Here is a 288,358-nt window from a genome sequence, read left to right on the forward strand (position 1 = left end):
TTTAACCTATTGTCTAGCTATAAAATTTTAAAACTGTTAAATCTATTTTCTCCTGCAAAATGTTCGTATTATATCTTCTTCTGAATTTTCTTCCAATTCTAACCCTACCTAATATCTGTTTACAAATTTTATCTGCCCAAAAGTGCCATACAGAAGAAATTAAACTATTTCACCCAGGTGCCATCAGGAAGTCCATATGTGATGGACCAGCAGTCTGGCTGTCTACAAGGTATATGTGTGTGTTTGCTGACTGTTCAGCTCTGCTGATGGCAGCTTGTGAACTGGTTGGTTTCGTGATGGGAGACCACCAAGGGAGCCCAAGTAGAACTGCACAGAGGTGGGCAATGGAAAACCACTTCTGAACTGCTCTTGCCTTGAAAGTCCTACAGGGTCACCCTAAATCATCAGGTCCTCGAAAGCCCTTGTGGAGAAAATGAATCCCTTTCCCCTTCAGGCAATACATAGGATGCATAGAAAATCCCCAGATGTTCCTCAGGAGAATTCCCTAAGCTGTATGGAAGCTCTTTTTTTTGTTCCTTGAAAAAACCCTCTGTTGCTTCCAACAAGTTGTTGTTAGATGCAAAGTCATGTCCGACCCATCGCAACCCCATGGACAATGATCCTGTCCTCTACCCTTCCCCAGAGTACTTTTAAGCTTGCACCGACTGCTTCAGTGACTCCATCCAGCCACCTCATTGTCTGTCGTCCCCTTCTTCTTTTGCCCTCGATCGCTCCCAGCATTAGGCTCTTCTCCAGGGAGTCCTTCCTCCTCATGAGGTGGCCAAAGTATTTGAGTTTCATCTTCAGGATCTGGCCTTCTAAGGAGCAGTCAGGGCTGATCTCCTCTAGGACTGACCGGTTTGTTCGCCTTGCAGTCCAAGGGACTGACAAGAGTCTTCTCCAGCACCAGAGTTCAAAAGCCTCAATTCTTTGATGCTCGGCCTTCCTTATGGTCCAAATTTCACAGCCATACATTGCAACTGGGAAGACCATAGCTTTGATTAGACGCACTTTCATTGGCAGGGTGATGTCTCTGCTTTTTAGGATGCTGTCTAGATTTGCCATAGCTTTTCTCCCTAGGAGCAAGTGTCTTTTAATTTCTTTGCTGCAGTCCCCATGTGCAGTGATCTTGGAGCCCAGGAAAATAAAATCTGTCACTATCTCCATTTCTTCCCCATCTATTTGCCAGGAATTGAGAGGGCCGGATGCCATGATCTTCGTTTTCTTGATGTTGAGTTTCAAGCCAACTTTGGCACTCTCCTCCTTCACCCGCATCAAGAGGCTCTTTAGTTCCTCTTTGCTTTCTGCCATAAGAGTGGTATCACCTGCATGTCTGAGGTTATAGGAATTTTCAAATTCACCTCAATATTACTCGTTGAGGAAGCTGAAATTGGGGTATGTGCCTACCCCTTCCCAGTTGACATTGCATTGGGCAACTGACCTAGCTGTGGCCTCCCTTGAAATGCCCCAGCCGTTGTTATGGAGCAAAAATCACCTCAAAATTTTACCTCAGGCAACATTCGGTAGCAACTTCAGGTGCAAGTCACTCACATGCTCACTTGCACCCAAAGCCACCTGCTCCATTGTCACATTGAACACCATTCCTGTATGGATGAGCCTATGGCACAAGCCATTGTGGAAAAAAATTACCTCCAGTTTTGTAAATGAGAAAAAAATATATAAACCTGGGAATGAAGAACAATAAATGGAGGTAAATCGTAACTGATGTGAATGGGCTGCTTTGGTTTCCATCCTCTTCCAGGTTGTGTTTTCATGACACAATCTCCTCTTTGACTCTCTCACTGTAAAAAAAAAAATCAGATTTCCGCCTCTCAACCCGCATTGAATACCAAGTCTTGCTCAGCTGTCATATTAATGTAGACGAGGTGTTTGGAAATGACAAGAGCAGCTCTCAGACACTAAAACAGCAACATTTAGAGGTCTTTGTCTCTTCACAGATGGCTGACAGGTCCACGACTCCTTCATTAGCCTTCAGTGGCAAGAGGCATTTGGGAAACAAATGGAAAAAGCTCCATTGAAAAGTGACTGACCTAAATATGGTCCTGCTTCATTAAGGTGTCGTGCTTCCTTACATACGGGAAAATTGATACCCACTTGCAACAACAGCAGAGCCCTGCTGGATCAGACCAGTGGTCCATCTAGTCCAGCATCCTGTCTCTCACAGTTCCTGGAGGGCCATCAACAGGGCAGAGAGGCCAAGGCCTAGCTAAGAACATCAGAAGAGCCCTGCTGGATCAGACCAGTGGTCCATCTAATCCAGCATCCTGCCTCACACAGTGGCCAGCCAGTTCCTCTGGAGGTCCAACAACAGGGCAGAGAGGCCAAGGCCTTCCTAAGAACATTAGAAGAGCCCTGCTGGACCAGACCAATGGTCCATCTCAAAGACCAATTATGCACTGGGAACTTTACTGCCCCAGCTCCCGTGCAGGAGCACAAATCGGTGCTGGATGAGGTGCACCAGGCCAAATGCTCCCCCGTGTGGGTGCAGGAAGAGGTAGAGCAACCTGCCACGACTAAAACTCCAGCCTGCAGCCTGGCATGAAACCTCCAGTGCATAAACGGTCAAACAGTGGCCAGCCAGTGGACAGTGCACAGAGAGGCTGAGGCCTTCTTGAGAACATTAGAAGAGCCCTGCTGGATCTGATCAGTAAAGTATCCTGTCTCTTACAGTGGCCAGCCAATTCCTCTGTATTGCCAACAACAGGGCAGAGAGGCCAAGGTCTTCCTAAGAACATAACAACATCAGAAGAGCCCTGCTGGATCAGACCAGAGGTCCATCTAGTCCAGCATCTTGTCTCACACGGTAGCCAACTGGTTCCTTTGGATGGCCAGCAACAAATCATACAGGCCTTCATAACAGCATAAAAATAGCTCTGCTGGATCTGACCAGTGATCCATCCAGTCCAGCCTTCTGTCTCAAATGGTGGCCAATCAGTTCCTCTGAAGGGCCAACAATAAAACATAGAGGTCAAGGCCTTCCCCTGATGTTGCCTCTAAGCTCTGAGTTTCAGGGGATTAGTGCCTCTGAATGTCACCATGACCAGTTGTAATCACTTTTAAAATTGATTCTGACTGTGACCATCACTACATATTCAGGCATAAGTCTCTGTGATCAGAATTTTGAGTTAATCTGGAAACGAAAACCAGACAGAGACAAAACTGAGACACTTCCTTTCGACAACATGGTTTGCTTGCAGCAGCCCAAGAAGATTATCAAAGTTCCACTCCCCTCTTGGAACAGATCAATTCCCCCCCCCCCCCGGCGAAGCAGCTAATAGGCGACCATGACTAAACGTGGGCCACCAGCTGATGAGGTGGGGAACAGGAGAGGAAGGCCACGACAGGCCCAACACACTGATGCCAAGTGGCATCATGGCGGGCAGGCGGCTGGGTGGCTATTTACTGGAGCCCGCCTCTCTGCCCGGATGGCCGCAGCGAGAGCCTCCCCACCCTCCCACCCTGTGTTTTACAGTTTGGAGTTATGTTTTTGTAGGACTTAATAAGTGTGTTTGTCACAGCCTTGGTTTTGGGGCGCGAAGGAGAGCTTGTTGGCAGGGAGCCAGTTTGCAAACTGGATTCCTTGGCAGTTTTGGGGAGTCTCACTAATGAAGCTGGCACAGAACGCGCACAGCTGTCTTGGCTGGGAAGCCAGGGTTGGCCAGACTTGGTGGGCACCTACTGGCCCCTCCCAACTAGAGGCTGCTTCCCAGGTAAGGGGCCCTCTCTCATGGCTGGGACTACAGTGAGCCCAGGGCGCCTATGGGAAGGAGATGAGCAGCCGGATGGCTGTGGGTCAGGCTCTAACCCTTGTGCCAGGCCAACCCTACAAAGGGTGGTTGTTTTGTTAAAAGATGTGGCCATATTTATGCCAATAAGTAGTGGTGTCGTTCTTCTGATCAAAATGCTCCCTTGCAAGTCAATCGGCAGCAGAGAGGCTGGGCCTGGAATTGGGGGAGTCCTGCCCCCACCGGCAGCCCAAGTGGCTCTGCCGGAGGAAGGTTAGCAGTGTTCTGTTTTCTTAATGTAATTCATTTAATTTATTACCACTGTGCTATCCCGCCCTCCCCTGAAGGCTCAGGGCAGGTCACAACTTACTAAAACACAAACATTTTTTTTTAAATGAAACATTTTAAAATTCTACAAAAATTTAGAACCTCTGGGTATTAAATTTAAAATCACTAAAATTGCGACAACAAAACATACGAACCCTACTGTGCTGAATGATACACCCCTGCTGTGAAAGAGAGAAGGTGAGCTGTATCGGGACCTTGGGCCAGTTCCAATTCTCTCAGAGCTCTCTGCACCTTACTTACCTCACAGGTTGTCTGTAGTGGGGAAAGGAAAGGAAGGTGATAGTCAGCTGCTTTGAGACTCCAGGTAGTAAAAACTGGGGTACAAAAAAAAAACCCTTCTCCTTCTCCTTCTCCTTCTCCTTCTCCTTCTCCTTCTCCTTCTCCTTCTCCTTCTCCTTCTCCTTCTCCTTCTCCTTCTCCTTCTCCTTCTCCTTCTCCTTCTCCTTCTCCTTCTCCTTCTCCTTCTCCTTCTCCTTCTCCTTCTCCTTCTCCTTCTCCTTCTCCTTCTCCTTCTCCTTCTTCTTCTTCTTCTTCTTTTGGTGCATGATTTTTTGCATCCTGGCCCCCTGTCCCTCCCGTTGTTCCCACTTTTCTCCTCCAACTTGCTCCTGGAATTCGTTTTATTCACCTCTGCACTTCACGTTGGTGCTAACATCAGAGTGGGGAAAGCAACGGAGCGAGCGGGGAAAGCAACGAACCAGTGAGGCTTCATTCACCCAGCGAGGCTTCTCCGGCTACAGTCCCTCCACAGAAGTGCTTTAAAGCTCCCCTAAGTCCCCAAGCACAACACAGCCCCCTGTTCGCCAGTTCCCTTTAATTTTGGCCAAAAATCGCACCCGTGGGGGGGGGATTTTTTTCCCACTCGGGGGAGCATGGTAACGATGACTGGCTAGCTCACTCACCAGCTAGATGGGTCTCTACATTAGGAAGAATTAAGGCATATCTGTTGAAATGTTTGTGTGTGTTTCTTTAAAACTGTGCTTAAAGGGAAAGGGGCTTTTGAGGAGCATGACAACAACCGCCGATTGGCTATTCATTTGATTGATGGCCAGGGGCAGGAACAAGCACAGAAAAAAATCGCTTCCTTTCTAGCGATTCCTGCGAGACTGGAAACCTGTGGGGAATGAATGAAACGCTACTGGATTCCACTACAAATGAAGGTACGCGGAACCCCAAGATTCCACTATTTAAAATAACGTTATTGCTTTGTGAAAACAATTCGCAACATTGGTCCTTGTGCGGAATGGGTCTCAGTGTACTACTCACACCCGGGGGGGGGGGCATCAATCTTACTCGCCAACCCCAGCCTCAACCATAGACCTGGTGGAAGAGCTCCATTTTGCACTAACCCGGACACACAAGTTACGCAGAGCAGCCATAGATGCCATGTACTGTAACCCATAATTTGGTGCCCATCATCTTCATTCTGGATCGAAGGGTCAAAAACTTAGATCATCATCGGAGGATATACAACGCAGTATCCAAAGCAGACCTTGCCCTGCTCAGTGCCTGGGTGGGCGACTTGCTGGGAGCCCTATGAATGTCTCTTGATGAAAGAAGATGGGATATAAGTGACAGAAAATGATAAAAGCCAATGGGGATCCATAAAACATTACAGACAAGATACTGAGGAGTTAATATTCCACAGCGGTGGTGGAGTCAAATTCATAATTCAATTGTACAATATTCATTATGTTCTTCTTTAAGGGCGACTCAATTTCAGGTGATGTTTCAATGGAATATGACCCCAGCAAAGTTAAATAAGATCCTGAAATCTAATGCAATTAAGTGCTGGAAATGCCAGGGGAACATGCAGGTTTCTTTCATATGACTTCAGTCTGCTCCTATGCCCAAAGGTACTGATTTCAAATTACTGCGGCAATTTTTCAAATCACAGGTAGAAGAATAAGAGCGGAGACCTTAATTCTGTTATTGAATCCTTTCGATGAAGGTCAGAGTGTTCTAGTTCTATTACTTCAGGACCTTCTACTTCTCATAAAAAAGCTGGATGAGCGTGGACTTCGGTTCCCGTAATTAAAAGGGGATGGGGGTTAATTAAGGCACCGAGGGTTGTAGAAACAGACACTTGGATGGGTAAAATGTCATAAGAATGCTACAACAGTTTTGGTCAACATGGGCCCTGACTTCCTACTTTCATTCTGTTCATGAGTGGGTTGAATAACCCAGACTATCTTGAGCATGTCAGAACTTGAAAGCTAAACACGGTTGGCCATGGTCAGTATTTGGATGGAAGACTATCAAGGAAGACCAGGCTAGATATAAAAAGGTAAAGGTATCCCCTGTGCAAGCACCGAGTCATGTCTGACCCTTGGGGTGACGCCCTCTAGCGTTTTCATGGCAGACTCAATACGGGGTGGTTTGCCAGTGCCTTCCCCATTCATTACCGTTTACCCCCCAGCAAGCTGGGTACTCATTTTACTGACTGCGGAAGGATAGAAGGCTGAGTCAACCTTGAGCCGGCTGCTGGGATTGAACTCCCAGCCTCACGGGCAGAGCTTTCAGACTGCATGTCTGCTGCCTTACCACTCTGCGCCACAAGAGGTTAGATATGCAGAGGAAGAAATGGCAAGCCACCTCTGAACACGTCTTTCCTTAACCTGCATAGCTCAGGGTAGCCCAGTCTCATCAGATTTCGGAAGCCAAACCCGATTAGCCCTGGTTGGTACATGAATGGAAGACCACCAAGGAAGTCCAGGGTAGCTATGCAAAGGAAGAAATAGCAAACCACCTCTGAACATCTCTTTCTTTAACCTGAATAGCTCAGACTAGCTCAGTCTCATCAGATTTCAGACGCTAAGTTGTGTTGGCCCTGGTTGGATGGAAGACCACCAAGGAAGACCAGGGTGGCTATACAGAGAAAGACTATGGCATATTACCTCTGAACATTTTGTGCATTGAAACCTTCCTGATCTTGGGGTGGCCATGAGTCAGTTGCGACATGATGGCATCCAATTATTCGTGATTAAGATCAGTTTGTCAATGTGATCTTCTGTTTCAGTCTTTCTCCACTGCGCTACTAGTATTGCTGTTTTAATATGGCACCTTACCGTATGTAGATTTTTAAAAAAGCAACGCAAACATTATAATGATGTGAATGGCATACACATTTTGCAGAGTTTTGTTTTGGTTCCCCAAATGGTACGAAAATAAAGAACAGAAGGTTTGATGGGAGGGAAGCTAGAATAGGATTTTCAGGTTGAAGCAGCAGGGGAGAGAAACTCAAAATCAACCCTAAGGGAATTGAGTTTCGTGTTGAAAGAGATCATGCTGGAAACAATATTAAATAAAACACTACCTCTCCTAAAGAGCAGAGAATTTCACAAGATCACAGGTTTCGCACATTACTCAAAAACAAACCTGAATTTGCCATTAAACTCCAACGGGGAATTGGCCACTCAGCAGGAAATGTCAGCGCAAGTAGGTTCCCTGCTGATTGTACCTGCAAGGTGCTTGCAAATGTGTTAGGCTCAAACTTTCTTTCAGATCCTGAGATCCCGCAAGCAAGCAAGGGATATGCTTCTGAGTCAAATTGTAAGCACAGGGAGAAGAATCTTGATAAAGCCAGGAATTCTTGGCTTCCTGAACATAATATCTGTACTGAATGTCTATTTTCCTTCCTGGGTATGGGGGGAAGAAGAAGAAGAAGAAGAAGAAGAAGAAGAAGAAGAAGAAGAAGAAGAAGAAGAAGAAGAGGAGAGTTGGTTCCTATATGCCACTTTTCTCTACCCAAGGAGTCTCAAATCAGCTTCCAATTTGTCTTCCCTTCCCTCTCCCCGCAACAGACACCCTGTGAGGTAGGGGAGGTGGAGTGAGCCCTAATATTACTGTGGAAGAGGGAGAGTTGTCTCTTATATGCCACTTTTCTCTACCCGAAGGAGTCTCAAAGTGGTTTACAATCTCCTTCCCTTCCCTCTCCCCACCAACAGACACCCTGTGAGGTAGAAGAAGAGTTGGTTCTTATATGCCTTTTTTCTCTGGCAGAAGGCGCCTCAAACTGGCTTACAATCCCCTTCCTCTCCCCACAACTGACACCCTGTGAGGGAGGTGAGGCTGAGAGAGCCCCAATCTTACTGAAGAAGAACAAGATAAATGGTTCTTGGCCCTTGTCTCTGAGTGAACGATTCAGCTTCGCTGAGGGTGGCCATACCTGAGGCCGCTGTTGCTTGAGGTGATCCGGAGAGGTCATCTAGGGACATAGTGGCGGTGCTTTTCTGAGGCCTCTCCTTGACATTCCATGACTGGCCATGGCTGTGAAAGGACAGAGAAAAAGGGTGTCGTCTTTGATGGAAAGCTCTGTGAAGTTCTTCTTGATCTCTGGTGACTCCTCGTGGAGTTTCCAAGGTAAGGGATGTTCAGAGGTGCCATTGCTGTCCTCTGCTTAGTGATCCTGGACCTCCTAGGTTGCTTCCCAACCAGGGCCGACCCTGCTTAGCTTCTGAGATCTGATGAGGTTCTCCTGGGCTACCCAGCTTAGAGAAGAAGGGAGTCAGTGGTTATGATTTCCCTTTCTATGTTTTGCCTCTTCCTATACAAATGCTCTTTTTTAAAAAGAAATCTAGAGCATTCTGTGATTTCTGGAATGTAGATTCCCAGCCGATTGACTGACCACCCTAGGAATGGACAACTGGGACCTGGTGAAGGGGCCGTATATTTCGTCCCACTAGCTGTCCTAGCATGAGGAATCTTGATATAAACCAGTGTCTATATTTGTAAATAGAAACGGTCTGCAATTGCATTTTAAGGTTTGTATAAGTACACCAGAATACTTGTGGTGTATTAGATTCTGAACAAGAATATTCTTTTTCTCAATGTGAGATAAATAGTGGATTCATTCTTTTAAAAAGGGAAGGACTGGTTATATTGAACGTGGTGGCAAATATGGGGAAAAGAAAAAAGGAATCTGTAGTCCTGATAAGATTAATAATATAGCTGTAAAACATATTGGTTATGAAAGACATTGAAATGTGAAGTGTAAAATGCTTGCTGTAAGAAATGCTGTTCGCACACCATAGATAATGCACTTTCAATGCACTTTAGAAGTAGATTTTCTCGTTCCGTGCAGGAAAATCCAGCTGCCAAAGCACATTGAAAGTGCATTGTCCTTTGTGTGCGGAATGGACCTGTATTTTGTAGAGAATGTTTTGAGAATTATAATGAAGAGGATTTTGGGGAGAAAACTCTCTTCCTGTATTTGTATTTGATAGCTTTTGATTTGTAATCCCTCCTTTCTTTGTGTCCCATATGTTTTTTTTTGTTTTTTGTTTTTAAATAGTATTAAATAATTTTAAAAGGAATAGTTGCTGGGAAGATGTTCTCAGACTGGGGAGCTAACCAATCAAACAGGAGGGAGGAAAGTATCTCATTGGTCTGCCTGCATAGAAAGGAACCAATTAAAAGTTGGCCTTTTAAAGTCCACTGCTGTATATAAGGAGGCCTAGCAGAGACAGAAGAGAGTTAGTTGCTCAGATGGAAGCTGAGAGACTGACAAAGGAAAACTACCAAAGGGAAGAAGAGCTGGTTTTCTGAGCCCCCTTTTATTACCCAAAGGAATTTCTAAGTGGCTGACAATCACCTTCCCTTCCTCTCCCCACAACAGACACCCTGTTGTGAGGTGGGTGGGGATGAGAGAGCTCTGAGAGAACTGTGACTGGCCCAAGGTTGGATGCATGTGGAGGAGAAGGGGGGAATCAAACCTGGTTTTCCAGATTAGAGGCCACTGGTCTTAACCAATACACCGTGCTGGCTCTCAGAGCCTCTCACTCAGTGACAAAGTCATCTGATAAAATTCACCCTAAGCTTTATCTGCCCTTTTAAACACCATTCTAATAGATTCAAGTGGATAGCCACATGCATGCACACAAAAGATCACGCCTTGAATAAATCTTTGTTGATCTTCAAGGTGCCATTGGACTCAAATTTTTGGTACCTTTCTAATAATTTTTCTATGTGGCTCAGTTTGGTCTACTTGGATCTGAAATGCCTGATTCTGGACTCCTTTTCACTCTCCAATTACTGGCTGGATTGTTTATCAGCCCAACAGTTGAGCATTTTTTTTTAAGATAGAGCTAAAAAGAATTGCACCTGTACCTATGAATAGAATTTCTAATACCCTCCCAGGGCTGTGCAGCTGGGAAGTCCTATGAGACATTTTTTAGTGCCTTGTAAAGCTCCGCCTCCCTATAAAGATGTGTATCTATCAGACGTTGTTTCCACATTTTATTCATGCCATCTTTCTCCATGTGAAGTTAAAAGCAGTGCTCCTTTACAACAGTCCCAAACAAAGAGATTTCGAGATAATGTCCATAAAATTAAGCAAAGATAAAACGATTTCCATAATTCACAGATTTTAAAAAATGTTAAAGAAGCTTCTTAAAAGAAATGGCGGGGAAACTCCAAGAGCTGGGGGTTGAGTTGAGTCCTGTGAGATGGCTAATTGCTCCCCTTGTGGCCATTCCAGATCTTAATCACTTGATGTTGTTAACCTGGATTTCAGGAAGGCTTTTGACACGGTTCCCCATGATATTTCGATGAATAAACTGGAGGACTGCAGAATGGATTTTCGGATGATCGGGTGGATAGAGTAGCTGTCAATGGTGTTCCATCAAGGTTAGAGAAAGCTGAGCAGAGGGGTGCCACATGGCTCGGTACTGGGTCCAGTATTTTTCAACATTTTTAAAATATATATTTTTATTTTTAAGATATTAATGATAGTAAGGGGGGATATGGAAGTAAAAAAGAAGGGGAATATATATTATAACTATACTTTATTGAACAGAGTGTATGAAAAAAATATATATTTTTCTAATATTTCCATCATTACCATTATAGAAGAAGATTATTATTATGAATGGATTAGTATATGATACAGTTTTCAGAACTGTTTATTCATCTAATCTAGGTAAAATTGCCAATGTCATCAGATTTCGTCCAAAGATCTCCTGCTTACTAGATTTGTCAGCTTGGCCATTTTGCATTTTCCCATTAAGTGGGAAGCCCTAACTTCTCTCGGCAGATATTTGCCTCTTGGATTTATTTCTCCTCTTCTGCTGTCGCCAATCCTCTCCCCCTCCCTTCAAGAAAAGAAAGAAAGAGGCTCCTGCTATGCTTGGCTCCCCCCCCCCTTCTGAACTTCACTAATCATGTGCAGAACACTTTTCTTTTTCAATGGGGAGGGGGGATAGAGGAAGACCTGAGTTCAAATAGATTTGAATTCAGCAGGATCCACAATGGAATAAACAAAGTAAGTGCAGAATCAGCCCTTGTGAGGCAGGTAGGACTGTGTGAGCTTTATCAGTGGTGTGGGGAGCCTGATAAGTGGTCTTTCAGATATATTTTCAGCTTGAGTAGATCTAAATGCACACCCCTAATTTCTACCAAATATTTTTTAATTACATGAATTGACTAGGTTTGTATGACTTCCTACAGATGTTAAACAGTTTCCACTGACAACTTTAGAGCCTAATAGATTCTTTAATTTAATACTATTCTTTATTGGACTGACCTTTTATTCTCCCCTCCCATGTTAGGATTGGCTGACAATTTCTTCCTCACCCAATTAAGTCAAGTACAGGGAAAGGTGGAATTGAAAAGCCAAGCTATTACAAATTTGCCTGTAATAAAACAAGAAATTTCAAGGCTTACATATAATGATCTGCTTTAATTTGAATGACTACATGTTGTCTCATAGACATAGACCAGGGGTGGCCATGCTGGCAGGTGCTCATGGGAATTGTAGTCCATGGACATCTGGAGAGCCAGAAGAAGAAGAAGAAGAAGAAGAAGAAGAAGAAGAGCTGCGGCTCTGTGTTAGAGCAATTGCTTGGCATGCAGGAAGTCCCAGCTTCATTCCTGGGCATCTCTGGTTGAACAGATCTAGTAATAAGTGATGGCAAAGACCTCCACTTGACACCCTGGAGAGCCTGTAGCTTTAACTATTAAGCAAAATAAGCACATGCTTTTGGTACCAAAAGAAAGGGGGCGCTACGTCTTGGCCTTCGTCGTTGTCTTTGTTGTCTTCATTGCCTTTTGGGAGATGCAGTTAGAGGTGCACCAAACATTTTCCTTCACCTCCAGAATACAGAGATCAATTCCCCTGGAAGAAATGGCTGCTGTGGAGGGTGGGTTTGGTGGCCACGTACCCCACTGAGGTCCCTGTCCTCCCCAGGCTCCAGCTCCAAATCTCCAGAGTTTCCCAAACTGAATCTGGCAGCCCTCCCTCCCCTGAGGCAGAGCAAGAGGCCAGAATGGGCCTGACAACCCTACTCAATCAGGTTTTGCCAAAGAGCTTCCTAGAGTGACAGGATGTCATTTCTGGTTCCTCCCAGAAGTGATGTCATGCTGCTTGCAATGCCAACACCCCCATGTCACCACATCCATCTCTTGGTGGCTGATCACCATCAGATGGTGGCCCACACCATTTGAGGACATAGCCTTGGTTGTCCTGTATGACATATTGCCTGACAAGGAATGGCCTCTTTTTTGACTTGTCAAGCCAGTTGTAGGCGTATTGACTTGGATGTAAACTAATTCCAGTAGGGGATATTGCCACGTAGGCATGCTTAGAATTGCACTCTGCAGCTATGTATTCCCAAAGCTTATAATTCAAAGAAAATGAAATACAAAGTTGAGAGAAAGCCTAAACACTCTGATTTAGTGCAGGGATTCCCAACCAGGTGTTCACAGGAGCTCTGGAAGGGGTCTGTGGCCTTTCCCCACCTGCCTTAATGGAGTTGGCCACAAACTAGGGAACTGACCACTCCATTGTCCCCCCTCCCAAGCAAGAGTGAGTGAGTTCTCTAATAGTTTCTGTGCCTGGCGGGGGGGGGGGGCAGAGCCTCTCCACTTACTCCCAGCTTAAACCTCCTCCTGTCTCCCCCCCCCCCAACCTCATTCCTCCTGAAGCCTGCCTGTTAACAGGGTGGGGATGTCACTTCTGGTGACATTTCATTAATTCATTAATTCATTAATTCATTCATTCATTGGATTTATAGAAAATAAAAAGAAAATCCATAAAATAAAATTCAATAAAATCCCATTAAAACCCAATTACCATACACAAAAATCTTAACAGATGGCAAAAAATTCCCATGCCCTCCTTAAAACACAAAGGCCCTTCTGAGGGCATCATGGGGGAAAGCAAGATGTTCGGTATCAGTGCCATGGGGTGTTCCACAACTCACTTCTGGGAGTGTGAGAGGGACATAGTTTCATCATAAATCCACCAGCGTAGTGCCAAGAGTGGTGGACTCCAATCTGGGGAACCAGGGCAGAGTCTGCACTTACTTTGTTTATTCCATTGTCAATCCTGTTGAATTCCGATCGCTTTGAACTTGGGTCTTCCTCTCCCCCCTCCCTCCCCATTGAAGCAGGAAAGTCTTCTGCATGTGGTTAGGGAGGCTCAGAAGGGGGGGAGAAAGCCAAGCCTCTTTCTTTCTTTTCTTGAAGGAGGGGGGAGAGGAGCCAGGCAGGGAGCCTCTTTCTTTTCTTGGAGGGCAGGGGGAGAGGATCAAAAAAGGCAGAGAAGGGAGAAAAAATCCAGGACCGACAGACGTTGAGAGATATTAAGGGCTTCTCCTTTAAGGCAGATTCGTCACATGACCACCTGTGACCAATCATGGGTCCTCTACCATGGAGGAGAGCCCTGATTCAAAACAATGCGATTTTATAATATATTCAGGATCAAAAGCACTCTAAGATATCACACAATAAAGGTAGGGTCACTCCGGATCAATCCTTCTTGCTGCAGAAGGAAATTTTAAATCGCCCCAAATCCAAACGGAAATCGCATTCTGTGTAGACGGCAGGGACTGAATCGATCTGGGGTTGGAATAAAAGCTCCGTGCAGTTTACACCCAGGTTTGAATCCCCACTTCTCCACATTCAGTCATCTGGGTGATCTTGGGCACTCCCAGTTCTCTTAGGGCTCTTTTCACGGATCAGTTCTCTTAGAGCTTTCTTGATCCCACCTACCTCACAAGGGTGCCTGTCATGTGAAGAGTAAGGGAAAGGTGTTTGTAAGCCACTTTGGAATTCCTTTGGGTAGTGAAAAGCAGAGCATACAAATCCAGCTCTTCTTTTCCTCTTCCTCCTTCTCCACCTTGATTCCCACATCTCGATGTTCCATTCACCAGAAGTCATGGAAGATGGCTTTCCAAGCCAATATAAGAAGACTTCTGATCTTGCCGCAAGTTCATTCTCTCTCACTTTTTCTCTATCCCCCCTTGAGCTTTAATTGATCTTTGGAACAGGCAGGCAAATCTGAGTTGTTGTGGGTTGAAAGGCTATTATCCTCAGATGGCGTGAGGTACATACAGTGAATTGAAATACATAACTCTTTTTTTTCCCCTCTGGAGCGTGCTCGAAGGGATCACCGAACTGAATTTTTTAGCAATAATTACTTTAAGTAAGGCATTTAGAACTGAAGGATATGGTCACAGACTGGCATCTGGCTGCATTAACCTTTTCAAATTATCGCTGCTCACGCGCATCCATTGCCTGATTATTTATGTGCGGGGTGAAATATATGAAACAGAACCCCGGCTAACTGTGTTTTCCATTTAAAGCGTCTCCTCACTCCGATTCTGTTCCAAACCCAGTGAAGTTCCGTGCATCATTGGAAAGTTGTTTTGGGAGGTGGAGAACTCCCGCTCACTGGCCGTCTCCAAGCAGTGTCTGGACAAATGCACCCTGGTCAGGGACGTTTTAGGCTGATCCAGCACTGAGCAGAAGGTTGGACTAAGATCAGTGGTTCTCAACCTGGGGGTCGGGACCCCTTTGGGATTCGAACCACCCTTTCACAGGGGTCACGGCAGGGGGGCACCACTGTTGCTCCTCCTCCGGAAGGTGCCGATTTATATACAATTTATACACAATCATGAACAATGGATCTTCACGCCATTGGTCAGTTTGGGTTTAATTTCTGTGAAAGAACCCTTGCATAATGTTATGGTTGGGGGTCACCACAACATGAGGAACTGTATTAAAAGGTCATTAGGAAGGTTGAGAACCACTGGGCTAGATGGTTTGCAGGTCCCCTTCCAACTTGATCCTTCTGTGATCCACTTCAAAAGGGATGTGGGCAAAAAGGAGATGGTGCAGAGAAGGGGGCACCAAGGATGATCTGGGGCCTGGGCATCAAGCCCTGTGAGGAAAGGTTGAGGGGCGTTTTCGGCCTGGAGAAGAGGAGGTTGAGTGGGGACATGATGGTTCTCTTGAAGTACTTGAAAGGTTGTCACTTGGAGGAGGGCAGGGAGCAGTTCCTGTTGGCAGCAGAGGAGAAGACCCACAGTATTGAGTTTAAACTATATGTAGAATGGGACTGACTAGATATCAGGGGGAAGAAATTCACAGTTCAGCTGCCTAAGGAGGATTCAGCTCCCTAAGAAGTCCCTAAGGACTGGCAGTCTTCAAGCAATGGCTAGACAGATACTTCTCCTGTGTGCTCTAGGCTGATCCTGCATTGAGCATGGGGTTGGACTAGAAGGCTTGTTTGGCCCCTTCCAAGTCTATCATTCTATGATTCTATGACCTATGGAGCCTGGGGTGTTGTCTAGGAATCAGGCCATTGGGAGTCAACCCTCCACCGCCAAAGTGTGACCCTTTAATTGTCCCGCTTTTCGTAATGTTTCTGCTGGATAAATATTATCCAACACTTGTGAGTTCACCGCTAGTGGGAAATGGGAGAGGCGCTAATGCAGGGAAGATTTATGCCCTCTAGGTTCTGGGCTATCGTGATTAAAAAAAATTTCCCACCCATTATGCGAATCCTATTGATCACGGCAGGAAGCAGACAATGGGGCTGTCCATTGATTTTGCGCCGTTGCCGAATGCATTAGGCCCTGATGTGTTTGATGGGTCAGGTGAGTTTTCAAAGGGAACTCAGTTAAGCTAATCTGAGCATGGAGGAACGCTCACAATGCAGTGAGAAACCTTGTAATTTTTGCGAGAGCAAATACAATTGTGGGCCTCTGACTCTTCCGTGCTGCATCAGCATAAGAATGAGATCTGATCCTTCCCGGGAGACAACGGGGGGGAACGTATCAATGCTTTTGATGCCGGGTTTTCACGAACGCAGCAATTACCGGATAAATTGGGTTTTCGCTGCTCCACCATCATCCCAGACACTCGACAGAAAGCAATTAGTCCGCAGGACTTCTTGAGGCTGAAGAGAAATTTGAGAGAAGCCATCAACCCCATGTAATGGAGGTGGGATTCATTGGCTGAATTATGAAAGCAAAAGGGATGGAAATACCAGAGAATGTCAAAGCATTGTTTAAAATTCAATTAGGGATAAGAGACGCTGGCCCCTTTATTGCCGAGGATACATCTACCTTAGTGTATCCTGGATTCCCATGCTATTTATCGTAGCTGGAATCAGATTGAAAAGGAACACCAGTTAGGGATTTTAATTTTTTTAATTTATTTTATTATATTTTTATACAAAACCCAGCCTTGAATTTGAATTTTCGTTTGCAATTCTCTTTCAAAAATAAACAACCACACCCCCGAAAAATCCCAGTTTAAAAGGCTTGAGAATAGGGATGAGCATGAACTGGCTCACGTACAAAAGTATATCATAAATTTTGTCCGGTTCATGGTTCATGAAGTCATATTCATGAACTAAAGAGCTGCTACAAGTATGCATTTTTTGTGGTGGTTCATGATGGTTCACAAAGAGCAGAAAGCAGGGGTTTAAATGGCTTGGAACTATTTAAACCCCTGTTTTTTGCTCTTCACGAGAAACAGCTAAGTGAAAGGAGCTCTCTGCCACTCAGCTGTTTGGTCTAAATGGCTCAGAGACATTTAAACCCCTGCTTTCTGCTCTTCACAAGAAACAGCAGAATGAAGGGAGCTCTCTGCCACTCAGCTGTTTGGTCTAAGTGACTCAGAGTCATTTAAACCACTGATTTCTGCTCCCTGTAGAAAGTTGTGGGGAACACAAAGGAGGAGTGTAAACGGCTGCAAGTAATGTCAGCCCCAATTTTTTGCAGGTTGTGACTTTCTGCAACCAACAAATATCTGGGGGTCAAATGCCCAGGAGGTGTCTCACCACTTACTTTCTGCTGGAAAGCCAGCTTGGTGTAGTGGTTTGGAGTACGGACTTCTAATCTGGCAAGCTGGGTTCAATTCTGTGCTCTCCCACACGCAGCCAGCTGGGTGACCTTGGGCTTGTCACAGCACTGATAGATCTGTTCTGACTGAGCAGTAATATCAGGGCTCTCTCAGCCTCACCCACCCCACAGGGTGTCTGTTTTGGGGAGAGGAAAGGGAATGTGAATGTAAGCCGCTTGAAGACTCCTTCGGGTAGAGAGAAGCGGCATATAAGGGAAGACAATTGTAAGCTGATTTGAGACTCCTTTGGGTAGAGAAAAGTGGCATATAAGAACCAACCTTCTTTCTTCTTCTTCTTCTTCTTCTTCTTCTTCTTCTTCTTCTTCTTCTTCTTCTTCTTCTTCTTGGTGGGAAAAACCATGTTCAGCAGAAAGTAGGGTGTGAAAAGCCTGCCAGACACTCCACTCCAGGATTTCAGCTGACTGCAGCTTTTCACATCTGTCTCTGCTAGTTGGGAATAACTGTGGCCTGCAGAATGTAGGAAAGAGTCCCCATTGCAGAGAAGTGGGGTAGAAGCAAAGGGATGATGATGATGAATTATCACAGACAGACATTTGGTTTTCTGCCTGATGCAATTTTGTAGGAGCATTTTGTTAATCAGTAACTGATCTTTAGTGCCTCAGGATTTTTTTGGAAAATTCCTTTTTCTTCCTGTGGTAAAATTGAATTGAGAAGTAGGCACTCTTCAATCAAATTGGCTACTGTATTTGTGAGTAGTTTAAAAATTGCTCGAGCACTGTTCCTTAGAACAGGAAATGTCCTGCCCTTTGCTATTAGAAGTGTACAAAAATGAAAACCAAAAATGGTATATTTTGGGTTGATAATAATGAGCCCAGAAAAAGTATAGCTATTTCCTGACATTCCCAAATCCCAATACCAATATGGGAATGGTCAGGAATGCCAAGTGTTTGGGATCCATTATAGCCTATGGGGACCATTACAGTTAATAGTTCCCAAGGACTATAATGGAGAATTGATCCAAGGGTTTCTGGGTTTCGGGGGGGGGGTATTTTTGAAGTAACAATGATGCACATTTGGTGTCTATCCTCAACTCACCAAGTCTGAATAAGACTGGACTAGGGGGTCCAATTCTATGTGCCCCCAAAGAAGGTTCCTCCATCCTCTCTTGTTTCCAATGGGGGGGGGGTATTTAATCTTTAAGGGGAATGCAGTCTCTTTAAAAATGAAATGTCCTTTTCAAGCCGTGGTTGCAGTGCAAGGGAACTCCGAAAGAATTTAAAGGGGTCTCAATCCCTGCTTAAAGCTGAGAGTTCACTCAGAAGGAATTTTAAAGGGCTAAGAGCCCTTTAAATACATTTCAAGCACAATTATCTGGCAGTCCCCCCAAAATTGGAATATTTTCAGAATTTTTCAGTATCAGCCAGTTCGTTCTTTTTCATTATTTTTCTTTTGTTTGGATTAACCAAATGCACTCCACTAGGGGCTATGCAATGCTTCAAAACAAAGCTCATCATCACACTGTTGCACCAAAGGTGAAGACTTGTCAACTTTTTAAGCCTGTAGCCATGGCCATATCTTCTAGGTGCTGTCCAGTTTTTGAGTTTCTTCATTTTTCTTTTGCAGGCTTTCCAAGATTATTGTTAGAGCTTTCATTTGCTTTCCTTTCTGTTTGTTTTCCACCTCTGTAATCCATTTTTACTGTAGTCTTTTGAATGATTTTAACAATTGCTTAAAATTTAATTGATATAGTTTAAACCACAATTTTTTAAAATGTATTATATGTCTGATTTATACCACCCTGAGCCAATTTTGGGAGGGTGTCATATAAATCTAATAAACCACAAGAATAACAGTAAAGTCTCCCCCAAATTCTTTGCAAAAGCTTGTTGTCTCTTTTTTGTCTGGTTTTTCTTCTGTGTTTAATTTTTTTTTCATCTTCCTCTAGTGATTTGTCTTCAGTTAGTTTAGAACTGGAGGTTTTTCTGGACCTTACTGTTGTACCTCCATGGATATGGCAAGAATTTGTTGTTTAATTTCTTCTGCAACGTGAGCTATTGTTTTTCTATCTAACGGATGATATTTCTTCCTGGGGTTTGCTTTTATTCTTTCATTCTGAAGTTTCATTCTTTTAATTCCTTAAACCACTTAAGGCTGGATGACATTTTTGTTTCTGTTCTTTTTCTCCCATCTGGTTTGCCAGTATGGTTTTGCCTCAACATCCTTAATTTCCTTTTTCTTTTTTATGTCCATTTCCAATTCTCATGTTATAACAACGGCCATACTATATGTCAGATGGTTGGTTTCAATTTTGTTTGTTGTAGGAATTGCTTTAATTGCTGTGTCGATATTTTCCATGAATCTTGAATGTTCTTTCTTTGATGTTGTTCCAAGGCAAGGTAATCTTTGTCTTTGTTGCTGTTAATATGCTTTAAGATGTTGTCCTTCAGTTCTTCCTGTGCAGAGGTAAGCTGCTGATATACTGTTAATATTTCACTCCTAATTAGCAGACTTTCAGGATCAATTACATTTCTATGGCCTCTTTCTTGGCTGGTTTCATTTCTTTCTGGTTCTTTGTGTCCTTCCTTTGAGTGACTGTTGTTTGTGATTTCGTCCAGCTCTGTTGCTGTTTAAAAGTTGTTTTGTATGATAAAACAGTGCTGATCTGCTAGTCACTCAATGATGGTAAAACTGGGACACGCATCCTTCTCCATATTTCAAACATTCATTTCAAATAGCCACACTGTTCGGGTGTTGTTTGAAAAGAACACTGCATGATGATTCTGTTTTGTCCTCAAGATGATTTTTCACCATTGCTGGTTTTTCGGTAGTTCATTAGGTCCCCCCTCAGATTGCTCTAATGAAGATTCTGTTTCCAGTACAACATCAGGCCTCTTCCCAGGTTGCTCAGCAGAAGAACCTCTATCTTGTAGCCCATTTGTCAACAAAGATCCAGGAACACCAGTCCCTGACATGGACCTTCTTAACCTTTGCTGGAACTTTCAAACTCCAGGGAAATATAGCTGCAAAGAAACAGAGCATTTTGAAAGTATGCAGTTATAAGTTACCTTTGTGGATGAGGTACAGCTCCAGACTCACAGCACTTTGAGATATTAAAGAGAGTAATCTTTACTGGAAAGATTATTTACAGAATTATATCATACTCATCTGCTTTAGTCTCCTTACTGAAGTAGAGTAAAAGAGCTTAAAAAGAAAATACATTGCAAGTCTCTATGGCTCACTCAAGCAGACTACATGCCTACATATCAGCAGAGAGCCTAAATGGAGTCTGCTCCTTGCTTCAGCAAAAGACACACACTAATCTCCTCTTCCTGAAGAAGGAGGAAGTGGTCAGGAGCCCACAAACAAAGGAATCTCCAGAACATGTACTTCACACAGGTGAAGTTCCTTTGCAACTTCACCTGTGACCACTTGATGCACTGATAAGCAGACGGGTATAGCTCAGCTGCTTAAACAGATTAACAACAGCCCCTCAGGGCTGACTTCACCAAATTATTTGCTGATTGTAATTCCAACAACCTGGGCAATAACCAATCTGATGTAGACTTCAAATGTGATTTTGTCACCATATCAAGCAAGAGCTTGGGATGCATTTAGTTTGACTCCTTAGCAGAAGCCTGTCTACCTTTGGAGGTCTTGGCAGCAGCTAGATCTTTGCTTCATCAGCCAGGAAGTTAGCATCCCAGGCATGTTGTTGTTGATGTTGTTGTTGTTGTTATTATTATTATTATTATTATTATTATTATTATTATTAACTGCAGCAGCAATAAAACTAATAAAATAAATTGTAATGCAAACAAATGTGAATACCAACTGTATATTCATCCCTTCATTTGAACTGAAGTATCTTTGGCCGTGAAAATGGGGGAGAGGGGAAAGAATGGACTTCTGATATTAAGCATTATGAATAACAAAATGCATCATGTACCATAATTTTCCTACCAGGTTCAGGGACTAGAAAGACCTCAGAGCTGTTAAAATTCAGGAGATATCATCTTTTACATAACCACGTAACCTTTATGGCCTCCAACAGGGTGTTTCATTTCTCAAGCCATGCATGTCCTGAATCGACAAGCCAAGCAACAAAGACTTCGAGCGCCTCCCCAAGCATGGCTGCGGCACTGGTAAGGGACCCAAGGGTTTCCAATCCCATTGATCAATTACAAAAGGGAGCCGTGGCTCCGACTCCGAGCCCAGCAGATCTCGCCCCAACCGAGGGCAGTGGGACCACGGGAGGACACCCAACAGGTAGTGGAGACCAACAGAGAGCGGGCCTGGAGACTGCAGAGGAACAACCACTGGGCCCAGCATACACTTTCCCAACTGGAGGAGGCGGAGCCACAGGAGGACTCCCAGTGGGCAGTGGGTCCAGTCCGTGGATGCACTTGGAGGCCATTCTCTGCCTTGTTTGCTTCCTGGGTGGAAGGGGTCTGGGATAGTCCAGCCCATCCCACCATCGGGGTGGGGGGGGGGCTCCAGCTGAATGGACCGATCCTGGCCTACAAACTTTAGCCATCAAACCAATGGTTACCAGTTTGGTCAGGGACAGGGATCCGCTATGGAGCCTGATGGCAGGGAGTCCAGTGTGCAGTCCAACTTCCTGGGGTTCGGGGCCTCCTTATGGGGTGGCATGTAAATGAGCATGGATGACCCGGTGGGGCAGCCAGGGGTTCATTGCCAGGCAGCCTGGGATACATCCAACTGAGGTTTGCACCCAATTGGCTCCCCCACACAGGTTGCTTCCCTTAGAGGCGGACTCCAGTAGGCAAAAGGATCTGTTCTCCTAGCGGGGAATGGTACAGATCCCAAGGGCGCCTCTGAACTCCATGAGTTTTGGTGCATTCCACTGACTGCCAGTTCAGGCTCCCGTTCTCATGCTGTGCCAACCCCACCCCCCATGGGGAGGTAATAAAACTGTGGCCTTATTGATACCCAATATTGGTGTGTTGTGTCTTATTCCGGCCCATAATTCCCTCCTGCAAGTCAAAACAGTGTATCTGCCGGGTGGTTTTATGTTAGAACAGTGGTTCCCAAACTAATCTGGCCTACCACCCCCTTTCCAGGAAAAAAATATTACTCAGCGCCCCCTGGAAATTAATTTTTAAAATTTTTTTTAATAGCAATTAAACAGAAAGAGGTCATTCTTAGTCAAATCTTAGCCCATCACCGCCCCCCTGGATCGCTGCCGCCCCCACCAGGGGGCGGTAGCGCCCACTTTGGGAATCACTGTGTTAGAAGGTGAAAACGACATCAGGTTTTGAGTGACAAAAGCTCCCCAACTGCCTGTTAATACAAGGCATGCTTGCTTGTCGATCACAGGCTCTGAACAGGGGCCTTTGACAAACCTCATCTCGGAGAGGGATCTAATTTGGGGATTAATTGCCATCTTGCCAACAAAGCTTGCGAAACGAGGAACTCGGCATCCCGCTTGGGGTGTTGTCTCCGTGACAGGTGGCATACACGCTTCCAACATAGCTGCTCGGTAAGACACGGCGTGTTGGAGGGCCCTGTACCTCTTTCCAGTCCATTAAGCATCAGAGCATGGTGCATTTTATTTAAAAAGAGGGATTAAAAACCACAGAATATTAATTAAGTCATCATAAACAACGGGGGCCTTTCTGTCTCCAAGGCATAGTTGTGTGCTGTATAATCAGGCCGTCTCATCCGATCGTTCCAGACCATTTAGTATGCGGCTTTACTTTGTACGGACAAATGAAGTTATACAGACATTTAATGGCACTTTCGAAGCAGAAGCCGAGCGCAAACAGGAACCCCGTCTTGAGACCCGATGAGCCGGTGGCTGATCTGCTATCTCCTGAACGAAGCATTGGACGGGTTTCCAAAGGGGAAACCATTAAGCCAGTAGGAGACATTTTCTGCTCTCTGAGGTCATGAAGCGCAAACATAAGCTTTTGAATTATGTCACCTTGTGCGTGGAGGAATCACTACCTTGTTCTCGTGACATGGCTACTCCTGTCCAAAGAAACAATGAAACAATGACAAACGTTTGCTTTTCATAAGTCACTCTTCGGTCAAGATGCCTTCCCAATTGCACAAGGGCAAAATTTAGCTTTCATATAGTAATGGTGTATGACTAAGCTCTTGATTATCATAATCAAGAAGAAGGCTGTCTTAAGCCTTGTTCAGACATGGCATGATTTCCCTTCTTGGGAATGAGGCCCCTTCCGACTATGATTCGATGACTCTAAAACCACCATAAAAGTCAATGTGATGCAGTGGTTCAAGAGCAGTGGACTCTAATTTTGAGAACTGCATCTGCTTCCCCACTCCCGCTCTGCAGGCAGCCAGAAGAAGAAGAAGAGTTGGTTCTTATATGCCGCTTTTCTCTACCCAAAGTAGTCTCAAAGTGGCTTACAATCTCCTTCCCATTCCTCTCCCCACCACAGACACCCTGTGAGGTGGGTGAGGCTGAGAGAGCCCTGGTATTACTGATAAAGAAAAGTTACTTCTTATATGCCACTTTTTCTCTACCTGAAGGAGTCTCAAAGCAGCTTACAATCGCCTTCCCTTTCCTCTCCCCACAACAGACACCCTGTGAGCTGGGTGAGGCTGAGAGAGCCCTGATATTCCTGCTCAGTCAGAACAGCTTTATCAGTGCCGTGGCAAGCCCAAGGCCACCCAGCTGGCTGCATGTGGGGGAGTGCGGAATCAGACCCAGCTCCCCAAATTAGAAGTCTACACTCCTAACCACTACACCAAAATGGCTCAAACTGGCTCAAACTGGTCATCTGGGTGACCATGGGCTATTGACTGTTCTCTCCGTGGGAAAGGTGTTTCTAATCCACTTTGGGACTCCTTTAGGTATTGAAAAGCGGGGTGTAAAAACATCTGCTCTTGAGCTCTTCTTCTTTCAATATTTACAGGTAAGGACATTTAAACAGCCTCTGTCATTCGAGACCAGCCAGTTGTATAAGCATGAATCGGCCAGACTAGATGGATCTCATCAGATCTTGTCAATTAAGCCGCCTTGACCCTCCCTAGTGCTTTGACGAGAAGTCCAGAGCTGCTATGCAGAGGCAGGCAAATGACCTCTGACCTTCTCTTGACCTGGAAACCCTGCGTGGTCATTGGGAGTCAGCTGCAATTTGACCAGCACTTTCCACCACCAAATGTGTCCTTGAAGTGACATTGCTTAACAAAGCACGACGAGAAACGAAAAAGCAAAGAGGAAAAGACCCTAAACCATGCCCGCCCTCTCTCACCCACTAAGTCAGGGGTAGTCAACCTGTGGTCCTCCAGATGTTCATGGCCTACAATTCCCATGAGCCCCTGCCAGCAAACGCTGGCAGGGGGCTCATGGGAATTGTAGGCCATGAACATCTGGAGGACCACAGGTTGACTACCCCTGCACTAAGTAATGCACTTGTGATCCAAGGCCCTTTGCTGCTTTTAATGCACTTCCCCCTGGATTTTACAGCAGGAAACATCAAAGTCCACGCGCCAACGGCCACTGAAACAGAGTGAAATGGTGTTATTTAGCAGGTGGGAAAGCGTCAAATGGCTCGGGGGCGATCTGCTTTGGATCACTGAGCTGCCAATCTGTGAATCTGCCTTTTCCCCGTCCCTAACAAGTCTTCAGACTCTGTGCTAAGAACAGCGGCAGGAGAAATGTGCCTGCGGAAGTCGCTGCCACGAGCCCTTCTTGTCCCCCCAGCCCCATTCAAGGGAGCTTTCAAAGCTCAATACAGCAAACAAACAAACAAACAAACAAACAAACAAACAATTCTCAGCCTTCCCCTTCTCTCTCTCTCTCTCTCTCTCTCTCTCTCTCTCCTCTTCATTTGTTTGTAATCATTTTAAATGCCATTTCTCAGGGTAGTCTTTTATTTTGGGGCGGGGGGGGGGAGGAAACTTGAAGACACTCTTAGTACATTTTATTTAAAATGCCAATTTCAAAGCGTGCTCTCCTTTGTACAGCCACCACGATGTGGACTGTGTAATTATATTTTCGAGAATAATTAAACAGCCAAAAAGGCTCTGACACTCCGCCTGACCGTAATGAAGCTTTAGGGGGGACAGTAATTAACCTCTGCTGATGCTAATTACACACCAGTAGGGGACTCTGGAACTGCTGACTTGGTAAGCCTGGGGAAGGCTCGGGAGGTGACGGGAATCTGTTGTGGCTCCAAGCGGGCCTTCGGACGTGCAATTTTTGCGAGACTCGGCAACTGCATCTGGCTGGCTTGAGCTCAGCTGGAGTTCCCAGTCAATTCACCGGGACTTGAACTAGTTTTGCTGGCGGATCCATCCGCTTATCTTTAATTGCGGGTGGAGATTCGACCTTCCCGCCAAGTTATTCACAAGTTCCGAAAATGCAGCTTCCCTTTTCTTTCTATCAAGGGGGATCAGAAGGGCCCCTATGAAGTCAGCTTAAACCTTCTTTTCCTTCTCCATTTGGGTCTCTGACTGACTGACTGACTGACTGACTGACTGACTGACTGACTGAGACTGACTAACTGACTGACACTGACTGACTGACTATATTGATAGATTTGAGGGTGTAGCCATGTTGGTCTGAAGTAGCAGAACAAAGTTAAGGTCCAGGGGCACCTTTCACACGAACAAAGTTTTATTCAAGGTGTGAGATTTCATGTGCAGGCACATTTCCTCAACAATGTACTAGGAATCACCAGAGTACAGATATTTTATTTCATTTGGGACAATGGTACTGTGATGTTCAGTAATGGAGTATGTTAGATTCTAACCTAGGTGCAGTCTGAACGGAGGTTTTTATTCGCTCCCAGCTTGAGTAAATCCCTCCCATCTACACCGAATTCAAGTTACACTTTGATTTTGGGCACTTTAAATTTTCCCTCTGCAACATGCATGATTGATCTGCAGTGACCCTACCTTTCCCCCGCGATATACAGGAGTGGATATAACCCTCCATATTTGAAAAACTGCCGTCAGTAAGTGTGTATATTTCTCCTTTATGCAAATTAACTTTCTGCTCCATGCCTTGTAGCAAGAAATCTTCCCTGACTGGCCAGGACATCAGTTCAAAGACTTCCTTTTCCCCAGTTGCAAGGCTTCCCTTCTCTCGGCAGAGATTTGCCTCATTCTGTGAAGCTGCTGCTGGCTCAGCTCCCCCTGCCCCATCCCCGCTACTCATTAATGAAAGGAAAGAAAGATACAAGCAGCCTCAGCTTCTCTACAGGCAGTCAAAAGAAATAAAGCACACTCCTTTAATGCCAGCTGGACTTCACCCCCCCCCCCTCTGCCCTCCCTCCTCTGAGCTTCCCCAATCAAGTGCAGAACACTTTCTGTTTCAATTCAAAGAGGAAAAGCCGGGTTCAATTTGATCTGAATTCAGCAGGATCGACAATGGAAAATACAAAGTAAGTGCAGAATCAGCCCTAGTTAGATTCTCGGACAGGAGAGGAGACCAAACTCGACATGGCTTGTCACTTGTGGGGATGCTTCCATGCTTGGTTGGAGACAGGATGGAGCTAGCAACTGGTCTCTTTTAATTACTTCTTTTCACAACAGGGAAAGCATCTGCCGTTAATCACTAACCTTAACATCTTCATTCTCCTTTTGTTTTTGTAAACAGCAATCAAACTCCATTTGTTTGAGGTTTTTTCTTCATTGTGCTGCATATTTGTTGGGGTGCTTCATGGCGCTGTTTACTAATCTACTGCTAACTGACTGTCTCCTTATATCTGTACTCTGATGATTCCTATTTCATTGTCTGAGGAAGCGTGCCTTCATGAGAAAGCTCACACCTAGAAAAAACTGTGTTGGTCTTAAAAGTGCCACTGTGTCACTTGGACTCGAGGCAGATGACATGGACTGAATCAATGCAATCAGTGGACAGGATATTTAATACACAATGCAATGGGATTTGGGCTAACTGGTAGAACCAACCGGAAGTGTAAAAACAAAAGCGAAGCAGAGCAAAAGCATTAATCTGACCTATTTGTTGTTGTTGTTATGTGCAAAGTCGTGTCCGACCCATCGCAACCCCATGGACAATGATCCTCCAGGCCTTCCTGTCCTCTACCATTCCCCGGAGTCCATTTAAGTTTGCACCTACTGCTTCAGTGACTCCATCCATCCACCTCATTCTCTGTCGTCCCCTTCTTCTTTTGCCCTCGATCACTCCCAGCATTAGGCTCTTCTCCAGGGAGTCCTTCCTTCTCATGAGGTGGCCAAAGTATTTGAGTTTCATCTACAGGATCTGGCCTTCTAAAGAGCAGTCAGGGCTGATCTCCTCTAGGACTGACCGGTTTGTTCGCCTTGCAGTCCAAGGGACTCGCAAGAGTCTTCTCCAGCACCAGAGTTCAAAAGCCTCAATTCTTTGATGCTCAGCCTTCCAATGGTCCAACTTTCACAGCCATACATTGCAACTGGGAATACCATAGCCTTGACTAAACGCACTTTTGTTGGCAGGGTGATGTCTCTGCTTTTTAGGATGCTCTCTAGATTTGCCATAGCTTTCCTCCCCAGGAGCAAGCGTCTTTTAATTTCTTTGCTGCAGTCCCCATCTGCAGTGATCTTGGAGCCCAGGAAAATAAAATCTGTCACTATCTCCATTTCTTCCCCTCCTATTTGCCAGGAATTGAGAGGGCCGGATGCCATGATCTTTGTTTTCTTGATGTTGAGTTTCAAGCCAACTTTTGCACTCTCCTCCTTCACCCGCATCAACAGGCTCTTTAGTTCCTCTTCACTTTCTGCCATTAGAGTGGTATCATCTGCATATCTGAGGTTGTTGATATTTCTCCCTGCAATCTTGATCCCAATTTGTGACTCCTCTAATCCCGCATTTCTCATGATGTGCTCTGCATACAAGTTAAATAGGCAAGGCGACAGTATACAGCCTTGCCGAACTCCTTTCTCAATTTTGAACCAGTCAGTGATTCCATGTTCAAATCTGACCTATTAAAAGATACAAAAATCATATTATAGAATCTCATTTTCAGCAAGCCAATATATAGCCGTATAGACCACAATCCCTAATGACAGATGTTCAAGTTGAAAAGGTTATGGGAATTAATTCTCTTGGTCAGTCTTCACTGGGTCTCCTCTTGAGCAGGGCAAGCATTCAACTGTTGCTCGACAGATGCCTCCAGGAATTGCTGAAACCAGGGCCTATTCTGCAAACAATAGATAATGCACTTTAGAAGTAGATTATCCTGTTCCGCACAGGAAAACCCAGCTGCCAAAGCACATTGAAAGTGCATTATCCTCTGTGTGCGGAATGAGTCCAGGAGGGAAGGGAATATTCATCACCCGATATTTGACTCAGTAGCCCACGGAACCTCCACTAAGCATAACTATGAACAAACTTCTCGGACAGGAGTTGTCTGCCTTTTCTTTCATAGAAACCACCTCTGATTCATGAAAACGTTTCCCAAGCCACTCTTCCGCCGCCACATTACCCAGTTTGGTTCTGCCCTGAACCCTGACTTGATTTATTTACATTATTGATAGTCCCTGTTCTCACTTGAACTCGAGGCGGATGGCGCCAAATAAGTTAATACAATTAACGAATGGGGAATGAGATGCACAATGCACTGGGATTATGACTGGAGAACCAACTGGAAGTCTAAAAATGAAAGCGAAGCAGAGCAGAGGCATTAATCCAATGGATTAAAACAGGGGTAGTCACAACCTGTGGTCCTCCAGATGTATATAGACTACCGTTCCCATGAGACCCTGGCAGCGTTTGCTGGCAGGGGCTCATGGGAATTGTAGTCCATGAACATCTGGAGGACCACAGGTTGACTACCCCTGGATTAAAAGATGCACAAAATGACATTGCAGGATCTTCATCTCCAGCCCACACTCCCTAATGGTTGATCCTAGTAACTCAGTGGCTCTTTTAGTCCAGTGAAACTGTATTACCTTTGAATAATTCTGCTCTGCACAGTTTGCAGAAAGCTGAGAGAGCAAGATCCTTCCTGACCTCCTCAAGAGGCTGTATCTGTATGGCGGTGGCCACAATGGAGAAGGCCCATGTATGACCAGTTGTTGATTTCGCCCATTTTCCAGTTGGCATCTGCTAGAAAAACTTGTTCAGATGAGCAGAGTTCTCCCAGCACAGGAGGAGCGGCAGTCTTGCGGGTATGAGGGGCCATGGCCACGGATGTGATCGCCAAAGTCAATAAATTGATCCTAGTGACTGATGGGCGGTCAGTGAAGGGTCTGCAGAAGGCCTCAAGTGCTCTCCATCTAGCCCCACCATGACAGCTGAGTTGCGGCGCTTGGCCAATCAGCACCACCTAGAATTTCCAAATGGATCCAGTTGCTGTTGATGAGATTACAGTGTCTTCTCCATCTAAAAGAAAATTCTATTTAAAAAAATTTTTAAATAACTTTTTTTTTAATGACATTTATCGACGTTTTTAAAGCATAACTTTAAAAACTAACAGGAGTAAAAAAACAGGTAAGGAAAGAAGAAAGGAGAGAGGAAAAGCCTTCCCATCCTAGCCACAACACATATATCCAATGTGCCCAGCCCTGTGAAAGGGTCATTCGACCCCCAAAGAGGTCCCAACACCCAGGTTGAGAACCACTGCTCTAGGTCAGGGGTAGTCAACCTGTGGGCCTCCAGATGTCCATGGACTACAATTCCCATGAGCCCCTGCCAGCAAATGCAAATGCTGGCAGGGGCTCATGGGAATTGTAGTCCATGGACATCTGGAGGCCCACAGGTTGACTACCCCTGCTCTAGGTTATCTTCTGGAGTGTTCAAGTTGGAATGGCAATCAGCAAGTAATTTGGTGAAGTCAGTTACGGTACGAGCATAAAAAAACAAGGTTTCTCTTCTTTCTGTATCCCCCCCCTCAAAACCATATACAATCAGATCATCCCCCCTTATCACATGACAAGTCTATAAGAAATTTCCAGTTAGCAACTAATATAGATGTTGTCTTTTCTCTAATTCAGGAAGCGAGTTTGGGCAGCTCTGCCAATTCTATCCTTTTAACCAATCATTCTTCTGTTGTAATATTCAGCTTTTCCAGTTTTGAGCATCTAACAGCCTGGCTGCCACAGTCATGGATAACAACAAAGTTCCATGTCTCTCTGCACCCCCCCCCTCCAATCAATTTCTTTATCTCTTAATTCCTTAAAGAAAAGTCTCTGGTTTTGTTAGTTTAATTTATCTTTAAAATTGACTGCATTAATGCATGCATTTGAGTCCAATATCTTTCAGCACACCACCTATAGATGATAAAATGTCCTTTAAAAAGTGTTCCTTTCAAAATCAATATGAATGCATCTTTGAAAAGTCAGTATGGTGATGTGGCAGAGGTGTCCAGGTGTCCATGGACTACAATTCCCAGCATGGATATCTGGAGAGCCACATTTTGGCCACCTCTTCTTTAGCGTGTCAAGAGGAGGGCAACAAAGATGGTGAGGGGTTTGGAGACTAAGATGTATGAGGAAAAATTGGGGGAGCTTGATCTGTTTAGCCTGGAGAGGAGATGACTGAGAGGGGATCTGATAACCATCTTCAAGTATTTAAAAGGCTGCCATATGGAGGATGGAGCAGAATTGTTCTCTCTTGCCCCAGAGGGACAGACCAGAACGAATGGGATGAAATTAATTCAACAGAAATTCAATCTAAACATCCGGAAGATGTTCCTGACAGTTAGAGCGGTTCCACAGTGCAACAGGCTTCCTCGGGAGGTGGTGGGTTCTCCATCTTTGGAAATTTTTAAACAGAGGCTGGAGAGCCATCTGACGGAGAGGCTGATTCTGTGAAGGCTCAAGGGGGTGACAGGTTACAGTAGATGAGCCATAGGGATATGAGCGTCCTGCATAGTGCAGGGGGGTTGGACTAGATGACCCAGAAGGAGGTCCCTTCCAACTCTATGATTGATTAAAACATTTCCCAAGCTGTTCCTCCTCCAGCCTATGACCAAATTTGATTCTGTCCTGCATGCTGTATTGATTTATTCACATTTTTGATAGCCTCCATTCACGCTTGGACATGAGGTAGATGGCACAGTACAACCAACAGATGGGGAATGTGATCAATAATGCAATGGGATTGGGGAGGGAGACTCAAATGGAAGTCTAAAAAAACAGGACTGAAGCAAAGCAGAAGTACTAAAATGACTCATTCAGTCAGACTTTCACAACTTTTTCACCATTGTGAAACCCCTGAAACATTCTTCAGGCTTTGAGAAACCCCAGAAGTGGCGCAATCGTGCAGAATATGGTTGGGAAACAGAGCTGGGGACACGCCCACCTGGGGCCCCTCCCCTTCCCACCCCCTCCAGGCCCATCACAGGCCATTTTGGGAGGGGCAAGGCAGGTCAATATGACCATATATGGTCATATCACCTGATAAATGTTTAACAAATTTGAAAAATACATTCAAAATCAATTAATTCCTTCCCATTCGGGAAACTCTTTAAGCTTTAAGAAGGAGCCAGGCTCAAAATGGCACTTTTAATTTTTCTCGCTTGAGCAACCGGTCTGGGGTCTTGCTGCCTGTCACTGAATATGCAAGAGACTCAGAGGCTTTGCGGCAGAGGAAATTTCTTTGAAACAAAGATTAGCTGGAACCTTGTTCAGCTTTCAGCGTCGCTTAAAGGAGACCCACTTGCCCGTGGATTATTTCCTCTGGATTAATTTTGTTTAGGATGAAGATTGGTTAGCAACATAATGAGACATTTTAGTTACTTAATTTTTACTTCATCGTGTTCCTAAAGACCTAGGGTGTTTGAGAAACCCAGTGTAAGGATGTGCAAAGGAGGTCGAATTGACCCAAGCCTAATTCAGACTGATTCCGCACCGAGGCATAAAACGCATGCCACTTCCTGCTTTCAAATGCATGGTTGGAAGCTGTGCAAGCTTCCAGATGGGAAACCCCTTCCACATTTCCCACTATCTCACTGCGGCTTTTTGCCTCCTGACAATGCAGCAAGGGGAACAACACCAACTTACCCCCCACAGACACACAGCTCCACAGCTTGTCAATCACTGCAAGCCACCAATCCCTGAACAGTGGTTGTATTGGAGACTTAAACTTCCTCCTCCCCTGCCCGAGCCATGAAATTAATTTGTTAAAAAATAAAAGTGTCCTTTCGCGTTGCTTTGGAGAAATGCCACAACAATGAAACATTCCCTCCTCTTTTTGGGATTCTTCGTATAATGGTCTCTATTTCTTTTTTGGGAGATTTCTGATAGGCTGGCCATGGTAACTGGACCCCGATGAGTGATTGTGTGTTCACAGTAGGGTTTGAAAACAAAGAGCATGGATGCTTAGCTGATCAGGAGCGGGCTGCTTCATCACAGGCACCCCTCTTTCCCTGTTCATACCCCACCACCAGAAACCACAAACAGGAATGTGTTTTGGCTGCCCAATCCCAAAATGACCGTGCACAGTGAGGAGAACATTTTATTTTTACATGGGAAACGTAGGTTTGTGGTCAAGCAGCAATGCGGACTGCGCCATTTTAAAAAATCATGATCAGGAATTGGAGAGAGGAGGCCAGGTGAAAGGGTGGGCAAAATGCTACCAAGACTGTCAGGCATTTTTCCCTCCACCTAGGCTTGTCCCTGGTTACTCCCCGGATGCTGTGTGGCAAGAACTGGAAAATTGTGTTTTGACGATTTCCCTCATCACACAGCAAATTTGACTAAGACTCACGCCAGTCACTTGAGAGCTCTGGGTTGTTGCTGACATCATGTGGAAGCAGCACTAAAACCCGCGAGCAATGAGAGGCTGTCCTGGAGGCAAATTCCTTGTGCGGAATCGGTCCCTGAATCACCCGAATCCCAGTTGCAATGCTGGGATTTGGGTATGTCTTGATTCGGAAAAGCTAAATTCATTGGCTCAGAGGAATTTCCAGCTCCGAGACTTCTCTGTGGATCAGCTGTTTTGGGGACATCGATTCAGCAACCTGAATCAAATGCTGAAATGATTTATCTTTTGCGATTCTGATGCTGAATCAAACTAGGGATCCACGACTCAGATAAAAAATTGGGAGGAAAATCTGAATCGGCATTGATTCAGTGTTTATTTGTTTTTTTGAAGTTTTGCCAAGCTGAATGCACACCCCTAGATAGCCCTGTGGTTCCCGATGATTCCCCTCTCTCCCTTAGCTTGTTCCTCAATATCAGCACCTACTACAGACTGTTGCAGCTGTTGTCATTTGCCCTGGCTTGCAAAGCAAGCATTTATCACACCAATGTGCCTCTGTGCATGCGTAAAATTATGACTGTCATAGAGGAACAAGCCAATGGGAAAAATCCAGTCTGTCTGGCAATTAGGTTTCTCCTGTAGCTCTTCCCCCTGTCCCACCTGCTCACATTAAGTCTTTTCTGGGATGCTGTAAAATTAGCATTTAATTGATACGTTTTCATATTCCCCACGTTCTGTCTGCAAAATCCTTGTAAACGGCGATTATAGGCATTTCTAAAATGCCAGTCACCATGGTGGCACAAAGCCAGACGCTGTCACAACATTGTCTCGGGAGGTAATTTGAAATGTGCTATTCGGGGGACGTGCTCTCAGCGCCGGAAGCCTTTTTTGTGCCTCTGCCTAGGTGAAGCGGACACTCTTCCCGTGCTCATTGACGGTGGCTGGAGAAAAGGATACAATAAAGGTACAAGGGGAGAGACGGCCTTTGGAATGTTAGCCGGTGTTTGCAAATCCATGCCTGTCAGTGCCACTGAAAGCATAACTTTCAGAGCAGAATTAGTATATCTTCTGAGGAGCATGGCAGCTTGTTGCTGCCTTCGCTTGTGATCAGTGCTGCCTTTAATATTTGTACTCCGTTGTTTTGGGAAAATAAGAGGGGGCTTTCAATGGGGAGGGACAGCCTCTTGCAATTCCTTTAGCTACAGGTATTTCTTTTCTTGAGAGCCAGCTTGGTGTAGCGGTTAGGAGTGCGAGCTTCTAATCTGGCAGGCTGGGTTTGATTCCCCGTTCACCCAATTGCAGTCAGCTGGGTGACCTTGGGCTCACCACAGCACTGAGAAAGCTGTTCTGATCGAGCATTAATCAGGGCTCTCTTAGCCTCGGGTTACAGTGGATGAGCAATGGGGTTGTGAGTGTCCTGCATAGTGCAGGGTGTTGGACTAGATTAGCGATCCCCAACCTGTGGGCTGCGGACCACATGTGGTCCTTCGACTAATTGGAGGTGGGCCCCGAAGGACGCCTTTCCCCCCCCCCAGCCCTTTACTTCATCCCTCCCAGCCCTTTACAACACACTTCATTGTTGTGGCGTGTCTGTATCTTATTTTGAAGGGATGTTTAAACATTACCATAGCGATCAGAGAGCGTTAGGGCAGTGGTTGAGAGTAGAGGAGTAAACTACCTCCCCCCACCGGGCCTCAGTAAAAGGCGTTGAGTGGTCCCCGGTGAGTGGTCCCCAGCGTTGAGTGGTCCCCGGTGATAAAAAAGTTGGGGACCACTGGACTAGATGACCCATGAGGACCCTTCTAATTCTATGATTCTACGTATCTATGATTCTATGATTCTGTGATTCAACCTCACAGGGTGCCTGTTGTGAGGAGAGGAAGTTAAGGTGACTGTAAGCTGCTTTGAGACTCCTTCAGGTAGAGAAAAGTGGCATATAAGAACCAACTCTTTTTCTTCTTCTTTCTTCATGACCCACTATGGGCCATAACTACCTATTTGGAGCTCTGTACAATTTACCCACCTTGAAATAAAATATGGCCCAATGCCCTGACCTAGATGACCTGATCTTGTCAGACCTCTGAAGCTAAACAGGGTCAGCCCTGGCTAGCGTTTTGATCGTTGCCATTTGGCCTGGAGTGCCATCTATATGCAGATGACACCCAGCTCGACCTCCTGATGGACGGCCACCTGAAGACACCCCCAGACAACTTTGCCAGATGCCCGGAAGCAATGAGATGATGGCTCAAGCAGGGCGATCTGAAACTCAGCCTTTCAAAAATGGAGGTTCTGTGGCTAGGTAAGAAAGGTCCAATTGAGGAAATGCACCTTCTCGGCCTGGACAGGGTCCAGCTATCTGTTGCCACCACAGCCAGAAATCTGGAAGTGTTTCTTGAGGTCTCCTTATCTATGGAAGGAGCATGCAATAATACACTGGGACACCAATATGGTACATCCAGGGAGTCTTCAATCTTCAGTTAATTCTTTACTAAGCAGAATTCTTAGTCAACCCCAATGCGTTTTGCTGTATGACTTGATCAAGGGACACCAAATTCTTAAAAAAACATATTATTGTTAATTGCACAGTCATGTCCGACCCATCACGACCCCATGGACAATGATCCTCCAGGCCTTCCTGTCCTCTGCTATTCCCCGGAGTCCATTTAAGCTTGTACCAACTACTTCAGTGACTCCATCCAGCCACCTCATTCTCTGTCATCCCCTTCTTCTTTTGCCCTCGATTGCTCCCAGCAGTAGGCTCTTCTCCAGGGAGTCCTTCCTTCTCATGAGGTGGCCAGAGTATTAGAGTTTCATCTTCAGGATCTGGCCTTCTAAGCCAAGGAGCAGTCCAGTCTAATCTCCTCTAGGACTGACCGATTTGTTCGCCTTGCCGTCCAAGGGACTCGCAAGAGTCTTCTCCAGCACCAGAGTTCAAAAGCCTCAATTCGTTGACACTCCTTATGGTCCAACTTTCGCAGCCATACATTGCAACTGGGAAGACCATATCCTTGACTAGACGCACTTTTGTTGGCAGGGTGATGTCTCTGCTTTTTAGGATGCTGTCTAGATTTGCTGTAGCTTTCCTCCCCAGGAGCAAGCGTCTTTTAATTTCTTTGCTGCAGTCCCCATCTGCAGTGATCTTGGAGCCCAGGAAAACAAAATCTGTCATTACCTCCATTTCTTCCCCATCTATTTGCCAGGAATTGAGAAGGCCGGATGCCATGATCTTTGCTTTCTTGATGCTGAAACATACAAAAAAAACATACAAAAAAGTATAATTAATAATTGTTTAAAAATAATCTATAATTGTATAGCAAGCATATGCTGAACAAATGACATGCTATTTTTAAAACTGGCACAATGGAACCTAGAGGGTTGAAGACCTCATTGGATTTCCACTGTTTTTTTTATCGTTGCTGACTCATTGATGCCTTTCTGTCTCTCAGAGTTGTTGCTAATTACACAGGATACTTAACATTCTTTTCACCCTGATTCAGATGTGTCTGGAATGCCTAAGCTAGGAGGAACTGTTTATAAAACTTTCTGCAACAGTCTTGTAAGACTCTATTATTGCTTGGTTTGGAATTTTTAGGACATTTCTGGTCCTTCTTTTATTAATTTAATCTGTTTAATTTTACAGAGGTTGGCTGTGATGGTATTCAGGTTAAAAACTGTACGTGGCAGGTAGATTTTTCTTTTTATAATACCGAGGTTTATATTTATGCTATGTCATTACAATGATTAATATTTCCAATGTTTTGCTTTGCTTTAGATTCTCGGTAAAGAGATTGTTTTTGTAAACAAAAGCTCCCAGTTGAAAACAATTTGTGTACGTAACATGCAGTTTGTTAAGTATATGCTTATATCCTGGATGCAGTTGTGGTACAGCACACCAAACTATTTCCCATCTGTCACAGGAATGTTGTGCTTTGCCATTCTGCGGACATGACGCTATTTTGACTAATGTGCGGAAATGCCCCATGCCTCCTTCCCTCCACATTCCTTATTACAACATTAATATTCTGTGTATATCATCACAGGATGACTGACAGGTTCCCTACTCAGTATTTAAATGAATGGCTGCTAAACATCTTGCTGCAGCACCAGGTATGTGAAAGCAAGGGAAGAAGAAGAATTTATTTTTATACCCGGCTTTCTCACTGCAACAGACACCCTGTGAGAGAGCTCTGGAAGAACTGCTCTGTTAGGACAGCTGTAACAGGGCTGTAACTAGCCCAAGGACACCAGTTGACTGCATATGGGGGGATGAGTGGGGAATCGAACACGGCTCTCTAGATTTGATGCCATCGCTCTTAACCACTACATTAAGCTTGCAGTCCTCTAGAGTTGCCAGATCCAGTTTGGGAAACCTCTGCAAATTTGGGGATGGAACCCGGGAGAGACAGGGACCTCGGTGAACTACTGTGTCATAGAGTCCACCCCCCAAAGCATCCATTATCTCCTGGGGAACCCATCTCTATAGTCTGGTGATGAGTTGTAATTCTGAAGGTTTCTTGTCCCACTAGCAGTCTGGCATCCCTTGACTCCTACCAAGCAGCATGTGAAGTTGCATGCATGAACAGATTCTGAATGCCTGGTGGTCTTCCCTTTCAATATGCAGATATAACCCACCCAACTGGCTTGCCCTGCTCGCCGACAGCCAAACTGCTCCATGACCAACTGGCCCACCAATGGAGACAGGTGAGCAGGATGTGAGCCAACTGGTCAGATATTTGAGCATCCTTACTGATGAGCACTGGGATGTGCTTCTTAGGTGGGCCATTGCTATCCAGCTATTTGCAACTGGGTCAGAGCAAAGGAGCAGTTGTTCTGTTGGCATGCCAATGGCCATGTGGCTCCACATGAACAGTGAATCCGAAGAATCCTTTTAGTGAAGGTAAAAAAATCTGATTTCATTCAAGTGTAATTCTGCTTTTGATTGCAGAAGATGCAAAGCTCAAGAGCAAATTACCCCCCTCCCCCCAAAAACACTTTCCTGACTTTCCAGAAACAAACCAACCCAAATCATGAATGCACCGGCATTCCCTGGACTGAGCTCTTGAACGGCCTGCATTCCAACTGGTACGCTTTTTTCTGAGGTACCAAGGAAGCTCTGTTTTCTGGCAGCCACCAAGGTAGGCTCATCCATCATGACAGGAGCTCAGGCAGATGAACTGTTCGCTAGGATGCTGAAGGGGCAAGGAGTGCAATCCCAAATTGGCTCCTATCTGCAAGACATTTTGACAAATGATTGCCAGAAAGGTTTGAGCCCTTCTCGGACTCGGTCAGATTTCTAGAAAATAATTGGGCAGCTCTTCAGTTGGAACAACCACTACCCTCCTTCATTCTTCCTATGTGATAGTTACTTCCCAGGCTCCCGATTTATTTTTTAAAAAATACAAGACTAATCCTTTCCATTATACAAGGGTAAGTAAAAAAGTATTGCTGCTAAATCAGAAAAGTCTTTATTAGACAAAAATATCAAAACGCGAAGGGGTTGTTTCTTGACATAGCCTCCGTCTAGGGTGTAAACTGCACTGAGCTTTTATTCCAATCCCAGATCGATTCAGTCCCTGCCCTCTACACAGAATGCAATTTCCGTTTGGATTTGGGGCGATTTAAATTTTCCTTCTGCAGCAAGAAGGATTGATCCGGAGTGACCCTACTTTTATTGTGCGATATCTCAGACTGCTACTAATCCTGAATATATTCAGAAAATTGCATTGTTTTGAATCTGGGCTCTCCTCCGTGGTAGAGGACCCGTGATTGGCTACAGGTGGTCATGTGACAAGCCTGCCTCAAAGGAGAAGCCCCTAATTTCTCTCAACTTCTGTCGGCCTTGGATTTTTTTTTTTGAGCCTTCTTCGTCCCCCCCCCCTTCAAGAAAAGAAAGGATTTTTTTCCCTCCCTCCTCTCACTTCTTGGATCCTCACCCCCTTCAAGAAAACAAAGAAAGAGTCTCCATTTGCCCCCCCCCCTCTTCTGAGCCTCCCTAACCGCGTGCAGAAGACTTTCCTGTTTCAATGGGGAGGGGGGGGAGAGGAAGACCCGAGTTCAAAGTGATCTGAATTCAACAGGATTGACAATGGAATAAAGAAAGTAAGTGCAGACTCTGCCTAGGTCTGCACACTCCTGTAGGGGGCGTTTCTACCTCTACAAGCCTTCCCCAAATAATTCCGGGCACCCCAATAGACACCACCTCAAAATGGCAGCTTTGCCACCCTTGAGGGACTCAGCTTGTGTTCCTTGAAGAATGATTAGTTTTTATATCCCACTTTTCACTCCCCAAAGGAATCTTAAAGTGGATGACAATCGCCTTCCCACAACAGAGGCCCTGTGATGTAGGGGGGACTGCGAGAGCTCTGACAGAACTGTAACTGGCCCAAGGTCACCCAACTGCCTACATGTGGAGGAGGAGTGGGCATCAAACCCAATTACCCAGATTAGAGGCCACTGCTCTTAACCATCACACCATGCTGGGTGTTCTTTGAGTTTTGGAAACAAAAAGAAGTCTGAAGGGGAGAGATCAGGTCTTGCGGGGGAGGGGGGATTGTTTGTAACTTGATTTTCAAATGCAGTAAGGAAAATCTACTTGCAAAGGGTCACTAAAGCGCATTAGTGCTGAATTATTCAGTGTGTGCGGAAGCAGCCTTACGGTGCCTTCAAAAATATATACCGAAAACTGAGAAAAAGGACAGCAAAGTTGCAATGAGGAATTCTTTCCCCATCACAACGATGCACCTGCTCATTCTTCCAGGGAAGCCCCAAGCAGAGTGCATTGCAGTAGTCTGCTCTAGGTGGAACCAGGACATCGTGCTCAGTTAAGGTGGCCAGCTTGGGAGATATGGGGGAGGCGTCTGTCGAGGGCAGGGTTTGCTGCAAGCATGGTACAATGTCATAGAGCCCACCCCAGCCCCCAAGCATCTGTTTTCTCCAGGGGAAACTGATCGCTGTCATCCAGAAATTAATTCAGGTGTTCATCTGCAGCAGGGGTAGTCAAACTGCGGCCCTCCAGATGTCCATGGACTACAATTCCCAGGAGCCCCTGCCAGCGAACAGCAAAGTCTGGGTCCCCTGGCACCCTTAAGACCAGCATATTCTGCGTGTGAGCTTTTGTGTCCATGCATACTTCTTTTGGAACATTGAAAAAGACTTCCTCAAACCTTGCATATAGGTAGAAAGATGGGGGGGAGGGTCAGTTGCCAGGAAGGGCTAGTTAGAGTCAATGTGTCTATGAAACTGAATGATAATTATAGCTAAAATTGGATGAAAAGCTATACTTATTGCTCAGTTACTTGTTGCTCAGTTGCTTATAAACCCTGACTCTAACTGGCCCTTCTTGGCTCGTAACTCTCCACCCCCTGTGTGTAAGGCTAGAAGAAATAGGTTTCCATGCATGTGAAGAAGCATGCATGCACACAAAAGCTTATACCCAGAAATAAACGTAGTGGCTATTAAAGCTGCCACTGGACTCCGACTTTATTCTATCTGGAGGCCAGTTGTGATTCTGGGAGATAACCAGTCCCCACCTGGAGGTTGGCAACCGGAAACTCAGTAGGCGGGTCATTTCTGCCCAGGAAAGACAGCACATGGCCAATGTGACCAAAGGCACTCATGGACATAGTTGCTATATGCATATTCAGCAGTGGGAGGAAATTCAAACTGTGGACCTGTTATTTCAAGGAGAGTGTAAACCCATCCAGATCTGGGGATGCTTTTGTTGACAGAGTCTGGGCCACTTAATGAATAAAATGGTATCTATTCAGAAGAGAAATAGCTTTGTATGGAAAGAGAGACTTAACCGTCTAGCTAGTCATTGTCTGCAGTCATTCTTCTGTTGTTCAAATGCTGTTCTGGAGGCAAGCAGGGAGGAAGGGTGCTCAAACAAGCAGGAAGTCTCCCATGGAGCCAATACGGGCACAGGAGGAGATAATTTGTACATCATCAGGAAGTTCCTATCCCACCTATGCTAAATATACATCTCCTCCGCTGCCCCCTGCAGGACACCCTTTATATTGAGCTCAATCCTGCACACTGCAGATCTTCCATATTCCAACAACTTTAAGTCCCGATGACTTCTCAGCAATAGCACTTCTGTTTTTTCAGGATTAGGCTTCAGTCTATTATCCTGCATCCACTCCAAATTGCTTATATTCTGAATACCAGAAAGAGGACAGCCCTGGGGAGCATTTCTCCCCACTTCCCCCAGTGAAGGAATAAACAGCTCATCTTTACTTCTGATATTAACGCTTATCAGTTCACTGAAACCAACAGAAGTTAAAGGAAGCCAGCCAATCAGCAGAGACCAATCGACAGACCAATCAAACAAAGGGAGGGGGGGAGAAGAAAGTCTCATTGATCAGGTTTTTCCAGTTTCCAGGGAGAAGAGTCTATTTGGGTGCAAAATACAGCAGGTGGGTTAATGCTCCTTCCCGTAGGGGGAAATGATTGTTGTCGTAGATCTCTGGCAAGATTCAAGTGTGATTCGAATGGATATCAGCAGGACTGAGCCCGAAAAAAAACTTGTGGGTGCAGACTGAGCCCACTAAGACTGGAAGTTGTATAATTCTCATCCTTACAGGTGCCTTACTCAAAAATTGAATTATATTTATCGAAATCTCTTGGGTTTGGGGTTGACCTCTTTAGTGTGCCTGTGCCACAACCTGTTTCAAGGATGGGTGACCATCCTTTTTTTAAAGAAGGCATTAATGACCTCCAGAGCCCAGTTGGTCAGCCACCCATCCCTACCCCACAGCCGATTTCAGGTGCCAGGGAAGGCCATATTGTCTGGCAGTAGGTTTCAGATGTCCAACAACTTGGTCAACAGACTGACGACACAAAGTGGGCTAATACACTTTCAACATGTGTTTACAGCTCAATTTTCCCGTTCAAAACCGGAAAATCTTCTTCTAAAGAGCATTATCCAATATTTACAGAATGGGTGGAATAAACTGAATAGAAACGCAAATAAAGGGCAAGTCAGTATATTGCTATCTTGTCTTGGAATCTCCCACAGTATGGACTAGAACCAGGAAGTACTTTTCCTGTGGCTCAGTAGAGTTCATTAGAAAGTCCATTAGTAAAGGTCTTGCCTGTCTTATCCGATGAACCATGTTTTTAGAATACCACGGTTCTTTATTCCGGTCTTATTTTTTTAGCGCAGTTAGCTAGGTTTTATTGATTTTCACCGAGAGCTCCCATCTTGCCACGTCCTTCTTCTGAAGATGCCAACCACACTGGTGAAACGTCAGGGACTTAAACTACCAGACCATGGTCACATAGCCTGGAATACCCACAACAGCCAGCATACAGTCACACTTCTGCTTGAAGTCGCATTCTATGATACCCTTAACTCTTCTTGCTTAAGTTTATGTCCCTGAGAACATTACAGGTTGTACACAGAAAGAACCACAGCTATTCCTTGGATCAGGTGTAGTCAACCTGTGGTCCTCCAGATGTTCATGGACTACAATTCCCATGAGGCCCTGCCAGCAAACACTGGCAGGGGCTCATGGGAATTGTAGTCCATGAACATCTGGAGGACCACAGCTTGACTGCCTCTGCCTTGGATCATGGCATTCAGTGACTGCCTCCCATGGGAACGGCTGGCCAGTGTCCAGCCTCCGTTTTAAACATTTCCTCACATGACTGCCCTCCGTGAGCTGTTTACATGGAGGGGATGTGAGTGAAATTCTGCCCTGAGCCTGAACTGATGCAGTCCCAGGAAATGAGATTTATCTGAATGGCTCAGTTGATTTCCGGGCTGATGACTGACAGACTTTGCTCAGTGAAAAGAAATGTGGTTAAAAAAAAAAAAAAACATCAGAAAGGAGGGAATTGCGTTTTAGAAATGTCCGCAATCCAAATATTGTATCTCTGCGAGCCAAAGGAGACTTTTGTTGTTTTGAAATAGGATATTTTATCTGTGGAGGATAAAATGGACACCTGGTCAAGAGGTGTTCCAAACAGGAACGGAGCTTGTGTACATCTGGAGGAATCAAAAACAAAAACAAAAAAACTGCCATGGCTGTCCATCCGTCGGAAAGATCACTTTGATTGCAACAATGCTAGCCACCGGCTTTACGGTCTCTGTTCGGGAGTGAAAAGGGGGAAATTGCTGAGTTCAGTTTGTGCCAGCCCTTTGAAATGTGCCTTTTGTTCCATGATGAGACTGTTTTAGGATTATGGGGGCCCTTTGGTGGTTTACTTGGGAGGAGAAGCAAAAAGCAAGAAGGCGGGCACCTCATTTAAAAGGGGGTTCAGAGAATTCGGCCACAAACAAAATTCACTTGACCCCTTGCCCCAGATCTCCCCTCCAGGAAAACCTGTTTGTCCTATCCTTCAAACACAATTCAACTGTGACATTTTCGACAATTCCTTTGATATTTTGTTGGATAACAACAAACAAATAGGAACCTGCATGACGGTTCTTTTGAATTCATCTAATTTTCCCCCGTCCCCAGAAAATATTCCTGAAAAGGACATCATGCTGACACAGTCAGGAGTAAATCAGTTTTGGAGATCCAAGAATGAGAAGTAAAATATTCTATAAATTGATACTAGTAGATCAATCTATAGTATATAAAGAATGTATGGCTTTATAAAATACCACATAAACAGTCTATACATTTACAACGTATAAATATAAAGAAAAATGGTATATAAATGTGAAAAGAATCGGAAGGTGAATAATAACAATTCTTTTTTTCTCTTCAAGATATGATATATGATGAACGATAAAATGTATATAAATTCTTTCCAGCATATAATTGTATAAAGAAAAATAGTATATCAATAGTATAGAACTGTATAAAGAATTGGAAGTTGAATGAGAATTCTTTTTCCCCTCTTCAAGACGTGATACATGGAAATTCAATTTTTGAAATCTGAGACCGTTCGTTCATTCCCCACAAAATAGTGGGGAAGATCAGCAGCTTATAGAGAAATACATCCCTATCTCTTTGTGTTAGACAATCTACTTCCTCAAAGAGCATTTGTGCTAACATCTTTCCTTCTAATCTAAAAAAAGGCAGGTTTAATAAGAGCCCTGTTTCCCAAGAGCTGTGCCTGTATGGGTCTCCCACTCCAGATACACTGGAGCATTTTGAGAACTGTCATCTAACTTGAGGGGTTTCCCTTTGCCAGGCGAATATAGCCCATCTTCATGGGAAACACTGTTCTGGGATCAGAGCACCTTTAAGACCAACAAAGATTTATTCAAGGCGTGAGCTTTCGAGTGCAAGCACTCTTCCTCAGACTAACGTAAAGCAAAAGTTAATGCTGTTAAATTAGACACAGTTTACTAATTTAACAGCATTAACTTTTGCTTTCTATTCCCACTGTCATGTTGGTAGTTCGTAGCCTGAGGAAGAGTGCTTGCACTCGAAAGCTCATGCCTTGAACAAATCTTTGTTGGTCTTAAAGGTGCTACTGGACTCTGATTCTATTGAGCTACTTCAGACCAACATGCTACCCACTTGAAACTGTTCTGGGATATTATTGAATGAGAAGGATCCTGTCAAGATGCATGCAAATGCACTGATTTTAATCTGGATTTTACCTGCTAACTTGGGCAGAGTCTGCACTTACTTTCTTTATTCCATTGTCAATCCTGTTGAATTCAGATCGCTTTGAACTCGGGTCTTCTTCTCCCTCCCCCTCCCCATTGAAACAGGAAAGTCTTCTTCCATAAGTGGTTATGGAGGCTCAGAAGGTGGGGGGGGGGAGCCAAGCCTCTTTCTTTCTTTTCTTGAAGGGGGGGGGTGTGAGGAGCCAAGCAGGGAGCCTCTTTCTTTTCTTGGAGGGGTGGGGGAGAAGAGCGAAAAAGGCAGAGGAGGGAGGAAAAATCCAGGACTGACAGAAATTGAGAGAAATTAGGGGCTTCTCCTTTAAGGCAAGCGTGTCACATGACCAGGTGTAGCCTATCAGAGGTTCCCTACCACAGAGCTTTCTTTCCCAAATGGATATTGAGGATTAAAAACAGTCTGAGATATTGCACAATAAAGGTAGGGTCACTCCGGATCAATCCTTCTTGCTGCAGAAGGAAAATTTAAATCGCTCCAAATCCAAACGGAAATTGCATTCTGTGTAGAGGGCAGGGACTGAATCGATCTCGGGTTGGAATAAAAGCTCCATGCAGTTTACACCTTGGAACAGATGAATGCTATGACTATTTGTATCTGCCCATGATTATCTGTAATTGTTCTGTTTGGCAAACTGGGACTGTAGTTACTTGTTTTTTACTCTTTTTTGCTTACAATCGATTGCTTACAATAAATGCTTTCTGTTTGTATTTGTTGTGATATATGATGAATGGTCTTTTTGGATCATGGTATGTTAATGATCCCCACTGATATCTGAAAGCTGATATGCAGAGGGAATAAGATGCTGAATACGGAATAAGTAGTCATGACAAAAATTAATAGTATGGTGGTAAAATAGATTATTCTCGTTAAGATTATGATGAGGAAGAGATGGGGAGAAATCTTTTGCTTTTAGATATTTTACCAGGTCTGGTGATTTCTGAATGTTATCATTTGTTAGATACAATTCTCCTCCCTTGTGTCTTTCTTATAGGATTTTGGTGGTGCAAACATTGAACTGTGGCTGGTGGGCGGGCGATTCCGACAGCCTCACTGGAAGTAAAGCTTAAATATGCAGGAGAGTGGAGCACCAAGCATCTTAAATGAATAAAATACTTTTATTTATTTTTACTCAGTGTTTTGGGTTCAGTTGTGGTTCACAAAAAAAATTGGAGAAATAAGGTCAGCAACTCTCAACACAAAAATGGACACATCAGAATATTTGACTTTTCTACAGCAGAATCTTGCCTAATAATAGAAGCATAGAATCATAGAGTTGGAAGGGACCTCCTGGGTCATCTAGTCCAACCCCCTGCACTATGTAGGACACTCACAACCCTATCGCTCATCCACTGTATTCTGCCACCCCCTTGAGCCTTCAAAGAATCAGCCTCTCAGTCAGATGGCTATCCAGCCTCTGTTTAAAAATCTCCAAAGATGGAGAACCCACCACCTCCCAAGGAAGCCTGTTCCACTGAGGAACTGCTCTAACTGTCAGGAACTTTTTCCGGATGTTTAGACAGAATTTCTTCTGAATTAATTTCATCCCATTGGTTCTGGTCCGTCCCTCCTGGTCAAGTCGTCGAAGTGTGATCCTGTGTCCAGTAAATCAATCTTCTGAGGAAGTAGATTTTTTAAAAAAGGTAAAACTGCATTTATTCAAATCATTCCACACACAGTGAAATCCAGCTGCAAAAGCACATTGAAAGTGCTTGGACTTCATAACAAACCATAAAAAGAAGTGCAAAAATCCTAATCTAAAGATCACTTTCCCTGTCCTGAATAGCTGTCCCTATATAATGAGAAATTGTTTAACAAATTAGTTAAACATGACCAAACTTATGCTGGGTGATTCAGAAAGGACTATACAAAGTGCTTATTTGCCAAGGTTCCTCTCATTGTGGCCTTTGCTCAGATTATTATTTTATTTTCACAAGTTCCTCGCTGTCCAGTTTGTGCCTGTTTGTTGAGCATTTCCAAACACACTCAATAAAGTCAGGTCAGACCAGACACTTAGTTCTCCTTATGGGGAAACTGCTGTTGACTGTATTGGAGGCTTGGTGGTTGTTGTTTTTTTCCGGTTAATATGGTGGAGATTTTTCCCATCATAGATGTACGATACTGAGTGCAGTAAATATACAGTAAACATATACTCAAGTAGATCAAGTAGATCCTGTTCATATCAGGTTACAGGGGGGGGGGGGAAGACAAGAAAGAAGCCTAAAGAGTATGTTCTGGCTCTATCTATCTATCTGTCTGTCTGTCTGTCTGTCTGTCTGTCTGTCTGTCTGTCTGTCATCTTTGTCTGCCCATCTGCCCGTCCGTCTGTCTAAAGAGTATGTGCCCTGCCTGGCTTTATCTATCTATCTATCTATCTATCTATCTATCTATCTATCTATCTATCTATCTATCTATCTATCTATCTATCTATCTATCTATCTATCTATCTATCTATCTATCTATCTATCTATCTATCTATCTATCTATCTATCCATCCATCCATCCATCCATCCATCCATCCATCCATCCATCCATCCATCCATCCATCCATCCATCCATCCATCCATCCATCCATCCATCCATCCATCCATCCATCCATCATCTTTGTCTGCCCATCTGCCCGTCCGTCCGTCTATCATCTGTCTGTCTGTCTGTCTGTCTGTCTGTCTGTCTGTCTGTCTGTCATCTTTGTATGTCTGCCCATCTGCCCATCTGCCTGCCCATCCCTCCCTCCCTCCCTCCTTCCATCCATCCATCCACCCATATAGGGAGTATAGGAATACTGTCCCTATAGGAGAGACCTGCGGAGGTCTTCATGGAAGGCCATGTGAAGTGAGGGAGAGGACAAAGTGAGAGGAGGGCCAGAAGGCAGTGCCCAGGCAAAGACAAAGAGAGGCATCCCCCTCATAGTCCAGGCATGCTGAGCCATTGACCCCAACAGTGTGCAGGGTAAGAAAACAGTTTCTTCATTGGGAGGATAAGTCTGGAGCCAGTGTGGGATTGCTCAAAGGCTGATAATCCCTCCATTGAAATGTTTCGAGGAAAATGTACAACCATGTTGGGGAGTTTGAATGAGTTGTACAGTTAAAACAGAGCCAGCTTGGTGTCTTGATTAAGAATGGCAGCTTCTAATCGTCATGCCTGGATTTGATTTCCTCTCTTCTTCTGCATGCACCCAGAGGGGTGACCTTGGGCCAGTCACAGTTCTCTCAGAGCTATCTCAACCCCACCTACATCACAAAGGTGGGGAGAGGGAGAGTAGGAAATTGTAAGCTGCTTTGATACTCTTTCCGTTACAACCGCCTCTCCAGCTCTTCTTAAATAAATCCTTCTTAAATAACCGGCTTCCAAATCCAGTGTCTGTATAATGAGGCCGTGGAAGACAGTTTTGCTCAGGACGTCTCCACCAAGCTCCACCCATGCGCATTGGTTGACCACAGCATTCAACAACTCTGTCTAGCTTTGAAACATCCACACCAGGGCTGAGTCTGCACTGAGCATTTATTCCAATCCCAGGTTGATTTAGTCCCTCCCATCTACACTGAATGCAATTTCCATTTTGATGTAAATTTTCCCTCTGCAACAAGCAGGATTCATCCGGAGTGACCCTACCGTTCCCCCACAATATCCTGGAATGGATATAACCCTCGATATTTGAAAAATCGCCATGAGTAAAGGTGCAGCTCTCTGCTCTTCCCAAACTAACTTGCTGCTTCTAGCCCCCCCGACGCTGTAGAAAAGCCCTGATTGGCCAGGGCATCAGTTTAAAGGCTTCCTCACTCCCAGGCTACAAGGTTTTCATTAAAGGGGAAGCTCTAACTTCTTTCAGCAGAGGTTCCAGAAGCCCTAACTTCTCTGGACAGAGATTTGCCTCTTGGATTCATTCCTCCTCCTCCTCTGCTGCCTCCAATCCTCTCCCCCCCCTTCAAGAAAAGAAAGAAAGAGACTCCTGCTGCACTTGGCTCCCCCTGCTTCTGAGCTTCCCTAATCACGTGCAGAACACTTTTCTGTTTCAATGGGGGGGGGATAGAAGAAGACCTGAGTTCAACTCAATCTGGATTCAGCAAGATCCACAACGGAATAAACAAAGCAAGTACAGATTCAGCCCTGACTCTTATGAAACTCTGGTTGTTTCCTTTCCTCCCCCTTTCTGGGGAGGACTTTTGTTTTATTACCGATAAACCGTGACGCAAATGTATTCTTTCTCTGACCTTCAGAAGTGGAAAGGCCTTTTGAAAGAAATACTGACCATTTCCCACACGCATATCACTGCCTAAGGGGCACTTCGAGGTTTCACGTGGCTCCCTCCTTCTCTCACCTGCTGCTTGTCTCCCTGCGATCAATGGGACCGTCCATCTCCCAGGTCCTCCCGAGCTGCCCCGCGAGCAGCACTGCTCCGCTGTGACAAGATTCCCACAGAAGAGCCATTTCCCACCAGGGACATATTTTATTATTATCAGAGCACCAAACGGGAAGGAAAAGACTCCGTACCTCTGAGATGAACTCTGGCAGATCGCGTCTCTGCCTGCCCTTGTTGTGCCTTCTGGATGAACCCGGTGCTGGCAATTCTCTGAAAGAAAGGAAAAAAACCAAATTAAAAAGGTGAAATAAATAGATCTCTCCACTTACTCCTGAGGCAAGCATTTGATTGCTCATGCTGGTGTTTCTCTATAGATTAGGGACAACTTGTAAGATGGGTTTTGTGAGGAAGGGAATGGCGCGTAGGAAGGGGGAGCGGCTTTCGTTCATCCATTTTCATTTTTTGTTTGTGCCCATTGCTCCTAGGAGACACACTGGCGTATGTACTACCTTGATGGACGCTAATGCTTACCACAAGCCCTGCGGAGTTTAGGACGCTCAGTGGGAGGGCCTCGGATTTGTCGATCGGTCTAAAATGTCCACTGCAGGGGGGCCCAGCCTTTTGGAGCTCCTTAGGAATTCTGGGACAGGGTAATGGGAGAAAGCCCAAAATGGCGGCCACAGGAGGTGGAGGAAAATACATAGAAGAAGCCCATGACCTGGTGAGAAGAGGGGTAATCAAAGAATATACTTGGGAGAAGAGATGCGAGAGAATAAAACAGCTGCCACCGAAATGATGTGATTTTAATCTGCATAGCAGATCAGATCTCCAGTGACCAAAAGGTTGCCCGGTCTATCAATTTGGTTGGAGGTCCCTTGTTTTCTGGATGCATCCCACCCTCTGAACTTCTCCACAATTCACCAGAAGCTCAAAGAACATTGTGAGGGGCTGATATCACCTGAAAGTGATGTCAACACATTGGGGGCTGTTTTTTGGAAAACTCTATGGTTTTATGTAAATTGTACCACAGAAATATGCCCAAAAGCTAGTGTCCATCCCCCCCACCCCCCAATTTCGCTGACATTCCAACATCTCTCACCGGCAATGTTAGCGTGTCAGGTTGCATTCCAGATTTGTTCTGGCTAGGTACGTGTGAGAAGATTCAGACCATTTTTGATCTGGTCCGAGTTGATTTGGATACAGCCTAACTGATTTGACATCATTGAAACTGATGGCATCATTTAAGTCTATGGGGATTTCCTCCTTTCTGTCTTTTCCAGGTTCTAGATGGTGGAGGTTTGAGACAGGGGCACCAAAACATGCAGTGTATCTGTGGGAGACCCTCCTTAAAAGAACCCCCTGCACTATGTCATAGTCCCATTGTATACGGCACTGGTCAGACCACACCTGGAGTACTGTGTGCAGTTCTGGAGGCCTCACTTCAAGAAGGACGTAGATAAAATTGAAAGGGTACAGAGGAGAGCGACGAAGATGATCTGGGGCCAAAGGAACAAGCCCTATGAAGATAGGTTGAGGGACTTGGGAATGTTCAGCCTGGAGAAAAGGAGGTTGAGAGGGGACATGATAGCCCTCTTTAAGTATTTGAAAGGTTGTCACTTGGAGGAGGGCAGGAAGCTGTTTCTGTTGGCTGCAGAGGAGAGGACACGCAGTAATGGGTTTAAACTACAACGATATAGGCTAGATATCAGGAAAAAAATTTTCACAGTCAGAGTAGTTCAGCAGTGGAATAGGCTGCCTAAGGAGGTGGTGAACCCCCCCTCACTGGCAGTCTTCAAGCAAAGGTTGGATACACACTTTTCTTGGATGCTTTAGGATGCTTTGGGCTGATCCTGCGTTGAGCAGGGGGTTGGACTAGATGGCCTGTATGGACCCTTGCAACTCTATGATTCCATGATTCTATGATTCTATGCAGGAATCTCACAATCCTACTGTTCATCCACTGCCACCTGCCACCCCCTTGAGCCTTCACAGAATCAGCCTCTCTGTCAGATGGCTCCAGCCTCTGCTTAAAGATTTCCAAGGATGGAGAACCCACCACCTCCCAAGGAAGCCTGTTCCACTGAGAAACCGCTCTAACTGTCAGGAACTTCTTCCGGATGTTTAGATGGAATTTCTTTTGCATTAATTTCATCCCATTCGTTCTGGTCTGTCCATCTGGGACAAGAGAGAACAACTCTGCTCCATCCTCTACATGGCACCCTTTAAAATCCTTGAAGATGGTTATCAGTCGTCTCCTCTACAGGCTAAACAGACTAAGCTCCCCCAACCTTTCCTCATATGTCTTGGTCTCCCATAACATCCGGCCTTCAAATATGCTAATACGGGATGGTTTGAAAAAACCAGTGAAACCCATACAGTTGTCTTGCGGCTTCATTTCAGGAGGTCATTTGAGACATGCATACCTCAGCCCAACCTGTCTCATGGGAAGGTTATGGTAAAATTGGTTGGAATATGCTAGTTCTTCAGTGTGCATAATTCAACAGTATATGAAGAATGTCCCCCAAGGGGCATTGTAGGAGATGTATAATCAGTACATTTAGATGGGGTACTTCCTGGTATCTTAAATCATCTCCTGTGCCCTCCAGGTTGGCTCAATGGGAGACTTCCTGCTCCTTCGAGCACCCTTCCTCCCTGATTTCCTCCAGAACAACAGTCAGTTAGACTGCTAGGACTATCTCTCTTCTTTTCATAGCTGGTTCCCTTCTCGATAAAGCTATTTAATCTTCAAGCGTCCTGTGATCTGTTATTTAGCGTAATTCTACACTGCCAACAAAACTTGGGGCTGGGGTGGTTTTGTCACACCGTTATTGAGCATGCGCGCAAGCACCCTTAATCTTAGTTGATCCACTCGTTGAAAACATGTCCCATGAGTCATTCTAATCATGGGCTTTATTACAGAACATTTTCTTTTCTGGGAACAGCTCTTCCCCTGCCCACAACAGCTACCAGGCCATTCACTTAGTAAACAAGATGGACAGCTAATTTCTTCAATGTTGTTTTCCAGTCGATGAAGATGATCTTTAAAACATTGGCTCCATCTTCATGCAAGCCACAGATGTGGTAAGGTTTGTTAGCACTCCATCGGTGAGTCAACTGGGAAACTGGGCTGGGTTGTTTGCTCTTAAGGTATCTAGAGAGCAGCAGAAGATATGAAGAAAAAGAGGAGTTGGATCTTATATGCTGCTTTTCTCTACTCGAAGGAGTCTCAAAGCAGCCTACAATCTCCTGCCCTTTCCTCTACCCAACACAGACATCCTGTGAGGTAGAAGAAGAGTTGGTTCTTATATGCCACTTTTCTCTGGCAGAAGGAGACTCAAAGCAGTTTATATTTGCCTTCCCTTTCCTCTCCCCACAACAGACACCCTGTGAGGGAGATGAGGCTGAGAAAGCCCTGATATTCCTGCTTGGCTAGAACAGCTTTATCAGTGCTGTGGTGAGCCCAAGGTCACCCAGCTGGCTGCATGTGGGGGAGTGCAGATTCCAACCCGGCTCGCCAAATTTGAAGTTTGCACTCCTAACCACTACACCAAGCTGGCCAGCCACACACAGGATGTTTTAGCACCAATAACTGTTTGCTCAGTTAATTAATCTATTGAAGGGTTAGGTGGCTAAATGTCCATGGAAAAGCGCATATCGACTGCTTCAAGGGCAACACTTTGCTAAAAGCTGAACTATTGAGTGTGTCTTGTCTGTGGTCCCTTCCTATAATTGGCTCGTGACTTCTCTCCCTCTCTTTCCCTCTCGTGGTTTCCTTTCCCATTTAGACGAAACGTGAACATCAATGTCGGCGTTGAGGGTTCTGCAGAAGTAGATATAGTTAAGGACCATCCCAATGTGGTGCTCGGCTCATATTATGCAAAGGCGTTCAGAAAGAAGCCTTTGAGCATGAACAGTTGGAAAAGCACCGAGGGGAACAAACTGTCCACAGAGTTTTCACAAGAAGAGTTCCGAGATTGGGTTGCGAGTTGAGTTCAGGAGAAATGGCAAGGGGGTGTTAGAACATTTCCAGAACAGTTCCCCAGGAGACAATGGCCACTCTGGAGGGTCACAGCTGGGAACAACTTGGAAGCAGAAATGGATATATGATTTGGGAGAACTCCACTTCCTCCAAGGCTGCCTTTCATGCTCCTTTTTGTGACACGATGGCTCCGCTGGTTGATTTATTACCATATTTCGGTCTGTAGGCCTGCATACTTAGGAGCATCTTTCAGCTAGCACCATTGAGAGGCAAGCTTCCAGAATTCAGCTGGTAATTCATGGCCCTGCCAGGAAGCCATCTTCATCTAGACAGGAAGTTTACAAATGCTCATCAGGAATCCTTACAATTTTTCCTCCATTCTTCCCCATCATTCCCTCCCACGGGAGTGAATTAATAAGAAGCTTACCAACTTGAGCATGGGGAATACCTCAGTGTTTGGGGCAGTGACTGGGGAAGGGGGGGACTTAACAGGGATGTGTTACTACAGAGACACCCCCCCACACACACACACTCACACACATCTCCAACATTGCCATTTTCTCCCAGGGAATTCCTCTGTGTTGATAAGCCATAATTCCAGGAGAATTCCAAGACTCAGCTGACAGAGAAAGGCTTAATTATCTGTTGACCCAAGTTGCTATTGGGGACAGGCAGAGGGAGTCATGTGGTTTTGTGCACAGGAAGGCCTGGAGGATCATTGTCCATGGGGTCGCGATGGGTCGGACACGACTTTGCACCTAACAACAACAACAAATGTAAATTGTTGACTCCATTCTATACTTGCCTGTTCCTCAGGGCCGCAATGGTAACAAGAACACAAAGATTCTCCTTCCTCCCTTTGTTTGAGAAGAGATCTGCTTTAAGCAGAGGGAGATCCATCTTGAACTTTCACCGTGCGATAGCTTAGGAGTAGAGCTCCTGACTGAGCTCATAGAAGCAATGCATTTTTCTTGTTTTGCCTTCCAGTGTTCCCTGTGCTTATAGTTCTAGTAAAATAGTCTTTTTATATACTTTAATACTGCCTCGTCTGGTCTCATTTATATATTAACTCTGCTACTTTTACACAAAATATACTCAACAAGCACAAGCCCCAGACCCCAATTTATTATTTATTAATTTATTATATTTATATACCGCCCTCCCCGGGGGCTAAGGGCAGTTTACATAATAACACAAGAACAATACATGGAACAGTCTTATAAAACATTTGGGTAACCGTGCAATAATAACTGATAATTGTAAACATATAACATTTTTATTTATTTATTTATTTATTTTAGATTTATATACCGCCCTCCTATAATTGTATAACCAATAAACAATACAACGTTGCAACATACAAACAGGTCCAGAGTGTATAGGTGGTGTTCTGAGGGGGGGCGGGGAGCAGGGGCCCTTTGGTCGCTGTTGGTTATATATATCTGGTCTCAACCGAATGCCTGGTGGAATTGCTCCTCCTTGTAGGCCCTGTGGAACTGTTTAAGCTCCGTCAGGGCCCCGATCTTCTCCGGGAGCTCGTTCCCCACCAGGTGGGGGCCAGAACAGAGAATGCTCTGGCCCTGGTTGCAAGTTGCAACTTCCCTCCCTAACATTACCCGCCCAGTTTAAATCCCCAAACCAGCATCGCCTACAAAACCTCAGCAAGGGCACATGTCATTGGCCCTAGATGTTCCAGGTCTTCTGAGGAGGGACCCAGGTCTTCCCCCAGTCTGGCCTCAACCATATGCCTGGCAGAAGAGCTCCATCTTGCAGGCCCTGCAGATTCATGGAAGTTATTAATTCACTCGGTTGCCATAAGATGGCTTTGGTTCCCCACTCCTCCTCCACATTCAGCCTGCTAGGTCACCTTGGGCCAGTCTCAGTTCTCTCAGAGCTCTCTCAGCCCCACCTCCCTTACAGGGTGTCTGTTGTGGGGAGAGGTAGGGAAGGCAATTATAAGCCGCTTTGAGACGCCTTCAAAGGGGTACAAAAAACCAGCTCTTATTCTCCTTCTCATGCGTATCCCAATAAACGAGAGGGAGAGAATATTGAGAGACAGTGGGAGAGAAGAGGAGACGGTTGTTATTGGGTATTTTTTTCAAGATCTCCCTATTCCTTTTCCACTATCGGTCCGTTCAATGTGCTGCCTCTGACACTGTAGCAAGTGGAATTGATTTGTGGAATGCTTTGGGGTCATCCAGACAGCTTCTAGAGAACTGACAAAGAAGTTCTGCTTCTCTGCCCTCCAATCAATGAAAGACAAAGCAAGACTAGACGAAACATAAATTCACACAGAGAGATGCCGGAAAGCCTGAAAAGGGCACCAGTGTGATCATCAGCGCTCCTGTTTAAGACACACGTTCGGCTCCCTTCCTCTTCGGGTCCTATCAGCTAACAGTAGGAATATCTTGTGGGGCAGTAGGAGAAGTGCTAGGAATGTCTAAGCCACCTTCCTTTACTCAGGGAAATGCTTCCTTGTGATATGTCCATGTGGCGAAGAGGCTGGGTGAGGAAAACTGGGTTCAAAGTCATGAAATAGTAAAATACAGTGCGGGAGAACCAGCTGAAAGAGTTGCTGGGGTGGCTGTGGGGTGAAAGCGAAGGAAGGGAGAGGCTCTGAGGCCACTGCCTTATGCACTGAAGAAGGTCCAGGCCCCCACTCTAGCCTTTCCTATGGATTCTGGATATTGGAATTTGCAAGCTCTGCAATGTGCAGAGCCCTTGAAGAATATCCTACAGAGGGAATATCAACAGCCCTTGAAGAATATCCTACAGAGGGAATTGGAGGAGGTGTCTAGTTAGCATATACAGATTAGGAACTTCCTGGTATATTTCAAGCAATCTCCTTCAGTGTCCTGATTGGCTCAATTGGAGACTTCCTGCTCCTTGGAGCACACTTCCTCCCTGCTTGCCTCCAGAACAATGGTTAATCAGTTAGACTGTTAGAGTTCTCTCTTTCTCTCCTTTCTTCTTGAACAATTTGTTTCAATTCTCCGTAAAGCTGTTTATTTTTAATCCACCTGTGCTCTGTCCTTTGCATATTTAAACCCTGCCATCACTTTAACCCCAACTATTTATAAGAAAAAGGGGACCCAAGCTATGAATAAAGGATTGGCAGACTGAAAACTTTGTGATTTGTTCTCTGACGTCTGTTTCATGATGTTGTGATTAGTGTCAAGCTAGGATCTTGAAAACCCGGGTTCGAATCCTTACATTTCAATGATTTTTTTAAAAAAAATTTGGCTAGGTATTGTTTTATGTGAAGTTTTAAATGGATGTAAACTGCCACAAGTCAGCTGTGCCAGGAATGGCGGTCAATGAAGGAATGAAGGAATGAAGGAATGAAGGAAGCTTGCTAGGTGACCTTGGGCCAGTCATATAGTCTCATCTTAACTTACCTCATAGGGTTGTGGTGGGGAGGACCATGTCAACCACTTTGGGTTCTCAGTGTGGAGAAAGGTGGGACAGGAAAAAAAAAAGGTAATGGAATAGTTAAAAGAGGGACCCACAGGGCCATAGATTAGGGATCCTCCACCTTTTTGAGCCTGCAGGCACATTTATAATTTCGAAATGGCACGGTGGGCCCAGCAACAAAATGGCTGCCACAAAAAAAATGGTTGCTGCAGGAGACAGAGGCAGACACAAAATGGCCAGCACAACTCCAGTAGCCCAGTGCAGATCCTTGTGCTGTGGTGGCAGCCACTGCCAAAACAACATAAAAAAATTAGCAGACGCAATAAAATCTCCAGTGGCCAATCAGAAGCATTGCTGTGCAGAAGTCCTACCTGTCCCCTCCCGCTTCCTAGACACCTTTGGCAGTTGCTAGAAGAGGGGTCAGTGGGCGCCATGTTGGGGACCCTTACTCAGTTCATGGCCATAGCTAGCCAAATGTATTTTTTTTTGTTATTGGGTTTGTATCAGGGTCATATGGAGATGGAATCTTTGCTTGGGGGCCTGTCTCTTACCAAGAATACAGGGCTACTGAGATCTCCAAATGGCTCCCCTGGCAAAGATGGCAATTCTGGAGAGTGGACTCTATGGTATTGTATCCTTGCTGAGTTTTTTCCTCTCTCCCAATGCCAGCCTTCCAAGGATCCAGCCCTGGACTTATCCTGAGCACACAGTAGTTTTCCAGGGTTAGTTATGCTGAGCCTCTTGACCACCCTTCATGAATCCTCCATTCTTTCAAGAATTAACCAAACAATTTGTGAAATTGTGCCAGGAGAGGTTCCCTTTTATAAATCTCCAGTCCTCCTTCCTGTCTGTCGCCTCAGCACGGCTTCAAAGAAATGCACATAATTCAGCAGAGGCACTGTGAATCTGACTGACCAAGTCTGGCATAAGCCAATTGATTTTCTCTTCTTTCTTCCAGCCCTGTCTGTCACAAGCCGCTAATTAAAAGTGTCGTAATCTGATATAATCTGTTTTCCAATTGGTCTGGGACATCTAGCTATCTAAGAGAAGCAATTGATTTGTCAACCGTTAGACCTAATACGTGGAGACCTCCGTTGTCTCTTTTGGACCGTACCCGTCAAACAAATTTGTACACTGCTTGTATTGAGTGACCCATATGTTTTCTGAGTTTCCATTCATGATGCATCGAGCAAAAAATAAAAATCTTTTTAAAAAAGGAGAGTTGGTTTTTAGACCCAACTTTTCACTGCCCAAGGGAGTCTCACAGCAGATTACAATCGTCTTCCCTTTCCTCTTCCCACAACAGACACCCTATGAGGGAGGTGGGGCTGGGAGAGCCCTGATGTTACTGCTCTGTGAGAACAGCACTATCAGAGCTGTGACTAGCCCAAGGTCACCCAGCTGGCTGCAGGTGGGGGGACGGGGTATCAAACCCGGCTTGCCAGATTAGAAGCCGCCACTCTTAACCCCCACACTGTTCTGGCTGGTTCTCTTAATAAAGGTGAGATCCCGTCAAACAGTGGGAAACATGGCACATCCTCGGAACCCACCGAGCATTTTTAGAAAAATGGGCGAGGCCAGATGGGGCTTCTGCCCAGCAAGTCATCTGATTGGCCACCTCGTTCTTTTCTCCATTTAATCCTCATAAAACCCAGGGGCTTATCTGCACTGGGTTTTTAAAGCTCATTGGGCTCAGTGAAAAAATGGCCATTGCACCTGATCCCAATCTCCACTCTGGTGATACTTGGATTTTTTTCTCCAATCTGCACAGCTGAGGATTGACTCTGCAGTCACACCACTCAGTCCCTGGCATATCCAAGAGTGTATTTTCTCTGCTTCAATGAGGAAATGCAGGCCCAGTTCACTCTCTTCCAGGTACAGATGCCTTGCCTTTTTCAGAGTTTCTCACTCCCCTCCCCTCCCAGCCATGCCTCCAGCACAGATGTTATGCTGAGGTCTCTGCTGATTGGTTGGTTCCTGGCAGCATCAGACTCTTTCATTTCCTGCACTGCCTAAAATCTGTCTGGGCTTTCATGCTGCTAAACTGTTTCCCCTAATGCACAAGTCCTACTGTACGAGTCCTCTTTAAGTGATATGAGAAGCTTTCATACAAGGAGGAGTTAAAGATCAGCCGTCTCTACCTCCAGATGCCTGTTTCGGGGGGGGGGGGAAACAGGTTGCTCTTTCTTTCCAAGCTTGGCAATTTGTTTCTTAAAGTGAGGAGGAGACATTGCCTGTCTTCCTTTGGGGCAAAAAGTGAGAGAAAACACCAGAAAACCCAGCACAGAGCCTTTGAATGCAATGTATCTATGGCGGCTCATCAGTAAAGACTTTTGAAAAGTATTTCCCTCCCCCTCCTATACAATCTTTTTTCTTTTTTTTTTAAGAAAGTGTTAAGCATCCCCTTAACTTTACAACAAGAAGCGATAGAATGCAAAATCCAAAGTCCGGAAGTGAAAGTCCTTCTCCTGCTGGAAACCAGTCAACAAAGACCAATTAACAGCTCTTGACAATCCAGGTTTTCTTATGAGCATGCTGATTTAAATGCTGCCCTTTGGAGGAGAATATCCAGTAAGGAAGATAGGTGCAGAGGGCAGGAACAGCCGCATATGGGATAAGGATTAAGGAAACACTGCTTCGAATCAAAATTAAACTGTGAGTGCAGACAGGAGCCTGGTGAGGCAGGTAAGGCTCATGGTCACCCAGAAAATGTCTCTGGTAGAGTGCAGATTTGAAGATTTAAAGTTCACATCCTGGGATGCTGGTAGGAGCCTATGGGAATAGTAGTCCATGGGCATCTGGAGAGCTACAGTTTGGCCACCCCTGAACTAGTCTGACCCTCTACCCACTGGCTTATCGTTGTGTTTGTAGTCTGCAAAGAGGAACCAAAACTGTGATGACATTTACCTTCTAACGTTTTCTTAGGCAGGTTTAACCATCTTCCTTTAGCAGAGAGATTATGCTTTCATGGCCGCGACATCCCTGATCTCCTTCCTTATAATATTTTGATTTGCCCTAAATCCTCTTCTTACCACTTGTTGATCGCTGACATTTTGTCCACCTTTCATTCCCATTTAGATGGAATTGGAATTGTTAATAGATTGCTTGACATCTTGGACCCTGTACGATGCTCCCGTGCTGCAGGTAATTTTGAGGTAATGTTTTTAGAATCAATTCTTTGTTTTTTTAATGAAACGGAGCAACTCTGTATGATTTTAATTATATCATTTTGTATCTTCTTACATTTATTGCTCAGAATGCCAATAAAGGCATCTGCATATCTCTAGCATTTACCTGGACATAACTGCCCATTGGTGGGGAGGAGCTGGGAAACTCTGGCAATCCCTTGTTAATTTTAAGGCTTCCAGCTCCAGGATGAGATATTCCTGTGGATCTGGGGAGTGGAAAGTGAGGAGGGTAGGTTTTAGGAACGGAAAGAGTTCAAACAGAAAATCCACCCTCTGAAGTAGCCATTTTCTCCTCTGTCATCAGGAGATCAGCTGTAATTTCAATTATTATTACTTATTAGATTTATTGCCTGCCCCTCCCTAAGACAGGCTTGAGGCAGCTAACATCAATAAAACAGATAGTACATATAAAAATTCAACTATAATTTGAAAGCTGGCAACCTTATTCATAACCCCATAGAACTGGAATGCATTCAAGACACTCTAGAACTCCAGTTAGTTGCCCCTGTTTGGAGAGTACTGCTAATTTGGGGGGGGGGGTGATGAATACACATGTGCATTTGGCTAAACCCAGGCCAAAATAAATTGGGGCTGCATTTTGGTTACCCAAAATGTCCGAGCCCCCAAATCCCGAAAAATATTGAGGATTTTTCATGACTACTGGATAGTTGAAGTTAAAGGGTGGTTGCAGTCCCTTTAAATGCCTTCTTGATGAACTTGTTGTGTGCAGAAGGTGCAGAAGAAGCCCTTTAAATGCCTTCAGGTTTCATTCACTTACAGCTTGGAGAAGGCATTTAAAGGGACCGCAATTCTTTTAAACACTGTTTTTTCCTTCCATTGAACCCAATAGAGGATGGGGAAAGTTCTTTTGGAGCTCATAAAAATGGACCCCCTGGTTCAATCTTTTTCATGCATTTTTTCTGGAGGGGGGAGGAAATTCACCAGCAACTAAGCTGCAAATTTGGTGTGTCTCCCTCAAAAAGCAGCCCTCTAGAGCTAAAGATACCCATCAGTAGATGGTCCCATAATGTATAATGGAACCAAACAAATTCAGGTTTCCTGAATATTCACTATATTTAAATACCACACCAGTTCCAGGATTCGGGGATATAGGAAATAGCCAATATTTTTCGGGTTCAATATACCCAAACTCAAAAAATACTAGGCAAGCCCCTAGTATTGAATGCAGTTGCCAGATCCAGGTTGCGATATACCTGGAGATTTGCTGAGGATGGAATCTGGGGAGGGTGGGATTTGGGGAACAGAAGGCCTTCAATGAGATGTAATACCATGAAGTCCACCTTCCAATGTGGTCATTTTCTCCAGGAGAATTGATCTCTGTCCTATGGAAATCAATTGTAATCCCTGGAGCTCCTTCACCACCACCTGGATGTGGGCAACCCTAATAATGAAGTAGGGTGAGTGTAGCTAAAGCCCTAAAGATCCCCACCAACACAGGCACCTTTGCTTTCAAGCGTGTTTCTTATGCTTGGGTTAAAAGAGCCGTCTACAATCAATGGAATTTCCCCCATTCTCCTCGATGGCAGGCAGGTTTCTCCCCATGTCTCATTTCCTAGCCCCACTGAGTTAAGTGCTCAGTTTAAAGTGCTTGGCTGAACTTTTTAAATCAATAGGAATTCTATTAAAAGATTAATAGACAGCTTCTGAACAATACAGCTGAATTCATTATCTTCCGAGGGGAAAGAATGCACTTTTTTTTTTAATCCACTTTGTCATTTTTATTGAACCAAAGTCCAGAAAGAGCAAAAGCAAAAATTCTAGTTAATTGTTATCAACTTTGGGATGGAAATGGAAGAGCTGGCTACATAAATACTTATTTTTTTATTACTACAGTTCTGGGAACGGCTGCCACAAATATCCCCCCGCAATTAATGTGTAATTCTTCTTACAAGCTATACTTTTTCGAGAACAGCCTATGTAGAAATGAGTTTCTGCTGATCCAGACAGACATGGATCAAATGTTTTGGTCTCCCTGCAGCATTCTGTAAAGCGCCACACGCTTCTCTCCTCCAAGTGGTCATTTTAACATCTATAAGAAAAAGAAAGAAAGGAATGACCCTCGACGCTAGCCGTCTGCACCTGAGCCTAACAACTTCAGATCGTGATTTGACAAGTCCTGACCAGCCTAATCTCTCTTTCCCATCCCCTCCTCGCACGGCTGGCAGAGAAAACCGCTCAGAACATCTCTGGCACTTGGACAAGTGGTCAATCTAACATCTCGCATCATTCCCCACTCTGAGAAAGCAAAATAACGGCTATTCTCAGTTGAGCCTTGTTTCAGAGGTGTTCTCAAGCAGCCGTTGGCTACCCCACGGACTTCGCCTCTGGATTCCCCACCTCATTGCATTTCTCCCTGCCTTTCCCCTCTATCTCACTTTATTTGAAGGCTTCCGTATGTGGGTGGTCTGTATGTCTCACTAACCCCTTGGACTTTATGCCGGGTATAACTGGTGATCCCCCTCCTCTTCCTCCATGATTTTCTCTGTGCGGTGAAAAATCCATTTTGTAGGTTCATGAGGTGAATACAACCAACAGCAGTTGCTCTTTCAGTTCCCCAGGAGGTCTCTGGACTTTAGTGTCTTTTTGTATTGGCAGGTAATAGAAGAGAAGAAGAAGATGGATTGGTTCTTATATGCTGCTTTTCTCTACCTGAAGGACTCTCAAAGCAGCTTACATTCACCTTCCCTTTCCTCTCCCCACAACAGACACCCTGTGAGGGAGGGGAGGCTGAGAGAGCCCTGATATTACTGAAGAAGAAGAAGAGTTGGTTCTCATATGCTGCTTTTCTCTACCCGAAGGAGTCTCAAAGCGGCTTCCAGTCGCCTTCCCTTTCCTCTCCCCACAACAGACACCCTGTGAGGGAGGGGAGGCTGAGAGAGCCCTGATATTACTGAAGAAGAAGAAGAGTTGGTTCTCATATGCTGCTTTTCTCTACCCGAAGGAGTCTCAAAGCGGCTTCCAGTCGCCTTCCCTTTCCTCTCCCCACAACAGACACCCTGTGAGGGAGGGGAGGCTGAGAGAGCCCTGATATTACTGAAGAAGAAGAAGAGTTGGTTCTTTTCTCTACCCGAAGGACTCTCAAAGCAGCTTACAATCACCTTCCCTTTCCTCTCCCCACAACAGACACCCTGTGAGGTAGAAGAAGAGTTGGTTCTTATATGCTGCTTTTCTCTACCCGAAGGACTCTCAAAGCACCTTACATTCACCTTCCCTTTCCTCTCCCCATAACAGACACCCTGTGAGGGAAGTGGGGCTGAGAGAGCCCTGATATTACTGAAGAAGAAGAAGAGCTGGTTCTTATATTCCGCTTTTCTCTACCAGAAGCAGTCTTAAAGAAGCTTATGGTCACCTTCTCTTTCCTCTCCCCACAACAGACACCCTTTGAGATGGTAAAAAGAAGAGTTGGTTCTTATATGCCGCCTTTCTCTACCTGAAGGAGTCTCCAAGACCGTTTACGCACTGGAGTTTTCATGCTGGGCTGGAGGCTGGAGTTTTAGTCATGGCAGGTTGCCCCACCTCTTCTTCCACCCACATGGGGGAACATTTGGCCCGGTGTACCTCATCCGCCCCTGATTTGTGTTCTTGCATGGAAGCTGGAGCAGTGAAATTCCCAGTGCATAAGCGGTCCAAGCGGCTTACATCCGCCTTCCCTTTCCTCTCCCCACAACAGACAACCTATGAGGTTGAAAAAGAAGAGTTGATTTTTATATGTTTGGAGCCCAAACAAACATGAATATTCTTCCTAGACTAATGGTCCCATATCTTCTCAAACAATTCCATTAACATTACGTTCTGTACTACACAGAGATGACTGAATGGCATTTCTAAACTTTAATGACCAATTAATTCTTGCCTTGGATTACTCAACTCAAAGTCAAATCCAGATCAAGCGTATTGATGTCTTCTCTGTTCGCCTTACCAGGTTGTGCCTCTTCTTCCAATCCCTGTGCTTTGTTTAGCAACATGAAACCAGGAGAGCGTCACTAACCAACTAGTTTTGCAAAAAAAAAAAAAATGTGTTAAGGGGAAAGAGGCAGATTGATTTTGCGGCGTAATATGGCGGTAAATCCGATGAATCTGTTTGTGACCTGAGTTTAAAAAACAACGCAGCCAATTTGTATCGATCTGGTGGCTTCTGAAAATCGTGCGCCAATGGAGAACGGACGTTAGTAAAGTCAGCAGTGAGTTTTGGCCGTGAGACTAATCACTCAGAAAGAAAAGACGGTAACTACGGTGGCTTTCCAGAGAAACTATTTCCATTCTCTTGCACTTTTTCTTCAGTCCCTCCAGCCCCGGGCAGCGATAACAGTGTGGGGTGGAGCTCAGAGGTGGGGTGGAGCTTCACCCCACTCTTCAGTTTGAACATGTGCTGAGTGGGTGTTTTGCAAGTTGCGCATCACAAGCCCCTCTGTCCAATAAGACAAGACACACCCATGATTGACACGGCTACTGCATTCCCCGGACAAACTGCAAGGCTCCTTGAGATGAGAGGAAAAGCAAACCTTGGTGTGAGTCGGGATAGGTGTGTGCAAAGTGCGGGCGATTCACACCCAACCTACAGTGACCCCAGCCAGGGGCTTTCAAGGCAAGTGATTCAGCACTGGTGGAGTCTGTAGAGTCTTCCTCGGTGGGCCCTCATCCAAGTACCTATCCTGCTTAGATTCTGAGATCTGAGAAGCAGAGGAGGTTTGCCATGGCCTTCCTCTGCAGAGTCTCTCTTGGTGGGACCTCATCCAAGTACTGACCCTGTTTAGCTTCTGAAATCTGAGAAGCAGCGGATGTTTGCCATTGCCTTCCTCTGCAGAGTCTTCTTTGGTGGTCTCCCATCTAAGTAACTAACCTGCTTAACCTCTGAGATTGGAGCTTAGCTTTTTAGATTGTAGCAGGCTGTTGGGCAACTTTCGGGCTTGGATGTGGGTACGGACTGGGACCTAGCTCCCACCTGCTACTGTGGTTTGGCATTTCTGTCCTGGTGGTGGGTGGAGCAGGCTGCAACTCTCCATCCTGAAGGAGTCTCAAAGCAACTTACAATTGCCTTCCCTTTCCTCTCCCCACAACAGACACCCTGTGAGGGAGGGGAGGCTGAGAGAGCCCTGATATTACTGAAGAAGAAGTGTTGGTTCTTATATGCTGCTTTTCTCTACCCGGAGGAGTCTCAAAGTGGCTTCCAATTGACTTCCCTTTCCTCTCCCCACAACAGATACCCTGTGCGGGAGGTGAGGCTGAGAGAGCCCTGATATTCCTGAAGAAGTGTTGGTTCTTATATGCTACTTTTCTCTACCCGGAGGAGTCTCAAAATCGCCTTCCCTTTCCTCTCCCCACAACAGACACCCTGTGAGGTGGGTGAGGCTGAGAGAGCCCTGATATTCCTGAAGAAGTGTTGGTTCTTATATGCTGCTTTTCTCTACCTGGAGGAGTCTCAAAATCTCCTTCCCTTTCCTCTCCCCACAACAGACACCCTGTGAGGTGGGTGAGGCTGAGAGAGCCCTGATATTCTTGCTCGGTCAAAACAGCTTTATCAGTGCTGTGGCGAGCCCAACGTCACCCAATTGGTCGCATGTGAGGGAGCATGGAATCAAACCCAGCTTGCCAGATTAGAAGTCCACACTCCTAACCACTACACCAAGAAGAAGAAGAAGAAGAAGAAGAGTTGGTTCTTATATGCCGCTTTTCCCTACCCGAAGGAGTCTCAAAGCAGCTTACTACTTGCTACCTTACCTTGCTACCAAAGCAGCTTACTACTTGCTACTTACTACTACTTACTACCTTCCCTTTCCTCTCCCCACAACAGACACCCTGTGGGGTGGGTGAGGCTGAGAGAGCCCTGATATCACTGCTCGGTCAGAACAGCTTTATCAGTGCTGTGGTGAGCCCAAGGTCACCCAGCTGGTTGCATGTGGGGGAGCGCAGAATCGAACCTGGCATGCCAGATTAGAAGTCCACACTCCTAACCACTACACCAAGCCGGCCCCAAAGTGGTTGTGAGTAGAAAGTGGGTCATAAACCAGTAAAAATTGGTTCAGTTTATAAACCAATGTCCTGGTTCGTGTTGTTTTGGGTTCATGTCATGGTTCGGGCCTGAGCCACAAACTGAAACAAACTTTAGAATGCAGTTGGTGCCCATCCCTATTGCAGAAAAGGCCAAAGCAGTCTCTTGCCCTGAAAACTCCACAGGGCTGCTGTAATCTGCTGTGACTTGACGGCAAAAAAAGGAGGGGAGGCTGGAGAAGGAGCAGGGTTGGATGCCCACGTGACCGATACGTACGGCTGTTCATTTTCAGAGAATCCTTTGAAGAAAGAGATGGTGCCAGGCGAGACATTGTAAAACTGAAAGTGTGGGTGACAACTTGGAGTAATTGGAACGATGCCATCCCGTCTCACCCACTTCATTGTTAAGCTGCGACGCGCTTCTTTGTGTCCAGAGTTCTGTGACGTCCCTGAGCGCCCGTCTTCAAAAAGACCACAGAAATGTAGCAGCAGACGGCCCTCTGAAAGTTCTCCCTGGATTTTTAAGTTGATCAAAGCACTGGCTTGACGTAATTTGACATTTCATTCTTTCAACTTGCTTTTATCAGGATTTCAAACTGAGGTAACGGGAAGCCCTTCCAGTATCCCTCAGGGGCAGTCAAATCTTGTGGCGAAAATAGAGGACTACAGCAGCTAGGAGTCTTGGGACAGGTATGTCTCATGAAATGCATTTTAGTTCTTTCATGGTGTTTTTCTTTTCTTACAAAAACTTATAGCTGGCTCAGTCAGCTAACATACAGTACATGATCAAATCAGATTTTTTATGCTATTCAACCCCCATGAAGCACATGCATCATTAAAACAAATAAAAACAGAGCTCAGGGGCATAAAAAAGACATAAAATAGCAATCAAAACATAGACCAGGAAGGAGGAACCACTGAGGGAATGACAAACAAAACAAAGAAGTCTTCCCCTGCTGGTGGAAGTCAGAAAAAGGAGGAGAAAGACCAATCTCCCTGGGGGAGAGAAGCCTTCTCAGGTTTCCACTCACCCAATCTCAAAAAGTACAGCATTCTGGGGTCTTCCAACAATGACTATAGTGCTTGGACAGAGTCATTAAAGGGTAGGTCGCCCTTCAGATAAGTTATGGACCCAACATATCCGTCCAAACTATATAGAGCTTTGAAGGTCCAAAGCAGCTCCTTTAATTGAACCCAAGAACAAATTGGGATCCAGTGTAGAGGGGACCAAGGTTGAATGATTTGGTCCCTAGGGCCCACAAGTCATCCGGTACCAGGGCTGGATTTGTGATTCACTCCCACAGCTGTGATGCCCCTAAGTTTAGTATTTTAGTGTTCCCTCAAATAATGACCTGCACGAGAGGAAGGTAAAAGACAGCCCTGCGGAAGGTGGGGATAGGCCTGGTAGTCCCGTTCGTTGCACGCATGGAAATAGAAGTCTGTGCTGTGGGTTGAATCTTCCAAGGCTAGATAAATGGCCAAATACGCAATACAACCATCATAAAAGTTACTGAGGATCAAAAAGAAAGAACCAAGCAACAGGGAAACAGAGAGAACCACCAGGTATCTCTTTATGCACACAGATTTTCAGATTGAGATGGGGGAAGGGGAATCCCAGAGAGGAAAGGCTTGGGACAACTCCCCTCCCCACTTAATTTTTCATTGCCATTAGTTCTGAGTTGTAGACACTATTTGTGGATTCCCCCCCCCCCCAACATACACACACATCCTACTTACCCTTGAGATGCTACACCAGCCTTTTTCAACCTTTTGACCATGGAGGAGCCCCCGAAAAAAATCTCAGGCTTCAAGATGCCTTCCAGGAAGTGACACATCATCAGAAGTGACATCACTATCTATATTAACAGGCAGGCTCGAGGAGGGGAGAGGCAGGAGATGGTTGAAAGTGGGAGTAGGCATGCAGGTTCTGCCCTCTCCCAGGTGCAGAAACCATGAAAGGACTCACTCATGCTCCCGGGGGACGGGGAGAGCTATAGAAGTGGCCAGATTCCCTAGCTTGTGGCTGAATCCATTAAGAAAAAAAAATCTTGAGTTCCTACGGGTGTAATTACCCTCGCATACATAGGCAATGATCCTATAACGCTAGTTACCCGCCTCTCGCATTAATTTGGCCAATCTCCCTACAGTTCAAATACACATGTTCTAAGACACGCCTACACACAATTCGGGTAACACTTGCAAAGGTCTCTCTGTTTCACATGGTATGTGCTGGGGGGAGATATGTTGCAGCACATTTAACATCATGCACATGCACACACACACCCAAGCAAAATGCTTCCCTTTGCTAGAGCTGCTGTGCTTTTGAAGGAATAGCTTCTCCATTTTCATGCCTCCAAGGGGATGCCTGGTATCTATATATGTCTTTGTACTAAGAGATACAATCCATCTCTTACCAGGAACCCTGTTAGCAGAGACTGGTTAGATTTGCCCTTCTGAAGTTGGGTTAAACCAGTCCAGTGACCTTGGAATCCTCCACCATTAAGGATAAAGCCTGTTTTTATCTTGCTGGCACAAATCTTTTTATCTACCGAGCTCTAGTCTGAATTTTCTTTCTCGGTCACACGGGAAGCTGGCAGAATGTGAGGAGCTGGCTTTCCCCCATTGCTTTAGAGCACATTCTCTGTATATATTCCAGGCCAGCCTGATCTTGTAAGATCTCAGAAGCTAAACAGGGTCAGCTCTGGTCAGGTGTTGGGTGGGAGACCACCAACACAGTCCGTAGAAAGGCAGAGGCAGGAAATGGCAAATGGCAAAACCAACTCTGAAAGCCTCCCAGCTTGAAAACCCCATGGGGTCACTATGTGACTTGACTGTGCTTATTTATTTATTTGCTTGTTTGTTTGTTTTAGATTTATACACCACCCTTCCATACGGCTCTGGGCAGTTTACATATAATATCATATACATATAACATGACAATATAGAACATTGCAACAATACAAATATCTATATAGCAATATATAACAAATATAACAATCTTAACATGTCAACCAGAACAATATTTAACAGGAACAGGTACATTGCCACAGCTTTGGGTTGGTCAGATGCTTCGGTCATGGGAGGGGGTGTCTGGGGGGGGGCAGTGGATGTTTTGGGGTTAGTTGGCTTCAAGCAAATGCCTGGTGGAGGAGTTCCCTTTTGCTGGCCCTGCTTGACCCTAATGGTATCTAAAGTGCTATTAGATTCCAATCTAATGTTATCAATACCTATACAGGGATATATAGATATAGAAATATCTGTCTGCCTGCCTGCCTGTCCACCCATCCACCTGCCTGCCAGCCTGTCTACCTATTGATCCATCCCATCCTTTTCAGCCTCTTGATCATGGAGGTGCCACTGAAATAGTTTTCAGGCATTACGTACCAGGAAGTGTTGTCAGCTGGCCATGCCTCCCTGCCATCCCCAGAGGTGCCTTGAATGGCAAAAGCTTCAATGGCTGAAGCCCCTCCCCTTCCCACATCCCCCAAGCCCGCCACTTTGGGAAGGGGCGGGTCAAACTGCCCAAATAAGGATAGGTAAAGGTAAAGGTATCCCCTGTGCAAGCACCGGGCCATGTCTGACCCTTGGGGTGATGCCCTCTAGCGTTGTCATGGCAGACTCAATACGGGGTGGTTTGCCAGTGCCTTCCCTAGTCATTACTATTTACCCCCCAGCAAGCTTTTTTTACCGACCTCAGAAGGATGGAAGGCTGAGTCAACCTTGAGCTGGCTGCTGGGATTGAACTCCCAACCTCATGGGCAGACAGCTTCAGACAGCATGTCGGCTGATTTACCACCCTGCGCCACAAGAGGCTCTTCAAATAAGGATATCATTTCTTTAAAAAATAATAATAAAAAATAATAAAAAACCTTTTTCCTTCACAGGGTGAGCAAACTCTCCCCAGCCACCCATTGTACCATTGAGGGGCATGTCCCAACTGGGATATGATGGTGGGGAAACCCACACATCTATGAGATTTTGGGATACAGGATGACATTACTTCCCTATCATTTCTATATATGGAAATTCCCTTTTGCAGGAGTGTATTTAGCCATGCTTTATTTCAGGAGAATCTGCAAGGGGGTGGGGAATCCCACATGTCTTTAAATTAAATGGGATATGAGGAGAAAAACAATGTGGACTTTTTTTCTTTCTTTTTTTAAAGAAAAGACAACATGAAACATTCACTGAATCGATATATGAATTCCATGCCGTTCACAGTGCCAATGAAACCCCGGAGAGCTTTAAAAGATTAAAAAAAACCCCAAACAAACAGGCAATTCATTGTCACAACATAAAGCTTCTCATGTGGGGCTATGATTAGGCACATCATTATGAGCAACCCCCCTTCCCTCCCGGGTGCGCTTCCCATCGTATCATTAAACAGAAACGGCATTGGTTAGGCTCGTGTCTGCCACGATAAACGGTCAAGCAAGGATTTAGGACAACATCAGAAAAGCACATAAAGTGTGCTCACGATGCTGCGCATCTCATGTTTGTCTTCCGAGAATGACTGCAAGGGAGCGTAGGGACAAAATTCTCTTCCCGAATGATGGCGAGGGGATCAGGCAGTGGACGGAATCCGCGGCGGACCTCTGAACGACAGAAGGGAAAGATGGTTGTGAAGAGAGGGGAGCTGACTGCGCGTCCCACAGCGTCAGGAGGAGGCCAGGTTTGCAAGGAACATGATTCATGATTGATGCGCCCAGGAACAAACTAAACCAGCCCATCTGCTCATCTTGACCCTCCTGTCGTGACTTAGGACAGGTGGTCCAGGTTTTTTTTTTTTTAAGCAGCTTAAAAGCCTGACAAAAAAGTGTAAACGATTGGTTCGGGTTTGGGGGTGGTGGTTACTCGATGACATCACTCGTAGAGCAAATGAGCATGGTTGATAGCTAACTAACTCCCAACTCCCCACCCGCACCCCCATGCTCTTTCCCTTTCCTACATATCCCCAATCCAAATCATGGTGGTAAAGAAGAAGTTTGTTGTAGTGGTTAGGACTGCAGATTTCTAATCTGGCAAGCCGGGTTCGATTCTGCACTCCGCCACATGCAGCCAGCTGGGTGACCTTGGGCTCGCCACAGCACTGATAAAGCTGTTCTGACCGAGCAGGAATATCAGGGCTCTCTCAGCCTCACCTCCTTCACAGGGTGTTTGTTGTGGGGAGAGGAAAGGGATGGCAATTGTAAGCCGCTTTGAGACTCCTTTGGGTAGAGAAAAGCGGCATATAAGAACCAACTCTTCTTCTTCTTTTTCTTTATATCCCCAATCCAAATCATGGTGGTAAAGAAGAAGAAGCAGCTGGTGTTTTATACCCCACATTTTACTACCTGAAGCGGCTGACAATCACCTACCCTTCTTCCCACAACAGACAACCTGTGAGGCAGGTGAGGCTGAGAGGTTGGGACCATTTGAAATGGTGTCACTTTTATTTTCCTGCCCTTTTCCCCCACACTATCTCCCTTGACCTTCCCCCTCCCCGCACATTGTAAGTTGAGCAATATAGTGCGGAAACAATATATTCTCTCAATGGAATCAAGGCATTTCCATGGTGTCACTATAGCATTATAGCTCTATTTTGTTTTAGCGCTATAGCGCTCAACTTACAACATCTGTGGGGGGAAATGGGCCAGGAAGATGGCGCGGAGAAAAAGGGTACAGGGAAAAGCCACATTGTAGGAAGTACTATCAAAAATTTAAACAACAGACCACAGCAATTCAGAAGCACAATGAAGAGGTAAAAATTGGAAGAAAGCAATTTCCCTCTAGAATGGCTCAACTATGCTTTGTTAACCTGATGCCACGGGGGAGGGGGGGAGGGATGGGGACATTCCAGTAGGTCACAAGCCTCAAAAACCGAACGAGTTCATGAGGAGGCTAAAAGATCATGAGGTTTGTGGTTCGCAAACCAGACATGTCACAGCCTGTACCGAACCACTTTTCCTGGTGAATCCCTAATAGTAAAGACAACAGGTTGTCTTTCGGAGGTAATGAGAGGAAAGGACATATCTCTATTGTTTCAAATTGGTATCTTAACAGTGCGTGGGGAGTTGTGAATGGAAGGCAGTGGAAAATTGATTTTTCAGGCCAAACTAAATCGGTGTGCCAATAAAGTGTGCAAAAGAAGCAGAAGGCGTCAGAAGACCTTTCCTTCTGTGAACACGTCCGTAAAAGAAAATCCCATCTAAACGTTGCGGATATTATGAAAATGCGGCAATTTATCACAAGTGACATCTCGAAAACCATCTGTTTTCATTTGCGAATCCCCCCCCCACCCCTCTCCTGGGATTGTCGATTGGCACCAAGTCCCTGCTCACCATTAATAAAGCATTGCGATTCGGGATGTCAATTGCTATCGATAGAACGGTGCTGGTTCGGGGATGAGAGCGAGGGTTGATTCGGAGGCAGCTCTTGTATTGTCCCCAGTGTTCATCGGGTTGACTTAGCTGCCAAACCCTGCAGTGCATCCTTAATGACCCCCCCCTCCCCATCACCAAGTGCCTTTTTAGGTGAACCAGATGACCTTTAAAGAGCCCGCAGCAGATGGCTGGAAGTCTGACTCCTTTACAGCCTTCAGCTGTTTTGTCTGTTAAATAAGTACGTAATGACTCCCAGTCTTATCTTATTTCCACACCGTGTCACTAAATGACTTAACATGGCTGGAAGTGAAGTAATCCTTTGCCAATCCGATAAGCTGCTGCTTGACTTTTCAGCTGCGAGCTTGCACATGATGAGAATTTGCTTTCTTTTCTCTTTTTTTTCCCCCTTCCGTTTTCATTTTTTCCTGTCCCGGGGGCGGGGGGACGGCAAGAAAAAAATCCTTCAAAACTTCCCAGAGGGCATGCACATAGTGGTGTGGGGGTTAAGACCGGCGGCCTCTAATCTGGAGAGCCGGGTCCTATGCAGCCAATTGGGTGACCTTGGGTTATCCACGGTCCTGCTAGGTCACAGCAGTTCTCTGCGAGTTCTCTCGTTCCCCATCTATCTCACAGGGCATCTGTTGGGAGGAGGGGAAGGGAAAGGCATTTATAAGCTGCTTCGGGGCTCCTTTGGGTCGTGAAAAGTGGGATACAAAGCCAGATCTTCTCTCACTTTCATCTCTCAACCTATTCTAATTAACTAAATTTTGATAGTATCATATTCCCTTTCCCCCCTGCCCTTTCCGCTTCCTACATACCCTTTGTGATGGTATTTGCCAGTTGTTGGACAGAAGAATGGCTGGAGAGAACTGCTCTCTCTCTCACACACACACACACACTCTCTCTCTCTCTCTCTTCTATACACCTTTGTTTCTCTTTATAAATAAAAACTATTTTGTACTTTAAGCAGCCTCAGGGTCTACCAACAGGGCCATACTACCCACAATCCAATGCAGCTATTTTGTCCAGGGCTATTTTGGAGATCAGTTGTGATTCAGGAAGAACTCCAGGCTTCATAGAATCATAAAGTTGGAAGGGCCCTCGTTTGGAGGCTACCAGTCCTACTCTACTCCACAGCTCATAGGGTGACCTTGGGCAGGGTTGCAATGAAGACAAAAAGCCTGCCAGGCTGAACTCCTTGGAGGAAGGGTAGGTGGCAGAGTGCCATGGTTTCCTCCCTCGGATGCTCGTCAAAGTCTAAGCTTGGGACTTCCAAAATTATTCACTTGAGACTACTTTAAGCATGCAGGATTATAAGGCCTTGACTGAGGGCTTGTTGACTCCTTCCTCTACAGCCGGGGTAGTCAACCTGTGGTCCTCCAGATGTCTATGGACTACAATTCCCATGAGCCCCTGCCAGCGTTTGATGGTAGGGGCTCATGGGAATTGTAGTCCATGGACATCTGGAGGACCACAGGTTGACTACCCCTGCACTACAGAGCCCACAAGGATGTACACCAATGGTGGCCCAGATGCCCATGGACTACTGCCAGGGCCTCATGGGAATTGTAGTCCACAGACATCTGGAGAGTCACAGTTTGGCCACCCCTGCTCTACCGGATTCCCCCCTTCTTCATTTTGGTCTGAAAACTATCCTATGAGGTTGGCTAGGTTGAGAGTAAGCAAATGGGCTACGTTGACTCAGCAAGGTTTGTTGCGAATTGTGGGATGTGAACCCAGGTTTCCTGTAGTTACTCTGACATCCTAAACCAGCCATTCTCAACCTTTTTACCATTGAGAACCCCCTGAAACATTCTTGGGGCTTCGAAGAAGCCCAGAAATGATGCAATTGTGCAGAATATGGTTGGGAAGCAGAGCTGTGGACAAGCCCACCTGGGGCCCCTCCCCTTCCCACCCCCTCTGGACCCTTCATTGGCCATTCTGAGGGGTGGAGCAGGTCGACATGATCATATATGGCCATATCACCTAACACATGTTTAACAATTTTTTAAAATATATATATATTTAAAATTAATTAACTCCCACCCATTCGGGAAATCTTTCGAGAAGGTTGCCTGCCCTAAGTACTACATCCCTCTGGGCATGTTTTCGGGGCATTAAACATAGGAACACAACAGAACATTTAGCAGAAGTATTTTCTTTGAATTGAGTGGATGGGAGAAACACAGGTTAGGATGTGTTTCAAATCACCTCCCCGGTTTTAATATTCAAATTGGTTCTGTTGCAGGAGGCATATAGGAAGTAGCATATGGTATGAATTTAACACTCTGAGCGCCCTACGAACGCAGGTAATCACTGCTTTATAAGTGATATAAACACCATTCCCTAGTTCGTTCACGTCGCATCTGGCAACTTGAAAGTTGAACAGGTTTCTTGCCACGTAATTGGAATGCAAATTTTTGGCCTCAAAGCAACATCCGTTAACTGTTTGCTCAGTCTCACAACAGAGGGTACGGTGAGGCTTCCGAATGAGACAATCTGGCCATTGTCCTTGGAGCAACCATCTCAGGAGACCACACAAAACAGTGGGTTTTCTACGTATGTCCTGTCTCCACATCCCTCCGCTCTTGGAATATGCAAGAGCTGCAGTATACTGGACTTCCTTGGTGGTCTTCCATCTTACTCACCAGGGCTGACTCTGCTTAGTTTCTGATTAGACCAGGCTAGCCTGAGCCATCCAGAGAACAGGGAGGAATGTGGTTGGCCATTGCCTACCTCTGCATAGGAACCCTGGACTTCCTTGGTGGTCTCCCACCCAAATATTAACCATGGTTGACCTTGCTTAGCTTCTGAGATGTGATGAGATCTGGTTAGCCTGGGCCATCCAGCCAGGGCAGAGACAAACATAGGTGGTTGGCCATTGCCTGTCTCTGCATAGCAACCTTGGACTTCCTTGGTGGTCTTCTACCTCAATGCTAACCAAGGATGGTCCTGCTAAGATCAGCCTGTCCTGGGTCATCAAGGTCAGATGAGCAGAGGTGGTTTGCCTTCGTCTTCCTCTGCAGACCAACCCTGAAGTTCTTTGGTGGTCTCCCATCCAGTTCCTAACTAAGGCTGACCTTGCGTCGCTTCAGAGACCTGATGGGATCAGGCTGCCCTGATCTGATGACATTGGGGTGCAAAGTATTTAATAGGAATCCGCAATTTTCTTCTGACCCTGAGCCTAACACAACCCGGCCATGCATGGAGATCCACCAGATGTTCAGTAAGCGTCCTGTTCTTGTTGTCTGTGAACATCAAGGAAACTACAGCATATGGCATGACCACTGTTTGTCTTGGTGCCTCAGAAACTGGGCAGGCCTGTGGACTCCATCAGGCTGGACCACTTGGTAGGTGAAATGCCGTCAAATCACAGCAGACTTAACGCTGACTCTGGAGCAGTGGTAGTCAACCTGTGGTCCTCCAGATGTTCATGGACTACAATTCCCATGAGCCCCTGCCAGCAAACGCTGGACATCTGGAGGGCCACAGGTTGACTTCCCCTGAGGGTTTCCAAGCTAAGAGGTGGCTTGCCCATTGTCTGCCTCTGCGCGGCCACTCTGCATTTCCTTGGCGTCTCCCTTTCAACTACCAACCACGTCCCTGGCTGACGATGCAGGAATGGCAATATTAAGGTCATATCTGAAAAATAAACCAATTTCAGAATTGGAGGAGACATGGGGAGTTTATTATGAAGGCAGGAGATGGATTTCGAAGGAGAAGTGATTGAAAATAGTGTACAAACGTATAGCAAATGTATTACAATGTCAAAGAAGAACGAGAATAAAAACTGGATCTAAATGTATAAAGAATTGGGATTGCTTTCCGTAATTACACTGCTGCGCATGAGCTAGCAGGGGCAATAGAGACCACAAAGCGTACCCTTTCTGTGGCCTTTCCTGCCATCTCGTAAGCATTCCTAGGCATCTTATCAGATCTTCCTGCAACTTGATCAGATTCGCTGTAGTTTCTGTTCACTCAGTTCCAGGGTTGACCAAAGAATTGGCTTAGGACGGGAGTGGAGAAGACGCCAAGGAGCGATCTTGCTGATTGTGCCAGTCTCCCACCAGGAACTCCCACCCTTCCCTTTCCTTTAAAAAATGCAACCCCGGGAAATGAGTCTTAAACTGTTTCCGAGGTGTGTGTTTTTAAATGTTTTGAAAGGTTGACTTGCAGGCTGGCACTGTGCCAAGTAAGACACAACTCTGGAATGGCATTAACATGGCCACAGCTTTATTGATGACCGACACAGAACAGGAGGTTGACCTCAATTTGGGCACGAAGAAGGAAGCCCGTAATCCCATAAGCTGCAACAACCCAGAGTCCAGAGGTGCCCTGGTACCGTCTTTCCCAGCCGAGAAAGATGGTCCTTTGGAGTTATCCATGTGGGAAGCGGCCCTTACAAAGAGCCAATGGACGCCCATCTCATTTGGCCCCCCAGGCCACTTGGCTTTGAGCCCCTGGCCGCCCAGCAGGATCAGCCGCAGTCTTTTCAGCTGGCCCCTTAATGGGACCCCCAACACCTCAGGGAGTCCGGTGTACAAACCGGCTCTCTCCTTATGTTCCCTAATCTGCAGCTGTGACGAAAAGAAGCTCAAACAAATGAACCAGAACAAACCCTCACCCAACAACCAGCAAACCAGGAGGGAGGGCAGGGAAGCTGTCCCATGGTCATCTGGGAGAGAAGAGGCTGAGCCCACCACACGTGGTGCCTTTAAAGGTGCCCGGTGGTCCTGCCCCAATCGGCCTTTAAAGGTGCCCGGTGGTCCTGCCCCCAATCGGCTGCTGTGCATGCCACCAGCAGCCGCCCATAATGGCGGCCTTCTTTGTCATCTGTCCTAAGTCTCCAGCGCAGGTGGAATATAGGGGCAATAAATAAATCATATTTTCTTCTTTTTTGTGAGATGCATAATGGATTTTGTTAATGGTCATTGTTGATATTTTAATAGGACATCCTAGGAAACTGATGGGCAGTAGGTTCAGGGCAGACAAAAGAAAATACTTCTTTTTATAAGTGATTAAAATGCGGGATTCACTGCTAGACGCTCTTGGGATGGCCTCAGGGATAAACAGCTTTCAAAGGGGATTAGTTAGATTCATGGAGGGTAAGTCTATCAATGGCTACTAGCCATAGTGACTAAAGGGCACATGCACGTTCAAGGGCATTAATCCAAGAGCCAGGAGGCAACATCAATGGAAGGTCTTGGACTCTCTGCGCTGTTGTTGGTCCTCCAGAGGAACTGGTTGGTCACTGTGTGAGACAGGAGGCTGGACTAGATGGACCTCTGGTCTGACCCAGCAGGGCTCTTATATTCTTAAAGATAGATTCATGGAATCGAGGTTTATCAGTGACTACTACCTATAGTGACTGACGGGGACTTCTACATTCAAAGGGCTAAACCTCTGAATCCCAGAGCCAGAGGTAAACATCAGGGGAAAGCCAGAGCATGTATGCCATCTTGTTGGCTGTGTAGGGGCACTCAATCTGTGGTCCTCCAGATGTCCATGGACTACATTTCCCATGAGCCTCTGCCAGTGTTTGCTTGCAGGGGCTCATGGGAATTGTAGTCCATGAACATCTGGAGGACCACAGGTTGACCATCCTGAGGATCTGATCAGTAACTGTGTGAGTCAGAATGCTGGATCACTGGTCTGATCCAACAGGACTCTTCTTAAGTTCTTAGGAAGTCCTTGGCCAGTATGCCCTTTTGTTGGCTGTCCAGGGGGACTGGTTGGCCACTGTGTGAGATGGAATGCTGGACCAGATGGACCATTGTTGTGATCCAGCAGGGCTCTTCTTAAGTTCTTAGGAAGTCCTTGGCCAGTATGCCCTTTTGTTGGCTGTCCAGGGGAACTGGTTGGCCACTGTGTGAGATGGGATGCTGGACCAGATGGACCATTGTTGTGACCCAGCAGGGCTCTTCTTATGTTCTGATGGAGGCAACAGCCTCTGTGCCCTATTGCTGGCCATCCAGAGGAACTGGTTGGCCATTGTGTGAGACAAGTTGCTGAACTAGATGGACCATTGGTCTGCTCCAGCAATTCTTAGGAATGCCTCTGCCTTTGTGCCCTTTTGTTGGCCCTCCAGAGGAACTGGCTTATGTTCTTCACAGCTACACTCACCTCCCACCGTAGACCACAAAGCAGTATGTTATAGAAGATAGAATTTGACTAGGGAGACCAATGTTCAAATCTCCGCTCGGGCATAAAGATGTCTGGGAGACTTTCTCACTCTCTCTCCTTACTGTAACTGTCAAACTTGTTATCAGGATAAAATAAATTTGGAGTATTCTGTGCACTTTCCTGAACTCACAGGAAAATGAAACGAATGTTATGCCAAACCAGGGGCAACAAAGATTTCTTCCTTCTATTAGACCATTAAAACACACACATACGCCTACACACATCTTTTTATTTTCCCCATTTTGTTAATTGTAGAATCATAGAATCATAGAGTTGGAAGGGACCTCCTGGGTCATCTAATCCAACCCCCTGCACTATGCAGGACACTCACAACCCTATTGCTCATCCACTGTCACCTGCCACCTCCTTGAACCTTGACAGAATCAGCCTCTCGTCAGATGGCTCTCATCAATTGTAGAAATGGCCTTCTTAATGCTCTGGGCCTCTTGTGGCGCAGAGTGGTAAGGCAGCCATCTGAAAGCTCTGCCCATGAGGTTGGAAGTTCAATCCCAGCTGCCGGCTCAAGGTTGACTCAGCCTTCCATCCTTCCGAGGTCGGTAAAATGAGTGCCCAGCTTGCTGGGGGGTAAAGGGTAATGACTGGGGAAGGCACTGGCAAACCACCCCGTATTGAGTCTGCCATGAAAATGCTAGAGGGCGTCATCCCAAGGGTCAGACATGACTCGGTGCTTGCACAGGGGATACCTTTAATGCTCTGGGAACCAACCATTTCCTAACAGTAAGGATTTCATTGACAGGTGTGTTTATTAATAGGTTTCCATAAATCAAGCTCCTCCACTGTATCAGAGGTGTTTCCAGCAGCTTGAGACCCAGTTAGAAGAAGAAAGAGAAGCAGAAGCAGATTCAAATGCCAAAAGGGTTTTTTAAAAGAATATGAAACTTGCCCAAAAAAAGACTACACACCCCACTGGTGCCCTCCTGCAGATGAATAAGAGCAGCAGATGGCAAAGAGCTAACAGCTCAGGAAGGCATCAAGAACCACAGGAAAAGTATATTTCAGAAAGCTGTAAGGGGGGAATCGAGGGACATTATAGACGGGGCCAAGTGTGAGGCAATCATCCGCACCACTGTAAAATAACCTTCACCTCTTTCTTTTTTTTCTTTCTGGCAGAGACCCGAACCAGCGGTAAACAAGCTCACAATGGGAAAGGCACACATGGCGCTACATTACGGATGAACCCGTCAAAGAGATGGTAACTGTGCACATCGTGTGCTTCATAAAACCTGTCGTCAGGCAAATGGGGAACCAGGGACTGGCCGAAGGATGGATCCAATCAATCAGGCTACAGAGCGCAGAAGGAAATAAGAAGCGATGGAGGCTTCTGGACAACGGGTGGCTACTGGAGGTGAAAATGGCACCCGGAACACAATGAGGTGACACTTTGAAGACCAAAGAAAGACAAGCGAGAAGGCATTTCCGGGAAGGATGGAGGAGCATTTTATCGAGAACGGAAGATTTTGTTTTGTATTATTTTTATAGCGATTTCAAGAATAAAGGGGTAAATTTTCTACACACTTGTTTTATTTATTTTTATTTAATAATTGGGCTTATTGCCCGCCACTACTGGTGAACCAGCTCATGGCATGTTACAAAAACCGGTTCCAATACAACCCCCCCCCAATAAAAGCCCCATTAAAACCCAATTAAAAACACAACAATATAATCAACATGGCGGTAAAAATAAGCCCATCCTACGGTTGTACAGGTAACAGTGGAGGTGACAGGTCCCAGTGGATGAGCCTCTTGTGGCGCAGTGTGGTAAAGCAGCCGATATGTTGTCTGAAGCTGTGACCATGAGGCTGGGAGTTCGATCCCAGCAGCCGGCTCAAGGTTGACTCAGCCTTCCATCCTCCCGAGGTCGGTAAAAGGAGTGCCCAGCTTGCTGGGGGGTAAGCGGTAATGACTGGGGAAGGCACTGGCAAACCACCCCGTATTGAGTCTGCCAAGAAAACACTAGAGGGCATCACCCCAAGGGTCAGACATGACTCGGTGCTTGCACAGGGGATACCTTTACCTTTACCTTATGGTTGTGCGGCCTCCTAGAGGGTGACAGTGATGCAATAACTGGTCGCCACCAAAGATGTCAAAGAAAGAATTTTATTCCTTTGCATAACTAAACTCTGCCAACATGAAAGTTATTCTGATATCTCTTTCTTTTTCTATTTTTTCCTTCTTTTGTTCTACAGAACTCAGGAGTGCCATCTTCCTAGGTTTGATTTGTTGGCAGAGTTTAAATTTGCAAAGAGGGCAGAGCACCAGGATGCTTAAAATAATAAAAATCATTTTATTATAAAGAGAAACAATGTTGTAGAGGAAGAGAGAGAGAGAGAGAAGAGGGAAATTCCTGTCTAACTGTTCATTTGTCTTCATTCAGTCTGTTGTGTTCTGGAGGCAAGCAGGCAGGAAGTGGGCTCAAATGAGCAGGAAGCTTCCGATTGAGCCCATCAGGAGGAGATTATTTGAAAATATCAGGAAATTCCCAGTCTAACTATGCAAAAAACACATCTCCTGTGATGCCCCCTGCAGGACACTCTTCATATCCTGTTCAATCATGCAGACTGCAAATCTTGCATATTCTAGCATGTTAATGGAAATTTATAATTCTGCTCTGTCTGCCCAGTGGTGACAAACTCAAGATTTCCTACCATAGGTTGTGACAATTTTTATGCGGCAGAATGATTGCTCGGTGTGCACACATATTTGTTGCTATCACCAAAGCACACTGTCTAGCAAACTTTCATTGTGACTTAGTCCTGTTAAGAGTCAGGCAGCATCAAAATCACCCCTGAATATCTCATGCCTTAAAAATCCTATAGGATTACTATAAATCTGTTGAGAAAGTTTGAATAAGCAGAGAGAGTAGAGCAGTGGGCTGCTTAAAGAATAAAATAGCTTTATTTGGAAGAGAAACGATTATGTTTAGGAAGACAGTACAGAGAGATCGAACTAACTGTCATCCGCAGTCATTCTTCTGTTCAACAACTGTTCTGGAGGCAAGCAGGGAGGAAGTGCACTGCAAAAGCAGGGAATCCCCTGTTGAGCCAATGAAGACACCGGAGGAGCTAATCTGAGAGTCATCAGGAAGTTCCCATCCTATCTATGCTAAATATGCATTTCTTCCGATGCCCCCTGCAGGCCACCCTTGGTATTCTGCTCAGTTATGCACGCCGCAGAGCTTGTACAGCCCAACAAAATCGGCTGCAACTCGCTGGCGCTTTCCACCAGCAGCCGCTCCCTTCGAAAGCAGTTGTTCACAACTTAGCTGTGAGTAACTTCAGTCCTGTTGAATCCATGGGCGTCAACTTTCACGGAGGTGGCGTTCAGACAAAGCAGACGACATCCTTGCAGTCTTCAAACAGCCAAGCCCCCTCATCGCTCAATGTGGTGTCGGGCTGAATGGAACAGAACCAACGTTGCAAGCAGCCTTCTAAGTTATATACTGCTATTGGCACCTGCTTCAATTGCCAAGGAAAAAGTTACGATCTTCACTATCAGGCAAGTGCCAGTAAAAGGGCCCCTTGGGGACGTTTGAGGAATGAAGCATACCTTTCGGGGAATGAAAAGTTTTCAGCCGTGCACCTTTGGAGGAGATGACGAACTAGGTTCGTGCTGCATCGGTTGTTTGCATCTTGAAATCTACCAGGATGATCGCTTCATCCGGGGGGGGGGGGGGACTACAAAAAAGGGAAAGAAATAGAGACGGCAGCTTGGCCTGCTTCTGGTTCGCTGTTAGAGACAGATAGAAAAATTTCTCTCTCCCAGAGACTGTCAAGATGTCGAGGGACACAGTGGAGCAACATGAAAACATTGTACACATAAAAGAATGAGCTTCGGGCCTTCATCTTCAATTTTGGACAGTTGAAATATGCAAGATCTGTAGTGTGCCTGATTCAACAGCATTAGAAGACTATCCTATAGGGGGTATTGGAAAAGATGTGTAAGCATAGTTAGATTAGGAACTTCCTAGTATTTTTCATATACTCTCCTCCTGTGTCCTCAGTTGGAGACTTTGTGCTCCTTTGAGTACACTTCCTACTGCTTTCCCTCCAGACAGTATGTTTAATCAGATTGACAGTCATGACTCCTCTCTCCCTCCCTCCCTCCCTCCTCTCTCTTTCACAAGTTTGTTTCTCTTCTTACTTGTTATGAATTTTATTGTTGTGCCCAATGCTGGTTAAACTGTTCACCACCCAGAGACAACAAATGCGGAGAGGGGAGAGGGGAGTTGCTATTGTTTTCTAGCACTGGGTTGTGGGACATCAACGGCCCCCTCCTAGACCACATGATTAGAACTTGGTGGGAGGGTTGGTTTAGGTTTCGCCGTCTGTGGGTTTTTTTGTTAAGGTTGGATGTCCAGTTCCTAATGCGGTTTTTATTTGGGTTTTATGATGGGCTATCGTAACCAAAAGAGCCTCTTGTGGTGCAGAGTGGTAAGGCAGCCGTCTGAAAGCTTTGCCCATGAGGCTGGGAGTTCAATCCCAGCAGCTGGTACAAGGTTGACTCAGTCTTCCATCCTTCCGAGGTCGGTAAAATGAGTACCCAGCTTGCTTGCTGGGGGGTAAAACGGTAATGACTGGGGAAGGCACTGGCAAACCACCCTGTATTGAGTCTGCCATGAAAATGGTAGAGGGCATCACCCCAAGGGTCAGACATGACTCGGTGCTTGCACAGGGGATACCTTTACCTTTACCTTTATCGTAACCTGCCCCGAGCCAGCTTCAGGAGTGGCGGGGAATAAATCACGTAATGGTAATGGTAATGGTAATGGTAATGGTAATGGTAATGGTAATGGTAATGGTAATGGTAATGGTAATGGTAATGGTAATGGTATGAAAGAGCAAAAGAAATAACTTTATTCCTTTGCATATTTAAACTCTGCCAGCATGAACAAAAGCTGGTTTGTGAAGAAAATAAAAATTGGATTCCACTTGCAACAAGGCTCACCAAATGAGTCATTGTGAAAATAGATAACAAATATCAACATATTCCAACAGGATTTGCCTTTTCCTCTTTATCCATTTAATGTCCCTAGAGGTTGAATTTTCTCAGGATAATCACAACCGTTTGCCCAGTCAAGTACTTTCACATGCAATGCATTTGTAATGACATAGAATCATAGAGTTGGAAGGGGCCATACAGGCCATCTAGTCCAACCCCTGCTCAATGCAGGATCAGCCCTAAGCATCCTAAAGCATCCAAGAAAAGTGTGTATCCAGCCTTTGCTTGAAGACTGCCAGTGAGGGGGAGCTCACCACCTCCTTAGGCAGCCTATTCCACTGCTGAACTACTCTGACTGTGAAAATTTTTTTCCTGATATCTAGCCTATGTCGTTGTACTTGTAGTTTAAACCCATTACTGCGTGTCCTCTCCTCTGCAGCCAACAGACATGATAAGGATCACTGGTTGAGCTGCCTTGAAGAGGGGTTAGATCAGTTCATAATGGGTAGGTTTAATAGTGGGGGTTAAAGGGAACTTCCAAGTTCATAAGAAATGTGTGTTGGAATCTGCAAGAACTATAACGTGCCTGAAACAAAATGTATGTAGAATACCCTGCAGGAGGCATCAGAGATGTGTATTTAGCATAGTTAAAGTAGGAATCACCTTCTATCCCCTACCCCTGAGCACCCTCTTCTCCATCCACTTCCCTCTGAGGCTTGGAGGCTGCAGATCCCTGATGTGTGAGGACTGCTGTTGCCAGGAAGTTCTGTGCCCAGGGGCCTCCAGCATGTAGCCTTTCCAGGTCATGGGGGAAAGGAGTGGCCATCTGCAGAGTTCTTCCACCACCACCCCAATCTAAAAGAACAAAAAGAGTTGGTTCTTATATGCCTCTTTTCTTTATCCGAAGGAGTCTCAAAGTGGCTTACAATCTCCTTCCCTTTCCTCTCCTCACAGCTGACACCCTGTGAGGTAGAAGAATAAGAATTGGTTCTTATATGCTGCTTTCTCTACCTGAAGGAGTCTCAAAGTGGCTTACAGTTGCCCTCCCTTTCCGCCCCCCACAACAGACACCCTGTGAGGGAGGTGAGGCTGAGAGAGCCCTGATATTACTGAAGAGGAAGAAGAAGAGTTGGTTCTTATATGCCGCTTTTCTCTACCTGAAGGAGTCTCAAAGCGGCTTACAGTCACCTTCCCTTTCCTCTCCCCACAACAGACACCCTGTGGGGTGGGTGAGGCTGAGAGAGCCCTGATTTCACTGCTCGGTCAGAACAGCTTTATCAGTGCTGTGGTGAGCCCAAGGCCACTCAGGTGGCTGCATGTGGGGGAGTGGGGAATCAAACCCGGCTCGCCAGATTCGAAGCCCACACTCCAAGCTGGCTCTAGCGCCTGTTGTATTCCTGAATGCAACAGTCTTTGTCCCTAGTTCTTCATATGTTGTTGAATCAAACACACTCCACAGATCTTGCGTATCCCAATACTAGGCTCTATCCAAATTGCAGTGCCCCATGCGCAAGACAGAATCCTGTTTTAGCTTGCATCCCTTGAATGTCTGCTGAGAAACCTAATGGCGAAGCATGGAATCCAGTTAGGTCCAATGAAGAGAAAATTAGTGTCAGAACTAGGATGCCCCTGGGCAAGTCCAAGCTTGCTCATGGACACCAGAAGCTGAGCTGCTTCTGTGGTGTACACAGATCAGGCAGAAGTTGGGGATTATCTGAACAATTAGTGTCACTGGAGAAACTGTTCCCACACAGAGGCATAAACAGGGGGGAAAGGGCAGAGAACGCACAATATTTATCTTAATCGTCCTCAATTTTAGACAATATAGAGACCATGCTAATAAAAAACAAACAAGTAAAGCAGATCATCAAAGGGAGAAGAAAGAGGGTGTTTTAATGGTGTATGGTTTTGACTTTCACAGGCATGGGATTTGTCAAGCCAGTTCTTCTAACCGAGTGCCTACAGAAATTCATGTGCATATTCACTGTCAGTCGTCAAGCAAAGGTTGGATACACACTTTTCTTGGATGCTTTAGGGTGCTTAGGGCTGATCCTGCGTTGAGCAGGGGGTTGGACTAGATGGCCTGTATGGCCCCTTCCAACTCTATGATTCTATGATTCTATGATTCTATGATTCTATGATTCTATGATTCTTTTAATTATTTTTACAACAGTTGCAGCTTCCAAGCACTGTTGGTTGTGGACTAACAGTTGCAACTACCGAGATAGCACATGCAGGAGTAAACCAACAAGGGGATCCATAACTTACTCCAGTGCTAGATGTTGGGGGAGAAGGTCGTTTTTGAAAGATGGGGAATTTCCCACCAACACTTCCCAATGCTGTAAAAGAAGGCTGTGCCTTATTCTTTAATTTTCACCAAGAGACATTTCCTTGTAGTTTCCCCACCTTCAGTGCCTTAAATCAGTCACATCCATCTGTCTGTGCACCATCCAAAATGGGTCCAGTTTGAGACTCCTTCAGGTAGAGAAAAGTGGCATATAAGAACCAACTCTTCTTCTTCTTCTTCTTCTTCTTCTTCTTCTATACATGATCTTGCTTATTCCAAGAGGGAATATTCATCATGGCATAATACATGTGCAAAACACCCATGATGATATCATGGACTTCAAAAAACTCCAGTTGGTATTTCCTTCCTTCCTTCCTTCCTTCCTTCCTTCCTTCCTTCCTTCCTTCCTTCATCATCATCATCTATTGAAATGCGATCAGCAAGATATTTGGATCAGGCCTTCCTTGTAGGGTTAGTTGTTGCAAACTGCAAGGTCCTGTTCATGTGCTCAACAGAGACCCGCAGTGGCTCCTGAACAGGAGCTGCAGTAGATGCCAAAATGCAAGCCTGGACTTCATAGAATCATAGAGTTGGAAGGGACCACATGGGTCATCTAGACCAACCCCATTCACCATGCAGGATCTGGTGTGGGCATCTATTCTTTCTCCCAAATGACATAGAACAAATATTGGTGGGTTTTTTTTTGTTTGTTTTCCATGACAATACTATCATTTATCTATCAATGGACATCTCTATTGAAAGACATTTCTATTAACAGAGAGATGATAGATGGTAATCACTGACCAATGAATCTTCACACAGCACTATATGCAAAAAGTAACCAAACTGGGTTGAGCTGCTCACAGTTAGCAGGACAGTTCCTCAAAAAACTGCATTTCTGACAGTGAAGAGAAAGTGGGTTCACCAGCTGTGTTTTCAGCATCCTTGCGTTCTGTGGCTAGTTCCCTGTTAGCTGTACAGAAGGCCCAGAGCATGGGTAGTCAAACTGCGGCCCTCCAGATGTCCGTGGACTACAATTCCCAGGAGCCCCTGCCAGCGAATGCTGGCAGGGGCTTCTGGGAATTGTAGTCCACGGACATCTGGAGGGCCGCAGTTTGACTACCCCTGGCCCAGAGTGACTGGCAGAGAAGACTTCCCTCCCAAACAGGACTGGCACATGCCAGTTACCCTATAATGATACATCAGGCGTCCCCAGTCTTTGACGCTCTGGCACAGCACGGTTGGTGCAGTCACGCAATGGCTGCCACAAAACAGTTGCTGCAGGAGGCGGAGCCAGCCAGCCACAAAATGGCTGTCACCGCTTACCTTTTGTTACTCAGTAAAGACCCTTGAGCTTGTGGGGCAGCTGCTACTAAAGCAACATCTTTTAAAAAATCAGTTCAGTCAATCAAATCTCCAGTGGCCAATCAGAAGCCTTGCTGGACAAAGGCCTTAGCTGGCCCCACCCACTTTCCAAAAACACTTGGCAGGCATCAGGAAAGGTGCAAGTGGGTGTTCTAGAACCCACAGGCATCATGTAATACAGTGGTCCCCAACCTTTTTATCACCGGGGACCGGTCAACGCTTGACAATTTTACTGAGGCCTGGGAGGGGGGTAGTCTTTTGCCGAGGGGCATCACCACCGCCGCCTGAGCCCCTGCTCCACTCGCTTTCCCGCCGGTGCCCCTGACTTCCCGCTGCCCGCTGGGGGGTGCTGCTAGTAGCAGCTGTGCAGTGCCACGCCGAGGGGGAGCCCCAGCCATGGAGGCCGCTGGAGAGCACCAAAGGTGGCAGGGCAGCCCCTGAGGCAGCAGCTGGGGAGGAGGACGAGGAGAAGCCGCAGCCCAATACTGACTGATCCATGGACCGGTCCCGGTCCACAGACCAGGGGTTGGGGACCCGTGCTTTACAGGGATTTTTAGACGGTCTAAGATTGTCTGATGGGCCCTTTTGATCTGCATAGGATTCTAAAGACTTTCACTGTTTTCATCACTTTTAAGACTGCAGATCGTACTTCCTTTTCCTTTGGGTACTATGTTGTTTTTTTAAGTACATTTATGTTAGGTAGAAAGAAATAGGATATCCTTGCAAAAGGCACATACAATTTCTCTAGCAGCTTCTCGTGCATAAATCACATCATGTACTTATTACTAACTATCTATTAGCTCTACCATGTAATTATTGCAAAACTGATTATCTTTATTTAAGCCTTTCAGAAGCCCTGTTTTTTATGGCTATGTAATGGCTGGTTGTCATTTTCAGAAGGAAATTAGTACTAAGGGGGATTTTTCCCAACACCAGTTCCTTTTCTCTCTGTGTCTTTGCCAACTGCTTACCCCAGTTGGTTGGTTGGTTCTTTGAAACACACTACCTCACCCGAAAACATAGTCCTGGCCAGTCAGGGGCCATGTAGCAAATGTGTGGACATGTCGTCATGTCACTTCAAACCCATAGAAATACTATGAATCAATGTCCTCCAAAACATTGGGATCGTTAAAAGCCTTGCATGGGTCTTGAAAACTGGGGGGCATAGCTTCCTCAACTGAAGAAGAAGAGTTGGTTCTCATATACTGCTTTTCTGTACCAGAAGGAGTCTCAAAGCTTTCTGATGAGATTGTCGGAATGTGCAAGATCTGCTGTGCGCATAATGAGGCAGAATATAAAGGGCGTCCTGCAGGGGGCATTAGAGGAGATGTATCTTTAGCATAGAGCCTCTTGTGGTGCGGAGTGGTAAGGCAGCAGACATGCAGTCTGAAAGCTCTGCCCATGAGGCTGGGAGTTCGATCCCAGCAGCCGGCTCAAGGTTGACTCAGCCTTCCATCCTTCCAAGGTCGGTAAAATGAGTACCCAGCTTGCTGAGGGGTAAACGGTAAGGACTGGGGAAGGCCCTGGCAAACCACCCCGTATTGAGTCTGCCATGAAAACGCTAGAGGGCGTCACCCCAAGGGTCAGACATGACCTGGTGCTTGCACAGGGGATACCTTTACCTTTACCTTATCTTTAGCATAGATAGGATGGGAACTTCCTGATGATTTTGGCTGGTTCAACATGAGACTTCCTGCTTTTTGAGAGCACCTCCTCCCTGCTTGCCTCCAGAGCACTTCTTGATCAGAAGAATGACTGTCCTGCCACAAACTTGACTTTGCAAACAGATCCAGGTTGGGAAGCTCCTGGAGATTTAGGGATGGAGCCTGGAGAGGACAAGGATTTCCGTGGGGTCACAATGCCATAAAGCCCACCCTCCCAAGCCTCCATTTTCTCTAAGAGAAGTGAGTTCTGTCGTCTTGCAGTGAGCTGTAATCTCAGGGGATCCCCAGGTCCCACCTGGAGGCTGGCATCTCTAGGTTAGACACTAGAAATGACTCAGTACAAAACGGATACTTTCCCTGGCATCTGAAACTAACCGAACTTGAAAGAAAGGGAAAGCTTTGAGAAGAGCAATTAATACAGTGGGAAACTTCAGTACCATATTTTAGAATTTTGCAATTTATCCACTAATCAGGAGCAGTCTTTAGATCTTCAGGCACCAAGGAGATCAAAAGGGAGGCATCACACAGCTTGCTACTTTTGGGGAGGAAAACTGTGAGGTGTCACCCCATCTCCCCCTCTCCCCCCCCCCCTCCCCATCCTCTTCCCTTTAGTTTCATCAAGGCTATGTTTTCAAAGAGCTTGGACAGAAACATTAGATGAAACAAAACATTATATTTATTTCTGGAAGGCTGTTTGGGTATGCATAAATTCGAGGGGGAGAGAGAGAGGAAGGGAAGTTTCTCCAAGTGACAATTTTGACTCGCGTAAAAGTTTTGGAATATGCTGTGGAATCATGTGTTGAAGACTAGGGCAGTAAGAAAGGAAGAAAGGAAGGAAGGAAGGAAGGAAGGAAGGAAGGAAGGAAGGAAGGAAGGAAGGAAGGAAGGAACAGAAGGGAGGGAGGGAGGGAGGGAGGGAGGGAGGGAGGGAGGGAGGGAGGGAGAAAGAAAGAAAGAAAGAAAGAAAGAAAGAAAGAAAGAAAGAAAGAAAGAAAGAAAGAAAGAAAGAAAGGAAGGAAGGAAGGAAGGAAGGAAGGAAGGAAGGAAGGAAGGAAGGAAAAGAAGGGAGGGAGGGAGGAAGGAAGGAAGGAACAGAAGGGAGGGAGGGAGGAAGGAAGGAAGGAACAGAAGGGAGGGAGGAAGGAAGGAAGGAAGGAAGGAAGGAAGGAAGGAAGGAAGGAAGGAAGGAAGGAAGGAAGGAAGGAAGGAAGGAAGGAAGACTATAAAATCATTATAACATTAATATCCATCCTAGATCTCTGAAACCAATTCCAAGCTGGCTCCTTCTTGTAGTGGGAGGGTTATCAGTATAGGTTTCATCTCAAATTTGGCTGGTGTTTTGAACAGGGACACCAAGATTTCGACCTAACCCTTTGAGGTCCGTACCAGCTTGATGTTTCTCTGTTTCTAACCAGAAGGCTTGATCTCCCAACATTGGACTTCAACCAGACATAATAGGCAGTCCGTGTATATCCCAAGCAGCCAGCTTTCTTCGGATTTTGCCGAGATGCGGCTGGCCTGTCTCCCATTCCCCTTGGCTCTTCGACAGAGTCCAGGTGATGCGCCAAGGCAGGAGATTCAATACCTTCGTTAATGACCTGAAGAAATGTGCTGGCACACTCTGGGCAGATCCTTGCTACGAAGCTATATTGGCTTCATCTCAGTTCATGGCTTCCTCCCAAGGCTTCTGGGAATATTAGTTCAGTTGAGATCACAGAGAACTTGTCTGTCAGAGACACGTACCTCTGGTGAGTCCATAGCCGTAAGATATCTAGCATTCCCGAAAGCAAGGGGATAAACTCGGGGACTAACATACGTTACTATGTATTTTACAGCAAAGAATGATTCTGAATTTTTGTATTGTTATTCCTTGCTTTCTTTTCGTTTTATACATCGATCGTGAGCAGTAGGGAGCTGTTGTTAATCACGTATCATCCAAAGCAGTGGTCCCCAACCTGCGGGCCGTGGCCCGCAGCCGGGCCGCGAAGGCCATGGCGCCGGGCCGCGGCTCCCTCTCCCCGCCCCCCCTACAGTAAAAAAACTTCCCAGGCCGCAAGCTTGCGGCCCGGGAAGCTTCTTACTGCGGGAGGGCGGGGAGAGGGAAGCAGGGCCGGCCGCGCCCATGCGGGTGCGTCCCGATGTGCGGGCGCGTCCCGATGCGTGGGTGCGGCCCGCGGGCGCAGCCCGCGGGCGCGGCCCGATGCCCTGCCGGTCCCCAACCTCAGAAAGGTTGGGGACCACTGATCCAAAGGACAAAAAGAGTAAAACAAGAAAAGGACCTGCTAGAGTTCTTTTTGAATCCCTCTTTAAAAGTAAAAAAAAAAGGAACTAGGGCTCATTCCGCATGCATTGGATAGTTCATTTTCAAAATGCTTTTGTTGCTGGGTTTTCCTGTGAAAATCAAGAATATCTGCTTCTAAAGGTGTATTAAAAGTGCATTGGTGTAGTGGTTGAAGTGCAGACTCCTAATCTGGTGAGCTGAGTTGAATTCCCTGCTCCTCCTCCACATACAACCCGCTGGGTGACCTTGGGCTCCCCACAGCACTGAGAAAGCTGTTCTGACCAAGCAGGAATATCAGGGCTCTCTCAGCCTCACCCACCTCACAGGGTGTCTGTTGTGGGGAGAGGAAAGGGAAGGCGACTGTAAGCCGCTCTGAGACTCCTTCGGGTAGAGAAAAGCAGCATATAAGAACCAACTCTTCTTCTTCTTCTTCTTCATATAGTTGAATGAACTTGCAAATATGGTAAAATATAATATCTCCTGAGATTATTGTACAAAGGGCCTTCCAGAAGGATATGTGCTGTTGTATTGATTGTACCTAAGGGACAGGAGCAGATTGGTTCCGTATAAGGAAAACAGATTAATTTACCTCTCATAACTGCTAAGGAGTGAACATTTAGTCTGGCCAAAATGAACACCCTTAACAGGCTTAATATTATACATCTTTTACTTTACTGGTCTAAGACCAGTGAAGACAACAGATAGGTATAGGAAGGAAGAGATTTTGAAGGTGGAATACCCAAAAATTGGGATGAACAGTTGTGGCATGTCCTAAAGGCAGAGGTTTGGTGATTGCTTGCTTGTTAGAGTAATTCATAAATGTAGAATATCTAAAGCACAAATCCAATCTTCTGTCCTAACCTTTATTTATACATCTTTATTTATACAACCTTTCTTATCTCTGGTATTTTGACCCCAAAATCTCCATTAAGGTTTTGTCTCTTGGTTACATGGATTGAACCTGTTATATTCCGTGTGAATTTGTAATTTTATATTATTTTCTCTTTAAAACACACGTACCATTCAACATTCCACGTACATTATACATTGTCACAGGTTGTGCATACAAATAATGTACATAGGAAGCATGCATGTTGTAAAGATGGGGGTATAAAAGCCATCCGCAGAGTAAAATCAAATCAACAAATCCAGTGGACTGGAACAAGAGACAAACAAAATTGAAAGATCCATGCAAAGAAATGAAAGATCCTTATTTAAGAAGTCTCTTAATTTCGTCTTGGATTGTAATGGGACCTGCTATCTGGCCAAGAAAAAAAAAAGTTTGTTTTGATCAATGGCCAGAAATGTAAAAAACAAGGGATTTTTTTGTGCTTCAGGAATGAAGGTGACAGACACAAGAAAATAAGTTGGGCTAGGATGAAATGCGCACTTATTAGAATTTTCTACACCTCCCATGTGGGTTCCCTAAAATGCTGCTCAGCAGCTTCAGCAACTTCCAGATTATTTTAAGAATGTAAGAGCATAAGAGAAGCCATGCTGGATCAGGCCAATGGCTCATCCAGTCCAACACTCTGTGCCACACAGTGGCCAAATCCAGGCGTCATCAGGAGGTCCACCAGCAGGGCTAGGACTCCAGAAGCCCTCCCATTGTCTCCACACACACCCCAAGCACCAAGAAGACAGAGTATTCCTACCCCAGACAGAGTGTTCCATCTGTAAAGGTAAAGGTATCCCCTGTGGAAGCACTGAGTCATGTCTGACCCTTGGGGTGACGCCCTCTAGCGTTTTCACGGCAGACTCAATATGGGGTGGTTTTGCCATTCCCTTCCCCTGTCACTACTGTTTTACCCCCCAGCAATCTGGTGTCAGGATCAGCACCTCTGATCTCTGCCATGATTTGTGATTGACCAGAGAAACAGCATGTTGGCTTGATGTGTGTGTTTGAAGTACCTTTTGTAACCTTTTTTACAACCCTGAACTATTTCACACTGCTTTGTGTATTCTTCCCTGTTGTGACACTTTGTTGCAAATGTTGCTCTGTACTCTGTTATCTACAAGTGAGGGCACCGTTCCCCCAAGGACGGCTGGGCCAGAGACAGTCTGGCAGGAAGCCCAGGATGGCACCTGGATGAGGGGGATAATTCTACCCTGGGAATGTGGGGACAATTGGGTGGGAAGAAAGCATTGATAACTGCTTGCTTGCCATGTATTGATTAGATTCGACCGCAGACGTCAGAGTGTTCAGATCTACTTCCAATAAAGCTTTCTATTAATCCAGAAGCCTAGGTGTGAGTCTGTCTGCCTTTGACATCTGGGTACTCATTTTACCGACCTCGGAAGGATGGAAGGCTGAGTCAACCTTGAGCCAGCTGCTAGGATCAAACCCCCAGCCTCATGGGCAGAGCTTCAGACAGCATGTCGGCTGCTTTACCACCCTGCGCCACAAGAGGCTGTACCTTGTGGCTAATGGGCACTGATGGACCTCCACTGCAGATGTTTTTCCAATCCCCTCTTGAAGCTGTCTGTGCTTGTAGCCACCGTCACTTCCTGCAGCAGGGAAGTCCATGATCCTTTGGGGGAAAGAACTACTTGATAGGAGCTGTTCTAAGCCTACTGCGCGTCCATTTCATCGAGTGGCCACGAGTTCTTGTGTTGTGAGAAAGGGAGAAAAGTTCTTCTTTCTCTTCCTTCTCTGCCTCCTGCATAGTTTTGTAAACCTCCCCCGTGTCACCTTTCAGTCCTTCTTTCTCTTATCTATGCTATAGAATCCTAACTCTTTAACAGTTCTCCACAGGGAATGACCCCAACCCCCCTCCACCCCATTTTAGTTGCATTTTAATCATAGAATCATAGAATAATAGCGTTGGAAGGGACCTCATGGGTCATCTAGTCCAACCCCCTGCACTATGCAGGACACTCACAAACCTGTCACTCATCTACTGTAACCTGCCACCCCCTTGAGACTTCACAGAATCAGCCTCTCTGTCAGATGGCTATCCAGGCTCTGTTTAAAGATTTCCAAAGATGGAGAACCCACCACCTCCCAAGGAAGCCTGTTCCACTGAGAAACCGCTCTAACTGTCTGGAACTTCTTCCGGATGTTTAGATGGAATTTCTTTTGAATTAATTTCATCCCATTCATTCTGGTCTGTCCCTCTGGGGCAAGAGAGAACAACTCTGCTCCATCTTCCATGTGGCAGCCTTTTAAATACTTGAAGATGATTATCAGATCCCCTCTAAGTCGTCTCCTCTCTAGGCTAAACACACCAAGCTTCCCCAACCTTTCTTCATATGCCTTGGTCTCCAAGCTCCTCACCATCTTTGTTGCCCTCCTCTGGACATGTGCCAGTTTGTCTACATCCCTCTTAAACTGGGTGCCCAAAACTGAACACAGGACTCCAAGTGAGGCTGAACCAGAGCAGAGTAAAGCGGTTATCATTCGGCTGTATTTGCAATACAGCTGAGGTTAGTTTACAACAACTTGCAAAGTGGGCATAATTAAGGGCCATTTCGCACGGCTTCAAAATAGCACAATGGTTGCTAATTGAAAACGCTACTAATTGGGAATAACCCATGACGTCGTAGACAATCTGCAACACTCCTGAAACCGACCCGCAAAAAGCGCTTCGTTGTAGCGCTTTCAGGGGAATCCCAAAAAGTGGATTCACCCTCCGGAAAGCGATACACTCCTGCAACCAATCTGCAACAATAGCGATAAAGACCTGTGCGTTAACATTGTTGCGGTTTCTTCAGAGTCCCTCCTTCTGAGCCTGTCCTCCAAACTTCCGGCGAAGCGATCGCCATTTTTTTTTCCCCGAGCGAGTGGAGATCAACGCACCGGCGAGCCTCCGTTTAGCCAGTGAGGCTTCCCAGGCTGCAGTCCCTCCTCAGAGCTGTTTACAGTCACTAAGCACAAGAAGCCCGCAGAAGCCCGTTTGCTGATGTATTTTCCCTTTATTTTTCACACTGTTTTGGCTGAAAATCGCGCCCGTGAGGGGGGGGAGGGGGGGATTTTTTTTTCCCACTCGGAGGCAGCGTGGCCACGATCAAATGACAGCTCAAACAGAGGCTTCCCGGCTTCAGTCCCTCCCCTTCAGTCACTAAGCACACACATTTCACACATTCCATTCAGCCGAAAATCGGGCCCGTGAGAGGGGGGGGGGATTTTTTTTTTCACTCGGAGGCAGCGTGTTAACGATCAAACGACAGCTCAAACACCCCAGACAGCTGGATGGGTCTCTCCGTTGCAACGAATCTACCCAGATTCGTTACAATGGGTCTGTTTTTTTTTTTTTTAAACCTTCCTTAAAGGGAAAGGGGCTGTTTGGGAGCATGCTAACGGCTGCCCATTGGCTGCTTGACGGCCAGGGGCGGGATGAGCTTGGCAATAGCGCTTCCTTTCTAGCGATTTCTGCCGAGACCAGAAGCCTGTGGGAAACGCTAAAAAACGCAACTGATTCCACTACAAAGGCAGGTATGCATAACGACGAATTCCACTATTTTAAATGGTGATTTTTCATTCAGTGACCAATTTGCAACAAAGATCCCTGTGCAAAAAGGCCCTGATTCTCTATCACGGATACAGGAAAGGTGCTGGAGAGAATGAGTTTATTGCCACACGCTTGAATGACTGCAGTTGGAAGCCATAACCATAAATCCAAGTTTCACCAGGTGGGCCCTATAAGAATTTTGGGTGCTCTAGGTGGCAAATGGCACTGCTGTCCCCTCCCACAATAGAGGGAAGCCACTACTTTCTCTCCTCCCTCTCCACAATGTAGGGACTCCTTGGCCCCAATGGAGGAATGGAAGGAGCACAATGTCCAAGGGGTGTCTTCTGACAATTTAGGTGAATGCATCCCATGTATGGATCCCATACAGAGTACAGGCTAACTTTTCATGCACATTATCCATTAATGCATAGTTGTCCTTTTAAAGGTAAAGGTAAAGGTATCCCCTGTGCAAGCACCAGGTCATGTCTGACCCTTGGGGTGATGCCCTCTAGTGTTTTCCTGGCAGACTCAATACGGGGTGGTTTGCCAGTGCCTTCCCCAGTCATTACCGTTTACCCCTCAGCAAGCTGGGTCCTCGTTTTACCAACCTTGGAAGTATGGAAGGCTGAGTCAACCTTGAGCTGGCTGCTGGGATCGAACTCCCAGCCTCATGGGCAGAGCTTCAGACTACATGTCTGCTGCCTTACCACTCTGCGCCACAAGAGGCTCTTTAGCTGTCCTTTTATAATCATTGAATTATTTATTTAATTTATATCCCACCACTCATGGCAAGCCGTCTCGTGGCGGGTCACAACATCAAAACCCCACATAAAAGCATAAAATCCCATTAAAACCTTATACATTACAACAAAGCAAGGGGCAAAAATTCACATCCCTCTTCCCAAATTGAACGACTGTACCTTGGTTGAAGCAACCAGAGTGATGGCCTAGGGGCACGTAGGAGTAAAAGTGCATCATGATAGAGAGCTTAGAGAGATACGTCTTAATTGATATATTACTGTTAAATGGATTACAGACTCTGCAGTGGCAATCATTGAAGAAGTACTTGAAAACGGCAAAAAATATACCTAGGAGCCCATTCTGATTGCCCAGAAATTATATGATTCATACGCCAAACAAGAGTGGCTGTGAGACTTATCATTTTGGCCTGCTGATTTCGTTTTTCTCTTATCTATGGCAGAGTTTAAATATGCAGAGAGTGCCGAGCACCAGACTGATTAAAGAATACAATGGGAGAGGGAGTTATGAAGAGAAACAACTCTGTATAGAAAGAGAGGGAGAGAGAGAGAGAGAGAGAGAGACCTAACTATCTAGCTAGCTGCAGTCATTCTCCTGCTCAACAACTGTTCTGGAGGCAAGCAGAGAGGAAGTGCACTAAAAGAAAAGCAGGAAGACTTCTGTTGAGCCAATCAGGACACAGAAGGAGGTAATGTGAAAATCATCGGGAAGTTCCTATTTATCTATTCTAATTATACATGTTCTCCAGTGCCCCCTACAGGATACCCTTTATATTCAGCTCCATTATGCAAGCCGCAGATCTTGCATGTTCTGACTAATTCAACATGCTGAGCCCGCCTGGCTTTTAATGTTTCAATTTCCTGCTCCATTTGTCTTTGTCTCAGAGGTCATCAGATCGCGATTCTCCTGTAGTCAAACATAAATCAGTGATCAGCAGAGCTTACTCCCCTGGGGCTAAACAGGCAAAGGGTCTAAAGCTGTGGCCAAGAGTTTAGCCTGGTGCAGGCAGGATCCCAAATGATTGCTTGGTGTGACGTCAGAAAGGAAGAGACCAGAGACACTTGGAGACCTCTATGTGATTCTCACTGAGCCTCTTGTGGCGCAGAGTGGTAAGGCAGAGACATGCAGTCTGAAGCTGTCTGTCCATGAGGCTGGGAGTTCGATCCCCGCAGCCGGCTCAAGGTTGACTCAGCCTTCCATCCTTCCGAGGTCGGTAAAATGAGTATCCAGCTTGCTGGGGGGTAAAATAGTAATGACTGGGGAAGGAAATAGCAAACCTTCCTGTATTGAGTCTGCCATGAAAACGCTGGAGGGTGTCACCCCAAGGGTCAGACATGACCCAGTGCTTGCACAGGGGATACCTTTATCCTTAACTTTACCTATGTGATTCTCATGTTTCCTCCGTGGGATTTGTAAAAGATCGTAGTCTGAACATCTCCCACAGCGACCGTGTTCAAGGAGGGATGTGTGGAAACAGGCAGCGGAAACGTTTTCTGGCGTGGCATTAAATAACATTTAAAGTCACATCATGTTATGCCTCGGTTAAAGAGACAGGATATTTTTCTTGAGGACAGGTAAAGCTCCCTGCTTATCTGTCATCCTTGGAAGTATGGAGTTTCCCAGCTCAGGCTGGATTGATGCTTGGGAGTGCAGACTTTAGTCTCTGGTTATATGTTCTCTGTTAGATCAAAGAGGGAATGTATGAGAACTGGTCTTTCCCGTGTTTTTGTTACCCGTCTTTGCCAATTCCTCTGTTCTGAGTAACTCCTGAAGATGCTTGCTCTGCTGTTATTTTCCCAATAAAGACTGCTGCTTGTGACTTTATCACATTCCCTGAAGTATGCAGGGAATGTGATGCTGTGAGCATCTAGTCCAAAGTAGCCATTGCCACAGTTGCCAACCTCAAGGGAGTGGCTGCTCTCCAGACTACATAAATTACTTATTTATCTAAAACATATATTCCACTTCTATTGGAGAAAATGACTGCTTTGGAAGGGGCATTATATCCTGCCATGGTCTCTCCCCTCCCTATAACCCCCAATCCTAGGCTCCTCCCTCAAATCTCCAGGTATTACCAAACCTGGAGTTGGCAACTCGAAGATGCCTCTGTTATAGATTGTCCCTCCATTATAGATTGGTGGCCATTTTGTGGATGTATCCATTGCCCCTTCTCAAAATCCCAAATGTGGCCATAGGGTCAGCAAGTTTGTGGACTCACGGATATTAGACCTAAATCTAAGAGCAGTTCCCAAAGAAACAGCCACCAAATGGCTATGGTAAAGTTCCTTTGCAGGAAACAGGAAGCAGACTCCAAGGTAGGTACATTTCTCAAAGAACGTTGCATCCTAAAAGGACCATCACACACACACTTGATCTTAGCCAAAAGGCCGAGAAGCTCATAGTAAGGAGACTGGAGGGCATAGAATATCAAACCTTACTGTTGTTTACATCTCCATCTTGCTCTTCCCGTGTATGGAGTATTATCCCATTATATAAAGTTATCCCCCCTCCCTACCTTACCATTATAGAAACATACACCAAACAGAAAACTTTCATGCTTGCTTGGCTGAACTCTTTCCCTTCTAACATTCTCTTAACTGTATTTAACTGTATTTATTTAGTGGAGAGACTAGGTTTGCATGATTGTCTGGTCCCTGATCTTCTTCCTCATATTATTTTGTTTTGCCCCAAGTTCTCTTTATACCACTATGTGATATCTGACATTCTGTCCTTCTTTCAATTCCATTTTGATGAAACTGTAATAGTCAATAAGTTACTTGACTGCAAGAATCCTGCTTGAATCTCCAGTATTGCAGCATTTTTAGGCAAGGCTTTTGGAATTAATTCCTTGTTTTTATCGATACGGAGTCACTTTGTTTGATTTTTTAAAACCTTATTCCTTTGTATTTCCTTACTTGTATTGCTCATTATAAAGGCTTCTGGATCTATCTCTCTAAAAGGACCATCATGTGAGCAAGCCCAAAACTTCTTCCAAAGACGTTTGTGGAGGAGCAGACCCAGATTCATACACCACACCTGAATCCAGCCCGTTTCCTACACGACTACTGTCCGTTCAAGCTGTCAGTCATCGAAACCAATTCCGTGCCTGTCATCAAAACCAATTCTGTGCCTGACTCAGATATCGTCAAGAACAATACCTTGGCATAAGCTGGCAAAGCTCTCTCAGGAGGGCCATTTGTGTGATTAAAGTCACTTCTTTCCATTTCATTGCTTCTTAATATTGATGGTGCAAAATATTTTTGTTAATTATAAAGAGGGAATTTGTCCTCAGGTGCCCACCAAACCCTGATGAGAACATCTGCAGAGGTGGGGACGGTTTCTTGCCCCTTCCGGACAACGATGTGGCCTAAATCCCCCAGTTTATGTCTCCCTGGAGGTCTATTCCTTTTGCAGTCAGGATTGGAAATACCTCTTTGGCATCTGTCTTTAAAAAGGGCATGCCCCGTCCTGTGCAGTTGTTCATTAAACAGCCATGTTTTAGAAGTACTTTGGGACACGTGGATCAAGATGGGTAGCCATGTTAGCCTGTCTGCAACAGTAACAAAGAGCAGGGCCTCTTCTGCATGATGGATAAGCTGAGGAAAACTCACTAAATACGTTGTTGCTTTTCTGATCTCTGCCCAGATGAGTGAATTTACTCCGCAAAACTGATTTTGCTCTGCATGGTGAACTGCCTCTTCAGTGCTTTAAGCGTCTTTTAAGCATTGTTTCTGAAAGATGTTTTTCACTGATTCATTTCTCTCCTGCTTGCCCGAGATACTTTATTAGTCATGCAGAGAAGCTCCTTAGTTATGCAGATTAGTCACTGCATTAGAGAACAAAGTGGAGTTGGCAAAACTACAGGAGGCAGGGCTATTAATTGTTCCATGCAGAAAGCATTGCAACGTAGTTTTTCAACAGACTATATTCAATGCAGAACAACGATTGTAGTATAATAAAGCGGTCTAAACTGGTTGTTTTTAAAACTGTTTTATTTGGCTCCGTGCAAAATACCTCCAGGAGTCCAGTGGCATGTTGAAGACTACCAGAATTGGGTCTCACTGTTCACTTCTTCAGAGAGATCAAGACAGGTGGCCATGTGAGTCTGCCTGGAGCAATCGAAAAGAGCAGGAGTCCAGGAGCGCCTTCAAGATTAGCAGAATTTGTGGCAGGAGATCTGCAGAAGTGAGCGGTGACTCACAAAAGCTCACCCCAGGGTACCAGTTTTGTTAGTCTTGAAGGCACTGCTGGATTCTGGCTCTTTTCTCCTGCTTTGGGCCACTTAGATCACAGTGGAGACAAGATTTAGCCCTTACAGGTCCCTTTAATGGAGGAGAACTAAGTGTGGGATTAAACACTGGCATAAAAGCTTGTTTTAACATGAATAATGGATCATGCTTGACGGTTTTATTAGTTCTACACAAAGATGGCGATGATGATGAAGATGCAATGAGGAATCATTTTAAAAATGTGCTCGGCACAAAAAGGAAACTCTATCAGCTTGGTGTCGTGGTTCAGAGTGACGGCCTCGAGCCTGGAGAACTGAGTTTGATTCCCCACTCCCCCTCCACATGCAAACAACTAGGGGAGCTTGGACCAGTCACAGTCCTCTCTGGACTCTCCCAGCCCCACCTGCCTCACAAGGTGTCTGTTGTCGGGAGAGGAGGGGAAGGATATTGAGAGCTGCTTTAGTTGTCACCCTCTTTGAGATACTTGAGGCCTACTAGGTGACCTTGAGCCAGTCACAGTTCTCTCAGAGCTCTCTCAGCCCCACCTGCCTTACAGGGTACCTGTTGTGGGGAGAGGAAGAGAAGGCCATTGTCAGCTGCTGTGAGTCACATGCCTGCTGGGGGACCTTGGGCTAGTCACAGTTCTCTCAAAGCTCTCTCAGTCCCACCTGCCTCACAGGGTGTCTGTTGTGGGGAGAGGAAAGGGAAGGTGACTGTCAGCCACTTCGATACTCCTTCGGGTAGAGAAAAGCAGCATATAAGAACCAGTTCTTCTTCTTCTACCTCTCAGAGACTCCTTACATTAGAAAAAAGTGGGGTATAAGAACTTATCCTTCTTCTTTTCACTCCTTTTCATTTCAGTGGGACAGAAAAAGGCATGACTTTTACTCTCCGATTAACCTCAACATGGAGGTGATTCATTTCAGATGGGTTCTGTCTTCTGTCAGACATCTCTGACTTTAAAGTGACTCTTTCAAAAGGGATTGGCCCTTTTTCAATAGCTTAATTCCAGAAGAGAAGTTGTGTTAGCCCATTGTAGCAAAAATGCTTCCAAGACACAAATGAGACACAGCTCACAAATATACCTGTGATGTATCTCATCTGCTCCTTGATAGCTTATGCTGGAATACATTTTGTTAGTCTCTAAGATTCTCCTGGTTTTTTATCTCCCCAAAGGGAAGTGCATCTTTTAATAGAATCTAGTTATCTCACATTTCCAGAGTGCCTTCTTCTGTTTCAGATGGCATCTCCCCCCCCCCCTCCTTTTACAGACGGTTTTGTTTTCATTTGCTATCTTGGAACTTTCCTAAATGAGTCATATAACCTTTTTGCACCTAATGATATTTTGGTGGCTTGGGAATATTTTGAACACGACATGCAATTTGGAGGAACAACCATTCTGCAGTCGTAGGATAGACTCATGGGAGGTAAAGAGATTTCTGTGAAAGATTCAAAGGAAGGTACTCTACCTACTGGGGAGGGAATGTGGCATGATATAGCCCAGTTGCCAGATCTCAGAAGCTAAGTAGGGTCCATTCTTGGATGGGAGACCACCAAGAAGTCTCTGCAGAACAAGGCAATAGGCAATTATCTCTGTTTTTCATATCTCAGAAGCTAAGCAGGGTTAGTACTTGGATGGGAGACCACAAAAGAAGGCTCTGCAGAGGAAGGCAATGGCCAACCACCTCTGCTTTTCAGATCTCAGAAGCTAAGCAGGGTCAGTACTTGGATGGGAGACCACAAAAGAAGGCTCTGTAGAGGAAGGCAATGGCTAACCACCTCTGCTTCTCAGATCTCAGAAGCTAAGCAGGGTCAGTACTTGGAAGGGAGACCATCAAGGAAGGCTCTGCAGAGGAAGGCAGTGGCCAACCACGTCTGCTTCTCAGATCTCAGAATCTAAGCAGGGTCCATCCTTGAATGGGAGACCACCAAGGAAGGCTTTGCAGAACAAGGCAATAGACAACCATATCTGTTTCTCAGACCTCAGAAGCTAAGCAGGGTTGATATTTGGAGATCATTAATGAAGGCTCGGCAGAGGAAGGCAATGGCCAACCACCTCTGCTTCTCAGTTCTTGGGAACTAAGCGGGGTCAGTACTTGGATGGGAGACCACCAAGGAAGGTTCCGCAGAGGAAAGCAATGACCAACCACTTCTGCTTAATCGCATGCCTTGAAAGTCCCTTGCTGGGGGTCACCTAAGTCACCTGTGACTTGACAGCACAATACACACACTTATACTATTACTGATGATGCCTCCAAACAAGCAAATTATGAAGTCCTTAACCTGGTGTCGCTGCAACTTAATAATAGATCAAGTGGCAACTAAATTAACTGTCAGTGCTTTCATTCATATTTGGACACAACTCACATTTGCTAAACTGGGACAATGGGCTCTAGGCAGGGTGGGGGGAGCATATCAAAATTGTGGTGCCACTTGCGTTAGAACTGATTGTGACAGTCTCAGGGACTGGCAGCGTCAGCTATAAGGCAGGCGACCCCAGTCTATTTAAACACTCACAACCCCTCCTGCCAAGGCAGGACAGGGGGGAACATTTTAAAGCAGCGAGGCTGGCCACATACAGCTGTCAGCTGTATGGTGGGCAGCCCCAGACAGTGGCTCTTTACTTCCTCCCTCCCTCCCTCCCTCCTTCCCTCTCTGCATCTTAAACATTCTAAAGCCTCCTGGTTGGTGGGGCTCATTCCGGAGGCTTTAGAACATTCAACACGTCGTCAGAAGGACCTGATGCTTTTTATATGTTACGATGACCTCATGGACAAATGAAGCTGCCTTTTAGTGAATCTGGCCTTTGGTCTATCAAGATGTACTGAGATGGACAGCATCTCTCCAAGGTCTCAGGCAGAGGTTCTTCCTATCTCCATCCCCATAATCCTTTTAACCAGAGATGCTGAAAATTGAATCCCGGACTTTATATATGTCAATTGTAGGCTTGATCACTAACCCGTGGCCCCTCCCCCACAAATTCTGGAACACACGATGGTGAATGCTTCTCTTCTCCCTGTTCTCCCTAAATGACATCCTGACCAGCTGTCTCTTGTGGGTATTTCTGATATGTGGAAAATAGTTTATAGGTCTGTGATGACATTTTACTTCACTAATTTCCAGTATTACAGATAGACCAGGCAGCTCTAGGTCACTACTTGTCTTGCTTAAAATAATAGACACCCTGTGAGGTTGTTGGGGCTGTGGGAGTCCTGAGAGAACTGTGCCTGGCCCGAGGTTACCCAGCAGGCCTCCTGTGTCTCAGCTGAGAATCACCTTCCCTTCCTCTCCCCACAAAAGACTCCCTGTGAGGCAGATGAGACTGAGAGAGATCTGAGAGAACTGTGACTGGCCCAAGGTTACTCAGCTGGTTGCATGTGGGAGAGTGGGAATCAAACCCAGTTCTCCATTTTAGAGGCTGTCACTACACCAAACTGGATCTCATAAATTAATATATCAATATAAACATAAAAATATTAAAGAGGCCAAATCTTTAGCAACGGGCAATATTCAGTTTTAAGGATCATCTGAGAGACCGAATGCTTAGTTGAAGATATATTTCAGAGACAAACGAAGACAAGAGGCTGTGCAGAATCTGCTTAGAGCAGTCAGCATGCCGTTATACAGTTAAATCAGAGGTTACTTTTGACAAACAGCCTCGAGAAATCAACTAAGGCCAAAGGAACCCCTCTGCGGCCATCTCCATAAATTGCTGCACAGCCTCTCCGCATTATGCCCGTAACGGGAATAATTAGAAGGCGACCAAGCCAGGGACTGTCCAGAGGGGCTGCTATCTCCCCAAACTACCATGGCCATAAACTATTATTACAGGATTTGGAAGCACTGACTGTGATTTCTATCCTATAAATGGTCCATCCATTCCCCACTTTGCCGCACACCAGCTTCCCACTGGTTACTTCAAAAATCCTACCGGCATACTAATCAGTTACTCAGCTCCAGGGTAATTCCCAGTCTCTGGCAACGTTCAAGTGGCTTTGTGGTTCCAACCCAGAAATGTGGCAGTTTTTCATCTTTATGTAGCATATCTGACACTTAGAGCAATGTCCTGCTCAGAAATGGAATACAGGTTGCCTTTGACCGTCAGACTGTGTCCTGGGTAATATAACTATTCGGAAGTAATAGCACTCCGTGTATTTTAGCTGGGCTGTGGCATTGCTTCAGAGTCCTGAATAACCTTGAGCCTGTCTTGAATTCTGATCAAGAGGAGGAAAGTGGGGACAGCCATGAAACTGCCACCATGCCTCTTGTCCCTCCGTCTTCATGCAGCAGGCTGTGTCGTACTCAGGTGCGTAGGTATTCTCCATGCTTGCATGAGAAGATTCACCGTACATATTGAATCTTTTCCCCCTGGATGCATGATTGTTCAAGGAGTCAGAGACTCTAATGCAGTTTCTTCAATAAATTATTTGTATTAGTCTACCGTAAGAATGTAAGAAGAGCCCTGCTGGGACCAGCAACAGGGCATAGAGGCCAAGGTCTTCCTAAGAACATCGTAGGAGGAATAGCGAACACCCCAGAAAATAGAGAGAATTCAACAAGATGGGAAAGTGGGGAAAGGAGAACAAGATGCAATTCAATAAGGAGAAGTGTGGAGTTCTACATCTGGGTCACAAAAACAAGACGCTTGCCCACTGGATGGGAGAGCAGTGAGTGTGAATATGATCTTGGGGTACTGGTGGACTGTATGTGAAATACGAGCAGACAGTGTGATGCGGCAGTAAAGGAGGCAAACGCAGTCTTGGGCTGTATCAACAGGGGCATCACATCAAAATCACAAGATGTCATCGTCCCACTGTATTGGTCAGAGGCCACCTGGAGTCCTGTGTGCAGTTCTGGAGGCCTCAATTCAAAAAGGACGTGGACAAAATTGAGAGGGTTCAGAGGAGAGTGACAAAGATGATCCAGGGCCTGGGGACCAAGCCCTGTGAAGAAAAGCTGAGGGACTTGGGAATGTTCAGCCTGGAGAAGAGGAGGTTGAGAGCAGATATCATTGCTTGCTTGAAGTATTTGAAGGATGGTCACTTAGAGGGCAGGGAGTGATGGCAGCAGAGGAGATGACCCGGAGTAATGACTTTAAACTACATGTAGAATGGTATTGACTTGATATTCGGGGGGGGAGGGGCAATTAAACAGTCCAAATAGCTCAGCAGTGGAATGGGCTGCCTCAGGTAGTGGGGAGCTCCCCCTCACTGGTGGTCTTCAAGCAGTGGCTGGACAGATACTTATCCTGAATGTTTTAGGCTGATCCTGCATTGAGCAGGGGGTGGTTGGACTAGATGGCCTGCGTGACCCCTTCCCACTCTAGAATTCTATGAGTCTAGTTCAGCAGTGGAATGGGCTGCCTAAGGAGGTGGGGAGCTCCCCAGCTGGCTGGACAGATACTTATCCTGGATGCTTTAGGCTTCAGAAGGACACCTGTGCACACGCCCACCTGGGACGTGTTGGGGTTGGACTAGATGGCCTCTTTGGCCCCTTCCAATGATTATCTATCTGTCAATGATTAGAAGCCCACTTCCTTAATAGAGAGAGGATGGCAACAACTCCACCCTTGATGAAACAGTTCCTTCCCAGTCCAGTATCACCTTAGAGGCCAGCGAAGTTTTTGGGGTATGAGTTTTTGAGTGTTGAAATTCCCTTCATCAGAGATCTAAGGTGCTATTGGACTTGAATGTAGCTGCTCTACCACAAACCGTAGCAACTAATTTCCAAAACAGTGTTGTCTCCCCCCCCCCTGCCTGGGCTTCATCAAGGAACAAAACATATTTTGGGAAGGGAGACGGTCTCTTTCCAGCCCCTGCTTCCTCTTTCATCTCGTCAAAAGCTGTACAAACAATTTTGAATAAAACCCCCAAAGTCTACTGAATCTCATGAATCTCGTGACTTCCTTTTATGCCAACTCTACAACTTCATGCACTAGACAGCCCGAAACGCTTAGACGCCGGCCGCAGAACGGTTCGGAACTCTCTCTCTCTTGCTTATTTATGTAACAACATTTTAACAGAAAGGTCTTTAATTCTGGCAGCTAGAGGAAGGCGTACACCCTGCATAAAATGCCTCCCCTCAAGGTGTCACGCGGTTTGCTATATTAGCTTCTAAGGGTGGGCGGAGGGGGAGTCCTCCGCGGTCTTAAAAACAGGATGGCAAAAAAAAAAAAAAACGTTATTAGAAGGAATCCAATTTATGAATCCAATTTATTCCGATGTGCTACACGGGGGGAAAAAAGCCCATAAATGACATTTATTGCCACGGTAATTATTCATTTTTATTGAATGGCGGCGTAATTACTTGAACAAAGTCGTATGTTCCGTAAGGCGCGCGCCAAATGCTACGGCCGCCCTTGGCTACAGGCGGTTATGCAACCCCATCATTTTACGGTGCTCCCCTCCCTCGCGGACGCCTGTGTACGCTCCTGCCTTCATTAATGGATGCGCTGTGAAAACAAGGCCCGGTATCCAATGCCTGTTTGACTCCGCAGTGGCTGCTCTTTGAACATGCTCCGCAGTCCTCAATGGCAATTATTTTCAACCCATTTTTTGCATCCCGCGGTGATGAGCGAAGCAACTTTGGAGCCAAGAGCCGGCTGGCTGAGAAGCAAAATTCTCATCATGCGCGGCTCTTCATGTTCGGTTTTCTGCGGAGGGGGAGGTGGGGGAACCTATATCTGCAAAAGAAAAAAAGGGGGGGGGGAAGGATTCCAAAAAGAGTTCAAAGATTCACACCCCTCTGCAGTAGCACTGGCGTCGGAAGGGAGGATATTTGGGCTCTGTGTCACACGGTCGGTTTCGCAATAAAATCAGAGTCCAGTAGCCCCTTTAAGACCAACAAAGATCGGTTCGAGGCGTGAGCTTTCGAGTGCTTGCACTCGAAAGCTCACGCCTTGAACCGATCTTTGTTGGTCTTAAAGGGGCTACTGGACTCTGATTTTATTGTGCTACTTCAGACCAACACGGCTTCCCCATTTGAAACTATCGGTTTCAGTTTGCAGGGCTTATTCCAAAATACACGGAAATGTAGATTGGCCGCTTGATTCTATGCATGGGGCTCCCGCAGAGACAAATGGTGTCTACTTGGTGACGGTTTATAAGTTTGCCATTCTAGGAGGACATAAATCCTAGCTGTTTGCATCCTGTCTCGTAGCGTTCCCAGCATTTTGCTCCCATTACAGACAATCTCAAAGTTCTATTTCCAACCAGATTTCTTCCCCCTTATCCGGCAGTGCTAGCCAAGTGCTTCTCTTTGCAATTTGGAAGTGTTCATTTGCTTCTCTTTGCAGCCGACCTGCTCATTTGCCGTAAGTGATACATTCTGGTGGCTGCATTACTTTAGGCAAGGAGCATGTTACTGGGGTGTAATCTATTTGTTGAGTACCTTTCAATCTGCATTTTCTGTCAGGGTCTCTGGGCAGCATGCCAACAACAATCCTTTTCCATGTTTTATCCTCGCAAGCCTTTGAGGGGGGGTCGGCTGAGAGGCAGTGTCTAGCTCAGGGATCCCTGAGAAGTTATTTTAGAAAGTGGGTGGGGCCAACTGGGGCTTTGACTCAGCATGGCTTCTGATTGGTCACTGGAGATCTGATTGGCTGTGCAGAATCGATGAATCTGACCTCATTGTGGGGGCAAGGTCTGCTTTGTTTAAGTTACCCTTCTCCTTCACTGCCCTTGGACTTTCTTTGGGCGTGGGCGTGACTCCGCCTCCTTCAGCAGCCATTTTGTGATTAAACCCAAGACCTTCTGCCGGAATTCCAAAGGTGTCCACAAAGCTGAAAAATGTTGGGGAATCCCAATCTAGCCTGAGGTTTTCCAGTAAGCTGCACACCAGACGTGGACTTTGATTGTCACGATTCTACTCCAACGGTCAAACTATTAGGCTATAAAATGCCTCTAGTTGTGAATCTAGTTGAGGGCCAGCTTGGTGTAGTGGTAAAGAGCGGTAGCTTCTAATCTGGGGTACTGGGTTTGATTCCCGCTCCTCCGTGTTCAACCAGCTAGTTGACCTTAGACTACTCACAGTCCTTAGAGCTGTTTTCATAGCACAGTTTTCTCAAAGCTCTCGACCCCACTTACCTCACAAGGTATCTATGTGGGGAGAGGAAGGGAAGCCACTTTGAGACATCTTCGGGTAGAAAAAAGCCGGTATTAAAAAACAGCCGCTCTTCTTCTTCTTCTTCTTCTTCTTCTTCTTCTTCTGAGAAAGACAGACAGACAGACAGAGACAGAGAGATAGAGAGACAGAGACAGAGACAGAGACAGAGACAGAGACAGAGACAGAGACAGAGACAGAAGGACTACCATGCCTAAGGGGCCTGACAGAGGCCTGTCCAGTTTGTCAACCCTGGGTTGGGAAATACCTGGAGATATGGGGGGTGGAGCCAGAGGAGAGCAGGGTGCGAGGTGGTAAGGACCCCACTGGTAAATAATAGCACCTGCCAAAGCAGTCATTTTATCCAGGGGAACTGATTTCAGTTGTCTAGAAATTGTAAGTCCAGAAGATCTCCAGGAGTCATCTGGTAGCTGGTGACCCATAAATATGGGGGCAATGCCAACCTCCAGATGTTTAGAAAAACAGAATTGTGTTATAAAGACACCCACATTCTTGGTCTTGGGAAATGTCAACCCGTTTTCATTCTTGTAGCTAATCCTTTGGGGCAAGATTTTAAACTGCACGTTTGACTGACCCTTCAGCAGTCCTCATCCCCAGTTAAGATACTGTAGCACGCGAATGTTGGGTAGGAAATTTTAAACCATGCCAAAAGGAGAGAAGAACTGGATTCGAGTCCAGTAGCATCTTAGCAGGCAAGCTTTAGAGAGTCTACACTTCCTTCCTCCAATCGCGTAGAAAAGTTATGAGCAGCTCCAAGTTGGTAAAGACATTCCCGTCATGCATAGAAAAAAGAATATATGTATGCAATTATGCATTTGCTGGTGTGGGCGGGAGACGAGTAATTTGAAAGGTCAAGATGGTTGTAAAATTACAAAACTGATCTCAGCTCAAATGAACAAAAACATCTAATTGTTCATTAGCGCAGGTGTGATTGAAGAGCACAAGCCTAGAAGTCTGCTGGCTTAATCATTCTTGCTTTGTGCTTCCATCAAAGAAGAATATTGATTAGGATGTGACTCAGGTGGCTGGCGGTGTTGGTCCGGAGTAGCAGCGCATAGCTTGCATCCAGGGGCACCTTTAAGGCCAAGAAAGTTTAATTCTGGATATTAGCTAAATCTACCAGTTCAGGAGGGGGTGGGGGGGTCCCCCACTTTCCAAACTCATCTTACATCCCAAAACTCCCCGCCCCTTACCTTGGACAGGAAGAATGCCATGTTTTAACACAACGTGCTGACGTCATCCGGACGTGACATCAGCCTGCTGGGGTTGTTGTTGGGGAGGGCAGCACTCTGAGTTTGGGAGAAAACTCTATGGTTTAAAGCAAATTTTACCTGGGAGTTTTGCCCAAAAGCTAGAGCACTGCCACTTGGTGAACTTGACGGGCTGACTCCACTTCTGGGTGACATCAGCACTTGGGGCCCGCCTGTCATGAACCCCTAGTTCCTGACCCGCAGTTCTCACCCCCTTTTGAGCTTTGCTCCCGGATCTCCCGCTGTGTTGTGGCACCTTCCTGGGCCTGCTGGAGAGTGCCCCTCCCATCCCCGGCTTGCCTTTCAAAGTCTCATCCCGCATTCACTCCCTTATCTTTTCTCACAAGGCTGTTCTCACTGGGAGCCCAGTCTAAATACCAGATGGCCGGTTGAGTTACTTTGGCACCTTGTAGATCAGAGGAAACTGTATTGCTCTTTCTGTGTGAGACTCATTGTTCTCGCCAAATGCTGCCTCTATGCCCCCCTCTCCAAGCTAAGGTGTATATGCTGTGCATATATCTGACAGTGTCTCTGTCAAGATTCCTGTCTAAGAGTTTATGCGATGTGCTGATCTTTGTCTTAATTCTCCAAATGAAAACTTTTACTTAAAGCTTCGTCCTGAAGCCCGAGAGTGAGGTCTGTGGTGTGAATCTGCTGGGTCTCAACCGCTCGGTTCCTGACACCTCCTTCCCCATCTCGGAGGCTCCTGGAAAGCTCCCCCCCCCCCCACGGTCTCTTGTTGGCAGCCTTGAAGCACCTGGCAACCCTACTCTAAAATTTATGAAGAATTGTGCATGCGTACAAAAGCTTATACCCAGAAGTAAACTCTCTAGGTCTTAAATATGCCCTTGGGCTCAGATTTTATTTTATTGGGGTGCGTTTTGTATGTTTTAGCCCAGGGGTAGTCAAACTGCGTCCCTCCAGATGTCCATGGACTACAATTCCCATCTAATGTCCATGGACTACAATTCCCAGCAGCTGCGAATGCTGGCAGGGGCTCCTGGGAATTGTAGTCCATGGACATCTGGAGGGACGCAGTTTGACTACCCCTGTTTTAGCCTGTTATCATGGAAATGTGTATTGTTCACTGGGGCTGGTAAGAAAACATAATTGCTGGGCATCTTAGCCGAACAGCGTGTTTCTTGCTGGCTTTGTCCTTTTCTATCACAGTTGAGCCCCCAGGGACACAGTTCATACTGCCTTGTTGGCACTGGTTGGTAGGCCCTAGAGATCTCCCCAAATTACAACTTATCTCCAGATGACAGAAATCTCTTCCCCTGGAGAAAATGGCTGCCTTGGAGGGTGCCCCCACTAGTGTAATGCCTCTGCCCCAAACTCCACCCCAAAATCTCCAACAATTTCCCAACTCAGAACAAGTTCCTTCTCTAGGTGGGCCCTGTCTTTTGCGAGATTTGGTCCTTCCCAGATTTGGCAAACCAACTGGGCTGGGCTAAGACCCTCTGCACTTTCCTGGAATTGAGCTTTCCGGATCCATTGCTTGTGAAATGACCCAAATTATCCTGCAGAGTCATTCTACTGATATTTCGAAAGAACTTTTGGTTCCCTGAAGGTTCCTAACCAACTGCTGATGTTGGGTTTGTCAGCATTCGTTGGGAGTTGGCTTTATGCCATCGTCCTCTCCCAATAAAAAGGTAAAGGTATCCCCTGTGCAAGCACTGGGTCATGTCTGACCCTTGGGGTGACGCCCTCTAGCGTTTTCATGGTAGACTCAATATGGGGTAGTTTGCCAGTGCCTTCCCCAGTCATTACCGTTTACCCCCCAGCAAGCTGGGTACTCATTTTACCGACCTCGGAAGGATGGAAGGCTAAGTCAACCTTGAGCCGGCTGCTGGGATTGAACTCACAGCCTCATGGGCAGAGCTTTCAGACTGCATGTCTGCTGCCTTACCACTCTGGGCCACAAGAGGCTCTCGCAACGGCAGACATCAAATATCATGTCTTCTTTTCTGCTTGTGAGATGCTAGTTATGATTTCCCCCCCTTAGCTTTTAAATGATTCTGTCATCCTTAAATGAGTCTTCTGATGCTGGATATCCAAACATTCTCATTGACTGAATTACCCTAACTCTCTGTCAAAAGAGAGAGAGAGAGAGAGAGAGAGAGAGAGAGAGAGAGAGAGAATAAAATAATTTGCTTTTTCCCTGACATTCTCTAATGCTTTGGATACTTAACTAAGTCATGAGATCTCAGGGACAGTTGCTCTTTTGATAATTAACACAAATTTCTGATGTCAGTAGTTTATGGAGCTGCCTCTGTCAAGGGCTCATTAGATGTCTTATTCCAGCAAGGAAGGCTTCCAAACTGAGGAGAGGTCAGGAGATGTCAAGGGCAGGCAGACTAACAACTTGCTTCTGGGTTAATAGAAAGCTTTATTGATAGCAGATCAGCATGCCTCAACGATCATAGTCGATTCTGTTCGATACAGGTCAAACAGGCACTTTTACACTTTCCCTTTCCCGACAAAGTGACACAGTTCCCAGGGAGTAGGAGCCCCCCTCCCACAGGTGCCAGCCCGGGCGTCATTCCAAACAATAGTTCGGCCGTCTTGGCCTTGGGTGCTAGAAACAGTTCCTCTCCTTTTATGCACGGCAGCTGAAACGGCGGCATGGAGTACGCGGAGGAGGAAGAAGCAAAGCAAACCGCTTACGCACGGGATGGAATGCAACAGCAGCAAAACCCAGAGTATCCGATTATGCATGTGGCTACTCTGGAGTCACTTCTGGTTGCACCCTGGTCCCGGGAAGCTCCACTTTCTTCCGCATCTCGCTAATGCGGCTTTTTCGGTGGCATACGTTGACTCTGCGCCCGGTTGCTGCCTGCAGCGTGCATAACTGGTGAATTTAGCCGCTGCTATTCCACCTCGAATGCGGACCTTCCACTCCGTGCATAATGGGCCCTACAGATAACAGAGTTAACAGAAATATGCACAGAGTCTAAATCATGGCAAAGCAAAGCAGACAGCTCAGGGTTATACAAAGGTTCTCAAAACAGCACGCATGAGGCCAAGATGGAGTCACACAGGTCAAATACAAATCAGGGCAGGAGTCAGACCATCAGATCCTGACAGGAGAGTACAGACAAAATGGTTTCAGATTTTTTTTTAAAGCTAACTTTTCTTTTCCTCTGGTCCTGGGAGTCTCCAATCTTCCTGCTAAAAGCAGCACTTACATCCTGGGAGTCCAGTGGTTGTTTTGTTGATGCCTTCGGAAAAGAATCGCCAAGATGTGCAGAACGCCGATTGTGCCGCTGCAGAGGAGCAAGGTGTCGCAGGCTTGTGACTGTTCGATGTGGAGATGTTTTGGAATGTGACGGCTGACGAGACAAGGCAAACAGAGCAGCGGGAGAGGGCCGAAGGGGTGGGTGATGGTGTACAGAAAGCATAAAGGAGTGCAGACCGCACATATCTTATGATGGCGAAGAAGAAGAAGAAGAAGAAGAAGAAGAAGAAGAAGAAGAAGAAGAAGAAGAAGAAGAAGAAGAAGAAGAAGAACAAGAACAAGAACAAGAACAAGAACAAGAACAAGAACAAGAAGAAGAGGGGGAGGGATTTTATACCTAACTTTTTACTACCTGAAGGAGTCTCAAAGCAGTCTACCCTACCTTTCCCCACAACAGACACCCTTTGAGGTAGGTAAGGTTGAGAGAGAACTATTACTGGCCAAAGTTCAGCAGGCCTCGTGTGTCCCAAAGTGGCTTACAATCACCTTCTCTTCCTCTCCCCGCAACAAACATCCTGAGAGGCAGGTGGGGCTGAGAGTGCTCTGAGAGAACTGGGAATAGCCCAAGGTCACCCAGCAGGCTGCAAGTGGAGGAGGAGTGGGGAATCAAACCTGGCTTTCCAGATTAACCATTACAGATGAGGGGAGATGCACAGGGAGGCAGCATTTGCTAGAAAGTCTCTCAAACTTGAGTAATTTACGAAACAGGAATAGCAGATCCATCATGCCTGATGGAAGAAGAGCCCTGTTGGGTCAGGCCAGTGGTCCACCAAGTCCAGTCTCCAGTCTCCCACAGTTGCCAGGCAGTATCTCAGGAGGGCCAACAACAGGGCAGAGAGGCTGAGGCCTTTCTGTAATGTTGGCTCCTGACTCTGGGATTCAGAGGATTTGCCCCTCTGAATATGGATCTTGCCTCCATCACCATGGCGATAAACTTCTTACTTTGTTCATGGAGTCGGACAGTGCAAGAGGAAAGGTAAAGATTTCATCCAATGCTCCTGTACTGCTACTGTCCTCTGTCGCACATGACATACATGATTCTGGACTCCAGACCCTCAACAACATCTTTGAAAGCATCAGGGGTTGCTGAAGGCAGGGACTACAAAAACCTCCCTCAGACACTATGGACCATTATTCTGATGTATCATGGCTCTTCTTTGGTATTTATTAGGGAAAAGTCTTTGCTTCTATGCCCTGTTGTTGGTCCCTGAGAAGAGGAGGTTGTCCCCTGTGTGAGACAGGATGCTTGACTAGATGGACCACTGGACTGACCCAGGAGGGTTCTTACTAGGAAGGCCTCAGCCTCCCTACCCTGTTACTGGCCTTCCTGAGGAACTGGTTGACCCCTGTGTGAGGCGGGATGCTGGACTAGATAGGCCACTGGCCTGATCCAGCAGGGCTCTTCTGATGTTCTGAGCAAGGCCTCGGCCTCTGTGCCCAGTTGTTGGTCCTCCAGAGGAACTGGTTGGCCCCTGTGTGAGACAGAATACTGGACTTGATGGACCACTGCTGTGATCCAGCAGGGCTCTTCTGATGTTCTCAGGAAGGCCTTGGCCGCTCTGTCCTGTTGTTGCCCTCCAGAGGAACTGGCTGGCCCCTGTGTGAGACAGAATACTGGACTTGATGGACCACTGCTCTGATCCAGCAGGGCTCTTCTGATGTTCTTAGGAAGGCCTTGGCCGCTCTGTCCTGTTGTTGCCCTCCAGAGGAACTGGCTGGCCCCTGTGTGAGACAGAATACTGGACTAGATAGACCACTGCTCTGATCCAGCAGGGCTCTTCTTCTGTTTTTGTTTAGCCGGAATGTTTTAAAAGTTAGCTTTCAAGGTCTTTTGAATAGCTTTTGTTACGTTCTTCCTTTCGGTATAGCTGTGTAGGTTCCTCTGAGTGTCCTAACTGTAACGGCCACTGGCCTTATATAATGAATGTTTCGCTAGTAACTTTAAAGGTACCACATGGTTGTGCGTTCGATTTGAGATGACGCCACGTGCCAATTGATACCACCTCCCCCCCCCCCCATCAACAATGTTCTGGTACCAAAACACGCCACACATCCAGGTTTGCAGGTGGGCTCGCATGGCTCAAAACAAACAAGTATGTCAAGTGAGGCATTGCAGTGATAGTTGCAATTAAATAATGCATGCTCAATTGCCCCGTATATACAAAAACAAACAAGCATTATCCCATTCCTGTGGTAAATAAGCCATTACTAGGAATGGAGATTAGCATTTTCTGCGGATCTCTCTTTTTATTATTATCGAAAATTGCTGCCACCAGCAAGACTTTATTGTTCACACTCCACGGTGACTCACCTATGACTTTATTCCTGAGTGATTTATGTGCCTTCCGCACTTCCAGGGCAATTTAATTTGTATGAACAAAAATATTGAAAGATGTCTCCTCTGTGTAAATTGCGGGAAATTGCTGCCTATCAGAACTGAATGTCTGGTCCGCCACTGAGAGATTCACTTCCATTTCGGGGGGAGGGGGGGTGGAGAGAAGAAGACGTTTGGAAATCTAAACAGACAAGAAAAAGAATCATGTAAAGATGCATAATCAGGCAAAGCAATGGGGTGGAGGCATTCTCCTTATTGAATTTAAATCAGGAGTCCTTAGAAATCTGGGGAACGGCATCAGGCATGCGCAGCTAGTTGAGCTCACAGGTTTTCGAACAAATTGATGAAAGATCATTGAATTGAATCCAGATTTGTTTGAGTTGACTTGCCAAGATGAGCCCGATCGCTCCAGATTTCGGAGGCTTAACCGAGGCAGCCCTGGCTGGTATTTGGATCAGAGGTCTCCAAGGAACCCCAGGCTCATGATGCAGGGGCTGACCAAGGCAAACCTTCTCTGAACGTCTCTCACCCAGAAAACCCTACAGGGTCTACCCTAAGTCAGTTATGACTTGACGGTGCTTTCCACCACCAAAGCTGTCTTACAAGGAAATGTAACCCTGCAGTTCGAATCACTTGACAATTCATGCTGAAATTAGGGGTGCCCAATTAACTTTTATGTACATTGTTTATGGTCTGCCTTTCTCACTGAAGGTGATTATTCAGAGCAAGTCAATGCAGTCAAATATACTGCATTGTATACTTTCAATATACAACGCAACACGATTCAGACTATAGAAAAACAGAACTGAAGCAAAGATTGATGTTAACAGATAATTTTGGTGGGTTACAATGAAGTAGGAGAACAAAGGGTGTTTCCGCACATTAGCTAAATTAGTGTCATGCCTGCAAAATGGCAAAGTGCAAAATTATATCACACCTCCCAAGCCCTCCTCACCTTTGTTCTTCTCTCGCCTTTGTCTGCCATCTTCTCGCGTCTTAACTTCCTCATCTGCTTCTGGAAAAGGCAGAATAGAGCAATGCACCTTATACATATTGCGCTTCCACCTGTCAATCAATCCAGGCAACCAATCTCCTTTCTCCATTTTTTGAAGCAGTTTAAAGCTCCCATGCTGCCCGCTATTTAAAAAAAAAATTCAAACGTATCCATTGCAATGCGTATGCATGGAATCATAGATTCATAGTGCTTTTGAATGCCACTTTTGAGAGTCACACTTTGTACCACAAACAAATCTTCGTCTTTATTCACAGCTCAGCCCCCCCCCCACACACACACACACACTGATCTGAGACTCCTCCGATAACCAATGCCACTGCTGGAAAGCGGGTTGAATACGACCTCTCCAAAGGTCCCCATAGGATCCATGCAGCCGCATTCTGCACTAGCTGTAATATCCAGATCAGGGCCAAGGGTAGTCCCACGTAGAGCAAGTTGCAGTTATACTGCCACCTTGACTTTTACCATTTCAATTTGAGTTGGGAGAATTTGAGTTGGAATCTGAAATTCCCATTGGAAAAAGATATCCCAGTCCAGCAAGGGATATTTATGTCTGAAGCATCTAAAAGTGAAACTTCAAATGCATCTTGGGGCTGGTACCTATTGATCTGTCCAGATACATCTATGGTCTCCAGTTTTAACATGTGCCTATTCGCTTGCAAATTGAGAATGCCTTGGAATAAGTTGTTTTAAATGAAAATTTTAATAGGTGTGAATTAGTATATTTGACTCCAAGTATGCTGATAGCTTTGATGGCACATCATTCTCACTGGGTCTTGGAAGCTAAGCAGGGTTAATACTTGGATGAGAGACTACCAAGGAAGGCTCTGCAGAGGAAGGCATTGGCAAACCATCTCTGCTTCTCACTTGCCTTGAAAGCCCCTTGCTGGGGCTTTTATGACTTAATGGCTCTTATGTACATGGTCTTATTATTGGAAATGGAAGGTGTCATGGTATAGCCTGTTCTTGTCAATTATCAGGAGCTAGGCAGGATTGGTACTTGGATAGTATGATAGACCATGAAAGGAGACTCTGCAGAAGAAGGCAATGGCCAACCTACCACCTCTGCTACTCACTTGCCTCGACCACCCTATGCTTGGGCCACCATAATCAGCTTGAACTTGATGGCACTTACCAACCTATGGAGGCATCTACAATCAGGAAGTGTTTGAGATGCTAGAATGATGTTGACTTTTTCTATTGAGCAGTGCAGCGACTAATATTGGATTGGAAATTGGAGATGCAGGTTAAAATGGACACTTTGCCATGAATCTTGCCTAACAAATTTGGACCGATCATCTTCTGTTGTCAGGATAAATTGGAGGCAGAAGAACCTTTTACATCACCCTGAGATCCTTGGAAGAATGACAGAATAAAACAGAGGATGATATATTCTTAACATTAGAATAAGCAAGATTCAAGTAGTGTGCATGATTAAACAGCATAAGAAGAATATCCTATAGGGGGCATCAGAGGAGAGCTGTAATTTGCAGAATCAGACCAGGAACTTCCTGGCATTCTTCAAATGAGTTCCTCCTGTGTCCAGATTGGCTCAGTTGGAGACTTCCTGCTCCTCTGAGCACACTTCCTCCCTCTTTGCCTTCTGAAAAACAGTTAGTCAGTTAGGACTGACTGACTCTCTCTCTCTCTCTCTCTCTCTCTCTCTCTCTCTCTCTCTCTCTCTCTCTCCCTCCCCACTCTTCTTTACATAGTAGTTCTCAATAAAATGATTTTATTCTTTAAGTGTGTCAACACTTCTTTACATATTTAAGCTTTGCCAACACTTTAAAAGTTTGGCCACAGTGGGAAATGGTAAATAGCTATGCCTCAGTGGGGGAAGAAAACTGTGTTGGGCTTTATGGTTATTGGTGTGCCCCCTCGTTGACTCAGGGATTGGAGGAACAGCCTTAAAATGGCTAACCTCTTTTCTTATGAACCGGTCAAAGAGGGTTGCAGTGGGGGAATAGTTGTCAGCCCCCTTAATTCACTCCTGTGGGGTACCACAAGGTGCACTACTCTCCCCTGCACTTTTCAACATCTGTATGTGTCCTCTGCCCCAGCCGGTCCGGTTATGGGCTGGATTGTCACCAGTATGCGGATGACAACCAGCTCTATCTCCTGTTGGACAGCAAGCCTGATCTCCCCTCAGATACATTTGCCAGGTGTTGGGAAGCTGTGTCTGGATGGCTCAAGCAGAGTTGTCTGAAACTCAACCTCTCCAAGATGGAGGTCCTGTGGCTGGGCAGAAGGGGACAAGACCAGGAAGCACATCTCCCATGCCTGGATGGGGTACAACTTACACCTACACCGATGGCCAGGAATTTGGGAGTGATTCTTGATGCCACTTTATCCATGGACATTCAGGTCATGAAGGTAGCCTAAACAGAATTTTTCCACATGCGTCAAGCACAGCTACTAGTGTCCTACCTGTCAGTGGAACACTTTTCCACAGTGATCCATGCAATGGTAACTTCCAGGCTAGACGTCTGTAACTCACTCTACATGGGCTTACCCTTGTCCCTGACCCAGAAACTGCAACTGGTATAGAATGCGGCAGCATGGGTCCTTGCTAGGTTAACTTGGAGGGCCCATATCCAGTCATTGCTGAGACAACTGCATTGGTTGCCTGTCTGCTTCCTGATCAAGTTCAAGGTATTGGTTTTGACCTTTAAGGCTATATGCAGCCTGGGTCCTACTGATCTACGGAACCGCTTATCACCTAATGCCCCCCGCAAGGCACTCTACTCTGTGGGTATGAATCTGTTGACATTCAAAGGCCCCCAGGGTTCTACAGGGCCTGTAATATGAAGCTCTTTTGGTTGAGGCTGGGCTAAATACCAGGCTATAAGAACAGATCCTTCCCCATCCTCATGAAATCGGGACTCCCCCTGGGGCCCACCATTGCTCCATTTTATGGAATGGCAGTATAAAAATTCAATGAGTGAGTGAGTGAGTGAGTGAGTGAGTGAGTGAGTGAGTGAGTGAGTGAGTGAGTGATGCCCCTAAGAAGGTGCTTTGTGGCAAAATGACAGATAGTCCTGCATGGACTTAACTGATGCAACATGATTAATATTATGACTTAACTGACTTAACTGACTTAACTGATGCAACATGATTAATATTTGCATGAGAGACCACCGAAAAATTCAGCATTATACAGCTGCAGTTTAATGACCAATACAGCTGCAGTTAATGACCAACAACCTCTGTATGCCCTTGCCTTGTGACTTACACACACACAAGATTTATTTCCCCTCCAATTTGATGTAACAATCGTAGGTGAAACATCCTTATTTCACAAAACCTAAGCTTTTCCTTCCACCATGAGATCATCTTCCTTTCTTTTGCCGGCTCTGTTTTTGTGTCGCAGGGAGAAGGCACCCAACAGAAAGGGATCGTTTTGACAAAAAAGGTATTGATGACAAAAGCTCTGCTCCTACCTGCTGTGAAAATGTACAGATAAATCATCGGCACACCTTTTCTTCTGTCGCTGACAGCACACTGAATTTAAGAAGAGTGTCTAGAGAAAGAACTATTTTGATGTTGAGGCGCTGCATACCAAATACCTGGCAGATCTCATTTGGGTGACAACCAACCTGAAATATACACACAATATCATGGTGCGGCGTTACCTCCATTCCCGTTGTGACAGCATGACTTTGAGATTCTGGAAATGAGTTTCAGAGCTGCAGATGCTTTTGTTTGAAATCATGGTGCTCCAAAACAATGGCTTGCATCCAAGATGATCCACAAATGGAACACAACTCACAAAACAGAAATTATAAAATCCTAGAACTGGAAGGGGCCCAATAGGCCATCCAGTCCCAACTCCTACTCAATGCAGGATCAGCCTAAATCATCCAGGATAAGTATCTGTCCAGCCACTGTTTAAAGGCTGCCAGTGAGGGGGAGCTCACCACTGCCTTAGGCAACCCTTTCCACTGCTGAAGTAGACTCATAGAATTCTAGAGTGGGAAGGGGCCACACAGGCCATCTAGTCCAACACTTTGCTCAATGCAGGATCAGCCAAAAGCATCCAGGATACGTTTCTGTCTAGCCGCTGTTTGACAATGGCCTGTGAGGGGGAGCTCACCACAACCTTAGGCAACCCATTATATGGCTGAAGTAGACTCATAGAATCCTAGAGTTGGAAGGGGCCATGCAGACCATCTAGTCCCACCTACTCAATGCAGGATTACTACCTCAGTCAGTAAACCTTCATTGTCATATAAAACTATCACTAGATAAGTTTAAGATACATAATATAGAACTCAAAGATGTTTAAAAAAATAGTTAACCACTTCCTCATCTGGACCATTTCCGCATGAGTCAATTTGCTTGGTTCATCCACTCTATGTTCGTGGGTTTTATTCATGCTTCCTGATGACGTGACCTTCCTCCAGTGGCTTTCCTGAGGCTGGCACAACTCTGCCTGTCCAGAATATGGCTCTGAAAGGTGATTGGTGGCTGACACCACGTCACAGTGATTGACAAGCCAAAATGGGGGGGGAGTGGTTTATCCTGACTTCCACTCAACCATGTGACTTGTTAGGAAGCAAAAACCTGGGACAAGACTGGTGGGTCAAATGAGAGGAGCCTCCTGTCAGGAAGACAGAAACCGGGTGGTAAGTTGGCATGGATCTATAATCAATTCGGGGGATGGTTCTTTTTCATCTTAAAACTGGAGCCTTTTCCTCATTGTCAGAGGTGAAATTGTTAAGGAGATGAGACATTTCTTGCCTTTAATGTCGTCTGAAAATCCATTCCCCACTGCCCTTTTTTCTGTGGGTATTCTCGGGCATTTGCTGGCAGGGGCTCATGGGAATTGTAGGCCATGGACATCTGGAGGGCCGCAGTTTGACTACCCCTGCTTTAGGGTTTCTCCTGGAAGTTATTGCACACCCAAATGTTCTATTCGTCTTCAAAAGCCCTGATTTGGGTGCCCCCCTTTCTGAGATCAGATGGGTGGCAACCAGGGGTGGCCCGTCTCCATCATGGCACCAAAATTCAGGGAAGTCTGGGATGGGACCTGGGGATCCTTTGGAATGACAGCTCATCTGCAGTCCCTCTAGAGAATCTGGAAGGGTTTCTCTTCCCAGTGACGGGCTTCTCTTCCCATCCACCCATCCCTTTCTCTCCCCTTCCAGGACCACTGACTCCAACTGGCCATCTCAAGAATTGTCTGCCTTGAGAGCCAGGGATCCAGTCTTCTTGGGCTAAAAGAGAAGAGCGAACATGGTGCAGTTTTTAAGAGCAGCAGACTCTAATCTGGAGAACCCTGGAGTTGATTTCAGTTCCTTGTTTATGACTCTTGTCATGAAAAGAGGTAATTAAGAAGAAGAAGAAGAGTCTTGGGAACAATTGACTTCCTCCTTCCTGTCTGTTCATCACGGGGGAGAGAGAGAGAGAAAAAAAAAACTTTTCCACAAAGACGTGAGGGTTTTGCACAACCCGAAACTCAAAATTAAAATGCATCCTCTCCAGAACTGCTGTCTGTTTTCTGCAGGGGAAACCTTTTGTTCCTCCGGGAGTTACCACCGCCTCCGAAGCTGCTGAGCCAAACTGTTGCTGGCCTGTCTTTAAGGAGACGTTAATTGCCACTTGCAATGACATCATCATGCCGTTCAGCTGCTTGGGGCAAAGCCTACCGGGAGACGGAGCACCCTCCTTGTGCGTCAACTGGAAGCAGGAGCGTTTGTGACAACTTGACAAAACTCTTCGAGGCTTAAAAAAAGAAGAAGAAGAGCAGGAACAATATTCTCACAAAGACAGATCCTTCTATGAAAAGCCAGAGAGCACTGAGAAAAATCTGGCAGAATCTGTCTCGATAATACTCATTTCGGCTGTACCAAACCTTCATGGATAAACTTTTTTCTTTTGGTATGAACGGGGCCACATCCGTCTATCCACCTGTCTGTCTGTCTGTCTGTCTGTCTGTCTGTCTGTCCCTCTGCATCAAATGATGAGAAAAGTTCTGCGGTTTCAAGCAAGCAGATGGAACAAATCCGTCAATGAGATCCTCAACGAGGATGCAAAGTGGCTTACCGTCATTCTCCTCGCCTCCATTTAATTCTCACAACAGCCCTGTGAGGTAGATTTGGCTGAGAGTATCTGACTAGGCCAAACTAGCCCAGCAAGCTCCCATTACAGTAGGGATTCAATCCTGGGTCTCTCTGACCCTAGTCTAACACTTTAATCACTCCAGATTAGCCAGCTTGGTGTCGGGGTTAAGAGTGATCCAGAGACCCAGGTTTGATTTCCTGCTCCTCCACATGCAGCCAGCTGGGTGAACTTGGGCTGGTCACAGTCTTGATAGAGCTGTTTTTACAGAGCAGTTTCTCTCAGAGCTCTCTCAGGAAAGGTGTTTGGAAGCCACTTTGAGACTCCTTTGGGTAGTGAATAGCGGAGTATAAAACCCAACTTTTTGTCTTCCTTTCTACCTGATGGAACTCAAGGTGGCTTATGATGTAAGCAAAACAATGGCCATAAAAATACCTTAAGAACTAAAATGACAATTTAAGACAGTCAATAGATGGAAAAACAAAACTGTAAGATGGGTCCATAGCTCAGTGGTGGAGCATCTGCTTGTCATGCAGAAGGTCTCAGGTTCAATTCCCAGCATCTCCACTAAAAAAAAAAAAAGACCAGGCAGCAGATGTTGTGAAAGATCCATCTCCACCTAAGGACCCTATACAGCTGCTGCCCGTCTGTATAGACAATACTAGAGTTGTGCGAAGCGGCCATTCATGCCCGGCACAGCCAGTGTCGTGCTGTGGGGAGGGGAGGCGCGGGCATTGGCGTGCTAGTCGACACACGCACACAGGTGTGGAGCTCCGCGCCTGCATGTGTGTGCCCACCGGCGCGCTCGTGCCCCCCACGGCGTGGTGCTGGCTGCACCGGGCGCGAACAGTTGCTTCGGCTGCTGAATCGCACAACCCTAGACCAGGGGTAGTCAACCTGTGGTCCTCCAGATGTTCATGGACTACAGTTCCCATGAGCCCCTGACAGCAAATGCTGACAGGGGCTCATGGGAATTGTAGTCCATGAACATCTGGAGGACCACAGGTTGACTACCCCTACCCTAGACAATACTGACCTTGAAGACCTGATTCAGTATAAAGAAGGTTCATGAGTGTACGCATATCACAGAATCACAGAATCATAGAGTTGGAAGGGGCCACACAGGCCATCTAGTCCAACCCCCTGCTCAACGCAGGATCAGCCCTAAGCATCCTAAAGCATCCAAGAAAAGTGTGTATCCAACTTTTGCTTGAAGACTGCCGGTGAGGGGGAGCTCACCACCTCCTTAAGCAGCCTATTCCACTGCTGAACTACTCTGACTGTGAAATTTTTTTTCCTGATATCTAGCCTATATCGTTGTACTTGAAGTTTAAACCCATTACTGCGTGTCCTCTCCTCTGCAGCCAACAGAAACAGCATCCTGACCTCCTCCAAATGACAACCTTTCAAATACTTAAAGAGGGCTATCATGTCCCCTCTCAACCTCCTTTTCTCCAGGCTGAACATTCCCAAGTCCCTCAACCTATCTTCATAGGGCTTGGTCCCTTGGCCCCAGATCAGCATAATTTTAAACAGAAAGGTATATTTATTTCATAGAATCATAGAGTTGGAAGAGCATTACAGGGTCATCTAGTCCAACTCACTTCCGAATTCAGGTAATTCACAACAACCTGTTCACCCACAGTGACCCCAATTTCATGGCCGGAAGATGCCCCCCCCCCCCGAAAACCCAGAGCTTGGACTTTTTTGCCTCAAAGAAATTCTTCCGGATGTTAAGCCAAAAATTCTTTTGAATTAATTTCATTGCCTTGGTTATGGTCCGACCCTCTGCGGAAACAGAAAGCAACTCTTCTCTGTCCTCCATATGGGACTATCATATCTCCTCTTAGTCATCTTCTCTCCAGGCTAAACAGACCAAGCTCCCTCACCCTTTCCTAATACATCTTGGTCTCCAAACCCCTCACTGTTTTCATTGCCTTCCTCTGGGCATGCTCGTTTGTCTACATCCTTCTTCCATTGTCATGCCCAAAACTGAACATAGTATTCCAAGTGAGGTTTAACCAGAGCAGAGTGAAGTAGTGACATCACCTCACGCAATCTGGACACTATGGTGTAAACTGCACAGAGTTTTTATTCCAACCCCAGATCAATTCAGTCCCTGCCCTCTACACAGAATGCGATTTCCATTTGGATTTTGGGCGATTTAAATTTTCCTTCTGCAGCAAGAAGGATTGATCCCTACCTTTATTGTGCGATATCTCAGACTGCTTTTAATCCTCAATATCCATTTGGGAAAGAAAGCTCCGTGGTAGAGAACTTCTGATAGGCTACACCTGGTCATGTGACATGCTTGCCTTAAAGGAGAAGCCCCTAATTTCTCTCAACTTCTGTCGGTCCTGGATTTTTCCTCCCTCCTCTGCCTTTTTCGATCCTCTCCCCACCCCTCCAAGAAAAGAAAGAGTCTCCCTGCTTGGCTCCTCTCCCCCCCCCCTTCAAGAAAAGAAAGAAAGAGGCTTGGCTTCCTCCCCCCTTTTGAGCCTCCCTAACCACGTGCAGAAGACTTTCCTGTTTCAATGGGGGGGGGGGAGAGGAAGACCCGAGTTCAAAGTGATCTGAATTAAACAGGATTGACACTGGAATAACGAAAGTAAGTGCAGACTCTGCCTATGCTTCTTTCAATACAGCCCAAAATCCAATTTGCCTTTTTCACCACCGTGCCACACGGTTCCTTCCCAGGCTCCCAAGCTGGATGAAAAGAATGCGTATTCACACAGGAGAAAGCCCCATGTTATTCAGTGGCACCTGGGCCTGCAGTCTAATTCTCCTCTCTTCCTCCTCGTCAGTGCTCAAAGTCGATTTTTTCTCGTCCAAAGCAAAATTGCATGGAAGGAGATTGTGCCTGGCAAAAATTGTATTGATCACTCAAGAAACCCAGCAAGTCCCTGCCCTCCAAAATGAGGTTTCTTTAAGGGTGGGAAAAATAGTCTTTATAAATAAATTAAATGCTTCTGGTTATGTTTTCATTGAGCACAGCAGTTAATATTTAAATGTGTTGGCTTAACTTGCAGTGCGCGAGGAGCACTTCATATTGTCAAACAGATCGCTTGCAAGCTGTTAAAAAAACTGTATTTACATTTCATATGCTTGCAGATTTCATTGCTGTCTGGGGGCTCGCTTGGGTGAAACATTCATCTGCAAACAGAATGAATATGGGTAGCCAAGGGGTAACAGGAAGAAAATTGATTTGCTTGAAATGTAGTATTGGAGGAGAGCTTTATGGATATGGTAGACTTCCAAAAAGACAAATCAGCGGGTTCAAGAACAAATCAAGCCTGAATTTTCCCTATAGATTGGAGTGAGCCTAAAGTTCATACAAATTTTGGCCCGTTCGTGGTTCGTGAAACAATATTCGTAAAGCAAAGAACTTCCGTGAATTTGTTGCAGTTAGTGGTGGATCATGGCTGTTATTGAAGAGCAGAAAGCAGGGGCTCCAGGAAAATAGCTCCCGTCTGCTCAGCGGTTTGGGGAGCAGAAAGTAGGGGTTTAAACTTCAAAAGGCTCATGAACTGATACAAACTTTAATCTGCTAGTTTCAGTGGACAATTTCACATGTCTGCGTGCAGCATTTGGCCTCTAACATTCCATTTCCTTTAGTCTCATTTTATTGGCTGACAAGTTTCCATCTCTCATTGTTGCGGTTCATGGTGGATCACGGTGTTCATGAAGGGCAGAAAGCAGGGGCTCCGTGAAAACAGCTCCCGTCTGCTCAGCAGTTTGGGGAGCAGAAAGTAGGGGTTTAAACTTCAAAAGGCTCATGAACTGATACAAACTTTAATCTGCAATCGACAATTTCAATCGACAATTTCACGTGTGTCTGTGTGCAGCATTTGGCCTTTAACATTCCATTTCCCCTCGTCTCATTTTATTGGTTTCAAATTTCAAACCATTCCACTCTTGTTTCTGCTGCTCTGTGAAAGCGACAGCCTTCTCCCTTTTCAGGCTCTCTTCCAAGATCATCACAGTAATGCTAAATGGTAAAGAGGGAGCAGGCCAATAAAGTTATGTGTTAAATGGAGCTTGAGGGTTTTCTTGTTATCGTCATGAGCCATTGTTTTAGAATGTGTTCCATTATCTCCTTCACCAGTTGCAAGGGGATTTACTGAACAGGAAAAAAAACTACCGAAGATCCATAGTCATCATCTATGGTTATCACCCTCCTCGGCCACGTGCGAATGCCGTCTGTAATTCGTCTCTCTTGGTCCTTGGCCAACAGGCTGGGCAGATTTTTGCGCCTGCACATTACCTTGAGAATAACTTCCTGTATTTTCAACAAATGATATGCATCCATTTTTTCGGAATCCAGATTCAAATTGAACCCCAACGACCCGTAATGGGAGATTTGTGAGGAGCAGTGTTTATGAACCGTTTTCATACGGTGACCCTCAGATCCAAATTCACAGGGTACGGTGGCCCACTTTAAAGAAGAGGGGGGGGGGAAGCATGCGTAAATTTTAAAAGCTGCAAAAGTCCAGAACACACTTTCACTAACTTCACACTTTTCAACTTTGGGGGATGGTTTGTGCCCTTTAGCCCTGCTGGGTCAGAGGTTGGGGCTTGGGAGTCACCAATGTGCCGATAACACCCAGCTCTACCTTTCAATGCAGGGGCAGTCAACCAGTGATCCTCCAGATGTTCATGAACTACAATTCCCATGAGCCGCTGCCAGCAAATGCTGGCAGGGGCTCATGGGAATTGTAGTTCATGAACATCTGGAGGACCACAGATTGACTACCCCTGTTTTAATGGACAGCAGGCCAGACTCTTCCTCCCCCTGCCCCCAAAACATTCACCAGTAGTTTAGAAGCAGAAATGTGCCAGATTAAGCAGAGTCACCTGAAACTCAGCTCCTCCAAAGTCGAGGTCCTGTGGATAGGTAGGGAAGGGCCGGGCAAAGTGTGACTGCCCTGCCTAGACAGTGTGCCATTAATAGTTGCATAATCTGCTACAAACCTGGGTGTGATTTTTGATGCCTCTCCTTCAATGGAGGCCCAGGGTTACAAAAGTAGTTCAACTGGCAGTCTTCCAGCAGGAGAAGCTACAAGTACCCTACCTGGTCCTGGAACACCTAGCCACAGTGATCCATGCGACCATCACCTCCAGGTTAGACTTCTATTACTCACTCTACATGAGCCTATCCTAGCTCCTGATCTGGAAATTACATCTGGTCCAGAGTGCTGCAACATTGGTCCTCATGAGAACACCGTGGAGTGCCCACATTCGACTAACCCTGAGGCAACTGCACTGACTTCCAGTTGAATTCTGGATCAAGTTCAAGGTGTTGGTCCTAACCTTTAAGGTTATACACAGTCTCAGCCCAACATATCTGAGAGACTACTTGGCTCCCCCCCCCCCAAGAGCACTGCTCTTGGCTAATTCTTCCAGGCTAGTGATCCCTGGCACAAGAGAGGTACATCTGGCCTCAATGGAGGACAGGGCCTTTTCTGTCCTGGCCCCTATTTGGTGACATGAGATCCCATAAGAATTGCAAGCCCGACCAAAGCTGACCCAGTCCTGCAGGGCCTGTAAGACAAAGCTTTGACTCCAAGCATTTGGTTGAGACCAATAAACAGCGACAACAATGGTACCCACAAGTACATTGCAAGGGCTCCCCTCTGTATGATGACGCCACCCTGAATCCAAGAATAAATATGGGACAGGACTGAAACATCAATACTGGGATAAAAGCTGGCTGGCCGACTGACTGTTTTAATAGTTTTTAACTGCCGTTTTAGTGTTTGTGGTTCACATTGTATTTTATGAATTAATATGCATTGTTTTATTGGAATATGTTGGAAACTGCCCCCAGCAAGCTATGCTGGGAGGGGTGGAGAAGAAATCAAATGGATGGATGGACGGAAGGACGGACAGACAGACGGATGGACAGACAGATAGATCAACATCAGCTCTAGTAGCCACTGATAGCCCTAAGCTCCTCAAATGTGTCCTCTCCTCTTTTAAAGCCATTGCATTCATCTGTCCAGAGTCTCCCACCCTTCAGCTTCGGCAGATGAGCTTCCTGGAGTCCAGTATTACAGGAGATGCCAATCTATAGAAGTCTACAGGCTTAGACTGGAGTGATTCTGCCCTGGATCACACTGTTCTATGCTCAACTTCCTAAACGAATCTATGGGACTGATGGGTCTCCTGATGGCCCCTGGGTTTTGGCCCCTGTGTGACACAGAGTGTTGGACTGGATGGGCCACTGGCCTGATCCTACATGGCTTCTCTTATGCTCTAACATCTGGGGCAGTGATGCTGTGTACTCTTGGTGCTTATGGGGCAACAGTGGGAGGACTTCTGGAGTTATTGCCCCACTGGTGGACCTCCTGATGGCCCCTGGGGTTTGACCACCATGGGTCATTTATTTGCAATCATAGACCACTGGTCATAGTACAGACATAATGCAATCTATGCTCAACTTCCTAAAAGAAAAGTCTGCCTGGATGGTTAGGTTCATCTAGAAAATGAAGCTTCTTCAGCATTTAGCTTTTGAAATGATGGTCCAGGGAGATGGCCAGCCTGCCAAAATGTCAATTTATATACCGCCCCTCTTGGACTAGCTGTCTCAAGGCGGTGAACAACTTTTTTGAATCACAATAAGGATAAAAGTTACCATGATTAATAAAGCCATCAAGAGCATCTAAAATGTAAAACCCAAATGTTGGTTTTGATAGCTAGCAGCGCCGATCGAAAATTATCATGATTATAAAGATGGTGATGTTATTAGGAAGACTAGTAATCAAGCCCGCTGCAGCTAAATGCAGCGGGCGCTAGGCACTTACAGTGGGTGGGTGTGTCTCCTCGGTGTCGGTGGCTGGCTTGGGCGGCGGCGGCCTGGTCGGCGGCTTGGTCGTCGGCGGCGGCGGCCTTCTTTCGGCGGCGGTGGCCTGACGCGGCAAGAGGCGTTTCGCTCCTCTCGCTGCGCCAGGCTGCCAGGCAGGGAACCCCCGGCAGCCGCGCTTCGCGCGACTGCCGGGGTTCCCTCGGGCGGCGGCCTGACGCGGCGAGAGGCGCTTCGCGCCTCTTGCCGCGTCAGGCCGGGAGCAACTGCGAGCCGCGCTGTGCGCGGCTCGCAGTTGCTGGGGATGGGAATCGGAGGGACAAATCGGCAGGCGCTTCGTGCCTGCCGATTGGTCTCTCCGATTGTCTGTCGTGAGGAAGGGTCCAATCCGGACCCTTCCTCATCACGGACAAAGCCCACCTCAAGGCCCCTTAACCATTTATTTAGTCCGTGGCGCCCACGGCGCCACGGGCGGTTTAAAGATGGCGCCCGCAGCGCCACGGGCGGTTTAAAGATGTTACCAGGAGGCTGAAATTAGCGGGATGGGGGGGGGGACAGGGATGACTAATTCATTAGTAGATGAAGATTGCTCAGCTATTCAACTGTCCAATTGGCCTCCACCGTAAGCCCAGCGGAAGAGCTCTGTCTTGAAGGCCCTGCAAAACTGGACAAGTTCTTCTTCTTCTTCCTGATCCCTCCTAATTTGGATCCGGCCTCTCCCCCTCCTTCTGTCTTCAGAAATCTTCTCTGAACAAGACAAAAAGAGTACTGACCAGGTGCTGGTGATGCAAACCCCCTGAGGACGGGGAGGGGATCCCATGGGAGGTCCCCCAACCCACCAGTAGAAGATAGTCGTATACAGCAGTGGTCCCCAACCTTTTTATCACCGGGGACCACTCAACGCTTGACAATTTTACTGAGGCCCACTGCCCTAACACTCTCTGACTCTGATTGCTATGGCAATGTTTAAACATCCCTTCAAAATCAGATACAGACACGCCACAACAAGGAACATAAGGAACATTTTATTTTCATGGAGATTTTAACTCATGACAATGACAAATCAATGGGAACCCTGAGCTTGTTTCTCTGCAACGAGATAGTCCCATCTGGGAGTGATGGGAGACAAGGACACCCGAAGTGTGTTGTAAAGGGCCGGGGAGGCTGAAGAAAAGGGCTGGGGGGGGGGGAGAGAAGGTGTCCTTCATGGCCCACCTCCAATTAGTCGATGGACCACATGCGGTCCGCAGCCCACAGGTTGGGGATCGCTAGTATACAGAATAGCATTCAAGTCCTTGCACGGCGAGACACCATCTGCGCTCGCCCTCAAGGCAGCAGAACCTAGTTATTTGAGCAGTTAAACACAGACTAGCAAAAAGGAACCCCTCCGTCTTTTGCTGCGGCCGCTTACACCACTTGCTGCTGCACTTTATCGGTATTCGCTCGAAACCTTGTAGTTATGCTCGAGACAGGCCTTCCATTTTAAGATGCATTTTGCCAAAGCTTCCCCTTATTCCCATTGCAAATGCAGCACAGACCAGGAAAAACTGAGAGGTTTGAACAGGAACCGGAACTCTGCAGCCAAACGACCGGTTCGATAATTAAACCAGCTTCGCTCTTCGTACACCTTTAAGACAGGCTTGCTCTTTACCTGCTTCAGGTGGGCAACCATCTGGAAGATGAGACCTATCCTTGTGCTTCGGCTGGTAGTAGAAATGCAGGAGCCAGAAATGTGATTCTGCGGCACGTCAGCGTCACATCTGGATATTGCCGTAGAAGAACAAGTGACATGTGGGATTCCCTGCTGCAGGAAGTGTTGGCAGCTACAAGCATAGACAGCTTTGCGAAGGGGTAAGAATCTGGAGCAGAGGTCCATCAGTGGATCTTAGTCGCAAGGTATAGATCAGGGGTAGTCAAACTGCGGCCCTCCAGATGTCCATGGACTACAATTCCCATGAGCCCCTGCCAGCATACGCTGGCAGGGGCTCGTGGGAATTGTAGTCCATAGACATCTGGAGGGCCGCAGTTTGACTTCCCTTGGTATAGATGGACCCCTATCTGGGGGAGCGATGTTCTGTCTTCTGGGTGCTTGGGGGAGGGGGCACAGTGGGAGGGCTTCTGGAGCTCTGGCCCCTCTGGTGGACCTCCTGATGGCCCCTGGGTTGCAGCTGCTTTCTGACACAAAGTGTTGGACTGGATGGGCCACTGGCTTGCTCCAACATGGCTTCTCTTATGTTCTTATGTCTGGGGCAGTGATGCTCTGTATTCTTGGTGCTGGGAAGACTTCTGGAGTTCTGACCCCACTGGTGGACCTCCTGATGGCAACTGGGTTGTGGCCCCTTCATGACGGAGTGTTGGACTGGATGGACCGCTACCCTGATCCAACATGGCTTCTTTTATGTTCTTGTATCTGGGGCAGTGGTGCTGTTTCTTTGTGCTTGGGGAGCAAGAGTGGGAGTTCTGGTCCCACTGGTGGACCTCCTGATGGCACCTGGGTGGTGAGTAGTAATATCAGGGCTCTCTCAGCCACACCTCCCTCCCAGGCTGTCTGTTGTGGGGAGAGGAAAGGGAAGGCGAATGTAAGTTGTTTTGAGACTCCTTTGGGTAGAGAAAAGTGGCATATAAGAACCAACTCTTCTTCATTTTTGCAGTTCTTCAAGGGAGTCTATGTGTGGAATGCATCTCACGTTGTGATTTTAAAGGAACAGAGATACAGACATCAACATGATTACAGGTAACCTAACATCTAGGCCTTGCCATTAGGGACTCGGAGGGATGGACCAGAACCAATGGGATGAAATTAATTCAAAAGAAATTCCGTCTAAACATCAGGAGGAAGTTCCTGACAGTTAGAGCGGTTTCTCAGTGGAACAGGCTTCCTTGGGAGGTGGTGGGTTCTCCATCTTTGGAAATTTTTAAACAGAAGCTGGATAGCCATATGATGGAGAGGCTGATTCTGTGAAGGCTCAAGGGGGTGGCAGGTTACAGTGGATGAGCGGTAGGGTTGTGAGCATAGTGCAGGGGGTTGGACTAGATGACCCAGGTGGCCCTTCAAACTCTATGATGCTATGACTCAGATGACTTCCATTTTGTTAAGAATTCTGACTTCAATGTTACTGGGTAGGGTTTTCCCCTCCCATTGTTCAAAGGTCTCATGCCCTAAACAATAAGAAATATGTTAAAATAAGTGCACGGCAACAAGCAGGGACCTTGTTTGTGTGTCTCTTCATTTCTTCTGCCGCGAAACGAAGATGTCATGTCCTCTCCTGATTTCCCAAACAGATAGGTTACCCTAACATCACCACCCTGCGCAAAACGGCTTCATTGCGCAGTTAGCTCCGTTCAATATCCTTCCGTGGTGCGGAAATAATTTTTCACCTGTCTTATGCACACTTTCACGCACATTGACAGAGTGCGAGCGAGCAATTCATCAGGCGCATTCCCACGGGAGAATGTCCAAAATCTATACTTAGTCATCACAGGAACGCTGGCCTTAATCTTCTTGGCATAAATGGGGTAGTCTGCCTTCTCTAGGGGATGGCCTTTTTTTTTTTACCCTCAAAATGTTTTCAAGGCATAAAGTTTATTCAGTTAGTTTCTGTTTTCTTTTCTGGTGCAGGAGACGGCGGGGCCCACCACCTGGGGAATTCCTTTAGAGCAGTGGTCCCCAACCTTTTTTTGGCTGGGGACCGGCAGGGTGACGGCCACGCCCGTGCAGCGCGCATGCATGGTCGCGCATGCGCACATGCGTGCTGCACAGCCGAAATTGTGCGTGCGCGGCACTTTCGCGCATGCACGCATGTGCAAAAGTGCCGCACGTGCGCGATTTCGGCCGCGCAGCACGTATGTGTGCATGCGCAGCCGGGCCGTGCATGCATGATGCGCGGCGCGGCCCTGATTCCATCTCCCCGCCCTCCCGCAGTAAGAAGCTTCCCGGGCTGCAAGCTTGCGGCCTGGTAAGTTTTTTACTGTGGGAGGGCGGGGAGAGGGAACCATGGCCCAGCGCCCTGGCCTTTGCGGCCCGGCACCGGGCCGCGGACCGCAGATTGGGGACCACTGCTTTAGAGCAGTGGTTCTCAACCTTCCTAATGCCGTGATCCTCATGCTGTGGTGACCCCCAACCATAAAATGATGCCAGGGTTCTTTCACAGAAATTAAACCGAAACTGACCAATGGCGCAAAGATCCATTGTCCTCACAGACACAAACTGTTCTATCACCTATAGTGTGGCCGGGATTTGTGCTGCAGCCATGAGAAGTCGGCAGAAGGTGACTACAACTTAACTGACCCAGAGAGCTGTGTTTAGAATAATTCCCTGTATTTCCAACCAGTTTTAAATGATATTTTAGCACATCTGTGGTCTAAGCTGTTTTGTATATTGTTATTTTATTTTATGAGTAAATCCATGTTTTTGGCTATTTTATTATTTGTAACTGCGAAATTGCCAATTTTGTCTTTGCTGGTCTACGACCGTAATAAAAATATGTCTGTCTGTCTGTCTGTCTGTCTGTTTGTCTGTCTGTCATGATGGCATATAAATTGTTTTTTTCCCCCGGGGTTTCTTAGTTCAGTTCTGCCTCTTGTCCCACCATGTCGATCTCGCTCTTCGCCGCTGCTCCAGACAGACGAATGCTCTGTCTCGATCTACCCCGCAAGGCTGTTGTGAGGATGGCATACACACACCCCGGTCAAGCTGCTTGCCCTATTACGACCCCTGTGAAAGGGTTGTTCGACCCCCAAAAGGGGTCCTGACCCCCAGTTTGAGAACCCCTGCTTCAGCACTTGCAGATATTGCTGTTTAAGGGTGAGAGAGAAAATAGTACGCAGCTGGTTGGAAGTCCCATCAAATCACAGCTGACTTTTGGAAGGGTTTTCAAGGCAAGAGACCTTCAGTGGTGGTTTGCTACTGCCTGGCTCTGTGCAGGCAACCCTGGGCCTCCTTGGTGGTCTCTCTCTCTGCTGGAATATGCAAGGACGATGCTATGCATGTTTCAAAAGGATATGAAGACTGTCCCACAGGGGGCATCGGAGGAGATGTGCATTTTGCATAATTCAATTAGGAATTTCCTGATTTTTTTAAATTATCTCCTCCTGTTTCCTGATTGGCTCATTGGGGACTTCCTGTTCCTTTGACCACACTTCCTCCCTGCTTGCCTCCAGAATGGAAGAACGAATGCAGAACAGAACAGTTAGACAGTCAGAACTCTCCCTCCTCTCTTTTTGTACATAGTTGCCTCTCTTCATAAAGAAAACTATTTTATTCTTTTCAGCAACCTGGTGCTCTGCCCCCTCTTTCCAAATTTAAATGCTGCCAAGACTACTAAACTACTAAACTGGAATGACCCTGCTTAGCTTCTGAGGTCTGAGAAACTCAGGCTAGATTGGGCCAGCCAGGTCAAGGCAATATACCCTGTATACTTGCATATAAGCCTAGTTTTTCAGCACCTTTTTTCACACTGAAGAAGCCCTCCTCGGCCTATACGCGGGTATAGACGGTAATTGAAATAAAAGCTTGCTCCAGCCAGCCATCATTGCATTGCCTTCTGCAAATGTGTACTGCAAGCTGAGCTTGCTCAGACTTGTGTTTCTTTTAAAAGTTGATTTTTACAGTTCTTTCTTTCAGTGTTCAGTTTTACAGGTCTTTGTTTCAATGTTCTGTTCTGGGGGGGACACTGCAGTTGTAGTTAGAGTTGCCCATTCTCCCAGTTTGGTAGCTGTTGTACTAGGTTGCCAACTCCAGGTACTGTTGTTCTGCTCTGATTTGCTGGCCTGGGGGGCACTGCTTGGTTCTCCTGCCAGAGCTGTTCTCACAAAGCAGTTCTGTCAGAGCTCTCTCAGGCTGTCTGGCATCAAGAGCGGAAGGGAAGGCAATTGTAAGCCGCTTTGAGACTCCTTTGGTTAGTGAAAAGCGGGGTAAAAAAACCCAGCATCTCTTCATCCTCTTGACTTCTTTGTATTTGTTGGGGGGGGAGGCTGGATGGGAGAGCCTGTGTTGATGGAGCATTTCCCACCCTCAGCTTATATGTGAGTCAATAAGATTGCCCAGATTTTTGCCTTGGCTTGTATGGGGGTTGGCTTATATGACAGTATATACGGTAGAAACTGACAGTCAAGAAAGTGCAGTGGTCATTATTTCAACCATTCCAATCCAGCTTCTTGTTCATTAAGGGCAAAGGAGTAGGCATCCGAATCTTGCTCCTCTGTAGAAGCAGAGAAGGCCTGGGGTACAGGCCAAGATTGAGACTGGGAAGGGCAGCCATGAATTAGCTGGAAAAGATCCCCAAGTGTAAGGATGTATTGCTGTTGACGAAGATCAAGATCATTCATGACCCTGCATTCCCCATTACTACGTAAGGATGTTAAAGTTGGACACATGAAACTGCCTAAGACTGAATCTGACCCTTCTTCCATCAAAGTCAGGGTTGTCTATTCAGATAGGCAGCAGCTTTCCAAGATCTCAGACCTTTCCCATCACCTACTTCCAGATTGTTTCATTCCAGATACCGGGGATTGAACCTGGGACCTTCTGCGTACCAAGGAGATGGTTTGTCATTTCCTCCCTCTGCATAGCAACTCTCAACTTCCTTGTTGTTCTCCCATCCAAGTGCTGATTCTGTGAACTTAAGCAGGTTGTGAGTGGGGGGTGGGGGTGGGCAGGAGGGATTGTGTCTGAGCTTGGCTCTTGTGGCCCTTTCTTGCATGCCCAGGGAAATGCCGATCGCCACTTTGGGATTGCAGACTGACCAGGGGTTCTGGTTTGGGGGGAGATCAACTGGTCATGGAATTGGGGGCTACAAGCACCATATAAGAACCAACTTGACTTTACATACATCTGATCATCAAACCAAGGATGATCAGATGTTCTCCAGACAGAGGTTCCAAGACTGAACTTCACTTCTGTCCAATGATCCACTGTATGGAAAGTCTAGCACCTCCCCTTGATCACTCACTCAGGATTCGTAATCAACACCACCTTCCTGACTGTCAGGAACCAATCCATTGAACCTCGGCAAACTCAGTCCATAGACACCACTCTCGGGCTTCAGGTAGAAGCTTTAAGCAAGAAGTCTTTCTTTGGAAAAACTCAGCAAACAGAGTCCATACTTTGCAGATGTTCACAGGGAGGAAAACTTTGACAGAGACATCGTGATAGAGGGTGGTAAAGCCTATATACCTGAGCCGTGGGAAAGGGGGGCAAGGACGGGGACCGGCAAAGCTGGGAATTGGGCATTCCCACTGGAAAGTAGGATCAGGGCGCCTAATGATAGGGATAGGTGTTAAAGGAATTCACACATCTGTTGTTTTGGATATCCGGGGAAGACAGCCTTGAAGTCTTGAAGGAAGACAGCGAGGTGCTGCAGGACGGGGCCTTTGAAATGCAAGCAGGAAGCCAAGGGAGGGGCAGCGCTCCTAAGCTCAGGAAGGGTGCCAGAGTAAAGCGGGAGTTCCGTGAGCTATCGGGGAAATGAATACACACTAGTACCAAATGGGGCAGGAAACAAGGGTTCATGAAACTGACATCACTTCCAGGACAAGCCAGAAGTGACATCATCACCACTCTACAAATTGCTGGCACAATTCCTGGAGAAGCCACGGACATCCCCCCTCCCAAGTGTTCAGGGCCTGCTTGCTGTTTGTGGACAAAGAACAAGCAAAAAGAGTGACGACCAAGACACCCAACTTTGAACTAGAATGCCAGAAGGGAAGCCACCAGGAGTGTGAGGTCTTAGATGAATTTCCAAAGAAAAATTTCCCTCTGCCTGGATTTTGATTTTTTAATAAATGCCTGAGGGCGAACCAAGCTCTGATCCTTTATAATTAAATTACGTCTCCTGATGAACCACTTGAAAAAGGACATTAGAAAATGGAATAAGCGTCACTCGTCCTGTTTTTCCCAATTAGGCACGATGAAGATAAATGCCTTTCCCCAGGGGAATGGCCACTTTGAGATCCTTCCTGTCCTATTGCCCTTGAGTCCTCTATAAAAATGCACGCTCGTCCCTAAAAGGTGGACGGGAGAAACGGCTGGCTTCAAAGACCCCACTTCCCTTTCATGTCGGAGTCTGACTGTGCTTCACTGTAGAGCAATGTGGGTACTGACAGAACAACTTTAAAACTGGAAGTATTCATGAGGCTACAGGTGTGACTTCACCGAAGGAAACAAAAATTATCAATAAAGTCCACTTACTATGTCATTACTATGCACTACTGTACGTGAACACTCAGAAAAAAATAGCGTTACGCCAGCGCAATGGCGTAACGCTAAAAAAAACCCCGCCTCCGGGAATTCCTCACCTGCTAGCTCCTCTGCTGCCATCTCACACTACCTGCCATTTTGCATGCTTGCTTGAAATGGCGGAAGAGGGGAATGCAATATACACGCTCCTCTCGTCCGCCTGTCAATCAAGACAGGCGGCCAATGACCTTTCTCGCTCTTTTAAAGGGACTGCAATGCGAGTTAATTTTTTTTTTAAATGAGACTTATGCATATTCATATATGCATAGGGCTCCTTTTTCTTCAAGCCCTCTTGCAATCCGGAGACAATGGTAGAGGCTTGCAGGCTGAGGTTGGGGTGAAGTAGTGTGGGTGTGACCCACTTGGGCTGTGGGCTCTGGCAAGCCCGTACTAGGAACAGTTTGTATTAGGGTTGTGCACAACGGTGTCCGAATCAGCCGTTCCAGGCCGACACGGCCATCGCCGCGCCGCAGGGAGGGGAGGTGCAACTCGGCACACACACAGAGGCGCGGAGCTCTGTGACTGCATGTGCGCACTGACTGATGCACCCGCACCTCCCCGCCCCGCCCCCCCGCAATGCTGGCTGCGTCAGCCTGGAACAGCCAATTTGTACACCGCCGCACACAACTCTAGTGTGTATTTCTTGGTGCAAACAGTCAGACAGACAAACTGGATAGAAGAGATGATGGTAGAGACTTGCCAGCTGAGGTTGGAGTGGAGGAGTCCAAGCGTGTCACACCTGAGCTGTGGGCTCTGGCCAGACCTTACCAGCAACAGTTTGTATTTTTTGGCACAGACAGACCAACAGGAGTCCTGAATAGGCTTGTGCACTAAGGGTCCAATCTGGACTGATTCGGCTTCGAAAGAAACCACTTCGGATTGCCTTGGCTTTAGCCAAAGTGCTTCGGTGCCCACTAAAGTCAATGGCTCCATTGACTTTAATAGGAATTTTGGCTTTTCCACCTTTCCTGGGGCATGGGGGGTGGGGGGGTTAAGTTAAAGCCTTCAAATGTTCAGAATAGCTCCAGGAAGCACTTTCCTGATGCCACCCTTAATTTTAAAAAGATTGGACCAGGGGGTTCAATCCTAGGGGTTCCCAAAGAGGTTGCCCCCATCTCCATTATATCCACTGGAGACTCTGTCCTGTAAGATATAATGGAGTGGATGAGGGCACCCCTTTTGGATTTTGGTCACTGTGTGATGCAGAGTGTTGGACTGGATGAGCCACTGGCCTGATCCAACATGGCTTCTCTTATGCTCTAATATCTGGGGCAGTGATGCTCTGTGTTCTTGGTGCTTGGAGAGCAACTGAGAGCAGGTTTCTGGAGTTCCGGTTCTGCTAGTGGACCTCCTGATGGCCCCTGGGTTTTGGACACTGAGTGACACAGGGTGCTGAACTGGATGGGCCATTGGTCTGATCCAACCTGGCTTCTCCCCTATTATGTTCTAAAGCAAGACTGAAAAGCAGTTATCAGATGCAACAAATCTTCTCAGCTGATTCCAATTATTTTTTTTCTGGAGGTTTGCTGGCAACCCTAACTAAAAGGTTGTGGAGAAGTAATACAAGGGGTTTGGCTTTCCTTACCCATGTCCCCCTTTATATATTAATTTCAATTAGATCTTGACATCTCTTATTATACGTGAATATGGGGAAAGTTTGCTATTTGTTTCATCCAATGGACGATCTCATGTCCTTGATCACTGAAACAAAAGGGGGAAGGCATTGGTGGTGACGTTCTAGGAGTTTCCCCTAGAATCTATGGTCCTTGCCACAGATATGAAGGGAAATTCCTAGAGTGTCACCTGGAACTGCTGTCACAAGGAAGTTCTACCTTTCAGGGGCACCACCTTGCTTCCAGAGTGCCACCAGCATAGGGTTGGAAACTCTAATAAGGGAGCTGTATAAACAGCAACTGAGGAACTTAATGCTAAATCACACATAAAATTGTTTTAATAAGTTTCAAATCCAATTTCATTTGCCCCTGTTAAACAAATCAGGTGTGGGCAAGCCAAGTGAGTTGCTTGATGGTCTCAGACTGCAATACTAAGAACATTTTCCTGGTGGATACAATGAAATGGGGCTTGCTTCTGAGTAGACCTGCTATCCCCATCCACATTTTAGTCCCCTTCATGTTCAACACAACCATGCATTTCAAGGAGATCTAGAACTGCTTCATGATCCTTTGCTCTGATGTGCTCAGTATGAAACATGGCACGTGATCCCAAATAGAATTGCCCCCTTTGAAGTCCATCAAAGGAAGGTGCTATTAGGATACATGGTTAATTCAGCAGTTTTGCTTAGTCATAGAAGCATGATACTGAGTGCTATACATAAATCTCCCAAGAATGATATTACATAAAAGGGTAAACTTATATTCATTCAAGTAGGTCCAGTTCACATTCAGGTTGCAGTAAAAAGAAAAAGGAAAGAAAGAAGCCCAGTCCCTTTTGCAAATGACTTGCGTGCCTTGCATTAGATGTGTGGGAGTAGGAGGGCATATTCTCTACAAGGGAGACCTGTGAAGACATGTGTCGCCATGGAAGTCCATGTGGAGAGAGGGAGAAGAAAAAGCAGGGAGGGGAGGAGTCAAAAGTCAGCTCCCAAGTTAAGACAAGGAGAGGCTGTGAGAATCTCCCATCGCTTCCAATAACCAGACTTCATTTAGGAAAAGAAATTGTTTATTGAAAAGACATGATGAGCTCATCACTGGGTCCTTGCTGAGACTGGGGATTTTTGGCAAACAACCCCTTATCAACTCAGAATGCCCAGCCCCTCCCAGAGCCAAATTATTTGAGATCAAAAAAATACTATCCAAGATAGTTCACTAGGCAATGAAGCAAGGAGCATTCACACCTGGATATAACTGGTTGCAGCTTCAAAGACAAAACATTGTCCTATCTAACAAGCAAGTGATACTAACTAAGGTACATGCAATAAAACAGTGTACAAAGCATATCATGAGAAATAGGAAACATCAATCATAATATTGACAGAGACATCCCATTAATTGAGATACCACCTCTACACCCTTAGAATCTACCCCAATGTCCAGACACGTGTCTCCATGGAAGGTCATGTGGATGGAGGGAGAGGACAAAGGGACTGAGAGAGGAAGGATCAGAGGACAGCTCCCAGAAGAGAGGCATCCTATTCAAGGAGATAACACCTCTACACCATTAGAATCTACCCCAATGTCCAGACATGGATCTTCACGGAAGGCCATGTGGAGAGAGGGAGAGGACAAAGGGACTGAGAGAGGAAGGATCAGAGGACAGCTTCCAGAAGAGAGGCATCCTACTCAAGGAGATAACACCCCTACATTGTTAGAATCTACCCCAATGTCCAGACATGGATCTCCATGGAAGGCCATGTGAATGGAGGGAGAGGACAAAGATACCAAGAGTGGTGGGATCAGAGGACAGCTCCCAGAAAAGAGACATCCCACTCAAGGAGTTAATACCTCTACACCCTTAGAATCAACCTCAATGTCCAGACTTGTGTCTCCATGGAAGGTCATGTGGAGAGAGGGAGAGGACAAAGTGACCGAGAGAGGAGGGGTCAGAGAACAGCTCCCAGAAGAGAGACATCCCATTCAAGTGCATAACACCTCTACACCCTTGGAATCAACCTCAATTTCCAGTCATGTGTCTCCATGGAAGGCCATGTGGATGGAGGGAGAGGACAATGACCAAGAGTATAGGGGGTCAGAGGACAGCTTCCAGAGGAGAGGCATCCTAAACACCTCTACACCCTTAGCTTGCCGTAGCGGCCCCCCCAATGTCCAGGCATGCTGAGTTCCAACAGGCTTTGGGCAGTGGTGCAAAACATCGTTCACAGGCCACGCGGAAGGGAAAGGAAGGGACATTAAGAGTGGCAGCAGACGGCCAGCGCCAACGGCTGCCCAAAAGTTTTCTCATTTCCTAACGAACAGGACCATTGTTCAGCTATCTGGCGAGAGCGATCTCAAGTTGCAAATCAGCCGGCCCGAAGCCTGCCGATGCTAATCTCAAATTAATTTTATTCTTTTGTCCCTCCCTCCCTTCCCCGAGTGCACCAGTGGAGGTTTTGCCCGCTTGAGTGTGAAGCGTAAAAAAGAAGAAGAGAAAAAAAAATCCAGAAGGCCTTTTTAATAACACCCTCACTATAGGACTCGCCGGAGAGGAATAAATGGAAAACAGATCGTTATCTGATGCGAAGCTATTGGGGGGGGGGGGAGAGAAAAGAAAACCCGCAGCCCACTGAAGGAGGGGAAAGAATGGTCTGGTCGTCTCTCTGATTGGCAGTTCTTTTATCCTCCGATATTGTTCTGGACGGCGAGAAGACGAGCCGAGGCTGCTTTCCTATTCCGAAGTTACTTCAAATAACAGTCAAAGTTATTCCAAGTTCGTCAAGCGTCATTGTGCTTTCAAGATCCACCAGGCCCGGCTCTTCTCGCCGGGCGCTCCACAACAATGCCTGCTGTCTCGCGTGCAGAGAATAACTCGTGCGGAGAGGTCGATACATGACTCGATGCAAACCGCACTTCTAATCCGGTTGCGTTGTTTTGTTTTTCCCTTGAATCGGAGCCGGGGCTGCTGGGAGTTCGGCCGACCACGCGCTCAAAACTCAGTCCCTTTGGACTCCGGCTGCGATTTTAAAGAGGGGACCCAAGATCAAGGTTTGGTGTCGGTGACCAGTCTTTCAGCTGCTGCTGGAATGTGCATTGCCAGCTACGGGAAGGGCCTCGGAAGAGCTTGACAGAATCTGGAAGACCGCTTCTTATAGTAAATGAAGACACTGCAGAAGTATCTTGGGTGGTGAGAATTCATAGGAAGGCAAATTCTTGGAATAGGATGCTGGACTAGATGATGATGATGATGATGAAGAGTTGGTACTTATATGCCACTTTTCTCCACCTGAAGGAGTCTCAAAGCGGCTTACAGTCACCTCCGCTTTCCTTTCCCCACAACAGAAACCCTGTGAGGGAGGGGAGGCTGAGAGCCCTGAGATTACTTAAGAAGAAGAGTTGGTTCTTCTATGCCGCTTTTCTCTACCTGAAGAAGCCTCAAAGCGGCTTACAGTTGCCTTCCGTTTCCTCTCCCCACAACAGACACCCTGTGAGGGAGGGGAGGCTGAGAGAGCCCTGATATTACTGAAGAAGAAGAAGAGTTGGTTCTTATATGCCACCTTTCTCTACCCAAAGGAGTCTCAAAGCAGTTTACAATCACCTTCCCTTTCCTATCCCAACAACAGACATCCTGTGAGGGAGGTCAGATTGAGAAAGCCCTGATATTTCTGAAGAAAAAGAGTTGGCTCTTATATGCCGCTTTTCTCTACCCGAAGGAGTCTCAAGCTTGCCTTCCTCTCCCTTCCTCTCCCCACAACAGGCACCCTGTGAGGGAGGTGGGTCTGAGAGAGGTAGGTGGGTCTGAGAGAACAGCACTATCATGGCTGTGACGAGCCCAAGGTCGCCCAGCTGCCTGCCTGTGGAGGAGCAGGGAATGAAACCCAGCTCACCGAATTAGGAGCAGCCCGTCTTAACCTCTGCATCAAGAGTACTGGATATATATAATTTTCATAGCCAGGGGCTGTTCTCTCCTGTGCTGTGTGACTAGGTGAAGAATTTCTGATATACAAGGCCAGGGATTCCTCCTCATCATGCCTGTACTCACACAGCTCCGATCTGGTATGGAATTTCCAAACGCTTTGGCAGAGTCGAGCGACTTTGTTCCCCCCCCTTTTGCAGTTCATGCAGGTTGCCAGCAGCCGTGGTCATGGGTGAGATCCGATGCAGCCTGATGAAGAAGCCACATCTGCCAGCCTCCTGAGCACACGGTTCTCGTAATGAGCTCTCGGCGCACAGGAACGAGGCCTGCCCTGTCACCAGGGCTTGATAAATGCTGATGCCTTGCGAGCCCACGCAAGCAGCGCTGCCTCCAATGTTGCAAGCATGTCTTTAATGCACATCTTATCCCCGGAACAGGGCAGGCATCCATTTCTGATCTATGCATAATGTATAGCTGATACGCTGGGCTCAGCAGTTGAATGTAAACGTAGGGCGGTATGGTATGTGTGATCTCTCTCAGCCCCACCTGCCCCATAAGATGCCTGTTGTGGGGCGAGAATGGGAAGGCAATCATCAGCGATTTTGAGACACAGGTGGCCTGCTGGGTGACCTCATGCCTGTCCCATTTCTCTCAGGACACTCTCAGCCCCAACTGACTCACAGGGTGTCTGTTATGGGGAGAGAAAGGGAAGGCGATTAGCAACCGCTTTGAGACATAGAAGGCATGCTAGGTGCCCTTGGGCAGTCCCAGTTCTCTCAAGACTCTCTCAGCCCCACCTGCCTCACAAGGGGCCTGTTGTGGGGAGAGGAAGGGAAGGCCACTTTGAGACACAGGACGCCTGCTGGGGGTCCTTAGGCAGTACCAGTCCTCTCCAGACTCTCTCCTTCCCCACCTGCCTCACAAGAGGTCTTTTGTGGGGAGGAAGGAAAGGCAAATATCAGCCACTTTGAGAAACAGGAGTCTTCTCCAGACTCTCTCAGCCTCACCTGTCTCCCAAGATGCTTTTTAAAGCCAGAATGCCAACACTGAGAGCAGTGGATTCAAACTGAAACCTCGAAAGTTAACATTTTAAGTTTATTGTCTGAATTTCCATCTGGTTTATATTGCACATCATAATGGCTTCTTTTCCCCCCATCATGTTCCAGAGGAAGGGGGGGGGGGCTCCTTAGCCTTTCTGTGCACCCATTACAGAAGATATGACGCTCATTTTTTAAAAAAAAAAATGCCTTCATACTGTGAGGGTACTCTGGAATCTGATTATAAGAGATAATGGATCATTATCAAGACAATATAAACAGCATTTGTATCGATTAAGCCATCTCGCAATTCTTTCAAAGAGCTAATCATTTTAGAGCCAAATAAATAAGGGATTGCAGCTTCCAGTGAGGAAATGGGTCTAATTGCCATTTGGGTGGAAGAGAAGGGATATTTATGAGCCATCATCCATTACTCGCCTGCAACAGGTTCTTGGCATGGAAGCGATGACCACCCACAGGCATTAATCTTCCGCAGATGTACCGGAGAACAAGAGAGAGGACGTTGCTCACTGGAGAAAGAACGGAACTGTTGGCATTTCAGGAGAAAACACAGAGACGTGTGGCTTCACAGAGGCTTTTGCAGATTTGCAGACGCTGGGAATTCGGGGCCCGTTCTCCCATCTTGTTGTGCCCCATTCACGGCATCACAGGTGGTCAACTAAGACTTCTAGAGCCAGTTGGCTGCAGTGGTTAGGAGTGCGGACATCTAATCCAGCAAGCCGGGTTTGATTCTGCGCTCTCCCACGAGCTGGGTGACCTTGGGCTCGTCACAGCCCTGATAAAGCTGTTCTGACCAAACAGTGATATCAGGGCTCTCTCAGCATCACCCACCCCACAGGGTGTCTGTTGTGGGGAGAGGAAAGGGAAGGAGACTGTAAGCCGCTTTGAGACTCCTTCGGGTAGAGAAACGCAGTATATAAGAACCAGATCTTCTTCTTCTACCTCACAGGATGTCTGTTGTGGGGAGAGGAAAGGGAAGGTGAATGTAAGCCACTTTGAGACTCCTTCAGGTAGAGAAAAGCGGCATATAAGAACCAACTCTTCTTCTTCTTAAGTAATCTCAGGGCTCTCTCAGCCTCACCCACCTCACAGGGTGTCTGTGGTGGGGAGAGGAATGGGAAGGCGATTGTAAGCCGCTTTGAGACTCCTTCGGGTAGAGAAAAGTGGCATATAAGAACCAACTCTTCTTCATATTTCTTAGTAATCTAAATAATCTATGTGGCTACCCAATCTTTGTGGTACCCCCCCCCCCACACACAAAAGTCACCCTGAAAATTTAGCAGCAGACTACAGTAGCCATGGGGCACACAATCCCCTTTGCGGAACCACCTTGCCCTTGGCTGCTCACTCTCGGTCCTAACTCGGCGGAAGTTGATGCCGGTACATGGAAGGGGAGCAAAGGTTTTCCTCCAAGCCTGGGCACTCCAAACTGTTTGAACAGGCATGATCTGTAGAGTGTCCCTGATTCAACAGCATATGGAGAATATCCTATTGTAAGGTAACCAGATTGTAATACTGGCAAAGCGGGACACCATTGCCCGCCCACCAGCCCACCAGCCTGGGCTTCCCTTGGTGGTCAAGAGGCAGCGGGTTGTGGGGCAGCTGGTGCCCCTGCGTGGCCTCCACTGGCACAGGTCAGGTGGAGCCGAGGGCAGGCCTCTGCCTGGCGCACCCATGCAGTGTGGCAAGAGGCAGGCGGCCGGAATCGGGACGCCTGGTCAGCTTATCCTACGGGGGGTTTCAGAGGAGATGTGTGAGTGAATTCAGATTAGGATCTTCATGGTGTTTTTTAATTGATCTCCTCCTGGGTCTTGATTGGCTCAACTGGAGACTTCCTGCTCCTTGGAGCACCCTTCCTCCCTGTTGGCCTTCAGAACATTTAGTCAGTTAGACAGTTGGGGTTCTCTCTCCCCTCTCTTCCTCTACAAAGTGGTTTCTCGTCTCAGGACAGCTATTTTGTTCCTTAGGCAGCCGGTGCTTTTGTTCCTCCTTGGCATAGTTAAGCCCTGACAACACTAGCTACCTCTGGCAGTCCCCAGGACCAGGGCAGGCCATATACCTCAGCACCTCTCTGAAAATAGCTGCCAGCAATGTCTGGGAGAGGTTCCTTCCCTAGGACAGAGATTTAAGCAGTGCCATGGACATCTGGAGGGCCGCAGTTTGACTACCCCTGGTTTATCCAGTGAAATTAACAGCTTAAACCTTGCCAGTTGGGATAAGCTCTCAACAAGGTCATTTGGTTGTCGAAGATCTCTTCACCATTTGACTTCTTTGTTTTCTTTGCCTCTTCTGTAATATTAATGGCAGGATAATGAAACAGCACAATACTGTCAACATTAAGCATTTGGGAATCGCAATATTTTGCCGGGTTATGTTTATTTCTTTCTGTTTTTGCTTTTCTTTACCCTTCAGCCTGTCCTTGGGATATTAAAAAAGAATCCCCTGCTTTCTCTCTCTCCCCCCCTCCGTCGAGCAGGAAGCAGAGAAAGCACCTCAGCTGGTTGAAAGCAAGCTATGGGAATTTTCAGACATACCCCTGAGTCAGGCAAACACTGAAGAGGCAAGGGTCTTGAGAACGAAGAACACAAACATTTGTCTTTATCAGTTGATTCCCTTGGTGCCTTCCCCCGACCCCGCTGGTGATCCCCAAGTGCGACAAAACACACACACATACAATAACAACACCTGAGGGTGGACAGAAGAGAGGCGGGTTGACAGAAAGCACACCATGCTAGAAAAGTGTATTGGCTTCAGTAAGCAGAAAATGTGGAGAAGGGAGAAGAGCTACGAAAGACGGAACATGGGCAAGGCAGGCTAGATGAAGAACACTGAGGCATGGCCTTACAAAGTTTCTGGTGGGAATGGGCACTAACATAGAACCATAGATCCATAAACTCATAGAATCATAGAATAATAGAGTTGGAAGGGACCTCCTGGGTCATCTAGTCCAACCCCCCTGCACTATGCAGGACACTCACATCCCAATCGCTCAGCTACTGTAACCTGCCACCCCCTTGATCCTTCACAGAATCAGCCTCTCCATCAGAAGGCTATCCAGCCTCTGTTTAAAAATCTCCAAAGATGGAGAACCCACTACCTCCCGAGGAAGCCTGTTCCACTGAGAAACCGCTCTAACTGTCAGGAACTTCTTCCAGATGTTTAGATGGAATTTCTTTTGAATTAATTTCATCCCATTGGTTATGGTCCGTCCCTCCGGGGCAAGAGAGAACAACTCTGCTCCATCCTTCATATGGCAGCCTTTTAAATACTTGAAGATGGTTATCGGATCCCCTCTCAGGCGTCTCCTCTCCAGGCTAAACAGACCAAGCTCCCCAAACCTTTCCTCGTATGTCTTGGTCTCCAAACGCTGTTTCTTGCCCTCCTCTGGACACGTTCCAGTTTGTCTACATCCCTCTTCACCTGGGGTGCTCAAAATTGAACACAGGACTCCAAGTGAGGCTGAACCAGAGTAGAGTAAAGCTTGTTCCAAGCTCACACACTAATCTCAGTGCACTCTCACTCCTCCCAAGGGAGAATGAAGGCATCAGGGTAGTCAAATCCCTTGGATATCTGACCAGGGACCACATTCTAAGCCGGAGTTCGACGATGACTTGGAGCTTGATTTTGGTCGTATAATATATGAAAAGCCACCAACAAGCTGTGTTCATGTCTTCTCCGGCAACCCTTGGTCTGTTCCTGATGTCTGCATGTAATCAAGAGTCTGGCTTCACAACTCCTAGAACTCTGTCCTGTATGTATAAACTGGGTTCTGATTGGGTTCTCTGCATGGTGGGCCTCCGGGCTGATGGCCACTGGGTGACAGTGTGTTGGACTAGATGAGCCATTGGCCTGATCCAGCATGGCTTCTCTCAGGTTCTTATGTCTGGGGCAGTGAATCTGTGTATATCTGTTTTGGGGGAAAACAGTCCTTCACATACAGCTAGATTGGTGACCTTGGACCAGTGACGGTTCTCTCAGAGTTCTGTCACCTACCTCACCAGTTGTACATTCTGTGGAGTGGAAAGGCAGGCGATTGTAAACTGCTTTGAGGCTCCTTTGGGTAGTGAATAAAGGTAAAAGTAAAGCTATCACCTGTGCAAGCACCGAGTCATGTCTGACCCTTGGGGTGACGCCCTCTAGCGTTTTCATGGCAGACTCAATACGGGGTGGTTTGCCAGTGCCTTCCCCAGTCATTACCGTTTACCCCCCAGCAAGCTGGGTACTCATTTTACCAACCTCGGAAGGATGGAAGGCTGAGTCAACCTTGAGCCGGCTGCTGGGATCAAACTCCCAACCTCATGGTCAGAGCTTCAGACAGCATGTCTGCTGCCTTACCACTCTGTGCCACAAGAGGTACTGAATAGCAGCTCTTCTTATTCTGAGTACATACCACTCCTACATAGGTCTGCTCAGAATCCTACTGAATTCTAGTCTAGGGGGTTTACTGCTTCCCAAAAGGTGTTTTTAGGATTGCTCTTTAAAGCACCAATTCATTGCTATCGTTCCCACTCTATAGCTTTTCCTACAGTTTTGGACCTTACTTCAGAATCTGCAGCCTTCTGACGCTGCCAGCATTTCTTCAGAGGAACAGTCTGACTAAAAGGCCATAAGGAAAGCTGAGGGATGATGGAAGGAGAGGCTGTGGAGAAGGTAGAACCAGCTTCCTGGAATCTTCAATGAGAGATGGAAAGAAGAAGAAGAAGAAGAAGAAGAAGAAGAAGAAGAAGAAGAAGAAGAAGAAGAAGAGGAGGAGGAGGAGGAGGAGGAGGAGGAGGAGGAGGAGGAGCTGTTTTATTGTAACCTGTTTTTTTACTACCCAGTGATCCTCAGCTGATGTGAGGTTTGCCTTGCCTCAACAGGGGCCAGGGCCTTTTCAGTCCTGGCCCCTAACTGGTGGAATGAGCTCCCGGAAGAGCTGAGGGCCCTGTTGGAGCCATCACAGTTCTGCAGGGCCTGCAACATGGAGCTCTTCTGCCAGGCGTTTGGTTGAGGCCAGGGTGGGGAAGATCTATGTGACCCCTCTTCCAAAAACATATAACCATCCCATTTGGAAGATCTAGCCGCCACCGCTAGCCACCACTGTGATGTAGGATTGGATTAAATCGGTTGGGCCAGATGGAGTTGCTGGGGGAGGGTTGGGGTTTTATTGCTATTGGGGTGATTTGATTGATTGATTGATTGATTGATTGATTGATTGATTGATTTAGATTTCTATACCGCCCATTTCTTTGCAGCTATGGGCGGTTTTACTGTGTTTTATTTTTTGGTTGTAAACTGCTGTGAGCCAGCTGGCCCTAGAACAGTCTTCAACAAGTCAAACAAACAAACAAACAAACAAACAATCAAAGGAGTCTCAAAAAGGCTTACAATGAAAGCCTACTCTTCCACTCTCCGTAATTCTATGAGGTAGGTGAGGCCAAGAGAGCTCTGAGAGAACTGTAAATGGCAATTACCCAGCAGGCTGCATGTGGCGGAGTTGAGAATCAAACCCAGTTCTCCAGACCCAAAGACCACCGCTTTGAAGCACTATGTCATGCTGGCTCTCTAGAAGAAGTTAGAGGAGTATAAAAGAGTGATCTATGCCATTTCTTCAGACAGTGTTCAAAATCGGAAGAGCCAGATGAAGAGGGGGGAAAGAAGCTCTGTCTCATAGTCTGTCCTCAGGATTATTGTGGCTGACAGGAGAGCGCATGTGGATCGTTAAACACCGGAATTTAGTCTTCCCAGGCAGTTGATAGCTAAGGGGCAAACAGAGGTCTGTATGCTATTAGCTCCTGTAACATCTACCTAAGGCTGAAGACACCTGAGGAGAACTTGTGAACTCCACTGTCAAATATTAGATTGACAAGTTCTCTCTCTCTCTCTCTCTTTCTGAAACAATATATTCTAAAGTGAACCTGTTTCTGCAGCCTACGTCTCACAGGCTGCTAGAAATGTATATATTTTAATGTTCAACACCCTCAAAGCATTTGTTCCCCTTCCAGGGAAATGTTTCTTCTGCTTGTTACCTCCGGTCTCTTTCTAGGTTCTCCCGAGTGGACAAGGTTATTCTATCTTAATTATTGAGGCGATGTAACTCCACAGCATGCCTGAGGAAGGTGGGGAATGGACTTTTCACTGTTATAATAATTGACCTCACGGGTGGCTTGCCTACAGAGGACGTCTGCAGCATTTTCGTCCGGTTCTTAAATAATTTGTGGCTATTTGCGTTTGTTGCATGACAGGAGTGTTGGGTGGGAATTCATCCTTCAGTTTCCTAAAATAAATAACTCTACCAGAAAAAAAAATTGCATTTGATTAAGTGTTGTTTATTCTTTGAACTTAAAAAAACCACAAAAACCTCATGGCTGCTCCTAGGGTTGTCAGACCCCCCCCCCAGTAGAATCGGGGATCTCCCACCCCCAGGCTCTGCCCCCCAAAACTACCCTTCAGCTGGTTGGAAGGGGGGACTTCCTTTGAGAAGGAGAAAGGCCCAGCCCTAATCACCAACATCACACAGGAAGTGACATCATCACCCCAGCAACGTCCACGCAACGCTCTGGTATTTGGGCCAGAATTCTATGGTAGAAGCCAGCTCCAGCACCCTTTGAAAAGGCAAATTCAAACTAGAAACACAGTGATTCAATTACCTCTGTATTTTACTGGTTGCACACATTGGTGCAGCATAGTGTGAGCCATGCCTTGCTAATCTATGTCTATCTATCATCTATCTAATAGTTCCAGGTGTATGAGACTGGTTACATGCCTGCCAAAATGCCATCCATTAAGCAGTAAAGCATTAAGCATTCTTTAATTAAGCATGCTTTAATCCAGTGTGGTAGATTAAGAGAGACAGTGTGGTGTAGCGGTTAAGAGCAGCAACCTCTAATATGGAGTGGGGCTTTATTCCCTACTCCCTCACCACCTGAAGTTTGCGAGGTGACCTTGGGCCAGTCCCAGTTCTCTCAGAGCTCTGTCAGCCTCACCTACCTCACAGGGTGTCTATTGTAGGGAGAAGAAGGGAAGCCACTGTGTGATAGTAAAAAAATGGGGTACAAAAAAAAGCCAGTTCTTCTTCTAATCCCCGTCTTGCTGTTTTACAAATCTTCTAAGTCTATGTTTCATTTGTATATTTGTATGTATGCACTTTGGAGGTGAGGAGGGAAGAGAGAATTCCTGTAATTATTCTGCCGTTAATAACTTCTTGTAATTATTCAAGGCTTAACAGGGAAGGTAAGCAATAGAACGAAAAGCCGTGTTAAGCCCAAGATCAGGGAATTTGTAGCACTGGTCCTGTAAGTTAGTATTGCAAGCTGACTGTGGATTCTCTGAGAAATAAACGCCACGGATCTGTTTGCTTCCAGCAAATATATACGTGAAGTGCTCACTTTGAGCAAACAGGATGCAGAGTTTAATTAGGGAGAGAAAGAACAGACACGGCCAGTAGGGAGTGACACGCATCCCCTGTAATTTTATTCCTACTTCCTCATTGTATTAGGAGGCAACTGATGTCCGTCACAGTTGACAGATGCGTTTTTTTTCTTGGTCTTCTTCCTGTTCATTTCAGAGATGGGCTGGTGTTCACGTCAACACAACTCTTCGGGGGGAACAGGAAAGATGAAACATCAAGCCACTGCCGAACTGCCAAGTTCGCCGGCAGGTCTTTTGCTTGCTCCCACCGGCCCCTAGGACCGAAGGTGGACAAAAAACTAACATTTGAGTGAAGGCAAAAGAATGTCATTCCCAGCTAAATCGACTGGGGTAGAGATTTGAGGCAGACATTATTTTTGAATAAGACACAGGAGTATAGTTGGCTTTTGACATCTGAGCAGAGAAGGTCTCAGAGGCCACCTGAGCCAAGATCTGCTCTTGGTTCTGGGATATGCAAAGATCTGGAGCGCTCCTGATACAACAGCATGTGAAGCGTATCCTACTGGAGCACCAGGGGAGATGTGTAAGTGTATTTAGATTGAAACATTAGACTCTTCTAAGTCTATGTGTATGACTCACCTGAAGGTTTCTTCTCTTCAGTGGGGCAAAGTCATGCAAGATGGTGAGGTCATGCCTCTGCTCACTCAGGTAGGGTATTCTTATGCAGATTTCTCCAGAGTCAGAGGTGAGTCAAGAGAAGGGATCCAAGACACAGACATGCTCGGACCACTTCCAACCTCCGTCCCATCCCTTGGGACACTAGAGTGGAGGCAAAGGTGATCAACCTACCTCTGACACTGATGTTGTACAACGCCAGGTCGATTAATAATAAGACCAACCTCTTGCAAGACTACTTTACACATAACAGCATGGGCATGGCATGCATCATTGAGACCTGGGTCAGGGAGTGTGAAACAGTCACCCTTAAAGAGCTAGCCCTACCAGGTCCTCTGTCCCAGGCAGTTGCACAATACCCCATTCTTAAACACTTAAATCTATCCCTGCTGCCACACAACGCAGCAGAAACCTGCCACCCAGGCTGCATCAACTGGAGGTGCTAATCTGGGGCAGACTGGGTCCGAAGGGGGAAAAGCTCCCCTGTATAGACTTCGGAAGAGGCGAAGCAATTGGCCCCAGCTCAAACTCTAGGCTGCCGACTGGAGCAACAGAATTGGTGCGGAAATGGACAGGGTGTCTGTTGTGGGGAAAGGAAGAGAAGATGATTGTAAGCCACTTTGAGACTCCTTCAGGTAGTGAAAAGCGGGTTACAAAAAACAGCTTTTTCACCAGCTTGTCCTCTCATATGCCTGGAGTTGCCTTCAAATTTCAGTGTTGTACAACTGTATGTTTCTGTGAGGTAACTTGGCTCCCCAGACCCACCCTGATTTGCTGGCCTAACCTGCAAGCTTTTCAGAAGGCCACTGAATAACTTTTTATCCAGTGGTAGCTGCCATCTTGTTGGGACGATCTTCTTGTAAAATGTTTCAGAAAGGCATCTGCCACAAAACGGCTGCCTAAGGAGGCGGAACCAGTTGGAAAAGGGCCATCACAGCTTACCACACATTAAAGGCACCTAATTAGTTCACGTTCCAAAAATGAAATCAAGTGGATTTTTCATTTCCAGGAGGGCTTTTCAGTGGACAACTCTTCTCTGTTTGGTCTGCTGCTGTGAAGTGAGATTCTGATCGGCTGCGCAGATTTTTAACAATGGGGTTTTGACAATAGCAGCCACCACAGTGCAAGGCTCTTCATGGTGTGTTGAAAGGTAAGCTGTGGCAGCCATTTTGTGGCTGGCTCACCCTTTTATGGTGGCCATTTTGTGGCTTCACCCGCCAAACTGTCAGAAGTCCAAAGGGCTGAAAAAACTTATGGACCCCTGCAATGGCTTACCATTTTGAGACATAGCAGGATGAAGCTGCTTTCCTCATCCAGGTCAAGTAATTAGATCGCTTTGGTTTTTGAACTTTTCCCATGATCAGGGCCAACCTGGGTCACATGAATGGCCTTCCTGCTGTGAAGGCTGGCCAGAAGCACTGCTTCATATCATAATATTGTAAAGAGAATGGGGATAATAAAGTGTGCTTGGTTCAGCAGGTTTTTTTTTCATCCATCATTTTATTTAGCATTCCCTTTTATACACTGGCCTCCTTCAAGGCGATGCATTACATTAATGGCTCCCAATCATCTCCCAAGGGCAAATGTCTTTTTTACCCAGGCCTTTCCATAGCTGTTTTTCCCCCTCTTCTGACAATTTGACAGCTTTGCTAGGGTTGCAGTATCATTCTCTTCCTGTCGGAAGGTTTATTTAGATGTTTTGTCCCAATTAAAGGCAACCGAGGCATATGGTATCATTAAATTGGATGAGAAAGGAACCAAAGTATTGGAGACTTTCTTCCCCCCCCCCCTGGGGGGGAATATATTCCATACGATTCTCTACTTATTGCTGCCATCATTCCTGCTCTCAGTTCAGAGTGGTGATTAATACTGTTTTGAAAAATGGGTGGGGGAAATTCCCCCAATCCTCTCCTGATGTCCTGATGCTTCCCATCGGAACTTAATGGGGCAGGATGTCTGCCCCTTGAGCCACTGAGGTGTCCTTGGTTGCCAACTCTTGGAAAGAACACACCACACAGAACCAGAGTTTAGCTCAGGGCCCATCCAGCCAAGGGAAGAAAATGAAGACTTGATGTTTTTTTTTAGACCACTTTTTACTACCCGAAGGAATCTCAAAGCAACCGACAATCGCCTTCTCTTCCTTGTGAGTAAATTGAGGCTGTGTGAGCTCTGAGAGAACAGTGACAGGCCTAAGGTCACCCAGCTGGCTGTATTAAACAGTGGGTTCAATGAAGACTGGGAAATGCCCTTTTCCGAAACCCAGATCTTTTACTGAAAACTAGCAAGTGAACATAGAACAAAACGAACTTATATACCTCTGGAGGTTCCCGTCAAAGCCAGTGATTGGCCCTAAATGAAGGCCTCCTATAGGTCCATTAAAGTGTCCAATGGCAGGCCAAATCCTGCATGTCAGTGAATGCCCTCTAAGAGTCTCTGATACTGGGCTCAGCTTCTAAGCTCACTGTCTCTGATTCTCCAGATGAGAGGTCAAGCTAGAGGGAGGGGCTTGTGGGTTATGTCCGGGGCAGAACTGGGAGAACAGAGCACTGGGTCATGGGGCAATGCCCACAGAAAACGCAAATGCATCTAAGGCCCTTATCTCTCTCTATTTCTCTCTGTAAGGGAGGGAAGGGAATTGGAAAAGGCAATAAAAGCAGCCCCAGCATTTGGAGAAGGTGTTCTCAAGGCACAGAAAAGCCTGGGCTGAAAACGGTGCTTTACCCCTTTGCATATTTAAACTCTGGCAAGATGCACAATCTCCCCTGATTTTTGTTTCCTTGTCCTCCCAAAGCCAGTGTAGTGTGGTGGTCAGGTCTTTGAAACCTGGGTTCAAATCCCGCCTCTGCCATGGCGTCTTGTTGGGGAAGGGTAAAACAGAGGAGGTCCCCACTGCTTCTTCGGGACCCCACTGGACTGACGGCAGGGCACAGATGAATTCAGTCCAGAAATAAAAATAAGCACATGTCTCCAAACATTCCATTAGGGGATGGCCCCCAAATTCACTCTGAAGCTGACGCTGAGCCAAATGTGGACATAGACTCTCCTGTTTGGTGAGTTTGGTGTAGTGGTTAGGAGTGATTAGCCAGTTTGGTGTAGTGGTTAGGAGTGTGGACTTCTAATCTGGCATGCCAGGTTCGATTCTGCACTCCCCCACATGCAGCCAGGTGGGTGACCTTGGGCTCGCCACAGCACTGATAAAGCTGTTCTGACTGAGCAGGAATATCAGGGCTCTCTCAGCCTCACCCACCCCACAGGGTGTCTGTTTTGGGGAGAGGAATGGGAAGGCGACTGTAAGCTGCTTTGAGCCTCCTTCGGGTAGGGAAAAGCAGCATATAAGAACCAACTCTTCTTCTTCTTCTTTGAGGTTTATGAAACCCTCTCCTCCTCCTGCCATTAACAAAGCTGTTCAAATCCAGCCTCCTGACAAATTCTTTGCCTCTCCTTGCGCAGTTTGCAACAAATGCGGCAATCTGTGAAGGTTAAATTTGCAAGTTTGGCTAAGCTCACATCCGGGACCGCACACTCGATCCGTTTGCAGCATGGAAGGCCAGGGCATAATCTGTGGAGCGGGGGAACCCGATCCACGGAAGCCATGTCAAGTATTTCCCTGGTGCACAGGTTTGTTATAACAAAGCCTGCAAGGTCCCAGGGGAAATGTGGTAGGCCCCCTTCGACAGACGCTGGAACAGATGCCCTTGCGCTCCATGATCCCACTTTGCTTTCCCCCTGCAAAGCTAATTTCCTCCCTGCTTTCTAATGCCCCAAGGCCAAGACTATCCATCTCCTCTTGTATGTTTCCTTCAGAAGACATTTGAGCAAGCTCCTTGGGATGCAAGGAAACATTTTGCAGTGAAATGCGTAAGCTTGAGGTTGCCGTTGGGAAGGTATAAAACTCACAAGACCCTCAATCAGGAAAAAGAAGAAGAATGGGGGGGTTTGTGCTCCGCTGTTCACTTCTCCCAGCGGCTTACAATTGCCAGAGGTCCACCCAGCAGGCCTCATGTGTCTCCGTGAGGCTGACAATCATCTTCCCTTCCTCTCCCCACCTCAGTGACCTGATTGGACAGGTGGGGTTGAGAGAGAGTCCTGAAAGAGCTGGGACTGGCCCAAGGTCACTCAGTGGGCCTTGTGTGTCTCAGAGCGGGTGGTGATCACCTTCCCTTCCTCTCCTTACAACAGACACCTTGTGAGGTAGGTGTGGCTGAGAGAACCCTGAGAGAACTGGGACTGGCCCAAGCTCACCCAGCTGGCTGTATGTGGAGGAGTGAGGAATCAAATCCATAAGGATGTTGCACGAATAGTCCTGGGTCTTTTGCTAGAGTTGGTGGAGGAAATATGAATAGGTTAGTGGGGTATTGCTCAAACCATCACCCATATATATGCCATGACATCTGCATGCTGGTCAGATATGCCCACTTCATGACTTATATGAACATGTTAGCCCAGGCTAACCCAATATCAGATCTGAGAAGCTAAATATGGCCAGGCCTGGTTAGGGCGAGGATGGGAGGCCACCAAGGAAGTCCAGGGTCTCTGTGCAGAGGCCAGCCATGGTAAGGCACCTTTGAATTTTTCTTGCCTTTCAAACCCTGGCATGGGACTCGTAGTCCATGGACATCTGGAGAGCCACATTTTGGCCACCGCTGCTCTAAAGGGTTGCTTCAGTCAGCTGTGACTGGACAGAACTTTCCTTTTGATCCAATATGAAATAGCCTCCAGACTTATATATGCAATAACTATATGATACCATAATCTATAATCTAGTTTTAAAACAATCGTATCTCACTTAACTATTTTATCAAGAACGGCACCAACAGCGTTTTACCTTTTGCCTTCTTCAGTGGTATAAAAGTACTATATGTTGTTGTTGTTAGTTGCAAAGTTGTGTCTGACCCATCGTGACCCCATGGACAATGATCCTCCAGGCCTGCCTGTCCTCTACCATTCCCCGGAGTCCATTTAAGTTTGCACCTACTGCTTCAGTGACTCCATCCAGCCACCTCATTCTCTGTCGTCCCCTTCTTCTTTTGCCCTCAATCGCTCCCAGCATTAGGCTCTTCTCCAGGGAGTCCTTCCTTCTCATGAGGTGGCCAAAGTATTTGAGTTTCATCTTCAGGAGTTGGCCTTCTAAGGAGCAGTCAGGGCTGATCTCCTCTAGGACTGACCGGTTTGTTCGCCTTGCAGTCCAAGGGACTCCAGCACCAGAGTTCAAAATCCTCAATTCTTTGACACTTGGCCTTTCTTATGGTCCAACTTTCACAGCCATACATTGCAACTGGGAAGACCATAGCCTTGACTAGATGCACTTTTGTTGGCAGGGTAATGTCTCTGCTTTTTAGGATGCTGTCTAGATTTGCCATAGCTTTCCTCCTCAGGAGCAAGCGTCTTTTAATTTCTTTGCTGCAGTCCCCATCTGCAGTGATCTTGGAGCCCAGGAAAATAAAATCTGTCACTATCTCCATTTCTTCCCCCTCTATTTGCCAGGAATTGAGAGGGCCGGATGCTATGATGTTGATTTTCAAGCCAACTTTTGCACTCTCCTCCTTCACCCGCATCAACAGGCTCTTTAGTTCCTCTTCGCTTTCTGCCATTAGAGTGGTATCATCTGCATGTCTGAAGTTGTTGATATTTCTCCCTGCAATCTTGATCCCAATTTGTGACTCATCTAACCCCGCCTTTCTCATGATGTGCTCCGCATACAAGTTAAATAGGCAAGACGACAGTATACAGCCTTGCCGAACTCCTTTCTCAAGTTTGAACCAATCAGTGATTCCAAGCCCGGTTCTCACTGTTGCTTCTTGACCTGCATATAGGTTTCTCAAGAGACAGATAAGATGCTCTGGTATTCCCATCTCTTTAAGAACTTGCCACAATTTGTTGTGTTCCACACAATCAAAGGCTTTAGCATAGTCAATGAAGCAGAAGTAGATGTTTTTCTGGAACTCCCTAGCTTTCTCCATGATCCAGCGTATGTTGGCAATTTGGTCTTTAGTTCCTCTGGTGTTTTACTGCAAACTAAAGATGGCGATTAACTACCAATGACATCATACACATACTCTACATATATTGTGAAACAGTAGCACAGATGTCTTCTTTCATAGGAGCCTTCTTTTAAAAAAAACATTGCAAATTTGCAATTAAACCGGAACATGGAAGGATTTTTGAAATGTGCATCTAACATGCTAGAAATCTGAAGGCTTTGTAAAGCTGGCCTCGATTTATATTGGGCATAAAACCAAATCAGAATCTGTAAATCAATATTTGTGTGTGGAATCAAGCAACTATCTTGATTGGCTATGGGGATATTTTGCTCCCAGGCCTCTGGAAGAATGAGAGCATTCAAGATGATGTCTCCTTGAACTGTAAAGGGACATTATTTTCAATGGACAGTGGGCCTGTTGTCTAGAGTTTGGGCCTCAGGTTCACTGGCTCCCGTGGGTTCACCTGGCTTGTGGGAGACTTACTGTCGTCAGAGTTTAAATATGCAAAGTTTCTGTAAAGCACTGGCTGCTTAAAGAATAATTTTATTGATAAGAGAAACAACTTTGTAAGGAAGAGAGGAGAGGAATAGTCCTAACAGTCTAACTGACTTACTGATGTTGTTTTCTGGATGGAAGGTAAAGGTAAAGGTAAAGGTATCCCCTGTGCAAGCACCGAGTCATGTCTGACCCTTGGGGTGACGCCCTCCAGCGTTTTCATGGCAGACTCAATACGGGGTGGTTTGCCAGTGCCTTCCCCAGTCATGACCGTTTACCCCCCAGCAGCAAGCTGGGTACACATTTTACCGACCTCGGAAGGATGGAAGGCTGAGTCAACCTTGAGCCGTCTGCTGGGATTGAACTCCCAGCCTCATGGGCAAAGCTTTCAGACAGCTGCCTTACCACTCTGCGCCACAAGAGTATTCAAAGGAGCAGGAAGTCTCCAATTGAGCAGTCAGCACACAGGAGGTAATTATTTGAAAAATATCAGGAAGTTTCTCACCCGACTATGGCCACTACACATCTCCTCTGATGCCCCCTGTAGGATATTTTTGCTATGCTGTTGAATCAGGCACATCATAGATTTTGCGTATTTCAACAGTAGAAGGAAAGCTAGTTGTTGTTGGCAATACAGTGATGTCACTTCTGGCATGTAGTGGAAGTGACATCACGTCACAGGGGAAACAAAGTTGTTCTGTTATTTGGGCAGAATCTCTATAGTAAAAATAGATCGGTGGATGACAACATCAAAATAAAACACAAAGCACGCGAGAAATATAGGACTTAAAGAACCAGGGGTCTTTGCACAGCACTGCCCACAGCTGCCTCAGAAGGCTGGTCTGGAAAAATCCCCTTTTCACAGAGCTTCTGTCCCTGGCCAGTTAGAAACAAGCAAACATGTTTTGCTACACTGTCCAATCTACGATGTTATAAGAACCCACTTCATCCAGCCAATTTTAGACCAATATTGAGGTCTCCCTTCAAATGGATAAAATTAAGAAACTTCTCACTGATGAAAAATATCTGCGAAATTTTGTGTGGCTGCCATGTTGTGTGGTATTTATGTAAGGCAGAAAGTTTCCTCTTTAATTGAATAACATTCTGACTTGATTTTTAGCCAATGCTTTTTCTATGATGAGTTTTGAATTTTTGTATTAAAAAAAAAAACCCTTTTGTGTTCAAATATTTCTTTTTGCGTTCATTCGCTATTTTAACTTTGCATTTGAACTTTGGTCAGAACGACCGTAAATAAAATTTGACTTTGACTTAAAGAATCGCAGGGTTGTATCCTGGGGCTGAAGACTTCAAGGTGAGCTGCCCGTCACTGCTGTCCAAGGCACGTGGGATCTTTTAAGAAGTGCCCGTTTTCCCCTTCATTTTTCGCTTCTCTTTCCTTTCTCTGCCCGTTCCCACACAGGGCTATAAGAAAGGCTCGAGAACAAACCGCAGGTGGCTGGTCTCGTGATTAAAAATGAGCCAGAGGGGTAAAAATGACCATCCGTGTGATGGGACTGTCATGTTTTGAAATCCCTCGACCCGGGACAAATGGCTGAAATGAAAGGTCATGTCTGGAATGAGATCGCTTTGTGATGATCAAATGGCCACGCTCCTTGAGAAGGGGGGCATGGGAGGCCAGAGGGATAGAAGAGGACACACACTGAGAAAGGGGTGGGGGGGAATCGGAGACAGGTCTGACACAAGCTTCAAATGCAGCCAGCTGGGTGACCTTGGCCTTGCCACAGAGCTGATAAAGCTGTTAGGACACAGCAGTGATATCAGGGCTCTCTCAGCCTCACCCACTTCACAGGGTGTCTGTTGTGGGGAGAGGGAAGGGAAGACAACTGTAAGCCGCTTTGAGACTCCTTTGGGTAGAGAAAAGTAGCATATAAGAACCAACTCTTCTTCTTCTTCAGTAATATCAGGGCTCTCTCAGCCTCACCCACCTCACAGGGTGTCTGTTGTGGGGAGAGGAAAGGGAAGGCGACTATAAGCCTCTTTGAGACTCCTTTGGGTAGAGAAAAGTGACATATAAGAACCAACTCTTCTTCTTCAGTAATATCAGGGCTCTCTCTCAGCCTCACCTCCCTCACAGGTTGTCTGTTGTGAGAAGAGGAAGTTTAGGTTATTGTGAGCCACTTTGAGATGACTTTGGGTTGTAAAAACCAGGGTACAAAAAAACTCTTAAGAATTGTGGGCTCTAATCTGGAGACCTTGGTTTGATTCCCCACTCTTCCTCCATAAGCAGCCACCTTTGAGCCAGTCACAGTTCTCTCAGAGCTCTCTCCACCCCACCTGCCTCACAGGGTGTCTGTTGTGAGGAGAGGAAGGGCGGGTGATTCTAAAGTACTCTGAGATGCCTTGAGGCACTAAAAAGTAGGATATAAAAACCCCAGCTCTTCTTATTTTCCTGCTGCCTTCAAATTTCCTACCATGACTGTCTTTCCCCGTGAATCCTCTCTTCTTATAACGGGACCAAACTATGATAGCCTCGGTGTGGCCATTTTAACTCCCAGGGAGAGTTCAGGCTTGGTTTGCTCCAAGGAAGTGTGCTCAAGGGAGCAGGAAATCTCCATCTGAGTCAAAGAGGACATAGGACAGGGGTAGTCAAACTGCGGCCCTCCAGATGTCCATGGACTACAATTCCCAGGAGCCCCTGCCAGCGAATGCTGGCAGGGGCTTCTGGGAATTGTAGTCCATGGACATCTGGAGGGCCGCAGTTTGACTACCCCTGAATAGGAGGACATTATTTGCAAATACCGGGAAGTTCTTAATCTATACATCTCCCCAAAGCTATCTGGGGAGTAAGTTATCTGCTATTGAATCATGCACATTAGGCATCTGAACAGGAAGAAAATGGTACTTTTCAGAATTGGCCTTATTCAATTCAGCTGAATCTGAAACACCTGAATCACAAATCACTGGTTTGGATTCAGCAAAATTGATTTGGTCAGATGCAAAAAGTACTAATTTTTTTCGGTGCATGTGCCTACAAGTTGAATTCTGGGGATCCGCATTTTGGTATCTCTGAGGGCATTTAAAGGGAACTGGGACCCTTTAAAGGCCTCCAGAGCCACCAAAGCCACCTAAGTCCTCAGCATCAGCTGTTGGCAGCTGTTGGCAGCTAATGCTCCACCCAGCCTTCCCATGCTGTGTTTGCTGGCATTTAAAGAGCCAAGAAACAGCTGATACTGACTGATCAGCTGTTTGGCAGTTCTTTTGGAGGAGGAATTTAAAAGGCGTGCCAAACGGCTGCTCATTGGGATCAGCAGTTTGGTGCATTTTCCTCCTTCCCTTTAAAGTTTAAACTGGCCAAACAAGAAACAGAGCAGCAAAAGCAAGGATGAGAACACAATCCAAACTGCATGGAATATCCAACAGACTGCCTACTTTTAACAGCTGCACTTTACTGAAATGGTTCTTAAGGCCGTTCTGTCAAAGCAGTCCACTGAATTCCTACTAGCAAGTGAATTCCAGACCAGAGGGCTGCTAAAGCTACCTGGGCTTTCTTAGAAGACCCGTCTCCATGATGTTGGAAATTGCTATCAAGTCACAGTTGGCTTATGGCATCTGTTGGCATAGTTTAAATATGCAAAGGAGGGGTACAGCACCAACTGCTTAAAGAGAACATTGTTTTATTGAGAAAAGGAACAACTTTGTAAAGAGACAGGAGGGAGATAGCTCTGACTGACTGCGGTTCTGGAGGCAATCAGGGAGGAAGTGAGCTCAAAGGAGCAGGAAGTCTCCAAGTGAACCAATCAAGACACAGGAAGAGAATATTTGAAAAATTCCCAGAAGTTCCTATTCTAACGATGCTAACAATACATCTCCTTCGATACCCCCTGTAGGGTAGTCTTTATATGCTGCTGAATCAGGAACACTACAGATCTTGTGGGTTCCAACAGCATCCCCATACAATTTTCAAGGCAAGAGACATTGCCTACTTCTCTAGAATTTGTTGGTGATCTCCCATCCAAGTACAACCCAGGCTGAATCTGCTTAGCTTCCAAGATCTGACAAGATCAGATGAGTCTGAGTGATCCCACTCAATGCTTCCTCTTTACTGAGCAGAATTTTAAAAATAATAATACTCTCAGGATGCCTTGTCAGTGACAGGCGGCATTTAACAGAACTTGAAAACAAAATGATCTTTTGGGGGAAACATCATTTTCCAGTCCGGTCCTCTTAATTGGGCGCTTCCGAGTCGAAAGCCATGGGCTTCAAATGTGACATCCTTCCCCTCCTTTCAGAACAGATTCCACGGACTGTGACCAGGGAACTTATTAAGATTTTCACAGTAGTGAGAAGTGTGAAGAAGACGGAAGGGTATCTGAAAAAGTATCGACCAGCCTTCCTGCCACTGTGCTGAACAGAGGCTTAAGCCAATGCATGTCTGTTTTGAATCTGTTTCCTCTATGCCAGCATCTATAAGTGAGATGCTAAGAATTCCTAAAGAACTGTCACAGCCTGACAAACTCAGACCTTTACCTGCACGATGTCCGTCGTGCCGGGCTGCAGCCTGGCATTTGCCTCAGGGCAGGTCGCTCCGCCTCTTCCTGGCTCTGCACAGGGGAGCCTTTGGCGTGGTGCACCTCGTCCGTCCCAGATTAGTGTTCCCACACAGGAGCTGGGCTGGCAAGGTTCCACCATGCTGTGGGGTGGGGTGGGCCTGTTTCCCCCCCCCTAAAAATTAAAAACATGGTATTGTGGTCCAAGGAAGCTCGTTGGACATACAAACAATATATGAATCAGTCCAGGGGTAGTCAACCTGTGGTCCTTCAGATGTTCGTGGACTACAATTCCTGTGAGCCCCTGCCAGCAAACGCTGGCAGGGGCTCACGGGAATTGTAGTCCATGAACATCTGGAGGACCACAGGTTGACTACCCCTGAATCAGTCCATCAGTCCCTCAAGGTCTACTCACTCAGCAGCTCTCCAGGGTCTCAACTGGAGGTCTTTCACATCACCTCCTATCTGGCCCGTTTAACTGGAGGTGCTGGGAGTTGAGCCTCCGAAGTTCTGCATGCAAAGCAGAGGCTCTTCCACTGAGCTGCAAAAGCTGCTCATTGGTGTGCTGCTCGTTGGTGTTGCAGCTAACAGCGGTGGCTTCTATTAGTGCTCCACATGCAACCACCTCAGGGACCTTGGGCTAGTTCCAGTTCTCTTAGACTCTTCTGAGCAAGCAGTCCTCTCAGAGCTCTCTCAGCCCTACCTACCTCACAGGATGTCTGTTGTGGGGAGAGGAAGGGAAGGTGATTGTCAGCTGATTTGAGACTCCTTCAGGTAGAGAAAAGCAGCATATAAGAACCAACTCTTCTTCTTCGCTGCAGATTTCCAGCTCTGTAGCCAGAGCTACAGAGGGCTGCCAACATCCAGGTTTTGGATGGAAGTCTCCCGCTGTTATTACCCATCTGTAGGCGACAGAGATCAGCTCACCTGGAGAAAATGGCAGCTTTGGAAGGTGGGCTGTATGGTATCATACCCACAGAAGGCTCTCCTTCCCAAATCCTGCCCTCCCCAGGCTTCCAACCCCCCCTCCAGATATCCAGGTATCCTGACCCTGAGCTGGCAACCCTAAGCACTATGCTGTTAAATGATAGGGTCTTGGCCTCTCCCTTGATTTGTTTTTGCCAAACCCGGCAAATTTGAAAGTGGTTTTATTGGATTGTAAGGTTACATTTTATTTTATATCGGATTAATTTGAAAGCGATTGGATTGGATTGGATGGTTACATTTTATTTTATAGTGGATTAATCTGAAAGTGATTGGATCGGATTGTTATATTTTATTCTGTTTTATCTTCTTGTAAGCTGCCTCGGGCTGACTTTGTCGGGAGGGATGGGATAGAAATTAAATTATAAACATACAAACAAACAAACAAACAAACAAACAAACAAACAAACAAACAATGAATGAATGAATGAATGAATGAATGAATGAATGAATGAAGAAGAAGAAGAAGAAGAAGAAGAAGAAGAAGAAGAAGAAGAAGAAGAAGAAGAAGAAGAAGAAGAAGAGTTGGTTCTTATATGCCGCTTTTCCCTACCCGAAGGAGGCTCAAAGCGGCTTACAGTCGCCTTCCCATTCCTCTCCCCACAACAGACACTCTGTGGGGTGGGTGAGGCTGAGAGAGCCCTGATATCCCTGCTTGGTCAGAACAATTTTATCAGTGCCGTGGCGAGCCCAAGGTCACCCAGCTGGCTGCATGTGGGGGAGTGCGGAATTGAATCTGGCATGCCAGATTAGAAGTCCGCACTCCTAACCACTACACCAAACTGGCTCATCAAACTGAATGAATGAATGAATGAATGGATGGATGGATGGATGGATGAATGAATGAATGAATGAATGAATGAATGGATGGATGGATGGATAAATGAATGAATGAATGAATGAAATAAAAGTCCGATGGCCAAGGAAGGTTGCTTAGATCTGACACCGTCTCCAGTAGCAGTTCTGGAAACATTCTCTTCGATAATCGGAAACGTTTCCCACAACGAGGGGAGAGCTTCTGCCCGTCATTTCGAGAAGCGGTTATTGAAACGGATGTCCCCTTTGGGGGAAAGGCGATGGGGAGGGGGCGAGGGGGAGCCAGAAGAAGCGCCGATTAATGGGCAACGGTGGGAAGACGAGGCTGTGGGAACCGAAATCTAATGACTCCAAGTGGGTGTAATTGGCATCCTTGCTAATGAACCAAGGAGGAAGCGGAGCGTTAGGGGGAAAGAGAGCAACATTACAGGCATTTTATTTTTTTTAACCCATTTGAAAACCATCTCTGGCTTTTGAAATCTTAACTATCCATAAAATCTGTTGATGCTTCTAATTGTTTAAAATCCCATCAAGGTTGCTAATAGCCATGACGAAGATGCTCGCCGGATATTGTCTAATAATACAGACCATGATTTAATCACCGTGGCTCTGCACCGAGAAGACCACTAATGGGGGTGCTCTGGACGGCAGAAGCTGCATTCGCTCAAGGACTGTAAATGGCCGAGTACTTAACGCTATTATTTCTCCACCCCCCCCCCCACAAACGCACCCCACCAGCTTAATTGATACCAGGCCATCCACGTGGGGCAATTACAGAGCACTCTGCTGGCCAGATCATAGGGGAGGTGGACACTGCCCCGTTGCATTTGGATTGCTGATAGAGACTGTTCCATTCATGTGGGGCAGGGGGTCGCAAACGTGTCTTTTCATTCTATGCCGTGCCGGTAAAATCATTCTGCACCAGGTGAATTCAAAGAGACAGATCAAGAGGGGCAGCTGCATTTGCCTATCTGTAGCAGTGAACCAACAGAACAAGTCAAAACTGACGCTAAGCAAAGGCCTGTTTCCTTAATGGATTTTGTTAAAATAATTATACAATGACAGATTCTGCCCTGGTGTTTTCCTCCACTTTCACATTGCAGCATTTTTCTTCCCCTCTTCTGCATTGCTTTCCAAGTAGACACTAGTTGGGGGTCGTTTTCCCCCTTCTGCATTTGTTTCCCACCCTTCAGCATTCGGCTCGTATTCCATACGCTGTTTTCCCAGGTTTTTAAAGAGTGCCTTAGTGGTGATTTGTCCATTTCCTCTACCCCCAAGCCAAGGTTAATTCAAAAACATAAAGGTTCCAGCAGAATTTTTGTTCCTGCCCTTTTCCCATCCTTGGCAGGCCACTTTTCCACTCCTCCACACACACCCCCCCCCCCGCATTGAAATCAGTTCTTTTAGTTTCAACTGAGCAAAGGAGATAGAACCAAGAATCTTGGATATCCACTGCCAACAAGACTTCAATAAAGTAAAAAACTCCACTTTTCCCAATGTCTCCCCTTAATAATGTGAGGCCATTACCTTATATATGAGGCCATTACCTCTAATTATCTCAGATCATAGGAGATCTTCTACAATATAATATGCGTCCATCTGCTTTTAAGGAAGGCTTATTTACAAAAATACCTACCTGTAACCGTTTATGCATCTGCCAGGATGGGAGCACGGAGGCATCAGAACATGTATTACTCCAATTATTGTTGTTGTTGTTGTTAAATGTGTTACCCGCCACTCCAATGCAGGTTTGTGGTGGGTTACAGGTGTCCATTAAAACCCCATTACAGGTGTCCCCCATTACAGGTGTCCGTTAAAACCCCATTACAGGTGTCCATAAAATCTCCCATTAAAACCCCATTAAAAGGGACAAGAAGGTACCGATACAATAAAAACCGACAATCCAGCAACATGGAGGAGAACCCCCCCCCCCTATCCCGAACTCCTGCTGCTACCTCCAGAGGCAGGAGAGACAAGATAACCAAGTTGCAGCTAGACACAAGGGGGGAGCATCGATCTTCCCCCAATGCCCCAGCCTCAACCGTAGATCTGTCAGAAGAGCTCTGTTTTGCAGGCCCTGCAGAACGCTGGAAGGTCCCGTAGGGCTCACAGCTCACCCAGGAGTTCATTCTACCAGGTCGGGGCCAGGACTGAAAAGGTTGATTCCAGGCGTGCTTCTTTGGTGCCGAGAATGACCAGTGTCAGTTATACGATGAAATCAGAACTTATTTTACCATCCCTACAAAAGAGGTCCAACTCGGAGGCAACTAAAGACGCGTTGTCAGATAAACATACTGAAACAACTTACGTTGTTGCCAGATTTGCTGGGAAGGCAATCAAAACAAGGAAGAGCTATGCAAATTCAGAGCCACTTGGGTAAAGATAGTCTCAACTGCTGAGATAACTTTTAAAATGTAATTTTGTTGATTCTTATAGTTGGAATGTTTTAAATTTTATACTATTTTAATTACCAAGGAATACTTTCATGTACATTGTAATTTGATTACTGGTCTAGCACCGTAATAAAGACTAAGTTTAAGACTAAGAAATTGGTTCTCCTACTTTGTGCCTTCCACCCTCTTCCTCCCCTCACCACTGCATCATCTCCACTGACATTCCCGTTTCCCACCTTTTAAACAATGTGGCAGCCAGTTTGGAGTAATGGTCAAGACTGCAGACGTCTAATCTGGCAAGCTGGGTTCGATTCTGCACTCCCCCACATGCAACCAGCTGGGTGACCTTGGGCTCACCATGGCCCTGATAAAGGTGTTCTGACTCAGCAGTGATATGAGGGCTCTCTCAGCCTCACCCACCTCACAGGGTGTCTGTTGTGGGGAGAGGAAAGGGAAGGCGACTATAAGCCGCTTTGAGACTCCTATGGGTAGAATAAAGCGGCATATAAGAACCAACTTCTTCTCTTTCTCACTGTGGTGTAGAACACATAATCCATGATTCCCAAGTGACAATGAAATTTTTTAAAAGGTGCAGAGTGCAGGCACAAGATTCAAGGTAAGGGAATACCGACCCAATTTCTCCAATAAATGAAAATAAGTAGGGTGCAGAAAGAGTCAATATGGTGAGGGAACATCGCCAAATGCACCATTCCCCGCCATGACATAGCATTTATTCAAGCTCTGCTGTTCTAGGTGGCCTCCCACAGTGTGGCTCAGTGGCACAGCATCTCTCGGACAGATCTGACAGTAGGTGATGTGAGAGACCTGGGTGCAGAATGGCCCTAAATCTGCCAGCAAATTACTATGGTGATTAGGGATCTATTGTATTTGATTATGTTTTCACAGTATTATAGTTTTTAAATGTATACCATTTCTGTAATCTGCCCTGAACCCATCATTGGTGGGGGGGGGGGAGCAGTCTATAAATTGAACTATAAATTTGAAATAAATAAATAAACAGATGCCATTCTTTTAAGCAGTTTGGGTCTATGAGCTGCTTCTGTGCCACTGTGGCCGCAGTCATTCTTCAATCAGCAGCATTCCTCCGGTGCCTCCACTTCCTTGCTTCTAAAAGCCAGGACCCTCACTTATCCTTCCGCTTTGTTTTGTATTTCCCAACGGGGCTCGCCTCCCAAGCTTAAAAAGTCCAGTTCGCTTTCCTTTCAAGCTCCTAAGCTCAGAACTGTGCAGCTGACATCGAAAATAAATGTATGGCTTTGTTTCGCTCTGCGTATTGGAAACAAAATTAACCAAGGGTAAACCTTAGAAAATTCCATTTTCCATCCACTGGGAGAACACTCCATGTATAAATCTGGATGGAAGCCCCGTTTCCAGACTAGGGCAGAGTCTGCACTTACTTTCTTTATTCCATTGTCAATCCTGTTGAATTCAGATCACTTTGAACTCAGATCTTCCTCTCCCCCCCCCTCCCCATTGAAACAGGAAAGTCTTCTGCACGTGGTTAGGGAAGCTCAGAAGGTGTAGGGAGCAAGCCTCTTTCTTTTCTTGAAGGGGGGGGGGAGAGGAGCCAAGTAGGGAGCCTCTTTCTTTTCTTGGAAGGGGTGGGGGAGAGGATCGAAAAAGGCAGAGGAGGGAGGAAAAATCCAGGACCGACAGAAGTTGAGAGAAATTAGGGGCTTCTCCTTTAAGGCAAGTGTGTCACATGACCAGGTGTAGCCTATCAGAGGTTCTCTACCACGAGCTTTCTTTCCCAATCTGGATATTGAGGATTAAAAGCAGTCTGAGATATCACACAATAAAGGTAGGGTCACTCTGGATCAATCTTTCTTGCTGCAGAAGGAAATTTTAAATCGGCCAAAATCCAAACGGAAATCGCATTCTGTGTAGAGGGCAGGGACTGAATCGATCTAGGGTTGGAATAAAAGCTCTGTGCAGTTTACACCTAGGGTGAGGAATGAAATTGACTATGGATTCCTTAGCTCTTGAAGGCCTCGGTCAATTTCATTTCGAATTCACGGAGACAACAATCCATGGCCACCTTTTCCACTACGCCCCCTAAAGGTCATTAAGATCACATGACCAAACCTGCTGAAGATCCCTGCCCCAAAGAAGGTGAAACTGGTCTTGAGAAGGGCCAGGGCCTTTTCGACTTTGGCCTTCCTTGGTGGAACGCTCTACCAAGAGTAGGCACGATTGGTCAGTTTCACTTTAAACTGACTTAGCGGGTAGCCAAGTTTTTGTCTATGGTGATGACCCACAGGTTCAAGAGGTAGATATCACTGGTTTTGTTTTTCTGTGTTTGCTGCTCCCTTGCCTGCTGCAATTATCCTTACAGCTTTTTTTGACTTGTAATGTAGAACTGATTCGTACATAGTTTTGTATTGTGGATGCCATTAAAGGTTTTTGTATTGTATTGTACGAGCCTCTTGTGGCGCAGAGTAGTAAGGCAGCGGCATGCTATCTGAAGCTCTGGCCATGAGGTTGGGAGTTCGATCCCAGCAGCCGGCTCAAGGTTGACTCAGCCTTCCATCCTTCCGAGGTCGGTAAAATGAGTACCCAGCTTGCTTGGGGCAAACGGTAATGACTGGGGAAGGCACTGGCAAACCACCCCGTATTGAGTCTGCCATGAAAACGCTGGAGGGCGTCACACAGAGGGTACCTTTACCTATTGTATTGTATTGTTTAAACTGACTGGATCCGGAAGACGGGATCTAGTTGTGCATTGGTTTATTACAATGCAGGCTTATGATCCCGCCTCAGACCTCCAGATTGGTCCCTGGTAGAACTACAGACACAACACCCCATCCCTGGAGTAGGTCTGAGAATGCTAGACTTCTGGTGGATGGTTTTCATGTGTTAGGATCTAGTGCTTACGGTTGGGCACTCCTCCTCCCTCCTGTTCTGGGATGTTTAACAATTGCTGCAGATAAATATTCCATTCACAAGCCATGCCCAGTGGCCTGGTACACAGCAGGTGCTGTGCAGCTCCTCTCTATGATATGCTTCTCCTCTTCATAAGGCTGGGCAGGGCAAATGCCTTCGGAGCCACATTTATTGATGCCCGCACCAATTAATCATACAAAGGTAAACAAAAAAGGCTCTCTCCACCCTGAAAAGCCATATCAACCACCCCTGTGTTCAAGAGTGAAAGTTTGTGATTAGTTTGAATGGATGCTTTGGAACAGATTGACATAACAGAGCAGATTCACTTGTCCCACCCCCCAAAAAAATGAAAGACTCGCTAATATGATAAAATGTAGGTACTCTGAAAAATAATTAGAAGGGGGAGGAATCCTAAATTAGGGGGAGAGGGGGACAGGGGGGAGATTCAGTTTGGTATAGTGGTTAGGAGTGCAGACTTCTAATATGGAGAGCCCGGTTCGATTCTGCGCTGCCCCACATGCAGCCAGCTGGGTGACCTTGGGCTCGCCACAGCACTGAGAAAGCTGTTCTGATTGAACAGGAATATCAGGGCTCTCTCAGCTTCACCTCCCTCACAGGGTGTCTGTTGTGGAGAGAGGTAAGGGAAGGGGAATGTAAGCCACTTTGAGCCTCCTTCAGGTAGAGAAAAGCAGCATATAAGAACTAAATCTTCTTTTTCTTCTATATGGATAAAAACTTTTTTCCCCATGAAGACATACCAGAGGAACAAAAAAATATTAGTAGCAAGTAATCCTTTAACAATGTCTTATTCTACTGGTGTTGCGGTTAGGAGAGCAGACTTCTAATCTGGTGTGCTGGGTTCAATTCTGCGCTCCCCCACATGCAGCCAGCTGGATGACCTTGGGCTCCCCACAGCACTGATAAAACTGTTCTGACCGAGCAGGAATATCAGGGCTCTCTCAGCCTCACCCACCTCACAGGGTGTCTGTTGTGGGGAGAGAAAAGCGAATGCGGTTGTAAGCTGCTTTGAGACTCCTTCGGCCAGAGAAAAGCGGCATATAAGAACCAACTCTTCTTCTTCTTCTTCTTCGAAGGATATTCTCAGAAGACAGGGAGGATGGTCTTGATTTGGCCTCTTGTGATAGCTAAGAGACTCACATCCATGTATGAGAGTAAGTTGCAAAGTATTGCTCTTAGAGTTCCAGTTCATGCATGTCAAGGTTTATTCCAGATAAAATGATTTTCTCGAAGGACACAGAGAGTGCACGAGGGCATATTATGAAGACGTTTTACGAAAAAGTGAGAGATTTATTTCTTGCATGGTGTCCATAACATAGCCAGGTGATCTGAGGATTCTCCGGCAGCCAGGCAAGGGACATTCAGAGGTCCCCGCTTAAGTGCCATGACTCCTAGTGTTCCGTGGAGGAACTGCCTCCCGAATCCTTGGAGGTCTCCCATCCAAATACCAACCAGAGTCAACCCTGCTTAGCTTCCAAGATCTGTTGAGATCAAGCTTACCAGGGCAACTCAGGACATTTCTGAGGGAAAAGGCAGGAAAACTGCACTAAGGAATTGTTTCCCCATCTCAAAAATGCCCTTGCTTGTTCTGCGAGGCTAGGGCTGTTTCTGCAGTTGTCCATTTTCTCCGGGGCTGAATCTGCATTTGTTTTGTTTATTCCCTTGTGGATCCTGCTGAATACAGATCGATTTAAACTCAGAACTTCCTCTATCCTCCCCCATTGAAACAGAAAAGTGTTCTGCACGTGATTAGGGAAGCTCAGAAGGGGGGAGAGCCAAGTGTAGCAGGAGGAGCCTCTTTCTTTTCTTGAAGGACGGGGGGGGGGGAGAGATAGGATTGGAGACAGCAGAGGAGGGGTAAGAAATCCCAGAGGAAAATCTCTGCTGAGAGAAGTTTGGGCTTCTGGGGTTTCTACTGAGAGAAGTTAGGGCTTCCCCTTTAAGGGAAGATTGCAACCTGGGAACAAGGAAGCCTTTGAACTGATGTCCTGGCCAATCAGGGCTTTTCTACAGTGTTGGAGGCTCCAGGCAGCAAGTTGTTTTGAGGAAAGCAGATAGCTGCATGCTTACTCATGCTGATTTTTCAAATATCGAGGCTTATATCTACTCCAGGATATCGCGCGGGGGGGGAGGGGGAAGGGTCACTCTGGATCAATCATGCTTGTTGCAGATGAAAAATTTAAATCGCCCAAAATCAAAATGGAAATCGCATTCAATGTAGATGGCAGGGATTGAATTGACCTGGATTGGAATAAAAAGCTCCGTGCAGATGCAGCCCTGCTCCTTTGAGCACACTTCCTTCCTGCTTGCCGCCAAAACCGACAAATTACTGTAGATGCCAGTCAGACAATGAGCTAGGACTAATCCTTTCTCCCTGGTTTCTATATAAAGTTCTTTCTCTTCATGATAAATCTATTATATTTGTTTAAGCTTTTCTCCTATTTGCAAATTTAAATTCTGCCAACAATTATGGACAGGGAAAATCTGCACTCTGACAATGTCTGTGACATATTAATTGTGCTAGCACAATATATTCAGATTAGGGGCCAATCCGTTGCATTTAGGAATACAACTGGCACAAGATGGGGGGGGGGGTTGAAGAACTCTATGCATGGCCTCCCTCGGACCTGGGAAAGCTGCAGGCAGCTCTTCGGGAACTCACCGGCAGGGGCAGCTCTCACGCAGCAGGGATTTGTAGCCTCTGAGCCTTGGAGGGAGGTGGAAGGAGCAGGGGGTGGTCAGAGGTGGGGGACAGAAGGTGATTGGCTGGCCATTGAACAGACAGGCAAAGCAGTTGGAGGAGGAGGCACTCAGGGGCGGGACAGCCACCCTGAGTGGGTGTTAAGCGCTGAGTGGCACTTAAGCCATGAGACACACTCCTCCTCCAAGGCCTTACCAGAAATATATTAAATAAACTGATGGAATAGATTAGATAACAGAATTCCCATGCATTTCAGATAACTGAAGGCTTCCTTGGGGGCAGACAAAAGGAAATACTTCTTTACATAGAGAGAGATCCAAATGTGGAATTGGCTGCCAGAGGATGTCATGATGGCCACAGGAATAAGCAGCTTTCAAAGGGGATTAGAGTGATTTATAGCAGTTAAATATGTCAGTACCTACCAGACATGGTTATTGAGGTGAACCTCCCAGAGCTGTGGGGCAGCACTGGGGATGACTTTGGCTGACAGATGCTGGACTACATGGACCTCTGGTCTGATCCAGCAGGGCCCTTCTGATGTTCTTAGGAAGGCCTCGACCTCTCGGCCCTGTTGTTGGCCCTCCAGAGGAACTGGTTGGCCCCTGTGTGAGACAGGATGCTGGACTAGATAGGCCACTGGTCTGATGCAGCAGGGCCCTTCTGATGTTCTTAGGAAGGCCTCGACCTCTCTGCCCTGTTGTTAGCTCTCCAGAGGAACTGGTTGGCCCCTGTGTGAGGCAGGATGCTAGACTAGATGGACCACTGGGCTGATCCATCAGGCCTCTTCTGATGTTCTCATGTCTCTTCTAAAGGATGTGATGTCTAGAAAGGCTTAGCAACAGAAATGACAGCTTTTGATGCAATCCCCTTGTTTTCTTGCCTGCCCAAGTTTCCTGCCAAACCTTCAGAGACATCCGAACCTGTTTCTCATCACTGTCTCTGGCTCAACAGGAGGGTGGACTAGCCTGGCTGAAACACCCGTCCGTCTGTTCGGATCGTGGCTGCACTTTCTTCTCCAGAGACACAAACCTCTCGCTGTCGGCCTCACATGACAGAGTGCGCTGCTCTGGCTTTGAGGCCTGTTTCGTTTCTTGGTTGAGCGTTCTCAGATCAGATACTGCCAGCACAAAGGCATGCTATTATACCGTTTACATGGGAGATCTGCTCTAAGCCCTATTACCCTCTCCTCTCACTGTGTATCATTGTCAGCTTTCATGACAGAGATTTCGCAGAGAATCCTTTAAGAAACAGGCTCTTTATGGACAAACAAGTTCCCACCTTCTCAGGCAAACAAACAGTCCAGGAAACACAGGAAAAATAAGAAAGAAAAATCACAAAACGCCCAAAACGAAGCGTACTGTTAGATACACACTTCGGATTATTTGAGAGAGCACCTGAAGATTGATTGATTGATAAATTTGTATATCACTGCTCCCCGACAGGTCTCGTGGCGGTTCACACGATAAAACATTAAAATATAATAAAACCCCATAATTTACCCAATTAAACAATAAAACCATAGGCAGCAGTGGCCGTATCCTCTATATCAGTGGTCCCCAACCTTTTTATCACCGGGGACCAGTCAACGCTTGACAGTTTTACTGAGGCCCGGGGGGTAGTCTGTTGTTGAAGGACATTGCCGCCACCACCTGAGCCCCTGCTCCACTTGCTTTCCCACCAGCACCCCTGACTTCCCGCTGCCCACTAGGGGGCTCTTCCAGCAGCAGCTGCGCAGTGCCACGCCGAGGGGGAGCCCCAGCCATGGCGGCCACCAGAGAGCACCAAAGGTGAGCCGGCGACAGAGTGGCAGGGCAGCCCCCAAGGCAGCAGCCAAGGACGAGGATGAGGAGGAGCCGCAGCCCGGTACCGACTGATCTACGGACCGGGACCGGTCCTCGGACCGGGGGTTGGGGACCACTGCTCTATATTGAATTTTGACCAGTCTTGTTCAGCCAGAGGCCGTACCGTCATTCCAAATGAGAGGGGGAGCTGGTATAATGGACTTTGGGGATCCAAGATTGGAATCCTGGGGCTCTGCCCTGGCCTCAACCATATGCCTGGCGGAAGAGCCCCGTCTTGTAGGCCCTGCGGAAACCACTAAGAAAGATGCTGAAACCACTAAGAAAGTTCAGATGCAGACAATGGCCAGCCACTTCTGAATTCCTCTTTCCATAAAAAGGCACGAGCTAGTAGTAATAAGTTGGTTGTGATCTTGGCAGCATTCATTTTTCTTATTGATATTGTTGTTATTGTTATCACCAGCATTATTCTTGTTGCAGTCAGATCTAGCCATGTTTTTGGGACGCGCAGATGTATCGTCACAGAATTCTTGCTGATTGAAGCAATGCTGTCTCCTGGAGATGTATTGGTGTTATTTGCTCAGTGCCTGAATGGTCCAGGTGTTTCTTGAGATTCCTGCTGCATGGCTCCAAAGACATAACGGTATCCTTCTTTTCCCAATGACAATCTATTTGTAGGTATTTGGTGATCTTCTGCTGTTCTTTCTTTTCTATTCTGCCATTCCCTGAGATTGCAGTGTCCATAATCCAAACCCCTGTTTCTCTCTCTTTTTTTTACAGTTGTGATATCAGGAGTATCATGGTCCAGGTGTTTACCTGTTTGCAGTTGGAAGTCCCAAAGGATGTTTGTTTCATCATTTGTTTCATCATTTTCCATTATCTTGTCTGGTTTATGCTCCCAGGAATTAATGGTTGACGATAATAGCCGGGGGCTGTGACACATGTCCAGCTTCTTGGTTGTGAGCTTATGTGTGTGTTTTAAAAGAGTAGGGCTGATTCTGCACTGACTTTGTTTATTTTGTTGTGGATCCTGCTGAATTCAGATCGATTTGAACTCAGGTCTTCCTCCATCTCCCCCATTGAAACAGAAAAGTGTTCTGCATGTAATTAGGGAAGCTCAGAAGGGGGGGAGTCAAATGCAGCAGGAGTCTCTTTCTTTTCTTGAACAAGATGGGGGGAGAGGATTGGAGACAGCAGAGGAGAGGGAATAAATCCAAGAGGAATATCTCTGCTGAGAGAAGTTAGGGCTTCCCCTTTAAGGGAAACCTTGCAACCTGGGAAAAAGGACGCCTTTGAACTGATGCCCTGGCCAGTCAGGGCTTTTCTACAGCACCAGAGGCTCCACATCTAGTTAGTTTGGGGAAGCAGAGAGCTGCACCTTTACTCATGCCGATTTTTCAACTATCGAGGGTTATATCCACTCCAGGATATTGCGGAGGAAAGGTAGGGTCACTCCAGATCAATCATGCTTGTTGCAGATGAAAAAATTAAATCAGCCAAAATCAGAATGCAAATCGCATTCAGTGGCAGGGATTGAATCGACTTGGAATTGGAATCAAAGCTCCGTGCAGATTCAGCCTAGGTTGGAGGTACACTTATGCTAGCATAATGGCACCTGCGCAAGTGGAATCTGGATTCTGCTTGCCGGTTTCCCTCTTACTATTGTAGACATCAATTTCATCCACTCAGTACTGCCTGTGAAGGTTCACAATTCCAGACTCCCTGGAGTAGAATTTCAGGGGACTCAATAACATGAAAAAGTAGAAGAAAAGGCAGTTCCATTCTGCAAAGTTCTTTGGATCTAACCCGGTGCTATCTGAAGTGGCTCTATCAGTTCAGTCCAAAGCACAGCTGCATTCTTCGAAATCCCTTGAAGTTAATGGATCTTAGAACTGTAGAACTGCGTAGGGCTGCACTGATAATTGTTAGCAACAGCTCCTGAAGCGCCAGAACAGCAGGAAACGCTATTTATTCTTTTTGTTGTTGTTTAAAATGTTGAATTTTCATTTTATTTCCTTGCTCCTTTCTTTTTCATCTTTTCTTACCTTGGTCAGATGGATGCCCTTATCTGTAATGCCACGCGAATGGCTGCAGCAAGCAGGGTGTAATACACGGAGCTTATGACATAAGATAGCAAAAAGATATAAAGTCAGATCGTGGCGATAAACCACCATAACACTGATATGGATCACTAGGAGACTGGAAAAGATCTCACATTCTTTCTTCTGCAGAGATCCCCCTCCCATTAGATCTAATCATCGTGTGGTATTATTTTTTTGAGCGGGGAGGACACTGCTGGCATACACTTTAAGGAGAATGCTTGACAAATAGTCAGTAAAAAAGACCCCTCAGGCAGTTTAGCTTAAGGAGTGGTAAATTGCACTTTAATGGGTAAAACAAAGGGCATTTCCGCACCTGTTAAATGTAGTGAAATGCTTACTTTACGAAGTCGTTATATTCCAGCCCCTCCATATGACGTCGCCAACATCCAGCATATGGGCAGTAACTAACCAGCTACATCCTCCCTTTTAAAGTGTGAGTTGGGAAATCGCATAAAGTGGATTCCCCAATCTATTTAGTGCTAGTTACCAGAGAGCAACCAGCAGAGGGAATGTATAGAGGCTCAAACGTGCTAAAGGAACCTGCCTCGTCCCGCCCTCACACCCGCCTCCCTCTTTCTTGTTCCCAGGGATGGGAATTTCTTTTTTTAAATGGTTAACTTCCTGGAGAAATGAATAGGTGGACAAGTGTGCAGGCAATGCCATAAATGAAGAATTTTTCCCAAAGTTGTAACACAGAGAATGCCTCTCTAAAGTTCCCCTCCACACACAAATCAGGAATGAGATTAATTTTTAAAAGTATCAAAAGACTCATGATTCCATAAGAGGTGGTGTTCAAAAAGCACTACACATCTATGATGCTATGCATCAGGGTTTCAACAGAGAATTATGAATTTAAAAAAATTATCATGCATTATGGGACTTTTAAAACATGGAAAAACATGGCTGCCTAGATTGATTGACAAGTTGAAGAAAGTTGCATATAAGGCACATTGCTCTCTTCTGCCATGTCCAGCAGCAGATGTGGAGGGTGAGAAGCATGAAAAGGTGGCAGACAAAGGCGAGACAGCAAAATGGTGAGGAGGGGCTGGGAGTTGAAATATGATTTAGCACCATGCCATTCAGCCGGTGTAAAGCTGTTTTAAATGATGTGCGGAAATTGCCAAAGATATAGCCAGCGTGGTGTAGTGTTTAAAGAGTGGCAGGCTCTAATCTAGAGAGACAGGTTTGATTCCCCACTACTCCACAATCAGCCAGCGGAGTGACATTGGGCTAATCACAGTTCTCTCAGAGCTATTTTTTGCAGAGCAGTTCTCTTAGAGCTCTGTCAGTCCCACCTACCTCCAATGGGGGAAATTTACAACCGGACCAGAGAATCTATTTTCCTACTTTGGGAAATAATGAGGTTGAATGAGGGCACCCTCTTTAAGTGCCCCTAGAATTGGACCCAGGAGTCCAATCTTTTTTTAAACTTGGAGGTTCTTTTAAAGAGAGGCTCCTGCAGCTATGATGCAAATTTGTGCTTCTGCCTCAGCCCCCCCCCCCCAACCCCAGAGCCCGGAAAAGATGAAAAAGGGAAAATCCCCAAAGACCTGAATGTTACCATTTGTTTCAGTGACACTGAATCTAACTTGCCTATTTCAGGGAAAGCAGAGAGCTACACCTTTACTCATACCTATTTTTCAAATACCGAGGGTTATATCCACTCCAGGATATCACGGGGGAAACATAGGGTCACTCCAGACCAATCATGCTTGTTGCAGATGAAAAATTTAAATCAGTGGTTACAGGTTTGCTGTCAGTTGGTCATGAGTTGATGGCACTTTTTACCATGTCCCATGCACTGCTCACTGCAGATTTGCAAGGTGTATCTCCACACACAAAAGATTCGCCAATACATATTCAATTGCAGTATTTCATCGAGTTTGGCTGGTCTATTGCAACAATAATTTTTTTCTCCTTCTGGTCGAAAGGGAAGAGTGTTTCCTAAAAGCGGTTTTGAATTCCTACAACTTACTAAAATAACACTGTGGCCTTGTATGCTGTGCAATACCTCCTCAATTGAATTTGATACATCAACACTTCTCTGAAATATATAGCTAAAGGAAAGATGTAGCAGATCCATTTATAATCCAATATATCTCACTGGGTATAGGTCGCGAAAGAGAGGAGAGTAATACATGGAAAATACTCCATGTTGAGAGGATCTCCGATTACTCCCAATAAGCAAGCTTCATTTTTGAAAAGAAAGCTCTTTATTGAAGGAGTAACAAACTCAGATTCAGATTCAGAATCTGAGTAACAAACTTGCCAACATGGGAAGTTTTCCATCAACTTTGCTAAGACTAAAGATTCTAATCATAGAATCATAGAATCATAGAATCATAGAATCATAGAATCATAGAGTTGGAAGGGACCTCAAGGGTCATCTAGTCCAACCCCCTGCATTATGCAGGACACTCACATCCCAATTACTCATCTACTGTAACCTGCCACCCCTTTGCCTTCACAGAATCAGCCTCTCCGTCAGATGGCTATCCAGCCTCTGTTTAAAAATTTCCAAAGATGAAGAACCCACCATCTCCCGAGGAAGCCTGTTCCACTGAGAAACCGCTCTAACTGTCAGGAACTACTTCCAGAAATTTAGATGGAATTTCTTTTGAATTAATTTCATCCAATTCTGGTCTGTCCCTCTGGGGCAAGAGAGAACAATTCTGCTCCATCCTCCATATGGCAGCCTTTTAAATACTTGAAGAGAGTTATCAGATCCCCTCTCTGTCGTCTCCTCTCTAGGCTAAATAAACCAAGTTTCCCCAACCTTTCTTCATATGTCTTGGTCTCCAAACCCCTCACCATCTTTGTTGCCCTCCTCTGGACATGTTCAACATCCCTCTTCAACTGGGGTGCTCAAAACTGAACACAGTACTCCAAGTGAGGCCGAACCAGAGCAGAGTAAAGTGGTACCATCACCTCCCGTGATCTGGACACGATACTCCATTTGATAGAGCCCAAAATCCCATTTGCCTTTTTAGCCACTAAGTCACACTCCTGACTCATATTCAATGTATGGTCTACTAAGACTCCTAGATCCTTTTCGCACATGCTACTGACAAGACAAGTCTCCCCTATCTAATATTGGTTTTTCCTACCTAAATGCAGAACTTTACATTTATCCCCATTGAACTTCTTTTTATTCAGTTTAGCCCACTTCTCGAGCCTATCAAGATCATCCTGTATTCTGTTGCTGTCTTCAGTTGTGTTTGCTTCCCCTCCCAGTTTAGTATCATCTGCAAATTTAATAAGTATCCCCTCTAATCCCTCATCCAAATCATTCATAAATATGTTGAACAACACAGGCCCCAGGACAGATCCTTGGGGTACTCCACTTGTCACTCTTTTCCAAGAAGATGCAGAACCATTTACAAGTACCCTCTGGGTACGATTTGTCAAACAGTTATCGATCCACCTGACAGAATAAGGATCCATACCGCATTTTACCAACTTGTGAACAAGAATATCATGTGGAACCTTATCAAAAGCTTTACTGAAATCCAGATAAACTATGTCCACGGCATTCCCCTGATCCAGCAAGGTAGTCACTTTCTCGAAAAAAGAGATAAGGTTGGTCTGACATGACTTGTTCTTGCGAAACCCGTGTGAAAATGGCCTTCCTTAGGCTCCTTCCATCTTTTCTTCTCAAGGGAATTGTTTGTGAATACATATGTTTGTGGGTTAACAGAAGACAGACCCCCAAGACCCTGTCTGGGCCCCTCCCCATAAAGTTAAAGTACGTATGATAATGCACCATCAAGTCACTTTTGACTTATATAGACCCTATGAATTAATGTCTTCCAAAATGCCTTGTCAGTGACAGTCTTGGTCTGGGATTGGAATTCGAGGACCACGGATTTGTCAACTGAGGCCATCCATCTCCTGTTGTGTCTTCCTCTTTTCCTGATGCCTTCAACTCTTCCCAGCATGCTTGTCCTTTCTACTCACTCTTGATGTCATAATGGGACCAAAGTACAACACCCTCAGTTTAGCCATCTTAACTTCGAGGGAGAGTTGAGTCCAGTCTAGACCTGACTGATTTGTCTCTTTGGCAAAATACAACATACATACTGGTGGCAGACTATAACCCCCTCCCGTCTGTACTCACAGAGAAGCATAATGCCTTGGGGGGTTAATAGGGAGTAGAATGGATCTTACTCGCTCAAGGGGGAGCCTAGACCTTAACTGCCCTGACCTGAACCAAAGACCTGGCAGAAGAGTTCCATCTTCCAGGCACCAGCTCCATCAGGGCCCTCAGCTCTTTCAGGAGCTTATTCCACCAGGTCGGGGCCAGGACTGAAAGGCCCTGGCACAGGTTGAGACCAGGCTAACCTCTCTCAGGCCAGGTATCTCTAATATGTTTGTACTCACAGAGTGAAGGGCTCTCCGGGGAGCATAAGAAGGGAAGTGATCCCTCAGGTACATGGGGCCCAGATGGCAATTGGCCTTAAAAGCCAGAGAGAACTATTTGAGTCCTCTAATGTTTCGAATGTCCATGGGGTCACGTTGGGTCTTTGCACCTAACAACAACAACAATGTTTCGAAAGCAGGCCCTCATCAAGATAACCCATTTCGGTGTCCAGTAAGTGTCATGAGGGAGCTTTGCACATTTAAACTCAGCCAGCATTGCAAAGGAGAAGGGAAATGTGAAGGACACAGAACGAGGGGTGGGTCTTTAAGAACTTCCGAGGACCAGGACCTTGGGGTACTTGTGGACTGTAAACTAAACATGAGCAGGCAGTGTGATGCAGCGGTAAAAAAGGCAAATGCCATTTGGGGCCGGATCAACAGGGGCATCACATCAAAATCACATGATGTCATAGTCCCATTGTATACGGCACTGGTCAGACCACACTTGGAGTACTGTGTGCAGTTCTGGAGGCCTCACTTCAAGAAGGACGTAGATAAAATTGAAAGGGTACAGAGGAGAGCGACGAAGATGATCTGGGGCCAAGGGACCAAGCCCTATGAAGATAGGTTGAGGGACTTGGGAATGTTCAGCCTGGAGAAAAGGAGGTTGAGAGGGGACATGATAGCCCTCTTTAAGTATTTGAAAGGTTGTCACTTGGAGGAGGGCAGGATGCTGTTTCCGTTGGCTGCAGAGGAAAGGACACGTAGTAATGGGTTTAAACTACAAGTACAACGATATAGGCTAGATATCAGGAAAAAATTGTCACAGTCAGAGTAGTTCAGCAGTGGAATAGGCTGCCTAAGGAGGTGGTGAGCTCCCCCTCACTGGCAGTCTTCAAGCAAAGGTTGGATACACACTTTTCTTGGAGGCTTTAGGATGCTTAGGGCTGATCCTGCGTTGAGCAGGGGGTTGGACTAGATGGCCTGTATGGCCCCTTCCAACTCTTCTATGATTCTATGATTCTGAGCCAGATCGGAACATTCAAATGGGACAGTGGTTATTGTCACCCTCCCAAGGGACTGATTTGATCTCAGGTTGAAATCCCAGCGGAGGAGGCATCTTTTCGACTAGCAATCCGTTGGGGAATCCAAGCGTACGTGTCTTGTAGAAGGCACCTGGTATCCTCATCCCAATTATCTTCCCCAAACAAGAGTGCTCGGGAGCCACGGCAACAAAAATCAATTTATCTTCAAATATATTCTTGCGCTGCGTGACGGCGCTGCGAGAGAAACCTATAACTTCATTGCCGCTGCCTCGACAGAGGCCCTGAGGCCAAGAGAACAATCTTTCAGTCGCACCTGCCGACCGAGAGGTGGGAAAATGAAACCCTGAAGTTTCATTATCTCGAAACGTTCGTCTCCCTCTCCCTCATTTTCCCTCCGATCCACATCCATCACCAAACGTGCCTCACGCTTTCGCGAGAAGCCGAGAATCCCAGAGTCCATTAATACGGAGTAAGCCGTGGCAAAGAATGGCCCGTCAAATGGTTATGCTGGGAGCAGGTTTTGAAAAGTATCTTCCATGGAAAAGGCAAATGTGGTCAGAAGTCCTGCCCTCTTGGTTGCCCAGAGCAACAAACAGTAGCTATTTACTGTGAACATGTTATTAATTATGTTGTGTTTATATACCCCTTTTCTCCCCAATGATATAATCCAAATTGTAACTAGGCTTGTGCACTTCGTCATGGTTCGGTTGCCTTGGCGATCACTGAAGCCTGAGGCGGGTAGTGCCATGGTGCAGAGAGGAGGGGTGGTGGCAGCAAACCATCTGGTGGCCACATGCATGCTCAGAGCTCTTCCTGCGCCCCACTTAGGGCTTTGGTGATCACCGAGGTGGTTGAACCGCACCAGAGTACACGACCCTAGTTATAACCCACCCAGCTTCCAAGGTAGCTCACAAGGCCAAGTAAGGATTTGAATGGAAACTTTGGTCTAAAATCGACAATATGTTCCTGCTCTCTGTGAATTAAAAAACAAAAAGTAGCAAATCAGAGTACCAGCCTGCATACACCTTTGGAATTCTGGCACAGAGTGGTAGGCACAGCCACAAAATGGATGCCATGGGGGGCACAGCTAGTCACAAAATGGCTGCCGCCACTTACCTTCAGTCACACAGTTAAGGTCTGTATGCTGTGGTGGCAGGTGATGCCAAAGGAATGATTTCTAAAAATCTGCACAAGCAATTAAATCATCAATCTGAAATGGAACTGGGAAAAAACCATGCCAGGACTTGCCCACTTTTTAAAATTACTGCGGGCCCCAGAAAACAGGGGCCACGGCACCCACAGGTACCATATTGGTTATGTCCATTCTAGAATACGTTTGTATGCAGAGGTGGCCAAACCATGGCTCTCCAGAGGTCCGTGGACTACAGTTCCCATGAGCCCCTGCCAGCTCTGGTTTTGCCACCCCTCAGAAACAGTCCAATCCTTGCAGATTGAAACAAGGCAGTCCATCCCATCTCCAAATTCTGTCTGATGCTCCATACCGCTGCATTTCAGGAAATCCAAGTTGCAAACTGCTAATAACCCCCAACCGTTGAACAATTCTGAAGATATAAATGCAGTCTGTTAAAATGGTAGTCCCAATGACATGATGCATAGTTACAAGCGATTGACATCTAGGGGCGTTTTAGAAATCATATATATAATTCCACAGAAATTATCTCTTCCCACAATTTTCACCTACATAATATATTTGCTACTATTTCCTCATGCCCCCATTTCCCCAGATACATTATTTCCATTATACTATTTTCACCTGCAGCACAGGAATCAGATATTCATCCTGCTTTGATACAGTTCTTTATCTGTTCTGTATCAAACCTGCATGGGGAAATTTCCTCAGCAGGGCTGCTTAAAAAGTATGTCCCAAACGTTACTCCTAAGTAAGTGCCCGGATGAAAGATGTGACCAACCACTTGTGCTTGGAGGTGTAAAAAAAAATTCATTCTTAAATTAACAACTTTCAGTCATGATTTTCATGCAGTGGAATGTATTCATTTATGGGAAGATATGTCTCCCATCTGCCTGCACAGCAGCTGGTGTGTATCTCACTATGTGTGAGAAAGAGAACATCCTTATCCATTGTTGTTCCTTTATATATTTATGAAACAGCCTAGGGGGTGGGACGTGCCCGGATGTCCAAGTTAGAATAGGGCCAATCAGGGTGCAGCCAGCTTTGTCCTGATTGGCCCTGCCCCTGCAGCTCCCGCCCTCCGTCCCTGGACTCTAGTCTCTTTGCTCTCAGATGCCTCAATGCCTGGAGCCAGCAGCAGGTAAGGGGAGAGGACCCTGGGCAAAGGATCATGGTGGAGGTCTTGCTGACAAAGGCCTCTTGGCCTGCTAGGTTGGCCTTACTAATGAGAGCCTCCCGGCCTACTAGGCTGGGCCTGCTGACTGCCTGCTAAGGAGCTCTGTATCCCTGCTAACGAGCTTCCCAGCCCCCGCCCGCCCCACTTGATCTGCCTGCAAGCTGCAGCCCAAAGCCACCTTAAGCTGCCAGGCCAGGGGAGGGGCCCCTTTCAAGACCTGTTCATAGAAACGGGCTTTGAAGCTAGTAAGAAGATAAGAGAGATTCAGGCGGGTCGCTGGGTTGCTTAGAATTAACAGAACAAAGTTTGAGTCCAGGGAAGTTATGGAAGTTCTCCTGGGCATAAACGTTCATATCTGAAGAAACATGCATGCACATGAAAGCTTATACCCAGAATAAAACTATGTTGGTCTTAAAGGCACCATTGAGCTCAAAATTTGTTCTATAAAAAGAAAAGAGAAACAGTCTCAGTGGTCCATCTCCTCCACGGGCCCAGTCATTTCCCCACCCTTAGGAAGAAAAGAACTGTGCAGTCCCTTGGGATGCCATCTTCCAGATGTGACCTAGAGATCCCTGGGAATCAGAGATCAGTTTGCCTGGAGAAAATGAATGCTTTAGAGGGGGGAATCTGTGTCCTTGTGCCCCACTGAGGTCCCTGTCCTCTCCAGGCTTCACCCCCAAATCTACAGGAGTTTCCTAACCTGGATCTGGCAACTCTACCTCCACCCATGCTCTACCAGTAGCCAGAGGGAACCTGCTACCTGAGCAACCCCTGCATCTGTCCAACATAAAGGAGTTGACCTTGATTCTCTTGTACACTCTCCTTTGAGAGTGCTTTGAAAAACACTGGCTGCTTTCATGCAGAGAGGAGAATGCTCTTTCAGTGCACATCAGAGAGGCTTTGCAACTGGCTGTTTCCAGTGTGAAAAGGAAAATCCACCGAAAAACCATCCCTGAAGTGCATTGACAGGGCAGAATTAAATGTGGGTGGAAATGGTCGTCCGTGGAGGGAACTTCTCCGCCATCCGTCTCTCTCATTATACTGCTATCGCTCACGGAATTAAATTGGCCAACATCCCGATAATTGTGGGCTTCTGAATCAAAGCTGCAGTCTGCAGGGGGTTGGACTAGATGACCCTGGAGATCCCTTCCAACTCTATGATTCTGTGATTCTCGCAGGGAGAAAGTAGGTCTATAAAGAAGTACGTCCCAGGCCTAGGCCTTACATCCTAAGTAAGTAACCCCAGGATTATTTATTTATTTGTTTAGATTTCTATACTACCCTTCCATACTGCTCTGGGCGTTTTACATTAAACGCTGTAGAATGGTTACATAGAATATTATAACAATGCAATAAATAACGATCATAACATTACATGGCATAACATAATCGTGACATAACATCACAACCAGAACAACATTATTAACAGAACAATAACAATGACAATCCCTGGGCAGGTCAGATTATTCATTCATGGAAGGGAGTCTGGGAGGGAGATCAGCAGATGTTTTTAGCTGGTTGGCCTCATGCAAATGCCTGGTGGGGGATATAATCATAGAATCATAGAACAATAGAGTTGGAAGGGACCTCCTGGGTCATCTAGTCCAACCCCCTGCACTATGCAGGACACTCACAACCCTATCACTCATCCCCTATAACCTGCCACCCACTTGAGTCTTCACAGAATCAGTCTCTCCGTCAGATGGCTCTCCAACCTCTGTTTAAAAATTTCCAAAGATGGAGAACCCACCAACTCCCGAGGAAGCCTGTTCCACTGAGAAACCGCCCTAACTGTCAGGAACTTCTTCCCGATGTTTAGATGGAATTTCCTTTGGATTAATTTTTTGAGCTCCCTTTTGCAGGCCCTGTGGAATTGTGGAAGTTCGAGCAGGGCCCTGATCTCTTCGGGGAGCTCGTTCCACCAGGTGGGGGCCAGGACCGAGAAGGCTCTGGCCCTTGTTGAGGTCCAACATGCCTCTTTAGGGCCACGGATCCGCAGCCCGTTGGAAGTGGCGGAGCGCAAAGCTCTTTTGGGGGTATAGGCAGGGAGGCGGTCTCTCAGATGCACCGGGCCCAGTCCGCATATGGCCTTGAAGGTGGTTACCAAAAACTTAAGCTGAATCTGGAATTCAGCTGGGAGCCAGCTACAAAACACCGCAAACGCAACCAGTGTTTTGGTATTTATGTTGGATTATAATATCTAGCCAACAATTGTAGTTCCCAGGGTTCCCCTGGCGGTTAATAAGGGATTGGGGGGGTAGGGTTCCCATCTCCAGATTGGGGTACACCTGGAGATTTGGAGATGAAATCTGGAGAGAGCAGGGACCTCAATGGAGTACCATGCCACTGAGTCCCCCCTCCAAAGCATCCATTTTCTCCAAGGGATCTGATCTCTGTAGTTTGGAGAGGAGCTGTAATTCCCAGGGATCCCCAGGTCCTCCCTGGAGGCTGGCATCCCTACCAACAACCGATTCCATTATCTCATGTTAAGAATGAAGGGATGGAAGAAATGTTGTCATTCCCGAAGAAATTAATTTTGCAGTCATATTTGGGGATCATTTTTTTAAAAGATTATTAGTATTCTAGCAAAAAGGGGAGGGTAGAATCCTTTATCGGGTTTTTTTTTTTTTTGCCTTCTCAGCACCATAATGCATAAAACAAAAAAAAAGGCTGTAGCTGAAACCCGCAATAAAATATTTTAAACACTCATAAAACGAAATTGCATGGCTTGTAAGGAAATATTTATTTTATACTAAAAATTCATCGCGGGCGTTAGGATGATTTACTTAATGCTTAAAAATGGGATGGCTGGCTTCAAAGTACAATGAAATTAATGGGGACCAAACTCCTGGAGAAGAACGGAATGGAGAAGTTCTTATAATCTCAGAAGATTGCTCTCTGGAAGGAGGACAATTAAAACAATGTAAGGCAGCATAGACCGAATCCAAGAACATGCTATACAACAGGGGTAGTCAAATCTGTGGTCCTCCAGATGTCCATGGACTAGAATTCCCATGAGCCCCTGCCAGCAAATGCTGGCAGGGTCTCATGGGAATTCTAGTCCATGGACATCTGGAGGACCACAGGTTGACTACAATATTGGGCACTATTGCTAGCTCCCCAACCTGTTTTCTCAAACCCAACATTATAATTTCTGAAAACAAAGGACAACCCCATGATGTTTTCAAAGCAAGACATTTTCAGAGGCGGTTTGTCTGCCTTTGCACAGAAATGTTAACCTTCCTTGGTGTTCTCCCATCCAGATATTCACCAGGGTCAACTGTGCTTAGCTTCTGAGATCTGATACAATCAGGTCAGTCTTGGCTATCCAGGCCTGGACTCTTTACAATCTAAACAGGGACCCCAAAAACAGCTGATAGGCACTCCCTTGTTTACCTCCCCTCTTTTGGTTCAGTATGTTCTCCCCGCTTTTTCGGCCTGACTTCCAAAACAGCTACTTATATGCAAAGTCTTATTAATCCGCTCCATCGTTGTGCTTTTATGCTTGCTAGGTTAAAACATCTTCCCCTGTTCTATCAGGTAGATATAACAATGGACCGATTTGGGAACAAATTATGTAAATTTGGTCAATTGGAGCCTGACTCAGTGCCACGTATTTTACTTTATTGCCCGTCGCATTTTATGCTCAGGCAATGACTTATTGTTCCTATCATGGGGGACCTTCCTGGCCCTATGGACAGAATCATAAGACATTTCCTAGATCGGGGGTCCTCAACCCCCAGTCCGCGGCCCGATATCGGGCCGTGAAGGCCATAGTACCGGGCCTCCAGCGGCCGCACCTGCCCCCCCCCGCAGTGAGAGGGGGGGAAAGGCTCTCTCCCACCCTCGGAGGTGGTCCCCAACTACAAGAAGGTTGGGGACCGCTATCCTAGATGATAGGTTCTCAGAAATAATGGAAATGGTGGCCAAATTCTTGGCCACTGTGATACAAAGGGACAATCAGCTAGGCAAGAAACAATTCTAGAACAGGGGCAGCTACAGTTGGTGGAAATTGCTGGGCATTCTGGAGGAATCTATTGTGGGTTGCTGCTTATTTTATTTCACTTATTTGTTTTATTTACACTTTGTAATTATTATCAATTAAAAATGAATTGCCCCTATTTTGACAATGTTTTTATATGCCATTAAAGGTTTTTGGAAATGTGTATGAAGAAAAAGAGCATTTATTACCTGAAGGAGTCATAAAGTGGCTTAGAATGGCCTTCCCTTCCTCTCCCCACAACACGCATCCTGTGAGGTAGTTGGGACTGAAAGCTCTGAGAGAACTGTGACTGGTACCAAGTCACCCAATTGGAGGAGTAGGGAATCAAACCCAGCTCTCCAGATGAGAGGCTGCCACTCCAGCAAGATGTCTTTTGAGTTGGTGATGAGAAGAAGAAGAAGAAGAAGAAGAAGAAGAAGAAGAAGAAGAAGAAGAAGAAGAAGAAGAAGAAGAAGAAGAAGAAGAAGAAGAAGAAGAAGAAGAGTTGGTTCTTATATGCCGCTTTCCTCTACCCGAAGGAGTCTCCAAGCGGCTTACGGTCACCTTCCCTTTCCTCTCCCTACAACAGACACCCTGTGAGGGAGGCGAGGCTGAGAGAGCCCTGAGATTACTGCTCAGCCAGAACAGCTCTATCAGTGCTGTGGGGAGCCCAAGGTCACCCAGCTGGCTGCCTGTGGGGGAGTGGGGAATCAAACCCAGTTTACCAGATTAGAAGCCACTGCTCTGAGCCACTACACCAAGCTGGCTCTCTAAGGGACTTGTCATTTTTAGTATGTAGAAGGAGAAGGGCTTGCCATTCTTACTAATCAGACATGTTTCAGTACTTCCAGAATGACTTTTGGAAGGATTAGATTAAACGGGATTAGATAGATTCATGGCTGATATGTCTATCAGTGGCTACTGCTCATGGTGACTGAGAGGAACCTTCCCATTCAGAGGGAATAAACCCCTGAATCCCAGAGCCAGGAGGCAATATCAGGAAGAAGAAGAAGAAGAAGAGTTGGTTCTTATATGCCGCTTTTCTCTACCCGAAGGAGGCTCACCTTCCCTTTCCTCTCCCCACAACAGACACCCTGTGTCTGACTGCTCAGTCAGAACAGCTTTATCAGTGCCGTGGCGAGCCCAAGGTTACCCAGCTGGCTGCATGTGGGGGAGAGCGGAATCAAAGAAGAAGAAGAGCTGGTTCTTATATGCCGCTTTTCTCTACCCGAAGGAGGCTCAAAGCGGCTTACAGTCGTCTTCCCATTCCTCTCCCCACAACAGACACCCTGTGGGGTGGGTGAGGCTGAGAGAGCCCTGATATCACTGCCCGGTCAGAACAGTTTTATCAGTGCTGTGACTAGCCCAAGGTCACCCAACTGGTTGCATGTGGGGGAGTGCAGAATTGAACCCGGCATGCCAGATTAGAAGTCCGCAATCCTAACCACTACACCAAACTGGCTCTCAGCCTCTGTATCCTGCGGTTGACCTTCCAGAGGAACTGGTTGGCCACAGCATGAGATAGGATGCTGGACTAGATGGACCATTGTTTTCATCCAGCACAACTCTTCTGTTGTTCCGTTGTTCTGCTGCTCGGAACGGATTGCATCCCTGCGATCACAATGAATGGCTCAGACGTCATTTCTGGTGTTGAGACAGAAAACAAACACATCTTCGCGGTCGCTCCGCCGGTTAGCCAGCGCCGGGAAAGAGCCCAACAGCACAGGTACAAAGAACAAATAGAAATCAATGTCGAGAGGAATGCTGCCTGCTAACAACTGACCCCTAACCTGCTGACTGCCTTCCTTTGCAACTCATTGGATGACATCTACGGGGTGTGAAAAAGAAAGGGTGTCAAACAGAGCCCGGCTGCCTTGGGTCAATCAGAGCCCCTCAGCAGGCATCCGGTAGCATCGGGCCATGACTGCCCCTTTGGCGAGCAGGATTCGGGGTTTTGGGCTCCGGTTGAAGGGACGCTTATTGAATAATGACGCGTGGGCAGAATGATAAATGGACTCCACCCGGGCCTCTGCAGAAATAGGTTTATAAACAGCACCTGCCATAAATCACCCCAACAGCTTTGTCAAAAGTAACTAGGGACCAGATGCATCTTGATAATTACCCAGGACACCCCCTTTGGTCCTGCTTCTGCAGCCAACGCTCCCGGCTCCGATCATCTGTTTTCATTTCACTTTTGCATGGAGCGATCGGCGTTTTATTTGGAAGCCGAAGTTGACGTCCGGAGAAGCAGGGGAGCTCACAGGGCGAGCCTTTCGCAATTGCATCAGAGCAGCTGTTTTCAACCTTTTGACCCTGGAGGAACCCCTGAAATGCTTTTCAGGCTTTGGGGAACCCTGGAAACGTTGCGGAAGTCAGATGCAGGAGTCAGCCGATCAATCAATAGAACGTTTATCATTCCCATTGTGAAGAGGAGGCCTGTAGAGCAACAGGGAAGTGGGCTCCAGTGATATCAGCGGTCATCTGAACTTCTGGGGAAGGCCATCTAACGCCTGGGGAATTCTCAGACAACTCCAGGGTTCCCTGCGTTAGAGGTAGGAAATAATCGTCGCTGCATGTAGAGGCCAGTGGCCAAAAGTATTTCTTTAGGAGTGTACATAGAGCAGGGAAGGCCAAACTGTGGCTCTCCAGATGTTCATGGACTATAATTCCCATGGTCCTTGCCAATTGGCCTTGCTGGCAGGGAATCATGGTAATTGTGGGCCAGGAACATCTAGAGAGCCACTGCTTGGCCAGCCCTGACACAGAGCTACCCCAGCTTAACGCATGGGCATGCACACAAACACAGATTTTGGGTGTGCACAAATCTATTTCTCCCCCCCCCCCAAAAAAAAAAGATTCCAAAATCAGAGAGAATCTGATTATGTGGAGATGGGGAATTGGAGTCCATCTGGCACATTCTTCTCAGATGTATACTTTATGTGGGAGTTCGCAATAAGATCATCACATCCCCCCCCCCTTGTCCCAGATTCCCAGTGAGTCTGTGGAAGGGGAAATTTAGAGCCTCCTTTCCAGGGGAAACCTTGAGGTTTCCAAACAGGGAGCCAAATATTATGCCCAAACATGCAAATTACGCCAGAATCATGTCATCGGAAATCTGTCATGCCTTAGGTGCACTATTAACCCTGGATAGAAGTGGAGCCATGTTAGATCAGGCCAATAGCCCATCCAATCCAGCACTCTGTGTCTCAAAGTGGCCCAAATTCAAAGGCCATCAGGAGGTTCACCAGCAGAGCCAAAACTCCAGGAGCCCTTCCACATAGAATACAGAGGATCACTGCCCCAGACAAAAAAGCCTAAGAGAAGCCATGTTGGGTCAGGCCAGTGGTCCATCCGTGTCAGACAGGCCCATTCTGCATGGCAGCAGCTACGCCGGGCCACGCCCAGTGCGTTGCTGCAGAGCAATATGCTCCACAGAAGTCTGTGTCCACACAGGGGACACATTTCAGCAGGACACCTGGTGATCCATTGAAATATGTCCCACTGGGAAATAAAGCAGTGGCAGACTAGTTCTACCGCACATGGGGGGGGGGTACTTTGCAGGAAGTTTCCACGCAACCCTCCTACAACATAAAAATAAATGCCCCGGTCTGCCCTACAGCATGGCAAAACACTGTGAAGCCAACTGTACCACCATTCTCTTAGCCAAGGGCTTTTAGGGCCTGACTTGTGCCAGGCCCAGGAGGGTGGATTTCTGGCAGCAACACTTCCATATAACTGCTCTCTCTGTCTTTTCCACCGTGTGGAATTGGCCACAGTGGCCAAAACACAGGTGCCATCTGGAAGCCCAGCAGCAGGGTCAGAACACCAAAGCCCTCCCACTTGGGCCCCCGAAGCACCAAGAAGACAGAGTATCAGTATAAGAGAAGCCATGAAGAGGAGTGGGAAATCAAACATGGGGCCATTCCGCACCAGGATCTATGTAGCAAATTGGTTGCGGAATGAAAAAACGCCATTTTAAATAGTGGAATTCGTCATTATGCATACCTGCCTTTGTAGTGGAATCCACTTGCGTTTCTATCGTTTCCCACAGGTTTCTGGTCTCGGGAAAAATCGCTAGCCAGGAAGCAATATTGCCGAGCTTTGTCCCGCCCCTGGCCGTCAATCAAACGAGCAGCCAGTGGGCGGCCGTTATCTTGCTCCCAAAAAGCCCCTTTCACCTATCCTTCCTCTTCCCAAGACAAACAGCCTGGGAGACTTCTGAGAGAACTGTGACTAGCTCAAGATCACCCCGCTGGCTGCATGTGGAAGAGGAGTGGGGAATCAAACCCAGCTCTCCAGATTTAAAGGCTGCCCCTCTTAACCACTGCACCAAGAACAGTTCACCCCACAGGAAAGTGACCAGATAACAGAGCCAGTGAAGGGAGATGAAGGGAAGGAAAAGAAACTTATATCTGTGGGCATTTGGCCACTGATGCAAATGAGGGCTTCTGCCAGCCAAGGAACTAACCAATCAAAGGAACCTGTTAAGGTCCAACCAGCTCACTCTGCTTAGAGCCAATCAGATTGCTCTGCTTAGAGCCAATCAGATCGCTCTGCTTAGGGCCAATCAGAGGAAGCAGCAGGCTGCCTGAAAAGTATAAAAGCAAATGAGGTTGCCTGTTTTTCTCTGCTCAGTATTTGGAGTCTGTTGCTGGAGTTCCTAAACAAAAAGAGCTGTTCTGAAGAACTGGAGTCTGTGTTCACGGAACCCGCAGGCTTAATAGAAGCCCAGCCATGAAAAAAAGGAATCAAAAGCCAGAGACAGCAGCCAAAGGTTTTACTTTCCCATGATACATTGTGTTCCCAAGATCCCCTGCACAGGTGTGTGTTTGTATGCACGCTGGCTCACAGTGGCATTCCAATTGTCTCCAGTGGTGATTTCTCTTTGGGGTTGTCGACCTAGAAGATGAGCTGACTCCCTCTCACAGACCTCGTTTCATCCGCTTTGCGCGGTGACCATCGTCCATCGGGCAACGGTATCGTGGCAAAGAATGCCGGCTTCCCAATCGGCAACTGGCAGGGGGAGGCCGAAAGGAAAGAAAGATAAGCGATGAAATAAAAACCAGATGGAACAGCGTGAAGGTAAAAAGCTGATTGAGTTTGACTTTTTTTGGGGGGGAGTCTTTGTGCTCCCTACTGAGACTCCCCTCCTTTAATTGATGCTCTCTCGCAATGCTCGTGCGCCGTCGTATCGGCTTACAGAAGAGCTCTGTCATAATTGTGGCACGGGAAGCATGGAGCGAGACAATAAATGCCTCTGCGCTCAGGTCAGCCCATTTAATTTCCCTTTCAAATCCAATTGTCCGCCCGCTGTGCTTATTAAAAACAAGCGTGCGGTCTGTGTTCGAAAAGCAACTGCCGGGGTCCTTTCGGCAATCTTTACCTGCTGCTGGGGCCGTTAAAGACTCACGCGCCTCTGCTTGGTCTGGCTATGCGGTGAGGATTGGGGGCACATCTGGACACGCACCTGGATTAGACTTTGGGGCCTGCTGTGAGACTGATCAACCCTCGGAGGTGGGAAGTACAGATTGCGGCCCTCGATGGAAAAGCAGCTCTTGAACAACAAGGAACCTGAAGTTTATTTTTTATTAAATTAAAGCCCGTCTATTTCCCCAATGGTAACCCAAAGCAGCTTTCTTCTTTCCTTCCCCTTTCATCCATTTTATCCTTGCAACAAGGGCTGGCGGGGGGCCTTTTGCAGGCTTTCTGTAGTTACCCCACGTCTGGAAGGGCTGTGGAGGAGCACCTCAAGGTCACCCTGGGCTTCATAGGGCTGGTAGGTAGCCTTTTCTGGGTCTTCCATGATCCTCACATGCAGGAGAACTGCAGAGGAGCACCCCAAGACCACCGTGAGCTCTATAAAGCCAGCAGGAGGCCTTTCCTGGGCCTTCCGCACAGACATTCCACACATGAGGGCTGTGCAGCAGTGTCCCAAGGCCCATCCCCATGAATTTGGGCAGGCACAGAGGCCATGTTCTCCTCCGCAGGGCTGGGCAGCAGCCTGAGCCCCCTTCCTTCTCAGTCACTCCACTCTTTGGCTGGGCAGGACAGCTGTTCTTCCTGCTGGAAGGAGGAGAAGGAGGAAGCCAGAGGCAGGGCAGACCCACCATTGGCCCTTCATGGTCACTCCCTGTTGGGTGCCTCCACCCACACACGGCCAATCAGGCAGAGCATGAATCATCCCTCACACTATTTGAACTTTATTATGGTTAAAGAAAATGGGTTCAGTTCCTTTGGTACATATGGAACAGTCTACCTGGAGCAGTGAAGCTCTGTATTCTTGGTGCTTAAGGGGCCACAGTGGGAGGGGTTCTGGAGTTCTAGCCCTGCTGATGGATTTCCTGATGGCACCTGAGTTTTGGCCAATGTGTGACACAGAGTGTTGGATTGGATGGGCCATTGGCCTGATCCAACATGGCTTCTCTAATGTTCTTATGTCAGGAGCACCGATGCTCTGTATTTTTGGAGGGCAACAGTGGGAGGGCTTCTAGAATTCAAGCCCTGCTGTTGGACCTCCTGACAGCACCTGGGTTCTGGCCACTGTGTGACCCAAAGGGTTGAACTGGATGGCCATTGGTCTGATCCCAAGAAAAAGAAAGCCAAAAAGAGCTACACACTTCCTGTAAATGTTTAAAACATCATAGAGTTTACTAATACACTCAGAAGTGCTAAAATAAAACAAATGCTTTTAAATGATATTTAAACAGGAATAATTAATCCCAATATAAAGCCAAATGCCCGTTTACATAAATGCAAGTTTAAAAGTACACTTTGTCTCCATATGCAAGAATCAATACCAAACACATTTTGGCATTAGGCCTTCGTCGGTGGTATAATTCAAACTGAGCTCTCTTTTAATTTAACAAAAACATGCATAAGGCTAATAAGACACAAAAATGGACCTTACTCACACTAAGACATTCCCCCAAGGAGTAAGTGGTGTTAAATTGTCTTGGGATACAACCTGGTCAGCTCATCAAGATGTAAAATATTTCCCTGGTCCATGGGTCTTCTGAGGACCAATCTGAAATGGCCAAGGTTCCAATGTAGTGCTTAGATACTAATAGAAATGAATCAGCCACACACACAAAGGTCTAAGTCTTCATACAGTTATTATTAGGGGTGTAAACTGGGATAAGATTCAGTACTTTCTGGATTAGAGTTTTCCTGATTCAGTGAAAATTCAAATCAACCAAATCACTGGGCCATTCCGCACCAGGATCCATGTAGCAAATTGTTTGCTGAACGAAAAATCGCCATTTTAAATAGTGGAATTCGGCGTAATGCATACCTGCCTTTGTAGTGGAATCCAGTTGCGTTTCTATCGTTTCCCACAGGGTTCCGGTCTCAGCAAAAATCGCTAGAAAGGAAGCGCTATTGCTGAGCTGTGTCCCGCCCCTGGCTGTCAAGCAGCCAATGGGCAGCCGTTATCATGCTCCCAAACAGCCCCTTTCCCTTTAAGGAAGGTTTAAAAAAAAAACACACACCCGTTGCAACGAATATGCGTTGATTCGTTGCAACGGAGAGACCCATCCAGCTAGCAGATGATGTTTGAGCTGCCGTTTCATCGTTGCCACGCTCCCCCCGAGTGAAAAAAAAATATCCCCCCCCCCCTCACGGGCGCGATTTTCGGCCGAAAACAGTGTGAAAAATAAAGTGAAAATAAACCAGCAAACGGGCCTCTGCGATGCTTGTGCTTGGTGACTTTAAACAGAGGGACTGCAGCCGGGGAAGCCTCACTGGGTAAACGAAGGCTCGCCGGTGCGTTGATCTCCGCTCGCTCGGAGAAAAAAAAATGGCGATCGCTTCGCCGGAAGATCAGAGGAGAGAGCCAGGGGGAGGGACTTTGCAGAAACTGCAACAATGGTAATGCACAGAACTTTCCCGCTAGTGTTACAGATTGGTTGCAGGAGTATAGCGCTTTCTGGAGGGTGAATCCACTTTTTGGGATTTCCCTGAAAGCGCTACAACGAAGCGCGTTTTGCGGATCGGTTTCAGGAGTGTTGCAGATTGTCAACGACGTTGTGCATAACGGCAAAACTGTAGCGATTTCAATTAGTAACCATTGTGCTATTTTGGACGAATGCGGAACGGCCCACTGATTTGGGACATTGATTCGAGTTTGGCCAACTTGGAAAACTCAAACCAATTTGGCCAAATCAGCTGCCAGAGAGTAGATCCTGTTGCGGAAAGAAGCCACTCCAGGGATCAGCTACTCGGTGGCTTGGAAGGCATTTAAAGGGAACAAAGTCTCTTTAAATGCCTTCAATTGGCCCTTCCCACAAACCTGGCCTTCGTGGATAGGGCAATGGACAGGCTTGGGGTCTGCTGAGCCAGTCCCGGAGGGGACAGGGAAGACAAGTGTTGGACTAAGACTCATGCCCCCATGTCCAATCTCTGCCTTCAGCAGGACATGGGGGTGAGGAGGGAGAGGATGATGAGGATGAGGCTGACATCAGCTCTGCACCTACCCCACCTTATCCCAGGCTGCAGCCAGCTCCAGTGGAGTTGGGGAAGATGGATTTGGGGTCGACGTATCATGTTTGTACCTACTCTGCTGAATCCCAGCCTGCAGCCAGCTCCAGGAGGGCCAGAGATGAAGGGCATGGGTCTCTTCGCAGAGGGGTCTTCAAGGGAGAAAGAACCTGCTATTAGGTGGAGCCTTTAAATGTCTCCACATCAGATCCCTCTGGGGCTGCAGAGACCCCATTCTTAGCAGCTTCAGACTAGTTTGCTGGGTGATTTAAAGCCCCCACCTAAAGCTGCTGGGGTCTTTCTCCAGCAGCCAGATCAGCCAAATCACGCCTGAATAGCTTCGGGTTTCTCTGATTCAGATTTTTATACTGAAGGGATGTGCAATTTGGCTCAGATAAGCCTCAAAAGTTCTGAAATCAGCATTGATTCAAGTATTTTTGGGCTTATCTGAGCAGATTCACCCATCCCTAGTAATAATCCTACAGATGGCCATCGCAACCCTTGGAAGGTGATTATGAAGAGCTGAGGGAGAGCGGAAGTGGGCACTAAAATATTTGTGGCAGGAAACCCCAAACCGTAGGTCACCATCTTAACATTCGTAGCGTATATTTATCCTCCGATCCACTGCAGACTGCCATCAGCTCCCCCTTTGCCAGCCCATGGCCAAGCTCAGCTGTGAAAGAAGCCAAAGGGATACTTACTGAGGGGCCAGAATGCATGGCAGAATTTATTCTCATCCACACTTGAGGCAAACTGTGATGGTTCCCTTGTTCAATAAACTCCTCATTTGACCTTGTCCACCCCAAACTTACTATGAAGGGAAAGTGTTTCTGTTCTGCTTTTTTTTTTTTAAGAAGATAAAATAAAGGTTTATTTTACAGTGAGGGGAAAGAAAACTGGAATGACCAGGACCAGCTTTCTACAAACATAATTTATGGAAAGATTGAGTTGTGAAGTGATAGTTTCTTTATAGAATATTTGTATTAGATTATTCATTGATTAAACCCCCCTAATACATTAATACAGAATACCCAGTGGGTGACAGAAATCCCTCCTCCCACCAACCAGACAATACCCCGCCTCAGGGGGAAGACGTATAGCCCAATGACCCAGCCAAGTCGGGAGGGGGGAGAAGGGGGGCTGATCTTACTTGCCCTGGCTTCAGTGGTCTCAGGGCAGTTCACAACAGTCAGTAAAAACAATTAAATAATGTAACAGTTAATATTAAATAAATTCAAGCAGAAGGTAGCTATGTTGGTCTGAAGCAGAAGAATAATAGAATCATAGAATCATAGAGTAGGAAGGGACCTCATGGGTCATCTAGTCCAACCCCCTGCAATATGCAGGACCCTCACATCCCAATCGCTCATCATTGTTGTGGCATGTCTGTATCTTATTTTGAAGGGATGTTTAAACATTACCATAGCGATCAGAGAGCGTTAGGGCAGTGGTTGAGAGTAGAGGAGTAAACTACCCCCCCCCCCACAGGGCCTCAGTAAAAAGGCGCTGAGTGGTCCCTGGTGAGTGGTCCCCGGCGTTGAGTGGTCCCCGGTGATAAAAAGGTTGGGGACCACTGCTCCAGGGGACATATTCAGATGGGCAGTCCCTCAGATATACGCTGGGCCCAGACCTTGAAGGTTAAAACCGAAATCTTGAAGAGAATCCGGAACTCTACTGGAAGCCAACATAGCTGCCACAAAACTGGTTTAATATGGGCCTTCGTGAGGACCTGAGCAGCAGCATTTTGGACCACCTGTAACTTCCAGATCAGAGCCAACAGGAGATGCTGGAGACTTAACAGGCTGGGACTTACTGCACGTCAAGGGGATGCTCAGCCAATGAGCTACGGCCCCTTCTTTAGTTTAGGGATAATAACTTTCGAAAAAGCAGGTTTACTCTTTCCAGACTATCCTGTACAAGGACCCTCAGGTGTCCCTGACATTCGTTTTATGTTGCTGTTTACAGATTCCATATTCTGAAACCATGTTTTAAAGAATAAACGGGCAGTGGTTTAACGGATTGATTCCTTCTGTGTGTTTGTATGCCACAAGGTCTTGATCCGTACCGCGGCTCCTAGGAACAGCTATCATTACAGGGCTAATAACAGTGATTATTCTCTCTGTAGCAACCTTTACAGCTCAGAGATAGAACAGGGTTAGAGCAGAGCCGAGTTTGATTGTAATCTCCTCCGATACGTTACTGTGTGTGCTCGCCTAAACTAAAATGAATGATCCCAGGTTCTTTTTAAAAGTTTTATTCAGAGCAACACCCTTAATTTTGCCCTGTAATGTTCTTGGGTTTATCTACCTTGATGTGATAAGAGACCTGAGATGAAAAAAATGCATCCAGCCAGTATTATTAGATACAGGTAAGCGACATCAGGAAAAGAGGATATTCAGGTGTGCATCCACGTCAGCGAAGAATCATAGAATCATAGAGTTGGAAGGGACCTCATGGGTCATCTAGTCCAACCCCTTGCACTATGCAGGACACTCACAACCCTATCGCTCACCCACTGGAACCTGCCACCCCCTTGAGCCTTCACAGAATCAGCCTCTCTGTCAGATGGCTATCCAGCCTCTTTTTAAAAATTTTCAAAGATGGAGAACCCACCACCTCCCGAGGAAGCCTGTTCCACTTAGAAATCGCTCTGTCAGGAACTTCTTCCGGATGTTTAGAAGAAATTTCTTTTGAATTAATTTCATCCCATTCGTTCTGGTCTGTCCCTCTGGGGCAAGAGAGAACAATTCTGCTCCATCCTCCGTATGGCACCCTTTTAAATACTTGAGGATGGTTATCAGATCCCCTCTCAGTCGTCTCCTCTCTAGGCTAAACAGACCAAGCTCCCCCAACCTTTCTTCATACGTCTTGGTCTCCAAACCCCTCACCATCTTTATTGCCCTCCTCTGGACACTTTCCAGTTTGTCAACATCCCTCTTCAACTGGGATACTCAAAACTGGACACAGGACTCCAAGTGAGGCCGCACCAGAGCAGAGTACAGTGGTAGCATCACCTCCCGTGATCTGGACACGATACTCCATTTGATACAACCAAAAATCCCATTTGCCTTCTTAGCCACCGAGTCCCACTGCTGACTCATGTTCAATGTATGGTTTACTAAGACTCCTAGATCCTTTTCGCACATGGTACTGCCAAGACAAGTCTCCCCCATCAGAAGAAGGAGGAGGAGGAGGAGAAGTAGTAGTAGTAGTAGTAGCAGCAGTAGTAGTAGTGTTGGTTCTTATATGCCGCTTTTCACTACCTGAAGGAGTCTCAAAGCAGCTTTCAGTCACCTTCCCTTTCCTCTCCCCACAACAGACACCTTGTGAGGGAGGTGAGGCTGAGAGAGCCCTGATATTACTGAAGAAGAAGAAGAGCTGGTTCTTATATATGGCCTATCTCTTCAAGAAGAAGTCTCAAAGTGGCTTACATTTGCCTTCCCTTTCCTCTCCCCACAACAGAAACCCTGTGAGGAAGGAGAGGCTGAGAGAGCCCTGATATTCCTGCTCGGTCAGAAGAGCTTTATCAGTGCTGTGGCAAGCCCAAGGTCACCCAGCTGGCTGCAGATGGGGGAGTGCCCAGCTCACCAGATTAGAAGTCTACACTCCCAACCATTACACCAAGGTGAATTCATTGGGTCAGTGAGATTGTATTTTGAGTGACAAGGTTACATTAATAGATACAACTTATACCAGTTTTGAAAATGGTTTGTTTGTTTTCTCTGCCCCAGTTCTGCCACCCTATCCAATCTTATCCATTTGGTGCCTATAAATAATTGTGAAACAGCCTTGGGGGACGAACGGTCTGTCCTCTCCAGGGCCAATCAGGGTGCAGCTGGCTAATTGGCCCTGCCCCTAATTGGCCCTGCCCCTACAGCTCCCGACCTCCCTCACCAAGCCCTCATCCCTTGCCTCACAGACGTGCCTGGCTGATAGAGCCAAGCACTTCTATGACTCCTCCGCTTCATGCCCACGGCCCCAGGTAAGTGGACTGGCTGCGGGGGGGGGGGGGGGGTAGAGGGAGTGCTTCCCTGGGGCCTGGAATGCACACCTAAAGCCACGCAGAGGCCACGGGTGTGCTTTCCAGGCCACAGGGAAGCGCTCCGCCCATGTCGAGGGGGGAGACGGGGTGCTTTCTGAGCCACATGGATGCTCTCCACCCATGCATCTGATGGGGGAGGGCCTGCTGTGTCCTCTTGCCCCGGGAAGCCCTGAAGCCGTGTCTCCGATGCGGTGCCAGGCCTTCCCGTCCCAAGGGGACAATCTTCGCCATTGCGTGCCACGGGGGGGGGGGGGCTGCAGCGTCCTCTTGTCCCAGGAAGGCATTGCGCCCCATCACACATGGGGTGCCAGGCCTTCCAGGGCCAATGGACCCTCTCCGTTGCCCGACGCTCTTCCTGCACGCCCGGCAGAGGGGCACTCTCTCCTCCCTTGTGCCCACGTACCGCTCTCCGCCTCCCAAGGCCTCCTAAGGTAAGCTTCAGGGGGGTGGGTTACCTTTCCCTTGCCCCTTCTCCCCATTCCAAGCCCATTTTTTAATAAATGGGCTTTGCTGCTAGTTGCTTTATATATCTAAGAAGATGATTGTGAGGCTGGATGAAGCCATTCAGGATCTGCACCTGTGTTTCTGTTATGATTAAGTGCCAGAGCGGGAGACCATTTGGACTTAACACGCATTACAGAGCATTATGAAGACAAGGTCGAAATCCATTGTTTACAGATTATTTTAAAAATCAAGAACGAGTGGAGAGAAACGATACGAAATGGCTGGACCCAGAAGTCTCGCGGTGCTTTTCAATAGCAGAAGATTTGAAGGACTCAAAAGAGGTATCCGGGTGGACAGGTTAAGGATGAAGAGAGACTGTAACAGACACCACCCGGTATCACTGGAGATTTATTTAGACTATATGCATCACCTTACTTCCCCCCCCCCCCCTTCAGAGGGTTTCTCCAGTGGATTTAAGGACCGAATTTTCGTACACAGACAAATGTGACAAACCGATAAAGAGATTATTCTTCTCAAAAGAATGGTTCAAAGTATGCTTCATGGTCTGTTTAACAAAGGGGTAGAATTGTTTCATTTCTGCCTTCTGTCTGTTTTCGAGAACAAAACAAGTACAACGAGATATAGGCTAGATATCAGGAAAATAAATTTCACAGTCAGAGTAGTTCAGTAGTGGAATAGGCTGCCTAAGGAGGTGGTGAGCTCCCCCTCACTGGCAGTCTTCAAGCAAAGGCTGGATACACACTTTTCTTGGATGCTTTAGGATGCTTTGGGCTGATCCTGCGTTGAGCAGGGGGTTGGACTAGATGGCCTGTATGGCCCCTTCCAACTCTATGATTCTATGATCATCCAAATCTGCCCATCAAACTCCTTGGCTTCAGCTTTCCATGAGTCCATTTCAGTAGCATTTGCAACATGACAGATTTGTTTATTTATTCAATTTATAATCCAGATCCTCTCCTCACCAGAGGACTTGAGGGAGTTCACCACATGCATAAAGGTAACAGTACAATGAAAATAAGTAATCAAACCAATACATTCCAATCTTTAAACGTCTCATGGTGTGGGGCGCTGCAGACCAAATAAAACAGTAAGGGCTGGTGGGGAGGAGTTAGGGCGGGCTCTGTCCGGGATAAAAACTCGGAGGAGCGAATCAGGAGCCACGAAGCCAAGTGTCCATGGCCAAGTGTCCAATTGGCCCCTCCATGGCCAAGTGTCCAATTGGGAGGCACGCTTTGCGCGCCTCCCTATTGGATACTTGGCCCGTCTCCCAAACGCTACGCCTCCAACTGTGCTGTCCTCCCGAGCCACCATCCTTGCCGGATGGCCGCCAGGGAGGAGGCTCGCCCCACGCTGGTGGCCTTGGGGGAAACTGCTTCCCCTCCGGCCGCCGCCTGCCCTGACACACAGAGGCCGCTCCTACCTTTCGCCCTCTCCCACCAAGCCGCCCATCCACACCCTTCCCACCCCCACCCCAAACGCCCCTCGCAGCCCGCCATCGCCCACGACCTTTCCATCCCCCCACTCACACTTCCCACTCACCGGTGTGCCGCTTCGCCGCCTCTCCGACTGGCTCGACATTGCCGCCGCGTCCACCACGCTTCCCCGCCTGTCCATCGCCGCCGCCTGCACCTCCGGATCTCCTGATCCGCTGCCATTTTGCTGACGCTGCTGTGGCCAGGCCCGCCACTCAACGACGTCCCCGGCGAGACGCAGGCCACCGCCCACGCGCTCCGCCAGTGATGCCCTGCAGACGCGGCCCCAGCATGAGAAAAAAATGGCCGCCGACACAACAGCTGCTCCGCACCCGCTGGACGCCGCCGCCGCAAACTCCTGCCCTCGCCAGCCGCTCAGGAGCCGCCAGCGCTGAGGACAGGTAGGCCGCTTCCCCCACATCCAGCCCCGCCGACGATCAAGCCTCCCGCAGTCCCAAGGGGGGGGGAAGGCTTCTGCGGACCCGCACCACATCGCCCGCGTGTACGAAGAAGCCTTTGGGAGCCCCCCGCCCATTTAGCGCCCATTTTATTTAATAGTAAAATGGGCTTTAGGTCTAGTCAATACAATAAGAAAGCAGATTCTAATTCAAGCAGTCATCACCTCTGGAGCAAATCAGGACAACCAGTCAGCTCAGCCAGTTTGGTGTAGCGGTTAGGAGCGCAGACTTCTAATCTGGAGAGCCGGGTTCGATTCTGCGCTCCCCCATATGCAGCCAGCTGGGTGACCTCAGGCTCCCCACGGCACTGATAAAACTGTTCTGAACAAGCAAGAATATCAGGGCTCTCTCAGCCTCACCTCCCTCACAGAGTTGTGGGGAGAGGAAAGGGAAGGAGAATGTAAGCCACTTTGAGACTCCTTCGGGGAGAGAAAAGCGGCATATAAGAACCAACTCTTCTTCTTCTTAAGTAATATCAGGGCTCTCTCAGCCTCAGCATTTGCTGGCAGGGACTCATGGTAATTGTAGTCCATGGACATCTGAAGGGCCGCAGTTTGACTACCCCTGATCTATGGGAAAGCTTTACATTAAATCAAAGACCATTTTCATGGTTGCCCACTCATGAGGCTCTAAGGAGCTGAGCCATGACACTGTTACAGTAGATTAAGTGGGTAATGCATGCCTTCCATAAATACATTTTTCTTTATTTGAGTGCTGGGCTTGTTTTCTGTTTTAGAATCATTAAGACAGAGGTGATGTTTTTCATAGTGGCATGCCACTTGTGACAAATGACAGACATTAGACAAATAGGCATTCTAGCGAAAACAGGAGTGCGTGAAACATAAAACTTGTTTGCTTCTTGTACACAGCTGCTCCCTTGAGTTTCCCTTCATAAAAATCTCTCATGTATGTTAAGGCTCTGCAGGAGAGAGGATTCAATCCCTTAAGAATGTTCTGAATGGTAGTCATTGGAAAAGGATACAAAAAATTGTTTGCATGTTTTAGCGGAAACTTATGTTTAATTCTGCTTTGCTTCTTTTGTTTTCGTTAATCAGCAAGTAAACTTAGCTAAGTGACTGCATTGTACTGAGAAAAGAATGGCTTCTTCATACATGTTCAGTTTTGTTTTGTTTTTTTGTAATCGGTAGGGATATAAACAAAATGGATCAGAGGGGGTCAGGTATATTGGTATATTGGTATTCCTAATAGTTCAGGAATAATTCCAGGGGGGAAATCGGGAGGACGGGATCTCCTCCTCCTCCTCCTCCTCCTCCTCCTCCTCCTCCTCCTCCTCCTCCTCTTCTTCTTCTTCTTCTTCTTCTTCTTCTTCTTCTTCTTTATTATCTTAATTTTTCCAATCTACTATACTGTATGGGAAATGTTTCTGGGTGGCTAGGGAGTTTGTTTTAAAAGATGTAGGCACCAAAATTGTGGTAGTGCTGTTGGATCTTTGTCCTTTATGTGCTGTGTATGTGTGGATTCTAGTAACCCCAGCAGAACAAATGGCTATGTCTAGAATGCCCAGCAGAACCCAGTAACAATGAATCGAACCACAGCATTGAGCCTTGCAGAACTACCGCAAAAACTGTGAAGCTGACAAGCACATTTGAAATTAATAAAGCAATCTGGCAAGCCCATCAAACCCCTGGAAAACTCAGGAAGAGGAAGAGGAAGAAGGAGCAAGAGAGAGAGAGAGAGAGAGAGAGAGAGAGAGAGAGAGAGAGAGAGAGAGAGAGAGAGAGAGAGAGAGAGAGAGAGAGAGAGAGAGAGAGAGAGAGAGAGAGAGAGAGAGAGATCTGATAGATTTCCTAGAAGCCTGTAAAATCTGTCCCCAATCTTCCCAGTAAATCTGGAATATTTTCAGAATTTTTCAGGACCATTTTTTTGACATCCAAAAAATTCCCTGGATATATTTGTTTGTTGAATATACCTGAAAAAATAGCACTCTTGAGGCAGGAAGAACTGTATTGATCTGAGGAAAAATGCCCTGAGGGTGATAGCAGACAAGCAGGTTGGAGGGCTGCACAGAAAGAGGCCAGGGGCCACATGCGGTCCATGGGCCTCATCATCATTTCCCGCCACTCCCAAACTGGGTTGTGGTGGGGTACAATTATCTACAATAATCCCCCCATTAAAACCGATCAGAACATTAAAAGGCATACAACAGAGCAACAATCCCAAATGACCTGGTGGTGTATCTCAACCCCCCACCCCCAAGTACTATCTAGTGGAGGAAGTGGGGGCAGAGATGACATATAGCCAGCCTCTACTGAACATCACTTCACACTACTTAACAAAATTGAATTGAGGAGGGTGGGGGAGTTTGCAGATGATGCTGGAAAGATTAGCCTCAGCCAAAACACAAGTTTCCACCCGCAAGGAGCTTCCGGCTGAAATCTCAGCTGCAAATCTCAGAGGAGCTGGAGGGAGTGTCCCCATAGGACGCAGAAGCTCAATGCATCAAGCACTGGATGGGAGCATTTTTTGAGCACGTCCGACGTACCTTCGCAAGAGAAACCATTTCCACTACTGTTCACGCATATCAAAATTGATGCATCTCATACGGCATGCAGCGGGGGTGTGAAAGCAGGCGTGACCGCTTCTAAGAGCCCCCCAGAGGAGAATTCGACAAAGGGTTCGCTGACTGAAGCATCGGGGTCCAAATTTATGGCCATCATGCCAGACGGTTCCTCGCTCTACTGGCAACCCCCTGCCTGGGGACCCGCATCGGAACAGACAGCTCCGGACGAGAGCTTCATTAGGACAATAATTTCTCCACGGATTTGGATAAAGGGCACCGAAAATGGCAAGCGAGAAGATGAAAGACCGGGGAGGTGACTTTCGAATGGGTAACACAACACATTTAGGTGAAAGTTTTCAAGGGGAAAGGGGAAAAAAAGAGGGGGAAAGTTGCTAATTGCAAAAAAAAAGTTTTTAAAAATAAACACCACTTTGACCATTTACGCACTGAGAACTTCACTGCCCCAGATCCCATTCAGTAGCACAGATCAGGGGTGGATGCTGTGCACCGGGCCAAATGCTCCCCCATATGGGTGCAGGAAGAGGTGGGCCAACCTGCCATGACTAAAACTCCAGCCTGCAGCCTGGCATGAAACCTCCAGTGCATAAACGGTCTTTGTGGGGAATGGCATTAGAAGGACTATAGTAAGCGCAGGAATGCTGAATTGAAAGGCGCTGGAAGGGATCACCTTCTTGATAATAAAAACAATTCATCTTTGGGCAATGGCTTTATATTGATGTTTGAGGGGGATCTCTTTTTTTTCCCGGAAGCCTGAAGACATGTGCATATCTTGAGCTGGGCCTCTTCTGCATGTGCTTTTGCAGCTGCTGTTTCCTGTGCAAAACAGGAAAATTTACTTCCAAAGTGCATTGAAAGTGCATTATCTAATGCAGGCTTTCTCAAACAGGGTTTCATAAAAGCAATGAAAACCACCTCTGAACATCTCTTCCTTGTAAAACCCTAAGGCAGGGGTAGTCAAACTGCGGTACTCCAGATGTCCATGGACTACAATTCCCATGTGCCCCTGCCAGCATTTGCTGGCAGGGGCTCATGGGAATTGTAGTCCTTGGACATCTGGAGGACTGCAGTTTGACTACCCCTGCCCTACAGCATTGCCATAAATGGACTGCACCTTGATGTCACTTCCTACCATCAAGTATTCAAATATAAGTTTCAAGGCTATAACAGGGCCGGCTTATTCATGCAGCAGCACGTGCTTCCAGGGGCCCTGCATGGTGCCTTCTTCCCATGGATCAGGGCCGTAACCCCCCTCCCCCCTTCTTTCTATAAGGGCATTCAGAGTGACACCTCTTTTTACTGTTGGGGGCCCTTCTGTCCTCAGTCTGGCTGATCCAGCTTCAATTCTACTCTGCTAGGGCCCCGCAAATCCTTAAACCTCTCCTGGGCTATACTAGGGTTAGTACAGAAAGGGCACCTGAACGTCTTTGAGGTTCTATAAGAACATAAGAATGAGTGCAGAAAAGAGGAACTAAAATGATTCAGGGGACGGAGCGCCTTCCCTATGAAGGAAGGGGAAGGAGGACAGGCTCTTTAGCTTGGAGAAATGACGACTGAGAGGTGACGTGACAGAGTCTTACCAAATCCTGCATGGGTTAAAGAAGATAGAGAAAGAAGTTCTTCAGGGCTTTGCCTTCTTTTCTTAGGATTTCTCTCAACAATGCCTGTGTTCTAACGGAATGCTTCGTTTCGTCTTATCTTGACTCCCAGCTTCTGCAGGCAAGCCAGTCAAGTCAACCTCATCAAAGAGAGAATTTTGGGGGGTTTTCTTCCCCTTGGATTGCATCCCAGAGTTTGAAAGCAAAGAAGGGAACATTAACAGGTGCTGGGTTGGGCTCTAGGACAGGGGTAGTCAAACTGCGGCCCTCCAGATGTCCATGGACTACAATTCCCAGGAGCCCCTGCCAGCGAATGCTGGCAGGGGCTCCTGGGAATTGTAGTCCATGGACATCTGGAGGGCCGCAGTTTGACTACCCCTGCTCTAGGAGTTACAGCAGCTTCCTCATCAGCAGCAACAAGATAAACTAGCAGAGAAAGGAAGGGTCGACCTAAGTCTACATGAGGGCAATAAGCCATACCAGATTTAAACTTCTATCTCCCACTCATCTGTTATGACCTGAAGGCATGGAGCAGCAAGCCACCAATCAGAGCACAGCAGTTCTCTCATAGGCTGAAGCTTTCTCCCCCCCCCCTCACCCCGAAATTAATTTTTTTAAAGAAAAATGGCACTTCCTCATCGCTATGCGATAATGCCACAACACAGATGCATTTTTAATAAAAATAAACACTGCCCCTTTGCTATGAAGAAACCCCAGAATAATACAGCATCCCCCCCCCCTTTTTTTTTTTTTTTTGAATTCATGTTCTTTTGCAGTTTATTTCTGTCTGGGTCAATTTCTGAGATGCTGAACATGGCCCCTGGAACGTAAAAAGACATTTTGTGCTAATGGTTGCCTTTAAAACAGAGCGCTCAGACCCTTGCATGATTGGCAGAAGGTAGCCAGATCACCCTACCCCCCTCTTTCCTAGCTGATTTCCCACCTTCAGAAAAGCAAACAGGTAACTGAAGCCAGTTGGCTTTAAAACAAGGTGCTCAGACCCCTGTATTATCGGGAGAAGGCAGCTGGATCAGTCGCCCTCATTCCCAGCTTATTTCCCACCTCCAGAAAACAGAAAGGGGCTGTACTTTGCCTGCCTGATCCCAATAAGACCATGGAGACTTCAAATAAGATTTTATTTCACCTTTGACAACTTAGGTTTGTGGTTGTGCTGCAACACAGACCATGCCATTAAAAAACAATTACTCAGAACAGGAAATGGAGAAGGGAGGGTGAGTGTGAGGGCTGGACAAAGCTGCCGAGACTATCACACATTTTCCCCTCCATACGGTCTTATCCCTGATTGCTGACTGGTTGCTCACTGATGGGATGCACAATTCAGGGTGGTAAATCCAGTTTTGACAATTCCCCTAATCGCGACTTAAAAATGCCCAAATCACAACCCGGCTACTGGATAGCCTTGGGATGCAAGCGAAGTCAAGTGTAGGAAGCTCTAAAAGCCGCCAACATTAGAAGACTGTCCAGGAACGGATTCCTTGTGTGGAAACGGTCAAACAATTCCCACAACATCAAACAACTTTACAGTCAGAATCCCTGAATCAAACAAACTGCCTTAACTACATTTCCACTTGCAGCAATCATTACAGAATGAAAGGCAGATAAAAACATGGCAAAGATCTGGGATACATGGTTAGGTCAACCTCCATCACCAGAGGGAGTTGTGAGGCAACATAAACTTCCTCCTAAGCACCTGCGGGATGGCCCTCCAAGTCACCTGGGCAGAGTCTGCACTTACTTTGTTTATTCCATTGTCAATCCTGTTGAATTCAGATCGCTTTGAACTCGGGTCTTCCTCTTCCCTCCCTCCTCATTGAAACAGGAAAGTCTTCTGCACGTGGTTAGGGAGGCTCAGAAGAGGGGGGGAGGCAAATGGAGACTCTTTCTTTGTTTTCTTGAAGGGGGGAGAAGATCAAAGAAGTCAGAGGAGGGAGGAAAAAATCCTTTCTTTTCTTGAAGGTGGGGGGGACCGAAGAAGGCACAAAAAAAAATATCCAAGGCCGACAGAGAGAAATTAGGGGCTTCTCCTTTGAGGCAGGCTTGTCACATGACCACCTGTAGACAATCATGGGTCCTCTACCACGGAGGAGAGCCCCGATTCAAAACAATGCGATTTTTATAATATATTCAGGCTTAAAAGCAGTCTGAGATATCGCACAATAAAGGTAGGGTCACTCCGGATCAATCCTTCTTGCTGCAGAAGGAACATTTAAATCTCCCCAAATCCAAACGGAAATCGCATTCTGTGTAGAGGGCAGGGACTGAATCGATCTGGGGTTGGAATAAAAGCTCCGTGCAGTTTACACCCTGGTCATCCACTGTGTGAAACAGAAGGTAGAGTAGATGGACCACCCGTTACATCAAGCAGGGCACCTCTTCTTTTCTTGAGAGACAGCTTGGTGTCATGGTTAAGAGCGATGGCCTCTACTCTAAAGAACTGGGTTTGGTTCCCCGCTCCTCCACACGCAGCCAGCTGGGTGCCCTTGGGCCAGTCCCAGTCCTCCCATAGCTCTCTCAGCCTCACCTACCCCACAGGGCGTCTGTTGTGGGGAGAGGAAGGGAAGCCGCTTTGAGCCTGCTTAGGGTGGAGGAAAGCAGAGTGGAGGAAAGCTTAGGGTGGAGGAAAAACCTACTCCTCTTCTTCGAAGGTTAAGGATCTCCTTCCACTTGCTCTTTCTCAGCTATAAAGCATCCCTGTTGCTTTTCAGTGCCGGATGGGACCATCAAGCTTTCGGCCATTCAACAAATGGCTCATCCCCCCCCTGGCGCGCCTCCGGAAAAGAAGATGCTTAGATTGGTAGGCTGTAACAACAAGGGGTCGAATTTGAACAGACTGAGGATAATACCCCCCAATTTCACAAAGTGCTTCCAGATTGTCCGTAACCACAGGATTGTCAGGTTTTTCTCATCTTATCACAAAGTGGCGTCTCTAATACAACCGTTGCCTGAACCCTATTATTGTTCTCTGTTTTAAGTGCTGAAATGTTCTGGCCATTCCCTCACCCCCGCTCCCTGGGCACATGTACAGTCTGCAACGAAACCCGTCTGACCTAATAGGACACACCGCAGCCTTTTGAGAGCCAGCTTGGCGTTGGGGTTAAAGAGCGGCAGCCTCTAATCTGGAGAACCGGGTCTGATTCCCCTCCATATGCAGCCAAATGGGAGGCCTCAGGCCAGCACTAGTTCCCTCCGAGGTCCTTTAGCCCCACCCCCCTCACAAGGTGCCTGTTATGAGGAGAGGAATGGAAAGCGATAGTCAGCTGCTTTGAGACACAGGAGACCATCTGGATGACCTTGGGCCAGTCACAGTTCTCTCAGGATTCTCTCAGCTTCACAGGGTGCCTGTTGTGGAGAGGGGAAGGACAGGCAATTGTTGGCCACTTTGAGTTACAAGGGAACCCTGGGCATTCTAAAATGCCTACAGTCATTCATTCATTCATTCATTCATTCATTCATTCATTCATTCATTCATTCATGCTTGCTTGCTTGCTTGCTTGCTTGCTTATATTTTGATTTTTATACTGCCACTCTTCCAGTGTTCTTGCAGCAGTTCACACAAGATAAAATGGTAAAATACAATAAAAACCCATAAAAACACCCCTTACAACAACAAATAAATAGACAGATGGTCAACAAAGCTCATTCTTACTAATATCTCCCCCCTCCCCCCATTCAGTTGGAGGGTCAAGCCTTCTTCCACTGGGAGTAAGAAGCCAGATTTAAAGGCATCAGTTGGGGGAGGGGATTCTCTGATGGAAACACCAGGACTCCACCCTGGCCTCAACCGTACACCTGGTGGAAGAGCTCCGTCTTGCAGACCCTGCAGAAAGTTCACAGTTCCGGCAGGGCCTGCAATATATGATAAATTTTCTAATAACGTTTTGGTTTGTCACACGATGTTTGAGATCATTAGCCCTTTTGAGGGTCATTGGCCTATACTGAGGATTGATCCTACAGAGAAATGATGTATTAGATTAGAACAGCCAAACATTATTTCTAGCCTGTTATTTTACTAATAGGACAGTTTTTGAAGATAATTGAAGCAGGCAAGTCTGAAATGGGGTGTTACCAGGGACTCATCTTATCTAGCCACTCTCCCATTTTATCAACAATGTAAAGACTTGGAACATGTTTCATCTGGGCCTATTATGCATTTGTCAGGTTTCAGCGGAGTCACTTTGGCAGCCCTTTTAAATTGTCCGTTTTAAAACACTCCCATTCCCTCAGGAGTCAGAACTATGTACTAGACCAGGGGTAGTCAAACTGCGGTCCTCCAGATGTCCGTGGACTACAATTCCCAGGAGCCCCCTGCCAGCAAATGCTGGCAGGGGGCTCCTGGGAATTGTAGTCCACGGACATCTGGAGGGCCGCAGTTTGACTACCCCTGTACTAGACTATGTCAGCCCCGTTAAGATTCTGTCCCTTTTTTTGACATGAGCAGCATTGGTTGCATGTCTACATAGCCAGCTCAGTGACTCATTATGGGGTAATAAGTTATGCTGTTAATTTATTAGTGATTTGAATTTTATTATTGATTAATTAGGGCTAGGGGCTCTATTGTTAGAATGTTATTTGTTTTTCAATGTATGGGTTTTTTAAATTCATTATATGTAAACTGCCATGAGCAAGCACCACTGGGAGTGGTGGTGTATAAATATAAATAAATAATTTATGCAAGAGCTGTGATACTGCGTTGGTTTTCTCCCCAGTGATTATGCATCTTAAAAAGTTCCTATGGTAACTCTAGGAGGGGGATGAGAGTTTGAGGAGAGAATTCGATTGCTAGGCAACGTCATTCACATTCCAGCTAACGTTGTCTACAATTAGCATTTCAATTGCAGCCAGTATCTTTATGACAGAGAGCTTTGGTCTGAGGAAATCAGGCTACAAAGGACAGATTTCTGGGGGAAATCATACTGAAGTGGCTGTCAGAGAGCCACCCAGAGATAAGGCCAAGCCCGTTCCTTCCTAAGAAAAAATCACACGGAACAACCAGGCTGTCCTCTGGCTATTACAGACAATAGGAGACTGAATCAAATTGCATGTTCACCTGATTGCTGACAATGAAGAAGTAGCAGCAGCTGCCTTGACTCCCCCCCCCCCCATGGTCACTGATCAGAGGTAGAGCTTTGTAGTCTCAGGAGCATTCACAGAAGGCTCTGAAGGAAATGCATACCACAGGGTAATTTCTACTAATTTACATAGCAATAAAGTTGGCTGGGTTGCCAGGGCAAAAGGCATGTCCATGTGATCAGTGACAAAGGCAGAGTATCGGCGGAAGGTGCTCGAGCTCCCATTGGTAGATGAGGGACTGCGAGCAGAAAAGGGGAGGAGACTAAAAATACACTAACAGTTATGCATCAAAAAAAGAACGTCCTCAATGCTGATACGCAAGAAAAGTCAGTGCAAAGCAAGTTTCAGAAGCCTCGCTGATAAACAGCTGCTGGAACTGTGAGCAGCGTTTGCAATGCAAAAATGGAAATAATAAGATGGTTTTCACACAGCAAAAACGGTGCCGCATTAAGAATCGAGAAATAAGGCATCACTTTGGGCGGTCTTTTTGCAAGTTTTCCATAATGCATAATGTTGTTGTTGTTGTTGTTAGGTGTGAAGTCGTGTCCGACCCATCTTGACCCCAGGAAAAATGATCCTCCAAGCCTCCCTGTCCTCTACCATTCCTCAAAGTCCATTTAAGTTTGCACCAACTGCTTCAGTGACTCCATCCAGCCACCTCATTCTCTGTCGTCCCCTTCTTCTTTTGCCCTCAATCGCTCCCAGCATTAGGCTCTTCTCCAAGGAGTCCTTCCTTCCCATGAGTGGCCAAAGTATTTGAGTTTCATCTTCAGGATCTGGCCTTCTAAGGAGCAGTCAGGGCTGATCTCCTCTAGGACTGACCGGTTTGTTCGCCTTGCAGTCCAAGGGACTCGCAAGAGTCTTCTCCAGCACCAGAGTTCAAAAGCCTCAATTCTTTGAAGCTCAGCCTTCCTTATGGTCCAACTTTCACAGCCATACACTGCAACTGGGAAGACCATAGCCTTAACTAAACGCACTTTCATTGGCATAATACACCCTGATTATTTTGTTGTCCATTTATTATGTAGTAACCTGTTGACTTTTTGGCTACTTATTAACTTTGTATAAGATTTGAATATGTCTGTTTATATGTTTTGCTGCCTGTGTAATATTTAATAGTTTGAAGAACAGACATTTTGCAGATTCAATGACATATGTTTTTTCTAATAATGGTTGGTTGTGTATTACACAATGTAGATAATCCTTTTGTGGGTATTTAAATTTCCTAGTGAAACATGGGTAACCACCACCGTATTACTGCAGACTCCAGGTGAGACCTGGGGATCCCCTGAGATTATAGCCCATTTCCAGAATACAGAGATCAGTTCCCCTGGAGATAATGGATGTTTGGGAGAGTGAATTCCATATCATTGTACCCCCTTGAGGTCCCTGCACTACCTAGGCTCCTCCCCCAAATTTCCAAGAGTTCTCCAACCTGGATTGAGCAATTGGTGGTTGACAACCATAAAAACGGAGCAACCGTACCTCCCAAGACCCCACCTGTGGGGCAATCTGACATTCTTTGGTGATTGTCATTCAAATACTAACCAGGGTCCCCCCTGCTTAGTTTCCAAGATCTAACATGATTGGGTTACCCTGGGCCATCAGGATCAGGATACATCCTTTTATGTTCATAGCTACAAGATCTCAGAACTGTAAGGCAAGATTAAGACAGTCTGCTGGCAGCCACCTCCACATCAACCTGAGTACAGTAATTGTGTGCTGCATTAACAAAGACCCTTTCTTGCCCTGCCCCTGAAAAACCTTAGTTTAATTATGTGATGCTGATTTCTCGTATTAACAGAGAAAGCTAAAATGTTCCTCTCTCTTCAAGGACCTGCATGCTTTTTAATGGGAAGCTGAATTTTTATTGATGTTCTTTTGAAGTCAGCACCTTAAAGTTTAGCTTTACCTAGGGAAGAAAAGTGGGGTCTCAACTGGGATTTTTGAAAATTAAAGGACAGGCTTACAGATCAGCTAGAATCCACTAGTTTGGACTGTCTATCACAAATCAACACTAAATGCACTTTCCATAGTTATAGAATCACAGAGTTGGAAGGGGTTTCCAAGGTCATCTAGCCCTACCCGCTGCACCATGCAAGAACTCACAACTCCCTGCCCACTCATGGTGACCTCAATATCATGCTCAAATGATCCCTCCACCTAAAATCTCCGGAATCCAGCGTGGCCTGGAGGAAATTCACCTACCATCCCACACTGGCCATTAGCAAACCCCTGGGTATGCAAGGAAGGGCCACAAGAGACAAACACTGGTCCATCTCTTCCTGCCCACCCACTCACAATCTGCCTAAATTCATAAAATCAGCATTTCTGTCAGATGACTATCTAGCCTCCGCTTAAAAACTTCCAAAGCAGGAGAACCAACACCTCCTGAGGAAGCCTGTTCAACACAAGTTGTAAAACTGACCTGTGTATATAAAGAGGGGGGAATATATACAGCCCATTTTGGAAAATATGCAGAGAAACACCCCTGTGTTTATGCCCGGCAAGCTGTTCCAAGCTGCCTTTGTTTGTGTAATATATGCATGTATATGCATATGTGTGTATATATGTATACGTGTGTGTATGGGTATGGGTGTATATACATATAATTTCCCAAAGAAAAATAGACACACAGAAAAGAAAAAAGAGATCAAAGAAATTATGCAGAGCAATTTTGGAATCATTGTTCATCATACAATGAAATTAAAATATGGGTTAATAGACATCTGGTTTATCACGTCCTCTCCCTCTTCAAATCCGAATATCCTTCCAAATCTTAACATTCTTCATCAAAATGTGCCACCATATTCTCATTACGCCACCACTTTCATTATTAGCACTTGTTCCGATGTATATCTTGCAGTCTATACAACTCTACATTAACAGGAAATCTTGGGAACTTGTAAAATATCATATTTTAAAAATGGCTTTAACCCCCCCCCCCCAAAAAAAAAAAACCCTTAAGGTGTTTTGAATATACTTTCTGGAAGCTTTGCTTCTCCGCAGGTGATAATCTCTGTGGGACAAGATTATAGTGTGGCGTAAAGTAGAAGAATTCTTTGTAAGTGTATGGTGTGAAATAAAAATGGTGGGACCTCAGTGGCCTTCACAGACTTAAGAAGGCATCATCATGTTGGGTAGCATTCGTAATAGCCAAGGCAGGTGCTTTGTCGTGATTCCGTAATGTAGGGAATTCACAAAAGACCATCTTGAATTTTGACTTCTGCAGATGCTGCATGGCCGCTTGCGTTTGTGTGGATGAATCCTAGGTGTAGAGAGGAAGTATGTTCACAGGAAATCTCCACCTGAACCAATCAAGAGGAGATTAGTCCTCCCTGCTTGCCTCCAAAACAGAAGTTGAACAGGAGAATAACTACAGACAACAGCTCGCTAGATAGTTAGGGCTCTAGCTCTCATTTTCTATACAGAGGTGTTTCTCTTCTTTTATTAGTTAAGCAACCTGGTGTTCTACTCTCTCTGCATATTCAAACTCTTCCATCACCCTGATGGTGGTTCAGAAGGATACTAGAGTCAGTGTTACTGAAAGATGCACCAATGTGTGTCCTCTAACTACAGGTCATCTTCCAGACTGACTAACCCTTTTCAGTTCCCTAGGAAGACCTGAGACCAGTTTGGGAAAGGATCCAGACAATCCACCTCATCCAGTAATCCCTGAAGCTGTCTGGCCACCATCCTTGCTCAGGAATGAGATATTGGAGACTGGAGTATAGTCATTCAGATTCCCTGGATCAGGATCAGGAGACAAGTAGCACCTGAAAAACTAATAAAATTTGCAGCAGGGCGTGAGCTTTCGTGAAGAAGTGAGCCATGACTCACCAAAGCTCCTCCCCTACCACAAATGTTGTTAGTCTAAGGTGCTCCTGGACTCTGGCTCTTTTCTATTGCTAACATGGCCACCCATCGTGATCTAAATGGTAAAGAGTAGGTTTCTTGACAGGTGGATGCACTCTTACCTGTTTCAGGGCAGATTTGAGAATCAGGGTAACAAAGGGGCAATACACATGGGGGGATTTATGCAAGCGAGGGGGGATAAGTGGCAGTAAATCTTGGAATTTTATTTATTATTTTGATTTATTTCCCACTGCTATCAGAAGACCATCTTGCGGTGATTGACAACCATAAAAACATCAACTCCCACGCAAAAAATACAAGTATTAAAACCGACAATAGCCTGGCAGTGAACGTTTTTAAAAAAACACCTCCTCCCCCCATTTCTAGCCCCCCACCGAGCCCTTCAGCGGAGAGTCAAGGGGTGCCTGTCATTCCAGTTGAGAATACTAGCTGTCATTAAGTGTGGAGGGGCCCGTAGATCTTCCATGACATGGTCTCAATCAAAGACCTGGTGGACGAGATGGGTCACTAGTAGCCTCACCTGCGCCTCCACAGAAAGGGCTACAGAAGAATTTGTATATTCCAACTGGAGGTCAACATTAAGCAAGAAGAAAAGTTCTTCTCTTCAGAATCTTTAATCATCATCATCATTATCAAAACCACCAGAGACTAGTATCCTGGGGAATAGCTACATTGTTGGACTTCTTCAGTTGTTAATAATAATTGCACACAACCAAGACATTCAAGCAGACCTCAAGAAATGAATTTCCACCATGGGGATATCCCCATGGATATCCCGTCCACCTGTCTACCTACCTACCTACCTGTCTGCCTGCCTGCCATTCTCTGGATGTCTGAGGGAGTACCATGTCTCAGGCTAGTAGCCTCACCTGCACCTCCATAGAAAAGGCTACAGAATAATTTGTATATTCCAACTGGAGGTCAACATTAAGCATGAAGAAAAGTTCTTCTCTTCAGAATCTTTATTCATCATCATCAAAACAACCAAAGACTAGTATCCTGGGGAATAGCTAGTTTCGTTGTTGGATTTCTTCAGTTGTTTAATAATAATTGCACACAACCAAGACATTCAAGCAGACCTCAAGAAATGGCTATCCCATGTACCTACCTGTCTGTCTGCCTGCCTGCCTGCCTGACATTTTCTGGATATTTGATGGAGTACCATGACTCCGGGCCCAACAGCTGAAAGGGTGCCATTAGAGGCCTGTCTTTCTCAGTCATCCTAGCCTACCGCCTTGATACAGCGTCAAGTGTTTTCGGAGAGCCCTTCTCTTTCTTATGCTAGTCATGCCAAATGTTTCAGCAGCAACCCCGTAACAACTTCTGCCGCGTCGTTTACAGCTCTTGTTAAACTCCCAAGGCCTGTAATCCTGATCGAGATTAGCTCTTTGAGACTTTGGGGACAAAAATGTGACTTCAATTATTTAAAAGACATAATGAATTCCAAGCTAATTTTCTCCACAATGATGCCATTTCTTTTTGCCGCATGTGAACTCAGCTGGGTTCAACTTTGGTTACTGAGACTAATTCAGTTCAAAATGGATTTGATTAAAATAAACGGTGGGGTTTATTTTCCGCAGTGCCCCATTTCTGAGCAGCACTGTTGATTTCAACGCAGCTGCTTTTAAATAAATAAATAAATAAATTCCCTCCAGAGCTCAATTTCGATACCTGAATTTAAAGCCCCATGGCACGGGGGGGGGGGGGGAGATCTCAACAAATCCAGGGCTGTAACTGAGATGGGTTCAGAGGGTGGGCTACTCCTCTGTTGACTTGGTCAGCAAAAAGACTTTTAAATTTGTGATATGGCAGCTTCTACTGGCAGAAAACAGGGGAGTCTTGAAATGACTACTGAGGAAGGCTCCAGGAGAAAGAGCTAAACCTTTGCCAGAGAGTCCTAAGCGTCCTGCTCTTCCAGCCCCTCCTGTTGGGGCTCAGTCTGCCTTGACTTCCCACTGCTCAGTTCACCCTCTAAGGAGTCCCTGTTGGTCTGGGGCTGGCTCATAAGCCATTTTCTCTAGGGGAGCTGATGTCTGTCCTTTTGAGAGAAGTGGTAATTCTGGAGGGGGGTTTCTCCTGGCCCCACTGGGAGGTTGGCAACCCTAGGGAACAGGCCCCTGACTATCATCCTCTCTGTTTTGCCACTCCTGTGTGGGATCACAAATCCAGGGCAGATAAGGTGCACCAGGCCAAATGCCTGTGGGAGAATAGGAAGAAGTGCAACCTGCCCTGACTCCTGGCACAAAGCCTCCAGTGCGGAAACGGTCTCTGTGGAGAAGACAGCAATGGCTTTGACTTCCCCATAGCATCTCTCTTCTTCTTCATACCTCCATTCTTTCTCCTTCCTGACACCTGCATTCGATGGGACAAGGCTCTGGTGCAGGGATGGCCAGAGTATGGCTTTCCAGATGCCCATGGACTACAGTCAACAACATGGACTGGCAGGGGATCATGGTAATCGTAGTCCATGGACATCTGGAGAGCCATAGTTTGGCCACCCCTGTCTAGTGCCATAAGCATCTCACGTTTGTCCATGAATACATTCCAGGCTAAGGAGTGAGACTGTAGACAGAAAAGATTATTAGATGAAAGGGGCATTTCAATCATCCCTTCCCAGTTGTGTGTGGTGCAAGGCTATGGACTAAGCAGAGCGAGGTTCACCAGTTTCTGGATGACTATATCCCCAGAAGTGTAAGACCTATCTGGTCATACATCACGATTTAGAAATGGACCTGACCTTCTGTCCAGGGAGCTTAGAGCAGGACTTTGTCAACAGCAAACTCTTTGTTCTCAAAAATAAATGTGTGGCAAACTCTACTTTGTTCTACTTTGTTTGGCCCAGTCCTAGCAGTGTGATGGTAAGTGAAGAAAATAAATCCCCCCAAAAGTACTGTGGACCATTCCGCACCCAAAAAATGTAGTAAAAGCATCTTGCAGATGCTTTTTTTTTTTTTGCCGTTTTTCATGACGTCGTCAGCATCGAACGTTCCAACAGCAAACTGGCAGCTACATCCTCCATTTTGAAGTGATAGCAGGAGGAGAGCAACCAGCAACCACTAGCAAAATAGCTATGTGTAACCAAAGTGGCCCGGAGCAGCGTGATCTCCATCTCTAGCACCCACCCTCGTGCCCACCTCAACTTTCCCTTCTCCCTGGAATGGGACTTTTTGTTGTTGTTTCGGCAAGCTGCCTGGAGCAATGAATACAAGTTGCTCCATAAAGGCAGAACAAACAAAAAAAAATCCCACCTACCAGTTGGCACACAAAGCATGTCTCTGAATCCCCACCCCCAAAAAGAATTGGGGAAAAAATACTTCTGCTCATTTTCAAGTGTCAAACTTCCAAAATGGGATGGCATTAAACTATGCATTATGCATCTATGATGATATGCATAGACATAGCAATGGAGAAGTTTTACTTTTTAAAAAAGATTGTTTCCCCATTAAAGGTAGGAGAAAGCTGATTGGCTGGCTGCCATGAGTAACAGGCAGGGAGAGACTCACTGGTATTGCTAGTCCCTCTCTGCAGCCTGGAAGAATCAGAAAGTGAGAGAGTGAGGAGGTGAGAAGTGGGGGGGGGGCGTTTTGTATAGTTTAAGCGGTTGCTTAACGCTATCTTTTTAGAGGTGCAAAATGGCCCTGTGAGTTGCCAAAAAGGTAAACTTCCATTTACTCAAGTAGACCCAGTTCACATACAGGTTGCTGTCAAAACAGAGAGAGAGAGAGAGAGAGAGAGAGAGAGAAACCATAGCTAAAGAGTAAGTAGCCAGCATGCCTGGCATCAGATGTGTGGGAACAGGCAGGCATTGTCTTTACAGAAGAGATCTGCAGAGATGTGTGTCTCCATTAAGGCCATGTCCAGAGAGGGAGACGACAAAGAGAGTGAGGAGGGTTCAGAGGGCAGCTCCCAGAGGCACCCCAAGTCTCCAGGCATGATGAGTAAGTAGTTCATTCCAACACTCCTGCTCAGTCTTTCCCTTGAGTTCTGAAACTTCTTTCCATGCTGTTTCTCCCGATTTTCTGGTTTGCTCTCATGCTCCATTAGGCCTGGGCAAGCCTCACTGTATGTCCCTTTCTGGCAGAGAATTGCCACTGCTCCCTCGCTGTCGCCTAGCCTGGCTTCTAGTGCCTGAACCGATGCCACAATCACAGCATTTTTATCACGGCTCTCAGTCGGAAATGACCTTCAGACTATGTAAATTCCCTCAATCAAGTCGATCTCTGTAATTGTGAGCCACAAGTAAGCATTATGCGAGCCTCATTGATATGCACGCGGTCCTATTTATCATCCCCATTGTTAGTCTCGCCCGTTTACACTCCCTGTGGTATTTTTGTTATCGGCTTTGCTTTGTGCTCCTGTTGATTTATCTCTGTTTTGTTGTTTTTATCTTTGTTACTGTCAATCAGGGCGACAATAATGTACATGAAGGTATTAAAGAAGCAAAGAGTTATAAGGGCATCTGTTGGGCTGATAACTAGAGAAAGAGAGGTTCTATCTCCCTGTGATAATTTACAGTTTTCCTGACAACATAATTCAGAGTGTCTTTCCGGACTCTGATCTTCGAAAGGAACAATGATCTGCCATTTAAGAGCATCAAGCGGGGACACTCGAGGAGAGCTGAGGAAAGATGCCGGGGAAGGAAAGAGCTGAGAAGGGCAAATGAAACAACCTGCTTGAAAGCTCGAGGATCTTAAATTCAGGGAGAGGGACATAGTTTGAATCTGGGGAGGATGGTGTTTGGGGAAGGAAGTGTCAGATCCATGGGTTCAAAGGAAGCCAGGGCTGATTCTGCACTTACTTTTTTTCTTCCAGTGTTGATCCTGCTGAATTCAGATCAATTTGAAGCCGGGGCTTTCTCCTTCTCCCCGCCCCCAAATTGAAACAGAAAGCCTTCTGTACTTGATTGAGGAAGCTCAGAGTGGGGAGGGGAGCACTGATCATGAAGCTGAACTACTTTTCCTGAACTGGCGAGGGGGAGTGTAGGGTGAGGTCCAGCTGGCATTAGTGTTTTATTCCTTCTCTTTTGACTCCTGAGCCAGCAGCAGCCTCTGAGAACAAGGTAAATCTCTGCTGAAAGAAGTGTGGGCTTCTCTAGCTCAGTCACTTTAAAACAGGGAGGGAAGCCTTGCAACCAGGAACCAGAAAATCTTTGAACTGATGCCCTGGCCAATCAGGGAAGACTGCTTTGGAGCAGGAAGTTAATTAGCAAAAAGGAGAAATCTACACACTTACTGATGGCAGCTTTTCAAATATCAAGGGTTATATCCACTCCTGGATATTGTGGGGGAAAGGTAGGATCACTGTAGATCAATCATGCATGTCGCAGAGGGAAAAGTTAAAGGGCCCAAAATCAAAATGGCAATTGAATTAAGTGTAGATGGGAGGGATTTATTTGGGCTGGGAGTGGATAGAAAGCCCCACACAGACTCGACCCCGGGCCCTGGGAGTTCAATCAGCTCTTGATTGTGGCCCCAGCAGGATGATACAAGAGTCAAAACTGAAACGAAAATCCCCCCAAAACAAGAATGTATATACACAAGCCACCCAGTAAATCTTCCCACCAGGGTGCACTGTTGGTCAGTTTCACTTTAAACTGACTGCATCCAGCAGACAGGATTGTGCTGTACACTGGTCAATTACATTGCAGGCTTACGATTCTGCTTCAGACCTCTAGCTCAATCCTCAGGAGGCCTACAGACCCAGCATGGAGTGTGGTCAGACCCAAGGTGAGAGACACTAAGAGATCTGGGAATGGAGCCTGGGGAGGACAGGGACCTCATTGGGGTACAGTGCCATGAAGTCTGCCCTCCAAAGTATTCACTTCTTCCAGGAGAACTGATCTCTGCAGTTTGGAGATGAGCTGTAATTCCAAGAGATCCCCAGGTCCCACCTGAAGGCTTGTATCTCAATCCAGAAGATGTGTGTGTGTGTGTAGCCTGGGGAGGACAGGGACCCCAGTGGATGCAATTATATGCCTCTTTGCTCTATCCGAAGGAGTCTCAAAGCGGCTTACAATCTCCTTCCCTTTCCTCTCCCCACAACAGACACCCTGTGAGGGAGGAGAGGCTGAGAGAGCCCTGATATTCCTGCTTGATCAGAACATCTTTATCAGTGCTGTGATGAGCCCAAGGTCACCCAGCTGGTTGCATGTGGGGGAGCCCGGAATCAAACCCAGTTTGCCAGATTAGAAGTCCGCACTCCTAACCACTACACCAAGCTGGCTCTTATGCATTGCAATGGAGTCAGCCCTTTAAGTATCCATTTCCTCTAGGGGAACTGATCTCTGGAGCCTAGAGATGAGTTGTATTTCCAAGGAATCAGGAGGCTGGCAGTTCAGGAGGGGCTTCCGTGGTCTTCAAATGGCATGTTTGCTTCACATTTCACGGCACCTCTGACTTGGATGGTGAGCAAACAAACCCCCCTACCGAACTGTTTGAGAATTAGTTTCCGATAGAAGTGACTTCTCAATCCAAAAACCTTCAGGAACATAATGCAGAGCCTCTAGACAACAGACCTGCAGCCGTTTCTTGGCAGTGACAGCCTAAAACGGGTTAGTCTGCAGTGATTGTTATGCTCCTGCATTTAAATGTGACATTAAGAATGGAAATGGACCAATCTGGATGCAGAGGTGTTAAAGTGTCCGCTCCCCCCACCCCCCGACCGTAATAGAGAAAAGAGAACGAGATTAGCAGAACTGTAAAATGCTTTATTTCGGTGCGGCTACACTAATTCATGCCCGCCAAACTGCTGGCTGCAAAACTTAATGCGGCCGCATTCCCCCCCCCCCCCTTCCTCTCTCTTTTATTAACTCGTCTCCATTTGTTTAGGAAATGGAAATTCGAAATGTAAAGGCTCTGAAATCCCCTCTTCAAAAGACCCCAAATCAGGAAGCTAATTTCTGCTATTAGAAGTCGATCATGCAAAGATGGACATGGCTGAGTAAATGGACTTGGCTCCTGGGCTGCAGTTTAGTTCGCAGGCATGCCGGGAAGAGAAATATATTTGTAAGAGTTTCAGCAGTGTGAATTGCCTGTGCGGCATAGAGGCTGAGGGGCAGAAAAACTGCTGGTCATGGCAAGAGAATGGGGCAAACCAGTCAGCTCGAGATGCGGCTGAAGGACCCATACGGACCTGTAGAGACACCAGCCACTAGGCGTGGCCTGGGCTGAATCTGCATGGAGCTTTTATTCCAATTCCAGGTTGATTCAGTCCCTGCCATCTCCACTGAATGCGATTTCCATTTTGATTTTGTCCAATTTAAATTTTCCCTCTGCAACAAGCATGACTGATCCGGAGTGACCCTACCTTTTCCCCGCGATATTCTGGAGTGTATATAGCCCTCAATATTTGAAACACCAGCATGAGAAAGCATGCAAATCTCTGCCGGTTCCAGACTTGCTGCTGAGCCTCTGTGGTAGAGGAGCCCTGATTGGACAAGGCTTAAGTTCAAAGGCTTCCTTGTTACTAGGCTGCAAGCTTGCCTTAAAGGGAAAGCCCTAGCTTCTCTCAGCAGAAGCTCCAGAAGCCCTAACTCCTCTCGGTAGATATTTGCCTCTTGGTTTTTTTCTCTCCCTCCTCTGCTGTCTCTAATCCTCTCCCCCCGCCGCAATAAAAGAAAGAGGCTCCTGCTACACTTGTCTCCCCCCCCTTTCTGAGCTTCCCTAACCATTTCCAGAACACTTTTCTGTTTCAAAGGGGTAGGGGGATAGAACTCAAGTTCAAATTGATCTGGATTCAGCAGGATCCACAATGGAATAAACAAAGTAAGTGCAGATTCAGCCCTGGGTATCTCCTGGAATTACAGCTCCCTTCCAGACTACAGAGATCAACCCAACCTGGATGTGTTTAGAGGGTGGGTTCTATGGCATTTTGCTCCACTGAGCTCCCTGTCCACCCCAGGCTCCATCCCAAAATCTCCAGGGCTGTCCTAATCTGAATTTGGCCACCCTGCTGGTGGCCAGTGGTTTGTGTGTGTGGGGGGGGAAAAGGAATTTGGGAACCCCATGTCCTCCCCAAGTTCCATTCCCAAACCTCCAGGAGATTGCCAGTCTGACTCTGGCAAACAACACAACCCTACCTCTCAATTCTAAGCAATGGATTTTTTTTGTTCGTTTTTCTGCAAGGGGTTCGCATCCAGCTGTTCCAAACTCACGTAGACAATAGCGTTTGAAGAAATGGCCCCTGCCCCTGATGGCTTCTGCCAGAGTTAAACAGAATTATTCCTTAAGGTACCCCAAGACTCCAGTTTATTTTTGCTGCCACAGATGAACACAGCTATTCTCCTGGAATCACCAGATGTTTTCGTCCCTTCTTTCCTCTGTTGGACTATGTAAGATCTGTAGTATGCCCGTTTCAGCAGGATATGAAAAATATCCTACAGGGAGCTTAGGAGGAGTTATCATATTTAGACTAGGAACTTCCAAGTATTTTTCAAATAATCTCCTCCTTTGTCCTGATTGGCTCAGTTGGAGACTTCCTGCTCCTTGGAGCAAACTTCCTTCCTGACTGCCTCCAGAACAACCATTAGTCAGTTAGACTGTTAGGACTATCTCTCTCCTCTCCTCTTTACAAAGACTAAATAGTCTATAAGCAGCTGCTGCTTTGCTCCTCTGCTGCCTATGTTAACATTGCCAACATCCTCCAGGGAATACTACCCTCAGGGGCTTTCCGCACTGGGATCTTTGTAGCAAATTGGTTGCTGAATGAAAAATCACCATTTAAAATAGTGGAATTCGTCGTTATGCATACCTGCCTTTGTAGTGGAATCCAGTTGCGTTTTGTAGCGTTTCCCACAGGCTTCCGGTCTCGGCAAAAATCGCTAGAAAGGAAGCGCTCTTGCCAAGCTCGTCCCGCCCCTGGCCGTCAAGCAGCCAATGGGCAGCCGTTAGCATGCTCCCAAACAGCCCCTTTCCCTTTAAGAAAGTTTTTTTAAAAAAAAAACACACCCATTGCAACGAATCTGTGTTGATTCGTTGCAACGGAGAGACCCATCCAGCTGCCCGGTGTGTTTGAGCTGTCGTTTGATCGTTGCCACGCTTCCTCTGAGTGAAAAAAAAAAATCCCCCCCCCTCTCACGGGCCCGATTTTCGTGTAAAAAATAAAGGGAAAATACATCAGCAAACGGGCTTCTCTGTTGTTTGTGTCCAAAGTGTTGTTTGTGCTTAGTGACTCTGGGGAGGGACTGAAGCCGGGGAAGCCTCTAAACAGAAAGAGGCTCGCTGGTGCGTTTATCCCCGCTCGCTCGGAGAAAAAAAAAATGGCGATCGCTTCGCCAGAAGATCAGAGGAGAGAGCCAGGGGGAGGGACTTTGTAGAAACCGCAACAATGTTAACGCACAGGTCTTTTTCGCTAGTGTTGCAGATTGGTTGCAGGAGTGTATCGCTTTCCGGAGGGTGAATCCACTTTTGGGGATTTCCCTGAAAGCGCTACAAGGAAGTGCTTTTTGCGGATCGGTTTCAGGTGTGTGGCAGATTGTCAACGACGTTGTGCATAACAGCAAATCAATAGCGTTTTCAATTGGCAACCATTGTGCGATTTTGAAGGCGTGCGAAAAGCCCCTGAGTCATATGGCAGCACAATCCCTTAAGGCAGGGGTAGTCAACCTGTGAGGAGACTCTTGTGGCACAGAGTGGTAAGGCAGCAGACATGCAGTCTGAAAGCTCTGCCCATGAGGCTGGGAGTTCAATCCCAGCAGCCGGCTCAAGGTCGACTCAGCCTTCCATCCTTCCGAGGTCAGTAAAATGAGTACCCAGCTTGCTGGGGGGTAAACGGTAATGACTGGGGAAGGCACTGGCAAACCACCCCGTATTGAGTCTGCCATGAAAACGCTGGAGGGCGTCACCCCAAGGGTCAGACATGAGCCGGTGCTTGCACAGGGGATACCTTTACCTTTTACCTTACAGGCCCTAGTGATATTTTGCACCCAACAAAATATTTATCTCTCCTGCATGAAAATTTCATTGTGATGTTGAAAGCTCAGCTCTTAGGGTAATATCATTCTATTTGTCATTCCAGTCTGTAACGAGGAGGCTCCAATACTCAAGAAATTTCTTCTTCTTGTTCTCCTCAAATAAGATACGTCCATCAGTCATAAAATCCGTAGACCGTATCCTTTAAAACCATTTCAGCTATAACTGGCGCCGTCTTCTTTCTTTTACTAATTAGCTACTATCCACATCTTGCCCGCATTTAACAAATTCTGTATTTATTTCCACGCTCCTTTAGGAACTATTTGATTCCTTTAGGAAGCATCCTAGGGGGGGAAAGTTACTTTTGAATCGAAAAGGGGTGAGAAACTCAAGCCATTTCCCCAACTAGCGTTCGAAATCGCCTCCGATGTTTCTGGAAACCGAATCGTTCTAAAAATGTAAATAAAACCACCATACGCAGTGCCGATAGTTATCATGTGTCAAATTATGTACATGTCTCAGCCTTTGAGGTATCAGATGGCCTTGAAATCAACCTTGAGGCAGTTTCCTTTAGAACATATTGATTTGAAAAAAATTACTCATGGAACTGGATCACATGCAATTTGATGCAGCATTTCACTATTTCATATCTTTTGCATCTTTCCCCTCTTCTGCAAGAGAAAAAAAAAGGTTCTTTTCCCATGTCATTTGTTCTTATGTTAACATTCTAGGTGCACTGGTTAAGACCGGCAGCTAGTATTCTGGCAAGTCAAATTTGATTCCCCTCTCCTCCACATGTAGCCAGGTGGGTGACTTTAGGCCAGTCAGAGAGATGCTCTCACAGAGCAGTAATCTCAGGGCTCTCTCAGCCTCACCCACCTCACAGGGTGTTTGTTGTGGGGAGAGGAAAGGGAAGGCGATTGGAAGCCTCTTTGAGACACCTTCAGGTAGAGAAAAGCAGCATATAAGAACCAACTCTTCTTCTTCTACCTCACAGGGTGTCTGTTGTGGAGAGTGAAAGGGAAGGCGATTGGAAGCCGCTTTGAGACTCCTTCAGGTAGAGAAAAGTGGCATGTAAGAACCAACTCTTCTTCTTCTTCAGTCATATTAGGGCTCTCTCAGCCTCACCTGCCTCACAGGAAAACAAAATCAGAGTCCAGTGGCACCTTAAGACTAACAAAGATTTATTCAAGGTGTGAGCTTTCGAGTGCAAGCACTCTTCCTCAGACTGCTTGCACTCAGAGTGCTTGCACTTGAAAGCTCACACCTTGAATACATCTTTGTTGGTCTTAAAGGTGCCACTGGACTCTGACTTTGTTTTGTTGTGCTGCTTCAGACCAACACAGCTACCCCACTTGAATCTCCCTCACAGGGTGTGTGTTGTAAGGAGAGGAAAGGGAAAATGAATGTAAGCTACTTTGAGGCTCCTTCGGGTAGCGAAAAGCGGCATATAAGAACCAACTCTTCTTCTTCTTAAGTAATCCGCTTTGAGACTCCTTCAGATAGTTTAAATTAATAAAAATAATCAGAAGGAGATTGATGCTGGAAAGGGCGGCTGTGAAAGAGCTAGAAAAGATCCTTAAGGATGTGCCGCAGGTGACCAAGGTCAAGCTAATTCAAGCCATAGTGTTCCCCATTACTATGCATGGATGTGGAAGTTGGACAACGCAGAAAGCTGACAGGAAAAAAGTCAATTCCTTTGAAATGTGGTATTGGATGAGGGATTTATGGATACCGTGGACCACAAAAAATACCAATGAGTGGGTCCTAGACCAAATGGTATGTATGTATGTATGTATGTATGTATGTATGTATGTATGTATGTATGTATGTATGTATGTATGTATGTATGTATGTATGTATGTATGTATCTATCTATCTATCTATCTATCTATCTATCTATCTATCTATCTATCTATCTATCTATCTATCTATCTATCTATCTATCTATCTATCTGTTGATTACATCTGGTCTCAGCCAAATGCCTGAGCCACCCCTCTTGAGCCCATCATCTCGGAGCAGCGTACAACATCTTTATACAGCTTTTGCTGTATTCATATTTGGCTAAGGTCTAAGTGGGCGGAGAGTGGGCAGGACCAGTCCAGGTGAGGGGCCAATCGGAAGGCATGAAGTGCCTTCCGATTGGCCCCTCACCAAGACAGACAGCAGTTCTAACCAATCGGGTGAGGGCTCAACCTAGGCCCCATCAGCACAAGCCAGAAAGGCTTTTAGGCCCTCACCAGGACAGGCTTCAAGGCCCTCACCAGGACAGGTCAGAAAGCCACAGGGAAGTGGCAGGACACCATGAGTAAAGACGGAGGCCTTCCCCTGGGGCCTAGAAGCTTTTGGCCCGAGCGGAAGGCCACGCCGACACCGAGGGGGAGAGGAGAAGCAGGCCTTCCCCTCAGGCCTAGAGGCACACGGGGGGGGGGGCTTTCAAAGCCCATTTTCACAAACGGGCTTTGAATCTAGTTATAAATAAACCAGTAAAAACAGATAAATTAAAATTGCAAAAAAAAAAAAAAAACCTTACATTAATCCCTGCAGAGTCTTAGCTTATTGGCTTCCCATAAAGGGAAATGGATCTGGGAAGAAATCCCAACTCATTGGGGAGGCCCATATGTTGTTCTGCTCTTCCAGGTGTCCTAGCCGCAATTGTATACCTGGCGGAAGAGCTCCGTCTTTACAGGTCCTGCGGAACTGTGCTAGCTCTGTCAGGACACTGATGTTCTCCAGGACCTCGTTCCACCAGGCCATCTCCAGTCACATTCCTTGGGGGCCATTTTGGCTTTAAGGGTGAGTTCAGGCTTGACTTGATCTAGGATCCACTCACTGATCATTTTGGCAGTGCGCAGTATTTTGGACATTTGGACCTAGACCCACTTTCTGGTCTTATGAGCAATCCGTGGCCCTTTGTACATTTGGGCCCAGAGCCCAATTTCTTGTCTTATTAGTAGCCTGTGTGAAATTTGGACATTCTGGTCCAACATGCGCATTGCATTTACCTCATGATCACCCAGGGACGTACAGCCATCGGAGAGCTGTGGGAACTCAGTGCAGAAACGAGGGGGACTTTCGAAACAGGCACACGGAAAGGAAGACTCTCTCAGCCCTCTCCGGAGAAATGCATTAGCCGCTAAACCACAGGGCCGCATCAAGAGGTCTGCCCTGTCTTATAACCAATCTCTCACAGTTAATCAGCTCCCTGACAGCACAGAGGTCAGAAGTTTATTTATTTCCAGTATCAAGCGGGGGGGGGGGGGGAAACCCTGTCTCTTTGCCAAAGATGACTCAATCTTATCATTCACGAGTTTTGTTTAAAATCAGTCCAATTGCTCTTGAAATGATTAAACATAAAAAGAATCACAACGATACAGAAATTTCTAGCGTAGGTCCAGGATATTAGAAATCGCAAAGTATACGTGTCATCCCTTATCCCATCTATCTCATATTTGAAAGAGATAGAATACCATTTCGAAGATGCTCGTGTTATTATTAGGTTTGTAATTTGCCAAAAATTCATGGTGCAATAAATTATCATTAGAATTTGTAAGGAGCACTTAAGATAAAGTGACAGCATCATACAAGAGTAATAACATTAAGACTTTGCCTTTGTGGGATATCAAAACTGCCAAGGAAAAAGCAGAGATCAGATGTTCTTGTTTATATAAACCAGAGGATATCCTTCCAAAACTTTATTGTGTTCAAACACTGTGGGGACCTCTGAGGATTTTTTCCCCCTTTTAATCTGTTCAGTGAGATGTTGATACCTATTGTATCCCCACAACAATGCTGGGGCACAGGTGGCCCTAGATGATACTAATGGGCAGTAGTTTGCATGGAAATCCTAAGAGCATTTTCCTGGGAGTAAGCCCCACGGAAGAGTGTCAGGTGATTGTGCCCCCCATGCCATGTTTTCCAAGAAGAGATGAACCAAAGCTCCAAGAGCCAACAGGACAGTTCTTGCTTTCCTGTCTTCCCCTTTCTGCCCCTCCCCTCCTAGTTGGGCTCATGGCCCAAATGTAGTTGGTTTGCAGGAAATGGAGAATGTTCTTCCAGAGGTTATCTTGTTATGACTCCACTGAAGAGCTCTGGCCCCTTTTGGCATCTAGGTGTAGAAATTGTAAGGCCATTTGTGCACAGAGAAGTAAAATGCAAGTGGCTTCCTGCTGGCAAACGCATGATGGTAAATCTTGTGTTTGCAGTCCTGTTTATGGGGAGACCCCTTCCACATTCTCCCTCTGCCCTATCAAGGCTTTTTGCCTCCTGACAAGGCTGCAAGGGGAAACAAACTGAACTTCTCCCTCTGCTCCTTGCCTTGTCAATCACAGCAAGCCACCAATCACAGCACAGCAGTTCTCTCCTGGACTGAATCTTTCTCCCCTCCCCCCGCCCCGAAATTAACTAAAAAAAAAGGGCATTTCTGCATTGCCATGTGTTAATGCCATAACACAGATACATCTTTAATAAAAGCAACACCTGCCCCATTGCTATGGAGAAACGCCAGAAGAAAAAAACATTTCACCTATGCTGGCAGCGGCGGGGGTGTGACATCACCCCTTTTTGGTATTTTCATTCATTCATTCATTCATTCATTCATTCATTCATTCATTCATTCATTCATTCATTCTTTTTATTTGATTGTTTGTTTGTTTGTTTATTGCACTTTATTTCTATCTGGATGGATGGATTTCTGAGAAGCTGAACACTGTCCCTGGAGCTCAAGAAGACATTTTGTGTTAATGGTTGGCTTTAAAACAAGCTGCTCAGACCCCTGGATGATCAGCAGAAGGCAGCCCAATCACATGCATGCACCCTCTCCCCGCAGAAGGCAGCCCAATCACAAACACGCACCCGCTCCCAGTTCATTTTCCAACTCCAGAAGTTGCAAACGAGGCTGTTTTTGCCTGCATGAGTTGTGAGAAAGCTGGACAGGTAACTGAAGCCCCCAAACACATTTTGTGCTAATGGTAGGCTTAAAAACAGAGCACATACATAGCTGAATGATCGGGAGAAGTCAGCCAGATCACCCTCTCCCCCTCCCATCTCAGCTCATTTCCTACTTCCAGGAAACAAAAAGGGGCTGTGTTTTGCCTGCCTGATCCCAAGAAGACCATGGAAACTTTAAAGAAGATTTTATTTCACCTTGGATAATGAAGGTCTGTGATCCTGCAGCAACACAGCCCATGCCATTAAAAAACAAAAAAAAACCTCACAGCAGGCAATGGGGGGGGGTGCTAACATGCCAAGGCTGTCCAGGAACATTTACCTTGTGTGGAAAAGGCCTAAATTTCACTTTGTTCTGAGTGATGATAAAGGCCTTTCTTCCATGGGCAGAGCAAATGGCAGGCAACTGAAGTGCTGAGGGGCTGGGGGGATATCTATATGCATCCTAGGACTGGAGAGGCCGGTTGTTTTTAGCAATGGATTCTCAATCATGAACCTTCCAGATATGCCCTCTTAGACAATAAAAACTCTGAACCTTTTTTTTTCCTAAAAAAAAAGAAGAAGGTGTCAGTTTTCTTGTCTCCTGCGAGATAGTAGCCTTGGTTACAACAGCTGGGTTGGGGCAGGATTCAAACTCAGGTCCCACTACTGCCACATTGACCTTTGTTCTTCAAATGTCAGGCTTTCTTCTCGCCTGAAGCTTCCAAACCTTCTCCTTCGTGAGTTACATGGCGCCCAGAACAACTCTCTGCAAGGAAGCTTTATGAAGAAAAAAATTAATGCTGTTTATGCACAAAAGGAGGTTTATCTAATGTGCATCAGCAGAAAATTTGCTTTAAAAAAAGAAAAGAAAACTGCATCAAGTCAGAAAAGGTCAATAGACATCCATTAATATGTGTTTGGCTGTGTAAATGAATTTTATGCGTAAGCCTCATCAATTAGGATCAGATAAACTATTTTTATGCTTCCTACAGATTAACCTAACCGACTGCCTCATAAAAATATGGGCTAGCAAATTCCTTTCTCCTCCCGGCATCCACCACGGAGGTTATTAATAGCCAGAAAGCTTTTACATTTACCAATAAAAATTCATAGCAGGAGGAGGAGGAATTTATAGTCTTATGTCCTTTTAAAAGAAGAATGGTGTCTGGTGGAGACCTTCACAAATGGGGGAGCCAAGCCGTGGCTTAACGAACAAGGTGATACAGAACATAGTTTGCCAATGACTTTGTATTGTAGACTAATATTTAATGACAATAATGGGCGTTTTTTATGGAACAAATATACTTCCTTTGGAGAGGTCGTTGCTTCTCGATGAATGAAGGCAGGAATTCCTGCCTTTCCTGAGTCTGGGAGAGCTTCCAAAATGTTAAGAAAGTGGGGTGGCCATCACTGCAAAATAATTGGCACCATGAGAGTCAGGACTAGTTATAAAATGGCTGTCATGGGGGGGGGGGCGGGAGGGAATACAAAAACCAAAGAGTTCAAAGACCAGCATACTCCTATCAGGGGTCAAGACGGATAGCCATGTTAAATTGCAGCTCCTTCCATCCCCATAGTAGCTTGTCATGTTAATAGCCAATGGGAAAATGCTCTCCAACACAGAGAGGTCTGATGCTGCTATAAATGCACATGCATTCTTGATGGTATCCACAAGGAAGTTTTCTCCTCGTTTTCCTTTGGTGTAGTGGTTAGGTGTAGTGGCTAGGAGTGCGGACTTCTAATCTGGCATGCCGGGATCGATTCCGCTCTCCCCCACATGAAACCAGCTGGGTGACCTTGGGCTCGCCACGGCACTGATAAAACTGTTCTGACCGAGCAGTGATATCAGCACTCTCTCAACCTCACCCACCCCACAGGGTGTCTGTTGTGGGGAGAGGAATAGGAAGGCGACTGTAAGCCGCTTTGAGCCTCCCTCGGGTAGGGAAAAGCGGCATATAAGAACCAACTCTTCTTCTTCTTCTTCTTCTTCTTCTTGTCTTTGCCACTCCCCACCTGCCTCCGCAAATCAATAATTGCTATAGCACTATTCCTTAAGAATCCCAATAATTATTTCTATAGTGCTATAGCATTACAATGTCATCTATTGCAACAACATGTGAATTCGAACCTTATTTCTGCTTTGCATTGTGATCTTTCTTTAAAAAATGATAGCAAACTAAGCTTGGGAATGAAAATAGCAAAGTCTGTGGGCGGGTGGGGAATATACAGAAACCAAATGGATACACCCCAGGCACGATGGACCAGAAGTTCCCTGCAGAATCCGCTGTGATGAATCTGTTCTTTTTTGTTACTTCACAAGTGAAGGTGTACATTGAGCATTTGGTCTTCATAGCATCGTATTGAACAGAACTGCTGTCTGCTTTAGAAGAATCAACTACGTAATACTTACTTGTGCAGACCTATTTAATGCAGACAATAATAGACGGAATGACCTCCCTATGATCTGAAATCCATTACCTTTATCTTGCCCGCTGTGAACACAGTCAATGGATACTGGGCTTGGAGGACGTCCAAACGCAATGCTTGGAGGGGTCCAAATTACTGGAATGTGATCATTCATGGCACAGGACATCTGCTGTGCCTAAACTCAACATGGAAACTTCTTTCAGGGTACAGATTGCTTCTGCTAACACAGGTTTTTTGTTTTAAATGAATTCCTAGAACTAAACATGTTTTACATCCATATATTTATTAAGCTTGTTTGAGACATTCAGTGTGTCCATGAACGGCTGTTTCACCACTCTGGGTCCAATCTATGCATATTCCAGAAGATGCCCGTTGTTGGCAGAGTTTAAATACACAAAGGGACGAAGCACGGGCTGATTAAAGAATAAATAGCTTTATTGAGAAGAGAAACAATGAAGACGGGAGAGAGAGAGAGAGAGAGAGAGGCAGGCAGGCAGGCAGGCAGGCAGAATAGAGATAGATAGATAGATAGATAGATAGATAGATAGATAGATAGATAGATGGATGGATGGATGGATGGATGGATGGATGGATGGATGGATGGATGGATGGATGGATGGATGGATGGATGGATGGATGGATGGATGGATGGATGGATGGATGGATGGATGGATGGATGGATGGAAGGAAGGAAGGAAGGAAGGAAGGAAGGAAGGAAGGAAGGAAGGAAGGAAGGAAGGAAGGAAGGAAGGACGGAAGGACGGACGGACGGACGGGAGGGAGGGAGGGAGGGAGGGAGAAAGACAGACACACACACACACACACACACACAGAGAGAGAGAGAGAGAGAGAGAGAGAGAGAGAGAGAGAGAGAGAGAGAGAGAGTCCAAGCAGTCTAACCAGCTAACTGTGTTCTTCAGCTCATTCTGATCTGGAAGCAAGCAGGGAGTGCATATGCTCAAAGGAACAGGAAGTCTCCAATTGAGCCAATCAGAACAGAAGAAATTATCATTTGAAAAAATAACAAAAAGTTTCCAACCTGGATGTACAAAATATACATTTCCTCCAATGTCCACCTGTAGAATATTCTTCCTGTGCTGTTGAATCATGCATTCAACAGATCCCGCATATTCTAACACCCATAGAAGGATCCTTCTTCTGCTGGCCCATCTCGTTCCAAGGGAACGGAGATATGCCCTGCTGTTACAGGTAATGGGAAGCCCAGGTGTACCTTCCCTGTGTTGATCCAGAGACTCTCCTCTTCTCTGAGCCTGCATTTGCAAGGTAGCCATAGAGGTCACCTCTGCTTTGAAGGGTGGGTTCTGTAGTATTGCAGCCCACTGTGGCCCATGTCCTCCTGACATTCCAAACCCAATCCTCCAGGAATTTCCCAACCCATAATTGGCCACCCGATGTCCCACTGTAACCCATCCCCTCTCCGCTACTTCTACTTCCTTCTGCCCTGGGAGCCAGACCTGGGTGTAAACTGCACGGAGCTTTTATTCCAACCCCAGATCGATTCAGTCCCTGCCCTCTACACAGAATGTGATTTCCGTCTGGATTTGGGGCGATTTTAATTTTCCTTCTGCAGCAAGAAGTATTGATCCAGAGTGACCCTACCTTTATTGTGCGATATCTCATACTGCTTTTAATCCTGAATATCCAGCTTGGGAAACAAATCTCCGTGGTAGAGAACCTCTGATAGGCTATACCTGGTCATGTGACACGCTTGCCTTAAAGGAGAAGCCCCTAATTGCTCTCAACTTCTGTCGGTCCTGGATTTTTCCTCCCTCCTCTGCCTTTTTCGATCCTCTCCTCCACCCCTCCAAGAAAAGAAAGAGGCTCCCTGCCTGGCTCCTCTCTCCCCCCCCCCTTCAAGAAAAGAAAGAAAGAGGCTTGGCTCCCCCCCACCTTCTGAGCCTCCCTAACCACATGCAGAACACTTTCCTGTTTCAATGGGGGGGGGGAGAGGAAGACCCGAGTTCAAAGCGATCTGAATTCAACAGGATTGACAATGGAATAAAGAAAGTGCAGACTCTGTCCTGGTCTCTGTTCCTTGGCCTCCTTCCACAAGTCTTTTGAAAACCTTAGCCAGGACTGCAGCATGCTCATTGGCCTCCCTGGAAGTCTTGAATGCGTGTGGCCTTAGCCATGAGAACCCAATAGCCTTTCCTGAGACACTTCTAAATTGTTAGCTTCCCTGCAAATGATTGTCCAACAGCAATCTCTCTGTAATTGGGCACCTGACTCTTAAAGGGACAGCTGCTATCGGTCACTTACTAGTGGCAGAGTTTAAATCTAGAAGAAGAAAAAGAAGAAGAAGAAGAAGAAGAAGAAGAAGAAGAAGAAGAGTTGGTTCTTATATGCCTCTTTTCTCTACCAGAGGGAGTGTCAAAGTGGCTTACAGTCACCTTCCCTTTCCTCTCCCCACAACAGACACCCTGTGAGGGAGGTGAGGCTGAGAGAGCCCTGATATTACTGCTTCGTCAGAACAGCTTTATCAGTGCTGTGGCAAGGCCAAGGTCATCCAGCTGGCTGCTTGTGGGAGAGCGCGGAATCAAATCCGGCTGGCCAAATTAGAAGTCTGCACTCCTAACCACTATACCAAACTGGCTCTCAAAGGCTGTATGCAAATAAAATCTGCCAAGGCTGTATGCCAATAAAGCTTTCTGGGTCTGAGTCTGAAATCTGCCAAGGTGGAGGAAAGCACCAGCTGCTTAAAGAATAAAATAGTTTTATCGAGAAGAGAAAATTCTGGAGTTCTGGCCCCACAGCTGGACCTCCTGATGGCCCCTGAGTTTGAACCCCATGTGTGACACAGAGTGTTGGACTGGATGGGCCATTGGCCTGATCCAACATGGCTTCTTAATGTGACAAGCAATCACTGAATCAAGACAATACTTTGGCTGAAATATCTGAATAAACCTGTTCATGTGAGGTGCCCAGTGTCATTTACACCAGGGGTAGTCAAACTGCGGCCCTCCAGATATCCATGGACATCGCTGGCAGGGGCTCCTGGGAACTGTAGTCCATGGACATCTGGAGGGCCGCAGTTTGACTACCCCTGACATACCCCCTCTATTGACAACTCTATCAAAATCAGACTCTCAAGCATGGAAACCTGTTTCTGGGCCCTTCGGATTGGATGGCTATTAGCAGCCAGTGAGTGGCAGAACGTTGACAATAATTTCTGTTCACAATTGCGCAGCATTTGTGGCTACTGAAGGGGAAAATGGGCAAAAGATGAGTCTTTCTGCAATAAATGAGCACATTTAAATATCTAAAAAGAAAATGACACCGTAACTTTTTTGCCATACGGCCTCCAGGACCGGCTTTACTTTCGGCGTTTCGTTTATATCCCACGCGGGAGCAATCCGTCCGGCTGCGCCATTAACAAGCCGATCCGACGCCGTCGTTTCACGGTGGGGAAAAGTCACCACCTGGTAACCTTTCCGCAGCCTTCTTCCAAGGTGGAATCTTCCTGTGAAGGTTCGGAGTGACATTTAAGACTTATGTTCCTTCCGGATGCTAATGTGACCAAATGCTGCATATGCAAAACAACCTTCTTTGTCTCGGGAGACTGACACGGAAGGTCACCATCTGATGACGTCCTGCGGTCACAAATTATAGGACTTTGCCTTTCATTGGAAGAAAAATGGCTGGAATTCGGGTGGCTGTATGAGCGTCTCCTGGGAAGAAGCTCACTCTTCTATTGCTTTCCTGCCTGATTAGAATGCACATTTTATTTATTTATTTTATTTAGATTTCTACACCGCCCGTTTCTTTGCAGCTCTGGATGGCTTACACAGAACGTTATAACTTGTGTGAAACGTTATGCAGACTGTAACATCAAAACAACTTTCAGGAAAACATCAAAAGATTACAAAACCACAATTATAATATAAATAACAATGAACAATGAGTTTAGGAGAGTCATGGGCAGGCGTCTAGGGGGACCAGCAGGTGTTCTGAGTCGGTTGGCCTCAAGAAAATGCCTGGTGGAAGAGCTCCCTCTTGCAGGCCCTGCGGAACAGCGGAAGTTCGGGCATTTTCCTTCATTCAGATATGAGGCTTTTGAACTCTGGTGCTGGAGAAGACTCTTGCGAGTTCCTTGGACTGCAAGGCGAACAAACCGGCCAGTCCTAGAGGAGATCAGCCCTGACTGCTCTTTAGAAGGCCAGATCCTGAAGATGAAACTCAAATACTTTGGCCACCTCATGAGAAGGAAGGACTCCCTGGAGAAGAGCCTAATGCTGGGAGCGATCGAGGGCAAAAGAAGAAAGGGACGACAGAGAATGAGGTGGATGGATGGAGTCACTGAAGCAATAGGTGCAAACTTAAATGGACTCCGGGGAATGGTAGAGGACATGAAGGCCTGATCATTGTCCATGGGGTCGCGATGGGTCGGATATGACTTCGCACACAACAACAACAACAACAACTGAATAAGTGAGCAGTGGCTGAGGAATGTTCACATCCTTCCACAAATTTTGTTAGTGTTTAAGGGGCTCCTGGACTCTGGCTTTTCCCCACTGCTGCCCATCTTGATCTGTCTCCATAGAAGGCACCACAGTTTGCTGTACAGCAGGGGTAGTCAAACTGCGGCCCTCCAGATGTCCATGGACTACAATTCCTAGGAGCCCCTGCCAGCAAATGCTGGCAGGGGGCTCCTGGGAATTGTAGTCCATGGACATCTGGAGGGCCGCAGTTTGACTACCCCTGCTGTACAGGATGTTAATCCACCAACTTTAAGATATATGGATGGATGGACTCACTTTCTGGCTTTACCTGAAGAAATGAGGAGTGACTCGTCTCCTGCCACAATGTTTTGTTACTCCTTAAGGTGCTGTTAAGAGCCTCTTGTGGCGCAGAGGGGTAAGGCAGCAGTCATGCTGTCTGAAAGCTCTGCCCATGAGGTTGGGAGTTCGATCCCAGCAGCCGGCTCAAGGTTGACTCAGCCTTCCATCCTTCCGAGGTCGGTAAAATGAGTCCCCAGCTTGCTGGGGGGTAAACGGTCATGACTGGGGAAGGCACTGGCAAACCACCCCGTATTGAGTCTGCCATGAAAACGCTAGAGGGCATCACCCCAAGGGTCAGACATGACTCAGTGCTTGCACAGGGGATACCTTTACCTTTTTAAGGTGCTGTTACTCCTTAAGGGGAGAGGAATGGGAAGGCGACTGGAAGCCGCTTTGAACCTCCTTCGTGTAGGGGAAAGCGGCATATAAGAACCAACTCTTCTTCTTCTTCTTCTTCTTCTTCTTCTTCTTCTTCTTCTTCTTCTTCTTCTTCTTCTTCTTCTTCTTCTGTTGGCCTCTTGCTCTTTCCTGTTGCTAACAGACAGACAAACACAGCCATCTTATTTTTGCAGAAATTGCATTGTATCTAAGAGGTCCAAGGCTATATTGACGCATTATAGGGACAATCCAAAAATGAAATCCAATGGCAATTGTAGTGTCTTCTCCACAACTGAATATTGTAAACTGTGGTCCTCAATATACAATATCTCCAGTAATATGACCAATATAACAGCAACCAAAATGGGGCCCCACGTAATTTTATCCCGCTTTCCCAGTCTTCATCAGTGGTTGCAAATTACAAACCTAAAACAAGGCAGGATAAGGGAAGCTGCTGATGGGATTCTGTTCATGAAGTAGATAAGATTAATTTGCAAAAAGCACAATTTATGAATGATTTGAAAATGTAATACTTATGGAAATACTGCCTTGTTTAGGTTTGTGTCTGGGGCAACAGAAGACAACTCTGCTCCATCCTCTACTGCAGGGGTAGTCAACCTGTGGTCCTCCAGATGTCCATGGACTACAGTTCCCATGAGCCCTTGCCAGCATTTTCTGGCAAGGGCTCGTGGGAACTGTAGTCCACAGACATCTGGAGGACCACAGGTTGACTACCCCTGCTCTACTGGACAGCCCTCCAAATACCTCACCCCTCAATTCTCCTCAGCTCTCCAGCCAATATATACCCAGTTCCTACAACCTTTCCTCATAGTGAGCCAACATAGTATCATGGTTAAGAGTGGTTAGAGTAGTTCTCACAGAGAAGTTCTCTTAGAGCTCTCTCACTTCCACCTACCTCACAAGGTGTCTGTTGTGGGGAGAAGAAGGTAACTGTCAGCCACTTTGAGGCCCCTCTTGGTAGTGAAAACTAGGGTATAAAAATCAACTCGTCAAGCGTTTCCGCATGGGGAATATGTTACTAGACAGCATCCAAATGTTGGTGGCTTTTAGAGCCTGATGACATCGCCAACATCCCGAGGCTATCCAGCAGACGGGTCGAGATTTGGCCATTTTTAAAGCATGATGCGATACATCCAGGAAAGTGGATTTACCGCCCTCTATTGCACATCCCAGAGAGCAAGCAGCAAGTAACCAGCAATAAGACCACATGGAAGGGGAAATGCTTGAGCGTTGCACCTGCCGTCACCTCTTCATTTCCTTTTTCCTCACTAGTGAGGAGGGGAAAAGGGAAGATGCGGCAGCAGAGAAAAGCGGGAAGGATTTTCAGTGTGGAGGGGTGAAGAAGCTCGATTTACTATCCCGCAATTGCAGGAAGGAGATAAAGTGCAATTGGGCACTCTGTGTAGAAATTCTCTTCTTCTTCTAATCTGGATAGACCCCTGCCAGCCATGTAGATGGGCAGCTCCCTCTTTTCTTTCTGTATTCAGTGCTGGATGCTACTTAGATGTCATGTGATCCCCATGATCTCACTTTTTAAAAAATATGTTCGTAATAAATAGATGTATCTTATTCTTTTGTTTAGCTGCTTCCTGACTTGCTTCTCAGGTTGGTTTCCCCCCCTTTATATTTGCTGTTTTGTATCACTCCCAGAAGTGATGTCATTGCACCACCAGCAAAACCAAACACTAGGGTTGCCAGCTTCAGGATGTGAAATTCATGGAGCCTGAGGAAGGGAGGGGCCAGAGAGAGAATTCCATAGACTCCACCCTCTAAAGCAGCCATTTCCTCCAAGGGAACTTATTTCTGTAGTCCAGGGGTGAGGTGTAATTCTGATTCGACATGGCTTCTCTTAGGTTCTTATATACTGCCCCCTGTTGTATGCTTTTGGTGTCATGAGGACAGCTGGAGCACATCAATCTCCCAATATCTACAGCAGGGGTAGTCAAACTTAGGCCCTCCAGATGTCCATGGACTACAATTCCCATGAGCCAGCGTTTGCTAACAGGGGCTCATGGGAAATGTAGTCCGTGGACATCTGGAAGGCCGCAGTTAGACTACCCCTGGTCTACAGCATCTTCTCCGTGAGGCTGTGATCTTTATGGAATGGATTGCCTACTGAAGTGAGTGTCGGAGAATGTTTTTTTCTTGCTATCTGTTTTATCTGGCCGCAGTGCTGTATTAAAATGAATTTGAATTTGAATTTGAATGGTTCAGGAAAAGACATAGGGCAGAACAGGGAGACACTGGGCTAAATTGTTGTAATACTTTCTTGCTTATCAAGTTTGGCTTTGTTTTAAATGACTGTCTTTGTAGGTGACCCCTCTGAGTAACAAGAGAAATTGTACATGAACATTTAAATACGTTTTTATTCTAAATGCAGTTACTGCAATATGTTCTTCCAAATACTCATCCCAAGAGAGAGGCTAGGTGTGAATTGCAGACCTAAAGTCACCTATATTTCTTGACTTTTTCAATAAACTGCAAGCATTCAGAATTAATTCTCTGTGAATATTGGTGCTTTTTTTGTTAAAGGAGTAGAGTTTTCATGAGCTACGACCACAGCAAAAATACTTAATTTACAGCTGTTTAAAGCGTTTAATACCCAGATGAGAAATACATTAATAAGTGAAAGATGGAGGTGAGAAGAGTAAAAGGTAAGTAATAATAGTGAGATAATATAAAAAGAAAAAGGCCAGGAGTTGACCTTTATAAAGACATTAGCTGAAGGTCAGATAAATAGATGTGTCTCAAGGGGAATGTATATTAGATATATATTGCATAGGTAAACTGCACAAGCTCCATAAATTAGAAAACAGTATAACTGAATGGATCCAGATTAATCTGATCTTTCTAAAAACAAAAACAAAAACAAGAAAGTGGGTCTATGTAAGAATATCAGAGGTGGGGTAGCTATGTTAGACTACTGTTAAGAAAGAAAGAAAGAAAGAAAGAAAGAAAGAAAGAAAGAAAGAAAGAAAGAAAGAAAGAAAGAAAGAAAGAAAGAAAGAAAGAAATGAAATCTAATGTTGAAATAAATATAGATAGTCTTTAAGATGCCACTGGATTTCTTTTTTTAATTTTCATACATAGAATTGCCAAGCTTCGGAAAAGGTATGGAGATCACCTGGGATTACAACTCCAGGCAATGGGGGTCAGTCCACCTTAAGAAAATGTCCACTTTGGAAGGTGGATTCTCTGGCATTTACACCACTGAAGACCCTCCCCTCCCCAAACCCCACCATCCTCCGGCTCCACTCCAGGCTCCACCTCCAAAATTTTGGGTTTTCCACAGAGAGGTGGAGCCAGATACTGGGGGATCTGGCAATAAGCAGACTTTGTTGAAGAAAATCTCTTTATTCAAGTGAAAACAATGCTAACATCTCTAGGTCCTTGCTCAGACTAAACGCCTAGGATCCATTGCTCAATCTCCATTCCCTCGGCTCCCCCTGCCAGCAAATTTGGGCACAAAACTCTCCAGACACTGTCCCCATTGCCCAGCTGGAAAGACATAAATGGCGACTCCTATCCCAAGATTGAGGAGAAAGAGATAACACAGCTCCAAACATCAAAAACTCCACAGACGGAATTCCCGGTGCAAACTTCACTACCATAACCTAGCTACATTTCACACCTATGCCTATCAGTTATACAGAAGGAAAGGCAGAGAAAACAATGAATGGCAAAAGCTGGAATGCATGGCTGGAATGGCCAAAGCTGGAACCCCTTTTCAACAGGATCCAATTTAATTGTACAGCTGTAAGAGAGAGAAAAAATTAGCTACCCCAGGAATCCTCTTTTGAGCCTACGCAGTTCTTACACAGCGAGGTGGATGCAGTCACAAAATGGCTGCCCCAGGAGGCAGAGCCAGCCTCAAAATGGCTGCCGCAGCTTGCCTTCAGTCAAACAGTGAAGTTCTTTGTGTGGTGGGAGGCAGCTGCTGCCAAAGCTGACAGAACTAAAGCAGTTCCACAGGGCCTGCAAAAGGGAGCTCCTCCACCAGGCATTTGGTGGAGGTCGACCTGTCCATCGCTTCCAATTGGCCCCCAAGCCCTCCCCTCCTACCATGACTGTGAACAAATCCACCCAACCCCTGGCTCTCAGTACGAGTTGAGCGAAGGCTCTTGCGGTTGCAGTTTCACCTTCCTTTAATGTTATTGTTGTTATTGTTTTTACGTAAATGTTATTGCTATTGTTACCACCTTACTGTTACTTGAATGAAGTCACCTGTACTATTTTGTTGTTTCCTGTAAACCGCCCTGAGCCTTCGGGGAGGGCGGTATAGAAATACAATAAATACATGAATGAATGAATGAATGAATGAATGAATGAATGAATGAATGAATGAATGAATGAATGAATGAATGAATGAAGTGGTCCCCAGTGGGCCTCCCAGAAGCCTTGCTGTTCAGAAACCCCATCTGACCCAACCCAATTTCTAAAAAAATACTTGGTGAGGGACAGGAAAGGCACTGGCAGGCATCACGTTGCAGCATAAAAAGACAGCGGGACGTCTCTCAGGTTTTTGTGCGTAACCCAAATGTTATGGCATGTGGGTATGTGTGTTTGTCTGTGGATTCAACTGTGGATCTTTTCAAGTAATATTTCTTGGCAAAACTCCTCTAAATCACTATTTTATAGCCCGGAACTAAGGGGGAAAATGTGTTCCGACTTCTAACAGTGATTGTTCTCAGCTATGACACGCATGTTTTCAAATGATAAAGTGCAGGTGCTCCTGGCGTGTGGAGGCCCCAGACTGCCGATAAGGCCTGACTTTGACATTTTTAGAAGGATGTTCACTCAAGGACAAAAGAACCACAGATTGATGCCTGTCACACTTCGCTTCCCTACTAGGCTTTTCTTTCCAAGCGAGCCGTGGCTTCAGCAACAGCCGAACGTACTTACATCATTTCACCGTCTCTCGAAAAGGAAGCTGTAGAGCTGGAAAAATGTCCAGAGGAAGGCAACCAAGATGACTTGGGGGCTGGACCAGCTTCCCTAGGAGGAAAGGCTGAAGGATCTGGGACTGTTCAGTTGAGAAATGAAATGACTGGGGAGGGGGGGGGGAATGGCAGAGGTTTCTAAAATCATCCACGGGGTGGAGAGAGTTGACGGAGACATTTTTTCCCCTCCCTCTCCCAAAAGGTTCGTACTGGAGGGCCTCCAAAGAAGCTGGTGGGCCCAAGGTCTCCCAGCAGGCCTCCTGTGTCTCAAAGCAGCTGATAAACGCCTTCCCTTCCTCTCCCCACAACAGACTCCTTGTGAGGCCAGTGGGGCTGAGAGAGTTCCGAGAAAATTGTGACCAACCCAAGGTCACCCAGCATGTGGAAGAATTATTTCTTTGTTTATTTGTTTGTTTATTAGATTCCTAGCCCACCACTCCCACAAGGCTCATGGCGGCTCAACCTTATGGCTTTGGAAACCAGTATAAATATTTAGGATTCTTTGGTCCAAATATAATTGCCACACATATACTGAATGCTGTTCCTCTTCCTGACAGTCTTGCAGGTAGCCAGTGTGGTGTAGTGGCCAAGAGTGGCGGCTTGTACTCTTGAGAGCTCGGTTTGATTGCCCACTCCTCCTCCACAAGCAGCCAGCTGGGGGACGTTAGGCCAATCACTGTTCTCTTAGAGTGGTGGTTCTCAACCTTCCTAATGCCACGACCCTTTAATGCCGTTCCTCATGTTGTGGTGACCTCCAACCGTAAAATTATGCAAGGGTTCTTTCACAGAAATTAAACCCAAACTGTCCAATGGCGTGAAGATCCATTGTTCATGATTGTATATAAATTGCTTTTTTCCCGGGGTTTCTCAGCTCAGTTCTGCCTCTTGTCCCACCATGCCGATCTTGTTCTTTTCCGCTACTCGAGACAGATGAACGCTCTATCTTGATCTACCCCACAAGGCTGTTGTGTGGCTGAAATGGAAGAGGAGTGATGTCGGCTGCTTTGGGACCCCCTTGGAGAGGAGAGCGGGGTGCAAACTGAGTAATGAAACCAATGATTTGGAAGAACAAATATTGAGTCCAGGAGGAGGAAGAGGAGGAGCAACAGTTTCAGCGCCCCCCCCCCCCAGCCAAGCTGCTCGTTCTGCCGTGACCCCTGTGAAAGGCTCATTTGACCCCCCAAAGGGGTCCCAACCCCGAGGTTGCGAACCACTGTCTTAGAGCTATTCTCACAGAACAGTTCTCTCGGAGCTGTCCCAGCCTCGCCTACCACACAGGATGGCTTTTGTGGGGAGAGGAAGGGAGAAGCGTTTGTAAGATGCTTTGAGACTCCTTTGGGTAGTGAAAAGAGGACTATAAAACTGACGTCTTATTCCTCAACCCTGCATCAGTGAGTGGTTTCCTTGCGTGTGTCATTTTCGGTTATGCCTTGCAAACACTGCCCAGCATGCCTTCCGCGTGATATCACCGCAGGCTTCTGAAACTTGCAAAACACCGAGTTTTCCCATGTCACAGCACTCAAGACGCTTCTTTTGTAATGCAGAGATGTCAGTGTGCCCTCCCCTTTTCGGCTAGCAGTCCTTCATCTGCCAGGGGGAGCTCTGCCTTTGTCGGCCGATCACAGGAACATGCCATTTGCCCCGGCGGCCGAGCCATGCTGCTATCTAAATCGGTAGAAATGACCCTGTGGTATTTATGGCAGAAGAACTACAAACCTATACCTCTGATCAGTGACTGGGGGGAGGCAGTCACTGCCCCAAAAGTGCAAATTCAAATGGGGAGGCAAGCTAGGATTGAGAAGGAAGAGAAGGTGTAGAGCAGGGGTAGTCAAACTGCGGCCCTCCAGATGTCCATGGACTACAATGCCCATGAGCCCCTGCCAGCATTCGCTGGCAGGGGCTCATGGGAATTGTAGTCCATGGACATCTGGAGGGCCGCAGTTTGACTACCCCTGGTGTAGAGCATGGCCACTATTCTAAAAGGTTTTGGGGTAGAAGGCACCAGGCACAGCTGCAGAGCAGAAAAATTCAAATTTTAAATGGACAAAACCTTCTCCTTCCCTTGTGATGGGTCGAGAATGCCCTCTGAAAACATCGGAGACGCTGGAATTCCCACTGGAAATAATGGGTGCCATGAATGCCAATTGACTTGCATGGGCTCCATTGAAATGTATTATAGTAGGAAAACAGTTCTCTGAGCCTCTTGTGGCGCAGAGTGATAAGCGGCAGAAATGCTGTCTGAAGATGTCTGTCCATGAGGTTGGGAGTTCGATCCCAGCAGCCGGCTCAAGGTTGACTCAGCCTTCCATCCTTCCGAGGTCGGTAAAACGAGTACCCAGCTTGCTTGGGGGTAAGCGGTAATGACTGGGGAAGGCACTGGCAAACCACCCCGTATTGAGTCTGCCATGAAAACGCTAGAGGGCGTCACCCCAAGGGTCAGACAAGACTCGGTGCTTGCACAGGGGATACCTTTCCCTTTAGGAAAACAGTTGCAAAGAAAATGTGGAATGGAGCATCCATTACACTCAGATAAACTACTCTGGGCCTAGAATGACAGGAATGACAGTCACTGGGAGAACCACGGGGAATGGCCGCCAAAAGTGAGGGAGGGGGTGGGAGCCGAAGATGGCAACTTTGGGGGATGTACTAAAAGGAAGGACAAGAATGTCCATTGGAAACCATGGGAGATGCTGGAAGACCCATTGGGAGGGGCTAGTTAGATACGACTACTCGGGTTTTCTATGATGCAGATCTGGCTGAGATGTTGTATTCAATAATTTCCTGCAGAAGGCACAACTACAAATTTTTTTTAAACGACGGCATAAATAAGGCTGCCATTCAAAATGTTTTTTTTATTGGGGGATGCGGAATACCTCCAACTCTCCTTCTTCAGTTTCATTTTCTAAAGCAAAGAACATGTGCTGGAGGGGTTGATTCCGTTCGGAATGTCACTCTGCCAGGAATGATTTCGGGGAGTGCCTCCATAAGGGTCACCCAATTAGATCGCTGAAGGCTAGGAGAAATCCATAGGAGGCTGCATCCCCCGATGCTGAAACATGGATCAGAATCGACCCAGAGGCGATTGTTTCCCTGAGCTGGACATCTCTGCCCCTCGATCAGAGGCACAGCCCACCATCATCTCTTCTACAAGGGCGAGAAGGCCAGTTTCAATCAATACGAAGCTTCAAGTCTCAAAGGAGATGATTCTGCGAGTAAAATAGGGGCGCAATCAAGGGAGAGCAACAGCCGCGCAAAAGATACAATTCGTTCGTGCAGAAATCGTTTTGGGTGTGATTGTCCAAACCAGAGTCCATCCATCATTCTAACGTGGAAGCATTTTGATCAAGCAGAGAAGTTGTGCAGAGCGCCTTCCTAATTTCAGGTTACTTGATAGCTGAAACACCTTGCTAGGATGTTTGGGGGTAATTTTGCCAGCATGACTTATTAGTGTATGCTGCTTGCGTAACATGAAACTGTGCAGCCTATACGGGAAGAAGAATTTTTTGGGTAGCCTGTTTTTTACTACTCGAAGGAGTCTCGAAGCAGCTTGTAATCGCCTTCCCTTCCTCCATAGCAGACATCGTCTGAGGTAGGTGAGGCTGAGAGAGCTCTGAGAGAACTGTGACTGGCCCAAGGTCACCCAGCTGGCTCCATGTGGAGGAGGAGTGGGGAAACCAATCCTAGGTGCAGGGAGGGAAGAACCAGGAAGTAGACACGATGCCCAGATGTAATGTAGGGGTATCGGTCATGTGGTCAAAACTCTATGGTAAGAAGCTAATTCTACCATGGAGATTTTGCCCACAAACCAGAGTGCCATGCCTCCCCCCCAGTCTGTTAATTTCCAGTGTCACCCCCAGGTATTAGAGGGACGTCATGTTTATGTCCTGTGGTTTTCCCTTCCCACTCCAGGAAAGTTCCCCTCATCCCTTGCTGGCTGGTCCCATGGAGCTGGCAACCCTTCTAGTTGGACATGAATGAGGCCCATTTCCTCCTGTTTCATATGGTGTGGGAAAGGGAAGGCTTAGAAGTACATAGACATGGTTAGAGGAGACAGGGGACAGCTTCAAGGCAGGCTGGTAGTGCAAATTAATTCAATTATCAAGCAAGCACCCAGATTTGGAGAGGGATTTAAGCTAGTAGGCATGCATGACAAATAATTCCCTTTCTTTCCTTTACAGTTTTGTTTTTTCCCCTTCCAGTTATGTTATTAATCCCAGAGGGGACTGTTTAGGGATGCCAGGTTCCCTGGTGGGGATGGGGTGGGGCTTCACTTTCCAGACATATCTTGCCCACCCTGTTAACTTCCCCAAAAGGGAAGAAATCTGAAATTTATGTAACGTACCAGAGTCACCTGGAAGTAATGTTGGCACATCAGGGTCATTGGGAGGGTGACACTTTGGGTTTTTGGGCAGATCTCTATGGTTAGAAGCTAATTCTACCATAGAGTTTTTGCCCAAAAGCCAGAGCATCACCCCTGGCATGTTGACATCACGTGTCAGCACGTTTGGGTGCTCCTCCCCCCTCCCGTAAAGTGTCCCCGATTCCTCACCGGCAGCTGTGAGTGACTTGGCAACCATGTTAGTGACTGTGCTGTGTCATATGTATGTGTCCCACTATTGTTTCTTTTGTTATCAATGCTTCATTTTCAGATTTCTAGTTTGTTATTATTTTCCATTGGTTTCTGTGGAACCCTCTCCCCGCTCCTGCCCCACTCACCTCTTCTGGGATCCGTACCTCATAGTCTTCCATCCAAAACACAGAGGGATTGCAGCCATTCCCCCGGGATGCCAAATTTCACAGTTTAGTTATCTACAGCTTTCAATCAAGAAAGCTTTGTGCTTCTCTCTCCCTCCTCCATTCAAGGAGCACAGCTTGTGTCCTTACTAGGAAAATGCTGGCTGCCTGGGAAAAGGAAACTCCATTCAGTCGGGAAGAGGTGGGGCTCTCCAGATGTCCATAGACTACAATTCCCATGAGCCCCTGCCATCATGTGCTAGCAGGGGCTCATGAGAATTGTGGTCCACAGAGACTGGAGAGCCACAGGATAGCCACCCCTTATTTTGCCCTCAAGTTTCTTCTGATTTTCGAAGTAACGAATTCATGACCTCCAAAATATTCTTGCCTTAACCGCCTTGCTCATGTCTTTCAGATTGAGGCTCGTGGCTTCCTTGATGGATTTCATTTGGCTTCTGTTGGGCCTTTCTTTTTTCTCACTGCCTTCCACGTTTCCCAGCCTGATTGTCTTTTCCAGCGAGCCTTCTCTCCCCATCTTGCGACCCAAGTACAGTAGCTGCATTTTGGTCATCTTAGCTTCTCGGGAGAGGTCAGGCTCGATTTGCTCTTGCACCCACTGATTTGTCTTTTCGGCAGTCTGCAGCGTCTCCCCCAACTGCGCATTTCCAAGGAATCAATATTCTTCCTGTCAGCTTCCTCTGCTGCCCAACTTCCACTTTCATACATAATAATGGGGAGTCGTACAGTTTGTAGACTGCACAAATAGGAAAATAATACACATCCTTGTCTCGCGCCATTGTCATCCGGAAACCATTATCTTTCTCTACATTCTGTCCGAACGGAATTGCAGAGGTATCTTGCAGGATTTGTGCTGCTCCAAGCCAGGCTGTCTGCTGGAGATGAGCTGGTGTTGGTTGCTCAGAATGTCCAGGCATTTCTTGAGACTTTTAGGCCCTGGTACAAGGGCTCTGGTGGATATGAAGCAACCCCAATTAAGAAATACAAGAAATACAAAACATTTTGTCCTGTCTTTACATTGTCAATTTAAACTACTGTATTTCCACTCAATTTAAAGACATTCAAAGATTAAAGTGGAAATACAGTGGTTAGAGTACAATCCACAGTTTTCTAGGTTTAACTCAGAATCAGAATACCTTTATTGGCATAAAACTGCAAAGCATAAAATGAAATTTTCAAACAGTTTCAGATGTAAAATTTATCGTAAAAGATTTTCATTTAAAATTGCCAGTAAAAACTTTGCTACTTTTATAATAGTTGCTCTGTCCCTCACATTTAATATCATTTTAATACAGTGTTTCTCATTAACACAGCTGAATTTCAATTTCTTCAGATGATTAGCTTTAACTCAGAATTCACTAGGCAGGTAGAGTTGGGTGCTTCACTCCTGGAATTTGAGAACAATTTATTCCAATCCAAACCACACTTACAAGGCCAAATATACAAACTGTTACTAAGTTATGAAACCGAAACAGAACAGGTCAAGACATGTATGATCAAATGGATGCAGAATATTGAAACAAATATAACTCTGGATGTTTGGGAATGTATATGGGTTAAAGTGCCTAAATTGATAAATAGCCAAATATTAAGAGAAAGCTGGTATTAAGATGGCCAAGGGATATCATAATACTTGCTGAGAATGTCATGAAAAAGTCGGGACTTTTTTCACATGTGGTGGAGGTGCAGGAAAGTGAATAAATCCTGGGCAAAAGTGCAAGTGGTGTTAGAAGAGATGTTTAATATCAAGTTTCCTAGGAGACCAGAACACATGTTGTTAAGCCTGTGTTCAGATTTACCCCCCCCCCCCACAAGCCAGAACTTTCTTTTTTTATGCAATGACGGCTGCAAGATTAGTATTGGCTAAGAACTGGAAGTCCTCAGAGATACCAACTATTGAGTCATGGTTGGACAAAGTTGCTGATCTATCAAAAATGATGAAACTCACATCTATAGACCACAAATAGCCATTGGAAGATTTCCAGGACCAATGGAGCTTCTACACGGATTACCTTGCCAAATTGGAGAGGCAGCTTGGTGTAGTGGTTCAGAGCGGCGGCTTCTAATCTGGCGAGCCGGGTTTGATTCCGCACTCCCCCACATGCAACCAGCTGGGTGGCCTTGATCACCATGCTGATCGAGCAGTGATATCAGGGCTCTCTCAGCCTCACCCACCTCACAGGGTGTCTGTTGTGGGGAGAGGAAAGGGAAGGTGATTGTAAGCTGCTTTGAGACTTCTTTGGGTAGAGAAAAGTGGCATATAAGAACCAAGTCTTCTTAAAATGAAGAGTCAATGGGACATTAAGGACTATGGGAGGACGAGGGATGGGGACATTTTGTAATCAATGCCTATTTTTTTTTCTTTTCAGTATACTTTTATAGTTTAAAAATAGGATAGTAATAATAATTAAAAAAATACAAAACATATTCTCATACTGCATGTTATGCCATCACAGCAACCATGTGAGGTAATATAGGCTGAAAGGGTGCAACTGACCCTTGGTCACCGGGCAATCTTCCATGGCAGAGTAGGGATTTGAACTCGGCTCTGCCAGATCTTAATCCAACACTCGAACCCTGACATCACATTGACTCTCAACAGGCGTTCCAATCACAATTCTGCGAATACTAATAATCTTTCGACCAATCCTTATAACAAACTAGCAAGAAAGCCCATTGCAACCAGAAATGCAATGGGTGCTAGGACCCAGGGGACACCAGCAGGCTCAGATCTCTCTCTCTCTCTCTCTCTCTCTCTCTCTCTCTCTCTCTCTCTCTCTCTCTCTCTCCATCGCAGCAGGAGCCATAGGAGGTAATCAGGGCTGTTTGCAGCAGAGAATGAGGGTTCATTTGGACGGCTCTCTATCTCTCCCTCAAAGCAGGAACCATAGGTGGTAATCAGGGCTGGTTTGCTGTTTGGCAGGGCACTCTGTGTCTCTTTCTCACACGCTAGTTCCTGCAGCATCTGAGAGCAAAGTGGCTAGCATCCATTGAGGGAGGGAGGAAGTTGTAGGTGAAGGGCCAATCAGGGTGCGGCCGGTATTGCTGGCCGCACCCTGATTGGCCCTATTCCAACTCAGACAGCCAGGACACTCTCCAGCCCCAGGGCTGTTTCACAAATATTAAAAGGAACAATGGATAAGGATGAGAGAGCTCTGATCCCAACACCATGACGCTTTGCTCTAATTTCCTATTGCACTCTAATAATAATTTTAAAAAGTTTCTGAAACACAGGGAACGGGGTGGTGAAACACAGAATCACTTGAACCTACAGTGATGCCGTGAGGAAAAGCCATAGAAAATGGCTGGGCTTGCCAGAGAATGGTGCCTCTTTTTAAAGCAAGCCTCCTTCCCTCAGAAGCCAGCTGCGGGGTTTCCTTTTAAGAGACCAAAGTGTCCTTAGAACACAGCGGGCAGTTCTTTGTGATAAAAACAGAGGTGGACGAAAATGAATGGCAAAACACCTGGCAGCGTGAACCTCTTAGACTAACACGACTTGGAAGGAGGGGGGGGGGCATGTGTTTACCGGGGAAGGCCAAGTGTATATCAGGTGCCCAGCTCATTGAAAGGTAGAAATACTTGTTACATTAACAGGATTTACTGACAGGCACCATCTGTGTCTCCGCCACTCAGCAAGGTCGCGCAGCCGGAACCTCAGAAGCCTAATGAGAAAAGTGCGAAGTCTCCAGAGCAATAATGGAGTGGCCAGTGCAGGCTGACGCCTCAGGCAACTGGCAGGGTTTCAGGGCAGGGAAATAAAATCCGGAAAGGTGCAGGGGGGAAGTAGAGGGAGGGGGGAGAGGTCATCATTTTTGTCAAGCTGATCAACTTAGAGAACTCCGGAGGTTAGGAGAGGTGGCCCGGATTTGGTATTCTGGGCGATTCGCAGCTTATTTTCTTTTCTTTTTTTTTCTTTCAAGGGCTTCTTAACGTTTTCCATTGACCAAAATTGCCCCTGGTTCCATCACTGGGCTGGTTAAAGAACCGAACATCCATTTCTCAGATGTGCTTTTTGGGGTGAGGCACAGAATTTTCTTTGGCGTGATCTTCTCAGCAAGGTTTGAAAATGATTAAACGCCCAGCTGCTGATAGACCAAGCTAGGATTTGTCTTCGGAATGTGCAAGATCTGTAGTGTGCATGATTCATGGGCACATGCAGAGTATCCTACAGTAGGCATCCGGGGAGATGCATAGTTAGCATATTTAGATTAGGAACTTGATATTTTTCCAATTGTCTCTCCCTGTGTCTTACTTGGCTCAGTTGGAGACCTCCTGCTCCTCTGAGCACACTTCCTCTCTGCATTCCCTCCTGAATGACAGTCAGTTAGACTGTTAGGTCAACTTCTCTCCTCTCTCTTCACAAAGTTGTTTCTCTTCTCAAGGAAATAATTTATTCTTTATGCAGCCAGCTCACTGCTCCTCTTTTGCAGGTTAAGAAAGCCTGGACTAAGTAGCCGTGTGAGTTTCAAGAGTTTGTTTTCTCCCTTTGCCAGCCTTCCCTTATTCCCTTCCCATTTTCTTGCACAAAACCTGCACATAACCCCTTTGCTTGGATTTGTTGTGACTCTGTGCTTTGAGAGCAGTCCTTTTAAGCTTGCAATGCCATTGGCACTGAGTTCTGCTCGATGTTCTGAACATTGTAACTGGTTATGCAGGGCTTGCAAGTCCTCCTCCCTTGCTTGGATTTCTTGTGCCTCTGCTTCGAGATCAATCCTTTTAACCTTGCGATGCCAGTGGCTGAGCCTTCTGCACATTGTAAGTATAAGGCTTTATTGTCTCCAGCCATAGGCCATGACAATGCAATCAATACCATATCAATTGATATAAAAAAACAGCAAAAGAATTAGAACGATACATGCGGTAGTCCATAGATAATAAAAGACAACAAGAATTCAGGTTTCTAGCTCTCTGGTGGCGTAAATTTGGCTCGAATTTTCCTTGCTGCTAATGCAAATAGTGAAACATTATAACTAATTAAGGGGTTGGTATCCGATAATAAAAAGACCACTGTAACTGCAGGGATTATCTGGTTTGATATTAGTCCTGCTTTTACTTGCAATGCTACCACAGTGCCACTGGGTTCTGCTTACCACTAGGTCATCCCACTGGTTCTGCTGGGCTTGCAAAAATGCCCAGTTTCTACTGTCGAGATTCTTTGACTTGACCTTAGTTCTATTGGGCTGACAGTGCCACAGTGGCACTGGTTATGCTGGGCACATAGCAACGGTTCTGCTGGATTAGCAGTTATTATTCTTTTTTCCCCTTTAATTTGTATTATACACTAGCGATCCCCAACCTGTGGGCGGCGGACCACATGTGGTCCTTCGACTAATTGGAGGTGGGCCCCGAAGGACGCCTTCTCTCCCCCCCTCCGACCCTTTACTTCATCCCCCCCCCCGGCCCTTTACAACACACTTCGGGTGTCATTGTCTTCGGGTGTCATTGAGACTATCTCATTGCAGAGAAACAAACTCAGGGTTCCCATTGATTTGTCATTGTCATGAGTTAAAATTTCCATGAAAATAAAATGCTCCTTATGTTCATTGTTGTGGCGTGTCTGTATCTTATTTTGAAGGGATGTTTAAACATTACCATGGCGATCAGAGAGCGTTAGGGCAGTGGTTGAGACTAGAGGAGTAAACTAACCCCCCCCACCAGGCCTCAGTAAAAGGCGTTGAGTGGTCCCCGGTGATAAAAAGGTTGGGGACCACTGTTATACACCATCATTCCCCAATAGCTCAGACGCCCCACCTTCAGTTGGTACTGCAGAGATTCTCTGCGACCCTTGCTTTTTTGCTGTTTTTTGCTCCCCTCTATTGGAAAAACTGGAGGACGAGGGTATCTTCTAAAGGAGAATGTAACCCAAACCCAGTAAATCCCATCCTCACCAAACCTGGAGAGCAGGTGGAGATATGTAAGCAAGAGATCCACTGCAAATTTGGTCTCTGTAGCCCTCTGGGGGCTGTTCTACCACCTCATGAACCTCATGGACTGAATAGGTTTATTTAATCCCTAAAGGTTCATGATAGTTCTTGGTTTGCAAATTGGGCATGCCATCAACTGCAAACTGGACCACATTTTCCCACTTCATGCCAGAATCCACTTCCGGATCTCCAGGAAATTTACCAACCCGGATTTGGCAACCCTGAATTAGGTTTATTAAAGACTGTAGGAGATGGGTGGACCAGACATTTCAGGCTGACTCGAGACAGGACAATGAGATCACTCCATTGGGGCTGTGAATTATTTGAACCCTCATGCTAAAAGCGTAGGGGGAATAGTGTTGATGAGCATCACCTCTCGGCATAAGTTTCTGTTTGGTGCATTTCTTCTGAAAATGGTCTCAAGGTGAGGCTATAGCAAACTCGCAGGTCAGCCTAAAGAATGCATACATGAATGGGGTGGGAAGGATTCATCCAGTGGCACGAACCCACTTTTAATTTTGTTTATTTATTATTTATTTATTTATTATATTTACATACCGCCCTCCCCGAGGGCTCAGGGCGCATTACAGGAAACAGGAAAAAATACAGGTAACATATAGTTACAGAAGAAGAAGAAGAAGAAGAAGAAGAAGAAGAAGAAGAAGAAGAAGAAGAAGAAGAAGAAGAGTTGGTTCTTATATGCCACTTTTCCCTACCCAAAGGAGGCTCAAAGTGGCTTACAGTCGCCTTCCCATTCCTCTCCCCACAACAGACACCTTGTGGGGTGGGTGAGGCTGAGAGAGCGCTGATATCACTACTTGGTCAGAACAGTTTTATCAGTGCTGTGGCGAGCCCAGGATCACCCAGCTGGTTGCATGTGGGGGAGCGCAGAATCAAACCTGGCATGCCAGATTAGAAGTCCGCACTCCTAACCACTGCACCAAACTGGCTCTCAGGTGATAACAGTAACAACATTATAACAATAATAACTTAACAAGATCATAACAATAACATTATAAAATAGAAATTGCAAGAGCCTCAGCTCAACTCTTACTGGGACCCAGTGGGTAAGGCCGATTAGTGTCAGTCATAGTGGCCGGGGGGGGGGGGGGCTTGGGGGCCAACTGGAAGCGGTGGTTTGGGTTGACCTCAACCAAATGCCTGGTGGAGGAGCTCCCTTTTGCAGGCCCTGTGGAACTGTTTAGGTTCCGTCAGGGCCCCGATCTCCTCTGGGAGCTGCTTCCACCAGGTGGGGGCCAGAATGGAGAACGCTCAGGCCCTGGATGAGGTCAAGCAGGCTTCCTTGGGGCCAGGGGCCACCAGGAGGTTGGATGTAGTTGAGAACAAGGCTCTTTGAGGAGCATAGGTGGAGTGGCGGTCCCTCAGGTATACTTTTAATGAGCTTTCGTTAACCCATGCCATGAGTTTTGCATTTTCCTTGAGGCATGTGAGGCAGACACTGCAATTTGTCTCCTGCTTACTCCTTATTTTCTTGCCAGTCAATCTATGAGCACTGGAATGGGTTTGGGCACAGCTCTTCCACATGCCTGCCCTCCCTGTGCATTTTCACTGTTGCGGAATCAGTTTATTCTGCACATCCCTTCAATAAAAAGAAGTGAGCTGTATTTTTTAAAAAATACGGCTGCCAATAAAATCTGATAGCCAGATTTCTAATTCTGGAATATGGATCTTAACGTGTGCATTTTATTGATATCGCATGGATGCAATGATGTAGCCATTGAGTACATTTAGATAATGTTGTTAGACATTCCCCAGATGTTTTGAAGCCATAGCTGGATGGTTAGAGTCGCCTGAAACTCAACACATCAAGATGGAATTCCTGTGGCTCCCCACTCTGACTGGGATTCAACTTAACATATTGCCCTTGGCCAGGAATCTGAGAGTGATTCTGGATGCCTCCCAGTCTATGGAGGCCCAGGTCACAGGAGTAGCATGCATGACATTTTTCCACCTTCACCAGGCAAACCGACTAGCCACAGTCCTCCATGCAAAGCTCACCTCCACATTTGACTTCTGTAACTCACTATACGTGTTGTCCTTGACCTACTGTTGTCCTTGACTGAGAAATTGCAGCTGGTGCAGAATGTGGCTGTTAGGGTCCTCACAGGAACATCTTGGAGGACCTACAACTAGCCTGTGCTGAGGCAGCTGCATTGGTTGCCAGTTGTGGACTAAATCTAATTCAAGATTTTAGTATTAACATAGAAGAAGAAGAAGAAGAAGAAGAAGAAGAAGAAGAAGAAGAAGAAGAAGAAGAAGAAGAAGAAGAAGAAGTTGGTTCTTATATGCTGCTTTATGATCACCCAGCTGGCTTTATGTGGGAGAGTGCGGAATCAAACCTGGCTCGCCAGGTTAGAAGTTCGCACTCCTAACCACTATACGAAGGCCATCTGCAATCTGGGCCCCTCATATCTGTGGAACCGCCTATCTCCTTATGCCCCCTGCAGGGCTTTGCGCTCTGTGGGTATGAACCTGTTGGTGATCCCTGGCCTGAGGAAGGTTCACCTGGCCTTGACCAGGGCCAGGGCCTTTTCGGTCCTGGCTCCAACCTAGGGGAATGAGCTCCCGGGAGAGCTGCAGACCCTGTCGGAACATTCACACTTCTTCAGGGGCTGCAAAACGGGGTTCTTCCGCCAGGTTTTTAGTTGAGGCCAGGGCGAAAAATATCCGGGGACCCACTGAGGTCATCAAGCTCCCCTTAGGATGATCTCCCAGGAGGCTTAGTACTAGAAGGTCTGTTCAGCTAGGGGTTGGAGGATGTTTTTTTTGCCATCTGGGAGTTTTTAACTGGGGAATTTGAATTATTTTTTATGGGGAGGGGTTGTTGTTGAGAGTTGTTAACTGCCACAAGCCACTTTGGGAGTGGCGGTATAGAAATGGCAATATAAAAATAAATGTATAAAACCCGCCCCCCCCACACACACACACACAAAATCTAGTTTCTATGTGTTCCCCCCACCATGGAATTTGGCTCCCTGGGGTACAGCACTTTCCAGAAGTACAGAGATGGGTGAGGAATGGCAAGAAATCTGTCTTTCACCTCCTTCCCCTCTCCAGAGGAAGAATGAAGCATTAACTCATAGCTCTGACCCCATATTGGCCTGGGCATTGTCAAGGGCAGGGGTAGTCAAACTGCGGCCCTCCAGATGTCCATGGACTACAATTCCCAGGAGCCCCCTGCCAACATTCGCTGGCAGGGGCTCCTGGGAATTGTAGTCCATGGACATCTGGAGGGCCGCAGTTTGACTACCCCTGGTCAAGGGCATTCTAGGATGAGGCCTTTAGTCCCCACTAACGACGTTTTGTGCCACAGAAGAATGTGGCAAAATATCGTCCCGTGTTTTTTTTTTTTTGCCTACAGAACAACAGACGCCTTCGACGTCTTCAATTAATGCTAGCGTTAAACGTCGCAGCTGATGTTTACAGTTCGTCAGAGGCATTAATTGCTACGCCTGTCGACCCGTTAAAGGTGTCGCGTGCGGGAGCTGTTGTGTTCCTACCCAATGAAATCAATTATTTCGCCAATTAAAATCGTACAATATGTTCACGCGAAACACAGCGGGGGGTGTTTAATGGATGGAAGCGTTTCTCGCGACCAAGAGAAGAATGGACTGGGAGAACCCTCGATCGGCCTACGGTGAGAGTCGCGAAGAGTCGGCCGCGATCGCATTCTCCCCCCCCCCTTTCCGATTTCCGGCATCTTTCCTTACTTTCCACTAATTTGTGTTTGTCACTCTCACGCTGGCCTCCGCGGAGTTCAATCCCCTCTCCCGCCCCACCCTCAGGAAGGAATCTAAAGACAAAGCAGCCCTCTCTATAAATAGGCTCCCCAAATACGTGATGTTGAATCGCTCCCTCCTGTTTACTCCGCACTCGAACACCTGTCCTCCAGTTGGTGCTTTCAACCATCTTGCTTGAAACGGAAACAGCATGTTTGAGAATAATTGCTTGTTTTCTTTGTCAGCTTCGCAGCTTTATGTTTCCTGCCACTTCCCGACAGTGTGGAAAGAGACGGAATTCTGACGAAAAACTGACAATGAGGGAAATAAACCAAGTGCCTGCGTTCATTCACCACTGTTAGGGGGTGAGCACAATAAAATCAGAGTCCAGTAGCACCTTTAAGACCAACAAAAATTGGTCCTGCTTTAGGATGCTTTGGGCTGATCCTGCGTTGAGCAGGGAGTTGGACTAGATGGCCTGTATGGCCCCTTCCAACTCTATGATTCTATGATTCTGTGAAAAATTGCTGGAGGTTTGGGGCTGGAGCCTGGAGGAGGCAAAGTTCAGGCAGAGGTGGGATCTCAGTGGGGATGTAATGTCTTAGAAGCCACTTCCCAAATTTCCTCTTGGGGAACTGGTCTCTGTAGACTGGAGACAGCAGCTATAGTTCTAGAAGAAGAAGAAGACTTGGTTCTTATATGCTGCTTTTCCCAACCCGAAGGAGGCTTAAAGCGGCTTACAGTCCCCTTCCCATTCCTCTCCCCACAACAGACACCCTGAGAGAGTGCTGATATCACTGCCCGGTCAGAATAGTTTTATCAGTGCCATGGCGAGCCCAAGGTCACCCAGCTGGCTGCATGTGGGGGAGTGCAGAATCGAACCCAGCATGCCAGGCTAGAAGTCCACACTCCTAACCACTACACCAAGCTGGCTCTCCGGGCCCTGCCTGGAGGATGGCAACAATATGTAGTGGTACAGAAGGACATGGAATTCTGACCAAGAGAACCTTACTGCTTTATCTTCTCCAGATTTCAATTTGTGACCCAAAAATCCCAGCTTAAATTCTGCTCTTGAGAAATCCCCCTAAGAATACAATTGTCTTCAGACCGACATCTGCTCATGGTCCCCAACCCAAAAGACATGAAGTTGGCCCTGGTGGAATGTGCTCCTAAGAGAGATCTGGGCCCTGTGGGAACAAAATCAATTCCTTAGTGCCTGTAAGATAGAGCTGTTCCAACAGGCTTATGGTTGAGGCCTAAAATAACACCCATCGAAAAAAGCTGGGCTCACCGTTGGAAGAGGAGTGAGTTGGAAGATCAACTCCTTACAGAACCTCCCTGTCTGAGGGTATCAGGAAAACTGTACACTTTTAAAGATTTTTATTGTATGTTTTAAATATTGTTACCTGCTCTGAGCAATGTAGATGGGCAGGATATACATAAACGTTTGTTTTTGTTGTTGTTGTTTTTGTTGTTGATGTTGTTGTTCTAGCTCCACCCCTATGGAGGCAGGAATCCCCGCTGCCAGGCCTTATTTGCCCTTTTGCCAACCAGCTGGCCTGTGGGGAGACTTACATAGCTGTCATCGCATACCACAGCAATGTCCAGGTGACACTCTGGTAAATGTGTATGGTAGAAGCCATTTCTACCATAGAGTTTTGCCCAAATACCAGGGGGACAGACCAGAACCAATGGGATGAATTAATTCAAAAGAAATTCCATCTCAACATCCAGAAGAAGTTCCTGACAGTTAGAGCAGTTTCTCAATAGAACTGGCTTCCTCGGGAGGTGGTGGGTTCTCCATCTTCGGATATTTTTAAACAGAGGCTGGATAGCCATCTTACGGAGAGGCTGATTCTGAAAATGTTCAAAGAGGTGGCAGGTTAGAGCAGATGAGTGATAGGGTGGTGAGTGTCCTGCATAGTGCAGGGGGCTGGACTAGATGGCCCAGGAGGTCCCTTCCAACTCTATGATTCTATGATTCCATATCCCTTCCAGGCTCTGTCCCCTCCCCCCCAAAAAAGCCCCCATCAATTCCCCCAACCAGAACTGACAACCTATTTGAGTGGGAATCTCGAATTTTCACAATAAATGACAAAACCCCAGATGGACAGATATTTCCCCCAAATGTTATTCTAACTAATTATGGATTTTCTTCCCCACAGTTTTTCTTTTAAACCAGAAAAACTCACACCAGCTGATCTGTGTGTTCTCATCTCAAAGCCGAGCACATTGCTAATCAAAGAACATGGGTTTCAAAGAGACACACCGGCTTCTTCGCGGTAGGGGAGGAGGCCTCAAAGGCATTTCATTTGACTGGGACATATTGAGAAGCCGTGCCTTGTCCTTGTGCTAATTCCATGTAGCTGATCGTGAGAACTCCTTTAGTCAAAATTCATATTTTACTGTGGTGCTGGGGGTGGTACCTTTTTAAAAAGAATTAAACATGTGCCACTTCAGCCTCTCTCTTTTGTCACCGGTGTGTCAACCTGTCACTGTATACCACTGCCGATGTTCGGAGGCCAAACCTAATGAGCTCGCCGCACTGCGTTTCCCCTCACAAAAATTTGTTGGCGACTAATGAGAGGGGAAAATCCCAAGTTATACTAGTTCCCCCTCCACAAACACACACGTGAACCTGACCAAACAGGCTTCTCAGGCCAAAACAGTAATTCAACGGACGTGTTCAACCGGTGAGTCACTTCTCACTGTCATTCAGGGACAAATGTTTCCTGGGTGTCTGAGATGAGGAGCTGGACGAAATGCCACTAGAGAAGTATACCAGGAGGACTGGAACGGACAAAGCAGATTGCAATGTGTCATTTACCAGTGAGATACAATGAGTGGTTAACACCTAGGGTAGCCTGGTCTCTCCTGGCCCCCAGTGGGAGGCAGGGATGACAGTCCCCAGCTGGGATTTAGGGATCCCCTGGAATTATAGTTCCCCTGGAGAAAATATCTGCCTTGAAGGGTGGATTCCATAGCATGATGTCCCAAATCCTGCCCACTGCCAGCTCCATCCCCAATGTCTCCAGGGATTTCCCAACCCAAAGCTTGTGACCCTAGTGGGATATGGGGGGTTGGGTCACCAGGTCCAGGTTGGGAAACTCCTGGAGATTTGGGGGTGTGGCCTGTGGAAGTCATGGTTCTCAGTGGGGTACAATGCTCTAGGGCCCTCTCAGCCTCACCTCCCTCACGGGGTGTCTGTTGTGGGGAGAGGAAAGGGAAGGCGATTGGAAGCTGCTTTGAGCCTCCTTTGGGTAGAGAAAAGCAAAATATAATAACCAACACTTCTTCTTCTTCTTCTTCTTCTTCTTCTTCTTCTTCTTCTTCTTCTTCTTCTTCTTCTTCTTCTTCTTCTTGAGTCCCCCCTGCAAAACTGTCATTTTCTCCAGGAGAAATGGATCTCTGGAGTCTATAAATGAGTGGTCATTTGGGGTGAACTGCAGGTCCCACCTGGAAGCTGAAACCCCTAAATTCCACCCCACCCCCACCCCAGTTTCCAGGAATTTCCTAAACCTGTTAGGAACCTTATTTTATACTTGTTCCTGGCCAAATGACTTTTTTGTGCACAACACCTTTGAGAAATATTTGATAGGTCTCGAGCTTAATTTTGATATTAACCCCAATGTATCGATGCGGACATATTTCAGTGGTCTAACCTTTGCTTACATGTTGAGCACAGCTGAGTACTCCACAGGTAAGAATTTCTTTAGATGCCAAATGTGGGTTTGGGGCAAACAGACACGTTCTTCAATCCTCTTCCCCCAATTCAAGGTATTGGCTAGATTTTCTCACCTCTCTGTTTTCAGTACAAATCCCTGTTTCTGTTGTGGCCCTGCGTTCAGTTTTGGGCACCCCAGTTGAAGACAGATGTAGACAAACTGGAGCATGTCCAGAGGAAGGCAACAAAGGTGGTGAGGGGTTTGGAGACCAAAATGTATGAGGAAAGGTTGGGGGAGCTTGGTCTATTTAGCCTGGAGAGGAGATGACTTAGCGGGGATCTGATAACCATCTTCAAGCATTTTAAAGGGTGCCATATCGAGGATGGAGCAGAGTTGTTCTCTCTTGCCCCAGAGGGACAGACCAGTATGAATGGGATGAAATTAATGCAAAAGAAATTCCGTCTAAACATCCGGAAGAAGTTCCTGACAGTCAGAGCGGTTTCTCAGTGAAACAGGCTTCCTCGGGAGGTGGTGGGTTCTCCATCTTTGGAAATTTTTAAACAGAGGCTGGATAGCCATGTGGCAGAGATGCTGATTCTGTGAAGGCTCAAGGGCGTGGCTGGTTACAGTAGATGAGCAATAGGGATGTGATTGCCCTGCATAATGCAGGGGGTTGGACTAGATGGCCCATGAGGTCCCTTCCAACTCTATTGTTCTATTATACTACTTTGTTACGCACAAGAAACCTGTTTTACATTTTCTTTTACCTTATACCGAACTGTCCCCGTTAATGGTTTGCATTTCCAAATCGCATTTGTTCATGCATAAATCTAGGTTGTGCATTCTACACATCTCTTCTACACATCAGTAGAGAAGTAATAAGTTACTCCTCATTCCCAAGTGTTGTTCTCCCACACCTGTTTATGGATGTTTGGGGAGCCACCTGCCAATTTGCCATCCGCCCTGCCAATTTGGCATCCCCCCCCCACTAGTCCTCTTTTCCAGCAAAAGAAGGAGAAATATTAAATAGATAACAAAATTAGCTATTTGAGATTACCACTGAGAACAAGCAAAGTTAATTCAGAGTGAGGATACTAGATAGGCCACTGGCCGGATCCAGCAGGGCTACTCGTAGATTCTTTCTATCACCTTGAGAAACACCTGAGAATGCAAAACTGCAACAGAAAGGATGCCTTATCGTATTTGCCAAATGCCTTCCTGTAGAGAGCAGGAAACGGCCTGCCAGAAGCCGCAAACAATTTCCGAGAGCACGGAGCGCAACAATGAATGGGAACCTTCTGGTGAAATGGATCGAGGAGTGGCAGGCCAGGCTGGCCCTGAGACTGCGATAAATACATGCCATCCGCATATGACGTCTCCCCGTTCTCCTTCGGCGGACATCTCTTTCTCCGTGTCAGCTCTGCTAAGGCCAGGTTCGGTGGCTGCCTGCTTCCCAGGCCTGTTTCAAGATAAAGCGCCGGAGACGCCGAGCCAAAAAGTGACATTGCCTGACAAATACTCAGCCGGCCGGGCCTACGCACGAGGCGAGGTTGGGACCTGCACGTCAGGGAAGCACAAATTACTGTGAGGAATGGACGGGGGGTTTTACAGATCTCCAGCAAAGGTTTTATCTGCTCTTTTACGGGGACAGCAAACTGAATTCATGGTGGTACTTGCAGAGGTGTAAGACACCTTGACTGGGTTGTATATTATTAAGCCTTTTTTGGTTGAGTTCAGCAGTGTTGGGGGGGGGGGGAATACTCCTTGAGTTGTTGAGCATTGCAATTTGCTATTAATCAAAGAGAAAGCGGAAAGCATCGTAGACATGTTTAATGGATCTGGAATCATTAATCCAGGGCCTTTCGCCACGTTCTTCCACCAAGGAGACTAGGTGCAGTGGACCTCCTTCCCTCTCCTGTCAAATTTATTCTCACAAAAGCCCACTGAGGTAGTAAGGAAAACTTGTGAAACCTTAAAGAGGAACAGGTTGACTGTGATGTAACCCCTGATAGATTGTTTTGACAGAGTTTACTTATGCAAATAGCAGAGTACCTGCTGCTTAAAGAACAAATTGCTTCAGGGATTGAAACAACTTTGTGTGAGAAAGAGAGGAGAGTCCTTACAGTCAAACTGACTAACTGTTGTGGAGGGAAACAGGGAGGAAGTGGACTCAGGGGAGCAGGAAGTTTTAAATTGAGCCAGCCAGAGCATCTTTTGCTCTAGGCTTTTTATTCCTGGTGACCCCGAATTTAAAACCCTCATCTACACCTAATTTGATTTCCATTTTGATATTTAGTGCTTTAAATTTTCCCTCTGCAATGTCTATAATTGATCTGAGGTGACACTACCTTTCCCCGGCGATATCCAGGAGCTGATATAACTCGCTACATTTGAGAAAAACACTCTGAAAGCCCCAGTATTACGTGTGTTTTGCCGGATTAACTTCCTCCCCCTCCTCCATGCCTTTAATGTTGATGTTGACTGGCCAGGTTGTCAGTTCAAAGACTTCAGGAAAACTGGTTCCCAGTGGCCATTCTCTCACAAGACTTAATTTTGCCCTCATTTCTAAAGTGACTGTGCTCTAAGCCCACACTTCTATGTGTCGAGATTTGCCTTTTGGATTGTTTTCCTCTCTCTTTCTTCCCTCCCCCTTCTCGTTCAGGTAAAGAAACATAAACAAGCAGCCTCATGCTCCACCCCCCCCCACACACACACACACTTGCTTTGGCTGTAGAGGAGACAAACGGCAGGAAATAAACCCCTCACCAGCCTTGTGCTCCTTCAATGCCAGCTGGAGCTTTGTGACCACCACTCCCCTCCCCCTCTTAGCTTTCCCAATCAAGCGGGAAGGAGAGAGAAGCTACACAATTAAGTCTAGAAGGCAAAGTCAGTTTCAGTTCGGGAAAAACAAAGGTGGAAGACCAACTGGAGTTCAGATCGAACTGATTACAGCAGGATCTACAACAGAAAAAAAAAGTAAGTGCAGAACGAGCCCAGGAAATAGGAGATTAATTGAAAAATGCTAGGAAGTTCTTAATCTAAATATGCTAAGTACATATCCCCTCCAGTGCCCTCTGTAGTATATTCTCCATATACTGTTGAGTCATTCATACTACAGATCTTGCATATTCCGACAAAATGAAGAAGTGGGCATACACACATGAATGCAAAAGCTTCTACCCAAAACAAAACTTTGATGGTGCCACTGGACTCCAACTTTGTTCTTTCATAGACTAGAAAGTGTAAATGCTTAGTCCACTGATGTTTACAAGAAAACAGGGCTACAGTTGGATGAAAACCAATATGGGATGATATCCCATTGGAGTGTTGGAGTTGAGCAGCCATGCAAAAAGTCAGAATTAATCTACTGCAAAAAAAAAAAAAAAAGCAATCGAGTAGTGTGTGTGTGTGAATTGCTGTTGACTCCCAGGCAAGCTCCATCCCATCAGGTCTCTGAAGCTAAGCAAGTTAGTATTAGAATGGGAGACCTCCAAGGAATACCTGGGTCATGATGCAGGGGCAGGCAATGGCAAGCCACCTCTGAACGTCTCTGGCCTGGCTTCCAGACAGTCTTAGGATCTCCTGCTTACATAACAGGCATGCCCTATGATGAAATATCTTTACACAGGTCTGAATAAAGCTGTAAGGTCTGAATAAAGCCGTAAGGTCTGAATAAAGTTGTAAGGGCTTAGGGGGAGGAGTTAGGGCGGGCTCTGTCCGGGATGAGGAAGGGTGCCGATTGGCCCCTTCCTCCGGACAGATCATCGGCCGGGCCAATCGGCAAGCGCTATTCCCGCCCTGCCGACAAGGGAGCAACTGCGAGCCACACGGAGCACGGCTCGCAGTTGCATCCTTGCCGGCGGCTTTGCGCCCTGCAGGGAAAGGCTAGCGCCCATTGTATTTCCGCATACAATGGGCTTTGCCTCTAGTATATAATAAATGCCCTCACACATAGAAAAAGCATGGCAATGTGCAGCAGCAGCAACATGTGCAATGCTCACAAATGAAGAGTATGTTGCCTCCATAATGCCACCAGCTTCAAAATTCCTCCCTCTACAACAGACATCCTGTGAGGTAGGTAAGACTGAGAGAGCTCTGAGAGAACTGAGACTTGCCCAAGGTCACCCAGCGGGCTGTATGCGGATGAGGACTGGGAAATCAGACCCAGTTCTCCAGTTTAGAGGCCGCTGCTCTTAACCAAGGCACCGAAGCACACTTGACCTCCCGCTTTGTATATTTTGGCTGTCTTTTCATATCAATGTGATTTCAGTTAAATCTTTATAAGGACATGGCTGCAAAGCATACAGGGCAAAGAAGAAAAAAATGAAATTGATTTTGTGACATTCTCCAAAGCTGGGTGAACTCTATAATTGTACGCACAGCATTGTTCAAGTAATTGCTGTCATTAGTCAATGCTCATCAATTGTATTACGGGGGAGCGTGGGAGATCTGTGTCTCTTTTTCCTGGAGTGGGATTCAATAGCAAGCGCAGGATTCTATCCCTCTAATGGACTAATACGTTTTTAAAAGTTGGCAGCAGCCGCGCGAGCCGCAAAACAAAATGAAATTAAGAAGAACACAGTCCACAAATTGCGTTTTGTTGGGGCCAACCAAATGTGAGCTTTCAGCCTCCTCACTATTTTACCTCAGGATGAATTTTATAAATCTGTACATTCTTTTGTCACCAAGTCACAGGCAGGATTTCGAAGAGGCAGAGGAACTAAAGATCAAATTGCCAACATACGCTGGGTCATGGAGAAAGCTCGGGAGTTCCAGAAGAACATCTACTTCTGCTTCATTGACTATGCTAAAGCCTTTGATTGTGTGGAGCGCAACAAATTGTGGCAAGTTCTTAAAGACATGGGAATACCAGAGCATCTTATTTGTCTCTTGAGAAATTTATATGCAGGTCAAGAAGCAACAGTGAGGGCCGTTCCGCATTCGTCCAAAATAGCACAATGGTTACTAATTGAAATCGCTACAGTTTTGCCGTTGTGCACAATGTCGTTGACAATTTGCAACACTCCTGAAACTGATCCGCAAAAAGCGCTTCGTTGTAGCGCTTTCAGGGAAATCCCAAAAAGTGGATTCACCCTCCGGAAAGCGCTACACTCCTGCAACTACTCCTGCAACTCCTGCAACACTAGCGGGAAAGTTCTGTGTGTTACCATTGTTGCGGTTTCTGCAAAGTCCCTCCCCCTGGCTCTCTCCTCTGATCTTCCGGCGAAGCGATCGCCATTTTTTTTTCTCCGAGCAAGCGGAGATCAACGCACCAGCAAGCCTTCGTTTACCTAGCGAGGCTTCCCCGGCTGCAGTCCCTCTGTTTAAAGTCACCAAGCACAAGCAACACAGAGGCCCGTTTGCTGGTTTATTTTCCCTTTATTTTTCACACTGTTTTTGGCTGAAAATCGCGCCCGTGAGGGGGGGATTTTTTTTTTCACTCGGGGGGAGCGTGGCAACGATGAAATGGCAGTTCAAACACCACCTGCTAGCTGGATGGGTCTCTCCATTGCAACGAATCAACGCAGATTCGTTGCAACTTGTGTGTTTTTTTTTTTAACTTCCTTAAAGGGAAAGGGGCTGTTTGGGAGCATGATAATGGCCGCCCATTGGCTGCTTGATGGCCAGGGGCGGGACACAGCTCAGCAATAGAGCTTCCTGGCTAGCAATTTTTGCCGAGACCGGAACCCTGTGGGAAATGATAGAAACGCAACTGGATTCCACTACAAAGGCAGGTATGCATAACGACGAATTCCACTATTTAAAATGGCGATTTTTCGTTCCGCAAACAATTTGCAACATGGATCCCGGTGCGGAATGGCCCTGAGAACTGAACATAGAATCACATACTGGGAGGGGATGGGGAATATGACCTTACCTGGTGAATGAATTCCAACAATTCTGGGCCAAGGGAGGCTTAGCGGTGGGGGGAGGTTCAATTGTAGGGTCAAGAAGCAACAGTGAGAACCAGGCATGGAATCACTAATTGGTTCAAAATTGAGAAAGGAGTTTGGCAAGGCTGTATACTGTCGCCTTGCCTATCTAACTTGTATGCTGAGCACATCATGAGAAAGGTGGGGTTAGATGAGTCACAAATTGGGATCAGGATTGCAGGGATAAATATCAACAACCTCAGATATGCAGATGATACCACTCTAATGGCAGAAAGTGAAGAGGAACTAAAGAGCCTCTTGATGCGGGTGAAGGAGGAGAGTGCAAATGTTGACTTGAAACTCAAAATCAAGAAAACGAAGATCATGGCATCCGGCCCCCTCAATTCCTGGCAAATAGATGGGGGAGAAATGGAGATAGTGACAGATTTTATTTTTCTGGGCTCCAAGATCACTGCAGATGGGGACTGCAGCAAAGAAATTAAAAGACACTTGCTCCTGGGGAGGAAAGCTATGGCAAATCTAGACAGCATCCTAAGAAGCAGAGACATCACCCTGCCAACAAAAGTGCGTTTAGTTAAGGCTATGGTCTTCTCAGTTGCATGGCTGTGAATGTTGGACCATATGGAAGGCTGAGCGTCAAAGAATTGACACTTTTGAACTCTGGTGCTGGAGAAGACTCTTGTGAGTCCCTTGGACAGCAAGGCAAACAAACCTGTCAGTCCTAGTGGAGATCAGCCCGGACTGCTCCTTAGAAGGCCAGATCCTGAAGATGAAACTCAAATACTTTGGCCACCTCATGAGAAGGAAGGACTCCCTGGAGAAGAGCCTAATGCTGGGAGCGATTGAGGGCAAAAGAAAAAGGGGACGACAGAGAATGAGGTGGCTGGATGGAGTCACTGAAGCAGTAGGTGCAAACTTAGATGGACTCCGGGGAATGGTAGAGGACAGGAAGGCCTGGAGGATCATTGTCCATGGGGTCGCGATGGGTCGGACATGACTTGGCACCTAACAACAACAACAACATAGGCGATCTGATAACCATCTTCAAGTACTTAAAAGGGTGCCATCTAGATGACGGAGCAGAGTTGTTCTCTCTTGCCCCAGAAGGTCGGACCAGAATGAATTGGATGAAATTAATTCAAAAGAAATTCCGTCTAAACATCTGGAAGAAGTTCCTGACAGTTAGAGCGGTTTCTCAGTGGAACAGGCTTCCTCGGGAGGTAGTGGGTTCTCCATCTTTGGAAATTCTTAGACAGAGTTTGGATAACCATCTGGCAGAGAAGTTGATTCTGTGAAGATTCAAGGGGGTGGCAGGTTACAGTGGATGAGTGATAGGGTTGTGAGAATCCTGTATATTGCAGGGGGTTGGACTAGATGACCCAGGAGGTCCCTTCCAACTCTATGATTCTATGATTTATGATGACCCTGTGGGGTTTTCAAGACAAGTAACAAACACAGATGGGTTGCCCTTGCCTGCCTCTGCATACCCTAACCCTGGACTTCTTTGATGGTCCCCCATCCAAATAATAACCAGGGATGACCCTGCTTAGCTTCTGACCTCTGAGGAAACAGGGCTATCCTGGGCCATCCAGGTCAAAGATGGAGATGTTCAGAGATGAACAGTGATGGCTTGCCCTTGCCTACCTCTACATAACCATCTAGGACTAACTTGGTGGCCTCCCATTCAAGTATTAACCAGGAATGACCCTGCTTAGCTTCTAAGATCTGAGGAGATTGGGATAGCCTGGATGGGATGCTATGGGGAAAAATCATTATAAAAGGGAATGGAAGATTCTTCAGTCTGTGGTGGTGAGTCTCAGCCAAGTCAACACTACAGGGCCAATCCTGCTTAGCTTCTGACCTCTGAAGAGATGGGGCTAACCAGGTCAAAGGTGGATATGCTCAGAGATTAACAGAGATGGTTAGCCCTTGCCCGCCTCTGTGTAGCAACCCTGGACGACCTTGGTGGTCTCCCATTAAAGTACGAACCAGGGCCTATTCTGCACACAACAGATAATGCACTTTCAACGCACTTAGAAAGTTGCAGCACCATGTCTAAGCCACTTCTGATGTGCACTTGAAGTGACATCATCATGTCGTAACATCAGAGTGATGTTCTGGAATTTGGGCAAAAATTCCATGGTAGAAGTCAAATTTTCCCTAGAGTTTTTGCACAAATCCCAGAGTGTCATCCCAACCTCGCCGTGTAATGATGTCACTTCTGAGTCACATCAGAAGTGACGTAGACATGTTGCTTCTGTGTTGGATGGGCCTCCCTCCTACGCCCGTTAATTCCCTTCTATATATAACGTGGCAACTGTAGGTTGGGTGGATCCAACACAATAGACTACAGCAGTCCTGGTTATTTCATCTCCTGCTTTACTGGGGGGCGTTACATCAGATTTTGTCATTACAGTTATATCTAATTGCTCACCAGACTGCGTTCTAATTAGCAGTGTTTTTGGAAGGCAACAAGAGAGACAAGAAGATTGTCCAGGGCTATATTTTATCAATCAAACATATTGTCAATTGGCAGTTGGTCTAACGGAGTTCAGAAATAATTCGTGGGGTTCTTCCCCACCCTCCTCCCCCTTTCTCCTCTATTTATACTAATATTGTCTGTGATGCTGGTTCTCACGAGGGAATTGAAAGCTAAGAATGAGGACAGTGTCTAGACACAACACAAACCCTCTGCCATCTTGTGTGTTTCTTTTAATGAACCAATTAAAATGATTCCAGTTGCCAAGGACAGAAGGTCCCCTTCTGCATTCAGGGCAGGAGTGGGTACTGCCAAAGACAGTCAAATCCCACATTGCTGAACAATTCAGGCTGATACTAACAGTTGGGAGACCCTCGTGGGGGGACACCACCAAAGTAGTCCTGGGTTGCTACACAGAGGCAGGCAATGGGAAACCGCCTGTTAACTCCTATTGCCTTGAAATTCTAGGTGCAACTTGACAGGGCACCATTATTTTGTCCTGGCCCAGATGGCTCAGGAAAACCTCTTTTCATCATCTCAGAAGCTAAGCAGGGTCAGACCTGGTTAGTACTTGGATGGGAGACCACCAAAGAAGTTCAGGGCTGTTGCTAAAGGGCAAGCACTGGCAAACCACCTCTATAATATGTCTTCTGCTCTGACTTGGGATGATTCTGTACTTACTTTGTTTTTTCTGTTGTGAATCCTGCTGAATTCAGATTGATTTGAACTTGGGTCTTCCTCTATTTCTCCCCCCCCCCTCAACTGAAACAAAAAGTGTTCTGTACTTGATTGAGGAAGCTCAGAGTGGGGAGGGGAGCCAAGCTCAGCAGGAGTCTCTTTCTTTCTTTTCTTGAACATGGGTAGTGGGAAGAGGATTGGAGAAACCAGAGGAGGGGGGAATAAATCCAAGAGGCAAATCTCTGCTGAGAGAAGTGTGGGCTTCTGGAGCGAAGTCACTATAAGACAAGCCTTGCAACCGGGAACCAGGAAGTCTTTGAACTGACACCCTGGCCAATCAGGGAAGACTGCTTTGCTCCATACGAAGTAAGGAGAAGGAAGTCAATTCACAAAAAGCAGAAATCTGCACACTTACTAGTGGCAATTTTTCAAATATCGAGGGTTATATCCACTTCTGGATATTGCGGGGGAAAGGAAGGATAACTGAGGATCAGTCATGCTTGTTGCAGAGGGAAAATTTAAAGCACCCAAAATCAAAGTGGAAGTCAAATTCAGTGTAGACGGGAGGGATTTATTCTAACAGGGAGTGGGTAAAAAGCCCCGTGCAGACTATACCCCGGATGGCCCAGGCCAGCCCGATCTCAGACAATCTCAGAAATTAATCCGGATCAGACCTGGTTAGTACTTGGATGAGAGACCACCAAAGAAGTCCAGAGCTGCTGCTAAAAGGGCAGGCACTGACGAACCACCTCTGCATGCCTTCTGCGTACCGTTGAGTGTGACTTGACGGCCCCTTCCACCAGAATGGAACACCGTGTGAAGTTTCCTGTTTGAGTGGCAGTCTTGTGTGTGTGTGTTTTTTTTTAAATAAGATGTCATTCTGCCCGGAAGCATCCGAGGCGCAGTGCAGGGTATACATATGACATATGCGGCAACGTCTGAATTTCCTCATATAGGATGATGTTTCCTCCCTGTAATTCCACCTTGATGTAAGCCTCAAGGCCCCCTGAGCGGTTGAATCGGCACTGAGAAAATGATTACCTTGACGGAAAAAAAAGAGCTAAAATGTTTCTATAGTGCTGCTGGAAAGATTATGTTAAAAGCTCCGTATTGTCTCAGCAGAGAGAGAGAGAGAGAGAAAGAGAGAGAGAGAGAATAGCTTTAAATTCCCACCTCCCCTTATGCCGAACCATTTCTGTCGGCAACTTTAAAATGGAAATACTCGCCATAAACACAGCCTTCTGCTCAGTTTGAATGCTGTGGCCCCGTAATAACAGTTATGCAAAATTTCTTCACGGACTTCCAATTCACAGTAGGAGGGGCACTTAGGGCTGACGGGCGAGAAGGGCCCTCGAGGCAAAAATATCTTCCGATGCATCACGATAATTACAGTTGTGGAACTCCAGCTGTCCATCCTGTGTCCGTTTTCCCCCTCAGTTATTGGGATCCTTGTGCATCTGAACTGGGGTATACCTTCCCTGGACGGGACGGATTGATGAGGAAGTTGGCCTTTCCTGAAAGAACAGCCGCATTTGAGTCCCGTGGCACCTTTAAGACCAACAAAGATTTATTCCAGGCGTGAGCTTTCGTGTGTAGGCGCACTGCCTCAGACTGGTGCCATTGGATTGCATTTTTGTTGCGCTACTTCAGACCAACACGTCTATCCACTGGAAAATGCCCTAAAAGAGAGTTCACCCCATGATAAACCTCCTTGGGCAACGGCGTGCAGAAAAGCTGTTCTTTAATTGGGCAAGCCCTGGGGGTTCCTGAACATGACGGTCGGGTCATTGTGGACAGCTCAGAGGAATAGGTACAAATGAGAGACGGATTGGAGGAATTGGTACCAATCCGGTTTGAGGTTTTTTCTGTATGGCTTCCTAAGGAGAGCCAGCGTAGGGTAGCAGTTAGGAGCAGTGGCTTCTAATCTGGAGAATAAGATTTGATTTCCCAGTCCTCTTCATGAAGCCCCCTGGGTGAAACTTGAGCCATCCGCAGTTCTCTCAGAGCTCTCTCAGCCCCACCCACCTCACAAGGTATCTGTTGTGGAAGGAAGGGAAGGAGATTGCAAGCTACTTTGAGACTCTTTCAGGGAGTGTAAAAAACGACTCTTCTTTGTCATCTTCTTGGTGTAGTGGTTAGGAGTGTGGACACTTTATTTGGAGAGCCGGGTTTGATTCCCCGCTCCTCCACATGCAGCCAGCTGGGTGACCTTGGGCTTGCCATAGCCCGGATAAAGCTGTTCTGACTGAGCAGAATCTCAGGGCTCTCTCAGCCTCACCTCCCTCGCAGGGTGTCTGTTGTGGGGAGAGGAAAGGGAAGGCGATTATAAGCCACTTTGAGCCTCCTTTGGGTAGAGAAAAGCAGCATATAAGAACCAACTCTTCTTCTTCTTCAGTAATATCAGGGCTCTCTCAGCCTCACCTCCCTCACAGGGTGTCTGTTGTGGGGAGAGGAAAGGGAAGGCGACTGTAAGCTGCTCTGTGACTTCTGGTAGAGAAAAGCGGCATATAAGAAAAAACTCCTCCTCCTTCTTCAGCTGCTTCTTTGTCATCTGCTTCTTCAGAATGCATCTTTCTTTGCTTTCGAAACTGGAAGTGAAAAGAGATCTGGACCAAGCCAAGTTGAACAGCCCCCATGGTGCAAGCTTGCTCAGTTCAGATCCGAGAAGCAGAGATGTTTTGCCTCCTTCTCCAGACTCTTCCTCGGTGGTCCCCCTTCCAAGTACTGACCCTGCTTCACTTCAAAGGTCATGCCGAGTTCCCTCCTTGCGACCTCTGCATTACCACTTCATTTCCTTCATCCATTCGTTCCCTTCAAAACAGAATAGAAAAGCTTCTGGGCCAAAGCCAGCTTGTGGTTAAGAGTGGTGGCTTCTAATCTGGCGAGCTGGGTTTGATTCTCCACTCCTCCTCCACCTGCAGCCAGCTGGGTGACCTTGGGCTAGTCCCAGTTCTCTTAGAGCTGTTCTCATAGACCAGTCCTGTCATAGACCAGTTCTCTCAACCCCACCTACCCCACAGGATATCTGTTGTAGGCAGAAGAAGGGAAGGCCGCTTTGAGACTCCTTCAGGTAGCAATAAGTAATACAAACCAACTCTTCTTCTTCCATACACATGTAGCTAAAAGATTCCCACACTGCTAGGCTTTTGCTGCCTCTTTTGGCTTCGGTCTTTTCCGCTCTGAAAAAGATGAGGCATGTTTTTGTTCAGTTCAACAGTGGTTCGTATCTTTGGGAGCAATACCTTCTTAGTAAAAAAACCCCAGCAGAGCTCTTGCTGTGTACACATTTCTTTTTCCTTCCAGTCTTTGAACTTCGGCCAAATGACCTGCACTAAAAAGTTCTGGCTACTTTCGTCTTTGAAAGGGAGACTGTTTTCCACCCCTAATTGCAAGGCAGGCAGATGGACACTGTCATTTGGCATCCAAATATTTTCAATCTCCAAGTTGGTCTGGACCTCGAAAGCTTGTTTAAAAGGAAGCACAGTTGAAAGCGTAGTTTCCTTGGTGCGCCTACAGACCTTACACGTCGTCGAGCTTTTATCTTAAATTGCCTTTCAAAAAGCTTTGCTGCGTTTGATTCTGCGTTATGATATTGTGATGTATATCAGTCGTTTTCAGCATCCCTTTTTAACCTGAAAAAGTGGACCCAGCGCTGAGTTTTCTGTGAATAGCAGAGTGGGTGTTATTCTTCCCCCAAAGCAGGTTTCTCTCCCTTTCATTGTGTTCCTTTCTTTTTCTTCCTTCCAGACATGCTTTGATTCTCTTGCGGTATCTTTGGGAAGCTTATGTCGAGGCCCGCAAAATGAAAGAAATAGATTTTGTTGAGGAACATTCTCTCACTAGAACGGGAACGGCAAAAGACGGCTAACACCATGACAGCTGCCTGAATTTCAAGTGGGTTGAAGCTAGAGGTGACAACCTCCTGTAGAGGCTGCAGATCTTCTGGGATCAAAAGTGATCTCCAGGGAGCAGAGAGCAGTTTCCCTGGAGAACATGGCTGATTTGCAAGGTGGAGTGTATCACTTTATGTCCTATTGGTCCCTCTTCTCCTGAAACTCCACCCCTCAAAATCTCCAGGTACTCCAGTATCCAGAGGTACTGGTTCACCACAATGTCCAATGATGCACGAGGCTGGTAATCTGGGGTGGTGGCATCAGGGCAACCCCAATTGTGCACAACACTGCCGCCATCCCAGCCCTGGCCTGGCACAATGCCATGGAAGGCCCGTGGTAACGGAACATGGAATCTTCTGCATTCCCTGGGATGCTGCGGGGGCCAGTGGGGCTAGATTGGGCTGGTGCCATGCATAATCAGCAGAGCTGGGCCTTTGGGCCCAGATCTTCCCACAATCTACGGTATCCCTACAGGGACAATGAATGCCCCTGTCAGCTCCGCACAGCTGCGGAGCTGGCTGGGGAGTCCCCCCACCCCCATCATGGTGGGAGAGCGGCATACCACTCTCCATCATTGTGCAGTGAGGGCCCCATGCTCCCCGTTCCTCCCCACGCTGCTGCTGCCTCCATGCAGTGTACCGAGCTTTCCAGCCCCAGCTTTTTGTGTGCGTGCATGCTACACCATGGCAGTCCTCACACGCCAGGGGATTCCCTCCTCCGTGCATACGTGGGAAGCGTCAGGGCTTGCTGCCCCAACACAATGCCCAATTGCAGCCTATCATGGCTGCTGCCGTGTATAATGGGTTTATGTGAGACAGGATGCTAGACAAGATGGACCATTAATCTGATCCAGCAGGGCTCTTCTTATGAAGGTCTTATGAAGGCCTTAGCCTTTTTGCCCTGTTGTTCAACCTCTGGAGGAACTGCTTGGCTACTCTGTAGGACAGGATATAGGACTAGATAAACCATCGGTCAGATCCAGCAGGTTTTCCCACGCTGTGGCTGGCACCCTTAATTGAAACAGTAGTCTAGGCTACATGGGTAAAGCCTTTGAAATTGTCTTCATCTCAGTTTTTCTCTGGATTTGGGAGATTTGGAGCCACACCAGGAATGAAGACAGATGAAACAAACATATGGATTGAACAGGGCTCAGAGGTATATAATTGGCTCTGCATGATGAAGGTCAAAGATTCAATCCCCGGCATCTCCAGTTAAAAGATCCAGTAGGGCATGATTTGATGGACTCACAGCTGAGTCCCGGGAGAGCTGCTGCCAGCCTGAGTAGACAATTCTGACCATAATGATCTGGTTCAGTCTAAGGCAGTTTCATATATTCATGCATGTGCTTAGCAAGGCTTTATGAATAACCCATCAATCTGTGCTACGTTTTGAGTCTGCCTAGCAGAGGTCCAGCAGTTAGGTCATTCATCATCAAGGGAGTCCCTTCCCAAACCCATTTAGCCATTGATGGAACTAATTTAGAAATGGCCCCTTGTTATAGTTACCAAGCCCAGCCTGGCAGCCAGTGGGAGACTGCGGGAACAAAAAAGATGGGGTGGCTATTGGCAATGGCATGATGTCACTTCCTGTAATCCCCAAAAGTGACTTCAGTCCTCTCTGGTAAGTCTGGAAATGTTCTACTAAGACCATAGAGTTTCCATCCATTCCTAGAAGCTCTGTTCGTGGTCCATGAACCAACGTTCATGATTGGTCTACCATCACAAACGTCCATGAACTTTTGAATTATAGTTCATGGACAGAGAAGAAAACAAGGGTTTAAAGTGACTTTGAGTCAATTGAAATCTCTGCATTCTCTTCCCTGACTAAAAGCTGCATTTTTTTCCTTGTCATCAATGTGACTTCTTTTTTTACAAAGGAACCACAACATGCATAGTTATTTATTTGTATTTAAAATATGAGTCCCTCTACCTACTTCATCCGATTCAACAGCTGTGTGTGGACTTACAATTCTAATAATGCAGTTCTGTACTGCTCGGTTGCCTCGGCAACTGTTTAAAAAAAGGATCTCAGCTCAAAATATAGCTATAGCAAATTCAGAATCTATATATGATTGATAAGGGATTTGCTTAAAGTAGAAACCTTTATTATTATTTATTTTCTTCATTTCTACTGCCTTTCTCCATAATGGTAGAGAACAAGCTTGGGAGGGAAGACCGTTTTGGTTTGGAAATGCCTGGAGATTTGAGGATAACTGCAATTTATTGATTTATTTTTATAGAATCATAGAGTTGGAAGGGGCCATACAGGCCATCTAGTCCAACCCCCTGCTCAACGCAGGATCAGCCCAAAGCATCCTAAAGCATCCAAGAAAAGTGTGTATCCAGCCTTTGCTTGAAGACTGCCAGTGAGGGGGAGCTCACCACCTCCTTAAGCAGCCTATTTCACTGCTGAACTACTCTGACTGTGAAATTATTTTTCCTGATATCTAACCTATATCGTTGTACTTGTAGTTTAAACCCATTACTGCATGTCCTTTCCTCTGCAGCCAATGGGAACAGCATCCTGCCCAAAATTTATTTGTTTGATTTATTCACCGCAGCTCCTGGGCCAGCCGACTAGCAGTGGCTTACAATAATAAAATAAATACCATAAAACAATGAAATCCACCACCCCAGCCACCCCCTCGACCCCCCAAACTGTAAAAACTTGATGGACCCCCTTTGAGCCGCTTCATCAGGGTGGGTGCCATTGGAAGGGGCCTTGTAGATCTTCCTTGCTCTGGCTTCAACCAAGATGGAAAAGCCCCATCTTACTGGCCCTGTGGGACTGGGACAGCTCTATCAGAGCCCTTACTTCATCCAGGAGCTCATTCCACCAAGCCGGGGCCAGGACCAAAATGGCCCTGGCCCTGATCAAGACCAGGTGAACTTCCTGTGGGCCAGGGATCACCTACTTATTCAAACTCGTAGAGTGCAAAGCTCTGCAAGAGACATAGAGGGTTAGACAGTCCCTCAGCTATGCTGGGTCCAGACCGCGCATGGACTTGAAAGTCAAAACCAGAACCATGAACCTGATCCAATATACAGCTAGTAAACAGTGAGGAAAGGACACTTGGTAGAGTATAATACCAAGCAGTCCACCTTCAAAAGCAGCCATTTCTCCAGGAGAAAGAGAATAAACGTTTTACATAAATAATTAATAACTAAGTAAGCAATTTGTGTGGCATGGTGATCAGCTGAAACTGCAGGGGCTCTCCAGCCCCCATCTGGAGGCTGGCAACCCTACTTGGTGGAACAGAGAATAACTTTATTTTTTTTAAGGACATCATCATGGGTGTGGGGGTTTGTGGAGTGGGTTTGTGAAGGTGGGGCCTGGGAGGTCCCCTGGTTTTATAGCTCATCGACAGATGACAGAGATCAGTCCCCTTGGAGAACATGGCTGCTTTGGAAGGTGGACTCCATTGCAGAATACTCCACTGAGGTCCTTCCCTGCCCAAATCCCACCTGCATGCTTTCAAAACACTCTGTTACTCTGCAGGTCTATTTCTCTGGAGGGGCTCAGAACCAAGCCAAGTCCAAAAGTACAAACAGAGAGGAATGTAGATGTTGCCCATTGGAATGTAGATACTGGAGGGTTACGAACTGTGAGCACTGAGATGTACCTGGCATTGGTACACTGCCAGGCTACCCTAGGAGAAACAAAACTAGAAAAGGAAAGACCTCTTGGCCTGAAGACCCAGAAATTGTTCTATCTCATCCCTGCAAATCTAGTTGCCAGGGAACACAGCTACTGGATTATGCTGCCAAGCTCCACGGATGTCGTATTTTTACGGATGAGTTCCTTTAACGACGACCTAGATGATACAAATCTATAGGATGTCAGTTTACACAAGCAGTGATGATCTCTTAAATAGCCCATACAGCAGCTCCAAAGCAGGATGACAGGAGGCAATATACTGCTGATGGAGCTCCACAGCCATACTTGAAGATTTGGGGGGGGGATGCAGTTAAACTCTGGTAGTGGTGGAAAGTTCTGTTGAGTTGCAACCCATTTATGATGACCCTGTGGAGTTCCCAAAGAAATGTTGCCAGAAACACAGTGGGGAATTTGCTTAGTGAGAGGCGGTAACGTAGTGAAATGGATAGTTTGCCAAAGTTTACGAGGTGATTGCACCCTTTGGAACTCAAGGCAGACAAGAGATAGTTACAGTCAAGTGGATAAGAAATAAAAGGGGGGAAAGAATTGCAGTCAGTATATTGACCAGTCCTGGGAGAGGGTAGAGGCAGAGATACAACACAGCCAGCCAGCGGCATGGAGGGTGGTCTGAATGGGTCCCGGATCAGAAGCATGAGGTGGCTTTGTGAAGCCACTGTTTATACGTATTTTGGGGGCGGGGGCTATGTAATATAACCCAGGTGAGCACATCATGGAATTTTCCATAGAGCAGGATGTTGGGCGATGCCCTGGCCAGGGCCAGAGTTGGGTGTTGATGGGCTTAGACAAAGAGTTAATGGGCCTAAGAAAGGGCACCATCATCTCTCAATGGGTCTAGCTGCTGAGGCTGGGGAAGAAATTCCCCCCTTGCAGAGGTGCCAAGTATGTCATAGGTGTGAGACAAAGGAGTTCACCCAGGAGCCCCTGGACAAACAGGCCTCTGCTAGGCCACTGAATCAGCAATACAATGGAGTAGAGGACAAGAAGGAGAGTAATACATGTTTCAGGTGGCTTCTGTCATTCCTAACCAGTAGTGAAAGACAAGCTGAAGAGGGGGGTTTCCAAGATGGAGTCAGTCCCAGCGGTTAACAGTGTCTAGCTTTGGCATAAGCCTAAACTATTGAGCAGTTCTACTGGTTGTGGAAAGAACAGTATGCCAGCCTGAGAAACAGGGGTCGTGGCATACATAAGTGAAAGGAGGCAACTTAGAAGGTTGACCTCTGCAGGGCAATCACAACCATCCTGGTTAGACTCCCATCCAGGTACTTACTGGAACAACCCTGCTTAGCTTCCAAAACCTGATGCGATTGAGTTAGCAAATGGTCCACTCAGAGGGGTACTATGCTGTAGAGTCCACCCTGTGACTTCACCATATTCTCCAGGGCAACTGACCTCTATGGTCCAGAGATCCATTGAAATTCCAGGTCTGTTGGAATGGGCAAGATCTGCAGGTGGCATCGAAGGAGATACGTAGTTAGCTTATTTAGATTGGCACTTCCTGGTATTTTTCAAATAATTTCCTCCTGTATCCTGGTTGGCTCAAAGGGAGACGTCCGGCTCCTCTGAGCACTCCGATTGCCTCTAGAAGAAGAACAACAGTCACGTAGACCAGTGGTCCCCAACCTTTTTATCACTGGGGACCACTCAACGCCGGGGACCACTCACCGGGGACCACTCAACGCCTTTTACTGAGGCCCAGTGGGAGGGATAGTTTACTCCTCTACTCTCAACCACTGCCCTAACGTTCTCTGATCGCTATGGTAATCTTTAAACATCCCTTCAAAATAAGATACAGACACGCCACAACAATGAACATAAGGAACATTTTATTTTCATGGAAATGTTAACTCATGACAATGACAAATCAGTGGGAATCCTGAGCTTGTTTCTCTGCAACGAGATAGTCCCATCTGGGAGTGATGGGAGACAATGACACCCGAAGTGTGTTGTAAAGGGCCGGAGGGGGGGGATGAAGTAAAGGGCCGGGGGGGGGGAGAGAAGGCGTCCTTCGGGGCCCACCTCCAATTAGTCGAAGGACCACATGTGGTCCGTGGCCCACAGGTCGAGGATCGCTAACGTAGACTATTAGGACTCTGTCTCGCCTCTCTCAGTTACATAGTTTCTGTTCTTAATAAAAACTATTTTATTCTTTAAGCAGTTGGTGCTGCCATGCATCTCCTTTGCATATTAAAACTCTGCTCACAAGAGCGAAGTTTGAGTCCCGTGGCACCTTTAAGAGCAACAACGTTCTATTCAAGGGATATGCTTTTCTGTGCATGCATATTTCACAGAATCATAGAGTTGGAAGGGACCTCCAGGGTCATCTAGTCCAATGCAGGATCCTCAGATGCTCTTCAGATTTGCATCTAAAGAAGTGTGCATTCATGCAAAAGTTTATATCCAGAATAAAACTTTACAGGTCTTTAAAAAACTACCAGACTCAAAACATCAACAACACCTACTGGGCCCTGAACCTCCCTCCCAGGAATCCATTTATCTGAATCTATTCCATGAATCTATTTGATTACTATTCTGTTCAATTGTTATCTTCCATTACTATTACTATTGTCACGGTTGTTGTATTCTAGTTCAGCTGTCCCCAATCACCGGAGACTGGTACCGGTCCATGCATCAGTCGGTACCGGGCCGCGGCTCCTCCTCGTCCTCCTCCTTGGCTGCTGCCTTGGGGCTGCCCTGCCACTCTGCCGCTGGCTCACCTTTGGTGATCTCTGATGGCTGCCATGGCTGGGGCTCCCCCTCGGCGTGGCACTGCACAGCTACTGCTGGAAGCACCCCCTAGTGGGCGGCGGGAAGTCAGGGGTGCCGGCGGGAAAGCAAGTGGAGCAGGGGCTCAGGCGGCGGTGACGTCCCTTGGCAAAAGACTACCCCCACTGTCTGGACCTCAGTAAAATTGTCATGTGTTGACCGGTCCCTGGCGATAAAAAGGTTGGGGACCACTGTTCTAGTTTATTGACAAAACTGAGTTCAATGTATAATTCTTTACGTTCCACGTAAACTGCCCTGAGTCTCAGGGGACAGCGGTATATAAATGTAAAAAAATAAAATAAAATAAACTCCATTCTGCTTCTGAAGAAATGTGCCTGCGCTCGCAAACTTATGCCCAGAATTAAACTTCTTTGGTCTTTAAAGTGCCACTGGATTCAGACTCCTTCAGACCGGCACAGTAACCCAACTGAATCTATCTACCCACAAGGACATCCTTGGGCCTTACCTGGAACTTACCTGGCAACGCTAAGCCTGCTTTTGAAGATGCAAAGATCATCTCTTTGCTGAAACTGGGTTTCCACCTCCATCAGCAGCCGCCAGGTGGCCTTCCAGCTGGTGCGAGGAAGGAAAATTTCCGACCTCCCTATTGACTTGCAGGAGGGTATTTGGGGCTGGAATGAGACGCGACACACAGTTATTGGCTATAACATGGCCACAGCTTTATTACCTCTCCACGGGTGGGTTGGCGCAGCATGGGAGAGGGAGCCTGACCTAGCAACACCTACTGGGTGCCATCCCTACTGGGTGCCATCCCTAGCAGTCAGTGGGCTGCACCAAAACCCGCGTCTTCCCGAGACGCCTTGGGGACCCGCACCATTCCCAGCCGAGAGAGCAGATCCCCTTGCCTACTGAAGTCCACCCTACAGGAAGCGACCTATGTGGGGGAACCACCAGGCAGCCACCTGCTTTGGCTGCCCCCCCCAGGCTGCCTGGCAACGAGCCCCAGGCCTCCCAGCCAGGTAAGCCACGCCCATTTGCATGCCGCCATACAGATGCCCTGAATCCAGGGAGTCCGATCGCCCACCAGTCTCCCTGTCAACAGGCTCCATCCCATGAGAAACCCACAGCTGTGACAAAATATTAACCCTGAAACATCCACCACAGACGCATCACATAGAGTGGGAGGGAGGGAATCTGCTCCACGGTGTGCTGAGAGAAGAGGCCCTGACCCGCGTGCGTGGTGCCTTTATAGGCAACGTGGGTCCCGCCTGCCTCTTTACACTGTGCATGCTGCACAAGCGCAGCATGTATCCTGTATGGACCGGAGGGCAGTCGTGTCCGCTCCCAGCCCGCCCTTCGCTGCATCGAAAGGCGGTGTGGGTTATTCCTTGCCACCCATCGTGCAAAGTCTGTTCTTTGGCGAGCTTGCATTTAGATAAAGGTAAAGGGAAAGGTATCCCCTGTGCAAGCACCGAGTCATGTCTGACCCTTGGGGTGACGCCCTCTAGCATTTTCATGGCAGACTCAATACGGGGTGGTTTGCCAGTGCCTTCCCCAGTCATTACCGTGTACCCCCCAGCAAGCTGGGTACTCATTTTACTGACCTCGGAAGGATGGAAGGCTGAGTCAACCTTGAGCCGGCTGCTGGGATCGAACTCCCAGCCTCATGGGCAAAGCTTTCAGACGGCTGCCCTACCACTCTGCGCCACAAGAGGCTCATTTAGATAGAGCACTTCAGTTTACTTGGGGTACCAAACCCACCCGCCCAGTTGTCCCACATCCTCCAGGGCTAGCAATCTGGATGCAGCAGAGCCAATTTTTGAGTTCGGTGGGACCTTTAAGAACAACGCAATTTTATTCAAGGTCTGTGCTTTCATGGACATGCACGCTCCGTCAGATACAGTGAAACAGAAGACCGTCAGCCGGTACATATAGGTGGAGGGAGGGAGGGGGTGGGGGTTAATTGCCAGGGTGGGATGGCAGGGTGAAGATGCCAAGGCTATAATAGTGGATTGTGTCGTAATAGCTGAGCTGGGATGAAGGCTGCAATCAAGAGCTGTGATTATCCATAAATAAGCATACAAATACGAGAGTGAGAAGTTTGAGTCCATGTCAGCCCAAAGGTCAACTCAGCAGCAGGAGCTTGGACAAGCCTTCTACTCAAAACAGATTTCTTTCAATGTTACATATAATATGTGTGGGGAGGGGGTGGGAGGGTATGTTGGCAGGAGGGGCTAATGAGAAGAAATGCATCAGTAACCAAGCAATGAATACAGCTAACCTGGAATAGCACATTTAGTAAGACATGTAAATAGCAACACATTCGCATACAGGTGATAAAGGAATAAACAACAGATGTGGAAATTGAAGTTGTGTCCGGAGCTCCCTCAAAAAAAAAAATTCCAACAAGTTCAATTTCTGGGTATAGCCGAAAACCGAGTGATTAGCACCTGTTGTGAGATACATTTGACTGCATCAGATCAGACACTTTGAGGTGGGGTGGGGGTGTCAGCCTACATTTCTAATAAATCCACACTTTTCTTAGAATAAAACCCATCACATGCAGCTCTAATTCAGATGGCCCAGTCTAGCCTGAGCTCATCAGATCCCAAAGGCTTGGCAGGGTCAGCCCTGGTGAATACTTTGGTGGCAGACCACCAAAGATGTCCAGGATCTCTACCCAGTGGTTTAACCACCACTATTCATCTCTGGAAACCCTACATGGTCACCCTATGTTAGCTGTCACTTGATGGCCCTTCACACACACTCAGGAAAATTTGTCATTGACACCCTGATGGCCCAGGCTAGATTGATCTAATAACATATCCGTCTTCCAGCTTTAGCCAGGAGAGTTGAGTTAGAGGTTCGCTGAGCTATGCCCCCCTTTTAATGTCTCCCTTCTGATCCTTCCCAGGCCTTTTGGCCAAACTTTATGGTTCAGGGAAGCTCTCCCTCCCCCTGCCCCGCCTGTCTTTGGATGATGCAGATTTACAACCATAAGAACATGTCTCCAGCTATGCCTTTTTAGATCAATAGTCTTTTCCTATGTAAACCTTCCTCCCTACCTGAACTCCCCTATGGGGGCAACCTGTCCCCGTCTCTGTCAATGTTCCCCTGCACCTATTATGCTCTGTTTTTTGCACCATCTAATGGGATCTTTCAATAAAGACTGCCTTCTTCGCACCACATGTGTCAGGAGCAGTTTTGTTCGAGAGGGTCTCTCCTGATCGAGCAGGATCAGCCTCGGTTCATGACATCTAATCAGATCTCAGGAGGGTCCCTGTTTAGTACTTCGATAGGAGACCACCAAGGAAGGAAGACCTTCTCCACCCAAAGAGTAATTCATGCATGGGATTCACTGCTGCAAGAAGTGCAATAGACCAGGGGTAGTCAACCTGCGGTCCTCCAGATGTCCATGGACTACAATTCCCACGAGCCCCTGCCAGCAAATGCTGGCAGGTGCTCATGGGAATTGTAGTCCATGGACATCTGGAGGACCGCAGGTTGACTACTCCTGCAATAGACAACTTGAAGAGGGGTTGGATAGAGATTTGAAGCAGAGATCCATAAGTGACCCATAGCCACAAGATATATACGGAGCACTCTGTCTGGGGAAGTGAGGCTCTGTATTCTTGATGCTTGGGGGGCAACAGTGGTGGGACTTCTAGAGCTCTGGCCCTGCTGGTGGACCTCTGGTTAGTTTCTGGGTTTGGGCCATTGTGTGATACAGAGTATTGGACTGGATGGGCGATTGGACTTGATCCAACATGGCTTCTCTTCACCTCAACAACCTTTATTTGCATAACCTGTGGTCCTCCAGATGTTCATGGACCACAATTCCCATGAGCCCCTGTCAGCAAATGCTGGCAGGGGGCTCATGGGAATTGTAGTCCATGGACATCTGGAGGACCACAGGTTGACTACCCCTGGCATAATGGATAGTCACCAAATGTAAAACAAAACAAAGCAGAATGCAGTCAATTAGTTCTTAAGTTCCCGCAGCTTAATTGCCATTTGTTAAATGGTAGCCACTATATCAAGAGCCTCTTGTGGCGCAGAGTGGTAAGGCAGCCGTCTGAAAGCCTTGCCCATGAGGCTGGGAGTTCAATCCCAGCAGCCGGCTCAAGGTTGACTCAGCCTTCCATCCTTCCGAGGTCGGTAAAATGAGTACCCAGCTTGCTGGGGGATAAACGGTAATGACTGGGGAAGGCACTGAAGAACCACCCTGTATTGAGTCTGTCATGAAAACGCTAGAGGGCATCACCCCATGGGTCAGACATGACTCGGTGCTTGCACAGGGGATACCTTTACCTTTAGCCACTATATCAATTATATCAATTATATCTGGATCCTGATTACAGAGGAGGAACTGTACCTTGCATTTATCAGAATGTTTAAACATCCCTTCAAAGATACAGACACGCCACAACAATGAACATAAGGAACATTTTATTTTCATGGAAATTTTAACTCATGACAATGACAAATCAATGGGAACCCTGGGCTTGTTTCTTTGCAACGAGATAGTCCCATGTGCGCCTTCCAGATCATGGATGAAGTAAAGGGCCGGGGGGGGGGGAGAAGGCGTCCTTCGCGGCCCACCTCCAGTTAGTCAACGGACCACATGTTTTTCGCAGCCCACAGGTTGGGGATTGCTACTGTATGGTGTCTATGGAACCTTGTTTCTATGGGCAGTGACTCTGTGTGTAAGGAATTTTCTGAAATCTCCCAGTCATAAATGCTGATGGGAGGATGTTAAACTTGGCAAGCATAAAGGCCCTGCATTGCTGGGTGTTAACAAGGTGAGAAAAATAAAACGCTAATTTATCAGACGATGGTGGGATACCTATGAAATGTGGAGAGCAGGTTTTTCTGGCTGCTTCATTCAGAGCTTGAAGTTCAATATCTAATATTCTACATTTTATCATTTAATTCATCGATGTTACAGGTGCTAAGGCCAATGAATCCAAAGAGATGCCAAGCATTCGGATTTTTCGCTCAATATAATTAATTCGCTCGATATAATTAAACCAGTTGGAAGTTCTGAGAGTGTTAGAAAAGTAAAGCTAGAGGATCCAAAGTTAAAGACTAAATGTAACCAAAACTTAATAGTAAGCAGCCAAGCCGTGGTCTCCAACAATCTTTGATTGGTTTCCAGACAGAGAGCAGCGTAAGGTAGGCAATTAAGGAAGGCCCAGAATTCTTCTCAAAAAGGAGGACTGGATGCTTCTCTGATGTTCTTATGTCTGGGGCAGGGGTGCTCTGAATTCTCAGGGCTTGGAGGGCAACAGTGGAAGGGCTTCTGGAGTTGTGGACCTGCTGGTGGACCTCCTGATGTCACCTGGGTTTTGACCAATGTGTGATAGAGTGTTGAACTGGATGGGCCACTGACTTATCCAACATGACTTCTCTTATGCACCTTCCAATTGTGGAAGGACCAGCCAGACTGGGGGTGCAAGGGCCCTCCATAGTGAAAACTGGTGTCACTCCAATTGTCCTTAAAGAGGGGAAAGAGGGGAGGAGAGAGGCTACAGCCCTGATCCATGGAAGGAAAGCACTGTGCAGGGCCTCTGGAAGCACGGAGCCCATATCACGTGCGTTTACATAGATAAACCGGCCCCACTCTTATATTCTTTGAATATAAAGTTTCTACATCAAGACAAGCAATGACAAACCATCTCTGTTAGTAGAAGAAGAAGAAGAAGAAGAAGAAGAAGAAGAAGAAGAAGAAGAAGAAGAAGAAGAAGAATTGGTTCTTATGTGCCGCTTTTCCCTACCCGAAGGAATCTCAAAGTAGCTTACATTCGCCTCCCCATTCCTCTCCCCACAACAGATACCCTGTGAGGGAAATGAGGCTGAGAGAGCCCTGATATTACTGCTCTGTCAGAACAGCTTTATCAGCGCTGTGGCGATCCCAAGGTCACCCAGCTGGCTGCATATGGGGGAGTGCAGAATCGAACCCGGCATGCCAGATTAGAAGTCCGCCCTCCTAACCACTACACCAAACTGTCTCTTACTTTTGAAATTCTAGGGGGTCATCACTAATCAGCTGAGATCCTTTCTATCACCATGGTATGCAAGAAATTTGTTTTATAGAACTAAAGAGGAGGGTTTCTTTTCTTCTTCTTTTTTTAAAAGGGCAATAAGTTCTTATGATCACCCCCAGCTCAAGACGTCTGTTGAGGACCCATGAGTGGCACTCATCTTCCCTGAACTAGGCAAACGGTTCAGCGTAATAGATGTTGGCAAGGGCAGAACATTTGCCGGGTGCAAATGATGTCCTTTTCACTCCATTTGCACTGATTCGTAAGTGGGCCCTGTCACTCAGGCAGCAGCCGGCTCAACGAAAGAATGTCAGAATGAGTCAGGATCAGGCGGATGTTCCTGTCACAGCACCGTACAAAGACTACTTTTTTAAAAAATAAAAAAGAGGACATGATTGTCAGACTCAAATTCCGTATCAGAAGAAAGAAGCTTGAGCTATATTAGAAATATATCAAATCTTGTTAGGGAATTAACTTTCCGGTTCCCCCTTACATGTGCCTTGTACTATTTGAGGTGTCCTTGAAATAAAGAACTTCTCAAAGAAGAACGTATCAGTGAAGTACATTTTTACGACTTTTCTTGTTACCGTTTGATGAGAATCGTAGCAAGTCTCTTATAAAAATGGTACTTGGCAGGAGATGACTTTGTAATGATCCAGGACTTTATTCTGAGCCAAACCTCTGTGGCCCTCTCCCACCCCTCCAACCCCCCCCCTTGAGTTTATACCTCACACACATGAACACATGAAGTTGCTTCATACTGAATCAGACCTTTCCATCCATCCAGGGCAGAGTCACTTTCTTTATTCCATTGTCAATCCTGTTGAATTCAGATCACTTTGAACTCGGGTCTTCCTCTCCCCCCCCCCCACATTGAAACAGGAAAGTGTTCTGCATGTGGTTAGGGTAGTTCAGAAGGGGGGGGGAGCCAAGCCTCTTTCTTTCTTTTCTTGAAGGGGGGGGGAAGAGGAGCAAGGCAGGGAGCCTCTTTCTTTTCTTGGAGGGGTGGGGGAGAGGATCGAAAAAGGCAGAGGAGGGAGGAAAAATCCAGGACCGACAGAAGTTGAGAGAAATTAGGGGCTTCTCCTTTAAGGCAAGCGTGTCACATGACCAGGTGTAGCCTATCAGAGGTTCTCTACCATGGAGCTTTCTTTCCCAATCCGGATGTTGAGGATTAAAAGCACTCTGAGATATCGCACAATAAAGGTAGGGTCACTCCGGATCAATCCTTCTTGCTGAAGAAGGAAAATTTAAATCGCCCCAAATCAAAACGGAAATCGCATTCTGTGTAGAGGGCAGGGACTGAATCGATCTGGGGTTGGAATAAAAGCTCCATGCAGTTTACACCCAGGTCAGTATTGTCTCCTCAGCAGCTCGCAGTTGCTCTCTTGCCGGCAGCCTGACGCGTCGGGAGGCGCAAAGCGCCTCTGATGCGTCAGGCCACCGCGGCTGCCGGGGGCTCCCTGCCCGGCGGCCTTGGGAGCCCCCACCAGCCTGAAAGAAGACAACACCAGAAAGAAGACACCGCCGCGAAGACACCCACGGAAAG

Source organism: Paroedura picta, chromosome 2 (assembly GCF_049243985.1).
Source record: "Paroedura picta isolate Pp20150507F chromosome 2, Ppicta_v3.0, whole genome shotgun sequence".
NCBI lineage: Eukaryota > Metazoa > Chordata > Lepidosauria > Squamata > Gekkonidae > Paroedura > Paroedura picta.